The 288,358-nt window shown below is 41.4% G+C and overlaps 3 protein-coding genes and 1 non-coding gene across 9 annotated transcripts in view; 1 reads left to right on the top strand and 3 right to left on the bottom strand.

The window, feature by feature from the left end:
* Window positions 1-171,801: 171,801 nt before the first annotated feature.
* RAD51AP2 (RAD51 associated protein 2) lies at window positions 171,802-194,993 on the bottom strand. 5 transcript variants are annotated; one of them, XR_006786333.1, is made up of 4 exons: window positions 193,012-193,241; window positions 188,298-188,666; window positions 176,828-176,911; window positions 173,210-173,264 (listed from the first exon to the last, which is right to left on the bottom strand). XR_006786333.1 is itself a non-coding variant. In XM_045844290.1 (3 exons), exons 1-3 carry the CDS (start codon window positions 180,518-180,520, stop codon window positions 173,146-173,148), a joined length of 3,468 nt encoding a protein of 1,155 aa, XP_045700246.1. In that variant the 3' UTR covers window positions 171,802-173,145. The 5 variants fall into 5 exon arrangements, 1 of the variants encoding a protein (XP_045700246.1); XM_045844290.1 differs by lacking the exons at window positions 188,298-188,666; window positions 193,012-193,241 and adding an exon at window positions 177,256-180,520 and having other exon boundaries at window positions 171,802-173,264; XR_006786334.1 differs by lacking the exons at window positions 173,210-173,264; window positions 176,828-176,911; window positions 193,012-193,241 and adding exons at window positions 184,310-185,518; window positions 193,454-194,993.
* On the bottom strand, window positions 175,707-175,778 carry LOC123822632. Its single transcript, XR_006786390.1, has one exon. It is a non-coding gene; the product is annotated as a small nucleolar RNA U83B (small nucleolar RNA).
* A 200-nt stretch (window positions 194,994-195,193) lies between the features above and the next one.
* On the top strand, window positions 195,194-276,808 carry VSNL1 (visinin like 1). 2 transcript variants are annotated; one of them, XM_045844501.1, is made up of 4 exons: window positions 195,194-195,449; window positions 225,610-225,776; window positions 273,884-274,099; window positions 275,781-276,808. In XM_045844501.1, exons 2-4 carry the CDS (start codon window positions 225,615-225,617, stop codon window positions 275,976-275,978), a joined length of 576 nt encoding a protein of 191 aa, XP_045700457.1. In that variant the 5' UTR covers window positions 195,194-195,449; window positions 225,610-225,614; the 3' UTR covers window positions 275,979-276,808. The 2 variants fall into 2 exon arrangements, with proteins under 2 accessions (XP_045700457.1, XP_045700459.1); XM_045844503.1 differs by lacking the exon at window positions 195,194-195,449 and adding an exon at window positions 222,766-222,886.
* A 6,038-nt stretch (window positions 276,809-282,846) lies between these two features.
* The window catches only part of SMC6 (structural maintenance of chromosomes 6), a 62,534-nt gene continuing 57,022 nt past the window's right edge, over window positions 282,847-288,358 (bottom strand). The window contains exons 25-27 of the mRNA XM_045844533.1: window positions 286,987-287,139; window positions 284,153-284,250; window positions 282,847-283,332 (exon numbers count right to left, since the gene is read on the bottom strand). Of these exons, the coding sequence (XP_045700489.1) occupies window positions 283,218-283,332; window positions 284,153-284,250; window positions 286,987-287,139 (366 nt within the window). The 3' untranslated portion in view covers window positions 282,847-283,217. The remainder of the gene's footprint in view (window positions 283,333-284,152; window positions 284,251-286,986; window positions 287,140-288,358) is intronic.

Below are 288,358 nucleotides of genomic sequence, written 5' to 3'. Positions count from 1 at the left end.
TAAATATTTATTACATAAATGGATGAATGGATGGCAACCATGTCAGGATAGGTACGGAAATGACCAAAAGCTAGAAGAGAACTTGAAAAAGTAAAACAATCATTGTGTTATGAAAGTGGGATTATGGATGATCTCTTTTAGTTTAAAAATCCTTTAATATGATGGCTGCAATGCTTTAATAATAAGTTGAAATTTGATTCAGTTTATCAAGTAATATTCAACTAAGCATACGCTTACCTCTATGGAACATACAAGGATAGCTAATACACAGCCTCTGTCCTCGAAGACCGCATTGTGTCCTGGAAGGTAGGATATAATCATGAAACAGAGAAGTTTCATATAGATCATGACAGAGTGGAGTGCCCAAATGAGCAATACACAGTCACCAGAAGCAAAAAGAGCTCTAGCTCACGCACCAGGAAAATCTATAGAGCCTTAAACACTCCAGTGAAACATTCATTTTGTCTGTTGCCTCAATTAGAGGCTGGAGCTGAAATCCATGCCGCAGCCATTGGAACAATCTATAGCTCTGGGCTGCAGTTACTTACAGCCATCAATTCCCCGTGGCCCCGGGGGTGTGGGTCAGCTCACTCTCATCGCCTCAGACCCTCTGTGGCTCCAAGGTGTCAGGCACAGAGTCATCGCTCCTTTGAAAGTGACCCAAGGATCGTTACTGTGCTCTAAATCTGCAAGTGCCATGGGAAGCAAGTCACATAAAGGCTTTCAGACAACTGCCAATCATTGTTAAAGTGCCACTGTGGTCTTGGCACACAACTTAATCTTATTTAGAGCAATCAGACTGGCTCTAACTCGTAATCCTGAAACTGAAGAATCTCCAGATTTAAGGTGGCCCCATATGACCTTCTAATTTCATCTCTTAGCACGCCTTCCCTATCCCACCCCACTCCCATAAATCCAGTCCCATCAGCCAGCTTGACATTCTCCAAATAGGCTCTCAGCTCTTCAGCCAAGGGAATTTTGCTCAAATCTCTCCTTTTGCCAACACATATTTTAGGACCTTGTTCAAGTATTACCTACCTGATATTACCCATGCAAACTAATTTCTCTCTCTCCTTCTTCTAACCTATTATACCTAGTAAATATTTTCCTAAGTATGTCTCACCCACTTGATTATTAGTTTCCAGAAAGTTAATTAAATTTAACCAGCCCAGTGCCTTGTTTTCTGTACCACACACACACACACACACAAAGAATGTGTCAGGTTAACGTAGCATTAAACAAAAGAAGGTATTTATCTGAGCACCAGAATTATTGCGCCAGTAGTCAGGTGTCACAAGGTCCACAAGTTCAAGAAATGTATTTCTAACCATACTTGGAAGGAGGTCATTAACTCGAAATTGAAAAGATGATGAAAGGATTGAAAATGACAGCAGCTGAAATCGGAAGCTTCTGGAAGCAGACCTGTGAAGAGTGTGTTATCGTGATGACTAGCAATAGATGGTAAAGGACAAAAATGTGGTCTGAACTCAATTTCTAGTGCTTGAGGGAAACATCAAGAGGAAACTTGACCTGGACCAGCAAAATGCACTTGGTTTCAGAGTGCTTGTCTTACTGACCACATTAGTGATGCTTTTTCATATCGACTCCGTGATGGGTGAGAGAAGGCTGCAGGCCTGCCCATGACTCTCTGCATTGTGTTACTCTTCCATTATTTGACAACTTTTAATAAAATCTCATGAAAGGACACAGCCTGATCTCTGAAGACCAACGGGGAGTTAAAGGATAGAATACAAGGGGGGAGAACGGGGTTTCCTCTCTTAGAACAATAGCAACAGCAGCCAGCAAGGGCAACTGCCTGGGAGCTTTAAGAGGAAGCTGAAGAAGGAGGAAAGGATTCCCAAGCGTACGGAACACACCACGTGGGACTCTCAGAAATCACTGGGAGACACTTCCAGGAATTTAATATTTGACAAATTTATTTTGAATGTGTGGTATAATTGGGCTTACTTGGTAATGCCATAAAAGCTCTAAATAGGTAAGCAATTTACCAAATGTGATAGTTCTTTTTCCTTCAATAGAACAAGTATTATTTAAAAATATGTCATACGGGTCAGACACTCTGTTTGATAATCCTGGTGATTTTAGATCTTGAACCCAGTAAGTTGCTCACAAATTGAGAATCCTATACACTGTGTCAAGACCACTTCAAAATTCAAATAATAAAAGGCATTACACTTGATTCCTGAGGTCCCTTTACACTCTGGTGTTCAAAGGATGTCATGTTACCAAATAGCAGGGGGCGAGGGGCCTGGTATGATATACTATTACCCAAAAGAAACCCCCAGGTTCGTTATGTCTGCTGCCAGAGGAAAGACGTCTCTCAATGCCAGAGATTCGTGAAAGGAAAGGAAAGGAAATGAAATGTTTATTTAATGCTGTACAGACTTAAAGTAGTGACCTAATGTCTTCATCAAAATCCCAAAGTCCCCTAAAACACCCACAAACACACACAGTCCTCCCTTCCCCCCTTTGCCTAGTCTGGGGTACTGTATCTCAGGAAAAGAAATACAAGTCCGTGGCTCAGGCAGCCCCTGGTTCTTCCCAGTAATCCTCCTTAGCTGGTAAGCCTCTCTGGATTTCCGGCACCATCAGCTGTGTCGCTGGGATCTCTCCTAAGCTGGGTGGTGGTTCCCCCTTCTAAAGCTGCGGGGGTCCCCACAGTGGCACAGCCACATGGTCCTCCCAGCACAATGGTTGCGAGGAAGGGGGTGGGTCGCCACTCTGCCAAAGCCGGGTGGCGGTTCTCTGCTAAAGCCGCATGGTGATTCTCTCTCACAGGGCTGCGGAAGCCCCACTCTGCTAAAGACTGAGTGGTTCTCCCCTCAATGGCTGCCACATCTGGGTTTTAAATCCCCACACCAATGTTCCTCTGCAGCCCCATTTCCGACTCCTCCCACCATCAGCTACACTTGCTAGCCCTCTCATCTCCTTCCAGCTTTACTGGGCTGCCATCGTGGGTCTGGGCAGGTGTGGCCCCATGTCATGAAGACAATCGTCTCCAAGCTTCCACGCAGGCGCTCTAACTGGGGGACCTGCCCCCCAGTTACATCTTGCTGGGGAAGTTACTGCCATTCCCCTGGCTCAGAGCATGGCCACAGCTATTTAACATATCTATGCAACCAGTTAAAGGTTATAGATATGTTAAATGACCACACCAGAGGTTAGCTGCGAAACTGTGGCTATGCAAAGCAGCTCTCAATGGCCCTGCTCCATTTGTCCCTTCCCCCAGCTCACACCTGTGGTGGGGGGTGAGGACATCCCAATATTTCCTGAACACCTTGAGTTCTGGACCCCATTCCAAATCTCTACTTGGGGCCTCCCCCTTGGCTGCACCCTGTTACAGTAATGCATTCTTCCCTGGGCAAGGTTGAACTGATGCTTGAGAGGAGACTAGTGGAAGATTTTTTTCCCTTGAGCAAGAAAAAAACAGCCTGTGCACAGTTTAGTTCAGGTTAAAATTTTAAAATGTTCCTGATTTAGATTGGGTTAAGCATTCTAGATTCAGAATAAGTGATGTCTCTTATGTACAAAGACTTTTCATTTAATGGGGGAAGCACAAGCAATACATGACATGAAAATATTATGATAGTGTTAAGCACCAAATGCCCCCAAGGAGCAGAAAAAGTACACCACCACAATCTGCATAATCAGGACGTTTTTTAAGGGAAAGCTAGGTCTCAGTTTGCATGAGATCTTAACTAGTAGTTGGACAGGCAATCCAAGCAGCTGTCACTGAGCAAGCAAGCAAAGGCCTGGAAGAAAGAAACAACACGATGTGTTCAGGAGAGTAGAAACGCTTCTCTTCTGGTTCCAGAGAGTAAAAAGAAAAACGTAGGATTGACTGGCAAGGAAGGTGGAGGAGTAGGTATAACTTTCCACTAACCATATAGATGAAGGGGGTCAGCCATGGTAATTGTACTCTTGTGTTTAGCAGAGAACCTGGCACTGTGTAGACACTCAGTAAAGTTTTTACAAATACATGGATGAACAGTGTTCAATTACTTCACTGTTTCAGTGATAGGAGGAGAAAGCTTATTAGAGCAGGTACTTTGGCTGTCCAGTATATTTTTCCCATTGCAGTTAGAAGGCTGAGGCAAAAGCAAATGTTAGTTTGGCTCTTTGGTAAAGTCCGCTTCCTGGGATGCCATTGTCAATCCTGATGACTCAGGCTGTAACCATCTCTTGGTTAATCCAACAGCACAGCAGCGATCCGAGGACCTGGGGATGCTGTGCTTTCCCAGACAATAGTGCCAGCCACCATTCTAGGGAAACCTCTCAGGGCCAGGCTCCTGGGTTAAAATTAATTAATTAATTAATTAATTAATAAAACTGGTGTCACTAGAACATGGCTAATTCCTCTAAGGAAAAAAAATACATCTCGCAATAGGAGAAGATAAATAAAAGGCATGGAAGAGAATAAGCGCAAACAGCAGGTATCATGGTGTCGTTGGTGTAAATGCTAAACCTTGAGATATGCCAGATATTTATCTCCAGGGAGGTCTGGATAATTCCAAGCAAGGGATCACACTGAGCAAGATGGATATCCTACAGCTGAGCCATTTGAGATTTACTTTGAGATATGACAGTTTGATGTATTTTATATCATTAGAATGAATTCTCCATTTCTCAATTAAATTTTATGTCTCCTAGCATTCTGAATTAGGGAAGTTTTCCCCATTTCAACAAGCAGTCTGTTCTTCATTGACTGGGAAACCATAGGAGAAATTAATGTTTCTGCTGTTCTGCAGCCTTTGCAGAATTCTTGCAGGGTTCTTGCAGATTTCATGGAACCCAGAGCCTGCACAGTTTAAAGCATGCTTTGGGGGAGGACAAATGGGGAGGCAGGCAGCCACATGTTGTTTTGGATTAAAAAGTGAAAAGAAAAATGGGAAAAGGGCTTAGAAAAGTGGGGGAAGGTCGAGTCAGTCATCCATTTGAGCGCCAAATCAAGAATCTTGGGCATTTCAAGTGCACTCATGATATAATCATTATGTAATAGTGGATACATGGTTATTTTTATACACTTACTCTGTTTAGCTGAAATGTGATCCTTTTTTTTAGTTGATGAAGCAATAAACTAATAGCTCACACTCTGAAAGCTTGATGCCAACTTAGTTTTTCTTAATAACACAGAATCTTTCTGAACTTCAGGATTTGGAAGGCATTCTATTTCCCGTAATTATATGCCTCGTCACTTATTTAGAAAATCTGAATATACAATGGGAAGTGATTAGCAAATATTAATATTTCAGTGTGAGCCTTCTGCCCTTTTCTCAAATGCAAAACAAAAAATGTCACCTTTAAATATAATCACATTATATTACTAAAGCAGTTAAACAAGCTTAAGACCAGTAAGTACTCAGTGATCTTATGTGCATTTGTATGTGCGTGTGTGTGTATATATTCAGTCAGAGTCTAGTCAGGAGTCAGAAACCATGTCTCTTAATTTACAAAGAAAATGTAAACTAAAAAATTCAGTAGATACAAAAAAAATTTGACTAGATAATTGGTCTTACTAGAGTACTCCAGCACTCTCTCTGAGGTATCTTTTTCTTCCATAATTACTTTATTTTACACATTTGGCCTAAGAATTAGCATATCAAAATTCTGATTCTCATTTCAGAGAGCTGGTATTCATCCACTGTATTATACTCACTCTTGAATAGTTAAGTCTGACAGAATGAAGCCTAACTAAATTCATCACACCATCATTTAACTGGATATCTTACTTTGGAATTCTTTATGGCTCAATTCAACTTAATTGGGTGTCTATCACAGGCAAGGCCAGTAAATCATTTTCAAGGAAGGGTAAGATCAAGTTCCATGAAACTAATTATCTTATAGAATGCGTAAGTACTAATTTTGAAAACAGGGTGAAATCTGTGTCTATATCAATCGTGTGAAGAGTGCACAGAAAAAAACTATTTTCATACAACAAAAGAAAAAATAACACTCAAGTGGTCACATGGGCCTTAGTCTAATTTACACAAATCCGAGGGAGAGGGCTTCGTCGGTTTCATCCAGGTCTTCTCAGTCCTGCACCAGATCAAACCAGGAGGGGAGCCTGATGATGAGTTCTGTTTCCCAACTTTGGAAGAAAGGCTAGGAGCTGGGGTTGATGCCCTGGTGATCACCTTATTCTTATAGACATTGCTGTCTATTAAGGCTCCTATGAGCATAAGGCATGACTGAGAGACAACAGTGAAATCTGTTTTCATCAAAGAAAGGAAGATTGCCTGAGACTTGTGCAGAATTAAGGCTATATAGCAAGACGTTTGTGGGGCATTTGAAACAATACCATTTTATGTATAAACAAGTCTAGAGGAGGAATATTTATGGCCCTTCAATTTCTCCCACTGGCCCTGAAAGAAATTGGATTTTCAACCAAATCCATTTACAAGGAGAGAGCTATTCATTCTAATAAAACCACATTGTAAGTACATTGAGTAGTGGAAAAAAAATGTCTTTTGATGAACAGACACATTATACCCATAGGAGTGGCAGCAGCCTCAGTGAAAGTTAAGCTTGGCTGCTTCTGATCCCACTTGGAGTTTTTCTAGCTCTTAAAGCACAGCAGTGCTGCACTACACTGCTTTAGAGTTTCACAACTTTAATTAACCAAGGGCCAATTTCAGCCTTGATATGAGGGGGCATGTGGTAATGTGTAAAGAAGAAAAAAATGCCACAGACCCCTTAAAAGGAACTTCAACTTGTAATTGACACATTTATAGCTGTAGTACCAGGATTAACATGGAGGGGATACCACAAGGTAAGGAATATGACACGTACATTAAAAAACTGTTTTGTATGTTTGGACAGAAGAGAACAGAACAGGCAATGCAGAACATTATAAAATAGAACACAATTAGAAGTTAAAAACAGTCTATTAAGTATTAGAGTAAGTTGGACAAGTTCAAATGAATTTCCTTGTAGCATGATAGTGAGGATGGTGAAAAGAATGTGAATTCAGAAGTTTGAATGAAATATGTACTGAGCTTGAAAACAGAGAAGTGAGGAAGAAGGTATTAATGATTACAACCCTGATCTTGACCTTAATCCAGAGTTAGTGAATGGTGGCAACACTCACTAAGATATGGAACATAAAGTAAGAACTGGGAGAAATTACGATAGATTAATTTATTTGTGTTGTGTTTCAGTGTTCCATGGAGTAATTTTTTTAAAGCCCAGAAGCAACCTAGTAACATATATGGAGTCCGGGAGGCATACATATGCTAGAGACGAAGAACTCACAGTTGTTAGGGAATTAAGATTAGCTCTGAAGATTTAAATATTTGCTTTCCTTCACATTACTTGAGTTAACAATCCCCTGTGACTACAGCAAACTTTAATTTTGCTTTAAAAAAAAGAGATGTTCTATTTAACAATGCACAGAATAACTACAGCAATAATTCAAATATGTGACTACTTTAAGAAAGACATTCCCAATTTATACCTAATTATCTAATGAGTTATAACTAGGTCCTTAGACTAATTTTTAGTAATCTCTGGCAACACTTCTGGAATAAAGTCCCTGAAAAGAATTAAAGCTGGATTTCTCTGGGCCAGGTGGCACATAAACCTAAGTTTTACAATTTGGGAAACCCAGAGAAATATTCTGTAAGATTCAGTTTATCGTGTCTGTTCAATTGGGGCCTGTCATGCTCTGGCCTTGGGGTCACTCATCAAATACTAGTCAGTGAAGTGTAGGTGGTGATAGTTCTGCTGGGTGATCTACAACCAGCACCCAAAGCAAAAAAAAAAAAAAAGCAGAGACAGAAACATAGACTATCTCACTCTCTCATACACATACACACATGCATTTCAGTTCTCAGGGACTAAGTCATAAATAAGGAGAAAAAGTTCCAACTAAGCTTGGAGAAGACCCGAAGAAATTCCACATCGGGCAGAAAATGGGACTAGGAGAGCCCATGACAAGAAGCAGCATTTGCTTCTTTATCTTACCCTAAAGTCCCCCGGGGTCCCCTAGGTGCTAGTTTTGCTGCTCATCAACAAAATGAAGAGCACGTTTTCATGTGTTCTCATTAGACTTAGAAAGACAATTCCGGTCTTCCTCCATAAACGTAAGTGGTTGATGAACTAGACCAGGCCAAATGACTTGGGGGTGCGGGGGAACCAAGTATTCTGAGAAACACCAACATCTCAGAAGTGGACAGAGAATAAAGTGCCTGAAAAAGTATTTCAGAAAATAACAAAACCTCACTGAAATTAGAATAATAAATTGCTAGGTAACAAGAAGTTTTAGGGGACCTGATATATTTGATGGATAAGAACACTGTGATTAAAATATTATTTGTACCTCATTAATACATGATTGTAATTCCGTGTGTGATAAAGAAAAAGATGAAGTTAAAGGATGGTGTGTGAAGGAAAAAAACCAATAAGGACAAGATGAAACTCCCTGATCTCAAAAAGAAAGAGGAAAAATAGGAATTTCTCTACCTCTGGGAATATCAGAGAAATATTTTTTGACTCCAGCACTTATATATAACAAAGTTTAAATAAGCAGCATTTGCCCTGGCTGATGTAGCTCAGTGGATTGAGCGTGGGCTGTGAACCAAAGCATCGCAGGTTTGATTCCCAGTCAGGGCACATGCCTGGGTTGCAGGCCACGGCCCCCAGCAACTGCACGTTGATGTTTCTCTCTCTCTCTCTCTCTCTCTCTCTCTCTCTCTCTCTCTCTCTCTCTCAATCCCCTCTCCCTTCCCTCTCTAAAAATAAATAAATAAAATCTAAAAAAAATAAAAATAAATAAGCAGCATTTATAACTTGCAATAATGTATAAAATCTGTTGATTCTTGGCCAATGGAAAGTAAGACTCTAGCCAAATCAATCTGCAACAGAGTAGGTACCGAGGAAGATGAGAGATGTCAGTGCTACAGCAGGAAACTGAGAATATTTGACCACAGCCAAGACTCATGAAGAGGATGAGTTATGGTGGGAATCAGAGTGGAACTTTATTCATCTCCTGATGGATAAATGAGGAGGCCATTTATCAAGGATTACTGTTCAGATACGGGTTGATATGTTCTTTCATAAGGTCTTGATAAGTGCACAAAGCACATAACCCTGTGTTGTGGAGAAGAGGATGGAATCATTAAATTTGGATGACCATCTCCATCCTCACTCAGTGCTATGTAGACTAAAAGAATAAAGGAGTCAATAAACTGTCCTTGTGGGACAGGATGATATTTGAGTTTTTCTTAGCCTGTAGGTCATAGATCACAACCAATCCGAAGGGGCCAATCAGAATGCACACAGAGCATGAGCAGCTGCTACAGCGGAACCAGTGGGAGCCAGCAGAATCTCCACCTGGTCTGTGAGTGTGATTTGCCTTTCAAGGTCACTGTCACTTCAGAGTGTTTTTAAATAGGCTTCTCTTCTACTGAAGCCTAGTAAACCTTGTCATTATATTATTTACTCTATTAATATCCTTTGTAAACCTTACGTTAATAAATGTGCATTAACAGTAAAATGCTTCCCAGTTCAATGACAACAATCCTGTAGCCAGGCCCTGCCAAATAGATCTCTGAAAATTTTGATCATTCCTTATTTTGTTCATTTGCATTGCCTTTGCCATTACTCTTCTGGACTTTTCTACCCATTTCCATCTGATTTTTTAAATACATATTTCTCATCTCTCTCATTATCTATCTGCATAAAAAATAAATAACCTCTCACCTTCTACAAATAAAATGCACATTCTCACCACGATACTTGAAACTTATAAAAAGTTGGTCCCAGTCTTCCTTTCATCTGCACCCTTTATTGCTACACCATCCTCCATGAACCCCACACACCACCAACTCTTGAGGTCTGGATAAATCTTAGCTCTCCACAGACCACTTCATTTACACCTTCATGTAATCTTGATGCTGGCTTCTGTCTCCCAGTCCTTAGATATTGTGGAAGCTTAGTTAGCTTTCTAAATTATTCATTGCCCTTTTTGGTAAGATCATACATTTCTGACACAGTGGCATTAGGTTTGTTCTGTGGCTTGTTTGGCCATTGGAATGTGAGTGGAAGTAACATTTCTTTGCAGAAACTTTAAGAGCCATCATGTAATTCTGATACCACTCTTTCTTTTCCCATGAGAACAGCACGCACCTCATAGGGGCTGCTCCCTCAGCTTAGGTGACAGAAAGAAACTGGGTGGTCCAGAGCTCTAGTAAACCCACCCCCAGCATGAAACATGAGCTACATTGCGTTTCCAGATCACCATGAAAAAGTGGACTGATACAGAGGTCTGGGTGAACAAAGCTCAAATACCAGTGCTGGGACTGTGGCAATTTAAAGTCCTATCCAGGTTTCATGCCTGACTTCCTCCTACATACGCCTCTCTGCCTTCTGATTGTTACTGAGGTTCTGTCACCTATTAAAACCTAGACTGAACACATACCTTTGTATTTCTCTGTAAGAAATCTAATCATACTCAGTAGTTCATGAATTTGGTTACATTCAGGAAAATGTGCATGGCTGAGAGATTGGATCCCGTCCCGCAGCGCATCTTTTGCTTACGCCGTCTCAGCTGTTCATATTCTACAGCCTCCTGAAACCTTCCTGTGACTCAACCCTCCCCACCTCCCACAGGTCTCCCTGGGAGGGAGAGGTAGGCAAGCACCTTGCTCCTGTCTCTCTCTCTCGGCACAGCCCCACAGAGCAGTCTGTCTTCCCCAGACCTGTTCCCATCATTCACTGAAACCAAAATCTCACTGGCTATGAAGTCCTATTTTAATGCTATCACAACCAATGCCCTACCTTGGGAGAAAATATCTAACACCCTAACAGACTTTTCCATTGCAAAACACTTTTAGGTCTGTTATCATATCATCTGTATTTTGCCCTCGGTTTTGGTGAGAGACAGTGCCATGACTCACATAAGACAATAAGTCTGAAGCTCTTAGCAGAGTGTCCAGCACATGGTGGTCACTCTGTCAATATCTATGGGTAAATAATGAATGAATAAATGGAAGCATGAATGTAACTTTAAGTGACAAGCCGTGGATCATAAATCCTATGAGACGGAAGTGGGATTTCAGTTCATGTCTTGGATTCCGGCCCTCGCAGCATTACCACACTGTGCTCCACCCACAGCCCTTTAACGCTGCAGGGGGGCGAACAGAGGTAGAGTGAACACAGTCCAATGGTTTCAAACACAGGGATACAGTGTCAGGCAGCTATTAAGCTAAAAGTTTGCTTAGGTTTTCTTTCAATCAGAAATTTTAATAAGAAATATAAAAAGGCTCTGTGCTTTGCTATAGTCTATAAAATGGAATTTTTTTCTGTAAAACATATTTTGCTTAAATATATGAAGTTCTGTGGGTGCAGATCACATACATTTAGCATGGAAATTCAGAGGGTCCCAAAAGCACGTTCCAGATAGAGACATCAAAGCCATCAGTTCTAGCGGCAAACACTGTCTTCCTTACTGGTGATGGTAGATGGCAAGTTGTTTCTGTCTGTTAAATAATTCATTCTCTTCAGTGTTTACAAGGTTTCAAACAAGAGGATTTACACTTTGATAATCACACTAAACTCTCTATATTAGAAGCAGTCGGTTTTTATAAATGCACAGCTTTATTACTGCACAGCTGCTGTTATCGCCGAGTGAATAGAATCATCACTCTCTCCTAGAAACAACGTGAAGTCAGAACGACTGGCGTGCAGGTTTTAGCTCAACGGCTTATTGATTGAGTGACCTGGGGCAAGGCATACAAGTTCCGAGTTTGTGATCTCTAAAGTAGGATTAATAATAAACATAAGTGAGTAGTAGAGGTCAAATAAGATAAAAAAGTGGCTTCCAATCTCTCTTTAGTGGAGAATCAAGCGGGTAGGGAGAGGCCAAGCAAGAGAAGCCACAGCCCATCCTCCACTGCCTGGGCCAGAGAAAGACAGCTTTTTAACTTCGGATATCTCCGCTTCAGGCTTTCCCATTCCCAGCTCAATTATTACAGACACACCAGCGGCTGCTCCCAATATGAACATTCATTCCCTTTCAATTGCCCAGTGCTGTAGAGTTCACAAAGCACATCTGTTGTCTACGTTATCTCATATCTAGCCCTCACCATGGTACAAGAAAACTGTCTTTCTCACTTGGATGCTGAAAGACTGAGCCCCTAAAAGATTAAGTGACTTGTCCTAGTTTCCAAGAGGAGGTGACAAAGAGACAGCTCTTCCTGCATCTCTGGGCGGCCTGCACATTCCGGCTTTCTCCAATACACAAGATACCATCTTTAATTTGAAAACTGTTTGCCTTTTCAGATGACCTGTGTTTTTGCAATAAACAAGCCAAATCCTCATTTTTCTTCAAAGAATGAAACTTCTGGCTTATCTTAAGGAGAGGGTAAAAGCATCGATTCAAAATCTGATAGGATTTATAGCATAGCCTATGTTTCAGTTTCTAAAGCCATAAGGAACACATTGTCCCTAGACCTCTAGCACAGTCATCCCAGCCCCAGAAGCTCACACTGGGAGGGACAATTGTCCCTAGAAGGACACAATGAATGTGCCTTCAGGTGTTAGCATCACGTGTCACCTGATTTTCTTGTTAATGATACTAACTCTTCCTATTGAGAGAAGCAACTATCTGGATTATTTTTTAGTTAGCACACTCTATACATCTCCCCCATACTTGCAAATGCCTGCCCATGGATGTTCTAAGATATTTTCTCTACTCACTGAATACATTAATTCGTTTATTTGTTAAACAAGCAGTAAGCACCTACTTTATGCTAGACGTGGAGGTAGGCATTGTGAATACCAAGTTAACAGGAATCAGCTCCTGCCGTCAAGATGCGTGCAGTTTTGTTGAGTGAAGGTGACTTTTATAAACACAAAACAGAATGAGTTAAGTACATGAGGTACAAGGAGTTCTAAGAATTCAGTGAGGAAAAACCACTTTTGACCTCGGTTATCAGCAGCAGTTTCTGGGGTAAGACAGTCCTGGCAGTGCAAGTTCATGAACAGAGAGACTCTCACTGGGTGAACATAGGGGCGAGCCTACTCTCAGTAGGAAAAAATGACAAGGAAATGATCTAAACCCCTTGGAAGAAGCAAAATGAAAAGTGAAAATATCAGATCGTAGAGTTACGGAGATGCTATTTGCCATTTAGCTCCAACTTGTTCATCAGATGGATGATCTTGAATAAGTCGTTTGATCTTCCTTTCCCTTAATTGAATTGTTTTTAAAACAAAAATTAGAATAGGTGCCTCCGTTCTGATTGGTTCGTGAGTTACAAGTAATGGGTTTTGGACAAACTGTTTTTTTAATGTCCCTGTAGTCTGCTAAATACATGAAACAGACAAAATTCTCTACCTCATAGAGCTAATTGGGAGGACAAACATTAAAAATATTTAAAGAAGTAAAGTGTATAATAGAGCAGATGGCAATAAATCTGTAAGATGTACTAGTATTGTAATTAAAGGAAAAAAGGACTCACACGCACTTGAAGATGCTAATTACCAAAGAGCGGGTCTTAGGCAAGCAGCCCCTGCAGCTACCCTAACAGAACAATTGTTCCAGCGAATGTGCCCCCCTCCGCCCCCACCCCCTCAGGTGTGGGTTCTTTACATGCCAATATCCACGCCCCAAGGGATGATCAAGTTTGCCCAAGGGAATTGTCTGGTTTTAGCACTTGAAAGTCTTGTGTGCCAGGCCTCTCCTCAGTCTTGGCAAACCAGAGCAGTTTGTCATCCTACAACTTTATAAAAATAAAACCATTTGTATACTCCCGTGTCAGTTCGTTTACAAAAAAAGCTGTCACCAATGAAACTGTTGTTGTCTATAAAAGCTGTGCTTATTGATCAGCGCATCTACCTCTGGGTTTGGCCAGAGTTAGAATAACTCATTCACACCTCATGCAAGTCATGGGAGAAAAGAATGGAGATGTGTCAGAGGCATACATTAGAATGAAGTACAATGACATACATTGGATTGTCGCCATTCAGTTACTAGAATGTTTCTCACATTACACGGTTCTCACATTATCCTCGGTCTTTTCTCCTCAGTGTTGGGTAAAATATACCCTTCTCTTGTCAACATTATCTCTCCTGAGAACTGCCCAGCACCACCCATTTCTATGCATCTGTTGTAGTGACTGCCAGAGCCATCATTTTCTGAGCACGGTAACAGATTGATAGCGGACTCAAGACTTGGAAAATTTTAGCTTAAGGTAGAAAGCTAGAAGTCTAGCAGGTAATGTGTATGTTAAAGCTTTTGTTTCAGAAACTAGAGATAAGGCCCGTCCTGGCTCCTGGGAAAAACAGCTGACCTCCTGGGGCACTGCCGCCAGAGATTACCGCCTAGAGACAAGTTGGAGGAATCCAGGCCTTTTGTTCCAGGGGAGCAGATGACCCCCTGACTCTGGGAACAGCTAATTGCCGAGGACAGGAATGTTGCAGCTTCTGAATCTCAAAGCCCCCGCTGCACCTTGTTTGTCCTCCCCCACCTCCCTTATAAAAGATCTGGCCAGGAAAGAAGAGAAGATGGTTTGTTAGGGTACTGTTACAGAACAACAAGGGGGGGGGGTGCCTGGGATGATATACTATTACCGAAAGGAACCCCCTCCCCAGGTTCATCATGTCCACCACCAGAGGAAAGACATCTCTCAATGCCAGAGATTCGTGAAAAGGAAATGTTTATTTAATGCTATACAAACTTAAAGTAGTGACCTCATGTTTTCATCAAAATCCCAAAGTCCCTTAAAACACCCACAAACACACACACAGTCCTTCCCCACTTTGCCCAGTCTGGGGTACCGTATCTCAGGAAAGAAATAGAAGGCCATGACTCAGGCAGCCCCTGGTTCTTCCCAGTAATCCATCTCAGCTGGTAAGCCTCCCTCGGTTCCCGGCACCCTCAGCTGTGTCACCAGGATCTCTGCTAAAGCTGAGTGGTGGTTCCCCCTTCTAAATCTGTGGGGGTCCCCACTCTGGCAAAGCCTCGAGGTTCTCTCTCCACTGCCCCAGCCATGTGGTCCTCTCTGCACAAGGGCCGTGGGAGTCTCCACTCTGGCAAAGCCGCATGGTCCTCTCCCTGCACAATGGCTGCAGGAGTCCCTACTCTGCTAAAGACCAAGTGGTTCTCCCTGCCATGGCCCCAGCCATGTGGTCCTCTCCCTCCAATGGCTGCTGCATCTGGGTTTTAAATCTCTGCACCAGTCTTCTTCTGCAGCCCCATTTCTGACTCCTCCCACACTCGGCCTCACATGCCAGAACTCATATCCTTCTAGCTTTACTGGGCTGCCATCATGACTCTAGGCAGGCATGGCCCTATGTCACCAAGACAATCGTCTCCAAGCTCCCACGCAGGTGCTCTAACTGGGGGACCTGCCCCCCAGTTACATCTTGCTGGGGAAGTTACTTCCATTCCCTTGACTCAGAGCCTGGCCACACCTGTTTAACATATCCATGTAACCAGTTAAAGGTTATAGATATGTTAAATGACCACACCAGAGGTTAGCTGCCAAGCTGTTGCTGTGCAAAACAGCTCTCAATGGCCCTGCTCCATGTGTCCCTTCCCCCAACCCACACCTGAAGGGGAAGGGGTGAAAACATCCTAATATTTCCTGAACACCTTGAGTTCTGGACCCCATTCCAAATCCCTATTTGGGGCCCCCCTCTTGGCTGCACCCTGTTACAGTATGAACCAGCCATCTTCTCTCAGAACGCCGGCCATCTGAATAAAGCGCCCATAAAGATTCAATCACTGTCATTGCTGATTGGATTTGATAGTGACAGGCAGCCCGAATGCTGGTGTCTTTCCTGGTTACAAGATGACCAGGCACTAAGCATTTTACCCAGATAATCTCATTTAATTCTGAGAACAGCCCTGGAAGATATATACTGCAACTCTTGTACAGATGTGTGAAATGACCTTTAGAATGGTTTAGTAATTTGGACAGGGCCAAACAACCAGCAAGGGCCAAGACCATGGTCTGTCTAATTGCAAAGTTCAATTTCTTAATAATTTCTCCTAAAGTTTGCTTTAAGAAAGTTTATGAGTCATAAAACATGAAGCTGAGGTTTTAAACGTGATGAATTATTATAACCTATGGTTTTTCTTAAAACATCCTTCTCTGCTCTGATGTGAATAGTTTTAAATAACATGATCTAAAGTAGTTTAAATTAGAGGTACTATGCATTCTTTTCATCTAGGCATACAAATGTCTCTGCCATACATTCCTCTATAAATAAAATTTGCTTTAGATGAACATTTTTAATAGCTGAAATAATTATATAGTTTCTAGGTGAGTCATTCTGCAACTTCAGTCTTTGGAAATATTCCATATTTCTTGTTTTCTGCTATGAAATGATTTCTAGCTACCCACTTATGTTCCTAGTAAAATTACAGCCCGTTATTAATCACTTTTTTGTACTTATTAATACAGTCGATTTATCATGCTTCAAGCCTACAGTAAAAGTTCACACTAAAACCAAAGATGTATTTGAAAGCTTATATTGGGCCTCTATGGGGCGTTTAACTAGAGAAGTGATTTTCAAACTTTTCAATCTCAAGGCACACATAAACTACTTACTAAAATTCTGCAGCACACTAAAAATATATTTTTGTCAATCTAAAAAAGGTATAATTTTGATTCATTCACACCAGATAGCTGTTGTTGTATTGGCTGTTGTCATTTTTCCATGTGACAATCTAAGGGACAAGAGGTCAGTGCCCCTGACTAAACAGTCGGGTATTGCTTGCTTTATAATTTCTTGCAGCACATCTGTCTCAATGAACTCTCCATCTAACTGAGAGACGCATCAGCAAATACATTATCACATTACATTGTTGCCTGTGGGAATGGGGGTCTTGTGGTGCCATAAGAAAAAGCATTTTTGGGGACCCACAAAAGAGAATGAGCTCTAGTGGCAAGATTTATCTGGGAAGCAAAATCGAAATGATGCCTCTCCAAGGCCCCATCTCTGTGTGTCCCACCATGGAAAATCAGGGCCAGACCTAAAGTCCCTGTCTACAGATCCTGCGCCACATTAAAGCTTAGTCCTTTGGAGCCCACGCCATCTGCTGGGGCCCCAGTTGCTGCTAGACTCACATGGTCACGTGCTACCAGCCAAGAGAGGACGCATGAACGAACTGGGTGAGTGCAGGTCACCAAGCAAGAGAGAGAGCTCTTTGCTTCCCCTGGTATTTAACCAGGAGTTTTTTCAAAATAACCCATCAACTCTCCAAGTTTTGTGGGCTTCTAATGGGTCCACCCCCTAGCCAGTCCATTGTTCCCCGGGCTAGACCAATAAGCTTCTATTGTCAAGCACGTCCCCTTGTGCCATTTTGACTTCTATTGTACAAGTGCCACCCCTAGGCCTTCACCTCCTGCCCCTGCAACTAGAGAAGGAAGGAGTGTTAATTCTCTTGGTGGGCAATTCTGCGCTCCCCTGGAATATGAAAAGCTGTAGCTTCCTGGTGAAGTGAACAGGCTCAGTATTCAACTCCTTTGCTTGCTTTCTTGTCAATAACTACTTTACTGCCTATGGTAACATAGGTTAAATGTGTCCGTAGACGTGTATAGAAGTGATGCAGACCGAGTAGGAAGTGATTCTGAAGATGCGAAGAGAATATCAGGCACGGTTCCCCAGAAGTGATGATGCCTAAGGTGGATCTTGAACAATGAACATTAAATGCTGCCATGTGGGCCTGTTCTAATTGATTCGACCCCTCTCCTTCACTTTCCTTCCAACTTTGGTCAACCAGAGTATTCAGGGATGTCTCACGTGCAGTCCACCATTGCCTACTCCTGGGGTTTCCCTATTATATTTAATTCAGAATCAAATGACGATGTCTTGCTTTGCCTGTATTACATGCATCCTACTAGACCACTGTCAGATGCTACCCACTACGTTCTGAAAACTTCCCGTATCACAAATGGGCATGAACTTCCCCTCCTTTTTGAAGTAACATTTAGCTGTTCTGTTATGGCACTCATCAAAATTTTACTTCCTGTTTGATTTATTAGAATAATCATTTGGTCCTTCTTAATAGATAGGATGCATTCTGAAAACACAGAGCTGACTTTATTAATACCAGCACCTCTTTCTTCTCAGATCCCTCTGCCCATCACTGACCACAGCACCGAACCCAGTGTCTGCAACGGAGGAGGGGTTTCTTTCAAGTACCTCTGCAATAGAGAAATTTTTGCCTGAGAGATGAGTTATGGATCCCTGGGCAGGAAAATATCAGGACATATTTTCACTCCATGTAGCAGACTCCTCTTGTGGAATATAAATGGAATTTTTAATAAAATCCAATACTGAAATATGCTAAGATGGCTTCATTTACATGGATTCTTTCATAAGAAACTAATCATACCTGATTTTCAGTCAGAGAGGGAGAAACTGGAAGGAATTTCTTTTCTTGATTTGTCCCCAGGGCTCACGTTCATGGCACTAAAATTATTTCAAGCTCTAGAATTAGAAGAATTCCTGACTCTGCCTGGAATCTAGATAAAAGCACAAGATCTGAAAAACGCCAGAAGATACAAAGAAAGTAAACAAAGTCCTGAATGCTTCTGAGTGTTCAAGAAGAAAAAGAACTGAGGACAGTCATCAGGTTTTTTGAGGAAGAATCATTTGGCAAAACCATTGAAACATGACAACAAATTGGTTACATCAGGGAAAGGGAAAAATAAATTTTTTTAATGATAAATAAATTCAGAAGATGTCAAACAACTAAAAGGTTACAATATTTAAAGTTAGAATGGGGCATTAAGCCCAGGAAATTTCTCGGTAAATTAAACCCAGAATGTCTAAGACCCCATAGATGATTCATGTCTCATCCATGAAGGGTCACAGTGCCCATTTCTTTTCAGAACTTGCATTGTGAAAAAGTGAGATATTCTCATTTTCCTGCCCTATTAAAAAATTGAAATATGAAATGTAAAAATATAGCACATTCTTAAATGTTTCCTTAATATTATACAGAATCCATAATTCTTATCTCAAGTTTTGGCAGCCTGCCAGGAACTAAAACAAAAAAAAATGCTAAAAGAATTTCTTAGGGAATGTAAATTATGAATTCCACTTTAGTGCACAGAACAGTTCATTGTACAATTAAATTTCTCACTAAGGCTAACAGAGAAGGTTGATGAAATACTAAACTTAGTACTCAAGGTCATTTCTTACTTTATCTTTTTTATTATATTCTACTGTTTTCTACATTGTGATATAATTTTTTAGTGAGAAAGATGGGAAATGACTTAGAAAAAAATTATATTTGTATCCATCACTGAGCTACAAGTACATATTTAAGAACTTCGACCAGAAGATTTTTATAAGATGAAAATACATCCAGATAATTGCTTAAGTAACCTCTGTGGGAGCAGCCAGTAAAAGTCATAGGTAATGCAGTATAGCTAGAAAATTTACTCAGTGATGAACTCACTGTGAGATTGGATTATTATTTTTTTCTTTCTTTCATCACATGAAATAAAATACATTATTCTCAGAGCTCAGACAATATCTAAAAGGCAAATAATTAAATTTCAGAGTATTAGTTATGGTAGGCAGACTGCTATAACAAAAAGATCCCTAAAGTAAATATTGACTTAAGCGTAATAGACTCTTGGGCCAACTGTGCGCTAGTGTGAAGGTCAGTGGAATGGCCCCTCTCCACGCCATCATTCAGAGATCCGGGCTGTCAGAGGTTCTGTTATCACAAACATGTCGTTCCCAAGGTCACTCTCTCCACCGTGGGCAGTCAGAAGAGACGAGGTCACGAAGAAGCACGAGTGTTTATGGGTCGGGTCTGAAAGTGACACCGATTGCTTTGGCTCTTATTTTCCTGTCACTTGGCTACCCAGGGAGGTGGAATGGATTTGCCCAGTTGCTGTCCCAGACTTCATAGACACCCCAGTACTAATTCTGTAACGTGGAGGAGGAGGAACAAAAGTTTGGTGGACAACTTTGCCATCTTGACCGATAAGTGGCCAGAATTAGTGTGAAGTGCCACCACTTGTCAGCGGATCTGGTGCTGCGGATAGTGACCTGGAGTCAGATAAATCCGGAATATTCCCTCGAGTTCCTTCATCTCTTGTTTGTAGGTGCGAAGTTTATTCTTGGGGGCGGAAATCTACCCACATACTTAAAGCTGTGGGCAGGATTCAGGAAGGTTTCCACTGCTGAGTTAATTCACACCCAACCACACAAGCACACGTAATCAAGTTTGGGCTAAAGATGATGGGCTTAGCTCAAGCCCTGGCCTTTCTCTCTTCATGGGAAAGCTTAGAAATAGAAGAAGAGATATGAATTTTAAGGCAGAACTCAAAGGTGATAAAAACACCAGAGTTGTGGGTGATACATATACCAGAAGGCCCGAGGAAGGATCTGTCACCCAAACAATATGGAACATGAACGGGCCCCTGGGATAATGATTTTCTGGGGCATATAGTGATGCCTTGAGCTCTCAGACTGTTACCAAACTGCACAAATCCTTTAACAGTTGGTAAAACCAGTATGTTCTTAGCCAATTTATATATATTTCTCCCCAAATGGCATGTGTCATATTGTAAACTGCTTTTCCTCTTAGAAATTTTTCACATCATTAAATATTTTTATACAGTATTATTTAAACACTGCATGGTATACGATAATATAGGTTTACCATAATTTATTTAATATTACAGTTAAAACAATCTGTAAATTTATTTGATGATATAGGCTCCATCCTAATTTTTATATAAAATTTTATTTAGTCCTCACAAACATTATACAGTGAATATTATTTATTAGCCCCAACTTAAAAATATAAAAATGCAGAGTCTGCCCTGGCTGGTGTAGCTCAGTGGATTGAGCGTGGGCTGAGAACCAAAGCATCGCAGGTTTGATTCCCAGTCAGGGCACATGCCTGGGTTGCAGGCCATAGCAACCAGCAACCACACACTGATGTTTCTCTCTCTCTCTCTCTTTCTCCCTCCCTAAAAATAAATAAATAAAATCTTTTTAAAAATCTTTAAAAAATGCAGAGTCCATGAAATAACATACTTTTTACAAGATCATAAATTTATTCTATTTTTATTTACCTGTTTCTAGAATCTTTGTCAGGCTCAACTCAATTTCCCAAGCAATGACTGCATTTCAAGCATTGCTTTGTGCTCTCATTCTTAACTCCGCCACAGAATTGAGAGACAAAAGCAATTTAGATCTGCACAGGAAAATAAATCACATTTATCAGGTTGCACCACAAGATACAGTTTATTGCTGCCCCCAAGCTAGCTTTCAGAAAATATTTTCACATGATCTATGGTTTATTGCAGAAATGAACTAGGAAACTGGACTGCCGCCACACAATGAATTCGAGAAGAGGGGTGTATTAAAGTTCTCTTCTTGAGCAACAACAATGAAGTAATACACGCTTCATATGGTGAATTTTTAAAAAACAATAAGATGAAATTGAAAGAAGAGTTAATTTTGCTCCGTAAAGAAATCACTGAGTTTACCTCATAGACTTTATGAGTACCATATTATATTCATAATCCACATTTCTACTGTGTTAATAAGGAGGAACAGAGTTTACCACCCCAAAGTATGCCTCCTTGAATAATGATTCTTTTTATGGGGAAAAAAAAAACACGTAAGAATAACTATTGACCTTCCCACTAGCTGCCTAAAAGGAATTTAAATAGAGGACCTGCTCCAGGAAGGGAAATACCGAGCTGAATCTCTTCGATGATAAAGGACAGTGAGCACAGCATGAAGAGAAGCGTGACTGAGAAACGAGGAGAGCACCCCCTCCGTGCTAACCAGAGGGAGGACTCACCCGAACCTGCAATGCAGATGAATGCCGCAGAAGAGACGCATGCTCCAGCAGCAGAGCTGCAGGGCAGATCCTTGGGGCCGAGGCTTGACTGAGTCAGGCAGATCTAACCATGCTGTGCTAATCACTGCTAACACTTGGTAGAGTGAGGCATGATAGCCCAGGAAGAGGATCGCCAATAAGACCTTTCTGACCTTCAGTCTCCTTGTGTGTAACAGAAAAAACAAAAACAAAAAAAAACAAAAAACAAAACAAAACAGTAACAACCTCACTTCTCCCCAGGAATTTGGTCGCTCTCTGTTGACTGGGCCATTCAGCCCAGGAGGAGATTGTCAGCTTCTTCGACCATTTGCCAGCACCTCCCTGGGGAAGGTGGAAACTTGAAAACGTTTTCTCTTTGCTTCACAGAGGAAGTCATGTCCAAATAAGGCATGTCTAAATAATTAATGTGGCTGGTATTTACGAAATGTTTACAATGTGCCAAGGGCTGTAATAAGCACTTTGTGCATATTATCTTTTTAACCCTCATGACGGATATTATTATTGTTCCTGACCTGTAGAGAAGAAGAATATTGAGCCCAGAGATTTAGCTTAAAACACCTACTCTGTTAAGCGGCACTGAGACCACGTGTCCAATAGGCTGCTGCTGGCCAATGCCTGTGAGCAGTGGGAAAACTAAGCCACGCCCATCCCGGGAGACCCAGGATTCCCCTGGATGGTCCAAGTTGGCCTAAGTGCTCTTCGGTTTCTTTACCCCAACTCTCTGAAGCTGCTTGTCAATCTACAACTCTTTGACACCCACCCCCACCCCCCACAACTACCCCGCATTTCTTCCCTCTCCTTCCATCAAGGTCAGATTGCTAACACAGTCCGACATGCCTCCAACCTTCCCCAGCTCCCTCTCCATTTTTCTCTTATAGGTGTTTTCCAAAGTAAAATAATTCCACATCCAATCTTGTCCTGACACCTGCTCTTCAAAGGACCCCAGCTACTATTCTCTCTATACAACTTTACATATGCCCATTTATTTACCTGTTGAAATATTTATTCACCATGTACTATGTCTCAAGCACTGGGTTAAGTACTGTATGGGCACATAAAGGAGACTTAGCCCCTGACTTCAAAAGCCACAGAATATTAGGGAAGAAGACAAATAAATAGACATTGATAGCACACGGCTAGTGCTTTAATAGTGGGAAATGCAGAAAGATGCAGAGGCCAGGAATGATCCAGGAATGTGGAGAAGAAAGGAGGGGGATTTCTATGGACTTCTGAGCTAAATTCTAAAAGGAAGAGTAGGGCCTCTGCAGAAGCTGGTTCATTTATGGCTTGGACCCTTGAAATAAGTCTTAATGCTACATTGCTGGGCGGGAAGCTTGGAGAGAGATATAAGCACAGGGCTCTGAGGATAAAGTCATGTGCTTCGTTCCTGAGATTCACACTCCTACTGTTTCTAAGCAGATTTCATTTACCTTTAGGAAACAACTTGGCTTTCAAAATCTCCAGAAGCTCTCTGGTCCTCTGAGATAATAAATGAGCACAAGGAAACCTCTCCTTCAACATAAAATCATAATGTTTCAGAGCCATTAAAGTATTAGCAAGTCCTCAAGGTTTATAAATATACATAAAATATGGATATGTAAATGGAAACTTGCACCTCATCAAAAAAACAACAAAGTCTTATTTGGGGAAAAAATTATTTAGACTCGCTGGGAGGCAATGTAGAAAGTGTGGATAGGCCCCATGCTGCCCCTCATCCGCATGCCTGAGGCTCCACTGGAAGTCCCAAACCTGTCCCTGGCACCGCCTCTGTCCCATCGTGGCCTTGAACAACTTCCATTACCACTACACATGTTCTCTCATGAGTCTAATTATCTTCAAGTTCACTTCTGGCTCTAGCCTTTTAAAATTTAGATTTAATTACTCTTTAAAGGCAAATGAAAAGTTACAGCCTCATGAGAATAGGGTCTACAGATGAAGACTGCAAGGGAAGAAAAAGAAATTCAGCATTTGGAGTAAGAGGCAAACCGTGGCTTTGATATCAGGTAGGTGGCTTTCTGTGCCATCGCATGGACATCATCCCGAGTCTCCTCTGTTGCTAATTCAGAACACCAGATAACAGAAAATATGCCTATATTATGGATATATAACCAAAGCCCAGGAGAATGGTAAGTTTTGAGCAGCCACTGGAGGGAAATTAGCTGATGGCGAGGATTCTGGGCCTCAAAGTCATGAGGTGGACAAGTATACTCCAAAGACAGCCTTTTATATACAATTACACCTCAAAGTGTTGATCTAAGTAGAGACAGTAAGGAGAGTTCCTCCCCCACGGCTGGACCCAAATAAGAGAAAAAGAGCTCAATAATTTAAAGATAAGAACAAAGGGTAACATATTTAAATATATTCCTCCAGAAAGTGGAACACTTTGAGGTCTAACACTCACGAAGATCACTCTAAATACATCTTAATGGAATGTGAGTCACAGACACAGGGTGGGTGTAGGAGAGCAAAGGCAAACAGTTACACCAGAGGCAAGGTTTGGGGTGTTATTTTGTTAACAGGAACACTCTCGGTCTCTCCACCCTGAATGTCATTCCAGAGACAAACAACATCAAGTCATAGAATTAGGTCACATTGTATCTGTCTAGAAACAGTGATAGCTTTTTAAAATCGTAGATAATTTATTTTTAAGTTAAAGGACTGTAGAACATCAAGTCCACAGCCCTCATCTGTTGGGCTAAGTCTAGGAATAAGACATGCACTACCGGAGTCAGAGCTGGGAAGAGAATTCATGACTCAGTTCCACGTTCTTCCTTCTGTTATGTGTTGTCTACGGGGAGAATTATCCCCGAAGGCAAAACCAGCAGCAGTCTTGTGCCTTAGGTCTGACTTGTGATCATCCTACTCAGTGTTACGATTTGCCTAAGGCACTCAGCAAACGTCTGCTGACCAGAGGAACAGAAAACCATCTTCCCGTGAATACAGCCAACCCATGGTTTTCAGTCACCCTGAAAGCTCGAAACGAGCAAAATGGTCTGTCCTGTGTCACCAAGTAACAAAAGATGAAAAGAAAATTACTCTATTTTTTAGTTCATTTACAGGACATTGTGGGAGTTACATACCTAAAATAAATTTCCTACTTTTCTATCAAGGCTATTATTCAGTCAAGGCAAAGTTCTTTAATGTATTATAAATGTTGCTTTAAGTTCTTCCAGACAATGCTAAAAAAAAAAAAAAACAGAAGAGAACTTTTTGAAGAAAACAACAGCCACTGGCATCAGAACCTTCCCCCTCTTGAGTGTGGTTTCCCCTTTGACCTGAACGACCACACAAAGTGCCCTTCTCTTCGGGAAGGGAGGGCCCATTGACTCAGAACGTGACAGGCTCCTAATCTTGGTGGAATTATACTTTATGGAAATATATGTAACTGGAGATTCAGAGTGAGTCTGAGTAAGAATTAGCCACCTCTAAAGGTTAGAGCATCTGAAGACATCTTTTCTATCTTTGCTCATGCCAGAGAGTGATTTCATGCAGCCTCATGGCTCTAAATACCATTTATGCACAGAAAACAGCAACTGTTACCTCATTTCCAACCTCTCCTCTGGGCCTGACATCTGCTATAGGTTGAATCGTGTTCCTCCAAAATTGGTGTGTTGAAGTCCCAACACCATTATCTCAGAATGTGACCTTATTTGGACATAGCATCTTTACAGAGGTAATCAAGTTAAAATGAGGTTATTAGGGAGGGTTCTAAAACTGTAGTATTGATGCCATTATAAGAAGAGGGAATTTGGACACGGACATGCATAGAAGGAAGATGATGTCAGGGAACAGAGTGGGAAGATGGCCAAGGAGAAAGGCCTGGAACACAGTCTTTCCTCAAAGACACTAGATTGAACCACCCCTGCTGACACCTTGATCTTGGACTTGTAGCCTCCACACTATGGGACAATAAGTTTCTGTTGTTTGGGCCAACAAGTTTGGGGTACTTTGTTACAGCAGCTAACGGCAAACTAATACAGCTTCTCTGTTTGAATATCTAATGAATAGCTCAGACTTCACATGTTCAAACGCATAGCTTAGATTTCACTTTCTCCAACCTGGTGCTCTCCAGTATCTCCTGTTTCAGTAAGTGGCAATTACAACCTTGTCAGTCTCTATGACCAGAAGCAGTGAAACCACCCATGTATCATAATTTTTATTTCATATTTCTTAACCCATTCCTTATGCATTTCAGTATTTTACTATTATGCCTTTATGTTTTTTAGATAATATTCAAAATGGACTATTGTCACCTCTGTCCACTTCTGTCATCCAAATCAAACTACCATCATCCTCCATTTAGAATTTTGTAATCATTGTCTTAGTTGTTTCTCTCCTTCAGTGCTTACCCTCTCATAACCCAATCTCCACGCAGCACCAGTAGTGATCCTTTTAGGTAGATTTTTATGTACATTTATTCTTTAAAATTCTATCAAGGTGTGCAAAGCTCTAGTCGAGTTGTCGTCCAGGGTAACCCTCAGACCTCTCTCTGCTATCATTCTCTCCACTCCATTCCCTCTGCTCCAATCAGTCTGGCCGTCTTGCTGTTCCTCAGACAGGCCAGGTGTGTTCTTGCCCCAGGGTCCTTGAACTTACTGCTCCCTCTGAGTAGAATCATCTCCCCTAACTTATCCATTGAATAGTTTCTTTCCTTACATATGTTTCTGCTGAAATAGCATCTGATCCAAGCCTTTATGACCACCTTACCCATATATTTGATTACTTTTTGTTATATTTATTTCACAAGACTCTCTGAAAGACCAAACATTGTTCTGTTCATTTCTATGATACTACCATCTACATAGTGCCTGGTATCTGGTAGGTTTCCATGAAATATTTTTGAGGGAAATAAAAGAAGAAGGGAAGAAAAATGGAGGAAGGAAGGAATTCACATGTATCTGAGTGTGTCAGTAAACCTAGGGGGCAGCCTGCCACACATCTATTTCCATGAAGAACGAGGGACTTTCTAAGATTATCCTTAAGGGAAAGAAAAAGTCTTTCTGAGATTGAGCCAGTAAGTAAATCTGAGTCATCAAGGGGAAAGTTTGGTCTTAAAATGGCATGGTAACTATCTATAGGACTAGTCTTCTGGCACAGTCCTCACTGGGCTCAGATCTACATCCTTTAAGAAACAGGGCAGCTGCGGGTAAAATCTGAAAGACCTTTTGCATTAAAATTCTGTACAGCTTTGGTACCTACATGCAATGCTGTAATACTGAGGAAGATGGGCATCTTTCACCACATGTCATATAGCAGCATTCACACCTGGAAGGCTCAAGCGTATTGGTAAGTCCTCGATAAAACCAGGATGTCACACTGCAACCCATGCAGTTTATAGTGCCCAGAGGGTCCTGGGGACCCGCAGAGGCATGGGGCCCAGCAGGGTAGCAGCAGCATTAGCCAGGAACACTGCAGTGACAGGCAGAGCAAACACTGCCCCAATAGCAGCAGACTTTTTTCTTGAAAACAAGTAACTTCTCAGGGACTTTTAGAAATACTTGAGAGGGCAATATTTTATGAGGCAGAGGTACAATATTGTATAAGCACATCTATAAGCCTGTGATATATCAGTTTCTATTCCTACTTCCTCATTGCCTACCAAATTTGTGAGTCCTGGAGAAGTTTAACTATATGTTTATATTTGAGATACAAATATTCCAAAGAATGAACATAATGAGTTTTCCTACCAACTGAGAATTTTTATAAGAACAGGAGGTATGGTGCTCTCGGCTATTGATGCCCTCAAGTGTCTAAAGTATGTGATAGAACTTGTCCCTGAACTAAATGTACTTGTGAACTGTGAGTTTTTGTGTCGCTCTGTTCATTTGTGCCAGAAGTCATACTCAAAATCAGAATTATCTGTCGTCACTTTTCACTGCTATCAATTTACCTGCTTCTAGAAACTGCATATTTCCTTCCATTTTCTGTTTTCATTTTGCTGTGGGAAACCTAATCCCAAGCTACAATTCATGTCACTTCAATAGATTAATGGAGGTCAAACTATGTTCCAGGAAATGCATGTAATACTATAGGGAATACAAAGAAGAGAGTAAGTCAAATTAACAGTGACCAAAAGTAGAATGGTGATGACCACAGGCTTGAGAGTAGGAGAAAGGGGAGATATGGATCAAAATATATAAGCTATCAATTATAAGATGAATACATTCTGTAAGTTTTGGGGATCTAAAGTACAGTATCACGACTACAGTTAATAACAATGGATTGTATCCTTCAAATTTGCTAGGAGAGATGATCTCAAATGTTCTCACCATGCACACACATATACACACACACAGTAAATTCCAGATTTAATGGTCTACTCCTGGCATGGTAACTATACTATAAAGCATTCTAGGTAACAGTAGTTTAAATCAGCGAACCCATATTGCTCCAACAGTCTATAATAGAAGCTGACATTTACTAAGTGCCTAGTCTATGCTAAGAACTTTATATATCACACCACATATAGCATCTCAATCAATTCTCACAGCAATATCACACATACCATTTTATAGATGAGGAAGGTAAATTCAGAAGGGTTGGCTAACTCAATCTTACACTTTGAATAATAGATAAAAGTAGGATTTGAACCTGACCTTAGAATCTTAAAGTCCACCTCCCCACCACATCTTATGCTTTTGTTTCAGCCCTTGGTGAAGAAAATACCTGGAATGCAAGCAACTCTACAGTGCTGCCTCTGCATAGCCAGGTGGCCACAACAGTGTGGAATTACTGTTTTTCTAAGGGCAGGCCATGTCAGACCGTGGGGTCCCACTCTGGTCAGGATTAAATAGGGGATTAAGCTAAATACAAATTAAGTTTTAGTGTGTGTCAGGAGGCTTTGGATATTTCTGAATTACTAAATCCCTGATTTCCTTCATTCATCATACTTTTTCATTGCCTTTCTTTACTCTCTCCTAAAAGTAAAACCTAAGGCAATGATTGTAGTTACTTGGGTCTTGTTAGTTCACTGAAGTTTTATCATACATAGGTTTACACCCCTTCCCTGTATCCCTCAGAGGAAGCAAACTATAACACATTGGTTATCTAAACATAGATTTATAAAGGGTAGTACTATAAAATAATGGGGCTGGTTTGAATAGATGTTTTCCTGCTAGATTCCATAACGACTGGCTGGTTGGCAAGACCTCGCAGGCAGCACAGTCACAGAGATGAGAAAACGCCTACCCTGCCCTCACGGAGCTCACCATCGCTGATGCTCCTTGGCGTGAAGGGAAGACTGTCAGGCAGGTTGGAGGTGGGTAAGGAAACAAAGGGCTGTTACATTTGTAATCAAAATCAAAATGAGTAAGAAAATTTATTCTGGCCACCAACACTGCCTATTTAGAGAGAAATTTGTTTGCCACTCGAGGAGCTGGAATCTCTTGTTGGTGAGGAATGTGAAGGAGGACTTGAGAACCAAACGCAAGACGTGGTCTGTCTGCCCTGCCTTCTCAAACGGACACTTGAGGAGCTGGGGCACTCGGGTGGGGAGAAGATGCGAGGGTGCTTCCGGGGTCACTGCTGTCTTTGTAAAAGAAGGTAGAAGGTTCTTAGGTTTCTTGCACTGAAGATCTCGAAGAAGAGTCATTCGTCATGGTTCAAAGTCAAATGAAGCCCTTGCCTAACCGTTTATCAGCTCCTGCAAATAAGAGGAAAGCAGGAGTGAACAGGAGACTGCAGACAGGAAGGAACAGAGGTAAGAGCCAGAGCAAGAGAGGAGGGCAATTCAAATGATATGTTTGTCATGGCATCCAAAGTATTCCTGGCACTCAGGTAAAAATTAAATAGAGTGTTTATGAAATTCAAAGCTATTTGTTATTTATCTGTATGTCTACATAATGAGAGTTTCCATAAAGAGCTTCTGAAAGGCAACCCTGGGCAGTCAGTGCACTACAATCAACAGAGCAGTGGGCATGGGTCTGTGTCCAGGATCGTCAGTACTCCGTATTAATGAGTAAAAAATATGCAGGGAAATCTTAACTGCACCCCATTGTACGTACACAGTTTGGTGGGTGGAGACAGAGACAGAGATAGAGAGACAGAGAGACAGAGAGACAGAGAGAGATATTAATGCCGGTGTTCTTATGCCAAACAAAACCATTGAGTCCCAGTATCCTGTGCTAGGTTTTGGGGTCAAGATATAAATCAGACACAAGTCTGAAAACCTGTCAGAGCCAAGAGGGGCCTAGGAAGACATGATGACTAAATCTAATGTGGTATCCTGATGGGTTGATAAAACAGAAAAAGAGCATTAGAGAAAAACTAGGAAAATCTAAATAACATACGGACTTTTGGGAATCAGATATCCATATAGTTTAACAACAATAAAAATAAATAAATAAAACTGTTCTAAAATAAGAAGGTTATTTTTAAAAATTAGACTACACTTTGAATAAAACCCAAATTCCTTATCATGCACTGTCACGATCTGGTCCCTTGTGGCACCTCGCTCCTTCGTGCTCCATCGTGTTCAGCCGGGTCACTCCATCCCGTCACGTTCCTCTCTGTTTCAGAGCCACCTCACGTACTGCCACGACCTCCTGGGGCTGTTCGCACTGACACCTCGGCACCTCCTCCTCATTACTCAGACCTCAGCTCAAGTGTCCGCTCCTCGGACAGACGCCTGTCCTGAGCCCCCCCAGGTAAGTCACACACCCCGACTCTGATATCCTCTCTTTTATAACTTCCGGCGCTCTTTTATTTCTCAGAACTTACTGCTCATCAGAATTAGGTGTTTGTTAAGGCTTTCTTTGTTCAGCACCCCTCTCTTTGCACATGCTGGGTTCCATGTGGGTAGGCATCATTTCTGGCTTGTTCACCCTTAAACATCTGACTCCTAACCTAATGCCCCCTACGATAGGTGTTCAAAAAATGCTTGTGGAATCAATGAATTAAATAAGGCATTGAAGGTGGAAGGATCTATTCAATACCTGAATCTTTTTTTGACATCATTATACACTGAGCACCTAACAGAGTAAATACTATACTATATACATCTACTCCATAACAATGTCTTTATTGTGCTAGATGCTTTGGATACAGGCAAAAATCAGACACAGGTAGATGTGAACAAACTTGCTCTACTTCCAAAGAGACCATTTGATAGAGACTTCAGATTAACAGAGAAGACTGGGAAGCAAATGGATGATTAGCAGTCACTGCGATACACGCTGTGAGAGCACAGAGGGGGGTCATTACCCAACTGGGGAGCTCAGTCTGCTTCCCCGGGCACTGCTGAACTTTGAGGGCCCGCCCTGTCGCTCATGCTCTGTCCGGCTGTGCACAAATAACCTCATACATCTACGCTTCACTTGTTTTTACTTCCAGATTGAAAATGACAAAATAGAGGCTATCTAAAATACAAATCTAACATTTTTCATTGTTTAATGCTGTGTAGGTTTTATAAACTGCTCTTTGAATTTATAATACAAGAAGTGTACAACTGTATGTTTCTTTATAAACAGGTACTTTCCCAAATCCCACATTCTTCCAAATAATGGGAAATTGTGATACCCCAAATCTTTAAGTTATTCTGTGATCTAAACTGTTCTGACAATCCTAGATCATATAGTGATCATTCTCATTCTAGCATAAAAATCATCTTACTGGGTTTGTGAATATTCAAGCTAAAAATCTAGAGAGAAGAGTCAAGGTTCCTGACATCAGGAACCTTCCATTTAGTGATTAAGTAGACTCTGCTGTCTTCCTAACAAAGGCCATGGAAGATTCCCACTGTCAATATATAAATGTTCAGCCTCTATAAACAAAACAACCACAAAAATCTTGGTTTTATCATTTTATTCATTTGATATTTCCCTTTGGAATTCCACGAATACCTCCGTAAACAGTCACTTTGTTTTTAAAGATTAAGATACAAAAATAATGATAAAATGTATGGTTTTAAGAATAGCACCTGGCACATAACTATTTATAAAGTACTGTATGAGGAGCTGAAGACACCTGCGGGGATGTGACAAATGGAGGCTTAGGTCCTGGTCAGGTGCTACAGGGGGATCAGATAATATCAGCACTAAAAAGTACACGCTGTATCCCCCAACACGGGGATCAGTTTTGATCTCAAAAAACTGCTTGAGCTGGAATATTGGGGGGCAAATTCAGACTACAGAGTCAAGGGGTGGGTCATTGAGGAAGGAGGTATAGTTCCCACCAGAAGCTGAATTGCAATGGGGATGAAAGAGACACAGTGGTATCTGGAGGGGCAGGCAGGATTTAAGTGGAGAAGTGTGAAAGTTGGGAGATATTTGTATGAGTTACAATGCAAATTATAATAGCCTCATAAAGGAGATGCTATTGTATTTGGAAAAGGGAGAGAGGAAATTTATATTGGTTATATTCTCTTTCCCTCTCATATGTAAAAAAAATCGATATTAGAAGATATGAGGAGCTACGAGAGTATAAGCTGGGAAACACGAAAGGATGATATCCTTAGGCAAGAGAAGCAACAGAAGCTCCACTGTTTGTACAGTAATGATAAAAAAGGAATTTCAAAAGGGTGCCCTTAAGTGGGGAGGTAACAAATATTTTCTAGGACTGCCTAGCCCTCTTCAGGATGCTGTGTTCTCATTGGACTTATTAAATCAATGGGTCCAACAAGGGTGTGCATTCATCTCTCTTGCTTTTAACAAAACTCTATAACAAGCACTTGGAGTAGTAGCAAGAAAACTGGGATGGGAAAGCATGAAATAAGTTTCAAATCATGATTCCACCACTCATCATGCCTCCACCTCTGAATAGAATGTTCTCTGAGATAGTACCAGGCCGTTTCTACACAGAGCAGTGCTTGACCACAGCATGCTCCATGGGAAGAAATGCAAAATTCCTACCTGCATTACAGCATGGCTGTGTGCATAAATAAAACAGTGCGTGTGAGAGTGCTTCATTCATCACGAAGTCAGCAAAGTACACATGCAGGTTTGGAATCACAGGTTTGAGGGTTTTTTTTTACCTTAGGTAATCTACATTTCAGGACATTTGTTTTTTAAAGAAGACATCAAAAATATTAACGGAGGACACCAGAGCATAGGAGGGTGGGATGGAAGGAAGGCATGTGCAGGATTCTATTATTGTGCATTCAGAGAGTAAACGAGTGTTGGGACTGGGAGTGGCGACCCTGAGGCTGCTCCGGCAGCCAGGAAGCCCAGCCAATGAGAGCAGCGCCCAAAGGGAAGATCAGTGAGAGTGGACTTCAGCCAAGTATAGATCTTACTTTCTATTCTGAGCTGTACTTAAACCTTGCTTCCCTTCTTGGCATGTGTCCTATCTTTAATACAACAGAAGAGAAAGCGGTCTGTGTGAGAAGAAGGCAAGGCTCAGGAAAACATTATCAATGACCTACGCCCGACCCCGAACCGAACAGAAACTCAGCTGCCCAGAATTCTCTTATGAATCTGCATGTGGTTTCTTCAGGATGCTGCATTTCCCAGAATCACCTCCGCTCTATTCTCTGTCATTGTATGAAAAAGGACATCAGTGGGACTCTGTCCCTACCACTCGGTTCTCACCCTTCTCAGATATGGCTTCTCACGCTCATCTACCGCACACTTGCTGCCCGGTAAAGTCAGTGCTCAGTAGCTTTTGGTGAATGAATGAATGAATGAATGAATGAATATTCAATGAACACAGCCTTAGAATGCATGGTGGGGAATGATGGGACACATCGGCTTAGCCCTGGCCTTTGGAAAGCTCTTAGTCCATGAACAAGACCAGAGTGTGGTGGTTTTCCATGGGCCAGCGCCCTGAGCAGTTGTCCTCATCAGAATCCTCTTTGACTCTGCAAGTGGGAGGGAGGTTCAGATCAGTCTAGTAGGTCTTTAAGCACAGTGTCGGAGGATGCAAATGTTCATGTCCTCTCTAGCACTTCTCTGCTTTAAAGTTAGAGGAGTTGTGTTGCTTGGATGAATAGTACATAAAAAATATATAACAATAAAATGAACATTTATTGAGTAGTTACTACTCTTCCAATGTTTCACATATATACCTTTTTTGGTCTTTTTAGAGGATTCATTCTATAGATACAAAAAATGAGACAAAGAGAGGCTGAGGTACCTGACCAAGATAAATAGGTTGTGAGTGGCAGACCCAGGAATCAAGTCAGGGCAAGCTGACACCAGAGCCTGTACTCTCAACCACTATGCTATAGAGGCCCTAAAAGGATTAGGAGGAAATAACACGACCCCTGATGACAGTAATGCTTGGACTAGACTTCAGAGACAAGTCAAAGCAAATACATACTCAAGGATAAATGTATCTTGCTCAAGGTTACAATATGCCATTATTGAAAAGTCATAATGAGCTCTCATTATGTTCCAGGCACTCTGCTAGGCACAGTGGAATGATAACAATAAGCCATAATTGAGTACCTTCCATGAGTTTTACATATATGCTTGTTAAATGAAGAAAGTGACACTTGATCAGGTTACATAACTGGCCCAGGAGGGACAGGATTTAAGTTCAAGTCTGTCTGACTGCTCTGTACCTGAGCTCTTCTCACTGTAGCACATGGTTATTTCTTCAGGGGTGGTATTCCAAGGACAAATACAGTCCAAGTTATTTAATTTATCTTTCCCTGCACCATTAAACTCTTTGGAAGCTATTGTAAGAAAATGTTCTAGCTCTTACTAGGGTAAGAATTTTGTGTAAAATAGAGTTGGGTATTGTATAAAAGTAAAAGCTCACAATGACAAAAATTATAACCCAAGTGTTATTTGATGTGCCTTATCTTATGAAGTAGGCTCAAACTCAAACATTTTTTTCCAGTAATAAACTTGAGGGTAAAGGAGAGGGCAGTTGGCATATGATTCATCTCTTGATCTGAGCTATGGTCTCTATTATACTGGTTGAGTTTGTTTTTATTATTTTTCTTTTCTTTTTTTAATCATAGCATCATCCCCTCAGTGCTATCTTTCTTCACTATGTTTACTCTGATGTAAAATGCATCCCCTTTCCTTGATATCCTGATCTTGTCATCCCTCTCCAAATGAATGGATGGATGGATGCATGCATGCATAACCCAAAACAGATTTCTGTTGTTGTTATAGGTTGAATTGTGTCCCTTCCCTCAAAAAATGTTGGAATCCTAATCTCTGATACTTGTAAACATGATCTTATTTGAAAATATGATTTTTGCAGGTGGTCAGGTTGAGATGAGGTCTTTAGGGTGGGCCCTAATCCAATATGACTGTGTCCTTACAAAAATGAGACATTTGGACACAGAGACAGAGACATAGAGAGGTAAGAGGATGTGGGAACACAGGGAGATCGCCATCTACAAAATGAGGAGTGCCTGAGGTTCCCAGAAACCAGGAAAGAGGTACAGAAGAGATTCCACTTCACAGTACTCCCAAGGAACCAACCCTGCTAACACCTTGACTTCTAGGTCAAGAACTTCTAGCATCCAGAAATGTGAGACAATGAATTTCTGTGCTTAAGCACCACCCCCAACCTGCCATGTGGTTGTGCTTTGTTATAGAGGCCCTGGGAAACTGATACAGTTCTGCAGCAGATTTCACTGAACATCAAGGAGATGATACAGGAAAGGTTGGTTTACATGGTCATAATAAAACAAAATTAAGTATAAGGCACTTTCTTTAACTATCTCTCCATTATTTCTATCATATTAGATACCAATGCGCTCACCCCCTCTCTCTTTTTCTGGGCTGCAGACACTCATTTCTATTTATTCCTAAGTAAACTGATGCATCTATCTATTCTAGTTTCTGGACACCAACCAGTTCATGGTTCTAGGGTCTCATCTCCCATCCTCAAATAGCAAATCAAAGTGTTTTTCTGAACAAGGACTATTATGTTCCTCCTTCTCTATCCACTGAAGCACTCTCCTACTTCTTTATTAACTAGGTAATTCCAGTTAAGATACAAATTAACAATTATACTCATGTGCTTATATGACTGTCTAGGCTTACTACTCTTCTCAGGGGCAGAGAAACACTCCAAGGTCTGAGGCACTCACTTTAGAGAACCCAGGTGGCTTCAAGGTCCCAGGACAGACACCAGAAACACACCCATTGCTCTAATTAGAGCTCTATTCCACCTTACTTCCTCCTTTCATTTGGCTGCTTTGTAAATCACTCTCTTAAATAGCACAGCTTTGTGTCTACCGGTCCCCATATCTCTCATGGGAGCAAATTTTAAATTATAATTTAGAAATGTAGAAGCCAAACAGCATAGAAGAATTTCAATGTTAATCTCTCAAACTTCTTAGATGTTAATTAGAAGAGATAAATCAAAAACATAACTTGTAGTTGTCTTGCACTAGTAGTTTAATATCCTGTGCAATTATTTTCTTATCACCTTCTCTTCTTTCCTTCTTCACAGTGTAACACAATGTTTACAAACCTGTAATTCTTCATTCAGTCAATATTATTTTCTTCTCTATCTTTGGCTGTAAGTACTTGTGACTTTTCATCTCTTCTCTGTGTTAAAGGTCATCAGAAGTCAATGGAACATCTTTCTACCAAGTCTGCATCTAAAGGAAATCATTTGACTCCTCCTCCTGACATTCACTTCAGGTCAAAAACAATGAAAACACATTAGGGATCATGAAGTAGTGTTAATGATTCTAAGTTAGAAATTAGAAGTCCTTGGCCTGATTTCCAACTCTGCAATATAGTTTATGTGATTGTTGAGCAAGTTATTTAAGAACTCAGGATCTCGGGGTTTTTTTAACCTGTAAAATGAATATAAAAATACCACATACCTTGTTTTCTCTTCCACCTAAGTAATATTGTCTCTGGCTTCTCTTCCAGTTTTCCCTGTCTCAGCAAACACCATATCAAGCCTCTAAGTTAATCACAGAAACATGTAGAATGAGTTTTGATGCATATTCCTCCTGTACTCCAAGGCACCCTTACCCAACCCATCATCAAGTGAAGTCAAATCTACTTCTCATATTTTCCACCGATGGCCCAGTTCCATCCAGCTGAGTGGCATAGTCTAAGTGGCACAGTCTCTTGCCTGTACCGCTCGAACGCTGTTCTTAACAATATCCATTGCATCTCTCCAACACATTTTCAGGAGTGTGTCTGTTTGAAAGCCATAATTCAAACCATGAAATTGCTCAGATTACAAACCCTTTAAAAGGGTTTCCTAGAACAAGCCACTCTTTATCTATAAAGGTTCCAATCAGGGGTAACAGCCTAGAGGCTTCAGCCTCTGTATTGGTTTGCCCCGATGAGCACTTTGAGAGGATTTAAATTAGATGTGATGTTCAAAAATCAAAAGACTTCATATAAAATCCAGATCTCTAAGTATCTTTAAAAAATTAGGTTTGGTCACACTTTGTCTGATTTCCTGTGGCAACAAGTGGATGGGACGGGAAAATTGAGTTACCCTGAATTTGGACAAGACGTGCAACTCCCAGTTTGCCACAGTACCCACCACTATTGACTTCCATGGGGCCCACTTCATTGAAGAACACACCATCAGGTTCCAATAGGCACTAGGGTTTTTAACTTCTAGTCTGCCGTTGAGGAGAAAGGAGCTGGATTTTTCCATTTTATACAGAGGACTTGGGCCAGTCCAAGAAGTGACTTCAAGTCTGGGTGTATCCATGGCTGCACACATGCACATAGAGTCTTCTAAGTCTCTATTGTGAAAAATATGTAGAGCAAAGGCTCGCTGAGCAACTGAAAGTTGTACATGTGTTCTTCTTTACTAAAAACCCTGCTACACATCTATTTGAATGGTGAGACTTCAGATATGCAAAGATGTAAAAAAAAAAGACAATCTCTTTTATTGCTTGTGGGAATGCAAAATGAAACAACTATTTTGGAAGACAACTTTGCAGTTTCTTATAAAAGTAAATACGGTCTTATCATGCTATCAAGCAATCATGCTCCCAGGTATTTTCCCAACTGATTTTAAAACTTAAGTCAACACACACAAAAAAGCCCACACACAAATATTTATAGTGGCTTTATTCCTAATAACCAAAAACTGGAAGCAACCAAGATGCCTTTCAATAGATAAATGGATAAACAAACCATGGTACCTCCATAGAATACTATTCAGTGATAGGAATAAAAGAGCCATGAAGCTATGAAAAAACATAGATGAATCTTAAGTGCATATTTCTAAGAGAAAGAAGCCAATTTGACAAGGATACATACTATATGATTCCAATCATGTGACAGTCTAGAAAAGGCAAAACTGTAGAGATGGTAAATAGAGAAATGATTGACAGATGGTAAATAAATTAATGATAAACTAGGTTGCCCCTAGGTTGAAGGAATGATAAAATACGGCAAGTAAAAACCTCTTGCAAGTATCTGCCTTTCCCTCCTGGCTGAGGCTGCCCGCCTTTGTTGCTGCTCCTTAACTGGGATCCACTGTCCTAGTGGCCTCCGACGTCCAATAAGTTCAATGCGTGTAGTCTCTGAAAAAAGTTGGACTAGAAAATATAACTTGAACCTATAGCTACAATCAGGACGCTATTCCATAAAGAGTCTAAAATCTACCCTGAGGGGAGAATTCCTTAGAAGAGTACATTCTTTTTCCATTTGCTTACTCACTTGCAAGCAGAGAAGTTGGCAACCAGCAGGGAGACACTGAAGACAACCCTCTTAGAGCTTCATGATGAAGGCGTTGAAAGGGAGAAATTAACTTGGAGATAACTAACTTTGAAAGGTAGCTCTGTGATTTAAAATGTGGCCCAATAAATGTTAGCTCCTAGATAACCATAGTAGCCATCACTCCCCCACTTTGGGGAAGAGCCACTCCGCGGCAGAGAGAGATGTGGAAGTTTTCTCCCTAGTAATTCCCTGAGGCAAAAGAGTCTGAGGAGGAAAGAAGGACCCCCTATCCACTTTTGTTTGGCCCGGCCCAAAGGAATCTGGAAGATTCACACAGAACATTGATAACAGATGCCAAGTGAGGTTTGCAATGAGATGCTGCATCCTAAATACCTGATGCGAAATCTGCGGTGACCAGAGGGCCCCATTATAATGATGGTGGAAACAGGGAAGCTCCCATATCCCTGTGCTGTTCATATTATGAGGATTTGTTATCCCTCCTTGCTCCTCAACCTCTCGCCCTCTCCCGCTGTCCTATAGCCACCCACCCTCTGTATACACGCATACACAGATTGAAGACATTTGTATTCCTTGAGTTGGGCAAAGAAGAAACATATCCCTGAAAGCATACTGCCAGGACAGATCACTGGTCATCCTCATCAAACAAGAGGCTTGATGCCATACAGGGTAACCAACTGTCCAGACTTACTTGGGACTGAGGGGTTTCCCAAGACACTATATTAGGAAAACCAAGGTTAAATTGGTCACACTACTACTCTAGGAAAGCTGAGGAATAGCTCTTATCTTTGTTCTCTCAGACTTATCCCTGTGGCCTCAAGTTCAAGGCAAATACTCAGAAGGGCCAAATTCCTCCTTGGCCAGCATGACTGGAATTATTTGCTCACCTTACTTTTGGCCAAGGAGAGAAGTGCTCTAGTCCCCTTTTGGGTATCTGTTGACAAATCTTCAGAAAAGAAAAGATTAAGATGATTACAGTGACGTCCAGCCTCTAAATCACTTTCTACCACCTCTCCCCACTCCAACATCCACCAAAAAATCGAAGTTTGTAAGAATGGCACGTGGAAATCACATATGCTATGCTCTCCATGTCGAGTGAGACTCACCGGAGCAGATCCTGGGAAGGCAAAAGAAAATACTTCTTGGTGGGGGTGGGAAGGCAGCAAAACACAGAAATGACTCCTTCATCAAACAAATAGATAATGTAAAAAAAAAAAAGCAGCATACATTACATTAGTGCACTTCAAAGAAAATCCAGTGTCCTGGGAAAATGAGGGAAATTGTATAAGAAGGGCAGAAAACAGGACAGGAGATGACAAGTCTGTCATTTTTACAAGCCAAAGGCAACACCACCCTGGCCAAATTATACTTAAAAGAGGAAATATCTGCATGCGTGAAGATAACGGTTTGGAGGCAAGGAGAATCAAAACTAGGCAAAGACAAATCATGCCAGAAAATAATAATTCCTTTTAATGTGAGAATTATGAAGCAGAAGGAGAAAAATCTATAACTACAATAGATCTTGTATTTTATTAAGTGCACGACATTGTCTAATGAAATCACACTTAAAACACTAATTGAAACTGTCTCAGATTAAGGCAGAAACTGCAAAGAAAGCTTTGTGGAAAACAGCCATTAACTGGCTCTCCGGGGATGTGAGTGGTTAAATGACATCCAGTCTGGTGCCAGGTCCGGCTCAGTTTGTCTCCATGAACGATGTGGTGAAGGCAGCCGTGTGAGCGACCTAAACACTTCGGCCTTGCTTAATTGCTGGTGGGAAGGTGAGGGAACTGGGTGGACAAGGTGGTGAAAGACACATTCACGAGGACCGATGGACTCACTCTTCACACTCATCTGCCTACAAGAGGTGAGCACTAGCAACCCAGGTCAAGTTTAATTCTGAAGCAGCATTTCAGACGGGCTGAAGAATCTGTCATTCCCATGACAGCATAGTTTTTTGTGACTATGAGCTCTTATGAAGAATTTTGCTATAAGAGAAATAGCTGGAGAGACAGATAGGGTCCAGGAAAGCCTTACTATTTTTTCATGCGGAAAAAGTACCACTGTTTTGTTGTTGTTTTTTTTATCGTCGCTGTTGTTTTGATGTAGTAGACAAAACAAATAAAATTAGAAAGAAAGGGGGTAAAACTGCTGGAACAATTTTATCGAGCAAACAGAAGGGTTTTACACTTTATAAGGGTAATGATAGTTTATGTATAGTAATAAGGGACATCTGGGGAAAGTGGCTCGGTAAATACGTAGTGATGGAGCAGGGCAGAGGTCTCCTCTAATCGCCCTATTTTCAGGGACATAGAGCAGTGCCACCCGAATGTGGCCTACAGCCAGGCACCAGTCCACAATTTATTGGTTTCTGGCTCCCAGTGAAATGAGGATATAATTCAGAGTGTGCGTTTAGAAAGTACTATGGCAATTTGACAGAGTGCTTTTATGTTTTTTGACCCTAACATGAAAAATTTTAGGCTCATTTGTTTGCCTGTCTTTGTTTTTCTCTTTTGCTTTTTTTTTCACAGTAGAATACATTCTTATTGTATTTTACAAAGGTATCAGATTGGAAATTGTAAAAAATGTAGACATTAAAACAAGAGCAACAGACTAGAAATATTAAAACAGAAAAATTGTCCTTCCCCACTAACGGTTTGGGCAACGAGAAGCCAGCAAAGAGCCCCAAGTCCCTGCCAGAGGATGAAACACAAGATGACAGCACCCCGGGTCCCAGGATCACTATTGGGGAGACCTGTTGAACTGCTGTGTGAAAGAGAAATAAACATGCACTCTGTTAAAACATTGAGGTGTGGGGGTTTATGTCAGTGCAGCTAGCCTACACCGACTACTGTTGAGCTTGATGTTGATGGCAGTGAGATTTTAAGTGCACACCTGGGAGTGAAAAATCATGTGTCTGCCCAGAAGGGCTCAGAATGCTGCAGCTCTCTCTTCGGTTCTGCCCGTGGTGCTGTGGAAGCCACAGAACCGATAATACTTACACGTAATAACTACAGCCTGGGTAAGGTCTATGATCAGATCAAAGGAAAATAACTAACACATGTATTAATGAGGTTCTTTTGTAGTCCTACTGTGAATGACAATTGTTTGTATCTTAAGATTTCATGCCTTGATCGGGTGCAAGATATGTGAAATTATCAGTCATCCAAACTACCTGAGGAGGAGCGTGTAAGTTCTCTGTGCCTTTGCTTGGGACACACTGACTGTCGGGAAGAGAAAAGAGTGAAGTTCAGACAATCAACTGAGCACAGCTGGCTTAAATGGGTAAGTGCTAATCAATAAACTCACTGATTCATTTTCTTTCCAGATGTCTGTTGAGGTGATTCCATTTAGATCACCCAGAAAAACACATACCCTTCTACACCAGGCTGCACCCCGCCAACCTTCAAAACCTTGGTTTTACCAAAACACTGTCTGACTCTCCACATTCACACCCACATTGGTCCCAGCAACAGATACATCAAACATCCTAGAAAACAGTGGCATAGAGAGGGAAAAAATTCATAAATTGGAAGACTCGCAGTGTCTGCAAATAACAGCATCTGAGGCAATGGGAAGAAAACCTCATGTTAAACTCAGTCATTTAAAACCATATGAACAATAGAAAGTTAAATGGTGAAAAATAATTATTAGAGTAGTCTAGATGCAATAAACAAATGGTAGTGATGTTGAGTACATGGGTAATACCCAAATTTAGTTCTGAAGTTTTAAAAGACTAACGATTGGCATTTAAATGGACAGAGCGCCAAATAGATTTTGAAATGCAAAGAAGAAAAAATTTGTAAATTGAAACACTGAGATTATCATCAAAGATCTTTGGGAAAACTAGGATAAAGCTGAGTGCCAAGGGCATAATAATTCCAGCATCTGAGTGGTGAACTATTCTAGGGGTTTCTTGAAAGGAGTGATATTTCTTAATCATCTTGACATCTTCAACATCAGTCACAGTACCTAAAACAAGCTTTCAATATATATGTTTATCTTAATGAACAGAAAGTATGACCATCTTATTTGTACCACTTAGCAACACGGGTTTTCATTAAACTAGAATGAAAAGTAAATCTCCATGCCAAAAAATAAGGCAATAATTCTAATAAAAGTCAGTCAATTGAAGAATTTCCCAATTAATTCCACTTGAAAGTGACTGACAGGATACAGTTAAAGCATCATCATCAGACAAAGAAACAACTCAATGAAGTGCCATATCCCCATGAAGATACCAATTTTGACAATATATATTCTCCAATTTGTATATTCCTTTTGTTCCTGTTTAGTCATTATGTTCCTTTGCTGAGATCTGAAACAAAAACTTATATTAGCTGAGAATTTAGGAAGGATATTCATTATCATCTATGGCAAGCTAAAGGACAAAATCATTGATTTTTCAAAAGCATTTTGAACTATGACTAAATTATGTGGTCAGAGCTTGCAATGCTTAGCAATAAATCACAGAGGGCAAATTTTCTTTTTTAATAGCTGTGCAGGTAATGGTGGCCCATGTTGACATTCAGAAGTCGAATCTGTAAAACTCAGAGGTTATAATTAAATGCAGTCCCCTCTCTTCCCACTAGCACCACATACAGACGCAATCACCTCATTCCACTTCCGTGACATCACCACCTTGCCCAAGAATTCCTGACGGATCTCTCTGACCTACCATGTTGTTTCAGGCTCAACTGCATTTTCCCAAAATTTGTATGTTGAAGCTCTAACCCCCAATACCTCAGAATGTGGCTGTTTTGGGAGCCAGAGCCTCTAAAGAGATAATTTAGTTAAAAAGGACGTGGGGTGGGTCCTAATCCATTCTGACTGTTGTCCTTACATGAAGGGGACATTTGAACACATGGGAAAACACTAGAGGTGCAGGCGCACATTGGAAAGACCATGGAAGGACACAGCAAGAAGGTAGCCATCTGCAAGCTGAGGAGACAGAGCTCAGAAGGAATCAAACCTGCTGATACCTTGATGTTGGGCTTTTAGCTTCCAAAACTGTAAGAAAATAAATTCCCGTTTTTTAAGTTACCCAGTCTGTGGTTGTTTTTTGTTATGAAAGTCGTAACAAACAAATACAAATTGAGTCTGAACTTTCCTTTCTGCTATTAAATATATTGCCTTAACCAATGTTTTTAATCCAAACTCCCACCTTACTACCATGTACCCACAGATGTCACCCCAGTGATTACATGTGCTATGGGATACCTTACCTTTACACTTCATCTTGGATGCACCCGCCAAGGAGGCTGGCTGTCCCCTTATGTCATTCATAAAGCCCACGTCAGGTGTACCACCAAGTCTGCTATAATGCAGCCCAGGTTTATCTCTTCCTACTGCTAACATTTACCTGGTGTTATCACACTGGAAATGGAATTATTCTCAAGATCCCAAACAAATTTAGTTCTAATGAGAGCCAACATGATCAGTGGCTAAAACAGAGGGTAGCATAGAGAAGCACTTCAAAAATATTGGTTGAATGAATAAACTATCACAGAGACTTGATTATTTTCTTATTTTTCACATGATAATTTTATATTTCTTACTTTACTCGTCTGGTAAGGAAGTAGTTAAAGGGCCTCTGATGGGTTCCCAGTTCTGTGTTAGGCATTGAAGATAGAGAAATAACTGATACCAATTCAGTCCTCTGGCTTACAGACAAGTAAACTGATTAATTAGAGATGAAAGGTTTGGTGCATACTATCTTCTTTTATTTCATGCATAATTTCTCTTCATAATTTTTGCAAAGGCGAAGTGCACAAACAATCTATAAATGCCTGCTAAATGATTGAGGAGGATAATAGCGAACAGGAATCGAAGTAGTGTGTCCTCCAGCCAGGCTGTGGCCTCTCCCAGCCAGTGTCTGGGCAGCCCGCTGCAGCCCCTTCCTGTTTCGGGAAATCCTGGTAGCACGCTTCCTAAGGGAGGGTCTGAGAAACTCACATTCAAGTCTTGATAGCTCTTTGAAAAGTACAGCCAAGCCTTCTCCCTCTGTGGAAAGAGGTGCCCTGGCCAGAGATAGGGTGACTGTACTTCCCAGCGAACCAAAGAGAGTTCCAGTCTAGTCTGGTGGCCCTTTAAACACTTGCGAGTCGTCAGGCTTGTTTCATTTGTACTACCTGTGCTGACTCAAGAGAATGTGGCAGGCAGTCCTGGGCTCTGCTTTGGCTTCTCTTTGGCCATTGCCGCTCCTAGTTCCAGAGCTTTCTTCTGTATGGGCTCTTCCACCCAGGCCCTCCTATCCACTTGGTAAATCAGTGGCTGTGGTAATACTTCTCTTCTTATCCTACTTCCTCCTGACCCATCTAGCCCCTGGCTAAGTCTACCTTTTGAGTATGTTCTTCTGGGCCTGTCGGACCCACAAGCTATCCTGGACTCTACCCATTTTTCTTAGTGAGGTGCAAGCAAGCCCTAGAGGCATGCACTCATTGACTCACTCAACAAATGGGCATTAGACTTGCACGGTGTCTGAGGCTTTGTCCTACGGCAGAGAGGTAAGGAGGATAACTGGAGTAGTGAGTGGCTCATACAACTTGAACACCATCAACAACGGTCAAGGCTGTAGGAAGGGCAGGACTACTCCATTGTATCCTCTCAAGAACACTAGGAATAAACACTGCACTGACACTACTGTAACAGAGGAAGAAATTCAAAGTCAGAGGTTGCCTCATTTGCCCAGGATCTTCTCCTAGAGAGGAAGGGGCCTAACTTGGTACAAGCACAGGTCTGTCAAGTTCAGCCCCACTGCTCTGAATCACTCTGATATAATTCTGCTCTAAGGCAAGTGCGGGTGCAGTGGTGGCCCAGAAAATGTGTGTGAGGGGAGGTGGAGATAGGGGGTCTAGAGACCTTTCAGTGGAGACCTTTGGGATCTGGGGCTGACGGGTGGAGAGAAGCAGCTCTGACTTTGGAAATCAACTAGGGACAGAAAGAAGCCCAAAAGCGAGGAAAAGGCCTTAAAGGGCCTGGTTTCTTTTAAGACTAAATCTAGACCATCTAAGTGAAAGCAGAGAGGACAGAGTTCACACAGGGTTGCTAGATAAAATACCAGACACCTAGTTAAATTTGAGTTCCAGATAAACAATGAATATTTTTTAGTGTAAGTATGTCATACATGTGTGTATATAAATATACTTTATGTTTTTTGTTTGTTTGTTTTGGTTAAACATGGCAACCCCAATTTCAGACCTTTTTCTGGATGTTTGCTCAGCTACACTCTGCAGATCAGGAAGCAGAAGGGACTCCAGGACTATCTCCACCTCGAACATAGTATAAGTTCGGTGAGAATGTTGCCTTTGTGTCATCCCTGAGCATCCGTGGGGTTTGGGGTGCAGAGGAAACTGACAGGCTACAGAAGGATCAGGGGGCATTAACTCAGCAGAGACTGCAGCCTGAAAGTGCTTCATCCTCCCACGTAATCTTATATTTAAAAATCAAATTTCCAGTGTAAACCCAAATACTAAATACCTTATTAATTGGCTTCTGCTTAGATAGACTGAATGCACAAATCCCAGTGTGGGCCCAAGCCAGATAATCCCACAAAGTGCATTAAGCATGACGTTGTTTCCAATGCAGTAACTCCTCACAGAATAAAACCCACACGCCTTAGCATAATATCCAAGGCTGACCTCAAGCCACCTTGTAGGCTCAAGTATCTCCACAATAGCTGCGGAGTTCTGTAAAACGCAACGCATCCTGGAGTATAGTCAGACTGGAGATGCCCTGAGTCTGCGTATGCTCTTCTCTCCCCAGGAGGGTCCCTACTCTTCAGTTTTGCTTGTCAATATCCAAAGTCAGGGAAGCAATGATAGTAGCAATAATTCTCTACCCTGACCTTGTAGCCCATTATGCCAACTAGATACCTATTGCATATACTGGAATTAATTCTATGTGACCAGTGTCACTGGCTGAGTTCTCAAGGAAGTAGACATGGAGTTGAGTGCACAGGTTTATTGACAAGTGATATCTGTGAAAGCGAAAGGGAGGAAGCAGGATTGGACAGGTAATGTCAATCTAGTGATACGTTGTCAGTCCAACAGGGAGCTTCAGAACAAAAACTGCCCATCAGAGACATCCCAAAATGGGCAGACAGGACTAGGTGCTCCTATTACTGTCTTGCTCAGACTTTGGCCAGAATCCAGTGTGAGACTAGCATGACCATACCAAAAGCCCAGGCAGACCCTAAAAAAGCTAAGAGCTGAAAGTGGTCACTTAATCACTCTACCACTGAGCAGAGTTATTTTTTAAGAGGGACCCTAAGCAGAACTTCTTCCTGGCTGCCACAGCCAGAAAGAGACTCCCAGGAAGGGTTGGTCCTTGAAATGACTTCAGAGACATTTCAATCTGGAACATCCTTTAAAACTTTGTCATGACTCCTGAATTCTGCCGTTCAAAAATCATCCCTTTTAGGATATTAAAGGTCTTTGCAATTTCTTAGATCCTCAATATATTCTCAGAATACATATGCACTCCTTTGCTAAACACATTAGCATGTGTAAACAGAAAAAAACTATGGCAATTGTGGCAGTATTGGATGATAACTAACACCATGGATGTTGCGGTTTAACAGCCCTGGGTATGTGTCCTGGATAAAGGAGTCAAAAGTTAGTTCAAAGCAAGACCCCACAGAAACTAGGCAATGAATGGCATGTTTACAAGAGGAAAAAGAGGGGGCTAAAAGAGGTGAGGAAGGTGTGAGATTCATTCTAAGCATGCCTCTGACCTACACTCTATTAGGTTATCCAGTGACTCCAGCAAGTGAGCCTCAACAGAGAATCTTGCTGGAGAGGAAGCCTTTCAATCTGGAAAGTCCACAGTAGTGGGGCAGGACTTACTGTAAGTACTCGAGCTATTCAAGTGAATAGATATCCCTAGTTCCCTGGCCCTTGCTAAGGGCAGTATCCTTCATGGAGGCTCCTGCGGTCTCCAGGGAGCCCTTTTGCCTGAAAGCAAGCTGGAGCCCCCTGGAGGTCCCACTCATTTAGTTCCTCAGCAAGGATTTACTCAGTGCTGACTACATCCCGAGCACCGCGCTGTGCACTGAGGATACACTGATGGATGAGACAGAAACTTCATGCTAACAAAACGTCTAGTTTAGAGACCAAGTATTCTCAATTTCAATCAAGAATAAAGAGCCTCACTACTAAATATGTGAGAATAAGGTATTATAGGTCTCTGAATAGGGCATGAAATCCTGCTAGAGTGTTCAGAAGAACCTGCCTCATAAAAAAAAAACAAACCTCAAAGCTAGATTCTGTAATTTTGTAAAACTTGGCCGGAGTAGTGAGAAAAGTTTATAGGAAGAAATATGTGCAAAGGCCAGGAAGAGAAAGTATAACATGTTTGGGAACTGCCAATAGTTTAGTGTGCCTGGGGAAAAGAGGTTGAACATGAATAGAAAAGAAATTGAGAAGCGCTGGGAAATGCGGCTGGAGTGCTAGGGAGGGCCCAGATCACGAAGCGCATGGCTCTGAGGTTAAGAAACTTGTATTTCATCCTAAGTGCAATAAGGAGATCCTAGCACAGAGTAAAAACTATTAATTAATTAGTGTCCTCAATTAATATCCACCTGAGTGGTTATCCAATCAGTGATTCAACCAATGCTTATTGAACAGTTAAAGGACTATATGCCAGACACATTTCTATGTTGAGATTTGAGAAAAGAGTGAATAAAACTTGAAATTACATCTTCTTTCTTGGAGACGCCCATCATCTATGGGGAGAACCAAACATCAGTAGGAACTCACACACAATGTAACATCCCTAATGCGTGAGTGCCAGGAAAGAGACACGCAGGTGCTGTGAGGTTTCTGTGGGGACGCAGCAATGCCCTGAGGTCTGGGAGAAGAGTAGCCATAACTCCGGAAAGCAGGACGGTGGTAGGAAGAGAGTTCAGGGCAACAGGAAAAACTTGAGAAAAGACCTCGACAAGGAATGCCAGGAGACTTGACTGAGAGACTGAAAGGTTAGGTGTCTTGAGCCGTATGTTGACACACTGGCAGAGAGTCCTAGCTGAGTCGTTTCCAAGTATCAGCTGCCAGCCACATGAGAGATTCAGCTCCGCTGAAGGCTCAGGAGACTCCAGTCTCAGCCAGTATTTGGCCGCAACTTCAAGTAAGAACCATCCAGTTAAATCAAGTCTATCCACAGAAATGCAAAACAAGACAAAATTGTTGTTTTGAGCCCCTACATTTTGAGGCAGTTTGTAATCCAAAAACCAGCAAGCGAAATAAAAGTTATTTACACTAACAAAAACCAAACCGAACAATATTACTTACAAATAAACTTATCAGTGAATTGTTGAGTAATTAAAGAACCAAGAACAACACACAGCAGCACTTCCTGTCTGCAGGCATCCAGCAGGTATTAAGGAACACAGCCTCTCTCAGCCGCCTTCTCAATAGGCCAGCTGATCCCATCCGTATGCCCTGGGGACCTTTGTAACTAACAGATTGTTCTCTCCAAAGCCAGCTTCTGGAACAACAGTCTGCCCCCACTTTCCGGTCCAAGGAGAGACTCTCCAAAGACAAAAGAGGGAGATCTGCAATCTTTCTTCTTTACAAGGGGATCAAAGGAGACTAGATTTTAGTCTAAACTATATAAACTATATAAGACTATATAAACATGGCTATACAAAATAGCCATGTCCCTTAAAAAAATAAATGCATTCTCTTCCCTGATCTGAATGCAGTTCCTAGGAGCCAACACTGGGAACAGAACACTGCACAGAGCTGACTTGTGTCAATGTTGTGTGAGGGTTGTCAGGAAATGTCCTCAGTCACCAATAAACCAGACAGACCGCTTGGGACATTCGGTAGCATTTGTGACACAGTGCCACTGTCAAAGACATCACTGTTTGAGTGTATCACTGTTTTTCAGTACTTATTCTGTGCCAGAAAAGTTGGTGTATATCTTATTTAATAACTTACAGCAACACTTTATTTTTTTTTAGTTCCAAAGTTGCAGAGATTCCCAACCATTTATCATGCAGGCACATTGATTTACAGAATCTGGGACCTATGTTCTTTCTGAATTTGAAGTCTTTGCTCGCTTCATCGGCACCTTGCCTGTGCTTGCTCTTATCCCTCCTTGCTCACTTATTTGTGTCCCCAGTAAGACAGCAAGATCATTGAGTGCAAAGACTATGCCTTATTAATTTTTATATCTCTAAAAAATAGCGTAGTGCTTAGCTCTTAATTATGATTCACACAGTGTCGCAAATTTTTGGATTAGAAGTTGTATCATACATATTGCAGTCTGAGGATTACCTCCTTCAACCAGACTGTAAGCAAGGCCCTAAAAAGCAGGGTTAACATTTTATTCATCTTTGCAGTCCCTGCCTCAAATGCAAAGGCTGACACACAGAAAGACTTCCGAGTAGAACAAATAACAGATGCAAGCTCGCCCAATTGCCCTGGCCTTCACTGACTGGCAGCGGGATTCCCAAAAGAGCTATACAAAGCTGTAGGGGTATTAATGAAATAAGATTCTGTGAATAATTTAGTAATGAACATTGTCTACATTTGCATTTATTTGCATAATGCTTCTTAGCTTAGGAAATGCTTCCACGTTAATTTCCTCGCATGATATTCAGAACGTTCCTGTGAGGTATGCAGAGCAAATGTTATCAGCGTTTTATAGAAGATGTTCTGGGTCTCGCCCAAAGATACGGGACTAGACAGTGGTGGGGTTGGAAGCAGTGCTCAGATCTCCTGTCTTGCTGTGCACAGCTTATCCCACGGAATCACCTCTGACCCAGCTGAACAACCAATTCACCTGGGACCCTACCGTTTCCAGCCGTGGGCCTGCATTCGAGTCTTTCCAGTTTCTGAACTTCGGTGCCCTCCTTTATAAAATTATAATCATTATTCTTAACCGGCCTCCCCAACATGCTATATTTATGAAAATATGTACTACCGTTATTAATGTGTATTAATACAATTTAATATACTAATTTAAGGATTTAATAATAGAATTACATTATATAACTGCAATAATATGAATATTTATTAAAGTCATAATTATTATTTTTATTAGAAATAAAAGTATAAGAAAGACAAAACACTGACTGAAAACGATGTGAAAGTATTAAAATCCTGAGGGAGAAATGAGAAGTCTTCCCAAAGGAGGCAGAGAGACTCGACAAGGGACGTCCTCTGTAAATTTGGGCCCTGGTTTCCTTCCTGGACTTGGGAGCCCAGTGGGGCCAGCCCCCTGCTGCTCCAAAACAGCCGTTATCAGCCCTTTAAAAACCTCAGTGCCAGGACTGGCTGGCTCTGTCTGCCCTGCATTCCACAAGTTGAGTCTTATTGCCCATGCTTTAATATAGCTCCTCACTACCACATCAAGAATTCCTTTTGTCACTATGCAGATTTATGTAAACCATCGCATAAATTCAAAAAAACGGTAGCTGCTTTAGACAGTTCTTCAGCGAGCTTTCTAAGTGCCAGATGAGAAGTCACATTCCTTTGCCAGCCAGTGACCAGTGCGACCTCTGGCTGAACAATGCACGCTCCCACGATGTCGCAGACAAGAGTCAGATTTTTATTTTTTATTTTTTTTTAGCTCAGGTCTAGCTCTGTACAAAATTTTATTAACCTCCGAGGGTTTCCAGGTTGGTCAAATCTAATTTGCAAGAGCATATGAAGTCACGAGAACTACGAACATGTCAGAACTCCCTTGCTGAGGGCAAATGCATGGGGTCAAGTGGTGAATCGGAGTCCACTCAGGTTTCCCACTGCCTCCAACATAAACCTTCAGGCCCAGCCCACAGCACTATTCACTCCGTCACAGCATACGCTCCGCTTTCCTGTGCCGATATTCTCTCAGACCATACTCTAGAAAGCCTCTTCAGCTCCTCTCTGACCATAAAAATAATGACTGCATTTATTATTGCCCAGCAGGGTCCATCCAATCCCACACTTGAAGTCATTGAAGGAATTGCTGTCTCCATTTTACAGATGAGGAACCAGAGGCCCAGCAAGGTTAAAAAATGTATTCAAAACACACAACCAGTGATAGAACCAGGATTTGAACTCTGTTTAATCCATCTTCTTCCCATTGTGCTTTTTCTCTCAAAACCAGCCCAAAGCCCACCTTCTCCAGAATGTCGTTTCTGAGTACAGAACTCTGAATGACTGAACATCTCTTTCCTCCCCACTCACTGACTATTCAACACACTGTGCCTTGAAGTGACTCTTGGTCTCAAACGCAGTCTTCTACAAAACTATGAAACTCTTGAGGAGAGGATGCCCTCTTATATTTCTGGTACATCTTACCAATCTTCCACTATGATTTTTATCCCACTAAAATAAAAGTGTTTGGTGCACACAAGCATCTACTTGTATGCCCTATTGATCTTTGCATCCCTCTAGATGTTTTGAATAATGTTATATATGTAGTAGAAATCTAAAAACTGAATGTTAACATAAATATAAATTGGGATGAAATTAAATATCAATTTGAAAGATACAGAAACTAAGATGCAAAGAGGTTAAAATCCCAAATTCTCACAGAAGTTTTCTGACAGATCAATGCCTCTGAATTCATTGACCAGTGGATTTTTCCTACATTATACTGAGAGTGACCGTTTAACTTATTGCCCAAACTGAGGCATTTTTAAAAGTCAAAGAGAACAGCATTCAAAATTATTCCAGGACAACAGGCATAAACCAGAATGTATCATCACCTAATTATTTGTCACTGCCTTTGTCAGTGGCTATACCAGCTGTACATGTTTTTATATATACAGTACTTAAAATGTGCCAAGCATTGTTCTGAGATGATAAATATTGTCTATAATATAGACACAGATATTGTCATACATATAAAATAACAAGTTGTTTCATATCCATAAGCAAGTACTATTAGCATCCCATTTTACAGGTGAGGAAACTAAGGCACAGAGAAAATGAGTAACTTGCTTAAAGTCATACATCTAACAAATGTTGGAGCTGAGATTTGAACCCCAATAGTTTGGCTCACAAACCCATGCTCTTCACTACCACAAAATAGAAGGCCGGTACTCAGTAATGTTTGGTGACTATTTATTTCCAGCTAAGAGCCTTTTCCTTGGTTCAAGAGCCATCATCATGACATAGCAGAAAGAGACCAGGCCAGAAAACAAAAGAAATGGGGTCCAGTGTCCACCCACCCGCTGACTCACTGGGTCAGTCTCCTCTTCTGGACCTCCGTGTTCCATCTTTAAGGGTGTTAGACTACTTTGTCTAGAGTCTGGTAGCATGAGAGGCTCCACCGATGGGAGAAATGGACGTGGCTTGACTTCAGAGTTCAGCATGGTCTAGCACCTGGTGGGTACCAAGGGCGAGAACTCTCTTTGGTCGGCATCCCAAAGGACAACTCTCCTTGATGTCCGAAGGCCTTGATGACAACAGCTCTGCGTATGCACCACAGCCTATGAAAGCAGAACAGCATCTCCAACTTCAGATGGAAAAAGAGAAACTCAAGAAAGCTACGTGATCTGATGTGGACCCCAGCTCGGGGGGTCTGCCACATTGTGGATGAGACATGAGACAAATTCACACGGACTACCGAGTCCTATGGAGGAAAAAGGGACAGCATGGCTTTCCTGTCAAGAGGAGCAAAAGCCCCAGCCCTTGCCATGACAGGCCTTTATTTCTTTTCTGGGCACATTACATGACAGTCCTCATTTACTATGCACAGGTTCACTTTAGGTGGTTACCTTTTACAAAAAACAAAGGAGACGATGCCACTAATCACATCACAGAAGAAAGATATTTGCAAATGAAAAGGGAAAAGTGGTTGAACCGGTTACACTTGTCCTTGGAAGGTTTGGCATGGATTTTAGGAAGTTACTTTGCAGTAAATGTTGGTGCCTCAGTTCAGGGTAAGGGAGTTTTAGCAAAAACAACTCTCAAAGCGGCCTAGGTACAATACAGTCCTCATTCCCCACAGGAGAACCTATCTGTGCATCAGACCTTGCTTTCCACTGGGAGCTGGGCCCACGCCATGCAGAATGGTCTCCTACAGTGATTCATGAAAAGTCACACTGTTATTAAGTGGAAAACCCAGAATTGGGACTCCATCTATCTGACACCAAAGCTGTGATCATTGTACTAGAACAGTCTGGCACAGAAACATCACCTTAATTGGCAAACAAAGCTTGTTTTTCCAGCACCCTCTGTTTCATGACTCAACAGCTCTGTGGTTCAGAAGCATTAGTATCCAGAAAGAAAAAGGAAGGATTATGTGAGGGACAAGGCAAGAAAAGAATTCTATTCAATTCAGCCAATCTTACTACTGCTCACACATATGTACCTAGAAACTAGATATAATCAAAGTGTTTATGAAGATACCACAAAAGCATACTGCTGAATTTCTAAGGCTCTGTGGTTGCCAGGGAAACAATAATCTTCTCTTCCTTAACAGGGAAGCTTCTTGGAGAGTGAAGATGACTCAGAGGTACCAGGAATTAGTCTTTATAGGGGATCCATCAGTATAAAGCATGCAGGGACAGCACCATACCGCTCTCCCACTGGAGTTTTCCAGAGTCCATCCCCATTTCACAACTGTTCTTGCTGCACTAAAGCTGGGGTAGGGTCCTCTCCACTGCGATGCAGTTTGATAAGGACCATGTGTCCCAGCCCAGTCTGCTTCCCTTAGAAACCTTCCTCCTCTTGGTGAGAGGCACCAAGACCAGCACAAAAGTGGCACTTTGGGGGAGAAGCAAGGCCTTCCTATATAGATCCTAGACCACCTCTCTGGACCCACCTTCAAGCTTGCTCCATTCCTGACCACTTTTGCTGTTGGCTTTTCATTCCAGTGTTTGTTATTTCCCAACTCCCTTTCTGCTCTGACCTGCAACATCTGTTCCACAGCCGGATGTCTATCTTCCCTCACCTTGGAGTAGAAAAAGCTTTGGATTCTGCAAGCCAACCTTTCAAGAGCCACTGTTCCCCTGGCCTCTGCTTTCATTCCGGCTCTCAGAAACTTCTCTCCTATGGTCTAGCTTTTCAGGTCATCCCTGCTCTTTCCCTAGTAGCCAGGGCACCTACTGCCATGGAGCAAAGTCGGTGTGTGGAAAGGATCTGAACAGTCACTGCTTCAGCTGTCAGCCTGATGACCTCTCCTCCCACCACTTCCCCGTCTACCCAGCAAGTACAGCCTGTTCTTGCTGGGTAGCCTCTGCCCAGTACTCCCTACCAACCAGCACTGGACTGTCAGAGTGTCTCCTCATTGGTCTCGGTTCTGCTTTCTAGGGTTCACAAAGCTAGATGCTCTCTCTGGCTCAGGAAGTTCCTTCAGACAGGTGGAGGCCACTGTCAAGGTCCTGGCCACAAGTCCTCTCCTCCAACCATTCCCCACATGACGCAGCCTATTGCCTATCAGGAATGTACAGATGATGCCCTGCAGCCTCACCACCACTTTGGCTATTTGAAGGAAAGGGCCACAGGACAATGCTGGAACTTCATGTCCAATTCTTTCTGAGGTTTTAAGCAGATATCTTTCCTGACACTCCTCCCACGGGTCCTCAAGTCCTGACTTCTCTGTTCAGGCTTTCTTGTCCACACTTTTCCTCTGCCTCAGTGCTATCTATTTTGGAAATCTCAGTCCTTTCCATGACTATAGTTCAATTTTCCAACAAGGAAGTAGTATCTTGTCTTATAGAACTTCCTTCTCTAACAATATCCTCTCAAATTCAAATAACACTTATGGAGTATTTATAGTATTCTCAATTCCTTCTGACTTCACTAGGATATTCTGAGTTAGATGCTCCCATTTCTTCCGCCAGGCATCCACTGGTGAACACTGCTGTGAGGGAAAGGGAGTCCCCTCTTTTATCAGCTGTAAGAACATCTGATGAACTCTGTATCTTCAAACCAGGCTATCTCAAAACCTCATAGACTGCCCCATAGTGGCCAATGAAAATGAGCCTTGGACATTCCATATCTATTGAGGAAAAATAGTCTCTAAACTCTCCCTTTACTTTTTCCTTTCTCTCTTACCTTTGAAACTATGTTCATCTCCCAGATTTCCAGCATCCAGAATCTGTCCCTCACTAATCATTCCCTGGAATAAAGCCCAGATTTGCTTTTTGGCACTGTTCCTGGCATTATTTCTCTGGCAAGGTGTGTGTTCACCCTCCGTATGGTGTTGGCTCACTTGTTCAGCTACCTCCACAGTTCCAGCTAAGCAGGAACCAGTGCACACCCAATGCATTGCAGCAAGTTTTGAAAACACTGCTAGACATGTTAGATCCACTTTGCGACACCAAAAACAGAGAGACAGAGAGAGAAAGGGAGCTTACATGGGGGATACAAGTGGTTATCCAATTTTGGTAAATTGCAGCTTCTCTCCAAGTCTCTAGCCATCATTCCATGCTGATGCTCTTGTCTGTTTTCCAGAAACACAAGTTAACTTGCAAAGCCTAACACAGAAGTAAAGTACTCACTGTGCAGCCAAAATCACTAGCCTCCTTCATGGTCACCCTCAAAGGAGCTCATATGGGTGCTGCTGCTGGCCCTCCAGCACACAGGCCAGGACCGAGAGCCACTCCATGAAACCTCAGCCTGGCCAAATGTAAGCTCATTTTATTCACTTGGCATTGACTAAGCCTAATGAAATTTCAGGGAGGAGTTTTTGTTTTCCTTTCCAGAGGTGATGATTGCCTGACTGCAATAACAATTATAGCATTTTAAACAATATCCCCCAAATAGTTTATACATCTGTCACATAGAAAACATTAGATATATCATGTTTGATGGAATCCAAATCCAATCACAAGGTCCTATTCCAAAATATCCAGCTGAAAACCCAGATGGGAGAGTAAGAGTCTGTAGAAGGAAAAAAATGGAAATAGATTCCTCATGTCTCAAGCAGAGTTTTATCCTTAGAAAGTACATGTTGTCACAATTGTTAGCAATTGATTAAATTTTAGCTTCTCATACACACACACACACATAGCCTGTTGTATATAATATATACAATATAGTATGTATTTATATGTATCTTAGGATATATAACTTAGATTATACATATTTTAATATTTATATATGTACACATACATAAAATCTAAGACAGCTGATAAACGAAGTACTTAAGATGGCCTAGGTTGTAGCTCAGTCTTTTGCCCAGCAGAGTGCAAACAAAGGGCAAACTCCCCAGCCAGTTATGAAGGCTCGACAGCTGAGCTTTGTGTCCTTGTTCTTTTACTCCTTAGGTTGCCCCATTCTAGGTTCCTCGTCATTCTTCAAACCTGACTGAACCTGTTCCAATGTCTGGGTCTGGGTCCTGCTGTCTGACATACAAGGCTCCCATCTTTGCCTTTACCAATTCCTCCCATTTGTGAATCCCCAATTAAAATCCCTCTTCCTTCGGGAAGACTTCCTAAATAAATTCAGCCCCCACACCTCTCCCCTTCTTCACCCATCATGTATGCAACTTGTGTCAGGAAATTGAAAATACAACTGGTTCTTCCTTAGCACGTTCTGTTAGATCATTGTCTCATTGAACCCCTGCATCTCCTAATTTAAGGCTGATCTCACCCACTTTCAAAGTCTCAAGCAACTACATCACACCCATTAAAATTGTTAGTATCAGGAAGCCTGAAAATAGCAAGTTTTGGTGTGGATGTAAAAATATTAGAATCTGTGCACACTGTTAGTGAGAACATAAAATGGTACGACCACTGCAGAAAAACTGTATATCTCTTCCTCAAAAATTGAAAACTAGAATTCTATATCTAGGAATACCCAAAAGAAGTGAAAACAGGGTCTCAAAGGGATAGTTGTACACCCATGTTCATAGAGAAGTTATTCATAATAGCTAAAATGTGGAAGCAACCCAAGTGTCCATCAACGAGTGAATGTGTAATCAAATGTGGCATATATACAGACAATGGAATATTATTCATCCTTAAAAAGGAAGGAAATTCTGACACATGCTATAGCACGGATGATGCTTAAAGACATCAGGCTCAGTGAAATAAACTGGTCACAAGAGACAAATACTGTATGATTCCACTTGTATGAGGTACTTAGAGTAATCAGATTTATAAAGAACAAAGTAGAATGGTAGTTGCAGGGGCTTCGGGGAGTTTTGAGTTAATGGGTGTGACGTTTCAGTTTTTTACTATGGAAGGAGCTCTGGAGCTGGAAGGCAGTGATGGTTGCCAACATGTGAATGTACTTCAGGCCACTGAACTGTATACACTTTAAAATGGTTCAGATGGTAAATTTTATATTTTATGTACTTTGCCATCACAACAAAAAATACGGGGGAAATAAAAAGACTCGGGCAGAAGGAAGAAAAAGCAATGTCTCCTTTACTAAGTGATTTACATAAATTATCTTTTTAAATCTTTTCTAAAAATCTTGCTTTTAACTTCATTTTTCAGATAAGCAAATGAAGCTAAGGCTATGTCAGTAATTTTTCCCAGGCTTTCCAACTAGCAGGAAATACAGATGTGAAGAGAGGTCTGTGTGACCTGTGACCACTGACCTACGCTACTCTTCAGCGTGTCTCCGTCCTTACAAGGGTGTTCCACCCTTTCATGTACAGCTCCGTCCCCTACAGGTAGGCGAATGGGCCTTACATGTTGGTGCCTCCTCATTAACATAGCCAGTCCTAAAGTAAGTGCTTCTTAAATGTTTTTTAAATTAATTCTCTTTTTAGGTATGTAAGTAGTAAAACAACAACAACAATAGAACTGGAAGGTGCCTTGGTGTCATTTTTACCTGAGGTTACTGGACTTGATTCAAGACAAACCTGTGATGGGCCAGACTGCTTGGCTGTGCCCTTCTCCATTACAATCTGTGATCTAACAAAGACAAAGATCTATTTTAGGCTTTTCCATGTCCGCTGTGGTTTTGAGTAATGCCTGAGACTTGTTATCTAGCAATTAAAGAAGAAAAGATGGGAAATTGTATTTACATTTTCCACATTGTTGAGCTTTCTATAACTAACCTCAAATACTTAATATGAGCTGAGTTATGGTTCGTCAGGAAGTGATTGTTTTATTTATTTTAAATTCATCAGGAAGTGATTGTTTTATTTATTTTAAAAAGTGGGGGAACAAAGTTTAACTCTCAGTTGGATGGTTGTCTTTAAAGAGAAAAGAGAGTAGGACATGCATTTTAAAATTGTCAATGGAAAATGAAAATGAAAAATAAATTACTTCTTTACTGAAAGCGAGATCTTGCAGATCTTTCCTCTCTTGCTTTCTAACATTCACTGAAATAACAACAATGGTACTAATTTCTCATTTTCATTTGACTTGTTATTCAAGTCAAACAAAGAGCTTTTACCTTAGCAGCCACATGCCCAAAGTCTAGACTTCCTCCAAAGTTCTGCTCTGTACCACTCTTCCACGAAGCCTTGTCTGACAATTCACCTCCCTTTTCTCTTGTGCCCACCGCCTGCCATTTAACTTCCCCAGGAGTCTGCGCATCACTCGTAGCATGTTAGTTTACTGATGCTGTTAATTTACATCTCACATGTTCTCTCTTAATCTCAGCATAAAAGATTTGATTTTTCTGAACCATAGCCCAAGATACTGTGGTCACTCAGAAAGTATATATTATTGATATATTTCACATATCGTGTTTATTTTTATAATAAAAATATAATATTTTATTATATTTCCCTTACATATATATATAGAATGAAGAGTTTAAATATATCCAATTTCCTTTAGAACACAGGGCAGGGGAATGCCTACAGTTATAGCTCATGATATATTTTGAAAGGACTGTCAGTTTTAATTGACAAAACTGTTTATGGTGAAATGTCCTTTTATGCATTTTTATCAATGGACCCAGAACAAGCCAGTGCCAGCAGATGAGGGCGAACAGAATGTGGTATTCCCTGGGAATCCTGGTAGTTTTCATTTCTAAGGCTCTCATAATGCCAAGGGCATATACTTTAAGGACATATGACTACCTGGTTAAATATTAACTATCCACATGCTAGCAAATTAAAGCAATGTTTAATTTTATGTACTTTACTTCCCTATCATACTCTTGACCACACAAAAAATAAAATAAAATAAAATAAATTCTGATCCTAGTACAGTGTTTCTCAACCTACCTTCACTTTAGAATCATCTGGAGGTACTTTGGAAAACAAAAATTCCCAGGTCCTAACGCCAGAGATTTGGATGTAACTGGTCTGGGCATCAGTGTCTGTTAAAAGCTCCCAAGGTGATTTGAATGTGCAGTCAGAATTGATACAGTGTTTGATTTATTGATTCCTCACTCTGACCCTGCCTTATATGCAAAAAATAAATAAATAAATAAAAAGTAGTAATCTGGTCCCCATGCTGCTTCAGAAAAATGGGAGTTTATTAGGTTTTAACAGAAAGGGTAGGGTAGGAAAAGATATGATACAGGATGGATAAAAGACCAGTGACTTTTTTCCAGAAGTCTGGGTCCCTTAGGTCTTAGGCACTTCTGCACTGTGGTTGCTACCTGTGATTTTGGAAGTCAGCCCAGGAGGGACTTAGCTAGAAAGATGGCTGTCCTTACCCCCCAATCAAATGGCCCCAACACATTACTAGGCATTTCAGTCTTCACCGCTTCTGAGAGATGGGACAGCAAAGCCACGTGAAACTGGTTCATGTCAAAAATGGAGGGAAGGTCACTCCTGGTGTTAAGTACCCCTCGAACCATTGGAACAAGTTTATAATTGAGGAAAACAGGGAAGCAGAGAAAGGGGGTTGTCCTAACTCAAGTCAGAAGCAGCGGAAGGGATCCCTACCTGCAGCATGGAGAAAAATTAAACCCACCAATGACAACACAAAATCTCCCAGAAAGAATAATAGGCCTGTTTTCTCACTGCATTAGATGAATCGCCCCTTTTAGAGTTAGGATCTGCTAACAGTTGACTCAGTTATAAGGGTCCTATTTGTCATAAGGCAAAAACATAAAATTTATTCAAAATGGTCTATTCTGTAGGTGATAGGATTAAAGGAAACATATTTTAACTCAGAACCCATACAAAACAGGGGAATCAAAAGAGGTAGTAACAGCAGCATTTCCCATGATGGTCAAAAGTCCACCAGACCATATACTCTCTGGTGTAACTGTCCCCTACATGTCTCTCAAGCACCTAAACTTAGTCAGTGAAAGACTGAGTACAACAGACCCTTTTACAGTCTCAATCTTCGATGGCAGCACTACCTAGCAGCCTATGCCACCAGCCTCAGACTTCCCTGGATTCTTCCCTCTACTCCCTCCTCCCTAATTCAAGCTAGACCCCTATCATTGCTTGTGTAGATCATACATTGTCAAACTACAAACCCTAAACCAAAGCCTGCCCTCACTTTCCAGCTTACTTTACTTACTTTGCTTTATCATATAATCGCCTGTATAGGGAAGGGCATCAGAAAGCTTTCACAGAAGTAAACCTTTAGGTGAAAGGAGTCCATTAGGTACTAGAGATTAGGAGAGGGCTTCCAGAGGTAATTACTTGAACAAAGGTACACAGTTTAAAAAAAAGCAAGGTATGGCTGAGAAACAAGAAGTCTACTGTGTAGTGCTGAATAGTCTCAGATGAGGATAGAAAAGTTGTTTGTAAAAGGCTTTTAATGCCATAGTGAGGACCTGCTACATGTCTGTTACCAGCCAAACTTCTGAAGATGGTAGGATCTTGGAAATCATCCCACATGTGGGAAACCAATTCAAGGATATTAAGCAGGGAAGTACCAGGGCTCAATTATCCTTGTAAAAAAAAAAAAGAAAGAAACTGATGACAGTGAGAAATAAGTGAAGACAAAAATAAAGGCAAACAATCCAGTATAGAAGTAATTATAATAGTCCAGCAAAAAATGGAAGAGCCTAAACTGGTTGGTGGCAATTGAGATCAAATATGAAATTAGCAATTAGCAGGATTTAGAAACATGGAATAAAAGGATGGATGCTGAATCTAAGGCTTCTAGTTTATACATTTAACTAGCTAGAAAGTGTTACTTGCAGCCAACAGCAGGATTGAAAAAGGGCATGGTTTGGAAGGCAGGTGTAAATGAGTTTCATTTATACATGTTAGGTCCCAGATGCTGGACATTATCTAGGTGGAACTACCAAAGATGCCGTGATGGCCATCAAGAATAGGGTAAGAGGAGTAAGCATCACAAGTAAATGCTATTCATGACTTAATTCCTAGCCACAAGTAAAAGTGAAAGCTTGAGGGGGTGGTGGGTATCAGAAGTCTTGAGAGAATGTAGCCATGTCAAACTGGCTTCAAGGTTGCCCAGCTGGGAAACTGTCAGCATCTTGGTTCATGCTGACTCCATGGGCCTGAAGAAAATAAATTGTAAACCAAGTAGAGAAAGAAAAATTCTGACTCTCTCCATCAGGAGCTTTAAAGGGAAATAGAATTGAAGAGAATGAGTCCACTAAGAAACCAAATTCAGGATATGTTTTAGAAAATGACCCACAAACAGAGAATGGAGTGGGATGGTGCTTTAGAAGAAAATGTTGAGAGAATTATTTCTGAGTGGGTTAAAGGCCTCATTAGCTGGGTGTCGGTAGATCTGGGCAGCTCGAGAGATGCAAGAGGCCCATATGAGATAAGGAGGAAGCTGCCTCTCTGCTTCAGTGAAGGAGGGACCAGCCCAGTTTGGCAGACTGGCGAGCTCTGCCTTTGAAACCAGAAGCTAAGAGCAGGAGACAGGGGTCCTTGTAGCCATGCTGATGTTGTCAGGGAATCAAAAACAAGGGGACCATGACAGTGAAAATGTTGCTACTTCACCTTGCTTGCTTATTTTGGTTTTACCTTGCCTCTTTCTCACAGAAATCAACAGTAAATCCTTTATAATAAAAAGGGCCTGTAGTGTGTTTGGACATAAAAGAGAGAAGGGAGTAGGTGTTAGCAGATAAGACATGTTCTACTCCACGGTCAGTCTCAAGTGCGGAAGCACAGAGAGATGGAGTGGGTGTGGAAAGCCATTAGAGAAAACGCATGCTGCATTTCTGGGTTCTGAATCAAAGAAGGAAAGGGGGCCTGGAATGTCAGCCTGTACTGAAGAAGAGGGCTAACAAGTAGCTCTCATTCGATCTTAAGTTTTTAAAGAGCAAATTACAAAAGGCACCAAAAGGACAATGCACACAAAGACAAATATAGCATGTCACATATTTATCAAGACAGGCAGAAATCCAGAAACCACTAAAATTTCTAGAGACAATCAGGGTATTGAGAGGCTCACCATGACATGATGGTCAAGGAATGGCCAGATCCAACACTTAGCTTGGAAGATGCTGATGGCACAGATGCAGGGCGTCACACTCAACCATAATTTGGCTTCCCACATCCCCATGAAGGATAATCTCACTGCCTTCGATTCAGTAAATATCCATTAATCATGTGTGTGTACAGCTTCTTCATTCCATATTCCAAAACACATACGTATTCTTACTCAGGAGATGACTGTCAGATGGAAGTTGTGCACAGAGCTTCCCCCACCCTCAGAAGACCTTTGCCATCCACTTCCCTTACATGCTGCCCTCTGCTGACCACACACAGCCACTGCAATGGACCCTTTACGTCCTAAGGGTGTCAAAATGAAGGACACCCTGAGGCCTGACCAACTTCTAGAATTAGTTGTTGATAAACAGACCATTTACATCATAGAGCAAAGAAGATCATCACCAAGAGCCAAAACTAACTCACAAAGAAAATATCTCCTGCTAAACTAACATCATTCTGATTATCAGAAAATACGTTAAATAGAATTGCCATAAAACACTTGCCAAATGTTTTCTATTAACTTCCTGGAAGAGATGTAGATCTATTAGGTGATTTAAAAAGCAGACAGAAGGCTCCTTGGAATGGCTGAGTAATTAAACTGCAGAATTTATGCTAATGAATGTTGTTGGTTGCTCCAAAGTGCCATCGACAATCCTATCCTATACAACATTTGTATAAATGACATGAATAAAGGTAGAAGACATATCATATTTTCCAATGACATAGCATTAGGCTAAACAGCTTATGTGATACACAGAATCTACCTTCCAAATAATCTCCTAAAACTCATTTTAATAAATAGTTCTTGAATTGCTTCTCCCGTCCAAGTGCTAAGGAGAGACTAACAAATGAGAGCTCTGCTCTCACAGAATGAAGGTCGTGGGAATTCAGATTTTTGTTTGGAATCATCTGAAGGAAAACACTGGAAACCCAGTCATTTCGTAAAATATCTGGCCTAAGCAAAACACAGCTATTGAAAGATATGATCTACAACCTACTAGTTTGCAATACCCAGTCTGAATCAACATTTCCTCAGTAACTAACACTACTTCTTAGTCACAGGTGAAAGTCACGGAAGAATTCAGATAAAGGTGACAGCTCCCTGGAAATCCGTCCCAGTTGGACCCCGCTGGGCAACTGTGCAATGCACAGAGACTTATGTTGGCAGACTAGAAAGAAGCCACAGGCTGGTGACCAGGAGGAGTCTAAACACATAGTCACAGTGGGAATACGTGAATGTACACATGTGTGTCGGGTTAGAGACAAGATTCAGGAAGAGTGTAATGTGTGTGTGTGTGTGTGTGCACGAGTGTGGGCACCTTTGTGGTAGGGATGAAGGAGCAGGGTAGCCTTTTCCCAACACGGAAGACATGTCATGTCCTTCAGCACGGTGGACTGTAGTAGATCAAGTTTTCACTACAAGTACGTTCTCCTCTTACTGTGTCTTCTTGTCACCTGTTTCCTGCAGGACAGTGTATTCCCCGTTGTCCAAGGTGGGCTAAATTCCATCCCTCTAAGCAACACCCAGCCCTACTTTGGGGGTGGGTGTGACCCAAGCCTCATTTGATCTTCCCCTGAATTTTTGCTACCATGGGGTGGGGCAAAAGTAGGTTTACACTTGTTTGTATGGAAAAATGATACAATAATGAACAAATAGCAATACCAGAATAAACTTTGTGTTTTGCATACTCACAACTGTAAACCTCTGTTGCCACATTCTATATCATCAGGCAAAAGGTACTTTCATTTCTCTGAAATTCCCACTTCAAGTTTCATATAAGCTACCAAGTGTCATTCATCTTTCCCACCACTAGGACACAACCTGACAGAACAAAAAAACTAGCGCAAAGAAAAGAAGAGCTCAGATATTTAAAGGGATGAATTGCTGTAATATAATCTAAGTACCTGTATTCACCTTAGGTAACATTAAACCAATCACTGGATCTTTTAAATAAACTATCTTTTTGTTTAGGGCACTTTGAAGGGTTTTCTGTTATTTTCCCTAAAAAAAAATATCCCAGTCATCACTTTCACTAAACATTAAGTGCTTTATGACCTGTGTCTTCCTTAGTCTTCTTTGTAAGCCAGGGCCAAGCAAAGCCCCTGGCATATAGTAAGTATGCAATAATTTCTGGATTAAATTGAAGTGAACTAAAGCTTCAAGGAGGCTAAATTTGACTCAGTTAAGAATAGTTTTCCTAAAGATTGACATTGTGAACTAAATGTGTCCCTCACAAATTCATCTGTTGAATCTAACTCCCTATGAATGAGGAGGCGGGACCTTTGGGATGATTAGGTCATGAGTGTGGAGCCCTCGTAAATGAGATTAGTGCCCCTATCAGAGACCCCAGAGAGCTTCTCTGTACCTTCCAACATGTGAGGACACAGTGAGAAGATGGTCATCTGTGAACCACCAAATCTGACAGCACCTGAATCTGGGATTTCCCAGTCTCCAGAACTGAGAAAAATAAATGTTTGTTTAAGCCACCCAGTGTGTGGCAGTTTGTTACAGCACTGCAGTCTGACTCAGACAGGTGTGGTTCAATATCAAGATCAAGTCTACCCAAGAAGTCATCGGGAGAGGTGTTTAGGCAGAGACTGTTAGACTCCTGAACGTGCTTGTGAGAAAATACCCTGTAAGTGGGTTCCTTCTAATGCTGAGTTTACGATTCTGGGTAATACTGTGTCACTGGAAAATATGGTATGTCTTCTATCTTCATTTATGTCCTTTATAAAAATGTTGAGGAGGGCAGGATTGTTGATGGAACTTTGGAGCAACCAACAAGATTCATTAGCATAAATTCTGTGGTTTGATTACTCAGCAGTTCCAAGGAGCCTCCTGTCTGCTTTTGATTTCAGCTAATAGTTCTACATCCTTTCCAGTCGGTTATTAGGAAACATTTGGCAAGTGTTTTATGGCAATTCTATTTAACATATTTTCTAATAACTAGACTAATAACACCATTGTTTTAAAAAATGAAAATGTTCTTTATGCTGTTTTTCTATCAGTTTCCATTGAAAGTAGCTCAACTTTTGGCCTTATGTTCATTTACTTTAAACTTCGGGGTTTATGAAACAATAATTGTTGGAAAAGGTTGGTATAAGGCAAGCTAAAAGAAAACTAGTGGCATTGAGACTGGTGTGCTCGAGAGCCTCAGCTCTGGTTGAGATTCTGAATGATCACAGACACACAGGTTTAAGTATCATGCCTGTGAAATGGGCACATATTCTATTAAAAAGGTAGCATGTAAAACTATTTAAAACAGGAGTGAAAACAGAACACTATTCGGTTACATGTTCGAGGACTATGAGAAGAAATGAATACAGGGAAAACCAAGTGAAAGGTGGGGAAAACATAAATCTAAAATGGAATATTGCATTGCAGAACCTTGTGGGCCCAAACACATTTGATGCACTGATCTCTAGGTAGACACTACTCCCCCAATCATATACCGGTGGCTTCTGGAATCAGAGCATCTTTGAAAAGAAGAAAGTTTAAATGGATTTAATCCTTTAGTATTATTGTCCTGACTATCCTCTTCATTTTGTATTTTTGGCTATTACATTTCTATTCTGAACATAAGTAAAGGTTCATAAAGGTTTCATAAATGAAAATCTGAGAACAAAGCAAAGTTTAACTATTCATCATAAAATATAAGCCATGAGACATTTCACCACCAAAACTGAGCCTCTGAGTTACGACTAGAAAATGTGGGCCTGAGTGCATGGCTACCTCCATGCTGGCGTAACAGTTCTGCACAGAAAGCAATGATCAGAAATAATCCTCGTGGACCACCGTTCAGGTTTTTAATCTGTTTAGCAGCTTCCTTACGTGTGATTTACACTTTCCTTTATTGCCAGGCAACCACAAAAAACGCCTTTTTTTCTGGTCTTTTGAGAATTGCTTTGTCACAGTAAGTAATACCAACTCCGACAACGTTGTTACATCACTAATATAATTTGCGACGTGTGCTGCAGCTAAATCCTGACACCTTTTCTGTAGCAAAGTTGACTCATATCTACTCGGGTAAAATAATGGCCCTATGTCCTCAAAGAAATGGTGAATCGCTGTCATATTTCAATAAACGTTGAGAAGCATCTGTCCTTTGTGTACCTGACAGTCATCTGAGATTCCGCGTGACATGCACAGGCCAAAAATGGCAGGTGGAAAGGAGACAGCAAGCAGGGATGAGGAAGAGAACACAGGAAGGAAGGAGTTTTGTTGGAAAGTTTAAAGATATGAGCAACTCATTTCTACAGGCAAACAATCCCCAGGTTGAGAATAAAACCAGTGTTGTTACCATCTACTCTTCTAGTCTGAAAAAAAAAAATGTGTTTACAGGAAAGAAAAGAAAAAATGGTGCCACAAGATTTAATTCTACATTCGGACCAGTCTTTTTCTGTCACATCCCATATGCAATCATGTGAGAACATCACTTAAAATGGTCTTAAGTGAAAGGAAAAGTACAAACTAAAAATGCATGTAGGACTGAGGGCGTTAACTTCTTTCTTTTCAAAGTTGTCTTATCGTTATATAGTAGTTCTCCCTTGTCCATTGTTTCACTTTCCAGGTTTAGTTACGTGCAGTCAACTGAGGCCTGAAAATATTAAATGAAAAATTTCAGAAATACATACTTCATAGATTTTCCATGGTGCACCATTCTGAGTGCCTCACTCCATCTCACCACACAGGCATGGCCTCCTCTCGCACTGTCACAAGACGGCTGAGTGCAGTTCAATAAGATGTTTTGAGAGAGAGAGGCCACATTCACATAACTTTATTACAGCACATTGTTATAGTTGTTCTATTCTATTAGCAGTTATTGGTACTCTCTCACTGACTAATATATGCATTAAACTTTATCATAGGTATGTACAGGAAAAAAAGTAGTACATATTGAGTTTGGCACTATTCACAGTTTCAGGTGTCCACTGGGGGTCTTGGAACATATCCCCGGCAGGGAAGGGGGGCAGCTGTATTGTTCTTGTAATAAAAAGCAAAAAGGCTTTCAGATACCAGCAGAGAAATGTTGCTTTTGACTACTATTTTCTTAGCAAAAGGGCAACTATTTGGAGGGGTAACATATACATACAAAAATAACTCATGAGTCAAAAATCATTCCTGTGGGAAGTACTTCTAAAAGTATATAATTAACCTCAAACAAAGGCAAGTGAAGGACACCTTTCAAAGGGAGCCATTTCCGCACTGTGGAATTATTCGCTTTTCTTTCTTTTCCAAATACAAAATGACTTTCTTTGATCCTGCTCCCACACACTAATTCAAATAAACCATGCAGTCGACGCTTTTTAAATGCTGAGATGAGATGTTTCAAAGATTATGTTAACATCTAAAAACGGTGCTTTAACATTTTACAAATATTTAGAGATTTTGCATGCCAATCCACTGATTTCACCATTTCTGATTGTCAACGTTCCCTGATAATTGAAACGGAAGCCTGGGAGGTGCGGAAGGTGTTGCTCTCTCGTCTTCAGCCTCGTCGACCGTGTGTGCGGACGTAGCTGAAGGGAGATGTCGACAGTCACGCAGAGAGACAGCTAAGGACGTGATCTTTTCACCTGGTCTGAAAACAGGAGCTAAATTCAGTGAAAAGAACTCTGGAAAAATGAAAGGATAAATATTTCACTGTACAAAGAATCTAATACATTAACATAGCAAGTGAGTCTCCCTTTTAAGATACAGCAGCACAGTGTCCAAAGGAGAGCCCTGAGATTGTGTTCCACCCCTGACTTGCCTCTTCCTGGCACCGTCGACACGGCAGATGTGCCCTGTGAACACCATCCCCCCCAGGGCCGTTCCCAAAGCTGCCAACTTGGTCTCGGAAAAAAACCGTTCTCTTTTGGGAACTGGCAAAGCATGATCTGGAGAATTGCAGGGCATGTGTCAAACGCTGACTGGGGTCGAGCGATAAACAGAATATTAACACGCACATAAATATGGATAGCCATAGATGCTCTGGCACTAGTGTTCCTAAATCTGACCTCACATTAGAATCGCCCAGATAGCTTTACAAATTCAGATTCCAAGGCCTGCTCCAGACTCAGGAACCCTCCAGCCTCTCGCACTGAGGGGAGTGGGAGTCAGAGCAACATGTGAAGTTTTCGTTTGTTCAAAACTACACGGCGAGAAAAAGGCAGAACCAGAAGAACCCCAATCTCCAAAGATACTCAGTCACCAACTGTCTCGAAGATTAAGTAATGGAGTTACATCATTTTTACGTCCTCCTCCTCCTCTTCCTCTTCCTGCTTCTAGTCCGACTGTTGCCAAGAGCAGTTTGGACAGAAAACAACTTCCTCACCATGACGTAGAGGCTGGGCCTGCCTCCTGGTCGTGTGGCGCATGCAGTCATACAGGGCCCCATGGTTACAAGCCCCCAGGCTTGGTTTCCTGCTCTGTTGTCATCGTCCTGAAGTCCTTAATCATTTCTTATAAAGAGGTCCTACATCTTTATTTTGCACAAGCCTCCTCAAGTCACACATCCAGTCGTGCCCGAAGGGGCCCCAGGATGTGGCTCCAGCCGACTCCTACCTCTTGCCCCTTGGCTCTCCTCTTCCTTCACTGCACTCCAGCCTCCCAGGCTTACTCTCTGTGCCCTGCACATGCTGAATCCACTCCTGTCTCTTAGCCTTTGCACCCGCTGCTGCATCTATTAAGAGCATGTGGTCCCTGCCTCAGAGGCCTGGCCTCACCATCCTCGCTCACTTCGACCACTTCAGATTGCATTGCTGTTTTATTGTCTTCATAGCCCTTGTGAGCACCTGAGATTACCTTATTTATGGATAGCTCAGTGTGCCTGCTTATTGCCTACTTCTCCCCACTGGCAAGTAAGCATCTTGCAGGCAGGGATTTTATCTGCCTCGCTCACTGCTGCATCTCCGGCTCCCCAGTACCTGTTACTTCCCTGACAGAGAGTGGGCGTGCAATGCCCATGTGCTGACTAACTCACCAAATGACTAACGGATCCCGATGCCCTGAGTGCCTACGTACACTTTTCACAGTCTCTGCGGCATAAACGATATACTCTGAGCAACCCCCGTGCTCTGTGGTGGATCTGAAGAGCCTAAAGTTTAGTCAAGTGCAGAAACCAGCCATTTCCCAGGAAATCAGTCTCAGTTTCTGTCACTTCTTAAGTTTTATCAGAGTTATTATAAAGGGACAATGGATGAGAATTAAGGAGAGGACAATTTCCATATGTGGAAAGAGTCATTACTCAGAGTCATTCAGCGGGCATGTAGGTTGCCTTGTGCCTGATAACCTTCCTGTCACTGGGAGACTCCAAGCAGAGGCTTAACAGGCCCCAGTCCAGGGTTCAGCAAAAAGGACTGTTTCTAGTGGTGAACTTGAGATTGCTATGTCTCCTATGATTCTGAATCTTTATATTTTTGGAGGAGGAGAATACCTAGAATGTCAGATATGTTTATATAGATCATTAACAATAAAGGTGGGAGCTTCATGGCATTTGATGGCATGTGCCAGGAATAACTCTCCACTTAATTACCTTTATTCTGAATAAGACATACACACAAATATGATAAGTGGGAAAACTATCACTGAATATTTCCTAAATCAGTATCTAACGTACTCCTAAAACAGAATCTAGAAAAGCCAGGTCAGAGCATGAGACCCAGCTTCAGAGATGACACCAGGTCTCATGCATCCCTTAATTATACATTTAGGTCTCAGGAGCCCACCTCCTCTGGCCAGCACCAAAACAATGGCAATGTGCTTGCTGGTGTCTGCAAAGACACAATGGTATAGCTCAAAAGGGGGCCTTGACTTAGCCTGGCCCCTGCCACAGGTCACAGAAGGGACAGAAAGCGCTACCTGTGGTCCTGCCTTTTAATCACATTGATCCCTACTAGTAACAAAAAGGAAATGTGTCCTAATCAATGCCCTTGGAATTGAGCCAGCAAGTTATCAATGTCTTCCAGGAGGGACTCGCATAGAGGAGAGCTGGGGAGATTGAGGAGGGATGCAAGAAGACGAAGGGAGACAGCCTCTCCTGCCATCATAGATTTAAAATTCATTGGGAAGTATTTCTAAGCTTCAGTAACATAAGCTAATTAGGCAGAAAGAAAGGCTCAATGTACATAGCCTAAATCATGGTGAATTTCAAAGAACTTAAGAGAAATGTATAAAGCTGCTTGGAGGCTCTGCGTCAATAAACAACAACGAAGAATTTCCAAGTTTAAAGAGCCCGTTTCCTTGAGTAGATAAAGAGACTGTGGCAATTTTGTATGCTATTAATTTGGCGAGCAAATCTGTTCCTTATAAACGGAACAAGAGTGACTGCAGATTTCGAATCAGTGAGGACTGAATCCCTGGGCAGGATTTTTCTCTTCTCCTTCGTTCAGAACAATTCCTGAGTCAGTGCTATCTTCAAAAGCCCACTGCTCCCTGAAAATTTTAACTATGAATCCTCGATAGCACCTAGAGACACACTTCAAACTAGTGATTCAATTAGGCAACATGCCTCTCCATGATAGCATTCTCTAAGAGATCTCCCCGTGTTCAGGGGGTGTATATTTTAAACATCATTAGAATGAATACTCAGAAGTGACTGAGCAATCCTGAAAGGTTTGGGTCCCAAATGTTGACAAGGAACAGGCCTCCAAGAAAGGCAGCAAAGTGTTGCATAAACAGAGTTGACTTTAAATGTGACCTACTCCAATCCTAACTCTGCCATTAGCTCCCTGCGGGGACCCAGACGAGATATTTTGACAGAGAGGTTTCATCTGGTAAAAAGGGGAAGGACCCTGTCTTGAAGAGTGGTTGGGAGCACCAAATGGAATAAAAATGGTAAGATGGGGTGAGGAGTCTCTTTAAACTATGATTATATAGTTTATAATTCATATTATGGATTTTTAAAAAGCATCTTCATTAAGGAATATGAGAGCGGTAAGAAATCATGAGAATCATTTCATGTGATGCTTTCATGTCACAGATAAAAATCTGAGTCTTGCCAGTATCGTGTTGATAGCCTTAGAATAACATGAGGACATAAACCAAACATCACCTTTTGGGGAGCTCTTGCTGCTACTCCCTTATCCTGTGGGGGCCGCGTCTTCAGGACAAGGGTTGCGTTAAGCAGCAAAGCTCAAAGGAAACCATCTCAGTCCAAATTCTTACCTAGTCCAGCCCGCCCTACTTGGTAATAATAAAAATCATAGCTCCATCTGTGGAGCACCTGCCAGACGTCAGGTGCTGCACTGGATGTCTTACCTTACCTGCAGCTCCTCACCTATCCACAACAGCCCTGCCTTTACAGACAAGGAGGCTGCCCCTCAAGGTCACAGTGCTGGTACCAGACAGACCTTCACTCTGCTCTTTCCAAGTAAGGGAACAGAGAAAATGGGCAGCCTCAAAGGAAGTAAATTCTGCAGGAAGTGACAGACGCGCACGAGGAGACAGCCCCGGTGCTGCCGGCACTCACTGCAGAGGTTATGCAACCCCGGCCTGCGCGGGGTGGATGTGGCTGCTGCCTGGGAGTCATTATCTTTAAAAAAAAAAATCACTGCATTGCTCACTGCAGAGAATAAAAGGCAATATCTACTTTTCAGAAAATCTGAATTGGAGATCAGCCAAGGGAAAATCAGTGTGCTGCAAAGGATTCAATAATGAAATGCTATGTGCGTTTGGGCCAGATGTATGGGGAAAAGCAAAGGGGCCAATGGCAGAGTCTCTAGCCCTTGAGACTGTCTTCAGTAATTGGACAGTGGGGCTTACAGTGAAGACAAGTCCTGCAAAACAGCCCCTTGACAGGGAATATAAGAAAACTTCCCCTGCAGGAAAAAGTAAGGAGGAAAAAAAGAATGCACAGTTATTTTCACCTTGGGTCCAATTCTCTGGAGTTGTTCTCCCAGCGGCAACCCTAACATGATACAAGCACTGTTCTACAGAAAACATTTGTCTAATCAGGACTTTTTTTTTATTGGTCCCATCTGTTTAACAGGATTGCTCATCACCTCAAAGTTAACTGAAATCTGTTTGCTATCAACAAATTACAAAAGAGCCCAGTAAATATTTTATGAATAGAATTATAAATACTTCCTACCCTGTTCAGAGGAATAAGTGATATTTGCCCATTCCTGCCACCCCTATCGCTGGCGCGGCCGCCCCAGTCCATGATCGAGAGGGCATTTTCAGAGCTGCCGAGGCTCAGCATGAAAGACAGAGAAATGTCCAGGCTCTAGGGCACTGCTGTCTCCCTTAAGTCAAAGGTCTAATAAATCAGGGAGAGACAACATTCTCACCATGATATCAGTTTAACAAGGCAAACAAAAAGCTAACAGGGAAACCGGCATTGTCTTACACAGGAGGTTGAACAAAGACAGACAACAGAGCCACACAGAACTGGGTGTGAACCCCAGCTCCATCACCTACTCGCTCTGTGGCCTTGGGAAAGTTACTTAATCCCTTGCAGTCTCAGTTTTCTACGTGGAGTTGTTATCTTCTGATAAGCAAGGTGTTGAGAACAGTGCTGCACAGGTAGTAACAATAACAGCAATGATGGTATTAACTGCAGCTTGTGTTGAGTAATCACTCAACACATTTTAGTTGCCTTCTTCCAACCTCCTCTCCTCCTTTCAGCCTCTTTTCAATGTGTTTGCTGAATTAGGTGGAAAGACGAGCTGACCTCTGGGGCGTCTTCCAGCACTGCAGTTTCAGGCCAGCCCACAGGACCGCATGACTTAGTGGCCCCACTGTAACAAAAGCGTGTGGTGGAAGAGTGCTTCCTAGGAATGACATCTCAAAAGATGTGCCCAGCATTGTGCCTTTTCACGGTGTGGTATACAGTCATTCTGCCTTTAATGCATGAATGGATGAATATGCGGATGGAAAAACATCCAGCCTGGGACATTGAATTGCAACGAACAGCTGTAAGGCTTCAATCCAGCTCTATAGAACTGTAGGTTTGTGTAGCAGCACCAGAAAGGCAGCAGCAGGAGGGTGGGACCAAATGAGGCATAGGATACCCATCCTTCCGTGGAAAGGGCAGGTCCATGTATTCAGCTACTGGGGACTTTCTGGCCTAGGCCAGGAGCTAAACCTTGAAAATCAGAAACTTCCTGTGTTCTCACCACTCAGCCCCACCAGCAAACAGGTCTCCTTCCCACACCCAGGCCTGTGCTCTGCTCTTCTACTTGCTAAGGGTGCCCTGACACTTGCAACACTTTTCAGCACATACATATTTAAAACCCTTCTGCTGGCGTTCCTATCTGATTGCTCCCCAGCATAGAACGATTCTGGGAAGACTCAGTCAAGGCTTTGCACCTTCACGAGACCTACCTCCATTTCCCCAAATGCCACACAAACCTGTCACCTGATGACTGGTACGATAGAATGCTCAGTGTCCCACAGCCCCCTCTGTCTGTGTCAGAATGAAGGCTCCTTGAGGGCAGGCACCACAGAACATGTATGTCTTCTCTCAAATCTCTGTTTCCTACACAGATGTCTGGCTGATTAACATTCTATCACAGCGCTTCTGCCTCCTTCCATAAAGGTGGCATTCTTTCTGTCTGAGTTTAGGACCCTCCTCCCTGAGGGTCTAAGGGGAAAGAAGAGATGAGATGCAAGGGTGAGGGGCCCTGGGCTGCTCCTCTCTAGCCCAGGTGAAGATTCGTGAGTGTGCAGGTGAAGGTCTACTGAACAGGTCAGTGGAGAGTGGAGGCCAGCACATTGGAAACCCCAAGTATTATTGTGGATTCCTAGAGTCAGGGAATCTATATTTGTAAATAAAGAATAATCCTCTAGAGAATTCCAGGCTCAAAGCTCCTTTCCCAAAGGGTGAGACTCAGCACAAGCCCCTCCCTGGGTTGACCGGCCTTTCATGGCCTAGAGGACATGTGCAAACATGAAAATCTGTACATTCTGACCCATCTCCTTCTCCCACACTAAAGTGGACGGTGGGATCCTGGGCTTTGGTCAAGGTTTGCTCACTCTCTTCCTCCGCTCAGGATAGAAACAACTGTGATAGACAATCAGGACAGAACTGTGTCTCTCAGTACTCACTAGATGACCTTGATGTCCCAAGACCTCATGCAGGTAACTATTAACAAGAGTTTGGAAGACCACAGCCAGGTCCTTCCTTCCCACTGTCTTCTATATACCAACTTCAAATCCCCGCATTTTTTTCCATAGAATTTGTCCTGGTATTGATGGTCTAACTAGATCTCCTGGCTTTGGACACATCGGAGTTTTATCCAATAGTGATAAGATGGCTCTGTCACCCTGCTTTTACCTCTTGTCTCATCTTTATATAGAACTTCCAACAAACCAATCTATTAGAATGAACCCACCTATGCTGGACCATCCCCAAGGAAGTAGCCAACTTGGTCTTAGGAGGTGAACGCTGTTTTCCAAAGCACAGGTCATCTCTTTGGGCTTTCCATATCCTTTGGGACTTTGATGTAGGCCTTTTAGGGCCAAGATTAAGCATGGCCATGTTTACTCCCCATGCCATCATTTATCACTGGGTTGTGCTCCCACATTTCATATCTCCTGGGACGGTTTTCAAAGAAGGTCTTTCTTTGAAAACAAAGTGGTTTCCTCTCTGCTTTCTCCAGCCCATGGAAGCCAGGAGCTTTTATTTCAAGGTAAGAAGCAGGGCAGCTAATGCACTGTACTCTTCTGGGTTTTAGAGACAGTATCCGGCCTCTGCCAAAAGAATGGGCTCCCATTGCCAGTCTGCTCCTTTTCCAGGGCATGTACTGACTGCCTCAAAATCCCAATTGTTATAGCCTGTGAAAATCATAATCCTTACTACTAGCTTTTAGGGCTGCCTATATTCAATGAAGCCAGCTGGGCCCAGATGCTGGGAAAAACTCTCTAGGAAAAACTCTGTATCAATGGAGAAAAATAGAAGGGAGAAATATTCTTGCCTTTGAACTTAGAGATCCAAATTCTAGCCCCAGTTCAGACATGAATGGGTTTGTTAATGGACTTCTATTCATTTATACCTATGCCCTCAATTCTAAAATAAAAGACTGAGTATGGTATTTTCAAGGTCCCTTCCAGTTCCCTCAAAATACTGAATTAGCCCAAAGAGTCTTATTCCCTTCAGTTCTCAAGCTTTCTGCCTACAGAAGCAAGAAATTAAACTGTGGGCTGAGGCAAGGGGAGGCGCTAGTACAGTGGAAGCATAAGCCCAAGGAAGACAAAGAATAAAATTGGGACGTATGGGACATCACTTGCCAAAATGTATTCCAGGGAACACCATGTGCCTAGACAATAAATAGGTACTGCTATATTTTCTTTAAATGATGCTCCATGGTCAAATAAAGTTGTAAAATATTTAGTTAACATATGGCTTTCTTTACTGCAGGTCTTCTTATAGCAAATAATATGCTAATATGAATTATAGTTCTCCCTATGGTACATATAACATGTATAAGACCCCCGAGTTATATTTTAAAGAAACCACCTTGAGAAATGTTCATCTAAGAGAAGCTACAACCACCAACAGAGCTGGTAGCAAGCAGGGCAAGATATCCCTGGAGACAGTACCTAAAGTTAGATCAGCTTTGCAAACAAAATCGTAATGACTGTGGATTGCTTCTGATGGAAAGATTTGAATAATGGGAACCCATTTTTTCCCCTTCAGTGTTTATTAAGTGCTTCCTAAGGATTTAGGCCTGTTTTGAGAGGAAGAGATTAAGTGTTTGTGAGGGTGTGCCTATGTGTGTATGCACACACATGCACTGGTGTAGAGTGGGAAAAGTGTAGTGAAGGAGAAATACCTGGTCTAAGGCTTTAACTCACAATCTAGTGAGTTAATCAAGTTAATAGTTGGATACCACACCGTATGGTCAAGACAATATAAGAATGCGGGTCAACAGGAGATGAAGTAGTCAGGAAAAGCCTTGTTGAAAGTCAAGGTTCAGACTGGTCTATTAGAAATGCAGTTAGTGTAGGTGAGATGATAACCTGACACAACTAAACATGTAAGATTTATCTCCACTTACAAGTTGAGAGCTGACACATTTCTTTACACCAACAGTGAGTAATCAGAGGTGCTGTTTATAAAGTGTGGAAGTACTTTTCTCTGCCTCGAGACAATTGCAATGTATGGCCATTTCTCGCTACCATTTTAATGTATAATTCTTCCTGTTTCCCTCCCACTCTCTGATATCAACCCCACTACCTGTCTTCTGGTTTTCCTTGATTCGTGTAAATAAATTACCATTTCAAGCCCCAATTTGTTGCAAGTTTTTTAAGAGGTCTAAGAAAAATACATACCCCTTACCTACTCCATCATTCTTTTCCATAATGGATTACCTTTGTTTCATGTAAGCTCACTGGGAAAGCTATGATCACAGGGGATGTGCTTATGAATATTTGCCCCAGTTAAAGCTGCGAGGACACCTCCAGCACTTATTGGGAGACAGTTACCATCCACATTCTCCACATCCATCATGCCAAAGAGCCCCACATGCTCTTTTTGTGTTCTCCAGGGGCAGTGAGCACTGAAAATTAAACTTAGAAAATTTCAGTATGTCAGGAAATGGAAGGAAGGAAAGAAGGAAGGAAGGAAGGAGGAAGAGATGGAGGAGGCGAGAGGGAAGAAAGGACAAAAAAACTAATGCTCAATCAGTTGTTAGGATAACTGGTCTTCAAGATGATTCCTCAATAAACCACACCTCCCAGGTTGCATTTCCTTTTATATTCCCTTCTGTGTAACCAATACAATGTACAGGAATGATACTGTGTGGCTTCTGAAGCCAGTTCATATGAAGCCTGAAGCTTCTGTTTTGGTCCCTAAGAACAATCACTCTAGAGATGTTCACATTAGACAAAGTTGGCTTGCATGTAAGCAGTTTGATTACCCTGAAACTACTGTGCTATGGGAAACTCAAACAATCAGGGGCACTTGAAATCGCAAAGTGGACAGAGAGATGCAAGGGGACACAGAGGTGCCAAAGGTAAGCGTGAAGAAGCCATCACGGAATGGACTTGCCAGTCCCAGCCACCCTAACTAAGGCCTCCAGTGTCAGAGACAAACTAGCAGCTACAGTTGCCCTGAATTCCTGACCCACACAGGGTCATGAGCCAAAAAAGATCTCTGCACAAAGCCAATACATTTGGAGGAGTTTGTTATGCATGTAGATAACTAGAACACTCACTCTCATTCACTCTAGGAGTTACTTCAGATGGAAGGAACACACAGAATAGGGTCTGATTTTTGACATAAGAAATTGACGTGCAAGTTCAATGACTTGAGAAGAGCCATGATATCCATATTTCTCCTAGTTGGGAAACCATCAATTCCAATAAGGAAATTAGAAAACCTAGACTCCCAGCAGCAGAGGTAATTTGAAGGAGCACGACAGAAGAAAATGTGTATGGAGCACTGTCTAGTTCCAGGTCACACACATTGGTCACATACATTCTCCTCCTCAGTCCTCACAGGACACCGTTTTTAGGATGGTATTTTGTTGCTCACTTTATAAATCAGGAAAGTGAGCCGGAAAGAGAGGGATGGGCTGCCAGACCAGAGAGCTAGCATGAGTATGCTGGCCCTCACGTGGGTTGGGAAGTAGCCCTCACAAGCTAGCAGCTAGGCATTATTCCAAGCTCTCCCTCAGGGTTGATTCTGAAATTAGAGCAAGTAACAGAGCTAGCAGCTTGTAGACAGAAACGGGATTACCTCCAGGGGAGCACTTAGGGAAGGGAGAGAAAATCCGAGCCTCAGTGTTAACTCCCTGAGCTCCCTCCGAGGAAATTTCTTTCCACAACTGTTTATTGATTACCCCTGCGCTAGGGCTCCAAGGATGAGTAAGAACTACCTTTGACTCCAAGAACTTGCAGTGGAGAAAACATCCACACTAACATAGGTCTCCATTAGCGTTGGGAGTGCTGTGCAGAATAATGTCACAGGAGAAGCTGCCCATGGCTTTACCTAAGGGGCTCCAGAAATTAGTTCTAGGATATCAACAGATGCTGGCTGAGCTCAGCTTTGTGGGACTGGCCAGCCTGCAGGGACGTATGTTGTCCTCCTTGTGGGGAGACACTCCTCCACCTTTGGCCTTCCTGCCGATCAATTCTAGAGCCCCTGCTAAACCTGCAGAAAGGTATGACTGCCCCGTTTTTTTCCCTTAAATCTGTCACTGGAGTTTCTAGTACTTTGTCAAAATATAATGCACACACGAGAAACCTGAGTAGGATGATAAATCGAGGGAGCTGAGTTCTCCATGAGCTTTGAAAATAAAGCCAAAATGAAGATACCTCAAATACTGATGGAAAGCTTAATACTTCATTTTTATCTTTCTCTCAAAGCATACTTCATACTCCACTGAGCTAGTTCATAGGTCTGGCTGAAAAATATTACATTTTATGAGACTTTGCTGGATATTCTTGTTTACCCCAAATGCTCCTACATCTCAATATGAAGCTTCATTTCTCACACTGCCGCTGATTCCAACATGGCTAAACCCAGACATAAAGAAATAAAAGAGAAAAATGCTATATCTTTCAACCACAGTTCTCCTTTTCCCTCCCTAAGTCTTCTCTCTCTCTCTCCTTCTCTCTCCCTCTCTCTCTCTCTCCCCCCTCTCCCCCCACCCCTTCCATTCCTGCTTTCTCTACTGTAATATCCTGGAGATACTAGAAACTTAACATCTCCAACTCCCCTTTCTCTCGTTCTTGATCCACCCTTTAAACACATTTATATGGAACGAGAAAGAAGGCTCCTTCAGAGATAGCTTCTGAAATCAAGTTGATTCCAATCTGTTTCCTGGAGCTTCCCCAGCACACACAGCATGCACATATGTACATATGCATACAAACATATTTGCATGCACATGGCCGTGTGTTCTTTATGTACTTGTTCTCTTCTCCCTCCTCTCTGCCCTCCTAAATCCTTCTGTCTTTTCAAATCCAGCTCATGTCTGAGCTCCTGAAAGCAAGTCTCTCCAATCTTTCCAGGCCACAGAGATTTCTCCCTCTTTGGAGCTCTGACAGCATTTATTTCTGTACCATTGTGCCATGGAACTAGCCGTTGCCTAGACTTTCTCTCAATAGTGCTTTTTTCCTAAGAAGACGGATGCTTCTCCGGAGCTAAAATGTCTCGTCTATGGCGAATCACGCCATTCTGCTGTTCAAGAACCCCAAGTGGCTCCCCGTGGCCATAGCAGTGCCCCCTCCACTCTCCCAGTGAAGCACCCAACAGTGAAATAGAATGAATTCACACTCTTCAGGATTCTGAGCTATAGCCCATTGCCCTTCTCACAAAATTTGCTTAATAGTTCTTCATTTCATTTTTTTAAATACAAGCACATTTTATATTATAACTTCCAATAAAGTTTTGAGTATATCTGTAGAGATGAACTCAAATGTGCATACATGAAAAAGTGGGAATGGTTGAGATAATTTAGCCCACAACCTAATCTTTTCACAGAAGAGCAGGAGTGAAGAGAGGAAGGCCATCCCGTGAAGAGCTTTGTGGGGATCATGAGAGGCTACATCAGGGTCCTAAGTGACACTGTTCTGTGGTCTCCTAGCACCTTCACGATAAAGTCCAAAGTCTCCAGCATGGCATTCAGTCCAACCTTCAACCTGGTCACTCTCTGCTTCTCCAGTGTCATCTTCCATGTTGCCCACTTTGTCCTCATACACACGCTCCTCTAGCCATTAGGAACTGCATTCAGTGTGTTTCAAGAACAAAGGTATTTACACTCCTTTATAATGTTCCCTTTGAATATCCTTCCATTTCAATCTCCGATACATATCTCTTAACCCCAAGCCACCCAGTGAACCTTTTCTCCCGGGAGGTGGTGTGTGTTCACTACATGCCAAGCATCACTCTGAGTGCTTTTACACCTTTTATTACAATGCTTCTCACATTATGTCACTCATTTGTTGAAAAAGAAAAGAATTATTGACGCCTTTCACCCAGTAAGGAGGAGGTGGAGAGAAAAGCTAATTCATCACAGTAATAATAACTTGTAGGTTTTGTTAGAATGGTTGGTATGCAAAAATATGTACAAGTGAAAAAGTCAGTTTTTCGTAGAATGGGAAAGTCATTTGATGTTTTAAAGAAGTATTTTGTTGTGAGGGCAAGACTGCAGAGTTTTCGTATACAGGCATTCATTATCCTTAGATGTATAATTCAAACTAGAACAAGTGCTGCTAGTCCTGGGAAATATTCCAAATGGAAGCAGACCTCCGTCCTGAGGGTCTCCCACAGCTTGGGAACTGTCTCTTGTCCTCTCCCATCTTCTTCAGATTTTCTCCCACTAGGTGCCGTAGAGAGAGAACATTACATGGGATCCCAGACACCCAAGGAGCTTTCTGGCAAGTTCAATGGCTACATATACTTTAAAAGCAGTGCAAGAGCTTTCCAAAAGCCACATGAAGTACCTCCAGGAGATGCAGTTTCTGAGGGAGGAAATGTTTTGCTGGTGTTGGAGTGATTATGGAAATCTTCTTACAGGGGAGCAGAATCCTTCAGAGACGTGAGCTGGTCTCAGAACTTTTCAAGGCTACTTTGGAAGCTTGTGCATCCTAACATTAAAAAAAAAAACCACTTGCCTTGATGTTCACTAAGTTGTCACTTAAATGCTATGGCTGGCAGTGGAACAGTCCTTAAGTACTGCTGGGTTCAAAAGAAATAGGATTTCCATGAGGAGACACTGTCTCAACTTACGTCCTCTCCTCTCCCACTCCACAAAAAAGAAAGAGGCCAGCATTCCTTGCACATCCACCCAGTCCAGCACACATCTGACATGCAGGTCCACGTTGGCAGTGAACCCTCCCAAAGGCCTATGCTCATTTGATCACTGAAGACCCTCTGGCAAAGCCCATTGAAGCAACTCTCCCAAGACCATACAGCAGGTAAGTGGCACACCTGAGCTTTAAAGCCAGATCTCCTGATTTCAAAGTATGTGCTCCTTCTACAACATCAGAAACTGCACTGACATAGCATTTTTCTGTGCTTTATTTTTACTAATGTTCAAACATCACAGAGCTTATAATTATACATAGCTAGTGTTCAAAATAAATATTGCATTAAAAATCCACATATCCCAAACTCTGCTGGTCTAAAAAGCATTTCTATCAACTTACTCTGGACCAAAGCTCTCCACAGATATGTCATGATTGAACTCTGAAGAGAGTAGACCATGATTTACCCAGTAATATTTCCCATGATTCCTCTAAACTTATTCTTACAAAGCTATTCCTCACTCCTGTCTCTATTTCAGGGAGTGGGGGAGGCAGCAGAATGCCTGTTTTAAGGTTAAGCATCAGGAATGTTACCATGTAATGCTATGTCTTGTGGTCGCCACATTGCTTCTGGTTTTCTGATGGATTTTAAAGCCAGCTAATTAAAGAGCTAAGATCACTCTAATATTGCATAAATCAGTTTTTTGTGTGTGTAACACTTAGTCCTTGGTTTTAGCCTCTAACTTATATTGATCGCCTTATGTAGGAAGAAATCAGTTTAGGTTAAACAAAATGTATGAACCATGCAGATACTTCTCTGAAGATCTGCCTTGAATCCAGAGTGTTGCACACAGGGGCCACACAAAAGCTAAGTCATTACATAGAAAGCCTATAATGTGACTCCCCTTGGCAAGAATGCTGAAGAGCCTTTCTACTTGATCCTAATCCCCTTTCCATGGCTAATGGGTCTACAGGAAGTTACATGCAGGATCCTCATCAGTGTAAGCTGAGCTCTCACTGATCAAACCAGGACCCAGACCAGAATGCAGGCAGGAGATGGGCAGTGTGACAGGTTGCAGACAGAAGTGACTGCTCTGAGGTGTAATAGAGACTTACAAAAGGTGATCAGGGGAGTCTAATCAAGGGGAACATTAAGTAAGACTGGCAACAGATGGCTGCATCCCAAGAATGGGAACTGTGATACATTATCCCATAACCATGGAAGGCACTGTAGGTGGGAAACAAGCAAAAATGGAACTGGAGGAAAATAAGTACTAGCCAGAGTACAAAAGCAGAGAGGGCGGTGCAAGATGGAGTTACAAAGGAACGGGGCCCAGTAACCAGAGCGGAGGTACAAATTAGAATGGCCCAGGCACTGAGAATCACCTGATGTTAAGCCACTGGCTAAACAGAGCATACCTATAAGTACAGGGTGGGGCAAAAAGTAGGAAAATATATAATAATTAATAAATAATAATACAGGAGTAAACTCTGTTTTGCATATTCACAACCTTAAACCTACTTTGGCCCCACCGTGTGTGTGTGTGTGTGTATATATATATATATATATATGCCTTTTTATTTATTTCATTTAAAACACTCACTGCTTTCTGTGCTTCAGTCACTATTTAAAATGCACACAATCATTTATTTAAATCCTATAACAACCTTTTGAGAAAAATAGTAGTGTTATCCCTATTTTATTAATTAAGAAAAGACACAGACAAGTTAAGGAACCTGTCCAAGTTCACAGAGAATAATATAATAAAATTATTATTTTAATATAACGTTTAAAATAATTAATCACTATCTTAATTTTAAATTAGAATATAGTGAGCCTTTCCAATTTGCAAACAAGCATTCTTTTCAGTTCCAAGAAAATTATGTATCTGATATATTTTTCATTATTGTTTCTAATCTATTACTCTGTTTAGTTTCTTCTTTGGAACAACTATTTATCTAAGGTTACATTTTTACTTTCTGACTTGCATATCTACTATTTTTTATTCATGTTTTTATTTTATCTGTGCATTTGAAGAAAGTATTTCAAATTTATCCTTTACTTATTTTATTTTTGACAGTCAACTTCTCTTTTCCCTTCCATTGCAGATTTTTGTTCCAGCATTACATTTTTATTTTTTAAATTATTTTATTTTAGTAGGTCCCTTTTTTATCTCTACCTTCATTTTAAGTTGGCCTCTCCTCGTGGCTCTGCCTATTCCTTAGACTGACAACAGGCCATCTTAGACTTTATTACACGCATCTAGGAGGGGGTTTCTAAAACTGTTTTATACTTTCCATAGTAAGAATTGCGTATGGAGGTATCTCTTCTCCTAGGTGTTTTAAATAACTCCACTTTCTTGGAGGTTTGGAGGCACAGTAGGTGGACTATCCTTCCAGCCCCCATCCCCCATAAATACACACACACAACACACTCACTCACACACTTGCATGCAGCCTACTGGGTTCTGGCAAATTCCAGCCGGATAGAGATCTGGAGTGAACACTGATGTGTGAGCCTTGAGTCCAAATGTCAAGGCCTAACACAGTTTAGTGTAGCTCGGGCTGGTCTAACATGAGATGTTCTTGGTGTCAGTTTCCCTGACACACTGCAGAATTAGAACAGGATGTAGCTTTTCTTTGAAGAAATATAGTACAGCTGACCCTTAAACAATGTGGGGGTTGGGGGAGTCAACCTCCAGTGCAGCAGAAAACCAGCTTGCAACAATTGACTCCTGCAAAAGGTAGGTAACTACTAATAGTGGTTATTGACTAAAAGCCTTACTGATAACATAAACAGACAACACATATTTTGTATGTTGTATGCATATGAAATGCTGCATTTTTACAATAAAGTGAGCAACAGAAAATAAAATATCAGTAAAATCATAGGAAGGGAAAATATGTTTACTGTATTTATGGGAAAAAAAACCCACATGTAAATGGACCCAATGCAGTTCTAACCCATGTTGTTCAAGGACCAACTGTACATAAATGGCTACTCATTGTGTAATACAGGCAATTGTACAACAGAAATATTACAGGAAAGAGAAATATGCTTCAAAAAAAACAAACAAACCTGGTAGCATTGGATGCACATGGCGTGCCTTGGGGCAGAAGATTCAAAAATTCCTTCCGATTATTTCATACTTAGAAAACCCAATAAAACCACAACCCATCAGACCAGTGATTGAGCAACTAGACCCATTCTGCCTTCCACAGTTCATAAGGGCTTAAGGCCAGAGGATTACGTACTGCATCTCTCCCTTCAGAGAGGAGGTTGATCCTGTTACTGCAGCAGATGGTACTCTGCTCAACATCAGAGCAGTCCTCAAAGTGAGAGAATTCATGCTGGCTCGTTCATTACATAAATATCTGTCCCATTTCTGCTTTTGGCCAATCAGGGACATGAGAAGGTTAGATTTGAACAATGAATCTCGTTGAAGGATACATATAAAAAGGTATCCTGATAACAAACCAGCAGGCTAGTCAGGTATTGACCCAGTAATAGAGAAAACGGTGAAGAAGGCCCGTTGGTCCTCCCCAACAGGTAGGAGATGTCCAAGAAGAGGACATGATTGATCATACTGCGAACACTATTCTCCAACCGATCTTTGTCCTGTTGGAACAATAGTCTTTATGGTACAGAAATTCTTGGAGTGACATGTCAAAAACAAAACCAATTTGGATGAAAGAATACAAAACAAGGTCCAGATGGCTTTTCTGTGCTCACTGTTGTAATGAGGACGGCAGTCCGCAGCAGTCAGAGTGCATCTGTTCACCATTTCATTCAATTACTTAATTAGAGTAATGTTCTCTCTTTAATTGTCACTATTTTAATAAAACAGAAAATCAAAGTGAAGTTGCTATTTGCTGTTTTCTGGTAAGTAGAATTTAAGTGAGCCGAAGAAAAGCATCGCCCAATACTTCTCTGAGTCCCAAATACATGTCCATGTCCCTCTTCCCATGGACTTAATCCTCCCATTAGCTGCATAAAGGTTCTCTTTGAGCAGAAAAAAAAAATTGAGGACCACACTTCTAATGTTATACCTTCCAGTAGTTCTATCACTGTGTCGTTGACCAAAGAAAGTTGGCAACAAGGAACAACATGACTAATCACATTGTTACTTGTTTAACTCAGATAAATCTTTCTCACATGCTTTGGAAGAGTTGTGCACTTGCTAAAACAGAACAGAAATGAACAAGCCTCACAATGGAAATCCCCTGGTAAAAGACAAATAGCTGGAAAACCACTGTCTATTTCTTTAAAGTTATGGTACTTTTCAGAAGCCATTCTGCGTCTCCATACTTAAATGAATTTATAAGGTTCTGGTATCTCATCTAAAAAATTAACAGTGATTCTTAGCAGAGAGGTGAGCCTAATAAAATGGCAGGAGTCCTCTCAAGGAAAAAGGGAAAAAGTTTGCTACAACTTTCATCTCCCATGGATAGGCTAAGAACTCAGGATCCTGTAGACCTATAGACTCATTGGGCTGAAAGAGATCCTGAAGTCCATTTAGCTCACATTAAAACACCCTCAGATTCATTGTGAGAATCAGTCCCTTTGTATCAATCCCTTATCCTTATCCCATACAGTTAAATTCAAACCTTTTGAAAAGGGACTGTATATCAGTATTTTTACGCACCCAAGAGATTCGAATGTGCAACCAGAACTGAAAACCATTTGCCTCTTGCCACATGAGGAAGGAGAGGTGTCAGGGAGCAGTCGAATCACCCAAGCGGAGAAAGACCATCACAGTGGATCTGCTTCAGGGTGCAGCCAAGACGGGGGGCCCCAAATAGGCATTTGAAATGGGGTCCAGAACTTAAGGTGTCCAGGAGATTTTAAGGTGTCTTCACCCCTTCCCCCACAGGTGTGAGTTGGGGGAGGGGGCACACAGAGCAAGAACATGCAGGGCAGCTTTGCAGCTAATCCATGGCATGGCCATTTAGCATACCTATAGCCTTTGGCTGGTCACTTAGATATGCTAAATAGCTATGGCCATGCTCAAGGCCAGGGGGATGGAAAGGGATCTCCCCCCTCCCAAGATGGGACCTGGGAGGCAGGTCCCCTGAGTTACAGCGCCTGCGTGGGAGCTGGGAGAAGATTGGCTCTAGGACATGGGGTGATACCTGCCCAGACCCACGATGGCGACCAGAAAAGCTGGAGAAGACAGCAGATTGAGGGCAAGTGTGCCCAAGTGGAGGAGGAGTCGGAAATGGGGCTGCAGAAGAAGATTGGCGTGGGGGATTTAAACCCAGACACGGCAGCCATTGAGGGGGAACCACGCGGCTTTGGACAGAGTGGGGACTCTCCCCTTCCCGCAGCCCTGAGGAGGAGAACCACGCAGCCTTGACAGAGTGGGGACTCCCGTGGCCCTGGGAGAGAGGACCACATGCCTGTGCCAGAGTGGGGACCCCCACAGCTTTAGAAGGGGGAACCACCACCTGGTTTTATCAGAGATCCTGGCGACTCAGCTGAGGGTGCCAGGAACCCAGGGAGGTCTCCCAGTCGAGATGGAGGACTAACTAAGAACCAGAGGACTGCCTGAGCCATCGACTTCTATTTCCTTTCCTGAGATACGGTACTCTGGACTGGGCAAAGGGGGAAGGAAGGAAGGTCTGTGTCTGTTTGTGGGTCTTTTAAGGGACTTTAGGATTTTTGATAAAGACATTAGGTCACTACTTTAAGTTTGTATAGCATTAAATAAACATTTCCTTTTCACGAATCTCTGGCATTGAGAAACGTCTTTCCTAGGGCGGTGGACATAATGGACCCGGGGTCTTTCTTTCAATAATAGTATAGCGTCCCAGGCCCCCCTTGTTGTGTTTCTGTAACAGATCCAGATGGCATACATGGGTTTACTGAGCATCTGAAATCCCCCCCTATCCAAGCTGACTGTGAGCTGCACATATTAAAAGGACCAAACACTAAACAGTTGAGAACAAGAGAACTTAGTGTTATTTAGAAGCACGTGGAAGGCAATTAAAAGCCCTCTGTCTCTGAGTTGGGAGCTGCTGATGAGAAAGTTGCTCCCATCACCCAAAGCGACAGAGCCAACGTGGCAAAAGATGTGTGTGCCTTTGTAAGAATTAACAGTTGCCGTTTAGTCAAAGTCTGAACAAAAATACTAAATTTTACCTCGGTTATTTTTATTCATAACCCTTTCTCTGATTTGTATAATTTTTATATTAGAACCATCTGGAATTAATGAGTAACTAATTCTTTGATTTCAAGAGGATATTTCTCTTCGTGCCAGAGAAGCTAAAGGATACTGGGGGTGGGGGACATTCAGGGCCATTAGGGGTGGGGAGAGGAAGGAACATGAAGATATTTTTTTCTTTTACTGAATCCAAGAGGAAAGAGGCACGACTTCGAGGTTAAAATTTTGCTCTGTGCCCCTAAGCACACACTGTAGAAATAGTGTCTCCCCTAGATCAACTGCCAATTCATTAATTGCCCTGGTAAAAGTTTATAGATTTGCTAACACAGTGCTACTCCCTGGGGGCTTTAGGAATCTAACTGGAAAGAGATCAAGGAGCCCAGCATCAGGAATTCGGACCCAGGTTGCTGTCGCCACCTGCCAACCTCCACCTACTGGGTTCCAAGCAGGCCCTACAAAGTGGACCTCTGCCATCTGGCCAGTGAAACAAAAGGAAATTCATGTTTCAGTTTGACCACTTAGTCTTCTGCATTGCTTTACCTTCTGTTTGGACAAAATGTGATTGAAACATGCTTGATTTTGATGAATAATTGACCCGGGGCTTAATTTTTAGACCTAGTAATGCCATATAAAGTCTGAAAGAAACTCTCTTCTATAATTCATAGCAGATTTCATGGAAATTTAGTCCAGGTATAGCATTTATAAAGACAAGATTGATCTTATGAGAACTACATGATTCATGTGTCTATCTGCTACTTGATATAAACTTGTTTTATACTGGGAATAGCAATGCATCCAGTAAATATCTTTTTAAGGATGGCTTAAACTAAAGTGATGTTCTTCCTCCTTGGTGGCTTATATAAGATAGTACAGCTGCCCTGACCAGGCCAAGGTCTTACGTCCAATGTTCCCTCTGGCTGAAACTGCCCAACCCACAACACTTTGCTCAGAGAAGTAATGCTGGACCAGGTGTTGTGCAGAGCTGGTGACTCACTGAAATGGCACTGGCTCCTGACCCAAAGGCTGAACTCCTGTGACCAGCCAACAGGTCATGAGAGGGCCTATCACCAAAGGTGCTGCCAAGTAGAAGTGATAGATATTGACCAATCAGAGTGGCAACCAACTACCTTGGGGCTAACAACTCCAAAGGGAATTAGCCAAACAGAAACAAGTTGAGAGTGGAACAGTCCTTTGCAAAAAAAGCTAAGATCCCACAAAAAGAGAGATCACGTGGGCCCCAGAGCTTCCCTGGAGCCTGAATGTCTTCCCAGGCCCAGAACCCTTCCAGCAGAGGTCCACTAGAAACCCACCCTCCCTCTGTATGGCCTAAGAAAACCTCTGTTTCTTGAAGTGGTAGTTTTCCTCCAATGGAGTGAATGCTGGGCATGGAATTGTAAAGAACTGGGTCCAGTCCTGGCTGGCGTAGCTTCGTGGATTGAGCACAGGCTGCAAACCAAAGCATCGCAGGTTCGATTCCCAGTCAGGGCACACGCTTGGGTTGCAAGCCACAGCCCCCAGCAACCGCACATTGATGTTTCTCTCTCTCTCTCTTTCTCCCTCCCTTCCCTCTCTAAAAATAAATAAATAAAATCTTAAAAAAAAAAAAAGAACTGGTCCAAGTTCCAGTTCTGCCACTTACTGCATAAGTGTCCTCAGTCAACTTGTTTAACTTTCTTGAATTTAATTTCCTAATTTGTAAGAGGGGAAATACCAATTACCTGGTCCTAATATTAAAGAGTTAGGGTAAGAAAATTATATATGATACTTAGGACAATGTCTTTCACATGGGTAGTCAATTACTTTTATTAGTATGATTAAATAAGATAATTAAGGAGTAGTTTTCACATACAGTAGACACTAGTGAATGGTGAATAATTTCTGCAAATAGATGACAGGCTCTGAAGCAACATCTCAATTATTACCAGAGTTATGTGTTGCCCATGTTTTCTCCTTAACAAGTGGGATCAATGGAGGGTTGCTGAGAAGCCCACAGCCCCCTGTCCTGCTGTCAGGCATGGTGAGAAGCACCTCCTGGGGAACAGGCTGATGAATTCTGTCTTATCCACTTAAAGAGAATTCTCTATTACTGCCACTACCACTTAGAAGACTGCTATTGATATGGGACAGGTTTATTTTAATCAGATCTAATTGAAATAAGAATATCCACTTTCAGCAAGACCCTCAGCCAACTGAACTAGTAAAGAATGTTACCAAATCTGGGAGAAGAACCCTGGAGAAAGAATGTCATGAGAATCTGCCTCCTGCTCCGAGTCTGACACACAAGGTGGGCGGGGAAAGAAGGTGGTGGTACAACTCGACAATCTCCTAAGTTCTGATAGAACCCCACTGTACCTAAAAATATCAAAATGTTTCGGAAGTCCTTGATTTAAATATCCTATGAAGCTTGGTTTAACTCAGCATTCCTCGAGCTTATCTGGTCAAAGTGTCCTGTTTGCATGGAGCACTTCTTCAGGTCCTGCAGAACAAGACCCATGTAACATCGGTTTAGGAAACACCACCTTCAGTGAGTCCTAATGAAATATCTGCTCTATAGCCCACTCAATTAGAAACAGCTCCTATGAAATGCCTGGAGATCATATATATATGCTCAGGTGAGACTCTGCTTAACCATGCCCCATGGCTAGAAATCTATGACCTCAGGGGACATCCGGATTCACCTATGGAGAGTGACTGATAAGAAGAGCATGGGAATTGGAGTTAGAAAACCTGAGGTCTAAAAAACCCTACTGGCTGTAAGCTGTTCTCCTCAGAGTCTTGGAGTAAATCTTGAGTCATTTTGTATAGAATGGCCACTATGACATGAACTTTATAAAGTTTTGTAGCTTGTTGTCTCTGCTGATACTCCACTAGTAGCCAAGAGTTGTTCCCTATAACTTGATTCTCGTATCTTTGTCTTCTAAATACAAACAAAATCAAGTGAAAATTGTCCTCCTTATATATAGCATTCTCTCAGTTAGGTCACAGTTGCAATGACTTCTGAAAATTCCCTTTTCTGGACTATGCTCAGCTGTTTTCACCCCAGCTTGTAAAATGAGACAATGTGATACTGACTTTCTTCAAAATCATCAGATTTTTCTCTACAGGCATGATTGCCTTAAGGGTCTTCCTACAGTTTTTACCAGAAACTAAACCCAGTATTTCAGGTATGATCTCACCCTTGCAGAAAAGAGAAGCATTCTCACCGTGCACCAATTAGTAAAGCTAAGCTTGGGTTCATGTATTAGTAGTGATAGCTACTTAGGGATCAATTGATCTTGTGATCAATTAAGAGTGAAGGGGTTTTGTTTGTTTGTTTGTTTGTTTGTGTTTTTGAGAGAAGTGCTACCAGGCTGTGCCTCTCTGACTTCTGCAGTGGACCCGTGAAACTGAAAGGCAGTTCTTTACACTACCTTTAGAAGGTCAAGCTTGCTGATTTCAACCCAGTCTTCTGGCTTCTTGTGTTCCTTTTTGATTCCAATTTTAAAGACCTGTGTCACCTGCAAAGTTGATAAGCCCCTCTCACACACAGCTTCATCTAAGTCTCAGCTAAAATTGTTGACCAAAAGCTCATCAGCAAAGTCAACTCTCTAGCAACAGCAGTGTCCTGAACTTTCAAACCAGATTGTACTGAGAAAATTGTCTGTCACACACAGCGAAAAAAGAAATTTGACACTATTGCCAACATTCTTCCTGAAAATAAATAGGAATAAGTGGCAAAAGGAATGCTTGAGATATTATTGCTCGTCTGTAGTTCTGTGAATTCTTGCTGTAAATGCCAAGCGCATAGGTAGTCATCTGCACAGTCTCGTCTGAAGGGGAGCAAAAGACTTTTATGCCCACAAATATTTTTATTTGTGTGTTCATCCATTCGTTTAATAAATCATTAAGCATATATTAAGTGTTCGTTGTATTCAGGGAGTACAGCGAGCTCTGAATATTTAAAAATTGATAAAGTATATCCCTAACCTTGGGAGCTAAATTACATGAAGGGAGTGAAAGAAACTCAAATGAATAAAAGAAAGGGTCACAGAACTTTACCACATATTCAGAATTTACTAAGGTAACATAAAATAAGGATACAACAACATACAGTGTATTTCTATCTATACAGCTAAATATTTTTATACCTATATCTAAATTTGTGTACCAAAATAACCACCAAAAAAAGGAGTTCTAATTTAAAACCCCAACAGATAGTACAAAATATTTCTGAAGAAATAATAACATGATATCTTTTATATAATAAAACTATAAAATATGTTACTTGTCCTGGGCTCTGGATAAGTATCCGGAAAAGATTCAGATGTAAGTCATCCACCCTCTGAGACTGTGCATTAAACTATTACTTGATCCTGTATCAGCTACAAGAATGACCAAGATCAAAACAAGTGTTAATTCTCAGTGGTGCCGAGGATGTGAGAAAACTCTCCTGAACTGATAGTGTAACTGCAAATCGCATGGTTTTTGTAAGGCAACTCTCCATATATATTTAAATATATAATGTGCATATCTAATCTATAAAACACTCACCTAAGTGTGCAAAGGTATTTGTGCCATGATGTTCATTGCAGCACTATTTACAGTATAACATTGACTAAATAAATGTTGATATATCCATGTGATGAAACACTGTATGATCATTTAAAAAGACAAGAGAGCCCTGGCTGGGATAGCTCAGTGGATTGAGGATGGGCCTGTGAACCAAAGGGCCACTGGTTTGATTCTCCATCAGGGCACATGCCTGGATCGCAGGCCAGGTCCCCAGCTGGGGGCATGTGAGAGGCACCCACACATTGATGTTTATCTCCCTCTCTTTCTCCTTCCCTTCCCCCTCTCTACAAATAAATAAATAAAATCTTGAAAAAAAATAAAATCGAAGGACAGGAGAAAGGAACAGAAAGCAGACTGATGTTCTAATGTCTCAAGAGGGAGTGGGTATTGACCACAAGCAGGCACAAAAGAAGTTTTAAGGGCAATGTGCATGATCTAAAACTGAATTATAGTGGTGGTTGTACGACTAGGAAAATATACTCAAAAGTCATCAAACTTACACAAAGTCTGTGAGATGAGATACCAAATTATCAACAGATGTTACTTCTGGTGATAAGGACTATGAGGGAATTTAACCATACACATTCTATATTATTTATGTATTGCTAAATGTTATAATTATGAATTACTTTTAGAAGCAGAAAAATCTTCTTAAATAATATCAATCTTAAATCAATAAACAATAACATATATAACTCTGAAAATCTACCTTGCCAATAGCAAGATAAAGATGACTATTAATACCACTATTTTTTCAAATAGCAAGATATAATAACTATTATTGGTAGTGATTTGATTGATTATCTGAAAAACCAAAAAGAATCAGCTAAAAGACTATGATTTTTAATTAATTACACAGTGAGTTATGAAAAAATGTTCAGAAATCAGGAATTTCTTATCTATTTATAATATCAGAGAAAATATAACAAAAACAGAAACTAAAAAATACCTTAGATTAGCTCAATAAGAAATGTATACAACCTATATGAAGGAAACCACATACTTCTTGTAGGGTAATAAAGAAATAGAGAATAAAAATTATTTTCCTAGATGACAATATCCTAAAGATGTCGATTATACACAAATGAATCTGCAAAGGTATGTAATTTTATTAAAGTGTACTTGTTTACTTTTTAATTTAAAAACAACTTTAAAGAGTTACCGCGTAAGAATAAAATACTTTTAAAATCATCATCATAATAAAATACACAATAATAATATTATGTATTAAGCAGTAAAATTTATTTTACAATTATAAATTTAAAGAGCTGCACTGACATTTGATATCTGAGAGAGAAGAGGAACAAATATCATCCCTCAAAACAGAGAAGAATAAATCATATGATAAAGATGATTATTTCAGATTAGAGAGAAAAGGAAGAATTATTCAAGAAGTATTTTGGACTCAGATAACTAGTTAGAAAAGTGAAGTTAAACCCCTTCCTCTTACTTCACTCCTCAAAACAAATCTGATGTGGATTTAAAACCACAGTCCAGTGCAGATCTAGTGACCACAGTCCTGGGAATGCTGTGGTTCTAACCTAAACATGAAGATCAAATACACAACAAAAGTGATACACCCAGACATTAGGGGGAAACAATCATTTCAACTGCCCCCAGTAGTATGGTGTATTAAAAAGGACTAGATTTTTAAATCAGATGATTTCAACTGAAATCCTGGCTTTGCCACTTGCTAGCCAATCACTCAATCTCTCTCCAGGCTTCAGTTTCCATTTAAGTAAAGCAGAATTCATAGAATGAATAACATATACTACATTAGATATGAGAATTAAATGAAATAATCTATGCAAGTACTTTGCTTGCACTTCAACATTAGAGCAATGTTCTACTTATCCATCTGTATGAGTCAGTTCAGCTGCCAGAACAAAATTTCAGGGGCTTGGGTGGTTTAAACAACAAAAATTTATTTCTCACATTTCCAGAGGCTGGAAAGTCCAAGTTCAAGGTACCAGCCAATTTGGTTCCTGGTAATAGCTCTTTTCCTCACTTGCAGAAGGCTGCCTTCTCACTATCTTCACTTCATGGGGAGAAAGAGACAACAAGCTCCTGCTATCCTTCTAAAAGGATGCTAATCCCATTCCAAGGCCCCCACTTTCATGATATCACTTAACTCTGCTTACCTCCAAAATCTCCATCTCCGGGCATCATCACATTGGGGATTAGGACATCCGCATCTGAATCGGGGAGACAAAACATTAAGTCCATAACACTTTTTCACACTGTTCTTTCTCTAAATACTATCAGGACAAGAACCCTAATTACTATGTTGCTTACCTATGATTCTCCCCCCTAAAACTTTAGATAGATGAGAACATTCATCAAAACATTCACTGATCTATTTAGCAGATATTTCCTAAGAATCTATAAACACATACCATTTTTCAGATATCATACTAGGCCCTGGAGTTATACAGATTAATTAATCAGACATTATTCTAGCCTTCAAGAGATCCATAATCTAATATCACCTACAGGTTATGTTTCATTTCTTCCTTGAAAACCATTTCCCTCCCTTTGTACAGCATTCTTCATGTTAAGAGTTTTCATATTTTTTGGCCATGTTCTTCTTGGAAAACACCACAGGTAGGCTCACAGCAATTATTATCGCCATTGAGCATATGAGGAAATGGGTGCTTAGAATTTAGGGACATGAAATAATATTTGTATATGTTCAGCACTAGGGAAGAAATGAAACGAAGGACAGTTCTTTCTAAAGTTCATCTGTTTGAGCTCTGGCTGGTGTGGCTCGGTGGGTTGAGCACCGGCCTGCAAACCAAAAGGTCAGCAGGTTGGATTCCCAGTCAGGGCCCGTGTCGGGGTGCAGGCCAGGTCCCCAGGTGGGGGCATGTGAGAGGCAATGAGTCGATGTATCTCTCACATATTGATGTTTATCTCCCTTTTTTCCCCTCCTTACCCCTCTCACTAAAAGTAAATACAATCTTTTAAAAAATAATAAAGTTCATATGTTTGAATGTCTGCTTTCTCCCCAGATTGCACTATTTAAGGGAGCAAGCTTCTTTGGACTCTCCACAAAATTAAGGAATTTTTTCTTAAAATGATTTCTCCATTTAATCTACACAACACTTCCCTGAGCACAGAACAACTCTCTTCCTAAGTAGTTTCATAAAATTGAAATGAAAAAAAGAGGTGAGGTCATAACATCAATTTCAAAGGACTTAACTTGAAAAACAATATTTTATCAGTGTCTGGCCATGCCACCAGGCATTCCATTTCAAAGGAAAAGTTTTCCTTCACATTGTTTATGGTGCAGCACACAAGAAAGAGGAAAAATCTAGGCAATAATTACTGAAGTAATTATGGCTGTCTCAGATAAACCAAAGTTCAAACCATCGTGTGCCATGTAAAAGGTGTTACACACCTGTAGTTTTGCACATGTGTTTAATGTCCTCCTGATTTTTCATAAAAGTGATACTATCTCGTGGAAAAACATTCAAACACAAGTCTTTCTCCATCGCTCGACAGCTCCACCTCAAGCCCTACTCCTACTGCTCAGAAGAAGCCACTCACGTCACTCAGAAACCTGACATCGAAATCAGGCAACTCATGTCAATAAACACTCTTTTTAAAACATGTAAATGGGATTCTCGTGTAAGTAATATTTTGTGCCCTGCGTGTATTGGTAACAATATACTTTGGATAACCTTCCAGAACAGCACATGGAGCTGTATCTCATTCTGTTCAACGACAGCTCATGTCCATGTGAGTCAAAAATGGGACTCATTTTTCCTGCTTCTTGGTAACCACTGCCGTTTGTACTATGCCAGGTAACTCTTTAAAATTTTCCTTTAGAAATTCAAAAACTTAAGTTGAAAAAGGTCATATTATCGTTAACAACTTAACTTTAAAAGCAGTATTTTATCAGTATCCAGCCATGCCAGGAATCAGTCTTTTTCAAAGGGAAGGTTTTCACTCAGGTTGTTTATGATGCAGCACACAAGCAACATTATAATCCCAAGCACTATCTCTCTGTCTCTCTCTCTCACACACACACACACACACACACAGAGCACAGATAAAAAGACTAGAACCATTTACTTGCTGTAACAACACAATGCAAGCTTCAGTAACTTTTCCTCAGGATTTGCAGCTCAAAATAACTACCCTCAAGTTCACAAAAATAAAAATAGAAAGAACAAGAGAAAACACTTTAGGATGTTTCATGTCAGAATTAGAGAGATTAAACAATCTGCTCGTTTTAAATCTGACCTGTTGTCTTGACAAACACAGACTTTAAAAAACCATTTCTCAACATTCGAGGGTGATCAGAGATAATGGAGTAACATCCTTTTCCTAAACTCAATGAGGACCTTAAAACACTACCTTGTTCAATGCAAAGAATGGAGTTGCAGTTACAATGAGACCAAAAAGACATACAGAATTCCAGAATGCTCAGAAACATGCAACACAGTAGGTTTTCTAGAAGAGAATTCTCGTTTAGGTAAAAAGATTAAAACTCCTATTCAGCAAATACTGGCTTTTCTAGGAGTACAAAATCTTAAGTAATCATTTCCCTTAATCAAATGGGTGTCCTGTTGCTGTGTAATCAATGGTAATGGATGGATTCTATAAACTGGAGCATTTTTATAAGCCTTTTTTCAAAGCAGGAGAGCAGCACTGTCCTTTGCAGCCTCTCCGAGGAGGGCAGAGGTGGAGAAGATACCCACCTTCCTGCCTGCAGGCTCTGAAGGCCAACAAAGCTCATTAGCTAGTTATCTACCTGTGTGGAGCCACATTCATCATGAAATGCCATTCTACCTCACCCAGAGGGAGACATTCTGGGAAAGAAAAATCAGCTGAGAAAGCCAGACACTGAAACTTGCGAAAGCAATGGAGCTAAAAAGAAAAAAATATTACTGGTTTAATTTATTTAGATGTCACATTTTTATTAACTGCCTGTACTGTACCAGGTACTGCCTGTACTAAGAATCTGGGTATAATAAAATTCAATCTCAACATGCAAAGAAATCCCAGTTTAGAGTCAGATACAGCAATGCAAAGAACCACTCAATGTTTTAAGTGTCATGAAGAAGATAAGCCATGGAGATGCGGGAGGACGGAAGAGGAACCCCTAATTCCAAATGCCACATAGAATAAGCATACAGAGAAACTATTTTTATGTACTTGCTGGGAAACTGATCACGGTGGCTGGGAAATATGTGACTAACAGTTGTAACTGAGGAGAGACTTATTTTCATTGTGTATATGCGTTTTTCAGCCTTTGGAATGTATACCCTTTGCATGCACCCCCTGTTCACAAATTAAATAATTAATTTAAAGTCAAATGATAGGTAAAAGTGATTAAAGAGATTAATCCTTCTCCAGAGTAAAAAGCAGTAACTGTCTAGTATCTGCTTATTCCGTCAAGAAAAATAAGAATGCATTTGTACCCATAAATAAATAATGCATCTGAATTTCATAAGATTGTTTGAAATTCAAAAACTTGTCCTTTATAACAAGGTCTCCGGTTTTCATGCGATCAAATTGTGGACTTAAAATATGATGCTAGCAATAATGTAACTCGGTAGAACCACCTCACAGAACAGTTTGACTGAATCTGGTAAAGTGAAGATATGCGTCCCTGTGACTCATTTCCAAGCCTGAGCAGATATTCTAGACGAATCTCAGCCTTTGATGTGTATCAGAATCAGCCGTATCCCAGACTGCCAGGCTCCACCTCCACAGTTCCTGAACAAGCAGCTCTGGGATGTGACTGAGAATTTGCATTTCTAAGGAATTCCCAGGCGATGAGGCTACAGATGCAAAAGCCACACTTGGAGAGCCACTGCTTCAGAGAAACCCATGCATCTGTGCACCAGCCACTCATAGACAAGGATGCTCATAGCAGCACTTTTCAGAAAACACCAAACTACAGGCAAATCGCTATCAGTAGAAGAAAGCTGAAGTTGTGGTGAGACCATACAATGGATTACCCTGCAGCAATGAAAATAAACTGGAGCTAGCTGCCCGCAGTACTATGAATGACTCACAAAAACACAATATAGAGCGACAAATGTGGCATCAAGAACACACACAGTATGTATTCATGTGTAGAATGTCCCCAAATGGGAAAAATGACACTACATCATTTGCAGAAGGAAACATAGCACAGATATAAAGCTAAGCAAGCAAACGATGATCATGTACATCGGAATGCTGGGTACCTCCAGGGTAGAATGTGTGACTGATTAGAAATGGACACATGCACGGCTCTCAGGGTGCTGGCGGTGCACAATTTCTTAACTTGGGTGGTAATTATGCCAGTACTGGGTCGATCATTATTTGTTAAACTGTGCCTATGTGTCTAAGGCATTTTTATGAATGTTACATTTAACAATAGAAAGGGAAAATATATTCAAAGAAGAGAGATCATTAAAAATATGGGTGAGGCAGGAAAAGCTTCACAGAGGTGCTGAAGCATACGCTCCAATACAGGAAGTTTAAATCTTTCCGATGTAAAAAACCCCCATATTTGGATACTTGAAAAAAAGAGTTGTTCAAATAAAGAATGTTTTAAATGTGTTATTCTGTTTATAAGGTAACTTTTAAAATTATCAATTTTATAAAATTTAATGAGAGTGTTCATAAATAACAATTTCATCTCATTGCCAACTCAATGGAAATAGATTTTTTAATAATGTATTTTATTACTGCTTTTAGGATAAACACAAGTTTCAATGATTGTTATTTAATATACTTTAAACCCAGAATCAGGCAATTTTCTGTGTCGGGTAGGTTCTAGGTACCAAACTGTGGATGAAACAACCATTTCTGGGATTTAGCCTTTTCAGCAAATCGTTACAAATCAACCATTTTGTGATCCCGTACATCTTTCTCTTCTTCCCCAAAAGTTAGATAAGAATTTTCATCTCAACACAGAATTTCCACTTTAATCCAAAGAGGTAAGAGGTTTTTCAAAAAATTTACCTTTATAGCCCAAAGTTTTTGGATGAGTCAAAGCATATTTGTTATACAGGGTGGGGGCAAAAATCGGGCGTGGAGTTCTGAGTACGCAAATCACAGAATCTGTTCTTATTATTTATTAATTATTATATTATATTCATACAAACAAGTGTAAACCTGCTTTTGCTGCACTCTGTACTGGTTTCATTTTGCTGAATCATTCCTATTTGCTCCATTGGGGTACCATTCTGAATTAGAGATTACTTTTCCTTTTGACTCATGTGTCTATAGAATGTCTTGATTGTTTCTAAAGTTAGTAAGTGCCTCATTATTCTAAAGCCTGAGAAGACGAACTACCTAGTCCTTGTCCCCTTCCCCAGGCTGCACTTTCTCTAGATTCAATATCATAGGTATCATGATATCATAGATTCAATATCATGACCAGGAAACTGTTCCCAAAAATGCAGGGACCAATATATCTTCCATTCGTAAGTGGAGTTCCCACAAACTCACTATTAAATCCCCCACTTTGGATTGAAGAGTAAGGATGGTGGCCAGTCATACGTCGAATTGAATGTAGAAAGGCAGTTGAAATGTATTAAGGGAAATACCACTTGTGGTGGCCAATTCCAAGATATCACGATACTTTTTGAAATCCCCTCCCCCTCACCCCTCTGCTTTTCAGTTTCTTCCTTTACTCTTGATGCTTCTCCCAAATAACAACAAGTACTGCCTGTGTATGACAAGGTCTGTTGGGAAAAAGTCCAACCGTTACTAATATAATGAGAATAGTTTGCATGGCATCAATGTAACCTGGCAGCCAAGGAGAGTGGACTGGAATATGTATGCATGAGCAATGACAACTTCACTGAATCAGTCAGTGGGGGCAGTAGACACCACTGAGTGAGCATGTGTACTGTGTGGCCATCACATTCAAAATGACTGAGAGAGTAGAGCAATGAGTCTGCATCAAAGTTTGCATTAAGCTTGAACATTTCTCTGTGGAAACTATTCAGATGATTCAGAAGGCCACAGCTATGGGCACTGGTGGTTGGCAGCTTTATCAGGACAACATACCCACTCATGCATCATGTCTCATGCAGAGTGTTTTGGTGAAACATCAAATCACCCAGGTGACTTAGCCCCCCTACTGCCTCGGCCCGCGAGGCAGTCAACGGGGTCCGCCGATATACCTGCAACGGATGAAAAGGGATGGGACAGGAGGCGCGAAAGAACGACAGCAAGACAAAGGATTCTGATCAAGCTGCCGATTTATTTTAAAAATGGGGGGAGTTATATAGAGGAGGATAGAGGAAGGCAGAAAGGGGAAGTAGCTTTGATTGGCGGACCTGGGGTGTGCTCTTAGCTGGGATTGGCCAGGGGGTGTGTGATAGACGCGTGATCAAGGCACGGATTGGTGTGCCGCCCGTGTGCTCAGGCTAGGCACCTGCAAGGCTTCTGACCGCAGATATCCTGTTGTGCAAGCGCAATTTCCATCTTTGGTTGCATCAGCCTACTTCTGTTGGGAACCGCCCTGACTGGTATCAGAAACTGAGACCCCCGCCTAGGCTAAGGCTAAGGGAACGCCCTTGGAACCGTGAGCCGGCAAGGAGACAAAAGCTTATCTTCCTGGCAGGAATGCTGTTTCTGCTACTGAACCCCAAAAAGCTTGGTCGGTTAGCCAAAGACGGGTAAGATTCCCCACGGGGGAACAACCCAAGCCAGGCACGATCACTTTGGGAGGCCCCCAAAAGAAGGACTTGGGGGGCTGCAGCAAAAGGGGGTGATGGACCCTCACTCCTCGGCTTTGACAAAGTCTGAGTTCTCAGCGTCCGGAAGAAAATCTCCTTATCTCTCGGTGGCCTTAGTTCCCGCGCTCCACCTAAGCCTGAAACAATGACGGGGAAGTACAGCTCGGTACTGGGAAGTGCGGATATCCCGGGGGTGATCAGGCCTAAGAAAGAACATGTAAATTACTGTGAAACCTTCTTTGTTCAAGAATGCTCTCAGTTGAATGAGGAGGGTCTTAGGAGGAAGCTAGTTTGTTCCTCAGCCTTACAGCTCTTTGACCCCCAACTCAATAGACCGGCAGAGCTCTTTGTTTCCTATATTCCTTACTTCCCCTAATGAGTATTGTACGTTACCTGAGTTATTATGCAAAATGAGCCTAATAAAAGCAGGTATGGACGGTGGATCGGCGCGCTACCCACTAGGGGGGTGGCCATTCTGTCCCTACTTCCCCACAGAAACTAGTTTGTCTCTGTGCATGTTGTTATTTCTCGCGTGTTTATTGTCGAGCCATCCACAGCATTCCGTGGTCACTGCTGGCCGGTGACCCACGCGCAACATACTTCAGGCTTATCCCTGCCCCCAACACCCTACAGCACAGATTTGGTGCCCTGTGACTTCTGGCTTTTCCCAAAACTAAAATTACCTTTGAAAGGGAAGAGATTTCAGATGAAAAGGTGCTCAACATCACTATCCATCGGAGAGATGCAAATTAAAACCATGCTGAGATATTACCTCACGCCAGTCAGAATGGCCATCATTAATAAATCAACAAAAAAACAAGGGCTGGTGAGGATGTGGAGAAAAGGGGACCCGACTGCAATGTTGGTGGGAATGCAGACTGGGGCAGCCACTGTGGAAAACAGTGTGGAATTTCCTCAAAGTACTAAAAATGGAACTGCCTTATGACCCAGCAATTCTACTGCTGGGACTATACCCCAAGAATCCCTAAACACCAATTCAAAAGAACATATGTACCCCTATGTTCATAGCAGTGCTGCTTATAATAGCCAAGTGTGGAAAACAGCCCAAGTGCCTATCAGTAAATGAGTGGATCAAAAAATTGATACATTTACACAATGGAATACTACACAGCAGAAACAGAAGAAGGAACTCCTTTTGTGGCAGCATGAATGGAACTGGAGTCTATTCCCCTAAGTGAAATAAGCCAGCAAAAGGCAAAGACCATATGATCTCACCTACAGGTAGAACCTAATGGACAAAACAAACAAATGAGCAAAATAGAACCAGAGGCATAGAAACAAGGAACAGACTGACAGTGACCAGAGGGGAGAGGGGGAGGGGATAAAGGTGGAAAGAAGCAGAAGAGACTAGTCAAGGAACATGTATGAATGACCATGGACATGGACAACAGGGTAGGAATGGACTGTAGGAGGAGAAGGTGGGCTGGGCGGAGAAGTGTAAAGGGAAAAAATGGGGACAATGGTAACAGAATAAAAATAATACATATGTTTTTAAAAGGGAAGAGATTTCAGACCTCCATGAGATTCAGGAAAATACAATGGGGCAGCTGATGGCACGTGGGAGAACTGTGTGAGGTTTCAAGGTGACTGCTTTGAAGGGAACTGAGGTATCATTGTCCTGTGTACAATGTTTCTTGTATCTTCTATCTTCTTCAGTAAATGTATCTATTTTTCATATTGCATGGCTGGATACTTTCTGGAAAGACCCTTCTCCCCCAGAAAGCCTCTCTGACACTAGTCAATATACTGACTCCTGTAAGATGCTCCCCTACACTATGCTTTGGCTCCCATCTTTCCAGGCAGAATTGTATCTCCTCTCTCTGTGTTCCCACGGCACCTCATAATTAGTGTATATTGCAATACCTCCACAATGTATTATAATTACTTATGTATCTGTGGCTCCCACTACTCACTGAGGGAGTGGCCATGTTATATTCACTCTGAATCTATACCTAAAAGAATAACCGAACCCAGATAAACAGAGTATTGAACTGAACTCTCTCCTCAACTTTTCCACCATCTTAAAATGATCTTCTTCTTTTGATAAAAGTAAATGCTTTTAGTAGACCTCCTATGTATTGGGTACATTGTTAGAAATCTGGGGGATGCCCTTTTGGGGACTTACAATCAAATTTGCACTAAATAAAATACAATGCAAAGCATGAAAAGTCTTATAAATGCTGAAATAGAATAATGAACAAAACATCTCAAGAATGCAGAAGAAAGAAACATCTTTCCAATTACTGAGAAGAGGAAGATGGTCTCCAGGCAGAAAGTGGTATATAAATGACATTACAACCTTTAATCCTCAATTTATTCAGGTTTTACTTGCTTGGAATTATTTTCTATTTCTCACCTCATACAGTAAGTTGAAAACTTCCAAACATTCCATTTTTGTTAATGGCCTCTAAATCTAATGTCTCCTTTGTAATTGCACTCCTATTGCCTCATCCATTACTTCTGACGTGAAGCAAACAACTGTAATGACCTTTTGGCTAATCTCTTTCTTCCTCCTTTCTCTGCCCTATCAATATATCTTACACACTCTTTCAGAATTAATCTCGATGAGGAGCTCCAATCCTATCACTTTTCCGCATAAAAGCCTTTAATGATTCTCATTAACAAATTAATTTCCAGTCCCTCAGATCCAAGGCACAGCACAATGCGTCTAAAACCAACAATTTTAGCCTTGTCTCCAACCACCCCTCACTTCGACCCTGTATTTTGGCTACATTCGACTGTTCAGCATTTCCTGAGAGACTGCATCTTTCTGCCTCATACTTCATTCCTCTTCCTCTACCTGCTATGGCTTCCTGCTCATCTCCACCAGTCAAAATCCCGGCCAACTTGCAGCCATGGCCCCAAGTGTCTATAGTATCATTCTTTAGATTCTGTGTTGTTTTTACTACCTCTTGGAAAGCAGACTCACAGAAGTAGGTAGGGCCTCCCAGACTCTACAGCCTATACCCCCTTCTCCAATCTAACTCTCCATTATGCCTGGCATTGATTCACTAGAAACGAAATATTTATTTGAAAACAAAGAAGGATCTCATTTCTCTCAAGAACCCCTGTGGCAGCTGGCAGAAAGACTGGCCCTAACAGTTTTGCATTCAATATCTGAAAGGGATACTATCTCAGAAACATACCCTCATAGTCAGATGAAAGCATGCAAAATTAAAATAAGCCTTTACTGTTTTAGGGAAGAAATGTAGGTATCCGTAGGGGATGGGATTTGGTTTTATTGTTGCCCCATGGTGCCCTATGCCAAATTGGCCATGGAAAGCATCTGTTTAGGGAAAGTACATAGACTAACAGCAAGTCTTTAAGGACAAATTAGGTTGGCAGACAGGAATTCTCTTTGACTCTTGGAATGTTCTAAAAATCAGAGTCCAGTCAAGATTAAATGTTGACCTGAGAGGCAGCAGCTAAGAACAGGATGCTGAGCGGGGGAAAGGGGAGACAAAGGACCATGGGCCTCGGTACTTCTGTTATTGAAGGCGGTGAGTCAAGATGGCTCTACCATGGTTAACCACATCCTGCCAGGCACAAGACATCAGAAACAAACTAAGAAATGTGAAAACCTTGGACCCTCCTCAAACCTATATCTTAAAGATATTTGTTCACTCTATTCCCAGTGGGATCAAGGTAACAAGTAATTTTCTACTAATAAGAACTATGTCCATAATGGATTTAGTTACTCATCCATTTTGAAGATCTGAAGAAGTGTCAGCTTCTGAAAAAAAAAAAACGATCAGAATAGTTGCCCACTTTCTTTATGTCCTTGTAATTTCCTAAACCAGACATATCCTGAGGGGCATGTTAAAGATTTGGGATAACATAACAAATCTTTCATAACAAATCTTAACATAAAAGATTGGATAACATAACAAATCTTTCATTCCTAATAAATAGAAACCTTTAAGACCTGTATTATTTAGTTTCAAAGTCTCAGCTGACTCCAGGGTGACAGGAATTTCAACACCCATGGCAAATGCTACTGCCACATTGCAGAACAATCTCTTCTCCCACTCAGACAGTGATATACATTTTCAGAACAGTATTTTCTGTGTCAGTGGAAGTAGGAATACATTTAGTCATTTTATTCTGATGATATTTAACACACTGCCTCTTGCACACTAGTGCTCCAGAAAACTGTCTAGCCGGCCTTCCCTGTTAATGGGGCTCCTAAGCAGGTATGAATTGCATTGTATGTGGGCATTGAACTCTCTCTCATCTTCTTAGCCAATTTTCAGTCTCTCTATGAAGTGAAGATTTTGTCCCTTATTCAAGCAATTTCATTCATCAGTAGTCAGGTAGGTATTGGGAGATCTTACCTCGCCTGTGCTCACTCCATTGATAAACAAGGCTACAGTAAGCCTGATATAACTGATAAACCTTTTTTATACCCATGCATCTATTCACTTATGTACATTACTGATCAAATAAAACCATTGTTGTGAGAGGGAGGATAGAAGTTACTTGCCAGGAGTTTTTGTTCAAGATATTAGATGTTCTAGGAAGTATCATTGTAAGTTACAGAATATCACAAATGTGTAAGCTAAATCTATTACAACCCTCTCATTATACAAATTTTTAAAAAATTAAGTTCCAGAAGGAAGAAGGCACAGCTATCAGAACACACCACGAATTAGTGGTAGAGCTGATCTCAGGGCCTCAGAGGTCCATGTTTTTCCATCAGCGTTGACTTGGCCAAAAAAATCCATAAGCAGACCAAGAAACTGTCTTCATGGCATAAATTAAGGGGCCTATCAAAGGCCATCCCCAGACTGACACCTAAAAAGCCCCTGTCAGATTTCTGAATGAGAAAAGGCCACATGTTGATGGCCCTATATGTACATGAGTGTGTATATCCTAGACCTTTATTTTAAATTAAACTTTGAAAATAGACAAAGAGTGAAGTATGAGGAGCCTTGGAGGTTGAAGCTGGTGTGGACACCACTGGAGCCATAAGAAGGTCAGAAAGAAAAAAAAAGCTGGCAAACACTGGAAGTGGGCTTCACTCAACCCAAAACTGAGGATGGAGAAGGCAACTCTGTATGTACATGTAAGTCCCAGCTGGAGAAATGCAGCCAAAGAAGCCTGTAACAGGTTTAGATAAAGGGTTATTAAAAATGATATGAATTGATAAAATTTTGCAAATTGCATGGTTCAAGAAAGTTCTAGAACAGCAGCTTCTGTGGCAATATCAGTGAACACTAGCCAGCTGTTAGCCTAAGGAGAGAAGTAGGACTACAGGACAAAAAAGGAAAGAGAGGAAAAACATAAGACCAACAGAAATAAACATTAATATCCATGGTTGAAAGAAAGACGTTGACCGTGGCTCTCCTGGTCTCTCCTGGCCACTCCACTATTCTGCCCTAGTGTGGAACTTCCCCACCTGAACTTATTCCATTTCCACCTCCCCCCTGCCCGCCCCCCCAGCAGTACTCTTGCCTCCAGCAGCATCTGTTGCAGCCTAAAACCAATGTCAGAAGACTTGTAGGGCCTTTGTACTCCTGTGACTTATTCATTGCCTGTCCCTCCTCTTAAATTCACCCAAGCTGACTCCTACTTATCTTTCAGAGACCAGATTGGTTGTTATCTCATCAGGAAGCTTCCTCTGATTCCCCAGTCTGTCTTAGAAACCCCTCTGCTGAGCTCATACAGTACCTAGACTTCCTTACACTTACAACCATACTCAACACCTACAGTGCAAACCCTGGTTCACTCCCCATCAGATTGCAAACTACTTGAGGGCAGGAACTGTATTCTCTTCCTTGGCATCCCCCACATTTAGCACAGGGCGTGGCACATAGTAAAGACTCACTAAATGTTTCCCAAAAGAAAGAATATTCCTAAATGTCAGCCTTAATGATGTAATTTATCTGTTTTGTAAATTCTCCAGGGCCTACAATATAATGTCCAAATTCTTTTACCTGCTTTGGTATTCAAGGTTCTCCATAGTAGGAATTCAGTCTGTCTTTCCTCAGCCATCTAATGTTGATAAGCAGATGTTTCCATGATAAGTGAACTACAGGTAAATTGTCTGAATACTCAGCCCAACCAATGGGAATCATCACCCCAAGGCAATCCCACCACGGATGAGCCAGAATGATGTAATGATTGCCCACCAGCCAAGCCCAAAACAAGCCAACACACAAGGTGTGACTTTCAAACCCATGGGAAACAGGGTCATGACACTTCAGGAAGTCAGAATGGTCCTTTCACAGCAATGCACCCGAGTCATTTGCCAGCAACTGATCACTTACACAGAGCCCAGTGGGCATCCAGATAATCCAAGGTGGACTAAGTGTCGTATGTGAGTTTCAGCAGAATGTCTGAAAAACTCTGATGGCAAGAGAAATTCTCTCTCACCACCACCCCACACATATCTTATCATTGTGTTATCTTGTAACATATGGTTCTATGCTAGCACTGAGGGACTGAATTTTATTTTAGTAAGACAGAGAAAGTTCATCTGCCTGGTCCCAGGGAATAGTTAATTATAAGTGGAGATTAGGCATGGATATAAATTTTCAGAAGTACAATTTAAAGCCTCCCAAATGAAAAACAGGGACCAAGAAAGGTTCCAAATGATCAGCCAGGGTGCTGTAAACACAGACATGGAATATGGCTATAGCAAGCAGAGAATCCATTCCCAGAGGCCTTACTCAGGAGAGGCTGAAATCTGGAGCTGAAAAGTGAACCCTGGACCTGGAATCCTCTTCATTCACGATCCTGACCTTTAACAGATTGGAGCACAAATGTGCTTACCTTTCCTGTATCACAGCCTCTGTGTTCACACCCAGAGACTTTGCACAAGCTGTTGATTTATCTCGCCTAGCCATTTAATCCACTCTTCCTCATCTATAAAGATCCAGTTAAGGTGTCAACTCCCTTTTGAGTCTCTCCTTATTTCCCAGTAAGGCTTGATTGCTTTTACTTCTTAAAACTCTAATGAACATGTGTTCAGCTTTCATTCTATTCTGCCTGGTAGTACAGTCTGCTGTTCATATTTCTCCCTTCTGAACTGTGAGCTCCTGAGGGCAGAGAACACTTCCATTCCATCTCTCTGTCCTACTGCTCCCTAGGGAATAAGGTTTTGCTAAGAGTAGGGACTCTCTCCCCAACAGGGACATGCTTCCCTAGCCAGGAGCAATGCTCTGGTAATCCATTTCCTTGATAAATAATGTTTGTGAAGAAAATTAATAAAGAAGAAAACACTTCTCTGACTTACAGCCAAGGTGGCCACTCTCTTCCAAGAATCCTAGAAGTGTTAACGAGGCAGATGAGATAGTAAATGGTAATTCCAGTGCTATCACAATCAATTCCTAGCTTCCATATGAGCCTCTTCTCAGTCATATCAGAGGGTCAGCCTGGGCATTGCCCCTCTATACAAAGATGAAAAACAGGGCCATTTTTCTGTACTTAGTTCAATTGAATTAAAGTGTGTGGGCAAACATCCAACCATTCCTAAAGAGAGGCAGAAGGTGTATTGGCAGGAGCATTGTGTCTGGAGATGATTTGGCTTTGTCATTTAATGACTTCTTAATTTGGTGTCCAAGTCTTTATGTTTATCTTTTGTAAGTTTCTTATGAGACTTTCATAATCTTTGGTCAGTAGGAAGTTGATGACTCCTTCTAAGTGTCCTTTTTTAACTAATAAATATAATAAATACAATTGATTTTCTCTGTGTAAACACTAGCTCTCTTCTATAAGTTTTTATGTTCCATTCTCCTTATTATTAATTTCTGAGTGGTATAGATTTGTTATCTGTCCAAGTGTTATTTGCAAGAGTTGGTTTTGGTTTGTTATAGCTCATTATTCTTGGGGACAGGGAGCTTTGGTTAACTTTTGTTATTATTTCTAGTTTTCTTTCATGGCCAGAGGGTTGGACTTATGTAAGTTATGCACTTTGCCACTGGTGAGTTTTTGATTGTTAGACCTTTTCGTTATACAACATTTGGGGTATAAGGGATTCACTCTCTCTCTTCCAGGTCTTTGAAATCTGTTTCTGAATTTGGTGAGTGAAATACAGTGACAAACAAGAAGATACCTCAAACATGTCTTAATGCCAAGTAACTTCGCTTGAGTCATTTTGCTTTGGTTTGCAGTCTATGGATTTGCCAAAGTAGAGGCATAATTTCTACAGAATAAAATGACCAGACTCATAAAAACAGATGTCTGGCAGCAAAAATTATTTAGCAATTAGCATGCAGACACTTTATCAATTTCTACCATTTAAAACTTTTAAACACTCTTACAAAAAAAATGCCAACAATAACATATGTTGATTTGACTGCAACGTATTCACATCCTTTTGTTTATGGAATACCAACATAATTCATGATTTTTGTTTCCAGTATTGTTGCTTCCCTTCCCTTCTCTTTCCAGTAGATTTACTTTCTCTCTTTAATGGCTTATTTGGCACTGGCACCCCACCCCGAAGCAGCATCTCTCCAAAGCCAGCAGCTTCCTACAGGCCTATCTGCCCACATACTTATGTGGGCCACCTTTCATCTGAGCAACCCGGGCTGTCTCAGAGACATTAACTCATGGCTGTTCTGGGGCACAGTCAGTAAGTCATAATTGCAACCACTCTGAATGGAGGACTGCTTAGAATACCGATGACTAATGGAATTTTACCCAAGAAACTGGATGAACTTGGACTGAAATTCAGAGTCTCTGACTCCACCAGTCTAGGCTCTTCACGTTTAATAGATGTTATGATTTTTTCTATTACAATGTGAAGTTATCCTTCCCTTTAAGTTTACAGTCCTGAATTTCGGAGTTGGTAAAAATCTTAACCCCTACCACTTCTTATTCTAGACAACAAACAAATAAAAAAAACAAACACAGAGTCCCAGAAGAGGTAAAAGATGTGGCCAAGCAGCAAGTGCTTAAAGCAGAATAAGACCAGAACCCTGGTCTCCTGACCTTGGTCTGACCATTCCCCTCCTTTTGGCCTTCCTCCCCTCATTGTACACAACAGTGAAACTGTTTTACACAAAAGCTTGTTTCTTTTATCTTGTATCCACAACATAAAACACAACATAAATTCAAACTAATTGTATGCCAAGTCCATCTTGGTTTACTGAAGAAATGTAGCAGAGTCTCTAAAGAAATTCAGTTTTGTTCTACTTACACTCAAAGGTAATTCAAAGTAAGCTATTAAAATGTTCCTTGAGAGATACATCCTTTGAAGTTAGCATTAGAAGTGACAACATTTTAATCATAAACCATGGGTATAGCTAAAATGCTTGATCTTCTTTGACGATAATATCACTAACCACATGCATAGTAATCATGTATATCTGTGCATCAATTTAGAGTTGACAAAATGCGTTCAGACCCATGAACCCCTTTGATTCTCAAACCCCCATATCAAGAGAAGAAAGGACATCATTCATCCCATTTTGTCATACAAAAAAATTAAAGGTACATGAAGTTAAACCAGACAACCGAGACGGAAGGCAGCACTAAAAGCTGAGATCTGCCACCTCCATACTGTCTTCCTTTTGACAAACAGCCCTGAGCTTCTGTTCCAGCCCCTCTCACAGTCCACTGGGCACAGGTTTTCTGTCAAGCCTGTGCTCCTCCAGGTCAAGGGCTGGGCCATATTCTCCCCAAAACTCTGCGCAGAGATTGTGCTCAATAAATGTTCCTTGTACTGAATGTAACTGCATTCAATAATTGCACCAAATTGTATTGAAATCCCTATGGCCATCCTGTGGGCTAATACTGCCTCATTTTCACAAAATCCCTGAATTAATGGGGTGGAGAAAATGGAGGCCATGTTCCTGCAAGGCCAGCCTCCTCAGGAAGAAGCCCTCTCCACTCTGGGTCTGCAGGATGCCTGGCAGGGCTCCAGCTTCCTTGCACTCTGAGTCCTCTCATTCTCCAATGCTTGGCTCAAGGCTCATCTCCTCCAGGAAGCCCTCTCCACCTCCCCCTTCCTCTTCTTCACTCCTTTCTGATCCATGTGCTCCATGCTGGGTACAGCTTTGATTAAAAGTTACTCTACTTTTCTCCTCAAATGACAGCTGCAGGCATCAAGTTTTATATCTCTGCCCCTTGTCGGCATTGTCCAGAGCAGCATCTTGCACAGAATAATTTCCCAATAAATACCGACTAGTAACTAACAAACACTGCAAGCGTTAGGTTCTAGTTCAATTGTGGCCAGACACTGAAGAGGTTCTACTAGCCTTCCCCCAGCACCTTACACCTGCTTGGACAATTAAGGGTGTGTGCTCTACTTGGTTAAATACACTACCAAATACAAAGGACCAAGGTTCCACCTCTGAGCTGGTGTCTATCGATGGGCTGTGACCAAGAAATGATCCTGTCTCCTGCCACCCTGAGTAGTCAGTCCCCAAACTCCAGGAAGCTTTAGTGTGGTTCTGCACCCAGCACAGGGAGAGCCCCCAGTTCTTCTGCCTCAATGCACAGTGGTCTCTAAAATGCAAACAGCCCCTGCATGGTACACCCCCGTGAATGGCTAGGGGAATGACAAACTCACAGCACTCTCAAGTTCTTCAAATGCTTCTACTGCAGTGCAGCACTCAGCCTGCTGACTCTCTAGGAAGTGATGGCTCAGCACTCAGTGGGCTGGAAGGACTGGCTGAGAGGCTGCAGGAAGGGCTAGTGCAGAGAATGCTGCAGCAGAGTCCTGATGCTCACTGGCTGGGCTGGGAGTGATGCAGCCCTGACAGTGTTCAGGAGAGAGAGACAGGCGGAGAGGGGCAAGCAAAAAATAAGATGGGGTGGGGAGAGGAGAGAAAATAAGAGGGTGGGGAGAGACAGAAACAAAGGAGATGGTGGAGAGAGTGGAAAGAAAGAAGAGGGGAGGAGAAAACACAGAGATGGAGACTGTGGGGGGAATAAGAGAGAGTGTGAGAGAGAGACAGAGACAGAGGCAGAGACAGAGGCAGAAGAGAGAAGAGAGGAAAGTCATGCCGAAGTCTCCAAGTCAGTTGTGTAACAGCTGCTGTCCGTGAAACCTGGTTTGCTTGGTCACTCACAGGGAAAACTGCACTTGCACATCCCGTGCAGCTGAGCTGTACCTGAAACCTCAAGAAAAACAAGCCCCAGGAAAACAGAGCTGCAGGAAGCCAGTTTATAAACCAGCTCTAAAAGCTCCCCCCGCCCCCTTTTCACTCTGCACCCCAAGTCATTTCCTGCTTCAGGATAACTCAGTCTCCTTCTCCTCCTCAGAATAAAACTTATTTTCATAGAAGGGTGTCCACATTGTCAGTTAAAGTCTCAAGGGACCCACACTTTCCTCTCCCCACCCCACACTCTGAGAAGGATGATCATGTCAAGCCTAATCCCCTAGCACAGGCCAGAAGTCTCTAGCCCATAAAAAAGGGTCTAGATACTCCCTCTGAGCCCTTTGGGTATGGTCCCACTACCCCCTGCTGGGGTTCAGAAGACCCTTCCCCTCAGGACAACATAGCTGCTGTCTATTTACCAGTTTTCTAGAATTCATTTCGTCCGATAGTCATTTCTTGGCTATTTAATATTTTTTCTTTTTCTTCTCCCCTCCCTTCTAGTTCTGAAGATATTTATTGGTATGTATTATCATTACAAATCCGGTGTCAGTACAGGGAGGTCAGAATGAGAGTCCCTCAAAAACCAGAACTGAAATGACAAGTTGGGAGTGGGCTCAAGCTCTCCAGCATGGGAGCCCTTAAGTGACATCTCACAGCAGAACCCAAGTGCCAAAGGGCAGGACTCCAAGACATCTAATTGCAATTCTCTTGTTTTAAGTGGCCTAAGGCAACCACATCTCTCATTTTTAATTTATTTAAACAACCCAACAGAACTTTGAGATGAACTGGATGTGGCCTACCCAGATGCCTGTGTGAAGGGGAGCAGAGTAAGAAGTCAGCACAGAGTCAGATCATGGCTGAGACTCAGGCCATGTGGTCCCTAGAGGAACAGTTAGAAATAAACTGAGAAGTGGGGGGGGTCTTCACTCCAGGTTCATTGCGGACATATCATACCATCTAAGACATTGACATTTGAGCTGGACCAGCTGCAATAACAGGAGTTCACCAAGTGGAAGAGGAAGAAGTGAGGCAGAATGTTCTAGAAAGGGAACAAGGACTGAGGACAGAACACAGAGCGCACAGGTGCTAGGCAGTCCATTGGTGGCTTGATTAGAAATCACTAAGGCACCTGTACTTTTCCTTTATAGCAAGTCTCAGGGTTTATAATTACATATGGGATAGGCAAAAGTCAGTTTATAATTGTTGGTATGGAAAATAATACAATAATTAGCCCTAGCTGGTGTGGCTCAGTGGATTCTCCGTTCGATTCCCAGTCAGGGCACATGCCTGCCTGGGTTGCAGGCCAGGTCCCCAGTAGGGGGCGTGTGAGAGGCAACCACACATTGATATTTCTCTCCCTCTCTTTCTCCTTTCCTTCCCCTCTGTAAAATAAATAAATAAAATCTTTAAAAAAGAAAATAATGCAAACATTAATAAATAATACAAGAATAAACTGTGTTTCATGCACTCACAACTGAAACCTACTTTTGCCCATCCCTGCATTTGTGAGATTTACTCATGTTTGCCTCCCTTTCTCCTCTACTCCATCCTAAACTTAACAAGAAAGGCAGAAATTTCACCTGTTCTGCTCATCACTGCATCCTCACCACCTACCACAGACTTTGGTGTTTAATGGGGCTCACCAATATTTGACAATGAACAAGTGAATGAATGAGACATAAGCTCAGTAAGACCAGCTCTACCAGAGCACTCAGTGTTGCATATTAATAAGGCATTGTTAATTTGTTTGCAACTGAGCTAAATTAGGAATCAATTTGCATTAAAATTACCATGGACTGGGCATGCACAAAGTATTAATTTTGTCAGATTTGAAAATAACTATTTTGTGAATTGATTTCCCCTCACCTAGACCTCTTTTTCCTACTTTAGGTCAAGACCCCTTTGGCATATATACATATATACATTCTTTTAAATCTTAGATACAAGACAGCTTCTTTAAAATGTATTGAAAATCTCATTAATATGCACTGAACATAAAAGGAAGGGAAACACAGTAAGGATATTGAAGCTCAGCCCCCACCTTAAATATGCAAAATTTCAGTAGGTTTATGAATTTTCAAAGATCAAAGTTCCAAGAACCAAAGGATGTTCTCAGGGCATAGCCTGAGGACACACAAGAAAATTTTCTTCTTCACTTGCAACAAGTCTGTGTTACAGTGAACTGGCCTGGGGAGAGGTGAGGAAGGAAAACAAGGCTGACTCCCCCTGGCATCCCCACTAGGGATGTGCCTGTGCCTCTTCAGGTACGGGCCAGGTTCTACCCTGGATGCTCCTTACCTGGATCTGGGCACTGAAAATCAAAAGGTTTGAAGTAAGCTTCCTCGCCCTCTACACTCAGTCTATATAATGTGATATGGCAGCAGTTGCCCTACTGTAGATGTTCCCAGCTCCCAGTGAAAAAATAAAACCTCATTCTGAGACCTCCACTCTCTACTTAAAGCCTTCTCTATCTCTGTATCTCTTAGTGGTGTAGGAATAATGTCACATATTATTACCTTCTTTACCTTTTTGGTTCTACTTGACAATCTTAATAGCTCCTCTCAGCAAGACTGGCTATGTTAATTAACCAAAGCCTAGAGAAACCTAGTTGTCCAAACTCTCCCAGTTTTCAGGTGAGGAAACAGACAAGCTGACAGAGGCTAATTGTCACACGACAGTTGCCAAAGGAGAATGAGAACACAGATCCCTTCCCTGAAGCCCTAATGCCCTTCTTTTCTTCTATCCTACATTCTCTCCCTTCAGCAGCACCCTGCATAACATTCCCTACATTTACCCTCTCTCAGTTCCCACTGCCATCCTCCCACTTTTAGTTCACATCCTTTCCTGAGTTCTCGGTACCCTGCTCACATCATCCACACCACTGCCACCAGCAAGCTCTGCTCCATGCTGTATAAAAGTTATTATTACTGAAAGACCAGTTCAAATCCTTTCCCTCCCAGCACACTCAGGCCCAGAGAGTCCTTTCTGTCTCGAGGGCCTACAGTCAGAACGCTTCTTCAATACTTTGCACGTGCTTTCTCCATTTCCTACACTGTTATTCTTTGTTAGGGGAAATGCTTCTTCCCCACTCACTGAGAATCTTTCCCCCAAAAAACAGGACCTTAATTATTGGCATTTTTCTTCCCTAATTCACTCATTGCAAAGTAAGTAAAAATAAACTCATAATTTTGGACTCAGCTCCTCTCTTTTTCTTGGAAGTAAGCTTTTCCATAAACAGTGGTTACTCTGTCCCGTAGAGAATGAGGCACTTCCTGGCTAAGAGAGGGAATCCATCTAATTCTGGACTTCAGTCTTGGGCTGCCCACAGGGATCTACACTGAATGGTATGTGCTGCAGTTTAGTCTTCATCTACTAGAAATAAAGGTAAGTTACTGCCCTTGTATGTATATATTTGGCTTATTTCTCAAATGGTCCAGAACTCAGGGGAAAGGGAGGGAATCCCCCTGGATGTCTCCACATTCAATATGGACATTTAAGTCTTAGTTTATCATTTAATCACTGCTCTGTGTGTTTTGTCTCTCTGTCTCTAATGTGAGTTCCTCAAGGGCAGGAACCGTGAAGTATAATTTTTAACATTCCCCAGAGCGCTTGTTCAAAGCTTCACGTGTAGCAGGTGCTCCAACCATTTCTATTCAATGAAATATTTGTTCAAAAACTCTGATAGCTTCCAGCAATCAAGTAATTTCCCCTAAAGTGTTTTCATCATAATTCTACCACATATAAAGATCTGTAACCAAGGAAACATCTTCCCATTCTAGCTAAAACAGATACTGTCAGTTTTTAAAATCTCCATGTCTAAGTACTTATGCTTCTTCTCCCTCATTTCTCTGATTCTCTCTGCCTGGTAGAAATAAGAAAGAAAAAAGTACTAATAAGGTCTTACAGAAAGAGATGGGGCAGCTGAAGCATTGTTCCATTCACACTTTCCCCCCGTTTTCCTTCGTAATCACTAATAAAATATTCTTGCTTTTAGACATAATAATATCTAAAGTTGGCAGAGATTAGAACATTTTTCTGCCAGCAGACCCAATGTCTGAATCACAGTGACGAGGTTTCCACAATCCTGTAGGCTCCCAGTTGCACCAATTCCTACCCTTTATCTCATGCTGCTCTGATGTACTCCCCTATGACTGGTCTCTGGTACCCTTGCCTCTTTCTGTTCCCTTTGTCAAGAGGGATGCTTCTGTATCACACAGCCCTGAGTAGGACCTGCTGACTGTGATTACTCTCTGTAACTCTCTGTTACTCTCTGTAACTCTCCTCCTAATCATTTCCTGCACTTCCCACTACCACAATCTTCTTAGTGACGTATTACCACACTTCACCTAATTTTGCCCTGTTATTTTGGCCCACGTGTTGGACCTTTAAGTAGTCTCTACCAGAACCTTCCTCTGGAAACAGTTTAATTTCCCAGAGTCCCATCCAGCCTGAAGCACTTCCACCAATTTGCCTTCTTTTTTAATAGCAACCAACTCATTGTCATCATAAGAGCCTGTGTCTTCCAAATGCAGTTCCCAATATGCAATGGGCAACATCAGAGTGCAAAAAAGAAAAAGAATCTTCAAGATATTGTAGTCTGATCCCACTCCTGCCTCCTCTTTTTTTATAGACCAGGATGGCAAGACACACAGAAGTTATCAAAGTAAGCTAAAAGAAAATACAGAACTAAACCTCAAGGCTCCTGGCAACCAAATTTACACTAAAATATTTTTAATAGAAAAATAACAAAACAATAACTGATACTGATTTATTATTCTTGTATAAAAGAGAACTTCCAAAAATGACACAGATTTATCACAAACCAATGTTTCAAATCCAAGGTATTTAGTAACTGAAGATTGGTTTTCAGCAGTTTTTATGAGATGGATATTAAGCTATAATATACAACAATGCTGTGTGTTCTACTATCCTATGAGACCAACAATTCAGTCTTCTAATAGCAGATGGTCACAGTAAGAGAAACTCTAGAAGCCTCCAAGTTCTAATATTCCATTAGGAATATAATAGCAGTTACAGAGCTGAGAGCAAAAGGGTTTCACCACAATATTAAAAGGGGAAATACCCCACAAAATAGCACCAAGTCAAATAATAAAAGGTATGACTGTAAAGAAAAAAATCCAAATCCTTAAACTTTAATAAAAATGTAGTGGGTTCATAAAAATCAAACCAATCCTGTCTCCATCATAATTAAATCATTGATACATAGAAAAGTCTATCACCATCCAAGTGCAAATTTCTAGAAATATTCTATATTGTGTGATGATAAATATAAGATTTATACCTTTACAACATGACATAAACAACCAAAAATATCCCTAATTTCAAAAATATATTTACATTAAGAATACTCCATACTTTTCCTCCTCATTTCCCACCTTCAAATCACAAACTGCACAAATTACTTTCAATCACTTCACATCTATGTTTTCATCAATAAATGATACTTGAAATATTTGTGTAGTTGCTAAAATTCTCCCCATAAATTTCACCTTAATAGGTAATGTTTCAGTTCGCAACCATAACCCTTTGCTCTCTATGCCAGAGAAAGAGATGAGGGGAGAGAGGCATACATTATCCATGAATCTGGGCTCTCTTATTCAAATAATTGTACCCGGCCTGCTCTAAGCTCTCTGTCTTCCTAAAATGGCAGCACTGTTGGGGAGAGACTGGGAATTGATGTTTTGTTAGCACTGGGGGAATGGGCTGGCTATTTGGAGTCACGTGAAAAGAGTACAGCAATTTGTCAGGTTATTGCTCATAATGCAAAGGCCCTCTGCATAATAACAAAGAAGCTTGGCACACAAGTCACCCCAACTTTAAAACAATAAGAAGTTGTCTCTCCCTTGATGTACTCACTGAAGAGGATAAAGGTTAGCCAGGATTCTACTGAAAGTGCGTTTTTAAAGTGGACTACTTAAAATGTCCTGCATTTGCCTTTGGGTTGTACGATTTTGACCTTGCCAGTTACTGCTTCCTCAATAGCTATAGATGGGATGATAATAATGCCTGACGCTTGGTTGAGTGCTTTGAATTACATGAATATATTTAATCCTCATCTAATCCTCAGGTGAGAGAACAAAGTCACAGGGAGGCTAAGAAACTTGCCTAAGATGAGTGGAAGAATCTAAATTCCAACTCAGGAAGTCTCATTCCAGGCCTCTTACTTTTAGCACACACTGCAATGAAAGTGAATTCTTTAGGAAAAAAATAAAATGCTGCCAGGGAAAAGGGCATTTCAGAAAACCCTCTCATACTCTCAGGCCCCTCGTAAATGTTTCCCCAACCAAACATGTTACTCAGTTTTTATATTTGTAAAGCGGAGAGAATAACTATACAGCTTTCATTTCTGGATAGTGGTAAGATTCAACTAACATAATGTATTTCTCCTGAAAAAAATCAAATGGCACAAGTCAGAAACAGTTTTATATGCTATTAATGAGTTGGTGTGTAGTGCAACACTTCCAAGAAATAGTAAGTAGAAATAATTTTAAGTTAATTATAATAATAGGTCAAAAGGAAATAACACCCACAACCACCAATCCAACTATAAGAAACACGATCCAAATATAAGGAAAATAAGGGCTTGAGGATCTAAGTTCCCCTAAAGTCTCAGCACAGACATGGTCATTCATTGACACAGAGCCAAGTACCAGGAGCCAGTGACAGAAGTCCCACTCAGCTCCCCAAGGTGCTTGACTTTGAGTAGGCCACTTGTCCTCTCTCAGTTTTAGCTTCCGTGCACCAAAAGTTTTATCAGTCACAACTCTTACTTCTGTGTCACATTGCCTCCCTGAGTGCCGGGGCTCAATGCAATTGCAAATCCTCTATAGCGCTACAATTTTGCGCTTCCTCCATCTCCTAAGCCAGGATCTTGGTCCTGTAGAATAAAATCTCATGACGCTGAAACAAAGAGGAAAGAAAAAGGACTTTCCATTACCAAACACTATGGACTGGACTTCCTAGTTTCTCTCATATCTGTTGCCCTCTAATCTATACATCCATGTCCACAACCACTGCCCTGGGTCAGGTTCTCATCATCTCTCATTAAGATTCTACCAAGAGCCCTGACTGGTGTGGCTCAGTAGGTTGGGTGTCCTTCCATGAAGGGAAATGTCCCAGGTTCAATTCCTGGTCAGGGCACATGCCTGGTTTTCAAATTTGGTCCCCGGTTGGGACACATACAAGAGGCAACCAATCAAAGTTACTCTCTCTCATTGATGTTTCTCTCCCTCTCTTTCTCCCTCCCTTCCCTCCTCTCTAAAGATAAATAAATAATTTTAAAAAAAAAGATTCTACCAAGAACTTTAAGCCAAGATGGAGGTAGATACATTCTACCTCCTCACACAACTGAAAGAATGACAATGACAAATTTAAAAATTAAAAAACAACCAGAACTGAAAAAAAATCAAACTGTATGGAAGTCTAACAATGAAAGAGTTAAAGAAGAAATATTCATCCAGATCGGTATAGGGGTGAAGACAGGCAGCCAAGCAAAGAGGACTGCAGCAGGCAGTGGCTGGAGGACTGGGGCAGGTGGGGCAGCAGCTGGCAGAGCAGGGAGTCCCACATTCGTGAGCAGATGAACTGGGAGGAACAACTGGAAAGCGAGACAAACTGCTGAACCCAGGGTTCTAGTGTGGTGAAATAAAGCCTCAAAACCTCTAACTGAAAAACCTGTGGGGGTTGTGGCAGTGACATAAACTCCCAGCCTTATAGGAGAGTTCACTGAAGAGACCCACAGGGTTCTAGAACATACACAAAATGACCCACCTGGGAATCAGCACCAGAAGGGCCCAATTTGCTTGGGGGTAGCAAAGGAAGTGACTGAAAGCTGGCAGAGAACTGAGCAAGTGACATTGTTCCCTCTTAGCCCTCTCCCCGACATACAGTGCCACAGTGCAGCAACTTGGGTTGCCCTGCCCTGGTGAATACTAAAGGTTCCAGGACCCTATATTATGTAACAGGTGCACCAAGGCCAAAAAAAATGGCCCAAATGAAAGAACAGATCAAAGCTCCAGAAAAAAAAAAATACAACTAAGCAACGAAGAGCTAGCCAACCTATCAGATGCACAGTTCAAAACACGTAATCAGGATGCTCACAGAATTGGCTGAATATGGTTGCCAAACAGAGGAAAAAGTGAAGGCTATGAAAAGTGAAATAAAGGAAAATATACAGCGAACCAACATTGATGGGAAGGAAACTGGGATTCAAGTCAACAGTTTGGAGCAGAAGGAAGAAATAAACATTTGACCAGAACAGAATGAAGAAACAAGAATTCAAAAAATGAGGAGGGGCTAAGGAACCTCCAGGACAACTTTAAATGTTCCAACATCTGAATCATAAAAGTGTCAGAAGGAAAAGAGGAAGAGCAAGAAATTGAAAACTTATTTGAACAAATAATGAAGGAGAACTTCTCCAATCTGGCAAAGGAAATAGACCTCCAGTATCTCCAGGAAGCTCAGAGAGTCCCAAGGAAGTTGGACTCAAGGAAGCACACACCAAAGTACATCATGATTACACTAGCCAAGATTAAAGATAAGGAGAGAATCTTAAAAGCAGCAAGAAAAAAAGGAGACAGTTACCTACAAAGTAGTTCCCACAAGGCTATCAGCTGATTTCTCAGAAGAAACCTTCCAAGCAAGAAGGGCTGGAAAAAAGTATTCGAAGTCATAAAAGCAAGGACCTACATCCAAGATAACTCTATCCAGCAAAGATATCATTTAGAATGGAAGGGCAGATAAAGTGCTTCCCAGATAAGGTCAAGTTAAAGGAGTTCATCATCACCAAGCCCTTATTATATGAAATGTTAAAGGGACTCATCTAAGAAAAAGAAGATAAAAAATATGAACAGTAAAATGACAACAAACTCACAACTATCAAAAAGCAAACCTAAAAAAATAACAAAAACAAAAATAAACTAAGCAAACAACCAGGACAGGAACAGAATCACAGAAATGGAGGTCACATGTATGGTTATCATTGGGGTGGGCAGAGAATGGGGGAAAAGGTACAGGGAATAAGATGCATAAATGGTAGGTACAAAATAGACAGGGGGAGGTTAAGAAGAGTATAGTAAATGGAGAAGCCAAAGAACTTATATGTATGACCCATGGACATGAACTAAGGGGGGTGGGAATGTGGGTGGGAGGGGATGTGCAGGGCAGAGGGGAATAAAGGGGGGAAATGGGACAACTGTAATAGCGTAATCGATAAAATATATTTTAAAAAATAAAATACGCCCACCAGAAAAAAAAAAGATTCTGCCAAGAATACAGAAGACTCCTGATTTCTTTTCCTAGTCTCTTTAGGCTCTGCAAAACCTTCACTCACCTTGCCTCTGGCAATATTACTATGAAGTAATTTCATTACGTCAGTGTCTGTATTATAGTATCAATATAAGATGAGCTTAGAAATAAAACAATCTTCTGAAGCAAAACACACAAAATGCATGTATTATAGGTGAGAATGATCACACCCACAAGATTTTAAGGAGCAAGATGAGAGTAGGATTATCAGGCAGGGTTGCCATTTGTCTGGGTTCTCCTAAAAGCAGATTCTGAGGGAAGAATTTGGGCACAAGAAGTATTTTTGGGACACAATCCTAGCAAGCACTGTGAGGGATGGATTAGGGACTTATAATTGGGAGGCAAGCCAATAAATATGTATTAACAAATAGACTAAGGCATAAGCCCCTGGGGACCTTCTATGAGAATGTGAAACATTTCAGGGCAGTGGTACTTAAAGGCAAGGAAACTGGGACATTAATCTACCAACTCCCAACCTTCATTAGCCACAGAGTCATTCTTGGGACTTTCATTCCCCAGAATTCCCCTTCTCCTGAAAGACAAGCATGTTCTCAGAGGACACTCTCCAATGGAGAAATGCAGAAAGAGAACTGTCTATAGGACAGATCTCTAGGGTAGGACAAAGGGATATGATCAGGGCACTGAAAACTGAACAAAAGAGAAAATTATAATCTTCCAATGGTATTATTAGACTGGAAGTAAAACATCAAGAAAAGTAAAGAGATCTGCATGGAGACTAGTAAATGTGCCAGAAATCAGCATACGAGTATTTGGCCAAATATTTAGAAGCAGAAAAAAATTTAATCCCAGTGGATGTAGAGGAGGTATCTCTTGCAGCAGTTTAAGAACATAGCCTATAATAATAACAACAACATCATCATCTATAATGTCACCTACTGTACTGAAGACTTTGTTAGAAAATAAGTATTTTATGTTCTTAATCTCATTATAACGTCCCAGTAAATGAAGAAACTAAGATTTGGGTGGATTTGCTGATATTTCCAAGTCACAGAGTTAGTAATGTGGACACCTTAGTAGCTCTGTGAGAATTAGAATTAAATGCTACCATAAAGTTGTTCTGACTTCATGGCCTCAGCTTTCCTCACTATAAAGAGAAGATACTGAACTCTGAGATTTCTAGGGCCTCTTATACCTCTGACAGCTTTACACACTCTGGATTGCCTTACCTGTACTAGGTGTGCAGAATATGGGCCTCTCTGGATGTCCATTAAAATAAAAAGCACAACAATTAGAACCTGAGCTCTCCCTGACTCCCACGTCTGTAATTTTTCTACTAACTTGCCCTTTTTCCATGTGTTAGAAAACACGTCAAGTTTTGACAGAAATATTTCTCAGGATTATCTAGTTCTCTTTGTTCTAAAACCACATTCATACCATGCCCGCCACTCTCTGATGCTAACAGGAATCTGGATATGCAATGTAAAGTTTATTCAACTCAATTCAACATACATTTACTGATTTCCTATTCTATGAGTCAAGCAATATGCTAGACACATCATGCAGCACAGGGATAGATAAAGCCCGATTCCTGGCTTCAAGAGATTTATAATGTTATGTTGGGAGAGGAAACTGATATTTAAAGGGTTCTCATCCATTATCTTTAATCCTCACAATGACCCAGTGAGACAACATAGTAAATATCTATATAACATAGGGGTGACAACGATAGATTACTTTTCCTTTATCCTTTATTCAAACAGAGTTTTAGTGATGTCCACCCCATCTCATGATTAATGTTAATACCTCAGTTCATAAATGTATATTTCAAATAAGTACTTTCAATAATTTGTAAAATCCCAATACTGATTCCAACTTGCAAAATTCTCACATGGATCTTGACCTGTGAAGACAGCACTACCATGATTTGAAGGCCCAAATGAAAGCATTGGCATTACCCCTCATCCATACCAAAATATAAATTTTAAAAAATGTATCCCTGGGGGTACCACAGAGATGCCAACATAGAGATGTCCTGAAAGATGTATATGTGATGATTCCCAGGATACGAACTCTAGTTTGACCAGCACAAAACACTAATAAGAATAGAAAAGTGGTGATAATGCCTTTTACAGCTGCTTGACAGCTTGTTTTCTTTACTGAAGTTATCTGCACTAGGTTGCAGTTACTGACAGAGTAAGTGTATTTTTTTCCATTCCCATAAACAATGAACACTGAAAGGAGTCTGCGTTCACCTGACAGGGACAACAGTATGTCTGTGGAGTCATAGGAGTGACAACTTTATGTTGTCTATTCTACAATTCTGTGCCACAACTTAGTTCTCAAGAACCTCTCTCAATCTTTTAAGAAATGAGGCTGATTTACTCCACGAAAGACAAGACACTGATGAAACATGGAGCAGCAAGTTGTTTAAGAAAAAGTGTGGTGTTTAGTGGACATCATTAGGTAAAAAAGCAAGATACTCCCTGCATGGATATTCTATTTGGATCATTTTATGTAATAATTTAAAAAGCTGACAGCTCTAGGCAGGGCCCAATGCAACAGAAAACAACTTGCTAGTCTCCACTTCCATGCAGATGGCTCTAATATATGTCCTTATAATTTAGCACATTTATTGAAGCCAAGACCCCTTCAGTTTTAGAGAATAACCAAATATCCTCCAACAAATAAGCAATCTTTGTTTGAAAATAAATAGTTTCCAACTCACTACTAAGCTTTAAAGAAGACTGAACTCCCCAACCATGGGAAAATGGTGAATTTTCCCTCCACATCTGTGAATTTGTGGGCATTACAGCAGGACATTAGATCACCACAGGGCATGAAATGGACACTAAGATCAGGGGGACCACCCTTGCTCACAACCAAATTACACAGACAACGAGGACATCCATTAAATAACTTGTTCACTAGATTCCTATTCATTTTCTAGGCTTATGTTTTATATTTGATGCCAATTTGTTGCTTAGATAGGAAAGCATGAAACTTACCGTTCAGCATTCTGTACACACTGTGGGGTACCTTCAAATGCATAACACCATAGAACTCGTCTCCAACCCAAGCTTCCTGCCCTGCAACTGTGTCTTCTTTGCAGCTTCCATGTCTTTGTGAAGCCAGCACTGTCTGCTCACTGGAGGTGAGAACATTTTTTAAATGCCCATGCTTTCTTTTTTGCAATTAAACTAATAACCAAAGTCCCATTTCATATCACTATAAAAAGTCCTGTGAAGCCCTATTATATATGATGCTGCAGAAGCAGGAGCTAATGGCAATTGCTGCTTAATGGCACCGAGTTCAGTTCTATTGAAAAAAAACACCCTCCAGAAATTATATCCTCAGCAAGGGGGAATATTGAACCTGGTACCATAGGTGGCTAAATAATGTAGTAAAACAAAATTGTTAAATGGCAAAAGCAGCATCTTACTAATCTGTGTTTAACCATCTGTTTATTGGTTTGCTTTCTAATCTGGGGATGCTTTAATTGCATAATGCTATCTAACACAAAGACAGAAATGTGATGGACTGCATAGCCTGAAGATTCCCAGCGATGTTATTATTGGCATTACTAATTGCATATACTATGGTGATGAAAAATACAGGATGTACAAGCCTAGGTGTGACTCCTGGAAACATCCTGGCTGTGTGATGCTGAGAAAGTAACTTAATCTCTGTGAGCTTCAGGGCTGGTTTGTGTTTCAAATGAAACTATGTACCTAAACACCTGCCACAGCCCTGACACCAACTAAACTTTCAACAAACACCTACTGTTAGTGTCCTCTGTATCCACTCTGCAGGCAAAATTGCCTCGAGAAGTGCCCTAAAATAATTGAGTTTCATCTGGGAACACGGAAAAGACTCAGCATGATGGGAAGGAGTAAGACACCATGCAGGTGCTGCACTCTCCCTTGCTTATTCTGCTACACAGATCAGAAGAGCTCTGTTGTAGCTGGTGGTCAATCTCACATAACAGAGAGGTGAAACTATGCTTAGGAGGTTCGCAGCCTTCCAGGAAGAAGGACACTGCTGAAGTTCAGCTGCCTAACCAAAAAGCATGCCAGCTGGTGAGAAAGGAGGAAGTCAGGGAAGTCAAAGAACAGCACATTCTGTGACAATCGAATGTGCATGCACAGCCACAGTCTGGAGAAGAGTTTCCAGCCTCTGCTGAGTTCGTTTAATCATCTGGGTTGACAGTGAAAACCTTTGCTCCCGTGGGATATATAAAGAGGTCCAGGTAATGAATGTTCCACCACCACTGTGTAATGACTTTTTGTCTGGAGGCAACAGTTGAAAATCAAAGTCTGTACGAGAAGCAAGTCTATTTCCAGGGATACAACTGGATGAGTTCCAAAAGCCTCCAAGTATTTTTCTGGGGTTAAAAATAGAATCAGAGGTATTTTTCATCAACTCAGGTGAAGACAGATTCACGCACTCTTTTGTGCTTCCCCCTTCTGTGGAAGCATGCTACGTGCTTCATCCTTAAGCCTGTGGTGACCGATGTCAACAGCATCTTCCCCTTCCCAGGTAAAATAATAATCGGTAGCACTGACTGAGCACATACGATGCCCCAGGCACATGAGTCTTTAAAGAAACAGGCCAGAATTTGTACCTCAGTGAGCCCAGTCAAGGTACAATGAGCTCTCCTGGACACTCTGTGGAAACTGTTTTCTCCTGTCACTTATTGGTGCGTGTGAACGCTCCTTCAGGTTTTCCAGGTCAGATGCAGACAAGCAGGGTTCTGCTGCTCCACCATCACAGATGTCTCCAGTTATTCAGATTCTTTCATATTACTCTTTCCTTAAGGAAGTTTTCTCCCTCTGATACCTAGCCTGCAGACATCCATCGAGCCCATTGCAATCATTACCTTGATTTCCCACTCTTTGGTCGGTGCAGTGTTAGTGTCAGCAGGTTACGTGCATTTTAAAGCTCGTGAGGGAATTGTCATTTCACCCTGTGGTCTTGCTGCTCCTCACAGTACTGACAGCTGACTTAAGTCCTGGTTATGATTAATGACAACTTCATAGTGGCTTTACATAGCATATTTCATCTCCAGACAACAAAATTCTCTGTAAAGATTCTCTCACAGTCCCTCCCAGCAGGACTGAACAATTTAAGAAGTCAGAGAGATTGTTACATGCCCAATAAATAGTAATGAAAAAATAGAAATTAAATTCCTCTGGGTTTAAGCCACTGTGTCTATTTATGGAGTCAGGAGGCCTTCCCATGAAGGAAGAGACAGGAAAGCAATATGTGTCGATGCTCATAGGTGGGAAAAATTGCATTGCTTTTGATTTGCAACCTGGCCGCCATACATGGAGAGCAAGGACAGAAGGAAGAGGCAGACCATCCAAATTGATAAGTGTAGGGTTTAATATGAGACTTTTCTTTGGCGGCCGCAAAACAAGTGAGTCTCTGCACTACCTGCCAGAATCTCAAAATTTTTGTAGAGGTCTTGATGGGGTCCAGTCACACACTCAGTCCAATGGTCTCAACAACACATTGCTCTCTCAAGGTTGCATCCTTGAAACCAGCTTCCACTGAAGAAATGGGGGGTGGAGTATATATCCCAAGGATAAGGAGCGGGTGAGGAACCTCTGATTTCCCAGGCCCAGCAGGTCAACTAGTAGTCACATTCTCTCCTCGACCTCCTCCAACAAGTGTGCCTCTTTTCTTTGGTCTCTCTGTTTGTGGCTTTGAAATAGATGGCTTAGTCAAGTGGGATTACTAGTATTCTAGTTATTGATCAAACATCTTTTAAAAAGCTTAGGGTTGTAGTTTATTGATAAGCAGGCAGTTTTGTCATCCTTGTTTCAATATCAACAATAATCAGGGAGAAAATATTACTGTGTGTGTTTGAACTGGCCGGAAAGTTCAAGACCTGTATTACGGGCCCATTAAAATCACAATGACTCTAAATTCTTCTTTCTCAGCTCCCACCAACTTATTCTCCATGTTGGAGAGCAGGCCCTTGAGGACTATTTAGGACAACTTCTGACTCAGCCTTTTTTGCAGAGGGAGGTCAAAGAGCTCAGGGAGAAAAGCTCTGAACTTGGGGAGAAAAACAGACCTCAAGCCCTGGCTCAGACCTGGTTTCCTGTGTGGCAGGTTCTTTAATCTTCTAATAAGCTATCTCCTGGCAGTACAGTGAAAATTCTGTTCCAAGAAAATTAAGGAACATATAAAAACAAAAAATATCAAGTTACCTCAAAGTTAATTTAACCAGAAAACAAAGTTCCTGAAATATAAGACACCTAAACACATATATAGATTTATAGATAAATCTAGATCTAGATATATATATATGTATATAATAAATTTGGTTCTCTGTTTTATTGGTAGAGAAAGACAATTAAGTAACAATATTTAGTGGAATAAAATAAAATTGGTAAATAAAAATTATACATTTAAGGGAAGGAGGAAGGAAGGAAGAAAGGAAGGGAGAGAGGGAGATTAGTTCTATTCAAGCTTAGCTCCTAAGGGCTTTTATGCATGTTAGCTCAGCAGGATGAGGGTATTTCAAGCTTTTCCAAGGAAAATGATAGTAACCAGAAACAATTTAAAATATTTTATGAAAATCTATGAATATATTTTATTGAGCACATAGTATGTACAAATCCCTGGGTACTAAGAAAATAAAAATGTGAAACACAGTTTCTGTCATTCTGCATTTCACAGGCTTGCTTCAGGTAATAGAATATACCATTAAAAAATTAACTAAAAATGAATCTAAGCTGTACAGCATATGAATTGTGATGTAAATGCTAATGGAGATATATGTGAAAAAATGAACATAGAAGGTATAGAAGGGTTTACAAAATTAAAGATGAAAGAGAAGGAAAAGGGGAAAACCAAGGTGGGATGGATAGTTAAGCAATGCTGAGGTGCTAGGAAAACATCAGGCTCCCTAAGGATAGCTGTTGGCCATTTTACTGGAGATAAAGATGGTCTGCACAAGAAGTTGCAATAAATAAAATAGAAAAGAGAGAAATGGAAGACTCAGAATGTCAGGTTATGATTCAGGCTCTATTGCATTCACAAACACAACACAATGACAAGAAATAAGGGAAGAGGAAACCTCTCATTTGTGTTATAAATAAGTAAGTAACCTAGGCAGAACATTTATCAATAAATATTCATATCTAATGAACAAAACATTGAAACTATAAAACAGTCCTGAAGGGCATAAAAGTAGACTTGTGCAAGTAGAAAGACATATGCCTTTGAGTGGGAAGACTCAATGCAAAAGAAGAAGAGATAAATTCTTACTAGATTAAATTATAAATGCAATGTGATCCCAATGTATAAAATACTCCTTTTTATGAAGCTAGATGAGTATATTACAACATTTATTATTAAAAATGGTAATATGGAATAATATCTAAGGTTTTTCTGAAAAAGAAAAAAAATTAGAGGAGATAAGGGGTGGATACCTCTACCATACAGTAAAACACAAACCCTCTAAGAGTTAAGCAAGCTGGCATTATGACATGTATTGAAGACATATCAATAAAATAGCATTGAATTTCTAAAAATAGGACAAGTTGCATAAGGATATTTAATATTTAATAAGCAAGTTGGTGGAGAAAAATGCTTAGAAGTGATGTTGGAATAAATGGATAGCCATAACATTTTGGAAAAAAAAGATTAAACTGGACTGTTTCTCACGTACCACAACTCACGGAAATTGCCAGTGGGAAGATTTTTAAATTTAATAATTGAAAACATACAAATATTAGGGGGGAAAGCATGGGTAAATTCTCTATAATTTGGAAAAGGACAAGCTTAAATAAGAAGCAATAAACAAAGATTAATAAACTTAATAAATAAATATTTTAAATACTTTGTCAAAAATAAATTATAAGCCAACTAAAAAAGACAAATGACAAACAGAAAAACATTTGCAGCATTTATGACTGGCAAGGATTAGTATCTCTAAAACAGACAATAAATAGGTAGCTATCTAATACAGGCAAGAAAACTCCAATAATCCTATTGAAAAATGAAAAAGATATATGAATATTGATTTCACAGAAAAATGAAAATGAAAATATGTTCAACATCATTCATAATAAGAGAACAGTAGGTGAAAACTTCAGATAACATTTTTACCTATCAGACTGTCAAAAGTTCAAAAACGTTATACGTTCTTGTTGGTAAGGCTTCAAGGGAAGTCTCATACCTTGCTGAGATGCCGAATGGTACAACTGCTGGAAAAAAGAATTAGGCAGTACCTAATAAAATTACATGTTTTTACCATTTGAATCAGCAATCTCACATCAAAGATTATTATGCAATTATACATTGACAATCCCCTTTCCCCCATAAAGGCATATGCATGAGGCTATTCATTATGTCATTTTTTAAATTTTTTTTATTGCTTATGCTATTACAGTCCCCACTTTTTCTCCCTTTCCCCACCTTCTCCCAGCCCCACCCTCTCCCTTCCCTAAGCCAATCCCCATATTGTTGTCCGTAGGTTACACATTTATGTTCTTTGGTTAATCCCTTCACCATCTTTCATTCCAACCCCCCCACCTCCCCTCCAGCAGCTGTCAGTCTGTTCCGTGTGTCTGTGCTCTGTTTCTATTTTGTTCATTAGTTCCTCGTGTTCGTTCGATTCCTCATGGGAGATCATGTGGTATTTGTCTCTTTGCTGGCTGACTTAATTCACTTATGTCATTGTTTTTAATAGCCAAGGAATGGAAACAACTCAAACGTCTATTCAATAGGAGAGAGGATAAATTAACTGTAGTACATTTACACACTGGAGTAGGAAAAAAGATCATCTCTAAAACTGTTATGCTATGTTACTGACACAGAGAGATCCGATCAGATCACTGGGGAGGAAAAGGGAGAGGGCCCAGGAGGAGGTTGCCTGAGGCAGTGGTAAAGAGTCCCGGGCAGGACTGGCCAAGAAGCTGAATGCCTCCGGAGTGCATGCAATTATGGGCCGGATGATTTAACATAAAAAGAAAAGGACAGATATGGGCTCTCAGGCTCTCTTGCTCAGAGATGACTGGATGATGGTGCCGCAGCTGCCTGCGTTTCCCAGAGGACAGTATTTTGGATGGGAAGGAACTCTGGGCACAGCCTAGATCAGGCTGGCCTGGCCGAGAGTGGCAGGGTTATTCTTGTTTGGGTGTTCTAGAGGGAGCAAGCTCTGAGGCAGAAGTCTGCCGTTCTTCCAAAATTGTGTAGCTTTTGTATCTTATGTTGTTTTAGTTTGCAAACTAATCCTATAAAAATGAGATAATTAAAAATTAACACAGGGAGTCATAGGGGAACTCAGGAGTTAAAGATTACTTGATAGGCTTAAGTGACTGACACCTGTGGAAAGCTGTTATTCCAAAACTGTGTCGTTTTTTGAATAAACTCTCCTTTCCTTTATAACCCAACCTTTGCCTCCGGAATTTTGCCTAGAGGGTAGTGGTGGGCAGCAGGACCCAACTGCTGTTCAGTTACATTATGGAATCATGTAAATGTTTTACAAACTGTAAAACAAACTTATTCAAAAAATTAATTATTAAGAGTTGGAAACAAAATGAAACAAATAAGCTTAACTGTGTACTGAGTTGTTTCACACAGACAAAAATTACTTCAAGTAATTTGAAAAGACAGTGACTTCACTATCCCCAGAAGGATACAGCCTAATAGCAAAAAGAACTGCAAAGAAATCTTCATTTGTTTTTGGCGTTAAGGTTGGTGGTGTTATTCTAAACTCTTGTACATCTGCGTAGGACAAAACAAGGGGGCAATAATGTCAGTGAATTTGGGGGTAGAATTTTTTCCATGTGAGAAGAGAGCCAGAGAAGTTAAGTAAAACACTGTAATAGCAAATTTCAGTTGAAGGTATCAATTAAATTTATGATGTATTTTATTTAAAATATGGATTTCCCACTTTTATTAACTAAAAAAAAATCTAGAGTGATGGTGAATCCAGTGGCAATGGACAAATGCATTTCCTTATCTCTGTATAGCATTTCCCACCATAGCAAACTCTGGTACCTAGAAGAAACTGTTGATTCTAGATCTGGGGCAGTAAAGTACTACTACATTTTTCATTTTTGAGAAATAAGTTATCAAAGTCCACTGGAGTTTTATCAAAAGGACTCAAAAGCCAACCTCAAAGTACCTGAAATAACTAAAGATAGAACAATGCGAACATTAAAATCAATAAATATCTTCATGAGATTTAAATCCATCATACGTGTTTTTTTTAATGATTCTAAAAATTAAAAACCAGTTCATTGCTCACCATTGGAGGTGCTAGATCAACCAAAATGTAATTCTAAAAACTTATTAAATAAATGCAGAGAACTAAGCATTTGTCCTGCCTTTCCTGTATCAATTATGTCTTAAAGTAACCAAATACTTGATAATAGAAAGTTACTCATTTTAAAAGAATTACAATTAACGAATAATACTCTATGTAACCTCTAATGAAACTAGATCAAAACAATAATCATCAGTGACTCTGAAGCCATTAGGTGAAAAGCTGATGAGTAACTTTACAATGTCTGGGTGAAGCTGATAACGCCTGAGCCCACTAATTAATCCTAACATCACAAAAAGAAAGAAGTCAGCCACTGAATTGTACCTGAGGTAATGAACTACAAAGTTCTCACCTCTATGAAGTATTCTGTCAAAAATGTGAAGCTAAATCTGATCACACCTCCAGACCTAATTATTAAGTTGAAGCATATAAAATTTCCCATCCTGGACCATTTTGATCTACAAAAGTATAATTTCACTTGGTTCAACCCAACATGTAAAGAGGGAGCAGAGAAGCAAGCTAAAGTAAATTCAATGGTGAAACATTCACAAAATCCAGACTGTACAAATCACCCTCAGTGTCTGCAACAACAATGAAACAACAACAAAAAAAATTATAAGGAAACTTTAAAAGGAGAGTACTTATAGCTAAAAAAGACCTGAGATTTATTTGTGAAACATAGACTGTGGACATTATTAGGATTCTGATTCAAATAATAATTCTTTCAAAAGAAAATTAGACAATGAAAAAAATTTAAACTAGATATTTAATGATAAAGTATTACTGTTAAATTTTTGGTACTTTAATGGTGGTGTCGTTATTTTAAAAAGGAGTACTTATTTTTTAGAGATATATACTAGAGTCTATTACAGATGAAATTTGATTAGTCTGGTTGTGCTTTAACAGTTCAATTAAAGCGTGACTGTGGGAAAGAAGGAGATGTGCACATAGGTAAACAAGATGGACAATGTTAATAATTAAGGAAGATGAGTGCTGGATACATGGACATTCATTAAACTATTCTCCATAGTTTTGTATTGATATAGGTATAGATAGAGATAGATACAGATAGATAGATGGCATTTTCCATCATGTTAAAAAACAAGGGAAAAAAGGTTTAGACTTGAATCATTGGAGGGTCATTGAAAGTCTCTTCAGGTTAGAACAGATTCATCAGATTATGTTTTCAATGACACACACATCTGTCTTGCATTTTTCTGGTACTCACAGGTGCCTGATATAACTGCAATTCCTTTCAACCTGACTGAAGCCCAAAGCAAAGTTATCTCCAGAATGAGTGGATGGCAGACGCACTTGTCTTCCAGCTATTTTGTGAGAGAAATAAAATAAAAAAGTCAACATGCAGGTCAGATCTTTATTATTCTCTAATGCTCCAACAGGTCAGCTAGAAAAGCTTTCCTCCAAATAAATTGCTGTTATATAACTCAAAGACAGGAAAGGTTGTGCAAAGTTTGTGCATCTTTTTTTTTTTGGAACAAAACTTTAAAAGTGAACCAACTTAAACTCCCTGAGCCAGAAGTTAAAATAATATATTACTTTTATTTCTCTCCAATGGGATTAGTTCTATATTTTCAAACACTCTTAGTAATCCAAGACACATTAACATGGTCTCTCTGCAAACTTGTTTATGCTGTTAATTTTCTTAAGAAAGCTTTTTTCCAAAAAATAACCCCCATAAAAATTAAGCCTCTGTGAATCTTTAAGTCTATTTACTTTACATTTCAGACAGGACATCCAAGTATTTCCAAGATCCAATTCCTGCCACCCTTCATTTTTTGTTTTCCTACCATGTGATTGCCCTCTGTGGTAGATACAACATAAGGTATAAATCCAATTACACCTTCAAGGATTTCTGCCCCCTGGTGTTAAAGCTCTTGTGTAATCTGCTTCCTTTGAGTGGTAGGTAAGATGTGGGACTTGCTTTGGAATGACATAATTCAGCAAAGGAGCTGGGAGGTTATTCCTGCGACAGGGTTACATTATATGACAAAATTGGGGAGATTTGTCACTCCCGTGATGAGCTTATAAAATATGTATTACTCTGTCTTGTTAGCATGCACTATCTCCATCACTTTCTTTCTGGCCTTGAAGCAGCTAATTGTTATGATGTAAATGAGAAGGCCACATGGCAGGGCCCCTAAGTGTTGGGGGCCTTGATTCCATGACCGCAAGGAAATGAATTTTGCTAACAACTGTGTGAACTTGAAAGAGAATCTCGAGCTCCAGAAAGGAACACAGCCCAGCTGACATCATGATTACAGCCTTCTGAGGTTCTGAACCCAGGATTCAGGTTAGCCACTGCTGATCCATGGAAACGAGGTGATAAAGGCATGCTGTGTTAAGCTGCTAAATTTGTGGTTATGTTTACGCAGCAATAAAAAATAACATACTTGTGAGAACATTTCCATGGTCCTCATCCTGTGTTCAAGGTAGTCTTTTTATTTAGAGCAAACTCCCTGCCTTATATACTTCTTACATGTTTAAAGATCTTGTTTAAGCATCTTCTCTGGTGATTTTCTACAATCCTTGCTTCTATCCATGCTCCCACTATCAGCCTTCATGTATCGCAGTTGTGTTAAACATGCATCTATTTGTTGCAAATATGGTCTTACATTATAATTATTTATGGCCTTCATTCCTTACCAGGCATTGAGTTTCTCATTTATTCATTTATTTATTTAACAAACATTTATTTCCTGCTTATAACATGCTAGATAGCATGTGAAGTACTAGGAAGACAGACTTGAACATCTTTTCTCAAAAGATAGGGAACATCCCTTATTCATCTTCATGTTTCCTGATGAGTACTGTATCTAGAACATTAAGGAGGGTGCGGGGAGGTCACTCTATGTTAATTTGCCAAAACATCCATTTTCCCAAGATAGTTTGTCGAATGGCCAGTTCATCAAAAACTGCCAAGCTCTTTAAACTGGCTTTTCACAGTTATTTCACTTTGGGAGGCAGAGACAGATTCAGAGACAATTCTCAAAGCCTGCAAAAATTGAGAATTGTGTTAAATGAAAAGCTCACCACTTGACTTTTGAGGCATTTGCATACTGCAGTATGAATCCCATGCAACCCTGATATTTAGCCAAGTGGAACTCAATGGGGAGAAGACAAGCTTAGCTGAGCAAACTGATCACCAAGTGAATTAATTGCAGTAGATTAGATTATCGGTTAAGAGCAACAGTGCTTTTAAGGAAGACAAGATCCACATGAGCTAGAGAAATTGGTGAGACCACTCTGGAAAGGATAAGACATGCACTAAACTTTCGAAGAGAAGAATCGAAGTGAATGAAGAAAAACTTTGATGAAAAGTAATTATTTACAAAGGACAGTAAGGCTACCTTTCACCAAAGCATTTAGGTTCAAATTTAATTTATTGATTATTATAAGTATTAATTATTTATTAATTTTATTGATGAGACGTATAATAGAAAATAGACATTCACGAAGAAACTTAAGATTTAGAATGTTGTTCGAGGGGCAAAATGCTGACCTTGAAGAAAATTTCATTGCTCTGACAGTCAACTCTGGAGAATTTAGATTGAGATACTAGGAGGCTTTTTATTCTTCATAAGCAGCATGTTTACTTTAAAAACAAAAAGAAATGTAAAGGCATTCTCTTTCACCACACCAATAATTACAATACAAATGCACCCCCCCTTTTCTGTTATTTGGTCTTCCCCATGATCAGCATGTGTCTCCCATGGGTGTATTACCAGTTGTCTTTATTGCTTCTTGATTTCTTGACTATCACCTGATCTTTGTCACTTCATAAAATGAGTTCAAAGTATTTATTTGTTGGTTTTTACTTTGTGTTTCCTATCATTGTTTGTGAAATCTTGGAATTATTTCTTCCTTCAATGATTGATAGAACTTAATGACATGACCATTTTGGCCCAGTCTTTCTTTATCTTGATAGGCATATGCAGGTTTTCTATTTCTTCCTGGGAAAATTAATTTTTTCTAGGACTCTTATTCCATCTAAACTTTAAATGGATTGGCATAAAATTGTTCATAATGTCCTTATATTATTTGTTTAATTTTTACAGCATATATAGTTATGTCTACTTTTTACACTTAATAATATGTATTGGTACCTTCACTCCCTTTTTATTGGTCAATCTTGTCAATTTTGTTTGTCAATTTTATTTTCATCCAAAATGATTTTTGTCTTTGTTGATTCTCTACTTTATCTTCACTTTAATTTTTATTAATTTTTGCCTCATTATTATCAGTTTATTCAGTCTTTCTTTGGATTTATTCTGTTTTTCCTACTTTTGAAGTTTAGTACTTAGCTCATAATGTTCTTTAATGTATGCATTTATTTAAAGTTCATTTTTATTTTCTAGACCTTTTTCTTAATTTGTGTTAATTTAATTTCTAAGATTGTACAATTTGTTAGAAATTTACTGAATCATGTTTTATGGCCTAGTATGAGGTCAGTTCTCCTAAATATTTCAAGTGTACTTGAAAATCTATAATTATTATGTGCAATATTCCATATATGTCCAATAAGTCAAGATGGTTATTTGTAATGTTCAAATAATATGTATCCTTTTCATATATTTTTGTCTGAACTCATATATTTTTGTACTAAGATGTATTATAACTTTCCTCTATCATGACAGATTAATCAATTTCTTCCTTGAATTCTCTCGTTTTGTTTTATACAATTTGAATATGCCTTCCTATATTCAAACTAATTTAGAATTATACTTTCCTAAGAAGTTAAACTATTTATTGCTAGTGATATTTGTTGGGAACCGCCCTGACTGGTATCAGAAGCTGAAACCCCCGCCTAGGCTAAGGCTAAGGGAACGCCCTTGGAACCGTAAGCCAGCAAGGAGACAAAAGCTTATCTTCCTGGCAGGAATGCTGCTTCTGCTGCTTTATTCATGACTGAACCCCCAAAAGCTTGGTCGGTTAGCCAAAGACGGGTAAGATTCCCCATGGGGGGAACGACCTAAGACAGGCACGATCACTTTGGGAGGCCCCCCAAAAGAAGGACTTGGGGGGCTGCAGCAAAAGGGGGTGATGGACCCTCGCTCCTCGGCTCTGACATAGCCTGAGTTCTCAGCGTCTGGGAAAAACCTCCTTATCTCTCGGTTGCCTAGTTCCCTTGCTCCACCTAAGCCTGAAACAATGACAGGGTGGTGCAGCTCTGTACTGAGAAGTGCGGATTCCCCGGGGTGATCAGGCCTAAGAAAGAACATGTAAATTACTGTGAAACCTCCTTTGTTTAGAATGCTCTCAGTTGAATGAGAAGGGTCTTAGGAGGAAGTTATTTTGTTCTCAGTCTTACAGCTCTTTGACCCCAACTCAATAGACCGGCAGAGTTCTTTGTTTTCGATGGTTCCTTACTTCCCCCGAATGAGTACTGTACTTTACCTGAATTATTATGCAGAATGAGCCTAATAAAAGCAGGTATGGACGGTAAATCAGCGCGCTCCCCACTAGAAGGGGTGGCCATTTCATCCCTACTTCTCCACAGAAACTAGTTTGTCTCTGTGCATGTTTTTTCTCGCGTGTTTATCGTCGAGCCATCCACAGCGTTCCGTGGTCACTGCTGGCCAGTGACCCACGCGCAACAGATATTTCTGCCTTAAAGCCTTCTGGTTTTAATATAGCTAACCCAGTATCTTTTTGCTTTTTGTGACACTTGTACAAGCATATAGCCTCATTTCATGTTTCTTTTTCAATCTGATAAATTTTCTTTCAAATGAAAAAATTAGTCCATTTTTATTTATTTGAATAACTAATGTTTTGTATATATTTGTGCTCTACTATTTTATGCTTTCTATTTGTCCCAGTTTGTTTGTTTGTTTGTTTATGGGGAATTTTTTTTAAATGTCCCCCTTCTTTGTTTTGCAGTAATTCTAAAATATTTTAACCTGTATACTTAGTTAAGATAAATGCTAATAAATATCTTTATCTTGCTCTCAACAAGACAAGAACACAGGAACACCAAGTTTAATACCTACTGTGGTGGCTACAGAAGTGCACTTCCCACACCTTTGACTCCAGCTTTCATACTCAAAAATCCATCATTGCAGACAATCTCAGATTTTTTCATAAACCTTCCATCTTTTATTTGCAAAGGTCAGACTATCATTAAGGTCTTGGGGCTCTCCCAGCCTGCCCCAGCTTCTCATTTTCCCTTGTAGACATTACCCATAAAAAATCATTTGCATGTCTAATCCTGTTTCACAGTCTGCTTTCAGAGATCCCAGGCTAACAAAAGTGGTGCCATAAGTGGTACACGAAAATGAGTGGTATAACAGGGCTGGCTCCCCTACCACTGAGTAGGCAAACTGTATAGCATCCTGGTTGGCAGGTACGACACAGATTGCCATTGCCATGAATGGTAAAGAACTTTAGCTCAGTATTTAGTAGATGCAGCATTGAACTAGTCTAAAAGCTCCTACTGGTTTTACAACAAATTCTAAGGACTTTACTTCTGCTTTGTTAATATAATTCCACTCTTTCTTTGTAATCAGTATTTTTTTCTCTCTCTGCCTGGGTCCTTGCCATGATAGTCTGCCATAACCCTATTTCTTCTAACACTGAGTCCCTGTTTAGCTCTAGAAAAATCTGTTCATAACTCCTGATTATGTGGTTTCTATTTACTGAGAAGCCTACCTACCATATGCCTGGTGTTAATCCTCACTAATCCTTAGAACTCTGCCAATAGTCATTATTACCTCATCTGGTGATGAGACTCAAAAATATTCAGTGAATGGAGTGAGGCTGTAGCTGTACATGTGATCTTATTTGGCTATGTTTATTTACATAGGAGATGAGGGAAATCCTGAATCCTGGCTAGTACACATATGTACAAAATGTGTCCAACAGACAGAGGGGCCAGTGTGCACAGAACCAGTATGCAGAGATTATAAGGCCTGTGGAAGAAAATTCACAAGAAAAAAACGTGTCATAGTGCGCATGACTCATAAATAATGTATACAGACTAGTAAGTAGGAAGGAGATCAAGACAAAGTATGGAAGCTGCTACTCAGCCTAGTCCTTTTGCAAACATGCTGTAGGTGTGTGTGCTCTCTGGAGAGGAACAGAACTACAGATGTTCATTGAAATAACTACCACAATAATTGATGAAGAATTTGGGATCTAGGCAATCTTGTTGTGAGAATTTTGTCCACTCCACTACCATCATCACCACCACCCCAGCCAAACACAAAATAAATAATAAAGGAGGAGTAGTCTCTTCATACTGTAAAAAAACATGAGAAAGAGGAAATAGTGGACAGATGGAAATGCAAAGAGAAGCAGGAATGGATGGCAGTGGAGTTCCCAGAAGCCAACACCAACATGTTGGCAAGGAACTGAGTCAGCTGGTGGCAGTGGAAGAACTGTCTCTTTCTGGACAACAAAGATGTACCAGAAGCAGAATTCTTTCTAGCATGGTGCCAGGCAGGTGGGGGAAACGTTCATTCATTTTTTCAAAAATATTTATGGAGGACACACTGTAAGCCAGGCATTGTGTTAAATCCTTCTGTTGACTGACAGTGAGGCAGCGGAGATGTGTGGATCTACAGCAGAGTGAAAAAAAAGAGCTGCCTCACTCAAGTCAGTAATAGTTTACTCCAACAGCCCCATTGTAAAATCCAGGCTTCCTTCTTTGCAAATGTTTTAATCATAGTCTTGATCCATTTATCTAACATGTTGTCCTTTCCTTATTGATTTATTGGAGACAATTTGGTTGAGAGATGCTAATATTTTGAGAATTATATGGATTGAAAATATCCTCTTTTGTTATTTTCCTTCCACATTTATTTACGGCAGGAGCAGGCATTTGTTGTCCTAAGGTCTAATGTCTTTATTCATGACTTTGCTGCAGAGCTAAACTTCTTGCCCACAATATGTCCCCATTAGGCTCCATAACAATGCTAGATTACAACTGGAATATCTAGATTATGACAAAAATCCTCTGATATTACTGGTACTATGACCTTAGGTAAGTTTTTTGAAACTAACATCAAACCCAGCAGCATCAGACACTCTGTTAGGTTCTATATAAAAGAAAACTGATTTAGTTTTTATAATTTTTTACCTATTTTTCGGATGAAGAAACAGTCTCAGTGAAACAAATTGGTTTACCCAGTAATTCACAGGTAGTGAGTGACAGAGGTGGGAATCAAATGTAGATATAACTCTAAAATCTATGTTGCCTTTAATGTGTGTTTCAGGATTTTTATGTAAAAAAACACGGCATATACACACTTGCACACACAGGTAGTTAAAGGGAATTATGATTTCTAAATCCCCCTGAGATTCCATGATTCAAAGCATCTATTGAAAAGCAGTAACCATGAGACACTCTAAGGAGAGACTACTGACTGGAATCCCACTGGTTCCCGAAAGGAAAGCAATTAACAGCAAACAATAATGGCATTACTGATCATCTTAATTTTAAAAAGCCATTCAACACTGACTTAGAACAGGATTACTCCATAGAGACTAGCATAATCTCTTTATGACAAACTTTACAACTTCACTGGAAAAGCACTTAATGTACAGCAGATCTATTTCATTGAAAGTCTACTGTACACTCATAATGCAGCCTATATCGTCTTCTTTAATCCGATATAGTTACCTTCAGAGAACCCTAGAAGGTAACTATTTACTCTTCATTTTATAGATGGATAAACTGAGACATAAACTCAGACTAGTGGTTCCACAACTAGTATCCCCCCATGCCTGTCTTCAAATCCCCCCACAACATATTCAGTCTTGAACTCCCCCCAAGTAGAAATCCACATCAGGTATAAAATCATTGCCAAGTGGGGTGCTCCTCTTGCAGCAACTTAGTTTTTTATGATGCTGTCATAAAAGGACCTCATTAGATCTTCAAAATTTGAGGGTTCTTCTGAGTTAGCAAAGGGAAAGAAAGCATATCAGAGAAAGTCACAGGTCTTTTCCAGAATGCAAATTCTATTAGTAGACTGGCTAAACACAAGGAAAACTTTAAAAATATATTTACTCATGGCTTTTCAGAAAATAACCTATGTTGAAAATGTAAGGCTGACTCATACTTGTTGAACAACTAAAAATCTGCTTTCCTTTAAAAGATGGGCTGGAAAATTCATGTGTTTTCCACTCTCAATTCAAGTTCCTGAATCTTGCTTAATATGAATCCTGAGATTAATTTCATGGTTCAAAACATCTATTTAAAACCAACAACATGAAAAACAGAGAGTTGCATGCTCATAACATGGTGTCACTTAAAATTCCCTCATGAAGAACTCTCTCTCCTTTGCACTTGTGAATCATTAAAACAGAGAGTAGTTACGGAAAGACTGCTGGAAAGTACACGGAAAGTAAAAGGTGAGGGGGAAACAAACATCAAGTTGGTGTGCAGTGTAAATTCCAGAACAGATTCCAGGACTTTTAAATTATTCCTTTGGTACGCTTTCAGAAGGAAGATCATGGATGTGATGCGATTGCTAGTTGGTATTGTTTACACTGCCCTAATTAACCATTGCATTAGAAGGCTTCCTTATGACAAGGTGACTAGATGACATTCTAGGCAAGTCCAATTGGCTTTGAACAACCCTCCGGGTGGGGTTTAGAGCAAAAAATGTAGCAACTGCTGTCCTGGGTTTTGTTGCTTATTGCTCAACTGAATTCTTTTGTTGGGCTATTTTGGAAACTGTCAAAAAATCATCCTGATTTAACCCTATGAACCATAGTCACAGAGCTTGAGAAGCTTCTGGTTTTATGTGAGTTTTTCTAGTTCCACTTTTTTCTAAAAAAAAAATAAAAAGGTCTGTTGTAGTTCTCCCAAATGCCAAAAGGGAAAAAACATTTAAAATAATGTTGCATAACATTTACCTTGCAAATATCAAGCTTAGAGTATACGCAAGGTTGATAGGGCGTAAAGTACCTTTCTTTTATGTGTGTGTGTGTTCAATAGTCTTTTAGAAAATGTCATAAAGTGATTTTAATTGCATATTCAAAAACTATTTCCTAGGAATATATAAAATTCTAAATACAGAAAAGTTGAGAGCTGAACAGAATTCACCTACCTGAAATCAAATACCTTTCAAAAAGACAAAGGACCAACAAAGGGTCATCACTGACTCTTCCCTCTTCCTCATAACCAGTATTCACTCCATCACTGAACCTTTGAATTTATTTCTCAAACTATCCATCAGCCACACACTCTTTCTCTCTTATCTTTCATTAGAACTATTTTAATAGCTTCCTTACTCACTTTCTAACTACGTTTCTCCCATTTTAGTCCATTGTCTGTTTGTCTCTCTCTCCCTCTCTCCCCATCTCTCTTCTCTCTTTACCAGTTTGGTAGTCCCCCACCCCGCCTTATCTGTGGTTTTGCTTTCCAAGGTTCCAGTCACTTTGGTTAATCAAGGCCTAGACATATTAAATGGAACATTCCAGAAATAAACAATTCATAAATTTTAAGTGATACACTGTTCTACCAATCTGAGAAGCATGATGAAATCTCCTATCATCCCCTCTGTCCCACCTGGGACAGGATGTAAATCGTCCCTTTGTTCCGTGTCCCCACGCTGTATATGCTTCTGCCCCTTGGTCTCTTAGCAGCCGTCTTGGTCCAAGGGACTGTCACTGTATGGCAGTCCTTGTGTTAAAATTATCCCTTATTTTACTTAATAATGGTCCCAAAGTGCAAGAATCATGATGTTGGCTATTAAGATATGCCAAAGAGAGGCTGTCAACTGCTTCCTGTAAGTGAAAGGGTAAGTAAAGTTGAGAAAGAGAGAAAAAAACACATTTACATAACTTAATTATACTGTTACTTGTTCTATTTTCCTCTTATTATTAGTCTCTCACTATACTTATTTTAAACCTTATCATAGGTATGTGTGTATTAAAAACTGTAGTATATGTAGGGTTTAGTATTACCTGCAGACTCAAGCATGCACTGGGGGACTTGGATCCTATCCCCTGCAAATGAGGGGAACTACTATAGTCTTAAAACTGATGAATTTATATCCCTCATTGATAACATCTGCTAATTCCCTATTGCTTGTAGTATAAAAAAAAACCCATGAAATTCTTAGTATAGTGTCTCACAAAGCGTGACTCTCAGAACACTGCATCAGAATTTTCTGATCTCCTCACTGGGGGGGGAAATGTATATTCCTGGCCTTAGCACAGGCCTACCATCTCGGAATTCTGGGTCTGAGTTCAGTAACCTACATTTTAACCTTTTACTCAGACACAATAAGTTCCCTGGAGAAAAGAAAAAGCATAAAAATATATACATTTTGGAGAATTTCAGTATCTGGCAAAATTATGAATAAGAAATCCTAAAAACCATGACCAGAAATTTCCAGATAATAGTTGGACTAGTTTGTAAAAAAATTAAAAGAAATTCATCAAATTTAGGGAAACAAAAAGGAAAACATGGATCCAAAGAGGTACAATGGATCCACTGATACAAAGGAGAAATTCAATCACAAAGATTTTTTAAAGTCAAACCCAGGTCTCAGGGAACAGAGAAAAGGTGAACCAAAAAAAAAAAAAGTAAACTCAGAAACAGATAGCAAAAATACTTTACTGTCTTAACCTTGGTTCTGAGAAGAAAGAAAATCATTCTCCCCGAGTATCCTTAACCAGTATCTAGTTCCTTATGTGAGTTGGTAACTTAAATACACAATATATTTGTGCAAAATTTATCAACAAACTACTTTTTTATTGTGGACCCCAATCCATAGCACCTCCAAAGGCAAATCTCTTTCAGAGAAACACATTGTCAATCCAAGCAACAAAGGAGTCACATAAATAAATTTTCAAATATGAGCTACCGATGAAAAACTATAAAACACACAAGGAGACAAAGCATCGTGGTGAGAATTATTTTTGAAAAGTTCAGAAAGACTTTAAATGTAGATAGTAAGATATATAGCATATAAAATAATTTTTATAAGTACCAAGAAAAGATTATTGTTTGTAAGTATTATTCCTCACTAAAAGATAAAGGATTACTTAGAGAACTAACTAGGAAATAAAGCATAAATAGTAATCTTGGAATACCTTATCATATCAGAAAATAATGAAGCTAATGAACTACTATAACTATGTCAAAACTACTCAGAACAAATAAAGAGACCCTACATTGACCAAAGATGAAACAATTTGAGCACAAAAAATAACTGTTATGAGACCTGGCTGATGTAGCTCAATGAACTGAGCATGGGCCTGTGAGCCAAAGGATCACTGGTTCGATTCCCAGTCAGGGCACATGCCCAGTCAGGGCACATGTCTTGTGGACCAGGTCCCCTGTTGGGGCATGTCAGAGGAAACCACACATTGATGTTTCCCTCTCTCTCTCCCTCCCTACCCCTCTATTTTAAAATACATAAATAGACTATTTTAAAAAATAACTGTTGTGGAAATATCTACTAATTAAAATCCAAAATATTTAAATGAAAAGTCATAGGCTATCTGTGAAGGATTCTAGGAAACCGATACATTATACTGAAAACTGTTAAATAAAAAAGTTATCAAGCACTTATTCCAAATTGCAAATTGTACATCAAGAAAACCAAATAGTTAATCATTTTTAAAAGAAATATTCCATTTAATAATTGAAGGAGGAAAAATAGACTCATTTAATCAGCATTTTGCATCCCCTGATGAAATTATGAATCTTTGCAATGACTATGAATGGTCGTTAAATCACTGGATGAAAAGATCAAGGAAACTTTAAACCTGAGGATCAAGCCAACCTCACCTAAACTGATTAATCCTATCACAAAAAGAGACAAATAAGCATAATGAGCCTCTTGATGAATGTACACAGCACTACTTGTGAAATATTCTTGCCAAAATATTTGAATGTGAATTTAATCAAGCTTATATATCCAACTATTCATTAACAGAAAATACAGGGCAAAGAAACATACTACCATGTAATGCCATTCTGATGCAATCAGCAAAAGCTAGGCTGTGGAAGTCTCTACAGCACAAATCATCAATTTCTTCTTCAAATTGTATTAAGATTAAAAAAACAGGAAGGAGGAATACATAAAATTTAAAAGACTTAAAAGACTGTACGTGTTTGCTAGGGCTGCCATGACAAATTCCAAAGACTGGGTGGCTCAAAAAGCAGAAACTTACTTTTTCTCACAGTTCTGAGGCTGGAAGTGCAAGTTCAATGTTTGATTCCTTCTGAGGCTTCTCTCTATGGCTTGCAAATGACCACATTCTCACTGGCTCTCACATCACCTTTCCTTTGTATTTCTGTACCACTGATATTTCCCTGAGTGTCCAAATTTCCTCTTATAAGGACACCAGCCAGATTAGATGGGGGACCGTCCTAGTTGCCTCATTTTAACTTAATCACCTCCTTAAAGGCCCTATCTCCAAATACAGTCACATTCTAAGGTGCAGGATATTAAGGCATCAACATATGAACTTTGGGAGGACACAATTCAGCTCAAAACCCTATACCTTCTAGATCCCCCAAGTTCATGTCTTTTTCACATACAAAACATATTCACTTCCATCCCAGCAGCCCAAAAGTTTTAACCCATTTCAACATCTACTCCATGTCCAAAACTTCATCTAAATTCATTTAAATCAAATGTGAATGGGACTCAAGCTATAATTCATCCTGAGGTAAAATTCCTTTCCAGCTATGAATCTGTGAAACCTTACAAACTATCTGCTTCCAAATACAGTGATGTAGACGTAGAATAGACATCTCCATTCCAAAGCAAAACCATTGGGGAGAATACAGGCTTACAGGTCTAGGCAAATCCAAAACCAGCAGTGTAAACTCCATTAACTTTTAAAGCTGCATAATAATCCTTCTTTGGACCCATGCTATGTCCTCTGGGCTCACCTAGGTAACAGCCTCTGTCCCCTCTGCCCAAACAGTGGCCTGTAGCTTCATCCCTGAGGCTTAATCTCCAAATACAAGTCACCCATTCTGAGGTACTGGGGGTTGGGGCTTCAATACATAGATATAGATATAGGGGGAGGGACACACAAAATTTGGCCAATAACATATAGTATTTGTCCATGTTTGCATCATGATTTAAACAAAATTTATGAAACAATGAAGTCTTTAAATTTCACTAGATATCAGCTAAGATTAAGAATATTTTTTTAAATAATTATATTTTAAAGTTCTTATGGAGATGATAACACTTATGAGTACTTATGAATGAAATTTATATCTAGAGTTTGCTTCAAAATAACAAAGCAGGAGGATCTGATTAACTAAACTGGCCTTGATTTGATAATTGTTGGAAGCAGAATGGTGGGTATATGGGAATTTTACATACTATTATCTTTACTTGGGTATATGTTGATAAAGTTTTATAAGTTCAAATATAAGTAAATGTATTTAGTGTGTTTAAGGAAGTAAAGAAAAAACCAAAACATAAGCAAGAGGAAAAATATTTTTAAAATCTTTGAAAAGTAATATACAAGTACTTATGGAATAGAAAATATTGTTGACATTTTAAATGTGCTGTGGTACAGAGCCACTTTGTAAAAATGCCAATTCTCCTAAAGTGATGTATAGATTTAATAAATTATCAGACTTCCAAAGGGCATTTTATGAAACATCATACTCTAATTCTGAAATTCCTGTTGATGACTACATGGGTAAGAATAGTTGAGAAAATCCTCAAAGAACAAGAAAGAAAGGGAGAAGGAAATGAAAAAGAAGAGGAAAAAAAGGAGAGAATGAAACTGATCAGATACAAAAACTTATTACATAGCAAAAATAGTTAACACTGATACAGTGGTTTCAAGGAAAGACAATAAATCAATTGATTAAACCACTGAGCACAAAAAGACAACTTGCACTCATCAAAAGCTACAATAAAAGCTATATATGCACAGATAACATTGAAATTCTTTAGGTGAAGATGGATAGTTCATTAAGTAATATTGGGTCAATTAATTATCAATAAGGGGAAAAAGAAAATAGAAACTAACCTTAAAGCACACAAAAATGAAAAAACCCAGCCCTCTACTGTTTAGAAGAAAAGGATATTTAGAGTAATATGTTTAGTTTTTTTAAGCCCCTCATAAGGCACAAAATACTCTAATCACAAAAAAGACTGACAAAGTTGACCATATTAAGATAACTCCATCATATCCTTTATATTACTTACAGTGTTCACTGCAAGAAGAATCAGATCCTCCCATCACCTCTCTCTTGTTCTAATCCCATAGTTGCATGATACATTAAAAACAAACAAATAAATAAATAAAACTGGGAATGGAATGATAAAAAATAGGATAGTGGTTACTCAGAGAAAGAGCAAGGTGATGTGTTTGGAATTAAGTACATAAATGGCCTCAAATGATATTGGTGATTTTCTCCTTTGCAAATTGGGAGGTCTTTTAGGTTTTAATACCAATCTTTGTTGGGGGCGGTGGGGCAGGGCAGAGTGGGGTAGGGGTGTGAAGTACCCCCATACCAATGTGAAAATGAATAAAGGAACTTCTTTTTTCAAGAGTTTACTTATTTATTTTTAGAGAGAGGGAAAAGGAGGAAGAAAGAGAGGGAGAGAAACATCAATGTGTGGCTGCCTCTCACACCCCGCCCCCCAGAGCCACTGGGGACCTAGCCTGCAACCCAGGCCCACGCCCTGACTGCGAATACAACAGGTAACCCTTTGCTTGGCAAGCCCCGCTCTCAGTCCACTGAGCCACACCAGCCAGGGAAGAACTTCCTTTAAAACAGACTCCAGAAGCCCTGAAGGACGAGCTCTCTCGCACACACTCACCGCACTTCTCAGGCTCCAACCAAGAGAACCAAGGGAGAAAGCTTATTTTACTACTCCAGCAGGAGAAAGAATAATTTTCTCCTTGCCTAGCAACAGACCCAACCAATGAAAAACTGCTAGGACTCAGCCAATGGAAAGCCACTATACTTCAACCGGGGTTTTCTCCTAACAGCCCCTTCCAACTCCTCCCTTTTCTCTGTACAAGAGAGTTCCTCTCCTTTATTCACTGGATTTGCCCGTGGTTTTGCCTTAGCTTGCTTATCTCACATTGCAGCTCTCTGCTATTCCCAAAACTCATTCTGCTGGTAAGGACCTGGCTATTTCATTTTGTTAAGGATGACAGCAACAAAAAGCAATTCTCTGGGCACTATCTCGTGTCCTACAGTTTAACTCAATTCTATCACTGTCTACCTGGAGATAGCATCAGATTCCACAGGTTAAAGTTTCTTCTTATAAGACTGCTTCCCCCAATTCCAATACAGATGGCAAGTCCAGGTTATTAACCTGTGCTTCTGACCAACTGGCTAAATATCAGAGGTTTCCATTACCTTCTCCTCAGGCCGAATTAATTTACTAAAGCCGCTCACTGAACTCAGAAGAAGATTTTAATAATACCAGATCCTGGTGTATTATAGAAGGATACATTTCAGGAGTAAGATATACATGGGGAAAGGCATGGCAAAAGAGCACAGAGCTTCCATGACCTTGCCAAGGGCACCGCTGTCCCTGTGTTCACCAACCCATAAGCTCTGTGAACCCAATCCTTTTGGGCTTTTACAGGTTTCATTACACAGACTTAATCAGTCAATTCACTGGCCACTGCCCCTGGAATCAATCTCCAGCCTCTCTCCCCTTCCTGAAGGCCTTTCTGAGGGGAGAGGCTGAAAGTTCCAACCCTCTAATCACATGGTTGATTCTCCTGGCAACTGGCGCTAGTTCTTCAGCGAGGTCCCAAATTTACCTCATTTCCACAACAAGACACTTTTATTGCTCTCGTCACTTAAAAAAGTCCAGGAGTTTGAACAGGTCTGTGCCAGAAACAGGGGTGAAGACCAAATATAGAGTCATCGTGTTAGAGATTAAACAACATCACTAAAATACAGTGTTTAATATGACTGTATTGTATATAAATGTGTAAGTCAAGTTAAAAAGTTAATTTAAAATGTTTTCTGTCCTAAGGAAAGAGGTGCTGAGTAGCTCTGAGAAGATAAAATTTGTGTCTGGCTATGAGGTAGTAAATGATAGCAGATGAGTTAGTAAACGTTCCTCTTTGCCTTCTGTGCGTGTTGCTCCGCCGGCAGCACCTGGCGCCCTCCCCGGAGGGTGGCTCTCCAGAGCTCTGTCAACACCCACACTGGTGCCTGTGGTACACGGGTGGGATCTCATGGCCACGAGCAATCGTGAGAACAGTGAGGATTGCTCATGTCTAGAGGAGCTGAAATGTTTTTAGGTTTTTATTGTCCACAAGGAGTGAAGTTGAAAGATCCTAATGCTTTAGCTTAATTAGCTTCAGAGAGGAATCTTTGCTTTGGCTTGGTTGTTAGAAAACGTGTCTCCTCTGACTAGGTACGCAACTAGAGCTGCAGACATTTTTTATTCTCAGGAACGCTTATTTTTAACAACTAACAGTTCTACTTTGTCAACGCACTCGGATGGGTTCCTTCAAAATTAAGTCCCTATTTTGAACTTTACATGTTATGTGCATATGTATTGTAGACACGCTCTCTAGAGCACTGTTTTTCAGAGCTCAGAGTGTGTTTTACAATAATAGACTATCTTTGGCACTTCTCAGATAACCACTGAGAAGAATTTACTCCCTTATCTCGCTCCTGTAATCAATGGCCCTGACATAAAAACAAAAAGCGCTGTTAAAATTTAGCATGATTAGTATGCTCAAAATTTTTCCAGTATTGCTCAATAGTATTATAAAATATGCCTTAGTCTTCAGGTCTTCAAATGTAATAAAGCTCTGAAAACAAGCAGCTTTATCTTTCCCTCTGGGAACCACTAATTGTATTCACATTTTTCAAACTGTTTACATGGAAACAATTTGGTAATGATCTGCACATTTTCAGGATGTGCCAGAGCTGACACAAGGACTATCAGCAAAATCCTTCTCAGTGAACACGTCCCCTGCGTGGAGCACTTGTTATGAGACGTTATCGGGGTATGCCACTTAGCAGGCAGGTTGTAAAGGCAGTGTGTGAAGTCCTGTAAATTCATCAGCAACTTCAGCCCCCACACCAGTGGGCGGCAGAATATTAAAATGAACGCTGAAAACATAAACTGAACAAGCGCGTGCAGAAACGGAGCTGAAGTGATCAAACACACTGCTCAAAGTTCTTTAGAACACGAGATCTTATTAAACGGAAGACTAGGAGCTACCCACATAAAATGTTAGCGGATAGTTAATGATGCTCCTGATTACTTCAGCGATTACACATGGGAAAAACATGTAAATGCCACATAATATTGTGCTTTTTATTCCTAACACTAATGCATTGTATGAACATTCACAAGTACAAGAAACCGTACCAGTGGACCTGAACAAATAGTACCAGGGCAACAAGACATAACTGAGTTTGTTTGGAGATTGAGTAGAGGAAGACACTACGGGAACCTCACTGAAACGTTTTTTTCACATCCCGCTGACTTTTAGCACATAGTTAAGTGTCAGGACCTACCATCTTAGACTCAAGTGCCCTGTGTAATAAGTTTCTTGTTATTAATTTGCCTTTTTTCTCCCTAGACATAGGGACCAATGATTGATTTTATTCACCTGAGTCCAGACCTGTTCACATTGACAAGAGAAACCTCCTTGAGGTATCAGACTCTTTAGACACCTGGCAATCCTAAACAAATCCTAAAAGTAGAAATTTACTCTTTGTATCAAAGTTGTCCTGATCTTCCATAGCTAGTCCACATGAGAAACTAACTAATATTTATCCAAGGAGAGAGCATCCAATCTACATGTTTGCCAATAGGAAAGCGATGTTTCTGACTTTACTTATTTCTCCCTAACTAGATTCTAATTGAGCTCCCATAAGTTCAGTCTTATCTTTGCCTTCATATATTGCCTTGGCATTGTCTGTTGTTTAGAAGCTTACAATATATAAAATAAAATAAAATAAAATAAAATAAAAATTTAAAAGTAACCCCTTTTTCTGATAACCCCTTTTTCAGAAACTGACTTGACTGCTTTCTTGCTGAACAATATATCTACTTGAGAATTGTCACAAAATAAAGAGACTAAATAGGAATGTTAATCCACTCTTTTCTACCAACATAAAAGGTGAGATTTACAAATGCTAATAAAACCAAAAGTACCAGGGTGTTTCAATAGTGCTCTAATACTTTCTACCTAGGGCACTGTTTCATCTGACCTGATTGGTCATTGAGCATCAAATGTAAAAAGGAAAGGATTTATTCTCAAAGACCACGTAGAACTAAACCATACAAAATTTACACACCTGTACCTGGTTCCTGCTACTGTATTCTTTGCTATGCAGCAGCAACACATTCCTTAAATGTTTCTAAGTGCTGGGTCTTCTCTACATGGCACGTAACAAGGAAGGAGAAATCCCTACCATAACTGCGTCTTTCATCTGCGGCGACAGTGTAACATCTGTAGGGGAATGTTTCCTTTCCTAAATACCTTGGGCATAATACTGGTCAAAGTGAAAACTTATAAAATTAATAGTTTTCTACTTAGCCCCAGAGGAAGATGGAAGAATCTGACCTATGTCTAGTGACTGTTTTCTCTGAATATTTGTAATAAGAATGATGAAACTGTTTTCGAAAGCCAGTATTAGCAACTATATTCAATGTTGCACTAAAAATATGACCCTTGCAGAGTATATCACAACTTTGTTTCTTTATAAATCTTGAAGTTTAAAAACTATGCAACACTTTTGCACCCAAAGATCCACAAGGAAAAGTTTCACTTTTTTTGTGAAGAAGCTGAAGCAAATGATTTTGGAGTACAGCATACTCAACTTACAGAGTTATCTGCTCTGTTGGTGAGATCAAGAACCCAATCAACCTTTTAAAACAAAGGAGTAATGCTGGGGCCGCTTCTCTAAACTTAGTCTCCACTGAGAGTGACTTGGAGTTTCACCTTATCCATTAAAGGAGGGATTGTAACCTTCCAACTGCATTCCTGTCCAGTGTATCCATGGTTTCTTAAGCCCCATAGAGAAGACAGTTGGCCAGTCACAGGACATTAAGGATAAGAACCTGTGTATTTATATCAGAACCTATTTGCAGGGAATTAAATAAATAGAACAGAATAAACAGGATAGTGTTGATGTAGAAGTAATGCTTATGAAATGCTATAAGCAATGTGGCCTTACAAGGATGCACAACAAATGTTCTCACTGGAATGCTCAGTAAGTATTGCACCACAATAAGATCCTAATTTAAGATAGAGTGTTGATTAGAGTCAAAAAGGGAAAGAATTGTAAATGGAAAATATTATGTCTCAGTGTTTTCTTTGTAAAGTTTCTGTATGCCTTTTTCTTTTCCATATTTTAATTTTCTTAGGCCAGGCTTTTCTTTTCCCTCTTGGTGCTAAACGATGACATTATAGTGATATTACAGTGCTAAGATTTGAAATTGCATGTGGCTCTAAGTGCTGGTAAAAAATATCTCAGGAATATAAGAAGGAAAAGATGTTTCTCCCTACAGCTACAATACAGCTAGTTTTGATGAAACAATGAGCTGAGAACATCTACAAAAGTATTGATCTTATACTCCTACAAAATATATGTGGAAAAAGGTAACCTGTTCTGTGTCAGATTATTGAAACTATCCTTAGAAGTGTTATTTGTCCAAAATAGTCTTTGGAGCACTGGAATTTAGAGATTATTACTTTTCCCTCAGAAATATAACCTGTTAACCCTCCAAGTCTATGATTCTGATTGTTTGTCAATATGTCATTGCTGTTTGCCCCAGTAATAATATTCAAAGTGTCATCCTTGTTTCCTAAAATAGAAATAGTTGTGAGGTTTCTTTTTTAAGCCAGAGAAGCACTTTTAGAAGTTCCCGTTCTCTTCTTTTATACATAAATGTCACCGAAATACCATGAAAATGCTGAATTCTTTACTCAAACCAAGAGTTCAAGATTCTTTGTTTCATTTCAATTAAATCTAGTATATACTAAAGCATTCTGAAAGACAAAAATTCCGAGACTATATATGTACTTTTTAAAATGCAGAGGGAAGATAATCATTTTTAGCTAATAATATATTCAGGAAAGACATATTCAGCATCTTTCTTGGTGCCTGGAGGTTGACTGAAACACAGAGAATATATCTTGAATTTCTGTCTCACTTTTATTTTGAATTCCCAACACCTATTTGCAAAAAAAAAAAAATATTCAAATATAGCATGCCAGCCCCTCATGGGAATCTTCTGATTTACAGATGGAGCAAATTATAGAGCAATAGCATTAAGTAAGAACATCAGAGTCACACATAAAAAGAGGGGAAGAGTAAGATTTTAAGCTGCTAAGGACTAATTCCTGGGTGTGTAACCCTGCAGCTACTTCTGAAGAAATACAATTTATTCCATATGAGATTTAATATAGTTATAAATGCCCCAATACTAATGTTAGAAGAAAATTTTCTAATATGTTACAGAAATAGAGGTAAATGGAAGAGGAATTCCTTGCTAGATTACTCATAATGAGTCTTTTCCGAGATCACTCATAATAGCTATCGTTTTACTTTGCTTTTCTTATTTCAAAATGTATAAAGGTCAGATGTTTGGGTAAATGTTTTCAAGAGAAGAAAAATTAATAGAGTTTCTTTCATATACATTTTCTCTTTCATTTAATGTTACATTTCCTATCTTCACAACCATTACGAGCTCTGCTCCCCTTACAGAATATCTCAGTTTTAACTCAGCATACCATTTAAAGCATATTGCCTTAATGCAGGTTGTGTCTTCCACATAGCATTCTTGATCCTTTCATAAAATGATACTTTGAAGGAGAAAATATAGGAGTATCGTGAGGCAAGGCAGGGGCAGAGTAGGAAAAGCACTTCAACCCTTAATGAGAAGAAAACTTTATTAAAAAGTTAAAGGAGTGATTGTTATTTTAATTTCTTCTTTCTCAATAACTACAGTGAGGCAGGATATGATATGATTAGCTAAACCAATTCCATATTTCAAGTAATCAAGAAGAGGAATGAGAGGGATCTAGTGTCCAGCCAACTGATAAGCAATTATGTTTTCAGATGTTAAATTGACCTCATTGAGCCAAATCATCCACTCAATGGGATGCAACACAAAAGAAAAGGCCCTTGGGCCTGTGTCCAGGAACTGAAGCAATAGATACATACAGAAATAATCAGGATACAACTGCCTGCAAGGCTGTAATTGAAGCGAGTACTACAGAAACCTACGTGGGGGAGGCATTATTTTTGGTTGCAGGTAAGAAGGCAAGGGTGATGAAAAGACTTCTAGAGGATAATGTTTTCTGCCAATCTGTCCAAAATACCCCTTTCTGTGGTAAATAGGTTGATACAAAATTATTAATAAAACTATGTATTACTGCAAAAGTAGTAAGCTCTTCTCTCATTAAGAGTTAACAAAGTTGAATGGCTGAACTGCCCATCCTCTTATCATTACCACCTGCTGAGTCAAGTGGAAGCTCCTTAGTATAATAGTCAAACTACCATTATCTGGCTGTAAGCTATATTTCTAATTTTATGCTTTACCAAGTCACATTTTATTTACTACACTCCAGGAAACTAGAATATTCCAGGCTTTTCTTTCCCTGTATATAATTTCACAGTTTCCTCTGTCTGGAATCTTTTTTTCTTAATCTTATTTTTGTCTGTCATAATTATCAATCTCTCATTCTAAGCTTAACTGAAATGCTATGTCATCTGTCTTTCCATCCATTTGTGGTGGATTAAAGATGCCATAAACTCTTTGTTATTTCCATACCAAGAGGTATGGTCTGTTTACCCACCCCTAATTCTGGGTTGAGACTATGACTAATTTCTGCAATAGAATACAATAGATATAATATTGTTCTAGTTTGAGAGCTGGTCTTTAAAAGAAATGGCAGCATCTGTGTCTCCCCTCCCAGCACACTTTCTCAGGGGAAGCCAGATGCCGTGTAAGAAATCCAACTACTGTGCGAGGCTATGAGAAAGCCTGAGCTAGCCATGTGCAGAGGCCACGCTGAAAGACAGAGCATGTGAGTGAAGACGCTGTCTTACACTGTTAGCCCAGCTGACTCTTTAGACGGCCACACTGCCAGTTACCACCTTCCTGTAGTCCCAGGGAGAGTCCAAGCAAGAATGGCCCAGCTGAACCCAGCCAACCCCCACTACGGTTAAGAGATAATAACAAATATTGTGGAAAACCACCAAAAAATGGAACTGTTCGCAATGCAGCAGCAATTGATAATTGGAACACTACCCAAAAAGTATATATTGCCAGTCTATAAAAACAGCAAAAGGATCAGGACTTGGAGAAGAGGGAGGAATCATTAGTTGGAGCACAGGGGATTTTTATGGCAGTGAAATTCTTCTGTATGATACAATAATCGGTTTATTCATTCTATAAATATTCATTAAGTTCCCATGATGTATCAGGCACAGTTATAGCTTTTAGGGATGCCTCAGTGAATGTATAGACAAAAATTCCTGCTCTTGTGGAACTTATTCTTGTGAGGTAGGGTGGAGGTAGACATTAAAATATAAATTTAATAAATATATAAATTATAGGTCAGAAGCCAAGGATTATGGGAAAAAATAACTAGAGTAAATGCCTAGTGGAGAATCTGGGAAGGGGGCAGTGTAATTTACATTAGTTGAATTAGTACAGATTTTACCATTTATCTTTATATTATACAATGCCAGTTTTAAGTACAAATATCAGAACACTTAACTCAGATGTGGAATCACCAGAGTTGCACAATATATATTTCGTAGCTATCTCCAGGAGGTTGCCTTGAACTGGCAAAAAAAATAAAATTAAAATTAAAAAATTTGCACTCTGGAAGGTTGGAAGGCACAGAGTCTGTGCAGAGAACACTCTCAGCCAAAGAGAGAGTCATGGGGTGAGTTTGGAGGTTCCTAGGGTCCTCCCTGTACCATGGGGCAGGCATGTGCTCTCTCAGGCCTGACAGCTGCCGGGTACTCCCCCTTAGAAGTCCCTGAGCTGATACACTAAGCACAGCCTATGGGGAGTTTCCCTTCCCAAGGGTCTGCCTCCCCAACCCAAATAGGTAAGAGAGCCCAACAATCTTTTACTGCCCACACCAGGTCATGCTTAGTATCTAGATTAGGGGTGAATGCGAGGCTTGTCCCCATGGAGATGAAGCCTCAAGCTGGCAGCCCACCAAATGCATTTAGGGGCAGAGAGAACAGCCAGCATGCCAGGCTACAAGGCAAGCACACCAGGGCCTAACCCACCATGTGTTCGCATCAGGGCCCCAGCCATGAGCAGAAGGCACCATGGATCTCAGGCAAGGGCACTGAGAGGTTCCCTGTGTGCAGGATAACAGGGGTCCTGGAGTTGGCAGTTAAGAACTCCTTCCGGAGAGATGGGCAGAAAGTGAGGCTCAGCATGAACTAAGCCTCCAAACCCCAGGTTATCCTCAATTGTCCCATCAGACTTTACTTATGAAACACATGTTCAATGATATAAGTATCAAGAATTTTGAGAAAACAACCACAGAGGTGACCCCAAGTATAGGGCTCTTCTGTAATAGGGTCTTACATGACTACACTGACCACAAACCCACGAAGCCTGTCCTGCTCCAGATAGAATACAATTGCACAACACCATCTATAAACGTTCTCTAAAAATTGGAAGAGGATCAGTTCTTGGAGAGATGGCTGATTCCAGGTCCGGGCCAGGGAAGTATAAAGTGAGCATGGGTCACCTGGTGTCAGAAAGCAAGGAAGTGCTTCAAGACTGATGTGTCAAATGGACATAAGAGCCTGTGTAAAGGTGCTCCCATTGGCTACATATAAAATAACTTGAGCAACAAATTTAGTAACTATAATATGATTATTATACATTGATCACATAAAACCCATGAGAACAATATGGTGCTAAGAAAGAAAATGAGAGAGAGATAGAAGAGGGAAGAAGCAAAGAAGGAAGGAAGGAAGGAAGGAAGGAAGGAAGGAAGGGAGGAAGGAAGGGAGGAAGGAAGGAATTCTGCTTGAGGGAAAATTCAGCATAAAGCACACAGCCCAAGTGTCCATCCATTCAAAATGTCTCATAAATGAACCCAGAGGGGGGTTATAGCTTCATGCAGTCTTTTAAAATAAAAGATATGTAGTTTTAAAATCCAACTGAATAGCTCTTTAATTACTAAGAAGTTTTAGATTTGGTGCAGTCTCATTTGTAAAACTGCCCAACAAGTTTTTATTCACTTCCTATTTAAAACACATTTCTTTTTAAGAATAACCTAAATGTATGCATGTTTTAATTATGTATTGTTTAAAACATAATTAGATAGTATGAATTTTAATTAGGTACTGAGCTTTCATTTTCATTCTTTTGTATGCTGTTGGGTATGCATGGGTGTTTATGATTTTACAAACCTGACTATTTCTTAATTATTTTCCACCCCTTCTGAGCTCACTCTAAAATAATAAGCTACATCATATATTGTGTCCATCTAAATATGTACAATTTTCTAAGAGAAAAACATTTTCTAAGGAATTGAATTTAGAAACTTGGTAAAATAGCACTTTTTTTCCCTAGGTTTTTTTACCTGTGGATAAATGCTTGGATTAAAGTTCATAGATCTAAATTATTACGAGTGCCTACGAATTATATTTTAGAATAATCTAGTGGATTTTCTTTAGAAAATATTGTAAAAATAATTTTTATAGTCCTCTTGATACTTAATAATGCACATTGCTTGAAGAAAGATGATATATTCTCAGTATCAACATGCCTTCTAAGTTGAATCATAGATTTTAATACAAATTATCAAAGTCTTCTCACCTAGGGAGCAAAAAGTATTGTTTCTATTGGCAATTCAAATTTAGCTGACGTTGTCAATCGGCCTCTGAGAGAGGTAAATAAAGGGAGGGAAGGTAACTAACATGGACTGCGTGCCAGCTGCATGCTAGGTCCTTGTGTGTACAGAGTCTCATTTCTCATGCCAGCTACACGGTAGATACTGTTTTCTCCTCTTTAGAAAGTACATGGACTGGAGTTAAAACATTCATAAAACTTGTCTGATTCTAAAACTTATGTTCTTTCTGAAATATCAACTATCATCATTAGAAATTAAAATTTGGAAAGCAAAATGAGAATATATCACATGTACAACTATCTGCGTGTTTGGGGTCATATCGTGTGAAGTAAATTTTATTGCTGGTAAGAAATAATAATGGAATAAATTAAAGCATCAAAACATGTTTTTCAGCTTGCCTTCAATATTGAAGTGACCAGGCACTGTGAAAGTATAAAACCATGCTTTCATTCTCTCAAGTTATGAGAAACCTTAAGCAGAAGTTTAAAACACAGTTTTGAGAAGAAAAGAAACTTTTTAATCAAAAAATTCATCAAGGCTTCCCACTTGGCATGGTAGTACCAGCGCTATTTCAGAATAATCTTTTGGGGAGCATGACGGGGGTTATCCTTGCCCATCACACTACATTATACTTCCATGAATAGCACTGTTGATTTATTAATAGCAGATATAATTTTTAAAGCCAAAAATTGGGCCTAAGGACATGATCAAATTAGTTGTTTTCTACTAAAAGAACAAAGTTAAGTAGTCTACTTTAAAATCTGTAAAATTTGGATATTATTACCTTTTGGACCTAGCATTAGGATTATTATTATTTTGAGAGAGAGACAGCAGAGAGGGAGAGAGACATCAATTTGTTGTTCCACTTATTTGTGCATTCATTGGTTGATTATTCTATGTGCCCTGACCAGGAATCGAACCTGAAACCTTTGTTTATTGGGACAACGTTCTAACCAACTGAGCTACCCAGTCAAGACACGTAAGTATAAATATACTAAGGTGATTTTTTTTCTTCTCAAATAAAAAATTTATGATGAGAATTTGAATATATACAAAAGTAGAGAGAACAGAGCTCTTTGTAACCATCATCCACTATTAACAGTTTTCAACACATGAAAACTATTTTGGCACCTGATACACAGTAAGTTCTTGAAGTGGGTTGAATGGTGGCCACCAAAAAAATATGTACATGTATAAAGGACCCATGGACACGGACAGCAGAGTGGAGATTGAATGTGGGCGGGGGAGTGGGCAGGACAGGGAAGAGCAATGGGGGGAAAATAGGGACAAGTGTAATTGAACAACAATAAAAAAAAAGGTAAAAAAAAAAAGACATATCCATGCCTTAATTCTTAGAATCTGTGAATATTATCTTATTTGGAAAAAATGTCTTTGCAGATTTATGTTAAGCATCTTGAGATGAAGAGGTCATCCTGGATTATTTCAGTGGGCTCTAAATCCAATGATAGTGTCCTCATAAGAGGAAAAGGACATTGATAGACAGATGTAAAAATAAAGGATAGATTGAAGTGATGTTGCCACAAGCCCAGGATGCCAATGAACTCCTTAAGCCACCAGAAGGTAAAAGAAACAAGAAAAGTTTCTACTCTAGTAGCAGACCAGAACTGGTGCGATAGTGGTAGAGTTACCACAGACCTGAGCTCCCTCCTCATCTCTCAGGATACAACTACTAATTCGTGGCCCACTGTGGATGTCTGAGTTTCCGAGATGAAAAGCACATTGGAACCAGCAGGAAGGGATGAAAGGCAAGCACCCACCCCTTAAGGGCCCCCTTAATGCATGTGACACAACACTTCCACTTGTATCCCAATAACAACAACTTAGTCATATAGCCATATCTATGCATAAAGGTAGCTGAGAATATTGCTTTGTTTCAGGCAGTCGTATGGCCAGCTAAAAATTGAGTTCTCCATGTTATTAAGTAAAATGGATATTTAGAGGAACAAACTGCCATCTCTGCCATGGTAATCAACTAATGTAGCAAAGTGAGATACTGTGCTGTAATAAGGGTCCACAGTACTTGGGGAGTACAGAGAAATTATCTAAAATTCCAACTGGAGGCATCAGGAAAGGTTTCATTGAAAAAGGTATCATTTGAGCCAAAAAAGAGAAATAGAATAACAGGTAAGGTAGAAGATTCCAGGTAGAGGGAATACTGTGAACAAAAGCACAGATATGAGGCGGGACAGAGTACACATCAGCAAAAGCACATCAGGTAGACAGCACAAGAGAGAAAGAGCATTTTGTCATGGAAAGAGAACAAGAATTTTGAGTCACAGAGACCAAGTTTGGATCATCGCCCTCACTACTTAACAGATGGGTAATGGGAAGTTGTGGGATTTAGATGAGAACATAAAACACAATTGGAAAAAAATAAAGTTGAAAAGTATGTATGATAAGGATGAAACAGAAACCTCAATCGGTGATGGAGAAACTTAATTGTCATACTAAAAATGTTGGGTTTATTCTGTTAGTAACAGTGAGAAAATGAAATATATGAATAAAAATCATGCAATTTTTTCTTTATGAAAAATCTGGTAGTTTTGATTAGAAGCTTTGGTGATTTTAATAATAAAAAACTGTTTGTTACAGTGGAGAAGTCTACATATACCACCTTGGAACTCTTTTACATAATTTTATTCCTCCTTACAGCTTTCAAACCATCTAGTAGACACATGCAAAAAAATCTGTTTGAAAATGACAAGTGAAAGATGTTTTATAAACTCCAGATGGAATTTGGTTTTTACTCAGATCAAATATGAAAAGACACCAGGCACTAGAGTGTATATATAGCAAATAAATTCTATTTGACTTCGTGAATCAAATTTTTTTGCATTTTACTAACTAAACTTTACTGTGGAAGCTTAGCAGCTATGCTGCCAAGGGGAGAGGGGAGGAAAGTGGAAGGAATGTAAAAGGTTACTATTATTTACTGACAATTACAATGTACCAGGCACAGAGCCTGATATTTTAGTATCACATTAAACCCAACAACCTTTTGACCTAAATATAGCTCAGGTTAAGTATCTTACCCAAGTCACTGAATGACCAATGTCATCCAGTCACTGGATGACCAAGATTCAAAATCCAAAGTCTGAGTAACTGAAAAGTACTTGTTTTTATTATACAGGTGATATGCACTTTTTTCCTCAATCACTCACTCATTAATTTCCATTCTACTCTGAATTCTTTACTTCCAATTTATTTCATCCAACTTTTAACTAAAACTTATCTCTCTTTTTCTATCAGATGTTTCTAATACCAATGTTCACTGATTTTTCTTCTCCATTTCTAAGTTATCTTCTCACTTACTGATTTATAGCGATGTGCTGTAAAATCAAGAGATGATGCCCACTTAATGTTTATGTAATATCAACAAAATTTCAGGTGACGTTCAGATCATGACACCTTGTCCAGGGGAATTGTAATCTAAACTGAACAAAAAAGTGCAAAAATGGAGGGGAATGCTCACCCCAGTGTGTACAGCTTGTTGTGTGAGTGGAAATATTCACTCTCAGCTCTTCACAATCACATTTAGGCTCTCCTCTATTTTCTTTGAAGAATACAGAACAAATCATATTTGCATTTAAAGGAAAGTTAAATGTTAGGTATCTTAATAAATATTTTGGTGTTCTTGTGTCACTAAAAGTGGCAAAAAAAAGAATAGTCATAGAAGGGAAATCATTTTTTAAATCTTTATAGGAAATCTATTCAAGAAGTGATTGGCTAAAATCTCTTCACCTTTGTGATTTCACTTGAGTCATGTATCAATAAACACTTGAGAAAGAAAAGCAAACTGATTTCCTGAGGTTCTATGTCTCTTTGTAGTAGTTTTCCTTGGTGGAGTTACATTTTCAAAGGATTTTCGTAATTAGAAACCATTGACAAAGAGTAGAATCCCAAAAAGGGAAAGATATCTGAAAAAGAACAAATGAAATAGAAAGTATAATTTAAAAAACAAGAATAAAAATATGTAGAAAAGAAGGGTTAACATGTCATTCTTTTAGTGAATGAAGAAAAACTGATAAAAAAACTTTAAAAGAAAAATATGACTAGGAAGCAGAATAAAAATGAAAACGTATCTAAGAATGACTAATTAGTTTACAAAGAATAACATCTAAAGATACTTTGCCCATATTCCTGGGTGGCTCTGCAGCTGTATAACTCTGTTAACAGCTGTATATTTGTTAACTCTGTATATTTGCATCTCCTTAGCTATTCAAGCAACCACCTTTATTTACTACAGTGGCTTGGACCTCGTGCTCAAGATAGAGCTGTCCCCATAGAGTACACTAAGCCAACTTCTCTATCTCAAAATCCTTTTATCCTTCTGGGAAAACATGGTGCCCCCGGGCAAATACCTGGTGGATCTGAAATATTAAAGTCTGTCTGCGGCAAAACAGATTAAATCACATTATGAGAAGCACTAAAGGAAATTATAAAACTTCTCATCATGGTTCTATGCAAGAATATAGAAATCCTATTCAGAAAATGTGCTGACTCTGGCTATACTGTGTTTCTTATCTGCATGTCTCTCAAGGAATACTGGAATAAGAAGCTATTCCCTATTGCTTAGAGCTCATTTCAAATGACTTTACTGAGGTATATGTTACAAATCATAAAATTCACCCATTTTGACTTTACAATTCAATGCTTCTTAATAACTTTACCAAGTGCTGCAACCATGATCAAGAGTCAGTTTTAGAAATTTTTATCACCCCCAGTAAGATTGCTCATTCCCATGTAAATTCTCACCTTACCCCTGGGCCCAACCAATCACTAATATATTTTCTGTCTCTATAATTTTGCCTTTTCTGGACATGTCATATAAATGGAATCAAATGAGGGGGGACCAAAAAAACTGGAATTTATTTATTGAAAACTGTGTATTTATTCTTCCAAACTTTAGTCACCTTCAAAGTACTCCACATCTGATGCAATACACCTATCGAGACATTTTTTTCCACTGCTCAAAATAGTTTTCGAACTTGCCGATTTTGATGCTTTTAGTGCTTCTGCCTTTTTCTGTTTCACCTCTTCCACATCAGCAAAATGTTTCCATTTAAGGACTTTACTCATCCAGGGAAACAAAAGTCTCTCAGGGAAAGATCAGGTGAGTAGGGAGAGTGGGGCAAGGGGATAATGCTGGTTTTGATCAAAAACTGCTGAACACTCAGCACAGTGTGGGCAGGTGCACTCCTAAATCACCCCTTGTGAAATGGGCAAACACATTGAAAGAGTCTTCAAAAAATTCACTGAAGCCAAACATAGCCTCCCATTTCAACACCAACTGGTACATTGATGCAAATGGGTTTTTAGAACACTCACCTAGCAGGGGAAGCATGTACTACAAGGCACCTGCCCTCCAGAAGATAATTCCAGTTTGGGGGGGTGGGTAATTCCCTGTTCATACAACATACAGTCCCTCGTAGTTGGATTCTTTCACTTTGCATAATGTTTTTGAGGTTCATTCATAAAGTAGCATATGTCAGCAGTCTGTTCCTTTTTGTTGCTAAATAGTATTCCGTTATATGAATCCACCACGTTTTGTCCATCCGTCTACAAGTCGACACACATTAACAGAGTTTCTAGTTTCTGGGTATAGGAATAATGCTATAAACATTCACTCACAAGACTGTGTGTAGATATATGTTTTTGTTTTTCTTAAGTAAATATCTAGAGTAGAATTGCTGGATTATATGGTAGTCTTGTGTTTAACTTTTTAAGAAACTGCCAAACTATTTTCCAAAGTGTTTGTACTATTTTACATTCCCACCAGCAATGTATAAGGGTTCATATTTTCCACATCCTCACTAATATTTGTTATTTATTATAGCCATTTTACTGGGTGTGAAATGATATCTCTTTGTGGATGGATTTGCATTTCCCTAATAACATTATGTGCAACTCATAACATTATGAGCAACTCATAACATTGTGAAGTGGCAAGTTCCTTATTTTACAAATTTGAAGAATGACAGCTATAGAAGTAACTAATCTAAGATTATTCAGAAATGTTGTGGCAAAAAAATAATATACATCTTTGTCTTTTTATCTAGTGCTTATTTTTCTCTATGAAGCAAAAAATATAACCACATTGTAAAGAAAACTTAGACTCTTCCAATCGATTATAACTGCTCCTAAAGCAATAATCAAAGTTTGCATCTGTTACCACACTCAGTACATCTTTAGTGTAATCTTTATATTTATTTCCTCTTGCTGTGTACAGATTCTGGCATATGTTTGATGCTCCATAAATATCTAAGTGAATCACTGACTAAATGAATGAATGTTAATATATGTCAAAAACACATGTATCTGAGGAAAAGCCAGAAATGCTAGGAAGACGTTACACAAAATAGGTATGCAAAAGTATGTTATATCCCCTCAAACAATGGGTGAATTCCCTCTTACTCCCAAATTGAATGTGTGCTCGCCCCTGCCACTTACACTTTCTATGTGAAGTCTTCCACTACCTCTTTATTGTATTATGTCAGTAGCATTAAAACAATCTTTTCTGCCACCACATTTTTTCTGTAAATCCTACTTCTTGGTAAAATATTAAATATATGAACTCATTCCCCCACTTTAATAGTGCCTTTGTCTAACCAGTTTTCTTAAGTCCAAGTTGTTTAATGTGACACATAAGTCTTTATCACTTATTAAGTGGACCTTAAAAATAAGTTAAGTAGATTAGAGATAATGAGTGGGCTAGCACCACCCAGAAAATTCTTTTCTGAGCCAAGTTTTCAACCTAGCCAATAGCATTACTTAAGCTTTCTTGAGATATAATCCTGGATTTGCGAGGCCTTTCTAATCCTGCTTTTAAAAAATTACTGTGTTTTGCCATGTATAATGCACACTTTTTTGCCAACATTTTTGAGGTAAAAATAAGTATGTGCATTATACATGGGTAGTACTAATTCCATATCTATATAAATGTTTTTAATGTTTTTATTTATGCTTATGCATTGAAAGTGTCACTCTAGAAAGCAATAACAGTATTCATATGCAAAATAATACCCTAGAATATGATCATCGATTGTTTCTAAATACAGATAAATTAAAAATTGAATTAAAAAAATTAAAACAGAAGATTTTTTTCCCTGAAAGTTTGAACCAAAAACATGGATGTATATTATACACAAGAGCATATTATACGTGGCAAATATGGTTATTTTTTTTTCCGTCTGGGCTGTTTTAATGGAAGACATGAATACTATTGTCTATCTGCAAAATCATCTCTATTTTTCTCTTTTCCTCTTAGAACAGAACCATCACTTTGATAAGAAAGAAATAAGTCCTGATCTAGTGCTGAAAACTTGGGCAAGTCCAATTTTTTCTGAGGTAGGTAAGCTACAGTTTAATACTTTTCTGAGCTTGCACATGCAGACACCCTGCTGATATTTTTGTTCTTGGGTAAGGTAATCCAGACTCTAGGATGACTCACTTACTGTGTTCACATGCATTTTCATAAATATTAACACAGATTAATGCATCAACTCCCACTTGGCATGAGTTTACAATTTGTTAAGAGCAGCTACAAATTAGATTGCGACAGAAGATCTGGCTATGCAGAAGAACACTATGGTCCTTCCAACTTCTGGAATATGTAATGCTGCAGACAGGGCAAGGTAAATACCACATAAAGTAGCAGTATCATTCTGCTTATTCTTAATTTTGTCAGGTTTATTATAGATGCCTTAAGAACCACCTCTAAATCCTTCTTTTTACAACATGCTTAAAAAATCACTCTGAGCACTTAGTAGGTGCGATTTCAGTTTTGCCAGAGCCAATGGCTTTTTCATGTCTTAAGATGATCTGCAGATTTTGTGAAATACCTAATAACAGAAATTTGGTGAAAGTTTTTAACAATACTTCTTATTATACAAACCTGGTAGAAATACAATTATATGCATATTTAAATATCATGTAACCTTGAGATATAGTTTTATATTTTTGTAGACATTCCAGATGGTAGAATACCTAAAAATCTTTAAATAATTTTTAAACCATGGCAATGGCATAAACAGTGTTTACTGGCATTCTAGAAACCCACACTTTTTATTAGCATATGGCTCCCCTGTCATATTTTAACAGCCCCTAATAATAACCAAAACAGCTTGCCCATAAATAGCATTGGTGAGCTGAGCTAAACCATAATGTGGACAGAGATTATGGTGTGGTGACAGGAGCACAGACAAAGTGTCAGGACCGATTTTTTCTAGCCTTGGCTTTAGCACTGTGTGACCTTCAATAAATGTTCTCATTTTTGTGAGCCTCTATTTTCCTATCTCTTGGATGAGAAGTATCACCATCAGGATGTTGAAAGCAGAAACTAGGAAACAGTTTATTTGGGAAATGATCTCAGAGAGCAGAAGTGGAGGACAAGAGGAGTGAAACAGCAAAGGAGAAGAAGCCAATGAATGATCTGTCCAGGGTCCAGTTAGCCACTCGTGCTCAGAACCTTTGGAAGCTACATGAAATGAGCAATCTTACAACAGTCCACCCAGGGACAGAACAGGGAAGGAAGCATTTACTCATCAACTCCGTGCACTATTGCATGTATTCAGAGCAGGGTCCCACAGGTGTCCATGAAAAGATGTCAGACAAGCCCTGGTCAGGAAATGAGAGGTGTAAAGGGAAGTCTTAAAGAATGTGCTCTCAGATTTCACTGAATGGGAGAAGTTCAAAGCCTTCACAGAAGTGATCACCTTAGCAGTTACTGGAGTAAAAGAGAAACCACGTGCACTTGAAATGGTGCAGGACAGGTGCGTGATACAGACCAATTGGTCAACATGCTCTCAGAATCCTCCCAGGTCTAATTTTATTTAATACTATTATTTATAACTGCCATATATGTAGTTTCTACTAATGGATCATTCTTCTTGCACTGCTATCTAATTTTTGTTGCCAATAATCCTGTAAGTAGACAATTGTTTTCTTCATTTTGTAGATGAAAAAACTAGGTATAGAAATGTGGAGTAATTTTTCTAAGACAGGCTTCCTTAACCTTCATAGTTTTGACATTGTGGGCCAGATCATTCTTTTCTGGGACTGGAGGAGGCTGTCCTGTGCACTGTAGGGTGTTTAGCAGCATCCTTAACTTCCACCCACTAGGTGAATGGCACCCCTACAATCATGAGAGTCAAGGATGTCTGCTAAGTGTACCCTGGCAGGCCAAGTCACCACCAATCAAGAACCACTGACTTCTAAAACCACAATTGCACTAAGCAACATAAGTGCAATTTGACTCTAGAAATGACCTACCCTAAAATTTATTTGAAACAAAGAGGTGTCCCTTTGAATATCTCAGATTAAGCCAGCCATCCATTTTAAGGGAATTGAAGCTCTATAGAAATCAAATAATTATGAACAAATCAATTTTTAAAGATCATGCTGCAAAGTAAAAGCAAAGGTAGAGACACAGAGTTAGTAACCAGAATCCTGAAATAAGACATAGGCATCCCATAATACCCCGATGACATAGGAAATGAGTGGAGTCCAACACATTTTATAGTGGTCAGATTAGATTAGAATCACTCCCTAGGAAGCCCTAGTAACCAATTCTTATCAGCTCGATGATCAAAAGGAAATAGAGGCTGAGACCAGAACCTTTATTACCCATTATATTTGCATATATGTACAAAATAACTTATTAATAAAATCATCTTGTAATAAAATAATCAGTATTTGTGTCTGTTTTCTTCTTCCTAGGCAAGGAAAAGAATGCCAGTACAGTCATATCTCAGTATTCGTCAGCTTCAGAACTTGTCAAACCCCATACTCAAATGTTTCAGCACTCAGCACTTGCTAGGGACTCATCACACTTGCTACAACTTGAATGAGTGACAATGCTTCCCTGCAAGCAAAATAAAATGCTTCGTTGCTTGTTGCTTTGGCACCCACCTCTCGTGATGAAACAGAGGTCAGAGGTAGACCCGTAAGTCTCACAGGTAGCTTGGGAACAGGGCAGAACTCTGATGTATTTGTCATTAGTGTCTTATAATTTTGTGCATTTTAAGTGCTAATTGTGGGTCTCAAAAAGGTTAAGAGTGATACCACTAGGCCTAAAAGGCATTTAATAAAAACCACCATCAAAAAGAAAACAGAGATTGTAGCTAACTATGAGAGTGGTATAGGTGTGACTGATGTCACTCTTATGTTCAAGATACCAGGAACAATGATCTTGAAGATAGTGAGAAATAAGGAACAATTCAGAACAGCCAAGTGTTGCTACAGGCATAAAGTCTGTGAGTAAGCAATGTTCACAGACACTGGAAGAAGTTGAAAAATTGCTTTACATGTGGATCAATGAAAAACAGCAGATGACAGCATTTCTGAGGCAATAATTTGTGAGAAATCTAGGCAACTGCATGCTGATCAGTCAAAAGACAAGCCTGGAACAAGTGGTGAGGGCACTGAAGTGTTTAAAGCCAGTCATGGATGGTTCGATAAATTTAAAAAGAGAACTGGCATTCATAGTGTGGAAAGGCATGGAGATGCCTTGGAGAGGTAAGGCATGGAGAGGCAGCCAGTGACAACAAAGGAGATGCCAAAAGCTATGTCACCAACATCAGGGAACATGTAGAGACTGAGGATTTTGTCCCCCAACAAGTGTTTAACAGCGGCAAAACTGGTTTGCTCTGGAAGGAAATGCCTAACAGAACCTACATCACTCAAGAGGAGAAGGCATTGCCAGGCACAAGCTGATGAAGGACAGGCTAACTCTGTTGTTCTGTGGGACTGCTAGTGGGGATTTAAAACTTAAGCTTCCACTAGTGTATCACAGTGAAAACTTGTGAGTTTTCAAGAGAGGGAATGTGATCAAAAGCAAGTTAAGTGTGATGCAGAGGGCCAGTACTAAAGCTTAGGTGACAAAGAAGTTCTTTACAGAGTGGATGAACAAAATTTTTGGCCCCAGTGTGAAAAACTATCTTCAGAAAAACAAATTGCCTCTGAGGGCTATGTTAATTATGGGCAATGCTCCTGCTTACCCTCCATGCTTGAAGGACAACTTACTGGAAGAACTGAGTTTCATAAATTGAGTTTCAAAATTAAGGCCAGAGTGATAAAGATGAGAACACACACACACACACACACTTAATATCATGTTAAAGACTTTCCTGAAAGCTAATGGCAAGAGTGGTTATGGTATTTTGTGACACAAGTTTCACTCAAGAAAAACTGAGTGAGGTACAGATCTTCCTGAGAATGTCACCATTCTGAGCATGCAATTTTTAGTGAGAAAATGATATTTAATTTATTTATATATTTACTGGGTAGCTTAAAGTACAAGACAGAATGGAAGCAGCCCTAAGATGAAAGGCACAGACTGGGACAGAGTCCATGAAGCTGTTGAGAGCACCAAACCCAGGTGAGTCGGCCTCAAACCTTGCTCCCAGGTCCAGTCTCCCCTACCTGCATGCTCAGGTATCTCATGGTTTCCAACAGTCCCAATCAATGACCTGCTGGCATCAGTCTTCTTATTCCTACCCACCAATCTCTTCTCAAATGTGTCAGGCTCCTGCTCAATCTTAATCTTTACCTTACTGAACTAAGGGAAAGTAGGCTCTCCTCTAAGAACACTGCTTCCCTGCAACCTTCTCAAAAGGAGGTTGGTTTTTCTTCCACAGCATTTCCACTACTGGGTCTGGGGTGGGATTGATGTCCTTCATGTTTCTCATTGCAGCTTTCATGCATTCTCCCTACCTCCTTCCTAAAAGTCTATGGCTTTAAGTCCAAGATTATCAAGTTCACCCTCTACCCCTTCATTGTTTCTGTCCTCTGTAGGCCATCCCCTTCACTTCTCAACATTTTAGCCTGGCTCACTGTCACTCTCTAATGCTGCTCCTTTCTTACTTTGTAGTGACTTGAATATACAGCATCCAGCAAAAGTAATGCCTGCTTGAGTGTGGTTGGTAGGGTAATAATATGGGTGTAATAATTTATAGTTTTGATTTGGACATTTCACCTAAAATGTCATATGGAGTGCTTGAATGGGATATTGTTAAGTTACAGAAATATATGCTTATGATTTTGTAATAAAAATGTTATAATAAAAAGGGGTATTGTTTGTGCCAGACAATGTATATGTAAATAATCCTTCCAGAACTTTAACCTCTTAGTCAATTAAATTTCTTGTCAATAATTATAATCTTCCCACACTACCTCAGTGACTCTTTCCTGTTGTCAGTCCATAGACACAGCAACGTCTCCATGATTTCAGTTTTACGCATCTGTCACAATCTTGCCAGCTCACTTTCTAGTCTCCCAAATCCAATAATCCTTTGATCCCACTGGGACTTCCAAGTCATTAATCCTACCAAGCTTCCACTCTCCCTTACCCTTACTTTTGTCCTTACTCTTCTTACCCAGTTTAAATTACATAGTTAATCCTGATAATTACTCTATGTTATATCTTTGACTTTCTTGCCCTTCTCTCACTGTTTTAGATTTGATTGGTGAAACTTATATCTCTGGCTATATTAATTCTCTACCTATTCTAAATCTGAACCCATGAAGCTGAACATGACTGGAGAAAAATGTAATTCCGCACATGACTGCTTTCGCTCTAAAGTTCAAGACCATGAACCTCAAATGGGACCCTGATATTGCAAGGCACACATACCATAGGTCCCGATCTCCTTTTTCTCACCCCACACATTCAGTGTCAGAAAACCCTTTGGCTTCTACCTTCAAAATATATTCAGAATAAAGTCATTTCTCACCACTCTACTATCATCTTAACCAAGCTTCCATTCTCCTTCACCTCCTAACAGGTCTTTATTATATTCTTTCCTCTCTGACTTCTATTTTCGAACAATTAAAGTGACCTTTAAATCTTAAGTCAAATCTTTCTCTCTCATCTCTTTCAAGTCTTTGCTTTAACCTTACTTTTTCAATGAGCAGTATCCAGACCAGTCTATTTAATATTATAACCCCCTTTCCTGACACATCACCCCTCTCCCTTACCCCTTTCTGCTTTTCCTTAACATCTTCTAATATACTATATAATTTATTTAACTGCTATGTTTATTATTTATTGTCTCTCTGCCCTTATTGGCAACAGAGGGTTCACAGGAGCAGTAATTCTATTTTGTTCATTGACATATTCCAAGTGCCTTGCACAGTACCTTATACATAGTAAGTACTTAATAAATACTTTTGAATGAATTAGTACACTAATTCTATTAGTTCTTATATTAATGAATAATAATAAATACTTGAGCAATTGCTTCATAACAGTGCTTAATTAAATATTAATTGACATTGCCTTTGGAGAGCTTACAAACTTTATAAGTCTAATAAAAACCCTGAAAGTTAGGTCTTACTATCAACCATTTGCAGGTAAGGAAACAAAGAATCTAAAAGGGTACTATGCACTGAGGCAAGATCTCTCTATCTCCAAAAACCCATCCTCTTTCTGTTACAATACGCTGCTCCTGCTTTCAGTTTGTTTCATACCCTTTTGAGAAATGCAGGATATGATGTGACTGAAGTCATAATGATGTATTCATTTTCATTTTTGTTTGACTTCTTTTCCACCACAAAACTGCAACCCAATCTGCTAAATATGTCTCCATATGTCAGAAGAAAGAGGTACTAGTCCATAATTTTATAGCACTCAAGTCAGAGGGAAATATTTAAAGAACTCAATATTCAGTTTGAAAGAATAACATCCAGCATAGACTCTTAAATATCAGCAAAGTTGAAAAGTAGCACATATTTATTGGGAGAAAAGCTGATAGGTTCTATGAGAGGAAAAAGAAATTAGAGCCAAATATTAAAGTTAGAAAATGCATGGTTGGGAAAGGAAATTAATAAATAGAGCTGAATTTGAGATGGTTTTTAATGTGTCTGAAAACCTTGGCTTGTAATAGGATAATTTAATCAAATCACATATTTTTTGTTGATTGATACATTCATCCTTCCTTCTGCCATTATATGCTTTCTGTTTTTATAGTTCCTTAATGCTTCCTTCTTTCCTTAGTTTTTGATAAGTAGCCCATTTTTGTCCTTTGTCTAGTGTTTTGAAAAGGATTATTCTACTGATGGTTGCTCTTAAATGCATATATTCTCTATTTCTCTTCTAATCTCAAGCATAGAAAGTGAGCTCCATAGGCAAGGTCTTCTGTATTCTATCACTGAAGCTAACACAGCAGTAGGAATATTAAAATATATTTGTTCTATGAGTAAATAAGTTAATAGTAGATATTGACTACATGATCACAATTCTGCTCTGGAACCAAAGATGGACTCTGGAGGGGGAAATAGAAACTAGAAAATGAACGCAGAGAACAGTGGGAAAAGAGACAACAGAAGACATTGCTTCTATCCCAATCCTGATACTAACTTTGTGATTTTGAAAAATGTATTCATCCTCTTTGCACCTCTATTTTTTTCATTTGAAAAATAAGGGAAATGGATTAGAACAGTGATTCATTACTTTTTTTCTAGCATTATGAAAGTTTTATTTGGAAATGAACTTTTAACTATGAAAACAAATGTCAAAATATTTCTCATAACATCATCCACAGAAACTCTCTTAATCTTAAAAATTTTTTTCACAAACATTTCTTGTATAATGCAGCATACAACAAAGAAATGGTATATCTTTTTTCAATTTTAATACAATGGAAAAACTATATATATTACAAATTTTAACTAATAAACACTAGGCAGGCTAACAGTTTAAGTCTATAAGTGAGAAATTTCCTAATAACAAATAATCAGAATATTTTTAGCATCAGTCGCTTCCATAGCAAACTATTACTCTGATCAATAAAGCTTGCTATCATCAGGCTTCTGGTATAACGTATACCATTACTTAATTTTTAGTACTGTTTCCCACCTTGGTTTTTCACAGTTACTAACATATAAAACTGTTGCAAAGTAGGGGCAAGAATTTGCAAAAACAAACAAACAGAATCCCCAGCTTATTATAAGCATGGATTTCTATGATGGAAATTTTTTCTAAGCAATGGACTTTCAAAGCATCAAATCACCAAAACTGAATTTGCCAAGATATTTTTGCCTAAGTCAAGAAAGAGAGGCATTTATTTATTCCAACAGAGGAGCTGAAATTCAAGCTCATTGTTTAGTTTAGAGGTAGGTGGGGAAATTCAGCAGTGTGAAAAATGACCACTAAAAATAGGTTCACTAAATTTATTTTTTAAATCATAAAACATGTCTTGCAAAAGAGCATTACGTTCTTCAAGAACAGATACCAAGAACATGTGGACATGTTCTGAACGGATACCAAGAACATGTGGACTATTATTACTTTTTCTCCCTGTCCCAACCCCCTAAAATGTTACAGTGACCACAAAGTGTTCATAATAATTACATGGGGGTGGGTGGGATTTTCCTTTTTAACCATCAACAGTGAACAAAACGTAAAATTCACTCACTCTGCTGTTGTTTCAAAATTTCAGTGTTAGCTTTTATACATCGTCTTCCCCACCCTGTTTGTAAGGAACCAAAACATTACATTGGGAAACAGCAAAGATTTCATTACACCTCAAATGCAGAACACCTATGAAGCAGAAAAATGCTGGCTTTTTAAATAGAAGCAGATAAGATTTTTGCCTCTTTAAGCGTCACAGGTCTTTTTGAGAAAACTATAAAGGCTATACAGATCTACTCCACAAAAGCATTATCTATTATGCACATATTATAAAAATAAGTTGACATGTTTTAAAAGATCACAAAAACTTTTGATGTGTATATTGTTAACTACATGAAAACATCAATAAAATATAATTTTTAAAGGTAATTAGATAATTCACACACACACATAAAATTTTCTCCATACTTGTAATAAAGAGAGCCCCAAACCCCCAACATAGAAGAAAAACATCCAAAGAAATAAATAAAAGATTAATAGTTGTCATGAAAGTTTTTGAAATATTAAAGTCCAGTATCTTAAGTCCTCATAACATATTTACTTTAGATAGGGATGAAGTTGTTTAAGCTTAGCTTTTCTTGACAAACCAACTCTGATCGGTCGACTGCATGTCTTCAGAGGTAGTACTCTTGAAATTCCATGTGAAAAATTACTACCTAAAAATAGAAGACAATAAAAGTATTTAAGGCATAAAAATTACTCATAGTTTCTAAGCTTAACATTTTTTTGATAACTTTTAATCATACTAGCAACATTTACTGAGTCACTGAGCTAAGTGCTTTAAATGAGTTAGTTTACTTAATCCTACCTCCATTTTTAAAATGTGGAAACCTCAGCACAAAAGTAACTTGGCCAATATAAAATACAAACTAAATAAAGTCATCATTCCAGTCTGTCTCACTTAACAAAAAAAACCTATATAGATTTTAATTTTTTAATTGATTTTAGAGAGAGGGAGGGAGGAGAAAGAGATTTGTTGTTCCATTTATTGATGCAATCATTGGTTGATTCTTGCATGTGCTCTGACTGGGGATTGAACCTGCAACATTGGTATATTAGGATGATGCTCCAATAAACTGAGCTACTCTGCCAGGAAACATACATAGATTTTTAAGTTAACTTGATATAGTGGCTTAAAACACCATGTTATTTTTTTATTGGAAGTTAAACAACTAAGCTATACTGTTAATGATTATGTTTGGCTTCTAATAGAGATTATTATCAATAATAGAGCACAAATGTCATTTTCAAAACAACTCAAAACATTTCATGAAGATTTATCTGTTACTAAATCAGTTAACCAGACAAATAGGATCAACTACCATTGATAATAAAATACAACAATACCTCTAATTTTCAAGGTGCTTTATTTTAAGAATAAACAATAAGGTACAGATTTAAAGCTAAAAATGTATCAAGCTTTCATTTAGTTTTAATGAATTATTAGTATGACCTTACTATAAAAAGCACATTATATACTAAAAATACTGCAATCAACATAACTTTAAATCTGACAAAAGGTAAACAGCATACTCTCTACCAAGTTTAACTAAATAGAATATGTATCTATGTAAATAATAATAAAGTGAAATGCAAAATTTAACTCTGTAAATAGGGAAGAAACAGCCTAACAGAAAGAAGTATAAATCAGTTTATGACACTTTAGTCATTAAAATTATAATTACTTACAAAAATTAAGAAAAATTATCACTATTTTTATATTATTTAAGCAAAAAAGGATAGTCCAAATAAACCAAAGTTGTGCCATCATAGCTGATACACTAGATTTGGTTATAAATTAATATCAGCAACTTATTCTAAATGTACCTCTTCATTATGAGACTTTTATTTCAAAATAAAGCCATGATTTGTCTTTTTGATTACTTTTTCAAAATACAGCTTTCCTTTTTCATACTCCAATATGACAGTTAGTTCTCATAATTTTACAATGGTGGTAAATCACTAAACCAGTTTCTATCAATAGTAGGGCCTGTACAAAGTATTTGCCCTTAACCAGCCATTCAGTTGTGGTTCTGAGAGTGTGCTTTTTCGTCACCCTGGAATAAATTATGATCCCTTTTATTATTGCTATACACTGGATTAATGTATTGCTTTGTATTATTTAACAACTCTAAATATTCAAACATACTACCAGAAATTGGTCATTTTAAAAATCAATGTTTAAAAAATGTTATGAAATTTATTAGTTGTCTTTTAGAAATAACACTAACTCAATTGTTTTCTAAATCCTGGCAACTCAAAGTGTAGTCCACAGACCAGCATCACCTACATTTGCTAGGAGCTTGTTGGGGATGCAGAATCATAGGGCCTACCCCACAACAGAATCAGAACCCTTTAGTAAAATGCCCAGGTCATTCGTATATACTTTAAAGTTAGGGGAGAGCTGATGCTAAATGATATAAATGCACTTCGCACACTGGTTGGCTGGCTTATAACACCTGCTCAAAATAATTCCAAAACACTTGCCTTCTCCGCAGAGAAAGGAGAGAGACACAAAGAGTGACAGGATGCTACTGGAGACATAAGTGGTTAGAAACTTTCATTGGAGGCATCGTAATGACAAGCGGTAAGTATCAAAAACGTGTCAGCGCAATCAGGAGTTTCCCAATGCCTTTAAATTCACACTGCATAAACACGTCTTCCCCCACTTCCCAGTGTCTCTCCAGTCTTCCTTCGCACTATGGGGTTTTAACAAGCCTCAGGAAGATTATCCTATTTCTGTGCACTTCCAAAGTAAGTCCAAGAAACTATGCTAACATAACACTAAATAGTTCTGACCGACTTCACACACATTATTTTTCATATTTTATAATAACGAGGCACTTTTCCTTGTGAAGAGGCAATACAGTATTATGGGTTCAAATATTCCCAACAAATGTAACATTTCTTTTCCAATTTGAGCACATAATCTAATCTTCCTCATTCATTCATTTCATTATCACAATTATAGTCATGATGACAAATGTGGGTGTATGTTTCATTCTATCTCAATATTAACCCAAGTTCTCCCTTTCTTTCTGAGCTAGAAGGAACAGCTCCTATCCTTTCCAGTCTAACTCTGCCACACTTCTTTTCCTTCTTTTCTCAGAAGGAAGGCCACAAGGAATGTTTCCGCGGTCTGTGCCACACTTCTTTTAGTCTCATAAAGTATTGTTCCCTCAATTATTCCTTTTATTCAGGGCAGAAGGAACTACCTGTGGGCTTTTGATCTTCCAGGACTTGGATTAAGTTTTAAGATTATTTTATCGTAAGCTGAGAAAAAAGAGGACAAGATGCATTTCTGAAGTGACTGACTAAAGGTACCAGGGACAGCATTCTACTGATGAGAAGCCAGGAAAATGTTTTAAGAAATGATGAATGCATGAAGATGTTGTGGTAAATATAGTTCACCTACATCATTATTGTTTTTAGATCTGGTCTTATTGTGTAATACCAGCAGTTTCTAACCAAATGAAAATTTAGTCATGTAGAAAACAATTCCCTAATGTCAATCCTACCTCTGTCTCATCCCATTGGTACTATTATAAGTTAGAATAGATGTTAGACTTGCTGTGTTTTATTCTGATATTGTAGAGCTCTTAGGCAAATAATGAAGTTGTTTAACTTCCATTACTTTTATTTGTATAATAGTAATCAAAATTTTAAACTCCATAGTCATAAATCTTGTTAATATATCTACAATGATACTAAATTGTTTAATTACTAAAGAAAATGTCCATATAAAGAGCTTCATAGCAGTTAAAGGATAGTCTATATGAAGAGCCTCATAATAGTTAAAGGATAGAGAACGTTGATGATAATTATATAACTGGGAGTAACGTCATCAATAGAAACCCAACTTAAATAAACACCTTTTTTGGTTTTGTTAATTAATGTTGCATCTATTAGGTGTGTACACTAGACATGTGTAACACCTATCTTATTACATAGTTACTGCAGTGCATCCCTGCAAATATTTAAACACATTTAAAGAGCCCATTTCCCAATAATATTCTAAATCTAATATTCTGAAATAGCATTTTAGTTTTGAGGTAGTTTTTAACTATTAGAATTTCCTTCAGTAAGTTATTAATGTTTACAAAAGTATAAATCTTTGTATTTATTTTCTAAGAACCTAAGTATATTTTCCTCTTGCTAAGAATACAAGAATAAAGTAATCATCTTAGAAGGTATTTTAGAAAATAATAAAAAATCTTACCTCCTTTCATGAAATAATTAATTTTTTCTTCCTTAAATTCATCAGAGAAAATAGCAGGTCTTTTAGTTGAAGGTTCTTCACAATCTGAAAATAAAGATCAATATGTTATAGCAAAAAGTAACTTTTATATAAAATGTTAATAAGAAATTACTTTTTCAAAAATATTCTTCCCATTGGCTCCTAATATTTAGGTAAATGAAGCAGGATGCTTCAAAGCTCCTTTTAGAATTTTTATCACTTGTTTTCTTCAACTTCATTATATTATTTAATGTTTGAACACTTGTTTATAGAAAATATTGTACATTAGTAAACATTGTCTATACTTTATTTCCTTTTTGCCAACATTATATATTTGGCCTACACAGAAAAGAAAAGCAGCAATTTTTTTCTAGCATAAGAAAAAACTAATTTTAAAACTAATTTTATACCTTTCTCAGAAGTAGAATAGAGTAATTTCTCCTCTGATGTTCCTAAACAGCAATATTTATTAGGAACTTCCTGTTTTCTGTTTCTGGGTACTGTTTCCCATTTAAATAAACGTTGGTGTCTTTTACGCATATTAGGACCTGCTGTAGTATCACAGATCAAAGAAGATGCACATATTTTGTTGACTGTACTCATTTCCAAATCCTTTTTTATTTCTGTTTCTACCGCTTTGAAGATGTTGACATCATTGTTTTCTCTAAAATAATTTTCTTGCGCATTATTTGTTTCTGCAGTGCTTAGAATTTCATTTTCTTTACTGATCTTGTGGAACATACGAAGTTCTTCAAGTACTAAATCAAATTTACTTTTCATCTCAAAGTTTTTGCCTACTGTCATAGTTTCTGTTGTTGATAAACACTTGGCAGTTAAGTCCTGAAAACATTCATTGTTCCTTACACTCAGATCAGTTTCAAATTGATGTCTAACACATCCTGTCTCAGAGACATTCCTTGGATGAGAATGATTTGAATTAGCTAACTCCCTTTCTTGCAAAACATTCTTACATTCATTTCTGTCAACTAGATCATTTTGATTAACATATTTAGTTTCTTCCACATTTACTTTCTTATTTATTGCAGAAACTGGTCGCATAGAAAACATGTCGTCCATTGGATAAAAAATATTTTTCTCTTTTTTTTCAATCTTAGTATCTTTATGAACTTGACAATTATGTGTTAAACTTTGTGTGGTGTCTTTTTCTTCCTCTTTCAAAATTACATCATGTTCTTTTGCCTCAATTTCACTTCTTAGCAAGCTCCAAAAATTTTGCATGTGAGTTATAATCGTGGGATTGGTTTGTTCAGTATGTTTTGTGGAGTGGCTTGTCAGTATGGCTTGTGGCCTAACATTGAAGAAATCTTCAAATATGGACCTCAAATTAAAGCTACTGATCTTATTATGCTCTTGTTTTCTTTCAGTATCTAAATCTTGGTTGTACATATTTAGCTCATAAATTTTTTTATTAATATGTTCATGGTTGTTTTGTATGAAATGAGGAAGGGACTTAACATGTGTTTTCACAGTATTAGTACTACAGTGAACCCAAGTTTTCACATTCATAATTTGTTCAGAACAAGTCTTACTCTTGTAACCAATTTTTTTTGTCAAATAAATTGCATCCATGTCATCAAAGTCCATTAAAACTAAATTTTTGGCTATCACACTAAAGGAATTGATGGGGTTTTTCTTAGACACTTCGAAAAGTTGCTCAGTTTTAAATAACTTTATTTTCTCTAACATAGGTTTTGTATTATTTCCTGATGGTCTTAAAAAAGTTAAAGTCCTTCCTAGGTATACAATATGATTTTCCACTATAATATTTTTTGGATAGTTCAAACACATTATCCAATTGAAAATGCATCTCTCTTCTAATTTAGAATCATTTTCAGTTCCAGTTAAAGAGTCAAAGTTATTGAGCAGAGAAGCTATGTTGGTTTTCAATATGCTATGTAGAGGTTTTGAAACAGTGGTTTGTAAATATATGCATAAAATATTATTCTTTCTATTGACATTTATATTCCTAATTATTAGATATGGAACACCATCAGTTTGCTTTAGACACTTCAAAACTTTATGCCAAGCTAAAATACTATTATCTTCTTCATTTTCTGAAATACTTTTATGGAAATAAAAACTTTCTGTAATGAAATTCTCAAAAGTATTGCTTAAATAACGGTCTTTTTGTGTAGTATAATACTGCCACTGTAGTACATTATTGTTTTCTCCTTTACCATTTAACCAAAAAAAATTTATTAAAGCTTTTTGGCTACTCAGTGTTCCTATCATGAGAAGCTTTGGTTGTTCTTCATGTGTAGTCATGGCTTTTGTATTATAATAAACTTCTTTGCTTAAAACACCTATTTCTGATAATTGTAGCAAATTCAATTTTTCTCCAGTTCTTTTCATATTTTCACATTTAGTTTTGTAATTATGCATAATCTGACTGTTTTCCCTATTTTTTCTCAAAATATGTCTGATAGGGTAGTCCCAGCTTTGAGATTTTTCTAATCTGGTAGGCATGTAACTGTCGGGACATGTTTCTGCTTCCTCCCGATTTGCAGTTTGTAGTTTTATAGTAAAACTTTTGTCGGGGTCTCTTACATCAGACTTGATACTACTGTGCTTACAGTAGAGTAAACTGGTCAAGTGTCTTCCCCTCACACAAATATTTTGCTTACTGAGTGACTGGTGGTTACTTTCATAACCCTCCGAAAAAATATTTTCTGCATCCGCAATTTTTTTATCACTCAGTACGTTTTGCTTCTTAACATTCACTCTATTTTGGGAGCAGTTAATGTTTGTGAAATCCCCAACATATGTCTCATATTTGTCATTCTTCTTCTTTGCTAATTTCTTTAAATAGACAGGGGACATTTTGCTCTTTAAATCGGCTGGAGACTCAGGGATACCTATTGTGCTGCTATCTCTAAAATAGCTGGGTTTGGCAATTTTCAGGCCGGGCTGGTTGTGAGATTTTGATATTTTTAGCCTAGATGCTGAAATGTTATTTTCTTTTTTATTTGATGGCGTAGCACCGTCAGCTTTGTATCTGCTCTTAATTCCCTGAAATGTTGGTTTAGTCTCCTCGTAAAAGGTAACGTCCAACCGTAGATTTCCTGTCTGTTTTCGGCAACTGTTGTCTTTCTGACTACTGTCTATTCCTTGAACTCTATATTGTTTTCCGTCCTCGTTTTTAACTCCTCGCATGTCGCCCATGGAGACGGTGGGCAGAGGCTGGCGGACCACAGCTTGGGATCTGTCACTGCGGGGCACACCGAAAGCCTCCGTGTCACACAGCCCTGGTTCAGAGGACCTTCCGGAAGCCTTCAAACCGGAATCCCATTTTTGTGAGGGGGCAGACTTCAAACCACTTTTCATCTCGAATTTGCCCCCTTGGCCCCCCAGACTGCTCAGCTGCTTGCCACTGGCTGATTCCTCCACACACAAGTCTGTGGAGTCGTCGAAAATCACGTCGGCTGCGACGAGCAGCAGCTTGCAGGGCCTGGACGGCAGGTCCCACTTTTTTTCCACCTCAGACAAGCGAGGCACCAAAGGCAGTCGCCACCCCGCCTCAGAGACCCTGCCAGGCTCCTCGAGACGGAGCCGCTTAGGACACGGGGGCTGGGAATCGGGATCTTCAGGAGGAGGGGAAGGTGAGGCGGGCTCCCTGAGCTCCGCAACCGCGGGCGTGAGGCGCGTGAGCGACATGACAGAGAACTGAGGGTATCTGTCCCTAGTGTTCGCCAGGTTCTAGCGGTATTCTGGAGGGCGCAGAGAAACTCCTCCTCTTTCCAGGGCTACCCCGCCCACGCCCCGGACACGCCCCTCAAGGCCCGGCCTCAGCCTCAACTATATAGTCAGCCCAGACGGCCACGCCCCCTCCCCCGCCCCACTTTAGCCCCGCCTCTGCCCAGACCACGCCCCCCCACCCCAGCCGGTTGAGATCCAGGCTGTCTCCCTCAAAGCACTGAGCCAGGGCAGCCGGCCGTTACAATGTTTATTTTTAGCGCCTTCTGCTAATGCCAGGACTGAGGCTGGTCTAAATATTTTCTCCCCTCTGTCAGAATGAAGAAGAAAAGTCAGAATCTCTATCATTTTTCTAATTTGTGAAGGAAAACGGCTTTATTTTTAAAATCCTGAAATTCTTCATATCGCTTCATAGATTATGCAAATATGGAACCGCTATGCTGTACAGCTGAAACTAGTATAAAACGCGAGCATGCCAACTGTCATTGAAAAGACTTTTAAGTTAAATTAAGAAAAAAGTGAAAAAAATTCTGAGATTCTATGTTTTCCTCAGACGCGGCTTCCATACAGCCGCTACCCGCGCCCTGTCCAGTAACATCTTCCAGTCGCGTGAGCACCAGACCAGGTCTCTCCGTGTCTGGAAAAACCTTTTTAAACGCTGTGAATCGTCTCAGTGGCCCTGAAAATCAGATTTCCACTTTACCAATAACGTGTGTTTCGGGGGGAAGAAGGCACTGGTCCTTAACATCCTTCCCTGAAACAGTATTCCAGGAGAGAGTGTGTGAGAATTGTGATCCAGAAGATCATTCATCTTCCCTGTCAACCCGTAGAAAAGCAGGTTTCCTATCTGCTGCGGGGCTTCTTTCTCTGCTATTGCGGATGAAATCACTTAGAGATAAAATGACGTGCGTCCACTGTGCCATTTCTCGGAAGCGTAAATAATAACATACTTCTGCCCCACACCAAATAAGTGTTGTGAACGTTATTTTTCTTTTCCTTCAATAATTTCCTCAAGTAATGTATTAATAACTTCGGTCCATTCTGATTTCCGTCAGCCCCATAGTCCTGAAGTGGTTATCAAACATGTTTGTCATCGTAGTACACATGTTTGTTAAGAGACACGTCGTTACCACTCAGTAATCCAAAGCCTCAGCCCCCCGGACGGGTGTCGTCTCAAAGTTGGCTCGTTTTTCGCCCCCGGGTGAACAGGAGTAGGAGCCACGCCACTGTGCGACAGGAACCACAGCGTCAGAACTCCAGGGGGCGCGCGCGGGGCAGGACGGAGCGGCCACGCTGCCTCAGGCGGCGCGAGGCGACCGGCCTCCCGCCTGGTCAACGCCCTAAGATGCAACGAGACTCCAACTCGGGGCATCTGCTGTCCCTTCAGCTTTTCAAACGTCTTCGGAGAAAGGGGCGCTTGCGCTGGTGGGAAGCCTCGCAGTACCAGGGCTCCATCAGCACCGAACATACGAAGGTGGCGGTGGGTCAGGTGACCCGTTGGCGAGTTCTCAAAGCGCTGCTTCTACAGATCTTAAATCCCATCTTTTTTTTTAATAGAATTTTATTTATTTATTTTTAGAGAGAGAAGGGAGAGAGAGAGAGAGAGAGAGAGAGAGAAACATCCATGTGCAGTTGCTGGGGGCCGTGGCCTGCAACCCAGGCATGTGCCCTGACTGGGAATCGAACCTGCGATGCTTCGGTTCGCAGCCCGCGCTGGAGCCACTGAGCGCCGCCAGCCAGGGCTAAATCCCATCGCTGTTTTTTAAATCTCCGATTCCCCCCCAGTTGTGCATTGCATCCGAGTGCAGTCTGCGCTCTGCGTGTGAGCAGCCCGGGAGGGAGGACTTGCCGCAGCCATGCAGCCAAGGCGGGGGCAGTTGGCGCCCTGGCTCGGTATTAGCCACCAGCTTTCCGTCCGCCCCGGGAACGCTGTAGCTTTGTGAGTCCGGAGTGACTTGTCACTTGGCGTGTGAGTGTTCGGCTGCAGAGTCCTTCCGAGTTCACCTCCAGGCGGACCTTTTCGGCTTCTGTGTCCGTTTCCACCGCACGGCGTGCTCTCCCCGCAGCACGGAAGTCCCCCCCACTCCTTAAATACATACAAAGTCCTTTCAGAATTGCGGTGTTCGGTCCAGGCGGGCTCAGCCGACTCAAGGAGGCCGAGGAAGCGGGGGGAGGGCTCCAGCGCTGGGCCGAGAGGTGGATGTGAAGACGAACTAACCGAAGGCGTCATTGGTCCCAGGGGTCTGGCTACCAGGAACAGCTCGCCTGTTAGGATGAAAAGCAAGCGGGGTCTGGCAGAAACTAAGCGATATTTTTTAAAAACTAAATCTAAACAGAGATGATGTTACAGTAACTACCTTACAATACCTATCCTGAAAGTAACAGATGCCCCAGAACTTCTCTAATTGTCAAGACCTGGTTCGGTGCATCCTTTGCACCTGAATTCGGCGCGTTCTCTACATTAGTGGATCTTACGATCCACCAGCAGGAGAACTGGTGTTGACAAACAGGCGTGACCAATGCCATGGCCCCCTTGGACAGTTTTTTGAAGGGGTCTTGCAGAAAGAGAGCCAAGAACACAGAAAGTGGAGAAGGAAGGCAGCAGTGGGGCCCAAGGAGAGGCCGTTAGCTGCTTGTCCCTTGCAATGCTTTCTCACACGATTCTACTGAAGAACAATCTTTTTCCTAACTTTTAAACGTTTCTCACAAACTATGCCTCATGAGGAAAAATGTAGGATGAACACACATGTATAGTTTTATAATATAATCTGACACATAGTCATTATACACATGTCATTATCTGTTGTTTTGCCTGGTACTTGATCATGAATAGAAAGGAAAGGAAGTTACAACATGTCACATACTTTGCAACTTTGCCCCGGGCCTATCAAGCTAATCACCCACTTACTAGAGTTTCACATCAGCTTCCAAAACTTAAACCCAGATCTCTGGAGACCACTCCGAATACAGAGGTGACTTTCCCAAAAGTTATCTAGTGCAGAACTTGGACAACAACCTGAATAAAAACAGATACAGAACATGGGCTGCTTGGTTACAGTTACAATGCCATCTATAATAAAATACTGAAATAAGGCAGGGGGCAGGGCTTGGAATATAATGTGTAGTTAAGCAGGGACAGAACCACAGGAAGCATGGTTGAGCCAAAGATCCTTTCTCTTACGTGAAAAACTAAAAGAGAACAAGGAGGAGGAGAGGCAGAAGCACTGTGACTGTGCATTTCAAAGCTGTGTGAATTAGAATATTTAAAAAATGTGTCTTCTTCAATATAAAAATAATAAATCAAAATATTAGAAATAGAATTTTAGTTTAATATGCTCTGTAACCATCCAACTTTTGTAATATAAAAAAAACTGTAAAAGGGCACAGAGCTTTTCTTGTTTTTTTTTCTTATAAAATCTCTGATAGGTAGAAAAAACACACAAAATAACTTATTTCAGTTCAAACAATATTTAGTGTGGACTATATTGTGATCAACATTGTACTGGGTGCCACACTCTTTTGATGCACAGGCTTTGCAGTAAGGAGCACTTAAATAGATATGTGTCTCTCTGTTGAACAGGAATGGAAAGGAATAAAACAATAAGAATGATATTTTTAAATTTTTTAATTAAATTTATTGGGTGTCCTTGGTTAATAAAATTATATAGGTTTCAGGTGTACAATTCTATAATACATCATCTGTATACAGGTATTGTACTGTGTGTTTACCACCCCAAGTCAAATCTCATTCCATCACCATTTATCCCCACCTTACCCTCTTCTACCTCTTCCAAACCCCCTTTCCAGGATTCGGAAAATAGATATTCTATTGATAAAGGTGGGGTAGTGGAAAAGTTGGACTCGTTTGAGAATATATTATAAAAATAAAGGTGAGAAGATTGTATGTAGATATATTGCATTCAAGAAATTGCTAGGCTTTTTATGGCACTAGACTGTGAGCTGAAAAAACTAAAATGAAGCTGAACAGTGGGTAAGGACTATAAATAGATTTTATCTTAGCATGTGTATTAAAATGAATTGGTATGTTTGTGAAGGACAGAAATATCAGAACTGCATACTCCCAGCAACTTTTTGTTGCTGTTATTGATGTCCTAAATATACATGGTATGAGCAAAAGGATATAATTTATATTCTGTGCTACTTATATTACTATCACACGACACCTATCAATTCTGTGTGGGCATAGAAACCTCTTAATTCTCAGTGAAATCAAACTTCATCTCTTCTTATTAGCATGGTTGGCTTGGCTTTAAAAAATGATTTCAATGTGTGATTACTGTTTTCATATAGTCTGATTTGCAGACTATTGCAAGCTGGCAGATTTTTTTGTGGGAGTTGTATATCATCACCAAAATGCTTTTAAGTGGTAACTCCTTGAAGATATTTCATTCATTGCTTAATGTAGTAAGTTTTTATTTTCTGATCTCAGAATTAATTTCACAAAAAATTAGTTTGAGTTAGTGGGTTTCACTGCTACATGAATATAGACAGTCACTCTCAAAGTAAGAAAATGTTTGACTTTGTCTTAGAAAATATAAAAGGAAAAAACTATTTAAACTTTTATAAAGGCCTTAGAAAGCTGTGGTCAGGTCCAGGATAGCTACAAAATGAACAGCTAGAGAAAAAGTAAAAATGAAGTCTAGTACAACCTTCCTTTGTCAGTAGTAAAAAAAAAAAAGACAACTAAATAAAGAAATAAATAATATAAGCATATTTCTTGGCTTGCAAATGATTACACTGGTTGCCAAAAGAAGGTTCAGTTCCAGTGTCTAATGCCAATTGTAAAAACTTTTGCCATCAAATAAACCTAGAAATCCTTCTGTCCAGTCTAATTTCCTCTTTCATTCATAAATCCAGTCACATGATCTTCATGAAAATTAACCCAAACACTAAGTCTCTTCTTTGTTTTATAATATACTCCTCCACATCCGGTACAACCTGTATTGAATAATAAAAATATAATCACAGACTGGAAAATGTTAAATTTATCTTTAAAATCAGTATAAGAACGTTGTTTGCCACTGTTGGGGGTTTTGTAAATGGAGAATTATCCATCATACCCACTATACCAGTTTTGAAATAGTATCATTATTAAGTTATGAAAATAATCTTCCCAATTATCAGAACTCCCAACTGAATTTTAATTCTCCTAGATTGTAAAAGCATAGAAAAATAATCCACTGAGAATAAAAACTGAAGAGAAAGAGGGAATTGTCATCCAAATAAATGCTGAGCTCTATTTTGAATCAGGAACTTGGCATTTTGAATGATTCAAAGTAGAAGTGTAAGACAGATTCTATACTAAGTAGCTTTACAATATAGTTGGATATTAAAAATCTAGAAGGAGAACTAAGTGTCATTGTGGTATTTCATTTATTATTCTATTCATCTTAAGCATCTTAAATCTACGGGTAATTGAAAAGAAGGAAAGACCACTCAGAAAAGTAGGGAAGGTTACAGCTATCCAAATTCAGCAATGCACTGTAATCTGACTCTTTGGTCAAAACCTACCAATCCATTGTAAAACTCTTCATTTGGGGGTACAAATTTGGGTGGGATTCTGGGAATACTACAGACTAGAGATTTCAGGGCCACTTTGGTCTGGAGATGCTTGTAGTGAGACAGGAGGTCTTTGACAAGATCTTGTCCTGCTCAGACTTGGTTCAAGAATTCTCTCCTACTCTAACCTGAGACCTAGGATCTGGTCAGAAATCACTGCCACAGCCTATTTACTTGCCCCAGCCCTAGATCGCTCAAAGATCACACAAGATCACACAAGAGCTTCACCATAACCCTCAAAGAGCACAATTTTGCCCTCTCCGAAGGAAAAAGGTTTTGTCATTAAATCAGAAGAGATTTGTGTTTGGCATCTTTCCACTCATGTATACTGTTTAAATAAAATGCACCACCAAAACCAATAGTGTGATCCCTCCTACAGGAAGGACCAAAAAGGAATATTCAGAGGAAGAACTAAAAATTACACTCACCTGAAAGCATCAGAGACACTGTGTTTTATCTACCTTAATGTTTCTGGATAAGGCTTTCCTAATTAGTTTTAAAGTGACCCCATTAGGTTATTTTATCAACTGCTGGAGAGGTACAACCTCATAAGATGAACACAGGTATTTTCTAAAGATATAAATAGGATTACAATATTCTTTCCTCTAGACCAAAGTGACAAATATTCACACAGTACATGTTTTAATAATATAATTAATGGCCATTCTCTTAGATTAATAGCTTTATCAGCTCCTAAAGACAAACAGCTTCAATTTCTTTAAAAGTCTTTAGGAAGGTCTGTTCTTTACAAATACATATTCAATCCATAAAAACCAACGAGTACATTTTAGCTCTTTCAAAACTGACCTTCATCTACTGGATTCAAAATGCTTTCAAAGTGGCCAGCATCTCAAGTTTCAATTACTTATTTTCCAAATAGTACAATGATGTATAAAAATGTTAATGTTTCCAGATAGCAGGATTTTAATAGAATGTGGCCTTTATAGATTTAATCTTGGGGCTGTATCTATTTGTGAATGACCCTGAAGGATATAATGTCAGTAATACATCATTTTACTAAAGCACAAATGTGCATCTCATAATTCTGAAGCTGGTGCTTGTAATTGGTAACTAAATTAGTGAAAGTGTAGTCAACTGATCACCTTAGTGTGTGCAGCTCAATGTAGTTTCATTGATACTCATTTATTATCTTATTTAAAACACTATAAGTAAGTAATTATGATCATACCAACGACGCAATTTAATTCTACAGTGATGTTCATATATTGGAGAATCAGGAAGGTCTTAGGACACATCCCTCATGAATATTAAGGGTCTACAATGTACTTAAAAATACAATTAATTTGTTATTTATCCTTATTTTTTTTCCAATCCACAATCAGAATCAATACAGTCTATGGTCAATGAATGTTTTTTAAAAACATTATATGTGCTGTGAGCCTAAAATTGCTTTAAAAAGTAAAACCTCATTTAATAAAACATGTTGACAGTGTTATATAATTCTAATTTCAAAATATTGTTTAACAGTGTTATGAATCCTCACTTTTATTAGAACATCTATAAACTAGCCTAGGAAACCTTAAACAGAATTTGTATTACTTCTGGCACTGGCACTGTGATCAGTGTAGCTAATATGATTTACATGAGCAACAATATCGAAAGTCTCTAAGGAAATTATTTTAAATGAATTCAAGACCAAAACCATGAATTTAATTTAGTTTTCAACTGGAAGAAACTGGTTTAATATCATCTTACGTGCAAATTAGCACTATTAACTTACTATCCAGAAGTTTATGGATGCCTAATATCTTGAATTGTTGAACTACAAAACCCCACTTTTAGGTAGAGTTTCAATCTTTCTCAGTTTATCAATAAGGACATCAAGTCATGACAAGAACTGAATTTGCCCCAGACCACATCTAAGAAGTAGCAAAGTTGGTTCTTGAATCCATCTCTCTTAATTCAAAGTCCAGTCATTTTCAAGTAAAAAAAAAAAAAAAAGGAGGGGTGTATTTGTAAAACAAGAAAACTATCTTTCTGTTTTCTCACTACCAGAATATTCTTTATTAAAAACCTAAGTGCCAAATGCTGTATTTAAGTGCAATTATCCTCTGTATTAATTTCCTAGGGCTGCTGTAACAAGATAGCACAGTTGTTTAAGGTGGCTTAAAACAACAACAGAAGATTATTTTCTTACAGTCTGGAGGCCAGAAGTCTGAAGTCAAGGTGTCACTGGGGTTGGTTTCTTTAGGAGACTCTGAGGAAGAAGCTGCTGCATGTGCTGTGGGTGGTTGCTGGAAATCCCTGACATTCTTTGGCTTGTGCAAGAACTCCAGTTTCCGCCTCCATAGTCACCTGGTGTCCTCCTGTGTGTGTCTATCTCTGTCTCTGTGTCCTTCCTCTTTCTATGAAAACACCAGTTGTTTGGGATGTAGGACCCATTATAATCCATTATAGATTCTTCTTAACCTGCGAAGAACCTTCTTCCAAATAAGGTCACAGTTTCAGGTTCAGGATGGACATGAATTTTGGAGGCGATGCTATTTAACCCAGCACATCTTCTTACCTAAATAGTGATTTAAAAAAAAAAGTTAAACATTTTTTTCTATCCTGAGTTAACTTACTCTTCTTTGACTTAATAGATTTAAAAAAATTTTTTTAACATATTATGGGACATTAAAAAGGATTTTGTATTTTAAGTCATTACTGTTCTCTCAATCACTGACCAGATCCAAACAATTTGAAAATTATGACTTGCTTTCCTATGGATTCCAATTTTATCATGTGAGATATGATATTCAGTTTTTCTGGTGCTTGATATCCTCAACAGAAAAATTAAGCTACTAGTGTTTAAATTACCTACCTCACAGGCCTATTATGAATACTAGATGGAGAATATTATGAGTATATTGATTATTACAGGAATATTGACGGGATTTATGCCTTAAGAAAATAAAAGATGTCATTTTTAATTATAAAAACTTTAGTTGTGCTAAATAAGAGTTGCAAAGTTCTGGGTACATGACATCATCTCATTAACATTTGCACGACTGAAGCTGTAGATTTAGCTTAGTAGTCATCATCTCCTCTGGGATCCCTTTCACAGTCTAGGTTCATTCTTCCACAAATAGTCTCTCATAACTTTGTGCTTACAATGGAATTTAGAATTTATCAAACTGTTTTGTAATTATGTATTTGCTTATACATCTCCTGGAACAGACTGAAAGCCTTTTATAGGCAAAGCTACCTCTTATTAACCTTTGAACCTTCATCCTCTAGCACTAGATAGTCAATAAATATTTGCTGGGTAAGGACAGTAGTGATGGCCTGCTATGTTCAGTTCATTTTTTATGGTATATTAAGGGAAACTTTATCATTAATTTGTTTTTTTTTCTAAAGCTCACAATAGACTGCCTCTTCCAGAGTAATACAGAAACAGAGGAGTGATGGTTGATATATTGTCCATCAAATTACTGATGAAAATACAAAAAAAAAAGACAAAACAATGTCACTAACATTGTAAAATAAACCTAAGGAAATTTAATAGGTAAATTTGAGGGCAATTTTAACTTGAATTGTAAAATGGGTTATAATAATACCTATTTCACACACGAATAGGGTTGTACAACATTTATATTGCATAGGTATATTAGGTGGATAAAAACAAAGTAGTTTGTAGAGGGGAAATCATAATATTAATTGGAATGAGATGAGGAGGAAAAACTGAGGCAAACTGAAGGAGTCATCTGGAGATATTACTAATACATACATTGCCTCAATTTCCTCCTCATAAGCGAAATGGGTTTTACTAGTACCTATTTTACACTTAAATAGGATTGTATACTTTTTGGTACAAAGTAGTTGTTCAACAGGTATTGAATAAATACCTGAATAATGAATGTAAATAAATGAATAATGAATGAGATCAAAAGGAATTCAACCTGTAGCCATTACTAAACATGACCATTAATTACTTGAGCAGTTTTTTTCTTCTTTTTAAAAAATCAGCCCTGGCTGGTGTGGCTCAGTAGATTGTGTGCAGTACTGCAAACCAAAGGATTGCCAGTTCGATTCCCAGTCAGAGTACATGCCTGGGTTGCAGGCCAGGTCCCCAGTAGGGGGTGTGCAAGAGGCAACTACACATTGATGTTTCTCTCCCTCTCTCCTCTCTCTAAAGATAAATAAATAAAATCCTTTTTAAAAAGATCAAATACAATCCTCCCTCCTAGAGACTATAATAGGGGTACTAAACCTAAATTCTAAGATAAAAAATAAAAATCAATCAAAGCTCATCAGTGGTCACTCTTTATCTTCTTCAACCTCCTTAGGATAGTAAAATGAGCTTTACAAGAGGAATATGGTAAGAACACTAAAAAATGAAGAAGTCCACTATCTCTTTCCTCCCCAGGCACTAGGTAAAAATATAAACTCAATTCTGAATATCTTTTGGTGAAGTTTGTTCTTTCTGCTTGTCTCAGAGGGAGTATAGAATTCATTCTTTTAACTTACTCTTAAATTTTTATGCTAAGATTCTCTGTTGAGTTCGAGAGTTTATTAAAAATTCAAAGGAACAATATTAAGGAAAATAAATTGAAGGGAGACGCATGTCAGTAAGATCTACTTTAGGAAAGAAGGGTTTTTGAAGTCTCTTGGGGATCAGATGGTCTCTAATGTACATAAATTCCACAATTTGAATTCATGATCCTATTTTCAATGGCTAATTGAAACACAATTAAAAAAGACTGAGCCTAGCATATAGGACTACCTAAAAAGTCATTGAAGAAAGGAAATAGACTCATAAATAGTTCAATTCTGCTATCATTACTTCTGTTGTGTTGCCACTAAAAATGGTGGTACACATTTCCAACTTCAGAGCACTGCTATGAATCTACAGTTAAGGCCCAAACATAGAAGAGGGAATGGAATAAAACATTTTCTGTTCTTAAGGCTGCAGACCATGCATTTGCTATGACTGTTTCTGAGACTCTAAGAAACTTGGACAATAATTCATTCAGCAGGGACTTAAGAAACTTTTGTGGTGGATTGTTGAAACTTGAAGGGAAATTGGTGACATAGTTAAAGCGATCTTTCAAACTGAATTTAGATTCAGTCATGGATTACAGAGATAAATCAGAAGTGGGCTGGATGAAATGATCAACCAAGTCCATTAGAAATGGGACTTAATCCCTCTCTTGTGTGGTGCTGTCCCTCTAATTGCATGGGAATTACTCCTTCACGGTCTTGCATCTTATTACTTACTTTTTAAAAAAACATGTAGAAGGAATACAAAATTATACAATGAAACACTTTATATGTCAGGAAACCCACTGTAAGATTTTATTCTAGGCGATAACTTCCTGTTTGACTTTGGGAGGTTATTTTATTTTGTTGGTCTATCCATATATGTTTTAAAATAGGATTAAAAATTAGGATAAACATAATTATCTTACATAATGCATCTCTTCTGTGAGGATTAATACCCTTAGTTTTTAAAATGAGGGTGCTTTACCCATACAAGAAAATTACTATCATTATTCTTTATGAATTTAAATGAGTATAAATCAGTTTTTCCAATTCCTGTCTCTTTTCATTTTAATGATGACTTTCCAACACTTAATTTTTCCTCCAATTTCATAAATGCTCTCATGTCTTAAGTTCCACCCATCTTGGCTCATACACACAGCATGTCTAATAAACGTTACCATGAGCTCAAAAGACAACAAGCTTAGACCTGTTATAACCACTTGCACTCTTACTGTGATTCTCAGTTTTCAATTTGACCAGGCCACAATTACAGTGGATGGCAGTATTAAATGAAGTCAGATACACCTAAAAAGTCATTCTTGGTGGTGGTTGTTTTGTTTTGTGTTTTTGAATCTGGGAAGGAATGGTGTGGAAGTAAGGTGACTTCAGGTAAGAACATAGTTTGCCACCAAGGAAAGTAAAATGGCTCCTTCAGTTGTTTCTGGGCAAGTGAGAATTCGACCAGGTTCTCCAGAAAAACCAAAACCCCCTCCCTATAGACTTTCCTTCTTTCCCTTTCTCTTGCCCAGACTTATCCCCCCCCTTCATTAAGTCTCCAGGGTGGAAAGCTGACAGCACAGCTGAGATCTGCAGTGCTGGGGGCCAGGCTTTCAGCAATGGGACAACTGCTACAGCAGAAGGCATTCCTCAGTACCTTGGTGCATTATTCCAGCCCCTCCACTCCAAGGTGCAGAGCATCTCTGTGCTACAGTGATCACCTGTGAGATCTGTAAATGCCCGAAGGGGGAAAGGAACACAGGGCTCCCTTATTTTTTAGTATCCCTACCACATTCCTCTCTTTAAGTTCACTCTACCGTCCTAAAAGGGGCAATTGCTTTCTGTAATTTAAAGGATAACATTCCTTCCGTATCTTTTAGAATCGGTTTCTCTACTGTGACTTCCCCTGCATACAAAACTCGACTAAAGGGCATCTCAACAAAAATTTTTAACGAAAACAACATACTAGTGTTTAAAAAGGATAATGTTATACAATAGCAGATTAAAAATTAAGATTAAGATATCACATGACCCCAAACTCTTCAGTGCAAACAGAACAAACAAAACCTTGCCTCCCCAGTTTAGACAAAGCTGCTTTACCAAAGCGAACGCATCTAGATCAGATCTCCCTTACAACAGAACACAGTTTAAAAGCGTCAGTATTCATTTCTTCCTAAACACGAGTTCAAATTTATCTAAAACCGAACATTGCCACAAGAGACCTCTAGGGCGCAACAAACAGGTACAGCTCTCGGAGCAGAGAAATGGCATCGTGACCCCTACAGTCAGTCGACGCAGATTGCAGTGCGGAGACTCTTCTCCCGAAAGAAACCAGACAGCCCAGCGTAAAATGCTTTAGTAGGAGAAATCAACAAAAGACGGGAAATTACTCTGAAACCCTTGGAGGTCTCCACCGCCAACCAAAGCAATTCATCAGGACTGACTTTTGACCCGACTTCTTGCAGAGAAACAGAGTGAACCGTCCAGGCGAGCCTCGCTGCGCAGTGCGCAATGCGGTCAGGGAGCGCAGGGCTGGCGCTGCCACACTCAAAACGTGCTCGGCTGCCGCAGAGCTCCGGGGCCGCGCGCCCTGCTACCCGCGACTCCGCGCGACTCCGCGCTCCGGGTTTCCGCGGTCACCAGCACCGCGCGGGAGAGCCCTGCCAGGAGGGGAACCTGGGCGAGCTGTGTCTCGGAGTCCCTAGAGCGTTGTCCCCCTCTGCGCAACCTTCCCGAGACGTCTGGCCTGCGGAAGTGTGTGCCTGGGCTCTGCGCCGGCCAGGCTGGCATTTTGCAAGAGGCCACCACCGCATCACCGCTGGAGGCCCTCACCTAGCTGGAGCTTTCGATGGCCACAGACTCATGAAGCAGTGGTTCTCCTGGGCTTCGCTTCAGTAGCCTTAAGTTCTTCCAAGCAGGACACTCCAGCTTGCAGCCAGGAGCAGCTCTCCTGGTGGTGATGGTTTGTCAGTCTAGAGCCGCGATTCTCAACCAATATGCCTCAAGAGTTTTTAAAACGTGCAATACTTGACTATTTAGTCAGGGGCACTGACCTCGTTTTCCTTAGTTCATCAAATCTAAAACAAACAAAGACAACACAGCCAACACAATAACCTTCTGGTGGAAATGAATCAAAATTATACCTTTTTTTCCTCAGATTGGCAAAAAAAAAAATTTGTTTTAGTACGCTGCAGAATTTTAGTAATTAGTTTATTTGTGCCATGAAGTGAAAAAGGTTGAAAATCGCTGGGCTAGAGTCCATTTGCCATAGTAGATGCTCCTGGCGTCCTCAGAGCCGAAAGGCCGATTTAGCCATTTTCCTGGGGGTGATGACGTGTGTGAAGGCTCTTGGCGAATTGGAAAGCTCTGCTCAAGGAGAATGTGCATCTTTGATCTTCACTGTGTCTCTAGAACTTCTCTCCCTTTAAAATAGAAGCCCCGCCTGAATGTAAACCTCAGGAGGGCTTTCGTTCACTGCGTGACCTCCAAAGCACAGAACAGTGCCTAACAGTAGGTAGGTGGCCAGTGAATAACATTTGAGTGAATGAAAGTGCAAACATATACACTTGAGGAAAATGATCAGGTTGGAAATGTGTGCGAATTCTTCTTGCTCTTCCGGGTAGGGAACTGACCAAACATTTACTGGGCACTACTCTTTGCCAAGTCTTCTAGGCTTTGGCAGGCCAGTGGGGAGCAGAGGAGGGCTGGCCACTAGCATTGCTGAAGGACCAAAAAATTGGGGCGACGTGTAAGATCACTTAGTTCAAGCCCTCAATCCTGGATTCCAAGGATGGTTCATTCATCCCCTCTCCTTTTCCCTCTCCACCACCCGCACTCCCCACTCAGACTCACTAAAAGCGTATGCAATAAGCATTTATTAAGTGCATACAGGGAGCGCTTATTAAACGTGTGTTGATGGTTAGCATGATTTGCTCCAGGGCCAGTCTAGGACCCAGCTCCCTCCAAAGCACATTTCTCCGTAGCCTTTCCAGGCCTGGCCCCTCCTGGGCACTGGGGTCCTACTGCAGGGCCTGGCTCCCAGTGCTCCCGGCATAAGACCCTGGGACACAATGGCCCATGCCAAGTGCCCACCGCTAGGGCTCCTTCACAGGAGCCCAGGTGATGGGCTCAGCTTGCTGGGGACGTTTCCTTCAGGGAAAGGGATTTCTGCAGTTTTCTCCTCCACCTGCGGCCTGACAGAAGCCGGGCTGGGGGCCCTCCGGGGCTGAGCGCGGCGGGAACGGCAGGATCCACGTGCCGCATCTCTGGCCTCAGCCTTCACCACCAACCTGGACACCCGCGGGGCGTGCTGAGCCCACGCCGCCTGCCCTCGCGCCCGTCCAGGTGCTGCTACTCTGAGTGCCAGGCTCTCTTCTCCTATCTACTTTCCTCTTGAGTTTCTGCTAAAATCTGGAGACGTGGAATTCACCGGCGGAAACTCCGAGCCCCTCCAACTGAGCATGCGCCAATGCCAGGCTGCTTTTGGTCACTCGCTCTCGAGTTAGCGGGAGGGGCGGGGGAGGCGAAGCGGGAGGGGTGCCCGGCGAGGCGGCGGCTCGCGCGCCTGCGCACCCAGCTCCAGCGACCCCAGGTTTTCTATGGGATTCCCAATCTGCAGCGGAGATTTACCGGAGCGTGTTGCGGCTGCCGCTGGGTTTGGAAGGCGCGATCCAAGAGGGATTTAAGCAGCCTAGAGCTCCAAAGGATAAAAAAGAGCGCGAGAGAACCACGCACAGAGACGGCTTAACCGTTTGCCCGAATTAAATATATATAAAGAACTGTTGAGTGTTGTCATTTTCGTTAGGTGACCGTGCACAGCGCTGTAACTGTAAGTAGAAAAAACAATGTTCGTTGCATTCTGCATGTGTAGTGCAGCCAATTGTCCGGGAGATGTTTTGGTTATTGTCACATACTTTGCTTTGCATATAGATGCGTCTGCATGCATGGTGACAGTTGCCTTGGTTAGCACTGGCCGTCTGAATGTGCTGTTAGTCCAGGGGGGACTTTTTGGAATAATGGGGTGGGGGAAGGGGGAGTGTTTATATACGGTATGTTTAGGGTGAGAGGGAATTGTCTTCGGCTAGATTTAAGAAAGGTGAAACAGAGGTGATTTTGTAGTTCAAGCCTAAAATAGGAGGATTTCCTTACAGATATGTAAGTAACTAATCGACAGATTGGGAAGTTTTCCGGTTACTGATAAAACTACTGAGCGGTTGCAGTCAAGTAGCAACCTGTCATTCGCAGGGTTGGTGCGGCATTTTTCTCACCGTGGAATAGCCGTGAAGGTGTTTGCTCAGTAAACCTGAGTGCACGAGATGGTGTGGAGCGCAGGGCTGGCTTCCAAGCGGGATGTGAGTGTTTAGAAGCACGCAGCCCGAGGCAAAATAAGCACATTTCTCCCAGTATGTAAAAATGAGTGGATAATGTTTCCTTTTTGATTTTTCGTCAGGATGGTGAGTGGGCAGAAAAGGGACAGATGTGCCACCGCGCAGTCAGCCGTCTATTTTGAACAGACTCTGAGACACAGAGCGGCTGAATGGGGAGTCAGATCCAAACTAGTATTCTGCCTTTGCACCCCGTGTTCGCATTCCGGAATGCGGCGTTGGGAAATGTGCACCCAGACGTGTTACATTTAGTAGTGTTTCTTTAAAGGAGGAAAGGTCATTGTGTGAATGTGTGTGTGTGTGTGTGTGTGTGTGTGTGCGCGCGCGCGCGTGTGTTTTGAGATAGATTGCTCCTTCCCAGAAACGGGAGAAGGGTCTTTGCAAGGTCAACCCCCCTGTGGAAATGTGAGGTGCTGGTGAATGGGGGGGACAGGGGAGGCTGCCAGAGGAAACGGTGATGCTCCGTGCAAGTGCTCATCACAGCATTGCACGGATCAGTGCCCAGTGAGACGCAAGAGTAGGAATCCATTTTTCTAGAGTTGCCCTCCTGTCCATATTTTGGAGGCTAAAATGAAATGGAAATGCAGTGGGTGTAGAATACAAGTATATACTATCTGTGTTTCACATCCCACTTTAAGACAAAGACGAGCAAGGGAGATGCATTTCTAATTATTATTATTATTATTATTATTATTATTATTTTAATTTAAAAAATTTCAGCTTACGGCAAATTAAAAAGGAAACTCTTATGAAAACACATTTTATCTCCAGTACCATCAAAAGTGCCTACATGTGTGAGTGGTGGTGGTGGGTGGGGGGGGGGGGCAAGGGGTTCTGCATCACTGAACATGTTACCCATGAGTGCACGCACATTAAGCTTGGGTGTTTAATAACCCTAGAAAATGCTGCGCTGAAGCAGGTTGGCAGAATGGAATGAGGCAGGCAGACAAGGAAAGAAAGAGCATGGCCAGTGTGTGCTGAATTGCCACAAAAAAGGGGCAGATCCAATTTCTGGGATGAAATGAAATAAAATTTTCCCAAAATAGGGCCGCTCATCATAAGGCCCTTTGCCCTTTTGCCAGTCCAACTATTTAGAACCTACTCAAAGGAATTTATAATTTATTTAAATGGATGAAATTTTAAATAGAAAATTTGAGAATATCCTCTCCTTGGAAAACCAAAGTATAAATTATACTTCCTTCTCTGTTTTTCCCTTCCTTAATCAGGGCAGAAGGAGCAATCATTTGTCACAATTGAGCCATACCCCTTGTCATCACTGAGAGTTGAATCAGCTCCATGAGTAGTGCAGGTGTGCACTGCACTGGTAATGGGTGGGGGAAGAGGGAGGGAGAGTCTGGTATTCAAGTTCACAGACATAGGGTCTCAGATACCCTGGTTCACAGGTGGACAGTTATAGAGGGTCACATCTGGCCCAGACCTTCAAAAGCATCTAGTCCAAATGAGGAACTGAGGCCCAGAGCCATGAGCAAGGGAAAAGTCAATTAACTTGTAGTTTGTGGAATAAACAATTAGAAAGTAATATTGAACGGAAATGGGCCCTTCTCTCAGCACTTTTAGCATCCTCAGTGACATTGCCGAATTCTTCAAATACATAATTCTTTGCTCCTAAAACATCTTTTGAGAGGGTCCCAAGGGTTCCTTTTCACACTATAGCACTTCTCTGCCTCTCCTCACTTGTAAGGCTTCTTTTATTTCTTTTCTATTGCCCCTCACCTCTAATAGGCCCACCTCTTACATGTTTAATCTGGCCTTCCTGGCTTCTTCTGTACCTTAGTTAATTTCTTCAGAATTTTGGAGTATTTTGAAAGAGCAGGCAAACCAGTCTGATCTCAGCTCCTGTTTGAGGACTGCCCAGCCCCATCTCTATCCCCTCCCTGCTGCGTTCCCAGAATGCTCAGGGAACCCCGCCTTCAGAGACACTGCAGGCCCCATGCTCATTCTTCCACCTTCTTGCCTCCTCCTGAACTGCTGCAGCTACAGGCACTGGGACATTGTGGAGTGAGGAAGCTGCGGTGTAAACACACCGTGGGCTCTGCCAGCTCTCCTCTGCCTCCTAGAAGGCAGACTCCAAATCCAAGATGCCTGTCTCTGGCCTTCCTGGAACTCCTCCAGATGAAACCACCTTCAGAGAAGGGGAGGAGGGGGGGACAAGAAGATCGAGAGAAGAGTGCTTGACTGGCTCAACCTGACCAGACCCTATAGAGGCCAGCAGTGCAGCTTTCAAAAACCTTTAGAGCCTGCCAAGGGCGTGTGGGGATCTTCTCCTAAAGTCCTCTTCTCTGTCTTGCTGGACAGGGATTGCAACGCAGGCAGTAATACCTGCCTGAGGGACCCTTCTCTTTGCTCCTTTTTTTTTCTCCCTTTCCTTCACTTGCTTTCTCTATTTTCCCCATTCTCCCATAAAAATTCCCTGAGTGTCTGTATAATAAAGCTCCAGACATTTTTAAAGTAACCCATGTCTTCCTGTTCCTTCTTCAAAAATGTAATCTCTCAGGCACTGAGAAAGATAACCCAAACCAAACACAAATGTCCCCTTGAGGGAAATGCCAGGGATTCTTACCTTAAAAAGCCGAGGCATTAGAGGACTCGAGAGGAAGACAGAGTCTGAGTCTCTGTCTCATTTGAGAGAGTAGCTAATTCCCTTAGATGGGAGATGTTGAGGAAGCAAGGTGATGAATTTCTCAACAGGTTCACCATTTAACAAGTTAATCTAACCCCTCTCCTCATGGCAAACCTTTACTCAATTGGGAAAAGCTCTCTCTTGCATAGTCTGTTCCTAACAACTGCTCTTGCATCACATGTCACCTGGTCTTGCCATCCCATCCTGAAAATAAGCATTCCAGGATTATTCTGAACACCAGGTAGCCTCTCCAGACAGCAGAGACTTGTAGCTGTTAAGTACCCTGCTTTGATTTGCCTGGCTATGGATCTCCTTCCACAACAGGCTAACCTGATTAGAAATGCTGTCCTGGGGAAGCTATAGGCTTTCTATTTGGGTTGCAAATGGCTATGGATTCCAAACATTGCTGAGAAGCCCTGTGGGGAGCCTCACAGAATAACAGTATAACATTAAGGTCAAATGCATGGTTTCTTAATTCACAAGGGCAATATATTTTAATGTCACTCTAAAGGCCTTTTTCTTTGTATTGAGTGATTTCTGTATTCCTAAGATTAGTGATTATTTAGGAAGATAGGAAGGTTCTTTTTTAGAAGGAATCACGTTCAGTTAATCTAAGATTGAAAGTAGCAATGTCCATTTTGTTGTATGTAGTAGATATAAATATATTACATTTGCTAAAGTATCAAATGATCCAGAGATAAATTAATAAATGATTGATATTTCTATTATCCCAGGGATTAATCCATATAGCTAATAGACTATATGAGCCAGAAGAGATCCATGTAAATTACTGAGACTATCCTTCCAATATATATTTTTTTAAAAGTACATTAAGGAATGGTTTTATCTTAAAGATATATATACCATATGAGAACACAGTCCACAAGACCTGAGATTTCAATGACCTTTTTCATATTTCCACAATATCTGTACAATGGCTTTTATAGTAGATACACTATAATATTTGTCAATTAAATATTTCTTCTAACAAGAATCAGTTGTATGTACCTTGTTAATTATATTAAGAAATTAAAAAGCACGTGAGCAATTAACATTGCCATAAATATCTTTGTTACTAAAAAGAAAAGCTAGACTAAAGATTATTTTATAATTTATTTTCAGTAAAGATATTAAGCACTATGCTAATACCTTCAAGAGTGCTTTTTAGCCCACTCACATGAACATCATCCTTTTAATCTCTTACTAAGTAAAACTATAAATTATTTTTACCTCTTCTCTAGAGTTGATACTAATAATTCAGAGGCAGTGTAAACCTAGACTATGGTAGCTAAGTGCACCACTCTTTTAGATGATGGGTCTCTTGAGCTGTGGAATTATTTTAACATGTTCACCATGTGAGGGGACCGACCATAACACTACATTTCTCATTGATGGTTGGTTTCTAAAGATAACTTATGTTCTCTTGAGTGAATCAAAACAGTTTGAGTTGCTCACAGCTTGATTCACTGAGAACTTCACAAATGGGATGCTTAAGGAACTACTTAATGAATGAAACAGAAATGGAATAGCAAATTACTGAAGAATCCTCAAAGAGGTTTGACACTTTAATAATAAGGTACCTGTGAATACATTAAAGAGATGTTCTATACCCTGATCAGCTAACTTAAAGCATGAAAGTCAGATGATTTGTTATGACTCTTACGCTTGCTCTGTCTTTCTCAACTGCCTTACTTCACTGCAGTTCTAACACAGATGACCTGCTGTGTAACCACCAATTTTTTATTTCTTAGAAGACAATGTGCTGTATTTCTAACCATTTGCTGCATTATTTTCAGGTGAACAATCTATTTTCTTTTGTTCTAAATTACACTTAGGACTTAGAGTGCTCTCATACACCAGTGCCTTCAAGCTCAATATATCTAACAATAATTGCTGGGCTTTTTATAGAAACTAGGTCTCTCTTAATTAACAAAGATTTCATTTTTATGAAGTATTGCTCATAAAAGACAATGTATTCATAAATCAGTTATTTGCCTACAATTATTATAGATCTATAGAATGAACCCGATTTTTTAATTCTTGCTCCTATAGGGACTTCCTGAAAATAGAAATTTGTCGCTTTAAGGGTACTTTTTTCTCCTTTCTTTGGATCCTATTTATTATCTCTTAAGCTCTGAAAGTCTATGAACTTTTGAGAAGCTTAATGTAAATAGATTTTTTGCAAATCATTAACATGTTAAATATGCTTTGAAGCCTAGATGAATTTTTTTCTAATTCAAAGAACTAGACCTTAATATTTCTGCTGTTTTATATTTCAGAATGTTTACAGCAATGGAAGTTTTCTTAAAATAGTAGAATCTGGTGCTACAGGAATTTCTGGTGTTTCATATTTTGCATCAGTTTTATTAATTTATGATTAGTGTGCTTATTGCTGACTTCTTGAAATGTAATCTTAAATTATCAGTGACATGTCCATTGGAGGTCCATTAAGCATTATCAATAAAGTTGACATGCTTATTAACATAATATTTTCTTTTCAACATATCAAATAATGCTGCACAAGTCTGACTCAATTAGCAACTTCAGTTTTTTGGAGTTCTTTGACATTTGATGCTGTGAGTTAATGGAAGACTATCGATTTTGTTTATTGCAGAAGTCCAAGTGTTTTTAAAATGTATACATAAGATGCTTAGTGCTTGCTTTCTTGGTCATATGGGAAATTTTATGAAAACTGAAAAAGACTGCAAAATAAGGTTAAGTTTTTCATAAAATTGTTAGTTTTCTTTTAAATCTTTCTAGAGGTATTCTTTCCTCATAGTGATATGAAAACCACCAATTTAATGTTTCCTCATTTTTAATTTGTGAATGGGAAAGTTCCTCGGCCCTTACCAGTGTTTCACCTGGCTCAAAAGAAATGTAAACAAGAGTTTTCAAGCTAGATATACTTACATAAAAACCTCCAGTCCAGCCCTGGCTGGCATAGTTCAGTGGATTGAGTGCAGGCTGTGAACCAAAGTGTCGCAGGTTCGATTCTCAGCCAGGGTGCATGCCTGGGTTGCAGGCCACAGCTCCCAGCAACCGCACATTGATGTTTCTCTCTTTCTCTCTATCTCCCTCCCTTCCCTCTCTAGAAATGGATAAATAAAAATCTTAAAAACAAACAAACAAACAAAACCCCAGTCCCAGTTTATGAGTTCTGTGACCTTCACTAAGTTGTTCAACCTCTCAGCCTCGGTTTCCATTTAAAATGGTAGTTCACAGGATTCTTGAACAGAAAATAGAAGCTATGTATGTAAAGAATATAATGCCTCATTATTAAAAGTGTAAAATAAATTATAGTTACTATCATCCCTTTCATGAGAAATCAATGGCTCATAAACCACTTTGGTCTCTGAACAGTAGTAATCCCATTCCTGATGGACCCTCTGAATGACGAACTGAGCTATGAAGAGCACTGAACAGTTAACAGTGTTTAACCTGCGAAACAAATGACTGTTGCGTAAATGCGCCAAGCATTGTGTAGTCGCTGTGGAATCAACGCTAAATAAGACACAGTCCCTAATGAGGAGGACAGAGAAACACATTTCAGTAAGTCAAGGGAAGTAAAAAATTGATCAAGATACACAGAGGAGAGACTTTCTAGAAGAAATACCTACACTGAGTCCTCAAACTTCCCATTTCTCTCATTCTTTATTTAAATGAATCCCCTTTCCATCACACCTTTTCTTACCATCATTATTCTGCCATGTAAATTGTGCAAAACAGAGTATGGAACTAAGAGGACATATTTATATTTGTTTCCTTATTAAATATATTTTTATTTTAAGATCATCTATTAATTATTTTTCAATATAGCCAAATTATGTGGCCCTTGTGTCCCACCCATGCCTCCAATAGATTATGGAACTTTAATAAAAAGCATTTTAAGACCACAGCCTTTTGGTGTCAATATTATACTACAACACTTCTATCCTTTAATACCTCCCCCCAAAAGGGATTGCTATCTGATACTCTCCCCCACCTCCCCATATTACTCCAACTGACTCTATGACTAATTTTTCAATGTGTATCTGTGGGAGGACTCTTCTGTGATCTAGTCTTTCATTCTTTCCCCAGGGCTTTCACAATAAGGAAAAGAACCCTTTTTCCTACTGCACTGGAAACCTGTTTCCAGCCCCTCTACACTCACACACACTCCCAGTCCACATACACACACTCACAGTCCAAATGGCCTTATTGTCTTTAGCTCTTCTAAGAGCCTTTTAGCTTCTCCTAAGCTTTTTCTCCCTTCTCCTCCTATTTCCTGCCTCATTTACTAGGGAATTTCAAGTGTGTTTCTCATCTGTGGTTAACAAGGAACATCCTCTCTCCCTTTTGAGGCTGTAAAAGTTGCACCTAAATTCTGAAGTTCTTTTGTACAGTAGAAGTCTTGGGTGATTCACAGAACTGGGTAGGACCTTTGGTTGTTATTAATTTGGGGAGCTTATTTTCTCACCTGTGAAATGGGGATAACATATTCACCTTATGGGAAGTTGAAGACCTTATGTAAATATACCACCTAAAAGAGCATAGCGGGTAGTAAATTGTTCTTCCTCCCACCCCAGGCCCCCACCATCCCTCCTGCCCATCTTCTTCAGTCTGCATTTCATCATTTCTCCTAGCCTCATGGTCTAAGTATTCTGCTCTGCCCAAGTATATTTGCCCCAATCTTCTGGTAGTTAAATAATAGCTAACACACACCTCTCAGGTAGCATGGTGAATGCGGTGTTAGAAAAGGTATACTAACTGAATCAGTGCCCTGGCTTAGACCAGTGTCCCTGCATCTGTTTGGAAAAGTCCTTCCATTTATTTAAGACATGTCTCCTACTAAAGTCCTCAAAGCTTCTGATGGCTAACATCCGGTGGATGAACAGTCCTTCCTCAGTCCAGTGATGTATAAATGATCTCTGGGGACCTCTTCCAGCCTGTATTTGTCTTCTGACCTTTATCTTCTCTCTCCTTTACCTTTCCCTCTGAGGTGCCTGTGACACCTTCCAATGACACTTCACTTCTTTGTGGACCTAGCACTACCATTTACATATCTTTTGTCCATGATGCAACTGTCAATGAAGTCACACCAAATAAATGGCACAAAGGGAGAACTTGGTGGTGCATGCAATCCAAATGGAGGGACGTGCCCGATTCAGGGTTTTATTTGTTGAGTGTTTGTAGGAGTGTGCGCATGGGCAGAGCCGAGAACGGGTCTCAAAGCCGGGGTGAGGGACAGATGCACATACACACTGATACACATGCACACATATGCATACATGATATGTACACAATTGGTTCAGTGGGCTAGCATAGATTGTTTCACATTTTTAAGCAAAATCTCCCAGAGCAAAGAGCTTCCTAATGAGTCAGTGCTTATGAGGCAGCATTAAAAAGAAGACCTATTGAAAGTTTCCTCATTCTAGATGAAGTGGCTGAGTTGAAAGAGAGGGTAGTTTCAATTTGGTGGTAAGGACATTTTAGACTTTTTTACAAGAAATATTTCCAAGGTGTTCATAGTTATTTCCCCTTCAAAGAGTTTTGTAGAAACATTTTTGAGGGAACTAGTACATCCTCAATCCCATTCTTAGATATTCCCTACACACTTTTATATTAATTATAAATCTGAGTTGTCCGGTTGTAAAGACCCCAGTATCTATTTAGCTTTGCTTAACCTTATTTCTCCAATGTTTGTTCAGGGAACTTATGTTAAAAAACAGTTTTTACCATCTTGTAGCTACTTTAGAAATACAAAACCTGAACTACATGCATATAATGGGAAGTGTATAGAACCAAGAGTTATTACATGTGTTTTAGGCATCACACCTGTGCTGTAGTCATCACAAGTGTGAACTCCCAGAAAAATTACTTAACTTTTCTGAATTTTTATTTCCTTGTGTGAAAATAAAGATGAGATTACCAATCTTCTCTAGTTAGCAGTTATGAAATTGAGATGACTTTAAATATATTCTATGGATTATATAGTGCTATGTGATGGTAAGAAATGTATTATTATCATGTAACTTTAGAATTTTAGTGTATTTTTGATAAAAGGTATAATTTAAGAATCAAAGTACTGGTCTTGTGCAAATTATTGCATCAGGGTTTGATCTGCTTCTCCACTGCTTAGTTCAAAATTGAGCTGAGGAAGAGGAGATTGAATTGTAGATAAGTGGAAATTTATGTTTAAATTAAACTGACCTTTAAAAAATTTTTAAAGATTTTATTTATTTTTAAACAGAGGGGTAAGGAGGGAAAAAGAGAGAGAAACATCAATGTGTAGTTTCCTCTCACGTGCCCCAACTGAGGACAGGGTCCACAACCCAAGAATGTGTCCTGACTGGGAATCGAACTGGCAACACTTTGGTTTGCAGGCCTGCGCTCAATCCACTGAGCTACACCAGCCAGTGCCTAGACTGAACTTTTTAATACCTAGAAACAACCACTTTTCTGATACCAGAAAGTAACCTGAAAAGACTTAGATCAGCCCAATAAATCATCCTGGGATGGAAAAGGAAAACACAGTAGAGTGTGTTTGAGGCAGTGATGAAAAGAATAAAGATAAATAGCCAACTCACTCAATAAACTGGTTATAAAAAGAGCCATGCAAAATGGCATGTGATTTGTTCATAAAACAAGAGGTCTAGGCAAAGGAGAAACTGGGAAAGGATGATATTCTTCCAGAGAGGTGCTCTGTAGGCGGCCATGTACACAGAAATTTTGGCTGTTAGCCAATATCCAATTCATCTGAAGATTGAAAGTTATTTCTAGGCTGATTCATGAGAGCAAGGAAATGAAAACAGAGATCATTTATTTTTTATCATAGTCACTAGCAGTGTTGTAGAAAACTTGGAATACGTAGAACACTGTGGTGGATATTTACACACAGTGCTTCATTGAATCCACATTACAGTTCTACAAGGTAAGTGTCTGCAAGTTATGCTTCATTTTGTGACTAAGTAACTGTGTCTCAGAAAGTAATTTATACAGGGTCACACTGCTACTAGGTGAAAAGATGTTATTTAAATCCAGGACTCTCTGCCAGTTTACAAAGGCTTACAAAACAAAACAAAACAAAACAAAACTTTTTAAACACTATGGAAAGCATGCACATTTGAAAGGACTAATGTAATGAACTTTCACTTACCCATCACCCAGCTTTAACTATTATTAAGATCACTTTTCTTCCCCCTCCAGTAGGTTAGTTTGAACAAATTAAGACATTATATTATTTCATTTATGAATATTTAAATATATATAAGAACTCTTTAAAACATGTCCACAATACTGCTACACACCAAAAAAATTAATATCATCACATATGTAGTCAGCATTCGAATCTTGTAAGAATTATGGTAGTTTATCTGAATCAGCGTCCAAATAAGGTCCTATACATCCTGGTTGTCTAATAGACAGCAGCCCGCTTTATGTAAGACATTTATACAAGTCCTGCTTCTCTCTGGAGAAACGTGGTATAGGAAAAAGAGACATGGCTTCAGAGATGAATGTAGCTACTTTGACAGTTATTTAACTTTTGTAAAATGGAAATTATATCCCTGAGATTAGCTGTAAGGATTAATATCATAATGTCTATGAAAGTGCTTAGCACAGTCTCTGGCATGTATAAGGCTTTCAGTGAATGTTAATTTCCCTTCATAAAAAAATTTAAAAGAAAAACAATGGAATAATAGGCCAAGAAGCTTGAGGAAACTTCTTGGAGTGCTTTTGGCTACTGATCCCTTGAGATCCCTCCCATTTTGTTTCTGAATGGAAATTTGACCACAATTGTGCCAAAGTGGCTAACGGCTAATAGCTCTGAATCCTCCCCACTGCATGTTTATAGCTATGTATGGTTTCCCACAGGAAAAGGAAACAAATTTGTGACTTTAAAATTACCTCAAAAATGTTTTTTAAATTTTGTATCAATTAAAAATAATACCAAAATGTATGATATGTTAGTAGAGGTTAATATAATGTTGCAGAGGTCATAATTAAAAAACTATTCAATAGAGGCAATTAAATCAGAATCAAATTTGAGTTTGTTTTTGGTTCAGATGAACTTGGGCAAGTCATTTCGCTCCTCGTTTTTCAGTTTCTTGGGGTGTAAAATAGAAGTTCTGCATAAAATAATCAAAAGATTGGACATCAGCAACATGGGAAAATGGAAATAAAACTGGACCATAAATCAGAACCACACAAATTCTGGCTCCACCACTTAATGGCAGTATGGCCTTAGGCAAATAATTGAATCTTTCTGAGCTTCAGTGTTCTCATTTGTTAAGTGTGAATTTAACCTGCCTCACTAAATTGTGTTGAAAACTATGGATACTACATATGAAAAGCCTAACAGAACCTTAGTATTTAACTGACACTCAATTTTTAACAATGAAGCAGTATTTTGCTGTTCTTAACGAGCTTTTAATTTAAATTGGGAAGTTAAATGAATTCATAATCAAGAAGTATACAGTTGAGTATAGCTGGCATGTTAGCTCCTGTTTGGGGTGCATATAAAACCATTTGTGAAGGTAATGGATACTTTTTCTAGAACATAAATGTTTGAATTCAGAACATTGTGTTTATAAAGGTTCATAGCACAATGACAGTAACATAATGTTCTTGTACTTCTTGTGCCTGCCTATTTAGTAAATATAAAGTGAGCAGCTTCTTCTATGTTACGTGAGAATAATTAAAATGCCAACCAGAGTACTCAGGTTTTTGTAATAGGTCTATAAGTTTATACATCTGTGAATGAAAACTCGCTGGGTGTTGTTATAATAGAAGAAAGGCTAAAAATTTATACAGTATTCCAGCTAGCTTCTCTGGATTATAGCTACTGGTTCCTATGGTAGATAACCAAGAATCATGGCATTTCTCTGAATTTGGAGCCAGTTTGGACACCACCAATTGCTGGTGGGGTGATTGAGTTTATCTCATTAAAACAGTGCAAATATTCCAGTTTTGTCATTGTCTAGAAGTATATATGAGTAGAATATTTCTTTTTTCATTAGGTGAAGGAGACAGAGATTACTTTTTTCTTTCAGAAGACTTTGTATCTAGTTTTACAAACTCATTTTGCAAACCCCTAAGAACTAGAGCTAAAGAAGGCTGCTGTTGGCATTCTAAGAAATTCTTTGAACAATACTCGGTCCTTCAAGTCTCTACTCACACAAAAGCTCTTATACAGCTTGATGGAGAGCTGGGAATTTGCTCTTCTTAAGTGCTTAGTAATACCTCCTTCTGAGTAAAAAGAATAACACCTGCTCATTGTAGAAAATTTGGAAAGAAAAACATAGAAAAAAGAATAAAATCACCTATGATCTGCTATTTATTGGCTAAATTTTCCTCCTTTGCAAATATTGTTTCTAATAGAGATTACTCATTTCTTTAAAACTTATATCCTACTTTCTTTCCTCCTTAGCATGACCCTTGCTATTAAAACTCTTCACAAATGTCATTTTAAGATATTATATTCTATTACATATATGGACAAGGTTTACCTCACTGTTCTCTTATTATTATATATTTTAACATTTTAAATGCCACTGAAGGGAACATCTTTGTGCACAATTCTCACTACCATTTTAAGAGTAGCCTGGACAATGTCCTTGGCATAGATTTCTAGGCATCTTTAGTAGAATGAGTAATTCCTTTGAACCTAACCTGGCTGCTTAGTGACAGAGGGTGGGATTCTAGAAAATAGTAGGACAGAGGAGTCATAACATATAGTACTTGGTCTAAACCAAGTACTAATTTGTCTAAACTACTTAGTAATTTCCAGGGCCGACTTTATAAGCAGATGGCTGCATTCCTTGTGGAAGCTCTAAAAACTCTCTTCTGATCAAAACCTATCTGCAATTGCCTGAAATCCCATCACTTCTGTCACTTTGTTTTGGAACAGGAAGTAGGGAAGACAGCCAGATCTAGGCTGAGATCCCAGAACTCTAGTTTATACAGTTTTAATGGAATGTTTTGCTTTTATTATCATTACTCCTACTACTCCTACTACCACTATCATCATCTTCCTCTTCATATCATTTCCAGTAGTATCTTCCTAATCGGCCTGAGAATTCCTAGAAAGCAGACCCAGGGCATTATTCATCTTTGGATCTGTCATAGATCTAAAAGAAGTGGGCCAGGTGGTAAGTGACTGTTAAAATCATGGTATTTTGACCAAGCAGAATGCTTGCCTAGTATCTTTGTCTTTTAAAACATGGCATCCAGTACACTGGCCAATACAAATAAACACATCCATGGTCCTATGTGGTTCAAGGTCCGTGAATTCAACATTTGTGGTCCAAAGAAAAGAAACTGTTGGATCCTAACTTGCTTTCATTTTCAGGTTAGTTTTTAAAAGATTTCTGTACCACATGCAGGCAATGTCCCTGTGCCAGTGAAGACCCAGCACTTATGAACCCGTATTTTTACATCAGTTATGACAAGAACCACAGTTATTAAATTGCGCAGTCATATATGAGCACAGCCTAATAAAAAGAGCCCAATTCTAAAATAATGTCAAGTCATCACTTCTTAAATCAATTACAGCATGAAAAGTGATTGGCTGTCAGGCATGGAACCAGAAGGAAAATTATAGCTGCAGTGTCACAGCCCTGAATTCAAACCCCAACATTACCACCCACTAGTTGTGCGGCTAAAATTTCTTTGCCTAAAAATGGAAACTGTTAGGTCTACCTTGCATGGTCCTTGCAAGAATTAAATGAGATTAGGAATTAGGCATACTTAGGACAGAGCTAGGGATAGAGTGAACGTACAATACCATATAGTTGTCAGTATTATTGCTTACAGGGATACATGACTAACTAAGGCCCCTAGGTCCTTTCATGGCTTAAATATAAACAAAGAGCCCTGGCTAGCCTGGCTTAGTGGGTTGAGTGTGGGCCTACAGACAAGAAAGTTGTGGGCCAGGTCCCCAGTGGGACCATGTTTCTCTGGCACATCGATGTTTCCCTCCCTTTTGTTCTTCCTCCTTTCCCTCGCTCTAAAAAAGAAATTTTAAAAAAATCTTATATATAAACAAAGCTCTTCTACTGAACTTCTATTTAATTGATCAGTGCATGCCCAGAGCCAAGTCGAGTGTATAGCATACCATAGATGCTCTATAAATATGCATTGAATGAACAAAAGAAAACCAAAGAGATGGAATAGGAAGATGGGAATTTCTGGCCACATGAGGAGATATTTGAGGGGCAAAAGGCCCTTGTATCTGCCTGGATTTCTTCATGTGAGTAATTTCTACTTTTGACAGATATTTACACTTTATGATGTTTAGGTATTCCAAAACTGCCCACAGTTAGTTAATCAAAAAAGAAAAAAGAGGAAGAGGCTTTTTGAGGTGTGTAATGTTTGTAAACACCCATGGCATCTCCCTGTGCTAAGGATGCTACAGGTGCTTTGCTTTGCATACCTATATCTCACTCATTTTTATAATTCTTTTGATGAAGAAATTGGTACTGCCAACAGGAATTGGGTAATCTCCCTAAAGTCATGAAATTTGTAAGTAACAGCTCTAAGAGCGAATGCAGGTCTGTGCTCTTTCTACTTACTTCGCCTTTTTGTTTTTATATTCATTATGTTGCTTTCATATGCAGTATTATGTATCCCATCAATTCACTCATTCTTTTAACAAACAGCTATTAAACATCTATCATTTGTCTAGTACTAGATATATAGGGTGAACTAAAACAGCCATAAACCCTGCCTTCAGAGAAATCACAGTCTAGCTAGAGAAATAGATATTGAACAAATAATCGTGATATAGCATAAAATTATAAATTGGATTAAGTACCATAGGAGAAACTTATACTATAAGAAAATGTTAATAGATCTATTTTGAGCTGTTTGAAATAATAGATAATCATTAGAAGAGTGACATTTGAGCATACTTGAATGGTGAAAAGTCAGCCTTGAAAAACCTTGGGAGAAAAGAATTCTAAGGAGAAAGGAAAACTAATGCAAACCAGCTAACATGAGAATAAACTTGATCCATTAAAACAGAAAGCCACAAACTGGGTATGGCTGCAGCATAGCAAGTAAGATACACTGATAGAAAGTAAAGTTGGAGAGGTACTCTCAAAGTGTGCTGTTTGAACAATCAGTTATATGATCTCCCTATTGAGAGTTAAGCAGGGGCCAGGGTATTTGGATATAGCTATCAAATGAATAAAAACTTCATAAACTAGCTAGCAAATGAATTCCTTCTTGTTCTGATGGCCCTTCCTCTTTTAATCTGAATTGGAACCAAAATGTTTTTATTTTGCATTAGTCTGATGCATGCAGTAGGGAAAGTGAGATATGTAGGTAAGTCTGGTTGCTCACAGAAAACATCCCGTGGAGAGGTTTTTAGATTTAGATCTGAAAGAGGCCCCTAGTCATACGTAGTAACTGGAGCAGCCCAAGATACTTGTGCCAAATTGATCAATTAACACTAAGAAAAAGAGGAAAAATAAGGAAGAGGAGGAGAGCTCCCATTTTCTACCATGAAATATTCAAGATTCAATATTCTTCTATATTATCTTTTGTCTTCACAAGTTACTTTAAGATGAAGAAATGAAAGCAAAGACAGGTTTTTATAGCTTGATTGAGGTCATACAGAGAGTGAGAATTAACTCTGGAATTTGAATCTAACTTCTCTAACGTTTTCCATTAGGTTATCCTGCCTACCCTCAAGTTGTCCAGCTTAGTCTATTATTCCCCAATCCCCCGACATGCCATGCTCTTTTGCACCTCATTGTGTCTATTTCTGCCTGACTGTCCTTATTCATCTATTGCAGAAGGTTGCTTCTCATATGAAGCTTTCCTTAATTCCTGCAAATGCAGTTGATTGTTGCCTCTACCTTTCCATACAGCTGTATAGATTTGTGTTGCAAAGTTTTATTCATTCATCCAGCCATTTATTCATCTATTCATCTGTTAATTATTGGACATAAAACAGTGAACAAGACAGACATAATACCCATTGTCATGGAACTCATGGCTAGAGAGGATTAATTAGCCAAGATGTCAATGTCTTTATCAAATCTCCTTTATCTCACTTGTTCATTCATTTGTCCATTCAACAAGTGCCTACTGTGCTAACACAGGCCTGATAAAATACTGAGACTCTTTCAAAACTGAAAATTTAGTTTTAGTATGAGTCTGGAAGTATGAGGTATGAATAGCAACAGATAAAACTGGAAACTGGAAAATGCACAGGCAAGGTCATGTGGCCCTTATGAAAGAGTTTAGACCTTTTAATCAAGCCACAGGAAGATTAATTAGGTAGCTGTAGTTCTTGGAAAAAAAAAGGATAAAAGAATGCCTAAGGTAAGGTAGAGTCAATGGGATAGATGGCAGAAGACAAATCCTATGGTTAGACATGATGGAATTTATGACTAATTGGAATCAGGGAACAAGAAATGGAGAAGTATATGCTAACTCCTAAATTTCTGACTTGGGCTTGTAAATTCATCACTCTTCCCCGAATTACTGAGGTGAAGATAAGCCCACTATATCGTCTATTGCCTTATGCTTTTCTCAAAAGTGAAGGAGTCCATTTATTCTAACCCCTTCCTGGTGTTTGTGTTGATGGCCTGTGGATGAAAGCTGCCTTGGAAGAGAACATTGGACTTGAACTCAGGAGACAAGGCTCTAGACCTAGATCTAGAGATGCACTCTACATGCCTATAAAAAGCTTGTGTCTTCTGTAGGCCTTCATTTCTCATCTAGAAAAGGAAAGCATTGACCTAAACTAAGATCTACTTATTTATCTTTTATTGATTTGTAAGGGAGAAGAGATGAAAACAATTGACTTAATTTTTGCAGTAAATAGTTGTAATTACAATGAATATTCAATGTTGTATGTTTCCTTTTTTCTACTTAGAATGTCATAAGTAATTTGCCATTTTTCCACATAGTACTCACAATTTTATATTCCACTGAGTTAACATGCCATACTTTACTATGCAATTCTGTAATGGGGAATTGTTATTTATAGTTCTAGAATTTTGACCATTATTAAATAAAGCTGCACTAAATATATCTTTTTGTATAACTTTCTCTCAGATCACTTCTTTAATATAGCTTCCCCCAGTATCAAAAGTGTTGATATTTAATGGTTCTTGATTTCTGGTATTTTCTAATGGGCTGCACCAACATACAAGTTTAGTGATTTATTACTTGTAGGATTGAACTTGGCCATTGATATTTCATCTTTTGTTCATATTTTTGCGTAGCTTTCTATAATATCCTCTTCCCATTTACTTTTAAGCATCTTTAATACTTAAAAGATACTTACATTGCATATCTCCTCATTTACTTATTTGCTTTTTTCTGGCACTTTTAGACTCCCTAAACTTTGAATTTTTATATAGTTATATCAATCAATCTTATCTTTTATAGTTTTGCCACTGCTTTTAATGTTTAGAAAGTCTAACAACCTTAATAAGTAGGTAAACATATTTTTCTAGGTTTGTTCATTATTTGTGTTTACTCTGGGATGAATTATCTATTCATACACTGATCATTCATCTCTTGATTCTAATGGTTTCCTTAATGACTATATTTTTTATGTTTTAAGCTATGTGTATACATACAGAATAGCTATTCACATTTGACTATTATACTTTCAGTTTCTAATTGTTGTTTTTGACTTAATTTTTATATTAAACTATTCCAATGTGTCTTTTAAATGATGGTATGTGATATAATCCTGACTTACTTTACTCATCAAATTGATTTCAAGTGATGATGATGACATTACTTGCAGTGTTATATTTCCTTTCCCTCTTGTTTTGAAAAATTTCCTTGATCATATGTTAAGTAATTATGTATAGCTGAATCTATTCCTGGACTCCTTGTTCCTTTATGCTGATCTATAAGCCTATTTTTGTGCCAGTAAATCTTTCACTTATTTGAGGAGAGCTCAAGTTTCCTCTCCTGAATCTTTGCTCCTTTTGGCTTAAAATTCTCAGTTCCTTCAACTGCTGCTTTTGTATTTAGCACCCAAGTTCCTCACCCCAGTGCTAGTTAGTTAGCATCAGAACTTAGCATTTGTGAGATAACTGACCAGGCTGTGGAGTACCCTTCAGTTATCTTCCTTGGGCAAAGAAATGCATAGGTCAGGGCAGCACCCAGTGAGAAGGAGAATGATGAACCCTTGCATTGACATAATAGTTTTTGTCCCAGAAAATACTTTCTTGTTTCTTGTCTCCTTTAATAAGTCAGAATAGCTATGAGTGAGTAAGAGAACTTCCAAGGTTCAAATCCTAACTCTACTATTTTCTTGCCATGTGACCTTGAGCAAGTGTCTTAAATTCTCTAAACTGTATTTTCCTTGACTGTATAAAATGAAGACACACTGGTATTTACTTCATAAAATTATTGTAAAGATGGAATATAATATAGTAAATACTTGATAAGCTATGATTATTACTACTAAAATAGCATTTATATGCCTTTATTATTTCATTTAACATTTTCAGGTGGTTATTAACATGTACAAATTAAAGTTGAAGAAACGAGGTAAGAAAGGTTGAGTGACTTTCCCAAAGGCACCATCTAATAGAAGTGCTAGAGTTGGGATCTCAGCCCATCTCACTCCCAGGCCCGGCTCCTTCCTGTAGATGATGTTTCTGCACGGCATGGTGTAAAGTTCTTACACCTGGTCCTTTGGGTTCTGCAGTGGTTACATAGGTGCAGCTGTAAAATCTCAGGTGAAGATAAGTAGGAGGCTCAAATATATGGTTGTCTTGAGGTTTCCTTTCGGTTTCACTATGGAAATGTGTTATATTCATGGGAAGGAGAGAGATGGTTTTATCTTAATCTGCAAATTAGCTGACAAGGGAACGTATCCATCCCTTCAAACTAAGTATTACTCAACATACTGCTCCAAGTGGCAGTGACACAGGCCCAGAAGCATTTGTTGTCCCCACAGGGTGGCAGAGGAAGCAACACTTCCTCTGGTTCAGCACGTTACCTTGTGCTCTCAGAAGGCCCATGGATGGGAGGGAGGTGGGCAGAGGATGCCACCTTAGCAGCCGGTGCGCACCACTGCCAAATCAAACAGAACCGGAAGGTCTAATTTTAGCCCTGTCAGCCTTGGCATTGTCCCCTCAGCCAAGATATTTTTCATGCACCACAATGAAGTGCTTTGTTCCAGCCTTGTTGGATACTTCACAAAGGCTCAGCAAGGACAGGGTGAGCGTAATTCAGAGCTAGAAACACATCAAAGACAGGAACCTCACTGGAGAGGGTCAGCACTCCTCTGCAACCTTTGGTAAATGTGTCCTTTCTACCCACTCACATCCCTCCCAAAGATCCAAGAAGAGACATGTGGTTGACTTTTCTTCCTCCAGTTTCTTCTTTGTGAACCTTCTGTTAGCTGCTCATCAACAGGTATCTTTGCTCCTTCATGCCCCGTGTTTGCAATTTACTTCCTCTCTTCATCCCTGCCTAACAAAACCCACTTCTTTTCATATCTGAGTCTTGATTTCTTGGCTAAAATGTCCTGAAAAGTGTATCATTTAAGAGCTACAAACAATTTTACAATTTACAGACTACCTCCATGGTTTGTTCCCTACAATGACCTGGTGAATTAGGTGAGGTGGCGAGTTTCATCGAACTTCTGAAGATGAGAAACCTGAAGCTCAAAGAGGAAGTCGACTTTTTCTAGAGTCACACAGGAAAATGCTGGCAGAGTTAGGACTGAAACCCAGCTTGATTCTAGGGAAAGGTGTCCCAAGAACCTATCAAAGCAAAGAAAACCCACGCAGGCCATTTAGGAGGGCCCTGGGAAACTTTTCTGAGCTTGTCAGCTGGCTTTGTGGCCGCCCACAATTCTAGATCGAAGACCCAGAATGTTGGCCCTTACCTTTAAGTAAATCACCATTTCCTTATTTTCTGAAAAGAGGGCAGGGGAAGTTGATCTGCAGACACATCCACAGATACTACTGTTAACAAAAGAGAAAATATATTTCCCATCTACCCTTCTGGGTTTTTTACTAAGCCCCACCCCTTCCCATAATAAAACACAGATTAACAGGAGGAAAACAAGCAGAAATTTAATAATATATACCTCCTGGGTACATGAGCGATACCCAGGAAAACTGAGTAACTCTTCAAAAAGGCCCAAGTCACTACCTTAAATACCATCTCCAGTAAAGACAAAAGAAGACATTGTTTGGGAAGAAAGCCAGTTACTGGGAGGTTATCAAGCAAAGCACAGCAGTCAAGGTCAAGATTGTTATGCAGATTTAAATCAGCTGTCTTCTCCATTAATAAGTTTCTAGAGATTTAGTTATCTCCCTCTTCCTGGTACAAAGAGGGAGACAGCCTTACAAATAGAGTTTTCTTTATAAATGTGTCTTTCAGAAGGCTACTTCAACTCAGTTTTCAGGGATTCTTCTATGTCTGCTGTTTCTTAAAAATAATCGGCCTAAAATAACCCTCATGGTCAAAGAGGCTTATTTTGAGGGAAGAAATTATGATGACAAGGATCACATCATAATTAACTGATTTAACAACACTTCCTGGGCACCGCTTCGGAGGTAGGCTCGGAACCGGGTGCTCAGGCAAACCTGGCAATCACTCTGACCTTGAGAAATTCCAGGTCTGGTGAGGTGTCACGTTTGTCATAGGGTGACCACCATGGCACATGGCGTGGTGACAGCAATGTGTTCAAGGGTCAGGGTGCAAAAGAGGAAATCACCGAAGATGAGTTGCCTCGTCTGTATCTGGAAATATGGATTGGAGTTTCGAAGACAACCAGAGTAGAGCTAATGGGACAGCTGGTGCACAACCAGAACGTGTTGAGATGATACGGCAAGTTGGAGCATTGCGTGGGAGCAGGGTGTGGGGAGGAGACTACAAAGGTCCTGGGTGCCGGGGCACAGAGCAGGCCCGGTTGAACATCTTGAATGCAATGCTGAGGACTGGGTTCAGGAGGATAATGGAAGGCCACTGAAGGGGTTAAGCAGAGCAGTGACATGATTAGATTTTATGCTTTAAAAATGTCATTTTGGCTACAGTGTGGCAGATGGGTGTTAGGAGGGCAAGACTGTCCATGGGGAAATAAGTTAGGAGATGATGATGGCCTGGTCTAAGGTAGTGGCAACAGAGAGTGGGTGGGATTTGAGAGAGTTAAGAAGTACCATCTACAGACTGCTTAGCTTGGTGATTGATTAGATACAGGAATGTAGAGGGAAGGGCAGAGTCCTGGGTAACCTCAAGCTCTGGATGGGTCCCTAGGCAGGTGGTAGGGCCTTTTACCCAGAGAATAGCACAGAAAGATAACCTGTTGGGTCCGATAAGGTTATGGGACTCAAACGTGGACCTTGCAGGCAGGTAGATAAAGAGATTATCTAGTATTCAGGAAAGGCCCGCACTAAAGATAGATTTGAGAACCATATTTACCTTTGTATTATAATATATGATAATATTGAGCAAAAGTTTGTTGAGTAAGTTTCGTATCATGCTTTTTTTCAAATAGAACATTTTACTTTTATAAAGCCACCTTTATATGAGAATTTCAAAGTTCTCTGTATTTAAGACCCGCCCCCAGGAATTTAAGTGTTTGTTTTAGATTACTATACAGATAGCGATTTAAGAACTTGGTGAGTGCAAACGGCTCTCAGAGGGGAAAGATCCTAAGAGTCGGAAGACTTAAGTGACTCTGCCACTATCCGTAGACGGTTGGCAGGGTCACTCGCGCCTCCCCTCCGCACAGGATATCTAGGTCCTCAGTCTGAGTGCAGGGAGAGGACACGCACCGCTGATGCTCAAGGCTTCTCCTCGCCCTGTGCCTGGGGATGTGTAGGTGACGTGGGCGCTCCCGATCTGTGCTTTTCTCTCCGCTGCTCCCTGCTGCTCTGAGATAAGGGCCATGGTCCTTCCCCACTGTGACTTGGCAGCACAACCTAGAACGCAATCTGTTGGACAGAAGGCTGTGATTATTCATGAAAGCATTTCCTCTGTTACCTCACAGAACGAAGTGAGGTCCTGACACTGCCAGAGCCGGCCCATTCCTTTCATAGAAACTGATTCTCAGAATCACATTGGAGAGTCGCCGGCAAGACGCACAGGGAAGTAAAAATAAAATGCAGAAAAGTGGGTGGATGCTTGAAACACTCCCAGAGGAAAGGTTACCAGCTATTAATCAGCTCACACTTCTGTTCAGTGGGTGAGGGAGGAGTTAGATGGAAACTTCACTCAACAGTTGATGCTTAGTCAGGGCCGTGGGGTCCTCAGATGCCTTTCCTCTGCCAAGTCACAGATGAAGCACTTTCACTTGAAGGAAGTGGAATAAACAGGACCAGAGTAAATTCTCCGCGTCTCGCAGTTTGCATAAATCTGTTGACACGTACCAGGCCAGGTATAGGTATCGAGGTTAGAATGACTCCTAGACACTTAGACCTGAATCTTGAAATGTCCACCTGTCTTCTGGAGCTGCCCAAATCTATCTGTCTTTGCTGGGTCCTGTGATCAGGATAATAATAGCTACTGTTTGTTGAATATCTGCTACATGGAAAGCACCATAGGTAGGATTTAATGTGTTATCTAATTAATTCTTATAACAACCTGATAAGCAAGTGCCATCATGTCTATTTGATGGATGAGAAAACTGAGGCTCCAATGGGCTAAGTAACATCAAAAGTCATACCTTGCATGTAGCAGCAGTGCCACTGGACTCAGATCTGACTCCAGCATGCTCTTCATTAAACTAAGTGAAAAATAAAAGACACTATATTCTGATTGACAAAGAAGGGAACCCGCAAGATGGGGTGAAAGGGAAATTGAGTCTGAACAAAAACTTTTCCAAAGTTAGAGCCTAGCACCTGGGTGCCGTGTGTGGCATTGGTCTAGGCTGTGGTCCCCAGGCACTTGGGAAATGTTCTTTGTGCCTGGGAAAGGAGGAAGATGCCCTAGAGTCTGATTCCCCACAAGGCCGATCAGGCCCGTGACCCATTGCAGGTAGAGTTCCTGAGGACTTGACCACCTAGTTACCAGGTCACTTTAGTTTGGAACCTCCTAGGCAGATTCAAGGGCTAAGGTCCACTGGCAGCTCCCATCCTGGGGTCAGAGCTATCCCATCCAGCAGACCCCCAGGGCCCCTTCAGGCTCTCAGCCCCTGAGCTATAGAGAGACACCCTAGGGAAAGAGACCACTCTTTGCACCCTGGTCACAAGGACATGGATAGGCTCTTCCCAGTCCTACAGGGCCCAGGACTTCCAGCCCACCTAAATGCCCAAGGATCACAGGCCTCTGATTCTTATTGCCCAGGCTCAGGAGCCAGGGTACTGCTGGGTTCTGTTTCTAACTCCCTGTGTGCCCTGGCATGAATCCCCTAACCTCCCTGGGGCTCCTCTAGAAAACAGGGGAGTTGGATCAGATGATTGATCGCTGGGGCTCACTTCTGCTTTCACTTTCCTGTACTTATTATACTTTCTGGAATGAAACCCTTGTCACTTGCTCTAACACAGCCACTGCTACTGCCATCAAGATATTTCTCCTCATTTATTACAGATCAAATAAATGATCCCTTATCTTGAGTTCCGAGAACGCAGCCTGTGCCCCCTGCCTGTTTCATGCTTGTGGGCCAGGACTTTGGCTATAATCTCACGAGGTTCAGGGTCTGAGGTAAAGTCGCCAGAGAACACCAGGAGAAAGGATTTCTCCCTTTATCCAAAGCTGCTCTGGTCCCCAGAGACAGCACAAAAGGCCAGCCTGTGATCAACACGCTCCCTGTGTCCTGGGAAATGCTGCTGGGGCTTGTGAGCACTTGGCTTCAGGAGGATGAAGGAGAGAGAGGAGCAGAAAGAACCAGGGTGTCAGATATTTGCCTTTATTAGAAAAGAATATGGTCCCCCAACACAATGTGCTGGGCAACTCTGAGTCTTGTTTTTCAGGGTTGTTTTAACAGTCTCTGGAAACACACAACCTAATGTCATTTGTTTACAGAATCCAAGAGGGGTGGTAATGGGGATTGTTTGAACATCTTGGCACAGAAATAAACATGCCTCCGGGCTCATAGGCTTTGAGTGTTTGGCCTGGAGACAGCTCGCCTAGGGGGTGGGAGGGTGGGAACACCCGGCCAGCTCAGGAGACGGGGGTTCTCATCCTGACTCTGCCATCCGTTGCCTGTGGGATCTGGACAACCTCAGACTCTGCAACCTAAAACAAAAGGGCATAAAACAGAGGAGCCCAGAGGCACATCTTTTCAGGCTTTGGTCATCCTTAGCTAGGTGATCTCTAAATGCTTACCGCTGGACTCTCCAATGCAGGATCTTGAAACCATGTGAGGGATGCTGCCTGGAGGCAGTGAGGAATCCAAGAGAACTTGGGTCCTGTCTGCTGCTTTGAGTGTTTTCTCCTTAGACCATCTACTTTGATTTGCATTCATGTTGAGTTAGTGGTTCCCCAGTTGACTGAGAATCATACTCACCTGGGGTGTTTATTAAAAGTACAGAATTCCCTCACAGAATGGCTCTCATGAAGCTATATTTTCAACAAGACAACCAAGGGTGATTCTTGTACATGAGCAAGTTTAGGAAACACTGTTCATGAGTTTTTCACATGGGGACCATTTGCAGGTGAAGTGGCCAGATTCAGCGAAAATTTGTCCCTCTGGTCCTTGTGATCTTTAGCTCTCTACTCTGAGCATTCACCATGCTATTCCAGGAGGTGCGAACATCTCCTGCATTCAGCTCAGAGCCCTTCAAGATTAGAACTATGTCTTCTCTGCGTATCCCACCGTGCCCAGCACAGGGTCTTTCTCAGAAAATGCCTATAAATGTACGCTGAACTGGCCCAGAGTTAACTAGGCCATGGGTTATTATTGATACAAAATCACACTGTCAAGGGAAAGACAACATCGGGACCAAGCCTTGCATAAGGAGTAAAATTTAAACAGGTGGTAAGGAAAAGAAAGGGCAAATTGGGCAGGAGTCTAAGCCTGAGCAAGGCTAGTCTCTTCCAGTTATTTCCATGTTCAGGTGAGGAGCTCAGGGCCTAGAGAACACCTGACCTGTTAAAGGCTGGGCCCAGGTAATCTGACACCAGAACCAGCTCCACTTCCAATCAAGACTCCTTCTGTACCTTGCACTGTCATGTATTCCACAGGCCTCCAACCTGAGTCCTGAAGCCCTTTCTTCCTCTGTTCTGAGCCCAATTCCAGGGCCATTTCCCTGTTGATATGCTCATCCTGCTGTGTGTGCACCTGTAGCTGGGCCGCTCCACCTGAGCTCCCAGTTTTACATCAGTCTCTCCAGGCTGATAGCCAGATCACCTGGGAGAAGCTGGACCTGACGTTCTGTGTGCCGCATCGCATGCAGCAGGCCCTGCTGTGCCCTGGGAAGCTGGACTTAGATGTCAGCGTGGGTCAGGGGCAACACACACTCACACACACACACACATATTCTATTTGAATCCTTTTTAAGAGCAAAAGGTTTTATGGAAGAAAGATGCTCTTGGGTGCATCTCAGCTCCCCTGGTGGGCCTTTCCCCTCTTCTAGAAAGTCTTCCAGCTTTCTCTTACAGGCAGTCTTACGTTCTCTGCGTCTTCTGTTCTGGAATCCTGTTATCAAGACAGGAGAGGAAGTGGACGAAGCCAGTTAGAAGGTGGTTGCAAAATCCACACAAGAGACGACAGGCAGTCTGTATTAGAAACCAGTGGGGCTCCAGGTAATTCATTCTATACTAATCTTTTGACCAGCTAGTTGAGCTAGGATAAATTACTTAATCTCTCTGTCCTTCAGACTCCTCATCAGTAAAAAAGGGACGGTGATTATCTCTTTCATACTGCATTGTTATATGGGCAAATGTTGCACAAAGGCCTTTTGTAAACTGTGGTATATAAAAATTTACTCTTTACTGCATTTAAGGGGGTCTGAGCTTTCACTTGAGGACCCATCACTGGTGGGGTTCTCCTGCCCACCAGGACCCCTCCACCAGTCCCATTTTTTGCCCAATACTGAGTGTCTCTTTATTGTAACTCAAACAGTAAGAAATTACTTGGTTTGCAGATGGGCTGGTTTTTACCTTGTAGTTGGAACTCAAGCTTAAAGAATGTGCACTCAAAAAAAAAAAAAAAGGAAAACAAAGAAAAACTGTCCCCTACCTTCTAAGGTAGCAAACACTCAAGCAGTGACAGGTTCTCAGGCAAAAAATCTACATGTGCTGAGTTTTTGAGACAGGCAATTTGAATTCTGTGGCTCAAATTGTCTTATTCACAAAACACATTGCAAATCAGTGAATGCAGTGGGGTGGGGGTTGGAGGGAGTGGTTTAGAAGGGTCTTAAAGATCATCTGGTCCAACTCACTCACTTACCAAAGAGGGAAACTGAGCAAGAGGGAAGGAAAGAATCATACCCAAGATCACAGTATCAACAGAAACAGAGCTGGGATAAATCTCCCTCGCATTATGTCATGAAATATTTTCTCTGGGAATGCCGTGAGCTTTACTTTCATTTTTACTCTTTCTGTATGCTTGGCTCCAAGTGAAAGAATACTGGTTAACCCCAGAATAAATGGAGCACAGGTAGGGAGCATTAGGCCATGGATGCTGCTTCGTTCATTTATCAAACAGTACTAAGCCAAAAACTGAGGGTACTGAGTTAAAGGACAGGGGCCCTGCCTTCAAGGTGTTCAAAATCTTATGAAGACAGATAAGGAAACAACCTCCAGGAGGACAGACTAGTTTCTCTACAGTTAAATGAAACACTCCTACCATGTGCTGCTTGCATTTTATATTTATACTTAGGGTTTCATTGATTCTCCTCAAATATAGATTACTACGAGACTGGAAAAACCACACCAAATACCATAACTTGATAAAGATCAATGGCAAGGTCCTTGAGCACCTTCGGAATGGCTCAGTCCCCCTCATTCATGCATTCCTCAAAAAATATTAGTGGAGCATGTAGAATGAGGTTGCAAGGATGCAAATATAAATAGACAGTCCTCTCTGTCAAGAAACTAACAATCTAGTAGAGAAATAAAGAATGATCATGGAAGCTCTTGACAGGTAAGGGGCATTCCTAGGAGAAAAGATGCCTGTGTTGGCTTTGGAAAGTCTATGGAGGTTTCAAAGAGGAGGTGGAGTGTGAGCTGAAGCCACTTAAACACTTTGCTGAGCAGGCAAAGGGCATGTCATTTTAAGAAAAGAGAACAGCGTGTGCAAGGCGTGGACCTGTGGAAGCATGTAAGCCCAGGGACCTGTAATAGCTGGTGATTGCCTGGCTGGCATAGGAAGCGAAACGACAGGTAAGTAGGCAGAACCTGCAGTGGTAGGGAGGTGGGGTTAAATTGTGTAGACAATGGAGAACTGCTGAGGGTTTTAGGGAGACGATTAGGTGGTGACGTTTATATTTCAGAAATTCATTCAAGGAGAAAAAGGTGGGTTGGAGTCAGAGAGCCTAGTGAGGAGGCTGATCATTAATCCAGGCAAGTCCTGATGAGGGCGTTGTCAGTGCCACTTCGAGCCACTTCAGAACTTGATTTTCTGCATGATTCACCCATTGCCACACATACCTGAGTGATGGTGCTGAGCATGAGGTATAACAAAGAAGCATGAAGTTATGCATTTGAGTCTTCAGAACTGTGATTCATGGTCCTGACAGTGTTCCCTCTGTGTGCAAGAGACTTGCCTCTCCCCAGGCAGCTGGAACAGTTTAAAGAATCATAAATGATCCATGGAGAATTCAAGTTTTCCTGCCTAAGGGAGAAGCTGACACTTTGACCTTCTAGAGGCATTTGGAGGAGGTGGTTTTAAATAACCCCTAATCCATTTTTCCATTATTAATACAAACTCACTTCTGAGCTTGCGGTTTTGGTAAATCTAACTGCATTTTCCAAACAAGGTCCTGGCAAAGTGACTGATCTTTCGTCATTTTTTTTCATTGCCAAGAGACACTAATTCAGCCTCTCACACTTTCTTGTGGTCGCTCCTGTTCCTTCTCCTAACATGCTTTCCCTTTCTGGCTGTGATTGTGCATAGGTATCTCGTAGATCTAGGCTTGAAGTTTAGTTCTGCCATGCGTTATGCGTATGATCTTGAGAGAGCTGTCCTAATCCCTATTCCTGAGTTGTCATAGGGTCCTAGGCAAGTTGGTGAAGTGCTCAACACCTTGCCTACCCCACAGCCAACACTCAGTATTCAGTAGCTGTCATTCTAGTTCAATAATGAAAATTTGTCATTCTCTACTGAAAAGAACGAAGTGAAGTACTGAAAGTTTTGGTACTACTTGGATATCTTTTGATTATCAGGATAACCATGAATCACAGTTTTCTTACTCAGGTTAATTAAGCATGACATCTGAATATCTACTTGATTTCTATATCCAGCTGTAGAACCCCATAGTAACGTATAATTAAGAGACAGTTGCTAATAAGAGACTTGGAACTTGAAATTAAGAGCAAAAATAAGTAGAGAAGCTCCATGAGAAAAGGGCATAGTTGCTGATCCTCAGGTCATTTCTCAAGCAGAAGAGCCTAGAACACAAATGGCCATCTTCCTGGGATCTTCTCCCAGGGCTGTGTGTTGTTGGGATAGTGCCAAGGGTGAGGCCTTTTCTGGAAGTAGTGGCTTGGTTACATTTCAATGAAATAATTGTTTAATGTTAGGGCAGGTTATTGACAATGGGTGTGGGATCTGTTTGAGAAGAAGGTTAAAAAAAAAGTATGGGACGAGATTACCTTTTCTGGGCTATTGCAAGTGTAGACCTGCCTAGAGCCTTAGAGAGAATTTGTCTCAAGCACATGGAATGAAGCACTAGGGCCACTTGGGTAAATTCTTCAAAACCTAGTTCAGTTTTCTCTAACTGGATTTTAAAGATCTTGTAGTATTTTTCTTATTCTGGTGGTCTCTTAGATATTCAAGTTTACTTTGACTTTTTAAATAATCTGTGATTAATTTGTTTTGTTTTCATTCTTTTTTTAAATTATGAAACAATGCTAAAGTGAAATTTTAAAAATTTATCTTTAATTGTCCTGTGTTAATACAACTATTTTAATTTTGAACTTTTTTTTAATCTTTGTTTACCTACCTATTTCTTAATTAGCCATCACAGTGAATCTGGAAGAGTTTTGTTATTATATATGCTTTACTAAGGAAGAAATTGAAGATAAGGCAGTTAATATTGCCATAAGTAGCAGACATAGTAAATGGCCAAATCAGGAGTGAAAATTAGGAATGACTTCAAACCTATACTTTGTTCATCTACACTCTACTGTGATAATGGTCACACAACCTGGTGCCTAATTGATGTAGGTAATGTTATTTCATGCACTATTGTTTTTACTTACTAGCAGTAATAATAAAAGAATGGGATTATATCCACTGAAATTCACCAACTAATTTTGTAAAAAGTCACCAAGAGTTGGTCATCACTGAAAACAATGTCGTAGGAAGTCTCTGAAGATGAAGAGAACTAAAGACTTGATGTGACTAATAAAAATGAGCTGTTTCCATTTGAAAAAAGAAAAAAGAAAAACTAAGACCCGCCCCCCCACTATTGCTGATCAAATTTTCCGAGCCACTTTTTGATCATTTGGCTGTAAAACCTTTATATTGTTCTTGTCAGTAATCTCAATATCCCCACAAACTACATGTAGAATTAGGTACCTGGGCAGCAAATGCCAATCCACTTAACTTGTAGAAGGAAAAGATAAACAGTCTCCATATACTTTGCATTAGTAGCACACCAAGGGACAGTTGCCCTCCCGTTTGGTCATCAGTGCCCTGTGAAAGATGGCACGTGATGGAGGAGGATGAACTCTCCAGCTCTTTGAAGTGTGAGAAGAGTGTTTTGTGCTTATCTCTTTTGTAGAATACCAAATGGAAGGAAGTGGACTTGAGGAGACTTTGATCAGGCACCCAGAAGGGTGTTCCCATCAAAGAACTGCCCGGAACTGCAGTTCTTGGCTCCTACCCAAATCTGAAAGAATCCCAGCCCCGGCACTGATTGCGTTAATTTGCTTTTCTCCAGGCAGAATGGGGAAACAGAATAGCAAACTGGCCCCCGAAGTGATGGAGGACCTGGTGAAGAGCACGGAGTTTAACGAGCATGAGCTCAAGCAGTGGTACAAAGGGTTCCTTAAGGACTGTCCGAGCGGGAGGCTGAACCTTGAGGAATTCCAGCAGCTCTACGTGAAGGTAAGTTGTTCGCCTCTTTTCCCCTTCCGTCCAGAAAACGTTGTTCTCATGAAATGTACCTTCGTGTGGAATTATAACTCAAACCAGCCAGCTTGTTTCACCCAAAAAGCAAAATAGAAACTTACTCCTAGATATAGAGAACAGACTGACAGTTGTCAGAGGGCAGGGGGTTGGGGGGCTGGGTGAAAGAGGTGAAAGGATTAAACAAACAAACAACAAAACAGTCGTAGACACAGACAACATATGATGTTACCAGAAGGAAAGGGGGCGGGGCAGGTAGAAGAGGGTCAAAGAGGGGAAAATGGTGATGGAAGGAGACTTGACTTGGGGTGGTGAACACACACAATACAACATGCAGATGATGTATGATAGAATTGTACACCTGAAACCTGTATAACTTTATTAACCCCAATACATTTAATAAAAAATAATAAGTGAAAAAAGAAAAATCGACAGTTTAAAAATGCAGAGGTGTGTGCTTTGTTCCAGAGATAAGCAGTTTCTGAACAAAAGGAATAATTGTTCAATCAAAACACTGACTAGAGTTTAGAGGATGACAGGCTGGTAAAAGAACAGTTAAATTTCAGATAATTGTGTTTGCTCCTGATTATTGACAAGCTGCTAATTACACTATTGTTTGGCTTGAAAAAGTATCTGTATCTCTCTCAATTAAAAAGAAAATATGTGGATTTTTTGACCAAGAAACATCTTTCTATTTTCAGATAAGAAAAACACAAATTTCCACATTTAGAAGAGGTTACAGAAGGTATGGTGTACATCCAGGCATTAGTGTTTCCCAGGGACTCTTAACTCAGCATTTTGTACTATTTAGAAGCTAATCTTTCCCTGGACATTAGATGAAACTGTCCCAGGAAAGGTATAATTTCTACTGCAATGGTATTGTTTGGGTTTGTCTGAGTTTCCCAGGCATGATTCAAGACATTCCATTTGTGTCTACTTATATAATGTTAGGCTTGTGGAAGAAATGTGTGTTTTTTCTGTTGACTTTTTCTGGCTGAAATGCCAAATAGAAAATATTGATTTTATCACTTAAGTATAGCAACCGTCCATTTGAGCAATCTGTAACATTCATGTGCATGTATGTGTGTGGGGGATGATTGCATAAAACACGAAACATTGTCATTGTCTCCCGAAGTCGAACATTTCACGTAGCCTGTGCTCCAGAATTCCATCCTGCGCATGTACAAGAAAGGACATGTATAATAATGCTCATAGCTGCACTGTTCACAATAGCAAGGCTGGGAAACAACCCAAATGCCCATCAAAGGGAGAGTGGAAAATAAACTGTGGTATATTCACACAAGCAGTCAAAAGAGTTGAACTGTAGCGATATTAAAACATTAAGTGCAAAAAACAAGTCTCAAAATATTCTAAATTAAACACAAATAACCTAAAAATATTGTTAAAGGCTACAAATAAGTGCCATAAAATCATATAAAAAGGAAAGGAAGAGAGTGATGAACACAGGATTCAGACTGATAGTTACAGCCAGTGGGGAAAAGGCAAAGTATGTGGATACAGCCACATAGTTAGACATAAATTATGTCAGTTGTGCCCATTGTTTTGGGTGGTGAGTCTGCAGGTGTTTATGCCATTATTAAAAGCTCATTAACCTTGCATGAGTGCCATTACTTAGAAGCTAAGCACCTGAGGGCACTAGGTTTATAAAATCTATCTCTATAAGTGTGTGTTAGAAGGTACATATATACCAGCAGGCATGCATGTAATAAGATTACTGTGACAATTCTAAGAAGATCTAAGTAATTCATGATTAGCATGTGAAGATCTTTTATATAGAAATGCTGAGAAATGCATTTATTATTCAATTGAAATAAATTGCTTTTGCAGAGAAGTGTGACGGTATGCATGTTCCTAGATTATTATATATGCGTTTTCAGAGTCTCATCTTCTACTGTTTTATTACGCAAGAGTTAGCCTGGGCCTCAGAACTGTCCTCACTCTCACCCCAAGGAAAGTACAGACAAATGAGATTTGTCAAAGCCACTTTCATATCACTAAAGGTCATACAAGCTGTCACTCTGTGTTTAAGAGAGCTCTGTGTGCCACGTTCATCACTATTTGTTTAAAATGAGAGGAGGTTTGCCTTTGAAGACATGGTTGAAATGCAGGAAATGAGGTATTTCATTTATATACTGGAAATACTCAGCACTGAAAAAGCACCAGCCTCAAGAAGGGGAGAGGGGAGGATGTAAACATTAAACACAGATCAGAGTTTTGGGGTGCAACTGACGTATATGTACTGACATTATCTCCCACCCACACCTCCCCAACTCTACCCTAGAGTGGATTATTTTGTTCCAGGAAGGGAATACATCACTTTCTGGATGGGGTTTAGACTCTTGGCAGCCTCTTAATGGCCATATTCAAACTCAGCCTGTGCTCTTGTGTCAGATAGTGAGAAAGTAGGAAAAGTATCCTTCTCCTTGCAGAGTTGTCCAAGGACATAATACAAAGAGGAGTCACATAGGGAATATGCCACATGCACAGAAAAGAAGGAAGACAAGTCTGATAGGCTAGAAAAGCATGGAAAAATGTGAATTATATAATGAGGACCAGGAGAAGGGCTGACAAGAAAAGAAACTTCCTTTAATGCTGCTGAAAAGTGCAAATGTTCAGCAAGATGCAATCCTTCTCCTGGGGAATAGGCACTTTTCAGTGGTTCCTTCTAGCGCAGTGTGGACGTTGAGACATCCTGGAATACAGCTGAGTGAGCAAAACTGCTGGTGGCCTCTGCCCTCCTCCTGTCTGTGTGGTCAGCCTGGCACATCTACTGTCAGTGACCTGACCCGTTTCAGGCTCCAGGAGGTCACTTCACTGCTGTAGAACAAATTCTGGTGGGGGGTGGGGAGGCGTGGGATGATGGGAGAGGCCCTTCTGCAAGGCCAGGAGGCACAAACCCTCAACTTTAGAAGCCTTTGTAACTAAAATATGAAGGAACCCTTTCATTGAGTCTGTGTTTTAAAATGTTTAAAACTGGGGTTTAGAAAAATGAGGCAATTTGCCCAGTGTCACAAAAAGACTGAAGGTAGGAAGGAGAATGGACGAAAAACACTGGTATGCAGACTTGCACCAAAGTGCACAGCTCTACCTGTTGCCTGGACTCCGTGGCAGGTCCTCCTTGAGCCCTCCCTCCCAGCCACCGCACTGCTGCTGGAGGGAGCTTTGAATGGCACAGATCTGGGCATGGTCCTTCCTAGTCTGATACGGGTTTCATTTTTTTAGTCATAATGACCACATTTACTTCATTTCGATTAACGTAAGTCCCAGGGGCTTGCACAGAGCCTGCTGCAGAGTAGGCATCAGTGTTTGTCGAGTGAATTATATTAAAGGCTGGCTGTGTGTCTCTTCCCCAGGAAGCCTTGTGGTGGAGACATAGAAAAGGAACCTAAGGCCAGCCCTGCCAGCCCTGAGGCTCTCACAGGCTACTCAGAACGACACAGTTAACCCCCATACAAGACAGAATGATCTTCTTGCTTACAGTGGGGCAAGAGTGGAAAGGAGAGGTTAGTTTAAAAAATGGTATAATAAAATAAAAAGTTAATTAAGGCAGAGATGGAGGATTTCTAGCTTTTAAGATAAAATATCTCTGTGGAGATATTTTTACCTTTTTCAAGCTTGGTACCTGTGATGGACTGAAACGTGCCCTCCCCCACAAGTTCATCTGTGGAAGTTTTAACCTCCATTACCACTGAATATGACTATTTGGAGGTAGGGTCATTAAAGAGGTAATTTCAAGTGAAAATGAGGTCATTAGAGTGGGCGCTAATCCATTATGACTGGTGTCAGAAGAACAGGAGATATGAGGACACAGGGAGAAGGGGGCCACCTATGAGCCAAGGAGAGAGGCCTCAGAACAAACCGACCTTACCAACACCTTGATCTTGGGCTTCTACCCTCCTGAAGGGTGAGGAAATACATTTTTATTGTTTAAGTCACCCAGTCTGTGGTACTCTGGTATGGTGGCCCCAGCCACCTAATACAGTACCCATCTCTTCTCTGTTACAAGCTTCTCCCATGCAAACCCAGAGCCTCCTGTACCTGACGTACAGACACCACGGCACACGCAGGAGCATCTGTGCCTGGTCACAGACATCGTAGGAGTTGTTTCCTTGCCCCACCACCACAGCACTGTTGTGAGAGGTTGGCAAGGGAGCTTTTGCATTTTGTCATAAAGAGCCAGGTACTGGTTATTTTTCCCCACGAGCATTTCCTGTTTCCACAAATCACAGTGATTGCCAAGTCAAGATCACAAATTAAGATCGTGGGTTTGTGATGTTAACTATATTTTCAGAGAAGCAGCCACAGTTTCAAAAAGAAAACCTACCCCAGGGAAGAGCAACCAACTGGGTGAAGGAGGAATTGTCGCTATCCAAGGGCCTGTTCCTCAGATAGGGATGCCAGTCTATTTTGTTTAGTCCCTGTGACATCAAAGCTGAAAAAATTGTGTGACAAAGGTGGCAGAGTCCTGAGAAGCCCCGAATAAATTCTGGTATTTCTTTGGAGTTTGTCTCCCAGAACTTTTTGCATCAGGGCCCACTTGGGTGGGTTCAGGTTGAGTTGGAAAAGCAATCGGGGTAGTTAAAAATGATCAAGGGATTTGGAATCTGGCAGAACTGAGATTCAGTCCTAACTGTGCTACCTTTGCCAGATCTCTGCTTCTCTGAACCTCTGGGTCCTCATCCTTAATATGGAAATAATAAGCCCAGACTGGTTACCTCAATGGTACGGTCCCAAAGGAAAGAAGGAAAGTGAAAATGATTTTGCAATCTGTAAGAAGATGTTTTTCCATCATGAATGATGATCTACTCATTTAGCCCCAGATAGGCAAGAGGAAAAATAGGTTTTATTTTATATGCCAAAGCTGATGGTCTACAGAGGAGGATGTAAGGTTCTGTTCATGTCCACTATGTGTCCCAACGTGGGGCAGCCACCATGGCAGGAGCAACCATGAAGCTATGCTAGCCTCATTCCCATCATAGATCCTTCCACACTGAGCTCTACATCCTCCCCAGCACAAAGATGTCCCCCAGCCCTCTGCCGCCACACAGGATGAAGTGTGACATCCAAGGCCTTTATTCAGTCCCACCAGCCACTCAGTGTCCTGTACCTCACACACAGTCACCTGCTCAATCCCTACTGCTAATCATTTTGCAAACGAATACAGAAAAATTCTCAAAGGTAACTAAATACCCAAAGGCTCTTTTCTTGTGAGCTTCTGCTTTTCCACCAAGCAAACCCCATCGCACCAAAACTTCTTAAGAGTGTTAGGTATTAGACAACTTGGAGGTATGCCTGAGGCAGGTGGGATGGCGGGTCTAGAGAACAATCTGAACTGTTTGGATTTGGGTAAAATGTATTTGCATGTAACAAAAGAGTTCCTGCCAGGTCATTCTATGTCCATCCAAGTGACCATTTCCTGAAGAGCTTCTGTCGTTTGGCCATTACGTGCTTCCAGCTTATCCATAGAAAAGTGGGTTTATTTACTAATTCATTTAAGACTCATTTCCTCTGTGCTCCCTAGAAGACAGATGCTGTCCTGGGTAATGTCATCAGTATGCTCAGAGCTTGGTGGAGCTAGAATATCATCGTATTTTTGTATAATGCCTTTCACTTCTCAAAGCCTAGAAGAGCCTTCCTTGCTCTCCCCATTCTCAAAGCCAGAAGAGTCTCTTCCTCCTTTGTGTTCTTAGGACTTTAATCCCCCACCCCTTTCACAAGGGCATTATGGTTTTACCACACGACTCTGAAAGCCTTCCTCACATCCTCACTAGTTAGAGCCCTTCTCCATTCCCCTAAGCCTACACTTCTGTCAGTGTTTTGTCTGAATACATGTGAATACTGTGTGGTGTAATCAGAGGGCTGATGTGTACCCATCTCTACCATATACTAGCCATGTGAACTTGGGAAAGTCTTATACTTAAAGGTTTGTTACATAAATCAACACAGTACTCCAGACCTCAATTTCCTCACCTATCAAATGAGGAGAATACTTCATGTGAAAGCCAGCCGAAGTGCTTTGTAAACAGTGAATCGTCTTACCCAAGTAATACTGATCAGTGGCTAGATTAAGGCATCTGGGCATGGGAAGTCTTCCAGATGCCGACAGCCTAGTCTCTCGGGCTGTGGCACTGTTAGGGAGAGGGAATCCCCCCTTCTCTCCTTCTTGCATCCTTGCAGCTAGACTACTAATAAAATTTGCACAGGGCAAAATAACAGGCAAAAATCCCAAAACATTATATGTACGTGGGAGAATTAGAAGAATAATTCTCTGAGAGAGAAGGGGAGCATGCCATTTATATATTCATTACATAAAAAAAACCACAATAAATTAGTTGCGACTCTGACAAAAGAGAATAGGTGGTGGTGTACGCAGTTAGTGCAGAATTTAAGTAGAATGTAAATTCAGGGCAGTCATTAGTAAAATTGACAAGGGTTTGTTTGTATAAGCTTCTCAGCCCTGGATTCTCTATCTCTGGCCATAGGGTTGCCTGATCCTTAGTCCCACTGCTCTGCACCTTAACCCTTTTATAACAGGGAGGGCACCTCTCACATGGAGATTTATTTCCTGCATTTATGCATTTATGGAGGCAGAGGAGTGCCAGAGAGCTCCTCCTGCCCCTGCTGCTTTTCAAGTGATTTAATTCTAAATAGTCTATATGCCATTGTGGAATATTTTGTGGCGGTTTGCCCTGGGATCCAATAGCATTAAGAGCTGGCTCCCCCATCAGATATTTTAGCAAAAGAAAATGTGACAGAGATAGCTATTACAACTTTGCAACATCAGATTCAAATCAAATTTGAAAATAAAAGTCTTGGCTCAAAAGTGACTTTTGGATGATCGGTTTTCAAGGATTCAGATTCTGCTCATTTGTAAGAGGTAATTAAGAGTAGGCTTTATTAAAAATTCTTTGACAGAACTATATACAGAATCATGTTAATTCTTTTGGGAAATAGATACTATATAAGATACTAAATGTCATCCAGATTGGGCTGGTGAGGATGCTAAAATTTTTGGTGAAAACCTGGGAATTCATTTCCATTTAGGATGTTTCCCAACATGATTGAGGCTGCACTTCAACTTGAATTAACGTAGAAAACAAGAGCTTGGGTCTGACATCTCAAGAAAGAGATGACAATAAAAGTCCAGTTCTGGGAAAACAAGGTCCCATGTGAGGCTCCAAAAGCACTTTATTATGGGAAGATTGTCTCAGGGAATAGCTAGCTACCAGTGAGTCTTGCATTAGTGAGAGCCTTTATCCCAGAGGGGTTTAAGTGATAACCTTCTCCTGTCCCCAAGGGTGTGAAATTCTTTTGGATGGCTTCCACACCTTGGGATTTTGCTTCCCTATGATACCACAGGTGTCAGTTAGAGAGATAGCAATGGTTTTTGCAGCCACGGTGTCCAAAAGAATGCCCTTAGAGGATATTTTGACTTGTCTCTTCTCAGGATAAGGTTGGAAAGAGCCCTCCAGAAGTCTTTCAGTCAACCCCCTATTCCCCCCAGCTCACCTCACCCTGAATTTAAAAAGGAAGAAACTGAAGCCCTTGGGAAAGGGAGGGGCAGTCCAAGATGGAACAATTTCTCAATTGCTTCACTTAACATCCAGAAAGATGGGTCTCAACTCCATCCTGATTATGGAGGTCTTAAGCCAGGAAGACTAACACCCCTCTTAGCTATTATCTGCAGCTAATTATTAAAAGACAATCCTTTTTAAATTGGAAATAGAGCAAAGAAGAAGAAATAGTCCATGTCTATGACAAGATTGGACTTAAAGATACAAAATCGTATCTGGATCTCGCATTGTAAAGCTGTTTTACATTATTGGATTTTTATAACCCTTTGAATGGGTGATAAGGACTTGGATCTGGTGCCATTGACCCAACTTGGCAGGAATCATTTCTTTTCTCCCATACTGTGACTTATCAAGCACCTACCAGAAGAAAGATTTCCATTGTATTGATTATTGTTCCCATGTCTCCACATGAAATATGCTTGGATCTCTGTTTCTCTCTGAGGGTTGTTACAGAGCTTATACTCTGGTTTCTCTTCAGATCGCATAAATCTTTCACCTTTTACAGAGCTTAGCACCCCATTCTTGTGATTGCCCTGAAGTTGTGAATCATTCCTGTGTTATGTCAGCTTCTCCCTTCCCGGATGAATTGCAGTCCTATCATAACTGGGGAGAAACAGGAGAGATAGCTGTAAAATAGTCTAAATGCATCTACAAAATGTCCAAGGGCTTCATTAGCTCTGTCATGGAAGAATCCCTTTGTAGATAGCAATACAGAGAAGCTACTAGCAATCATCCACTGTCAACAAACACCAGGAGGTATATATAACAATTCTGCAGCCAGGAACTATGGGGAATGTGGAATTTGAGTCAGACTGCCTCAATTGTGTAAAGCACTTGCAACTTAATATAAGAATCTACATAGATAGTTAAGAGATGGTAGAGAAAGTAGTATTTGTCCCAAGACCAGTAAAGATATTCTAGTCTAGAGGATTCCTCTATAAATAGCTTCACTGAAAATTTCAAGATACCTTGAAGCATAGGTAGGAGCTGCAGCTGCAAGGGTGACATTCCTAAGAGAAGGGACAAGTTAAGTAAGGACACAAGAACAGGGAGACAGAGGGATGGTGTGGGGGACAGCAAGCAGCTGTGTTGGCTGAAATGTTGGTTGACCGAAGAGGTAACGGGGAAGGTGAGGCTGGAGATGTGAGGGGCCCAATGACAGTCATCCAATGCTGAGGAAGCCCAAAGTCCTAATGTATACATGAGGCAAACAGATGCTTTCTTGCCAGGAGGGGTTGGATGACCACAGAAATTCTGATGACCTGGTGTTGTATTCTTCTTAAAATAGCATAATGACAGTACCAGGAATGAGAGGTTTTTTCACTTCCCTTGTAGATGTTCACAGTGACCCAGTGAATGAAACTGTAAGAGTGCACAGCGTGTCCTCAAGCAAATGACTTGGAGCTACAGTAGACTGAGTTGTTTATTAACTTTTATTGTCTGTGCCTTGTGTATGCTACACCAAACTGAACTCTGCAAGGACTGCAGGTGGGACACCCGTGGAAGTCCTGTGCCATCTGGGGGGATACAACCTTCCAAGCAGACAACTACAGGCACAACACAAGAGCTATGAGGTTATGGGTCAGCAAGAGCTTTGGGGGCTCTGGGAAGGGAAAAGGGGACAGGGCTCCATTTTTTGAGTTTCACCTCCTACTTTTTTTTTCTGGAGACATAGAAATGAATAAAATATAGCACTATGTTCCACAAAGGGAAAGAAGTTTCACGTGGCTAAGTAGAGGAGATAGGGATGAAAGGTAGGTTAGGGTTAGAATAGGTAGGCTTGGACTTAGTTTATTCCTCTGTAAAATGAGGGAAAGAACTATAGACCCCTTGAATTTCATTCCAATGCCAAGATTCTAGAAAGCAAGTGGACCTGTCACTACATATCTGCTAGTATGTCTCTGTACTGCAGATTACTTGGCATCATGACAGTTTTCCTGTCCAGCTACCTACAGGGTCAGAGACTGTGTCATGTACATCTCTGTATTCTCAACTCCTAATAACAAAACTAGTTGATTAATAGAACACATTAATAAAGGACTCTGTCCTATAGCTTAACTGAAATTCAATTTGAAGAATAAATGAAAGGAATGGAACATATTATAGCATGTTATCCAGCATAATAAACCTACAGAGAATCATAATGAACAGTTTTGACATCAGTTATTTAAATAAGCAGGATGCAACATAACAGGATAACATAGCATCCCCATTCTCAGAGATAAGTGGCTAGCTAATTTTGTTATGTATATGTGATGCACTTGCAAAGAGAGTAGTCAATGAACTTCCTTAAATACTACTTTTTCAAAGAGGAAATGAAAGAACAAGATGTAAAACTCGAGATGTCTAGTATAAGAAATCTATCTGGATGACTTAAAAATTAGGCTGCGTGTGTTAGAGTTTGTAATGAGATTGTCAGGGAAAAAATGTGGAAACTGAAAGGAATTTCTTTTAGAAGAAATGCGAGGGAGACCACAAAAGACAGGGATGGTCTGTTTTCTAAGTAAATCTCACTGCGTAGTCAAGGTAGGACTTATTTTTATCCATGTTCTTTTAAAAAATGTGACATGTCTACCAGGAGCATAAGAAATACTGACATCGTGTTAGAGCTAATCTGTTGTGGCTTCGCAGCTCGGCCCCAGTCAAATCTCTTGCAGACTCTGAATCTTGTGCCTGGAGACATCTTTCAAGATGACATAGCTGGGTTGCCAGGGTAACTCCCTGGATGAGGATCTAGATGGCTTGGGGAGAGATTACATAAGACAAGACCAACTGCAAAGAGTCAAGGGCTGTCCTGGAGTCAAGAGGTGAAATGAGCTGTATAAAATATTGCTCAGCTTTCAGGATGAGGATGTGATGAGGACGTTTGAATGGGGGTGGCATTGGACACCTGGATCAGCCACCTGAATAGAAAAATCTTAGTGGTCAGACTGAAGGAGAAAGGTCTGGGTAACTAAGGATTCCAGTTGGTACAGAATTAATAAAAGAGTATATATCCAGTAAGGAACCATTTCCCAAAGAATTAGTCTATCTCCTTTTAAGATTTCAAATACATAGAAGGTGCTCTGTTATTTTGTGCTAGGGACTTAACGTTATTATGTGTTTATTGTTTAAATGATGAATGACTCCTTTTGAAGGACCAAAACTCTATTGAAGTAGTAACTGTCAATAGAAGAGACATGAAGATCTTCCAGGGTATTCACACACACACAGTTTAGTTAGGACAAAAGTTCAACTGAGTGCAACAGAGACTTGTGTGGTTTCAGCATGACTAAAGAGTATTTTTCTTTCATGTAAAGCCCAAGCTGACCTGGCAGCTCTGCTCCATAAGCTTGAGGGACTTAGTCTCCTTCTCTCCTGGTGGCCCTCCCTAGGGTGTTGCTCTCATTCACCAGTGGCTCCCCACAGTGTCATTTTCCAGCTAGTGAGAAGGAAAAGACAGAGGGATGGGGAAAAATATGCCCTTTACCTTTAAGGGCAAAACCTAGAAATTGCATACGTTGCCTTAGCCCATTTCCGGAGTTTAGTCTCATGACAGCACCTGGCTGCAAGGGACGCTAGGAAAGCAGCCTTAATTTGGGGTGCCTATATGCCCAACGAAAATGTCCATTACTATGGAAGGAAAAAATTCTAAGTAATGAGGGACTGCTAGCAGTCTCTGCCCAGAGGAAATGTTTTAGGGGCTCCTTCCTGTCATCAGCTTCTCTTCTCTAGGTCAGGTACAAGATGTGCAGCTATTGGAGCTTCCCCGTGGATAGGATGTGAGGCCATGACAGGTAGAAATGGACTCACTCTGTGTGTGATTCTGCTTTACCAAGAGTGGGTAATGCCCAGATGCCCTGTTCTACTGCTTGGGCAGAGCCAGGCAGCATCTCCAGAGCTTTGCTCTGACTCGCACTGGAGCCCGAGGGAAACTTCATTCTAATAGAGTAAAACTGACCATAGAGGTCCCAATGATTGGTCACTTTATTTGCTGCAGTCAGTGGGGTTTATTTTTTAAACACAAGAAGCTGTTGTCCATCATTTTCTAGCATAAGACTCCCCTGTCACCTCAACCCTCCTCTTATGCCTGCTCCCCGAGTCTTTATCCCCCTTAGTGCACCTCTGCTGGGTATGCCGCTGGGCTGGTGGACCATGATTAGTGTTTGTGTTTCTCTCCTTGTGTCAGTTTGGCAGTAGAGACACTTCTTTGCCCACAGGACTTGAATAATATACAAAGATGAAGACGGTATTGGCATCAGGCAAATGCAGCATCACATGAAGGATGAATACCTAGCAATGTGTGAGAGATGCTGAGACATTATAATCACACTTATAATAAGAGCATACAGACTGATCTTTGCATTTCATCCGTCCATCCACCCATCCATTTATCCATCTATCTATATATACATTTATTTACTCATTAAACATTATTGAGCATCTGTCGTCTGAGGATACTGAGATGAACCAACAGCCATGGCCTCAGGGAGTGCAGCCAGTGGGGGAGACTGTCAAGTAATCTGGAGATGATGAGACAGTGAAGCAGAAGTTGTGCTGGATGTCATTTAAAAATGACTAGTGTTGGGAAATGGCTCTAGGGGGGCTTTCCAGAAGAAATAATAATTGAGCTACATCTCAAGTGAACTCAGGTGGCAATGAAAAGGAGTTCATTACAGCAGCAAGCATTTGCAACCTTTCTTTAATTTTGCCAAGATTTATTTTTTCCTAGCCCTAGTCCACAAAATCCTCCTGCAGGGCAAGATCCTAGATATTTCTCAGCCACACTAAAAATACACCCATAATCTAATGGAAACAAACACGTTGGCGAAAGGCTCCCCTTCCTGCCCATTAGTCAGCCCTTTATCAAAACAGCCCTGTCGGGGACCGAGACCGTGACGATGGATCACAACGTGTCAGTGATGTGGGGCTGGAAGCATCCGGATGACAGGGCCTTGGCTCTCCATCCCCACTGTGTGTTTCCGAGGAACCTTCCTCTGAACTCGAGCCAGGCAGGGGCTGCAGCTCAAGGCCCTGAACTGTGCTCGCTTTGATCCAATAGTGCCAGTGTTGGCTTCCTTTCCTGGGGAACATAAAAATTTTTGTTCCAAAAAACAAGCAGTTGTGACTTTTTTTTTGGTGCTGATGGCAGTTTCAGAAAGACAAAAGGAAAAGAAAGGGAGCTAATATTCACTGAGTTCCTACTATGTATGTGTCTAGCAGATGCAATGAGAGAAACAGAGGTGATAGAATTCTTGGAAACAATATTGAGTAGTAATGTTAAAAAGAATAAGAATAATAGCAAACACTTATGCCACATTTACTATGTGCCAGGCAATATTCTATGCATTAATTGTTTTAATTAGTACAACTGCCTTTTGCGCAAGATACCATTACTATCTCCATTTTGCAGAGGAGGCAACTGAGCACAAACAGAGAAAAGCAGTGTGTCTAAGGTCACACAACTGATGAATGGCTGTGTGGTATATAGGCTTTCACTCTTGAACTTCCAGCTCTGACCTTACTGTGTGACCTTGGACAATTGATACAAGCTCTCTGAGCCGCTGTTTCTTCATCCAAATGATGGAGATAGCAATGCCGCACACACAGCTCTGCTGTGAGGTGTCCGATTGTGCTGAGAGATCAAGACTCTAGAGAGGTCAAATGCAGGGTGGCAGTGCCACGGACCACAGTTGCGGTTGTACACTCATGCACGGCTGCTTTAGGGCAGGCTTCATCCAGGAGGTAGGGCTTGAACTGAGCCAAAAGGTACACTTGCTCCAGTCCAGGAAGCAGTTTACATGGTTATCCTGATGCGGACAGTGACAGTGGTGGCTCTGAAATGAGGCAACACTGTCTCCAGCAGGCCTACTTCCGTTTTCTTGTGTCTTGTTGTCTACTTCATAGCTCCCTACCCCATGCCTACCTACTCCACTCTTGCCCTGCCTCTCACCCAAACTGGCTCTCCCAAGTGTTTCTAATCAATTTATTTATATCAGCACATTAGTAATTGATTAGACTTAATGCGTATGTCATGCTCAGGGATTTATAGTTTTTCAGGAAAGCCAGAGTAATAAAGAGGAGATTTCAGGCCTATGGAGAGAACCTTCTTTATGTGCTGAAACTCATAGCACATCACACAAGTGGACAAGGCATTGCTTTGTCAGTCATTAAGGGTGAGAATTTGACAAGCTGTGTCCTTCACTCCATGTGTGTGGGGGTGGGTGTGTGTGTATGTTAGGGGTGGAGAAAGAATAGGTGTTTTGGACGTGTTTAAAAAGTTTTTGCCTTCCTTGACTTTGGCTGCTTTGGCTAAGGGATTTCTGCTAAGTGGTCCTTTGCTGGGGCTGAATCTCTCAGCCCCAAGGAGGGAAGCAGAGAATGGTCCCAGAGGGTGCTTGACACTCATGTGATCCCTGTGGCTTGTGTAGGGGACTGAGCAGCAAGGAGCTCCCAACTCAAAGTGTTCTGTAGTCTAAAGGTCCCCTTCCCCCTCCACAAACATCCTACCAGTTCTTCATCAGAGGACCTGGTACAATGGTGGAACTTCCTGCGGGTGGGAAAATCCAAGGAGACATTCAGCCCCACCAAACCTCAGTGAATGGATCACCCCAAATATGCCACCAAAGAGATTAATCTACAGGTACTGCAAGAAGAGTCCAGGGAAGCTGGACAAATCTAACACAGTGGTAAAAGAATGCTTCCCAACCTCCAGGTATGCATTTCCAATGTCTGCATGCCTGATGGGGCCCCTCTCTCCCTCTTCTGATTCAGTATAGAGGAAGTGAGACAAACATCTACATTTCAAAAGGCTCCACAATGACTCTAAAACACATTCCTGGGTTACTGCTGGGCTTTAATATGACGCTAATGGGGACACACCACCCTGGGCAACAGCAACTGTTTGGTCTCCCAGAAGGTGGATTTGCCCATTCCGCAGGTCACGTATTCACTCAACAAAGAGTTCCTAAAGCTCTTCTCAAAGCCAGGCCCAGGGTCAGCCCTCAGTGCCAGGGGCACAGAGGTAAATACAATGACCAGCCCTGACTTGGGGTGCTCATGGTTCCCTGCTCCCCGTTCCTTGCCTTTTCTCTCTAGGCCACTCCCTTTTTTATCCTCACCCCAAATCCACTACCTTCTTTGTTCCCCTCTTTCCCTCTCTTCTCTCACTTTTGGGAGCTCAGACTGCACTGCAGCATCCTCTCCCATGATCCTTGGTCGGAGAATGGTCAGGAAGTCCACTTTAAGTGGAAAAGAGAGAACAAGGCTGTCTGTGTAACATCAGCAGCTGCACGAGTGACCTCTTGAATCTTCAGCAGGGGGTTCTTTAGTGAGTGTACAGAAAATATTAACTGAAAATAGAAAGTTGGAATTGTAAAAAACAAAGAAATCAGTTGAAAAGTACGGTAAAATTATAGAAAATATGTGATGCATTATTCATGTTTCTACATTCCTGAGATCATCATGGCCGAGTTCAGATCATGGCCACAAGATGGTAAACAGGAGCAGCCTGGGCAGCGAGCGAGCTCTGGGCTCCTCAGTATTAGCCGACAGGGTTCTGGTCTCAGCCCCCGCTGAGCCCGCGAGACCTCAGACCTAGCACCTCTCTGGGCCTGCTCTCTGGTCATGAAAGGCATCAGGACTGGGTAACTTCTCGGGACTCTTCTTCTCAGGACACCCCCTTCCCCAATATCTCCTTCACGTGGAACACTCTTCACTAGTCATACTGCCCAGGTGTCTTCCGCACACAGAGGGCAGGGCCTCATGCAGGAAGATGCTTGGCTTCCCCTGAGCTGGACAGAGCTACTGGCCCAGGGCTCATTTATTCATGCTCTCACTGTCCATCCTGTTGCCCAAAAGCAAAGCATACATCTCTCCCCTACTTGTGATTCATTCATTTATTTTGAAGAAGCATAAGTGGTGCCTGGCATCCAATGGCTCTTCGTAGGGCAATCGAGAACTAGAAATCAATCAGATAAGACCCTGCCTTTAAAGAGCTCCCCGTCCACCCCGTCCAGAGGTCAAGAGGTAAACAGTTAACTCTTTATGGCAAAATGAGCTTAGTTCCCCTCCAAAGAGGTCACGAAAGGTTAGGGAAGTTGAGTGGGAACTGGGACACATCATGGGAAGTCTGTCAAAAGGGACTTCCTGAAAGACATAGAGGACAGCTGGGCTTTGAACTGGGGTACGTCCACCTGGGCTGTGTTGGGGAGGGCAATGCACCAGGAGGTCCTTCTGTATGGGCAAAGCCCCCCGGGGCATGGCTGAGGACAGGAGAAGACTCGGTGGCTTCCCTCACCACCTTTGCCTTTGCAGCAGCACAGGAGGGAGCACTGAAACTACACTTCCTGTTGTCAGACTTCCCTGCTGGGGGGCAGGGACGTTGGCTTAACAATGCTCAGCAAATTACATATTCACAATGAGCCCTGTTGGCAGATCCTCCCAGCCCTGGGTAGGGAGGGTGCCTCTGACAGTCTGACAGCATAATTACCCCTCACTTTGACTTTTGCCAGTTGTCATAGTCCCAAGAGCTTTGCTTAACAGTCAGCAGGGAAGCCAGCCTGATGGGCTCCACAGGACACTTTTTCTTTGTCGCCCTATCTCCCTTTTTCTCCAGATCATGCCAGTGTGTCCCTGCCTTGCCTATTCAGCTTTGGCCAACACTGACGGGGGCACTTATGCCTCAGGATCAGGTCCAGAACATCCTACTGTCCTAGCAGGACCTAGGAGGAAGAGGCTTTCTGGGTGCTCGCTTTGCATTAGGCCTCCCCATGAGGTAGTTCGAATATTTGCATTTGGCAGCTTAAAACATGGGAACAGTATGACCCCACACAAAAATGCAAGTATGTTTGTTGGTAAAACAGAGGAATCAGGGATTTGGGGATCAGATAGAATCAGGTTCCAATGCTGAGGGCACCTCCATTTCCATACCTGTAAAAGGAGAATAATCTTACGGAGAAGCTGGGGATAAATGAAAATACCATGCATAATGCCGGCACCTGGGAAGTTGCCAACACATCCCAGTGTCCCTTTTTCTTTCCAGAGGCAAGGGAGGTCTTATCTATTTTGTTTATGGCCTGTTTATAAATCATTGAATCATACTGACTTCATCTTCCTTAAGTATGGCTGCCACAATAACCACAGGTCCACTTGGATCCAGGCTACATTATTACATAAAAAAAGCCAACTGTAAAACATTTTGTAGCATAATCCTGTTTTTGCAAAACATACACACGTCTCTTCCTCACACCCCCACAGTCTTCGTAGTGTTTACCTTCACAAAGGTTTAGTGAGAGGGGGATTTACTCCTTATTTTATACACTTCCTTATTGCCTGAAATTTTTATAGCACACATGTATTACTTTTCATTTTAAATTAATCTTTAACAACAACAAAAGTGCTCCTACTCTTTGCCTACAGGAAAAAGTATATATTTCATGTACAAATTTTATTTCCTTAGGCTGGACCTGTCTTAGTTACTTGGCTACAAGAAACAAAAAAAATCCGGCAAACAGTACCTTAAATAGACAAGAGTTTATTTTTCGCATATGAAAAGAAGTTTTGAGATAGAGACTTGTTTAGTATTAAATCATGACTTCTGAACATTTCTTGGCCTTTCCCTCATGGCTGCAAGCTGATTGCTGCAATTCCAGATATCACATCACTATTCAAGTCTGCCAGAGAAAGGGAAAGGGCGCCAACTGCATCAGTCTTCTTTTATGAGGAAATGAAAAGATTAAATGACTTCCAAGAAGCGCCCCCTATCGGCTCACCTTCAACAAACTTACTTTTCTCTTTGGCCTAAACTATTTCACATGTCCAAAGTATTTGTATATATATGTATATGTATTTATATACTTACATATTTAATTATACATGTAATTTAAAAGCAAGAAACAGGATTGTCATTATTAGTTTTCGTCCCATCATCATCTATTACCTAGAGCTGGAAACATTGATACCTTGAGCAAAAAAGGCAAGTTAACAAAAAACTGGGGGAGAAGGGATAGTAGATAGTTGACTTAGACTGCCTGACAAAGGGCCTGATAACCTTACTTTCTCACTGTACTAATCCGTGCACTAACTAACCTAGGCAGAGTACAGTCACCAAACAGCCATCATTGTTGCACCTCCAGCTGTGGACTCCAGCTGTACTCTTGGCCTGTGACATGCTCCCTTGGGACATCATGATGAAAGGGGCAAGGTGCTTACATACTGTGAACATCAGAGAATGGAGGCCAGTAAGCCACACGCTGCTTCTTGGTTCTGGGTGTCCCTGCAGCCAGCTCTGCGGCTCCCGTCAAGCTCTCGTATTTAATTGATGAACTCCAATGTATTTATTCATGAAGTGCTTTGAAATGGCATAGAGGAGCCTTGCCCCATCCCCCTGCTAGCTCCATGAGCTCTCTCTGCAGCACCGTGGCAAGTCCCACAAAGATGGGGAAGGACAGAGTGGATTTGTCCATTGCTGACTGGTGGTGAAGTGGGAGGTGGCATAAGCTGGTGGAGCCAAGCGAATTTGCTTTCTAAACAGGCTGGCTTGGCCAAGGTGAGTTCCCTGTAGGTGCTGGATTGCAGTTACTGTGTGTGTCTCAGCTTCCCTGCTGGACTGTAGCTGTTGGAGATCAGGAAAAGTGAACTATTTACTCAGATTGGTTTGAGGAGTCCGTCCTGTCTTGTGTTATCTGGACCTGAGTCCATCATGGCCAGTGGCATGGCTTAAGAGCTTTGACATCATTCCTAAGGCATAGAATGAGAAGCAAGACCCTCAGAGCTCTGCAGCAGGGGGTCCTCTGATGGACAGGCTACAGGGGTGTGGACTCTTCACTCATTTTCTTACTTGATTCCCTGTATATTGGGTTGTATTAGGATATTCTTCTGAGGTAGTCAGGCACTGCGAGTAACACAAGGAGCTGCTTCCTTTGCACTTGGCTGCCCCTTGGGGCTTTTCCCTCCATGGATAAAGGCTGGGTTTCGGGAACACGGAGAAATAGCCTTCATCCTGACCATTCTTCAGCTTTTGCTTGTTCCTCAGTCTGTTTGTCATGTCCCCAAGAACTTAATCTCACAGTTATTAGAGGGGCTGTCCGGGGTCATCCAGGCCAACCGCTGTTCATCACACCAAAGTAGAGATGGGCTCAGAAGAGGGGAAGGACATTAGCAAGGAGATCTTGGATCCTATACTCTGCCCAGTGTAGCTTGCAGCCTCTCATTCCAGTTCTCAAACCAATCTCCTGGCTTCTAGAATCCATGCAGTTAATTTAGAAAGATGGGAAATAGCGTAAGTGCTCAAGGTACGCAGACCCTGCCAGGGTGTGGAGCTGCCAGGCACTGAGTGGTGACTGGATCACACAAAGGCAGAGCTGTGCTAAGGACACAGCCAACAGAACCAAGGGATGCTGTTTCCATGGCAACTGCCATTCATCCTGGGCTTGCCAGGTTGGACATTCTGGAGTTGAGCAGGGCTGGATCACTGCCCCTGTCATGCGGCATTATTTTCGGTTTTAAAATGCCTCCATCTACATACACACCTATAGGCACACACACATTTCTGCAACTTTTCCCTCTACCTTTTTGTCCAGGGAAGAAGAGGTGTGGTTCTCAGGGGCACACTTCAGGCATGGCAGCACCATTTCGGCCCCAGACAGCATCAGTAGTAACCTGAGAAGGGGCATGGGGGAGGGGCAGATGAGGGAGGTGTGAGAGGGACCAGCCATTGTCATGGTACCTAGAGACCCGAGGAGGAGTTTGGTGGTCATTTTTGTGGTCTGTGTTCAAGGATGTAGTCACTTGGTGAATCAGCTGCCATAACAAATCCTTCTGCCGCTATAACAAATTACTACGGAATGACTTAAAACAACACAAATATATAATCTTATAGTTCTGGAGGGCAGAAATCTGGCATGGGTTTGACTGGGCGTAAAGTCCATGGTGGCGGCAGGGTTGTGTTCCTTCTGGAGGCTCCAGGGGAGAGTCCATCCCCCTTTCCACCTCCCAGAGGCGATCTGTATCCTTGGCTCATGCTCCTTCCTCCATCTTCAGGTCCAGCCCTGTAGCATCTACAAATCTCTGTCTGCGTTGGGTCCACCTGCATAATACAGAAGTAATTTTTCATCTCCATCTCCTTAACCTAATCAATTCCATTTTACAGATTTCAGGAATTAAAAATTAGACCACCTCTGAGCAGGCATTTTTCTGCCTACTATATTCAGGTTCTGTGAATGTGGGTCCTCCATAGCCCATTATTGTGAGAATGATCATGTTTGCTACCTATTGAATAGCTAATGGGATAAGCACTCTGATAAATTTTCACACATATTAGCTCATGGACTCCGCAGTGAAGGTCTTGGCAGGCGGTATAATTACCCTAACTTGCACACGAGGAAATAGGCACAGAAGCTCAGTGAAATGGCCCAGTATGTTGAGGTGGTGAGGGGGAAGAGGAAGGAACGGCCCCAGGTGGATGTGACTGCTTTGCATTATGTCACCCCAGACTGTCCCATCTACTGCTTGCAGTCACTCTCCTGTGACTAAATGAGCTGGGGTGGGGTGGATGGGGGAGGTTTGTGCAGACAGCCTGATGGTCAGAGATAACGGAAGAGAACTAACAGTGCCCTGTGCCCTTGCTCTCCAGGTGTCTGTCCCACTGACTTCACGAGACCCTGGGGTGTTGCCGTCCCCTCACTTTTACAGGGTTAACCAACGATGCCCAAAGAGGTTAATGGCACAGCTAATTAGTAATAGAACTTGAGTGGGATTCTGGCTTCTCTGAATCCAGGATCAGGGTTCTTTCTTCTTCCTTTATCATATCTAACTAGTTACCCACATGGTAGTGAGCCGGGCATAGGCAGAGGGTAACCAAGGTGCATCTCCTCAGTACGCTAATTTTATCTAAAGATTGAAGGGTGGTTGAGTACAAATAACTAACTATTGTAAATGTGTTTCAGTTTTTTTCAGCTTTATTGAGGTATAAATGATATACAAAAAACTGCAAACATTTAATGTATATAATGCCTACAATTTGATGAGTTTTGACATGCACATACACCCATGATACCACCACCACAATCAAGGAAATAACACATCCATCACCTCCCAAAGTTTCCTGTGTCCCTCAGCTATTGTGTGTGTGTGGGGGGGAGTTAAGAACATTCAGCACGAGATCTACCTACCTTAACGAATATTTAAGTACACAATATCATATTGTTAACTGTAGGCACTACATTGTAAGCACATCTCTAGAACATTCTTCTTCTATAACCATAACTTTATACCCATTGAAAACTCCCCATTGCTGGCCCCCACCTACCCCCAGCCATCCCCTGGCAACCACCATTCTATTTCCTGCTTCTGTAAGTTTGACTATGCTCGATACATCATGTAAGTGGACTCATTCAGTATTTGTTCTTCTGTGACCCTCTATCTATGTTATTGCATAGGGTAGGATTTCCATTTTTTAAGGCTGAATAATATTCCATTGTGTATATATCCCACATTTTCTTGATCCATTCGTCTGTCAATGGACATTTGGGTTACATGTTTCAATTTTGAAAGGGAGACATTTTAGGAAGTGTAATGCAAATGTTATGTAATGGTTAAATAAAACGTGAAATGGCAAACTCAGCAGCCCCCAGGTATTCTGTTCTCTTAAGGCTACATTGGTGGGAAAGTTTGGGCTTTAGACTTCAGTGTGCTCAGTCAGGTAGATTTTCAGTCAGAAAAGGCCCTTTCTAGGCAGGGAAGTAGATTAACCAGGTCACAATATTAGAACACCATGTCCTGACTCATATCCAGTGCTCCTTTTACTGCCACCCCCCCCCCTAAAAATGAGGATAATTCGTTCACTCACTGACTAAAGATTTATTGGGCACCTACTGTGCCCAGGAACTGTACTACAAACTAGATTCAAAGATGAGTTAGTGTCACTTTAAAAAAACAACTAGACACAGACCTCCTCTCAAGACTTCCCAGGGATGTCACAGGGCTATTCTAAATGGTTACGAGAGTGTGGTTAGTGCCACTTGGGAGTCCTGTCTATGGTGTAGGGGTCCAGGCATGGAGGAAGGGTACTCATCCTAGTTCTGAGTTAAAGCTTCCATTACGAGCTGAGTCCTCTTAAGAGGACATGTAGGAAAATGCCAGGGGATAGGAAAATATCAGAGTAGAAGCTATCCAAGGATCTATGCCAGAAGAAATGCTATCCTTTTCCTCCGTAGGGAAGGCATGGAGGTAAAAAACTACCTCCCACACACTGGTGAGCACAAAAGTGGCTTTGGCTAGAGTATGACGTGTTCATCAAACAGGGAGGGCACCGCTATATGAAGGAGACAAACCTGGAGAGGTCAACAGGGTCCCTCTGTAAGGAGTTCATTCTGGTTACAGTGTGGACAACAGGTTGACATAATGAGAGGGTCAAGCTGGAGGCAGCAAGGCCTTAGGGACCCACCAGGTGATCCAGGTGGGAGATGGGCGTGGCCACGCCCGCTCCCTCCAGGGAAGATCAGCCGAGCCCCCAGGGGATTGCTCCTCAAGGATGGCTTTCAGGATGGAGGACTGTCACTCCGGCCTAGGGTCCCTCACCCATGGGCCAAGTTCCTAATGAAAGCCAAAGGGTTGCCACAGAATGCAGTCACCGCTGCTCCCCTGGAAAAGTGGGTGGGTAAGTGAGCCATGTCATGCTCTTCTGAGAAAAAAACTTCACACACACCATTGTCTTTTGTTCAGTGACATTACAAATAGATTCCACACCTCAGAAATCAAAGGTGTAGAGTAAAACAAAAACAGAAGCGAAGATCACAGAATCTTCACTCGCTTGTATATGAAAAAGCACAGAGAGTAACCCCTGATAAATTTGGGGGGCAGGGAACAGTGAAACTTCTTAATTTAAACTCCCTAGGGAAGGCTTATTTGAATTTTACATTGTTTCTAAGGAATGAATTATAATTCCCTCACATCTAAGCATAATAAAACTATAAGAGAATATTTGTGTAATCAAATGTTAATAAGTAGAATAAGGCAAGCTAACATGAAAAGCATAATAGGTTTGTGTTATGTAATTGTGAGTCATGAGCAGTCTTGTCATTTTTATATACAAGCACGAACCTGACGATGGGTAGGGGTCTATCCATCATCTCAGGGAAGCTCATTGAACAGCTAGCGGCAATAAAAATCAACAGTTTCTGGGGAAACTACTGATTTTTAGATTGGATTCTTCTGGATAGCTGGGAGGACCTGGACAAGGCACAATGGGAGAAGGTGATCTGAATAAAAGTTTACCTCCTGTCTTCATTCATTCTCCCCAAGGCCTTGGGGGCCCTTTCTTGCCTCCCTTCTCCCCCATCCATCACAGAAGTCATCTTCAGAGGCACCCCAAGGCAGTCAACCTTCTTCCAGCTTTCTTCACCTAGCACCATTCTTACCTCTAAACACAGAAGAATCTTCAATGAATCCTAGTTCCACACTCAAAGCATATTAAAACAATCATTCACCACAATCAAGCAAGTTTCCCTTTCTTCCCCACCCCGCCCGGAAGTTTAAGAATAGTATAGCACTAGGAAAATACAAATACTTTATAATATAATTATACCACCATTTTTAAAAACATAGTAATTTGGATAGATGCATTTAAAAATGACAGAACCTTCTAAAAGAGAAAAAATTTAATATCTAATAATGGAGCAAAATTTTTTAATGTAAGGAAAATATCATAAATCCACATTGGCATCACTGTCCTTAATAATAAACATCTGTTAAAATGAAGACTAAAGAACCCCCTTGATCTTTGGCCCCTGTTATTTAATTTTTCTGTAGAACTTCTCCATCCAGTAAGATAGGAAATGAGCACTAGTAACAGAGATACGCAGCCTGCCAGGAAAAAGCCCAGAGATAATTAAGAGACACGAGGTCTGCCAGGAAAAAGTCCAGCCGTTGTTACTGTAAGGAGAATGCTTTGCGCAACATCGATGTAACCTGGCAGCCAAGGAGAGTGGACTGGAATGTGTGTATGTGAACAATGACGACTTCACTGTACTAGTCAGTGGGGGCGGTAGATGCTGTTGAGTGAGCATGGCTGTGTGGCCGTCACATTCAAAATGACTGAGCAAGTAGAGCAACAAATCTGCATCAGATTTTGCATTAAGCTTGAACATTCTCTGTGTAAACTATTTGGATGATTCAGAAGGCCGCAGCTATGGGCAACTGGTGACTGGCAGCTTCATCGCAACAACTCACCTGCTCATGCATCAGGTCTTACGCAGTTTTTTGGTGAAACATCAAGTCACCCAGGTGACTCAGCTGCCCTTCCACCCAGATTTGGCACCCTGCAACTTCCGGCTTTTCCGAAAACTAAAATCACCTTGGAAAGGGAAGAGATTTCAAATCATCAGTGAGATTCAAGACAATACAACAGGGCAGCTGATGGTGACTGGGAGAACTGTGTGAGGTCCCTAGGTGCCCACTGTGAAGGGAACTGAGGCCTTATGCACAATGTTTCTTGTATCTTGTATCTTCTTTAATAAATGTCTCTATTTTTCATATTACATGGTTGGATGTCTTCTGGACAGACCTCATATGTTTGTCATTATTGAAGGACCATGTACTGCCCAAAGTGCCATGAGAATCAACAGAAAAAATTAGGCTAATAATGATTAATTTTAAATGACTATATATAACTTAAATATATGTCAATAATTAATTTTAAAAACATTAGAAAAGGATAACACTTATAACAGCAATTTTTTAAAAAATTGTGGGCCCTGGCTGGTGTGGCTCAGTGGATCGAGTACTGGCCTGCAAACCAAAGGGTTGCTGGTTGGATTCCCAGTCAGGTCACATGCCTGAGTTACGGGGCAGGTACCCAGCAGGGGGCATGTGAGAGGCAACACATTGATGTTTCTTTCCCTCTCTTTCTCCCTCCTTTCCCCTTTCTCTACAAATAAATAAATAAAGTCTTTAAAAAAATGTAGGACTTACATGAAGAAAATTTCATTGAAGGACAGAAAAGAAAATTTAAGTAAACAGAGAAACACTATTTTGCTGGATAACAAAATGACATATTATAAAGATACCAGTTATCCTGTAATTAGTTTTTGGTGTCATTAGATGCCAATTCTAGATTACCCTGACATCTACTTGGAAGAGTGAATATCCGAGAGCCGCTGACTTTTAAGTAAGTGAGATACTCGTTCTGTCGGATATTGAAGCATGTTTTATAACTTTACTTATAACCGTAATTAAAACAGTACAGCACTGGTGTCATAACAACAACAACAACAGCAGCAGAACTGACACAGTTCGGCCGGAAACAACGCCTGTGCTGGGTGTGTAAGGGGTAGTGTGTGACCAGATACCATCCTAAACTGACGACTGGTGGGACATCTGATTGGGGTTTTGTGGGGAGACAGTGGAAAATAAATTCAGATCCTCTCCCCCAACAGACAGTAACTAAATCCCAGATAAATGAAAGAGTTGGTTGTTTCACTAAAATAATGTAGAAACTCTAAGAAAAGAGGGGTGATTATTAATTGATTGTCTGCTTGAGGTGACTGGTGGCTGGATGCCAGACTGATTCTTGAATTAGCATCTTTTTTTTTAAAGATTTTATTTATTTATTTTTAGAGAGGGAAGGGAGGGAGAAAGAGAGAGAGAGAAACATCAATGTGCGGTTGCTGGGGGCCATGACCTGCAACCCAGGTATGTACCCTGCCTGGGAATCGAACCTGCGACACTTTGGTTCACAGCCCACGCTCAGTCCACTGAACTACGCCAGCCAGGGCTGAATTAGCATCTTTTAATAAACCCCATCTGCAGATAGCCGGCTCCGGCTGCCAGAAACTCTCTGAAGTTAGAATGAGGGGTGCTTAGCACTTCTGATTCCCAGTGGTGGGCACTGGCCACAATTCCAGACTCCAGGAAAAATCTGTCACTGTCTAAAAGCTTCACTGTGATTCTCAGAACAGGCACTGGGAAGATTCATTAATTTATTCACACACTGAGGAGTTATGGCCACTTCGCCTGGGGTCTGACCACAGCCTGGGCCTGCTGGTCCAATGTGCCTGCCACAGAGACTCAAGCTGGGGTCAGCCCCAAAGTTTTTCATCTGTTGCAATAAAAGGCTCTTTTGTCCAAAGCCTACTCCTCCTGGCCTGTCCCAGGCGCTCCACCCTCATTTCAACCACACTGTATCCAAACAGCATCCCAGCTAGAATGCAGACTCCTGGGACCCCACACCTGGCCCCTTCTGATACTCCACTGCTGGGTGGCTGCCTCCGCCTGGCTCAGGAGCTGAGCCAAGGATACCTCAAACACTCAGATATCTTTACTTGTGGACAAGCCTGTAACTGCTTCTAGGATTTATTTCGTTATTCATTCTTTCAATGAGGCACCTATCTGCGCCCTGCTCTGTGCTTTCAGGGATGCAAGACAGGCAAGAGGGGGCCTCGTCCCCTTGGTCATGTACCCGAGTCTAATTGGACAGCCACTTTAACAGGACCCCAAGAGAAGTATATATAAAGGGTTAAAAAAGCCCAAATCCAGGGTAGAGGTTCTAGCCTGAGTGCTCAAAGACGTAGCAGAATGTGAGCTGTTAAGGGCTTCAGCTGTATCTTCTCTGTGTTCATCTCGATGTAGCACCACGTCTGACACATACTGGCTATCAGCGTTTATGAAATTAACCTAGCTTTGGAGGCACGTGGAGAATTTGAATAAAAACCAATCATGCACTGTGCCTGGCGTCTTGTGTAGAGGATGGGGATGTGGTGAGCGATCAGTGCCTCATTTCGAAGGTCCAGGGTCTGCCCTGTTTCCTCTGGGCCAGAAGGGACAGGAAAGTTGTTAAAGAGCAAAGTGATGTTCCGAAATCGGTGTCTTCACCCTCAGTGCCCTAGATGGTGATTAAAGGCAGCAGTGGTGGGAAGTCATTTGTTCCAGAGAAGGAGCAGACTGTGGGGATGGCAGGAATCTGAGTGTCAGGATGTGGGTTCCAGTGTGTGGCAATATGTCCCTTTCAATGGTGTTAAAAGAAAAAATCCGAGTCCACAGCACCTCCAGCAGGCTGCCCACCTCTGGGGTGCCAGGGGATTTTGCTCTCTACATCTACTGTCCTTGGACTTGGAAGGGTTGGCCAGAGGAGGCGCTGGAAGCCAGCAGGGGGCACCTTGACCTGAGCAGGAGCTCTGCCTCTTGCCTGCTCTGTGGTCCCACCCATGTCTTTGAGGAGCCAGGGCTCTCTCTGCCACCTGTGCTCAGCTGCCAGAGGACACAGCCCTCCTCTCTTGGTGTCCCCACTTTGTCCCCTGCCCCACCTAGTTTAATCCTGCCTCTCCCACAGTCACAGAACCTTGGCTTTTTCTTGTCTGAACTTCCAAACTCCTGGCTCCCCTCTCAAAAAAGAGCATGTCTGCCTTCCACACAGGGCTCAGAGCCAGGTGAGGCTTCGGGGCCCCAGCCCATGTCCTGCATTTGCCTTGGGGACCCACCTCATCTGGACCCCTCCTGGGCTCTTGGCCTGTGGCTCCTGGGCTGTCTCTCCTCCATCTCCACCCACCCCCAGGCTGGGTTTTCAGGCTGATATTAGGTCCCTCGCTGCTCAGGGTGCTTTAGTGAAAGGCTTGAACGTTAGCTAATCCAAGAACACTAGCTATCTGGCCTTGGGCAGGTCAGCGAACTCTCAGCTCCTTCCCTGTTACATGGGCAGCACCACCCACCTCCGGGTTGGTGAGGAGGTGTAAGGAGAAGCTCATGTAACACACCTCCCCTCGGAGGTGCACCCAGAAATGACTCTCAGGCTGCCCCCAAGAGGAGCTAGGCTGTGACAGTTTCTCCAGAGAAGGACATATTTACTCCTGGGACAGGACTTTCCTAAATCCCTTCTCTGTGTGAGCTCCTGAGTGCATCGGACTAGACTTACCTGGCCGTGGGTGACAGCCACCAACCACTAGGAATGCTACCAGAGTCCCCGCTGGGTCGTTCCAAAGGCACAGAGCCTCCACCCAGAGCTCAGTGAGAAAGGGGCATGGCTGCTCACCCTCCAGAGGCCCGGTCAGTTGGGTGGACATGAATGAGCCAGCGGGTGCTCCTCGTGCTCGGACAGGATGACTCGGTATCACAGAGATGTCCGCTCGCTCTCAGTGAGCTCAAGGCTCTAGCAATCTCTGTCGAATCTCCTGTGATTTTGCTTTGCTTGGTTGTCTTGTGATTTGATCTGATTATTTTGAAGGTTCTCTGGGAGAATATATTTTCAATAATAATCAAAAGAAGAAGAGTGGAAGGGATGCTCGCCGTATATTCAAATACATTATAAGCTTGCAGGAACTGAGGCACTCTGCTATTGGCAGAGGAAGAGACCGACGGACAGTAACAGAAAAAGAACACATTTAAACACAGGCCCCCAGTACGTGGCGTAAATGTGGCATTTCGAGCCAGTAAGGAAAACAGTGGAGTCTTCATGAAATCAGTAACAGTTTTCTAGCCATTAAATTTATAAAATGCATGTGAATATTCAAAGGTGATTCTGTGTGTGTGTGTGTGTGTGTGTGTGTGTGTGTGTGTAAGAGAGAGAGACAGAGAAAGGAAAGTAGAAGGGAATATTTTGAATCTCAGTGTGGGAGGGCCTTTCAAATTATGACACTGAAACCAGAATCCATTTGGAAAAGTACTGATGGACTTTATCTAAAAATGTAAACCTCTGTACAGAAAAACAAATAAACAAACAAACTATAATCAAGCTTTCTTATGATCTCTCACACACCCCCAAAATACAAAAGATATTTAACCTCACTAGAAACCAGAGACATGCAGGCATGCTTAGATAATAATATGGTACCAATTTTCTCCTCTGAGAGGAGAGATTAGGCAAAGGTCTAACCCTTGACCTTGCGAGGGAGGCGGGGCAAACAAGCGCTCATGGTCGGAGTGCCGGAGGGTTGTCTGGCACTCTCTGCATCGAACTGAAATGTAGCAATCTATTTTAGGCTATAACCAGAAGTAATTTATGAATAAAAAAATTTCACAGTGTATTGACAACAGCGAAGTTCTAATTATTTAAACTTCATTGCTAGAGTTGAGCAGAGAGTTAAGTGTAAGAGTTAAGATTTGACTAAATAAATTTGGGAACATATCATCCATAAAAAAAAGAGGGTCATACATTTAAAGCCAGTGGCATGAAAAGATTTTCATGACCTATCACTAAATGATTACATCTAGTCAGAAATTGCAAACATACATGCTTAAATGTGTGTGTACATAGATACATGTGTAATCAATGACGAGAATGAAGAAAAGGCTTTTTGTGGGTATGAATCACTGCTGTACCCCCAGTGCATGAAACACAGTCAGTGTTCAATAAATTCTTGTTGAATCAATGAATGAACAGTATTGCTGTTAATAATAGCTCTCTCAAAGTAGTAGGTTTGGGGATAATTATTCCTTAATTGCTATGTTTTAGTTTTTTTTTCTTTATAGATGGGTTTTATTCTTCTAGTCTGGAAAAAAAAACATTGCTGTTTTCATTAAATGAAAATAAAAGTACTTTTAAAAAAAATATCAACACTGAATTCCCTTCAGTAATACATCAAAGAAATCAGTCTTTGGAGGACAATTAGAAAAGATGTGTAGAAATCAGCATGTAAAAAGTCTCTCCTGATGAATATAAAATAAGAAAATTACTGTATATGATGGACCTGCTGGAGGGCTTCATCCCTGAAGTTGATCAAGAGCTATTGGTTGAGTTACCCCCTGTGCTCCATGCACCAGGGTTACATCAACGAGTCAGGCATGAATGTTTTCTCGAGGATCTCATAGCAGAGTTGCAGACAGGTGTGTAAACAGATCCATCCCGTGATGAGAGATAAGTGTTCCGAATGCATGGATACACGCAGGGCACTGCCTTTACTCACAGGAGAAGCCTAGGTGTGGGAGAGTGGGCTGCGGGGTTAAAAGGAAAGAGCAGTCTGGGAAGACAGCTTAGAGGAGGTGACCCTTGAGCTGAGTGACAAAGGCCTAATGGGGAGCACGAGGGGTGAGAGAAAAGAGATATTCCTGCCCTGGCTCGTGTGGCTCAGTGAATTGAGCGCCGGCCTGTGACCCAAAGGTTCGCTGGTTTAATTCCCAGTCAGGGCACAAGCCTGGGTTGCAGGCCAGGTCCCCAGTAGGGGGCACTCGAGAGGCAACCACACACTGATGTATCTCTCCCTTTCTTCCTCCTTTCCCCTCTCTCTAAAATTAAATAAATAAAATCTTTTTAAAAAGAGAGATGTTCCTGGCAAAGAGAAACATGTGGGCAAAGCATGGAAGAGCACTTAGGAAGGATTTGCAGAAGATCAGTGCAGGTCTGGAGTGCACAAGGGGTAGGCTGGGAGGTGAAGCTGGAGAGATTTGCAGGACTCAGGTCCAGAAGGGCCTTCTGTGACTGGGCTGGGCAGGGTGGCTTTAACCCACGGGCTGTGGGAGGTTTGGTGGGGAGGACCTCAAAGAGCTTTAGGTGGAGAAGTGAAGGATTCGAACATTCCATCTGCATGTGTGCTGACATCAGAGTAGAGACAGGTTGCAGTGCCACCGACATGGGCTTGCTACCTATGCACCTGTGCTCCGAAGGGCCCTGCAGTGGGTTTAACACTCCGATGTTGCCATCTTCACACTCTTGATAATTTTTTCACAAGGAACCCACATTTTCATTTTGCCTTGGGCCTGACAAATTGTGTAAAGAATTGACAAGACTAGAGACTGGGTTTGTATTACAGATGAGCAGTCAGAGAGCAGTCAGAACTTCCTTCTCTCCCTCTCCCTCTCTCCCAGCCTTTGCATTTGGCAGCTTCTCAACACATCGTCCAGGGAAGGAGAAACAATGGCAGTGTGTCGCATTGCCCAGCCCAGGGTAGATGGGTAGATGCCTACAATGCCTACATGAGAAAAATGAGCCCAAGGCCAAGACCCGCCAGGGCTGCCTTTGCCTGGCCCCATACTTTCATTTCTACTCTGCATGGAAATTGGGATCAGCAAGCAAGAAGGGGGTTCTCGGGGTGGCACTGGAAGAGGAGGAAGACAGGTGTTTCTGCGTGTCTGTTTCTATTTTGCTGGGAGCACAACGACTGCAGAAAAGAAAGTGGTTACCTCTGTGCTTTGAGTCATATAGCCTCACTGCAAGCCCCCCCCCTGCAACCCTTCTGTGCTTCGGTCTGTTCCTCTGTAGTCCTGCTGCAGGGCAAAGCCAGTGCCGTCTCACGTCTCACACACACACACACACACACGCTGCTCTGGACACATGAGGGTTTGTTTTTGTCACCATGAGGGTTTCCCTCCACACATCTCTGTGTGCACCCACTGCTTAGCAACTAGCTGTGGGGCAGAGCTGGGAAGTCAATGGCGCTCTGGCTGCTGCAACCACAGGTGCCCCACGGGACGAAAAGGGTCCACCTCAGGGACTTGAGCTGAAGAGCCTGGGTGTGTGACTTCCAGAAGAACACTCCAGAGATCAGGGTGAGGCCTCTGGACCCACACGAGGAATCCCAAAGTCCTGCTGGGAAGGATGCTCCAGAAAATAGAATCTTGACAGAAAGCCATGGGTGGCGGGAAGCTGCAGGGATGGCTGGTAACAGGCGGCAGGCAAATGTAAAGGTGCATCACTGTCTGCTGATAGGATGTGCGGTGGCAGGATCCAGGTTCAGGGCATTGTTTTGGCTGCTCTAAAAGCTCCGCCCTGGTTTACGCCCTGTCTCTGGAGCTTCAGGCCAGAAGTCCCCTCCTCAGGGATCCTCTGCCGTAACAGGGAGGCAAAACAGATCAGCAGCAGGGCCGTGCAGGTAGATAGCCTAGGTTCACATCTTGGCTCTGCCATTTGCTGGGCAACCTTGCCTCTCTGTGCCTCAATTTCTTCATCTATGAGACCTGCTGCAGAGGACTTAATTGTAAGAATTGAGCTAGAACTCGTAAAAGGACTTAAAACAATGTCTGGCACATGGGTGTGAATCAATGCGCGATCAATTACACTTCAACAGGGCAGAGGAGCCTGGTTTTCAGAGACCGCCCAGATTGTAATGTAGACTCCAAAGCAGACATCCGCAGGCCTGAGGGCAAGAGGAGGAGAGAGAAGCTACATTTTTGTTTTGTTTTGCTTTGCTCTGTTTTGTCTTAGTGTCTCCTAGCAATGTACAAAAAGCTCCCACAGTCACTTGCATTTACCACTCATGGAGCTGGTTTTTTCACGCCCAGTGAAAACAGAGGCACAAAGTGCCCTGCTCAAGGCCACGTGGCCACTTCAGAAGTGGAGGCAGGGTTTGACGTGGTCCCTGCGGCTCCAGAGCCCTCATGCATTCTCCTAAGCCAGGCTACCTCCTTTATTGCTTCTGGGAGAAGGATTTCTGATGTCTCTCAGGGGTGTCGGGATGTGCTGGAGAGAACTCCTCCTTGGAGTAACATTTCAGAAACACTGTTTAAAGCCAGTGGAGTACTGTGGCCTTCCCTGGTGGGCGGTACCTGGGAAGGGGAAACACAGGCCAGGGTTTGGGAGAAATGGAGGGTGCCACCAAGGAGTGAGGACATTGGACACCTGGATTCAGGATGCAAGCCTGGATCCACGCAACTCTTCCAAGCTCCACGCACAAGCAGGAGGCCCAGACTGCCTGGCCACTCACACTGGCTTAGGAGCCTGCTGTGTCCGAGGGTGGCAAGAAAATTTGGTGTCCAGGCCTGAGAGGTTATACCCTTTCTCAGAGGCTCACAACTTTCCTGGTTAACACACAAACCCCTGCTTCCTTGACCAGGGATACAGCTGTCGCATGTACCTATTCCTGAAGTTCACTTATAGCACTAGCCTATACTTCTAGAATCTGGGTAATTAAAACACATTCCTTTGCAGTGGACACGTTGTCCAGAGCTACAAGGTTCTCCATAGTGGCCACGAGCCACAAGCACTCAGACTGAGGCTGGTGGGGACTGAGATGTGTCATAAGTGTGACATCCATATTGATTTCAAAGACAGTCTAAAAAACTGTAAAGTATTTCATTAATAACTTTAATATTGATTACCTGTTAAAATAATCTAATTTGATGTGTTTTTAATATAGTGGGTTAAATATTATACATCATGCAGAGAAGAAAGGGTGAGCTTTGTCGTCAGAGAATCTGGGATTGAATTTTTACCTCTAGTTTCCTAAGTGTAGGAACATGGGCAAAGAGTTTTTCATCTTTTTCAAAGCCTTATTTTGTTTATATAAAAATCTGCAGGGGGAGAATTGACTGACAGGTGGGCTGGCATCTTTGGGGTTTAGTGAGAAGACAGAGAAATCAAGTCAGAAAGCGTGGGAGGAGGCACCAGTTCTTCTTGTAGGGAGGAGCTGTGTCCCTGGGGTCAGTGAGGTTTCCTTCCTGGGAAGAACAGAGCCGTGAGGATTAAGATGATGCATGTAACGACTCCCACACAGTGCTTGGCTCATAATAGGTGCTCAGCAAGTGAAAGATGCTCTTTTATTATCATTGTTTTGTGTTTGTGCAAGGCTGTGTTCTATCTGTGCCAGAAATATAAAAACAGAGGAACACTAAAAAAATACATAGAAACATGATTTCCATTTCTTTTTTTGGAAAAAAAAAACACATGGGACAATCAACCAATAACCACCTCCTATGTGGTGTGCCCGGTGCTGGGCTAGGTGCTGAGTGGGTTGCAGGAAAGCAAACCGTGAGCCTGGATTCGGGTCTGGTTAGAGGGTGGAAAAGAGGCACACCCAAAGTCAATTAGCAATGCAAGGCCGCCAGGGATGGGCGCGTCTCACCTTGAAGAATGAGTGGGCTGCGTCCTGGTGTAGCTAAATCTTCCTTTAAACACCTTCAAGCCCACATAAAACCCAGGTCACCCAGAGTCCAAATTTGCTCAAGACCAGCTGAGGCAAGGAATTTTGCAAAGAAAAGCTGAGGGGTTAGGAACCTCCCTCATCCCATCAGGGCAGTAAAGGAAGTTTATCCACCTCCCCTCCCACCCCCTACCCTGCCCCTCTGCAGCCCTTGAGTGGAAGAATGGAGAGACCAGACCAGGTCTCTGGAGCAGATCCCTGCAGAAAACTCCCAGCTGTCTATTTGCTAGATCTTGCTGGGCTCCAGAGGCCTGATTCCAGAAGGGAGTCCTGTTTGCTGCAACCTAGAGTCCAGGACCTTCTGGGGGGAGGTGGAGGCTTATTTGGGAAGGACCATGAGACACCCCAAGAGTCAGAACCAAGGAGCGCATAGAGCAGGAGCATAAAATCCACACAAAAGGGCAGCCAAGCCTGGAATCAGACCCATACAATTTTTCTTTTATTGTTGTTCAAGTATAGTTGTCCCCATTTTTCCTCCGTTGCTCTCGCCTGTCCTACCCAACCCTTACCTCCCACATTCAATCCTTTCCCCCACCACCGTTGTCTTCGTCCATGGGTCCTTTATACTTGTTCTGTGACTTGACCCCCCTCCTTCTTTCCCCCATTATGTCCCTCTCCCTCCCCTCTGGTCACTTCGGTTGTTCATTATTTCCAAGTCTTTGGTTCTATTTTGTTCACTTGTTTGTTTGGTTGATTAGGTTCCATTTATAGGTGAGATCATATGGTATTTGTTTTTGTATGGTAACCCTTTGTATGGTAAACCACCTGGCTTACTTCACTTAGCATAATGCTCTCCAGTTCCATCCATGCTGTTGTGAAGAGTAGGAATTCCTTCTTTCTTTCTGCTGTATAATATTCCATTGTGTAAATGTACAACAGTTTTTTGATCCATTCATTTACTAATGGGCACTTAGGCTGCTTTTAGCACCTGGCTATTGTAAATAACACCGCTATGAAAACAGTGGGGTACCTAGGTTCTTTTGAATTGTGATGGAACCTTCCACAAACTTCCCTGAGGGGGAGCCCTCCACTCCGGTCTCTCCTCCCAAACTCAGACTCCTTGATTTTTCCGTCCCTGAGGAATAACCCCAGCAAGGACCAATTTAGGGACTAGACCCCAGGTGCAGGCCACCAGCGGAGTCTGCGGGGAGTTTGCCAGCAGGGGCCACAGTCGGGACCCTTTCCCTTGAAGGACACCAAAGGCAGGAGCCACAGCAGGTAGGCAGCTCAGGCTCTGGCGCCAGACCTGAAGCCACTCTGTTTTCTAACCACTTGCTGCAGGGTGCGACCCGGAGCACACATGGATCAGAATAAAAGTTCCCACGTTGTGTCAGAAACTTAGCCATCTGGGCCTTTATCCTCTCTGTAGAACAAGCTGTAGGGATCTATCAATGCTTATGCTTCTAAATCTGTGTAACTGTCAGCATCACAGTTGACAAGAGAATCTGATTCAATTAAATTTTTATAGCACTTATTATGCGCTAGGCATGGTTTAAGCATATTGCCAATGTTTCACCGCAAAATCTGTAACAACCCTCTGACCTGGGTGCCACTGCTAGCCCCATCCATAGAATTTGTCCAATACCACACACCTAGTCAGTGGCAGAATTTGAACTCGTTTGGCTCTACAGGCTATACTCTCAGCCAATGAGACACACGCCTCTGATCTAACAAATACAGGAACAGAGACACCAAAAACGGCAACATCCCAATTCTGCCACTCACCCTCGCCACACACTCACAGTGGGTCAGCTACATCCATTCTGGTCGGACAGCGCTCAGCAGCTCTGAAGCTCCCACTGGGCCGAGGTGCCCAGAGATCCCTTGGGGCTGTGGGCTTTGGCCAGAGCCAAGGGGCCTTGACCAGCTGCTCAGCATCTTTCAGGGCAGTGGGCGGTTATGTGGAGCCACACCTGTCAAAGCGCTGCTCTGCCTGCAGGACAACAAAGGGCTTTCTTCCCGAGCTGAGAGTCTCCACCTCGAGCTCAGTGCACTGTAGGGGCAACACTGTGTCCTGCTCTCGCTGCTGGGAGTCGGAGCTCAGCTTCCATGCAGGCAAATCTGGGACTGGTGCGGGGCGGATCTTGTTAAGAGGCAGATTCTGATTCAGCAGGTTTGCCATTGAGCTGCAGGGTCTCTGAACCACTTCCCCAGGATCCAGAAGCTGCCAGCCCAGGGACCACACTTCAGAAAGCAGCAGTGTAGTTCCCAGGCATCTGGGATTGGAAGGAGGAGGGCCAGACAGAGAAGTCCGCAGTCCTGTGCTGGAGGGGTGGGTTTGAGCAGGGGTCTGAAGGGGGCGGGAGGGAAGGAGGCACCGTGTCTTTGTGGGGTCTGGGGAAGCAGCCTATGTGAGGGGGTGTGGGTGACAGAAACCGCAGGCCAGCTGGAGGGATGCCTGGAGGGTCTGCTGAGCCTGCCTGGGGCGACACTGCACTGCATGATGATGTGCCAGAGGCTGGACCAGGGCTGAGCTGGGGCTAGGGAGACTCAGCTGGGGGTTGATGCTTTCCATGAGGTGGCAGCCCTGACTCCTGACAAGGAGGCTGTCCTCTCACATTTCCATAGTTGTCTCTGCAGGAAAAGCAGAGAGTTGCCGTGCAGGGCTGGCTCTGGGTGGGGGTGGGCAGGCAGGCTCCCTCCACCAGGCTCATGAATAAAGATGATGAGCCTCCCCTAGGAGATCCCTTCAGATCCTCCCAGAGCAGAGGGAGAGGAGGGGCCACGGCTGGGCAGGACACCTGAAAACAGCAGGCCAAGCAGCCCTAGGTGGTGGTGTGGGAAGGGAACCCCGGGTGCAGGGGAGGTGGTCCACAGGTGATACATGGAGCACCAGAATCATTTCTCCTCTCAGTTCCTCAGTTTCTCTGTCTGTAAATCAGGAGACTGAACAAAATGGCTTAAGGCTCTTCATTCCGGGTCTGCATTTCTGTGATTCTACCATAAACAATGGCAGATGCTTTATGACTGCGAAAGCACTCTCCAAGTACAAGGACTGTTATGAACTTTTACAAGAACAGTCCTGTCCAACAGAAAAATATTGTGAGCCATATGCATTTGAAATGCTCTAATTACTGTACTTAAAAGGGTAGAAAACACAAGTAGAATGAATTCTATTAACATTTTATTGCATTTCCTCTGTTCGGTTCTTGTTCTGCAGCCAGCCCTTTCTGTGCCCCTGGTGGCAGACATGAGACTCCGTGGGACCGGCGTAGTGAGGGTAGAACTTATAGTAATGGTGGGCGGTGATAAGTTGGGGGGAAACATGTGAGAGTTGGTAGGAAGGTTCTTCCTTTCCAGGAAACGGAGGGCACGTCTTCTGAGGCAGTGGTCTTGAATGGGTTTGTTTCTCACAAAGGCATTCAACTTGGGCAGATAGAACTCGCTGGCTCAGGCTGTCATTGTTGTCACTGTCACCAGGCGTGTTGCACAGGGTCTCTCTCCAGGGTTGGCAGAGCTGGTGGCCTCTGGCATTGCAGCAGGATTCTGATTGAGAGGCAGCCAGGCTGCACGTTCTTTCACTGTCACCATGACGCTGTGAGATGAGCTGGGCCTGGGGGGCAATGGGGATCCGTCCCGAGGGGACCACCTAGTTCTAGGAGGAGCTGGGGAAGGGAAACAAATGACCACTTTCAGAGCCAGTTGCAAAATCTGCTGTTCTGTGCACTTTAGTTGAAGTAAATTAAGAGAATAACAGATGAGGAGTTCTTTCCCAGTTTTCTCCAAAGGGACCAGCCTTCTACCAAGCATCAAAGATCCTCAGCCCTTCCCTTGATTCAAAAATGAGTCCCTTTTCAAGTTGACAAGACAGTCTTCTTTCTAATCTAGCAGGTTAGCTTTTCATGGCAACTCATGACAATTTTCAGAGTGTAATTTACTATCGTGGACCTCCTATTTTGTGAGAAGTGCTAACGGGGGACCGATCTGTGTTGGTGGCTCACAGTTAATCAGCAAGAGAAGCACCGTAGGAGCCCCCTGTCCCAAACCAAGATGCCATTGACCCAATCTATGATGTGAATCGGGTATTGGACAGACATACAGAGAGAGTTTGTCTGATTATAAAGTCAGAGTAATCAATGAGTCTTCTTCAGGGCCTGTGTCATTGCCAAAAGAGACAGAGGCAGAGACAGAGTCAGAGGCAGAGACAGAGGCAGAGATATTTGATAGAGACAGAGATGAAACTACCTAGAGAGATGTAGCCACCCTTCACAGTTTGCCTGTCAGTAGGACATCTGAGCCCAAGGGGGCGGTAGGTGCTTTGGTTAATGATGAGTCCAAAATCAGGAAAGGAACACACATTTGCCCCACATTCCTTTCTTACTCCTTTATTTTTGAAATTTTACTTCCAGAATCAGAACAGTAAGTAAAACATTGTAACTAGAAGGAATTTTGAGGCTTACCTGATGTATCCCCACATTTTATATCCAGGGAAATGGATGTCCTAAGGGGTACAATGGCTTAACTTTGACCACACCCAGACACCCTGTCACCAACCCAGCATCCTAAGCAACAAGTTGCTTCCTTTATGCATCCTAAGCATTTATAAAGCACCTACAGTTTACCATATCCTATTCCAAGAGCACTGAGAATACGATAGAGAACAAAGCATAATATTTTCTCTAAAGCAGAGGTGCTTTTGGCTTTTCTCATGGCAAGAACTCTGAGGCGAGGGGTCCCGTCCCACCTCTACCTCTCGTTAGCCTGGGGGGCTCCTGCTGTCTTTCAAGGACACCACACTCCTGCAGCCCCTGGGGAAAGAGACCAAGTATTAGACCTGAAAATGAGTGAGGAGTCTGAATTTCTACTGCTGATATGTAGTTTTTTAGAAAAATGTAACAGAATGTCCCTGGGAGTTCATGACCTTCTGGGAGCAGTGAAGCAAGGGTCAAAGTGCAATAGGGACCTGGTCTAAGACATAAAAAAAAAAATGCTTCCCCTGTCCCAAAAGGCAAAAGCCCCTTTTCTAGACATTTATTCAGGACTGATTTTCTTCTCAAAGAGACGGAGTTACACAAGAACCATGAATGAACAGTGCTAGCCTTGTAATAAAGACTGGGATCCGGAGGCAGTCACGACGGTAGAAAATGGATACTGTCCCCTGGAGGACAAGTGAAGGGGCAGCTCTGAGAGGTGACCTCGGGATCTTGGTGGCCCCTGTGGGGGCGGGGTAGGACGGGTATGTCTTAGGCTCCCCCCAGAGAGCCCCCATGTGGAAGCTCCCGTGCTCAGCAGCTTCTGCCTCTGACCCGGTGCATCTGCTGGAGCACAGGGACCGGGCGTCACATTCGCTGTCACTCCCCGTTGCCTCCCCTCGCGCTCCCTGCTGCCCACGCAGAGCTCAGCACAAAGCCTGGTAGCAGCTAGGCTTCCGTGAGGATCTGCTGAATGAACACTCTGGCAGGAAACAGTCGTTGGGTTCACCATTCCTAATTAAGGGGAGATGTCTCTCTCCTCCTTCTAGCCACGTGACCAAGCTCCTGTACTGCTCTGGGGATGATTCATGCCTCCGTGAATCACCACCTAAGGCAGCAATGGGAATGACAAGTCTCCAGGCCAACTGGTGAGCCTCCTTTAGCACAGTGAGTTATGACAGCCGTCAGAACACTTTTCGGCCATTTCAGGGGTCTCTGTGTGAGTGTGATGCTGTCTCTTCAGGCTAGAGAAAGACCTGCAACGCTGAGTTACTTGAATAGACAGATACTTCCTTACGGAGCACCTGTGTGGCCTGGCCCTGTACTGGGTCCCAGGGAATACAGGTGTGTGTGGGGGTGGGGTGGGGAGGGAGATGCAAAGCCTGGCCATTCTCTGCCTCCATTTAGCTTATCGTCCCCTGGGGGAGAGTGGCATGGCATTAGTCAAACAGCCCCATGAGCATTTTGTCACAGTTCTGATCCCACGGTGTTGCCAAGGGTGGGACTCAGTGATGTGCCTGTACGGGACCTGGGCTCAGAGAGGGATTTCCTGAGAAAACAAAGACAGAATCAAGGTCTGTGGAGTAAATAAGAGTTAATTGGTTTGGGGCAGAAAAGGAACATTTCTGACAAAGGGAGCAACGTGACTGTGGCTAAGAGCGAGTGATGAAGAAAGTCTGAGGAGCAGGGGAGGGGACCAGAAACTCGACCCAGAGGTGGGAGGGGCCTGGGAGGACTCGAGGGCCATGCACCCTTCTGCTCCTTCCCCTGAGAACAATCCTATAGGAAGCGGACGTGAGCAAACTCGGGTGTGGAAAGGTCGCTCTGGAGCTGTGGGGGGACTGGATTGCAGAGGCTGGAGAGGGAGTGGAGGGGGAGCAGTTAGGAGGCAAAGACTGTGTGAGGTCAGTGGGGCTGGAGAGGCAGCCCAGCCAATGCGGGTCCCGCTCCCAGGGAGGCCTCCTGGGGTGAAGAGCCTGAAACCAAACCGAATACCAAGTTAATCCTCAAGGGCTCCAGCTTGGCCAGCAGCCCAGGACGTGTGCAGAGGCCTTCCCCCAACCCTGCTCTCTAGGGGGCCCATCTGTAAGCCTCAGGGTATGGGATGCAGCAGGGCAGACTGGAAGGGTCCGGGGGAGGGGAGGAGGGCCTGCAGCATCCAGAGGCACAAGTCCGCGTCGTGGAGCCTCAGAGATCCTCCGCATCTGTCATCTCCAGTACATCTCACAATTCTGTGCAATAGGTATTCATTCCTATTGCCCCATGTTGTGGATAAGGGAGCTAAGGCTCAGCTAGGTTAACTGACTTAGCCAGCATCGCACAGTGAAATGGAACTGGGCTCCTGCCCCACCTCTGCCCCTCATCAGCCTTGGGTGGGTGGGTCCTGATTTCTTTCAAGGACAGACCACACTCCTGCAGCCTAGTGTGCGGGGGCAGGGCCGGGGGTGGGGCGGGGGGTGCCAAGTATCAGTGTTGTGCTGTGCCACAGCTGAGGTCCAGGAGGCTGACTGAAATCCTCCGCCTTGGTCTTGGTTGGTACACCTTCCCTCCACAGCTGCGGCGACCACGGAGCTGGGAACCACAGCCCCCATTCGCCTGCCCTGGGCACAGCCTGCTGCTGGGATGGAAGGGGTGAGCCTGGACCAGTGTGAGGGGCCATATGCATGCCCCTTTTTTTCCCTACAGGGTGTGTCCTGCTCCCCATATGCCTGCTATAAGGCTCAGCCCTGCTAACAAAAATAGAGACAGGGAGTGGGTTCAGGAGGAGTCCGTGTGGGGAGGCGGAAGCAGACCAATGGGCAGAGAGAGGCAGAAACGTGTGGACCCCCCATCCCGTGGCTGAGTTGGATTGCAGCTCAGTGTTGGAGCCCGGGCAGGCCTGCCAGGAGCGGGAGAGGCAGCATTCCGCACTCTGACCTAGGTTTGACTCCAGCCCACCCCACGCCCTTAGTGGTACCACCTTATACCAGTTGCTTAACCCAGAAGAGCTGATTTCAATGCCTAAACTTCTCAAGGAACCAGCTGAGGAAGCCTGTGATCCCGCCCAGGGCCTTGCTCCCTGACAGGCAGCAGGGCTGAGGACGTGGGTCCTGAGCCAGGTCGTCCACAGGAGGCTGGAAGCCTCTAATCCCAGCAGAGGTGAGGGCCGATGAGCTCAGAGGCACAGTAGCCATGTTTCAGGGCTACAGTAAAGAAGATCCTACCCTTAGGGAGGGGATTGTATTCGTGGGTTCACAAGCCAGACAGTATAGGCTTCCGACATTGGAGAACAAAGGAAACAGAGTGGACCTGAGCCGGGACGGCAGCCCTCTCCGAGGCTGGGCAGTGGAGCGGTCCAGGAATTTTCTTCTGTCCTTTGACCCCATCGTGAACTCTATGTCAGGCCGATGCATGGGCAGAAATCTAGTGTGAGGTGTGAGGGCCGCCCCATCAGCCAGGAGCTGGGCAGTGGACAGAGCCCTGGAGAGACCATCCCCATCGTGGGCCTTGCTGCCTCCCACTCTGACACTGCAGAGCAGGCATCATAGTGGGCCACACCTGCGCTTGTGCAAACTTCCCTGCCTCGGAGGGCCAGGCCAGGGCACCTCTGGGGACCTGCATCCCCCATCAGAGTGAGGCAGGCTCTGGGAGAGGGAGAGTCTAAATGTTGGACTCTGAAGTTAGAACTATTTCTGGAGAGATGAGGCATACCAGCAGCAAGATGGTGCAGAGGAAAGACTGGGAGGGAATGAAGTCCAATGTTTTGAGGCCATTTCTTAATGCCGCCACCAAACAGCCTCTGGGCCACCCTGGTGTGTGTGGGGGGGGGGTGGCGGGGGGTTGGGGGTGGCGCATCCAGCATGCAGAGGCAGTGACACAGTGCATATTCAGCACAAGGTGCCTGTGGCTCATTCACCACCCCTCTCAATATTCACAATTGAATTGATTATTGCAAAGAGATACAGCGTTTGGGCCTGCTGTCTTTGAGGAACTGTCTTCTGAGAGAGTTGATTAATTCCTGCAAAATCTCCTGCCGTAGCCTGGGAGAGACAAGACTGCAAGGACTGCCTGGAGTTTTCTTCTACGTGGTGGTTGGTTCCCAATGAGGATGTGATCCAGGCTGGTGTGAGCCCAGAAAGTTCCAGACTCGAAAACCATTCCTAAGCTATGATGAAGAACAGCTAGCATAATAGGGTGGTGGGAGGAAACTGTACACTCATTTTTGAAAAGTTTTATGCTCATATCATCTCTTTAGTTTGTAACTCTATATACACACTTGCAATTTATCATAGTGTATTTTATAAAATACATAGTGTATTTTATGTAGCTATCAATATCTGCTTGCCCCACTAATCTTAATGCGCTGAGTCTTTTTCTATTTTACTCAGCACCTAACACAGTGCTTAACACATAGTTACTGCTCAACAGATGTTTGTTGAGTTAATGTGTCGTTAAAAAAAAAAACAACTATCCCTCAGGTGCGTTTTGGTAATTTCTTTGTAGTACATGTACAATGCCAGAAGGGGGCGATAAATATCCACAGCTGAGGATTTTTAGCGTTAGAGACAAGGGAAGCTAAAAATTACATAATGCAACAATTTTTTTTTTTGCTTCATCGAATGTGGAATTCGGTTTATTTCCTCAGCTAATACTCAACTAAAAGAAACAACAAGATGTGGCAGAAATGATCAGACCCATTTGCCTTCAGTTCCTGCGTCTGCCACAGACAGATGGGAACCTCTACGAAAAAATGCCTTGACCTTTGAAGCTCGCTTCCTCGCCCACAACAAGTAGTGCGCAGCGGTAGGTTAGGGTATAAGGACTAAATGAAGCAACAAACGTTAGAAGTTTTAGAACCAAGCCCACTCCAGGGCTGTGTGATCATCACGAAAGCTTGCCAACAAATGATGAGGCAGATGAAAATCTCCCTAACTTTCCCCCTCCTCCTATTCTGTATGTTCTTCCTCTCCGCACGGCGTTGCCACAGACTGACGCAGCGGGAAGAGAATTAGGAAGGAGTTTGCTGGACTTTTCTGAGACCCCACTTCCTGGCCCAGGTGGTGGAGCGGAGGATAAGCATTTGACAGGAGGATTGTGAGAGCGAATGACAGAGCGTAGGTCACACTAGTCGGTAGAGAACCCAGGAGCCACATGTGGGCGTCGACACTGATGTGTGAATTAAACAATATCAAGGCATCCAGTGTTGCTGCCACACCCATAACATTTCAAAGGTTACGTACAACCCCGATTGCCCACAGTACTCTATGCGGTTTTTTTTTTTCTATTTTATTCTCCACACCTAACACAATGGTTAACACATGGCTAGTGGCTATCATTTTGAACAATGTGGTTTATAGATATCTCATCATCAAAAGAAGTTCTGTTGAACAGAGCCGGCTAGAATCTAATAGATGTTCAATAAGTGGTTAGGCGTTTTCAGCAGCAGCATTTGTTACCCTCAAATGTTGGCCCTGCAAATGTGCCTTCCGTGTGGTCTCACTCAACCAGATCGTATGCAGCACCTACCGTCTGCAGAACCTGTGCTATAGGCTGTGGGTACACAGGTGAGCCAGTGGACTGTGCAGTCTGGGAATTTTAGTTCGGTAATAGATATTAAATAAATAATCCCCTAAATGAATAGGAATGACAGATGGTGTAAACCTCTGTCCTAAAAACTTACCTCTCTGTTACTAAGTAAAAGTTAAGAACCAAACCATCCCTTGGGTTGTCTTGAGGATTCTAGGAGATGCTGAGTATGTGATTGGTTGCAACTACATGGTACAGTTATTAGGAAGAAGAGCTCAAAAAGAAATTAGTTCACTCATTTATTCACTAATAATCACTGAGCACCTACTCTGTAGCAATTAGGTGCTGAACAAAATAGCATATTAGCCAAGGCTCTCTGCCCTCTGGGAGTTGACACTTCTCATGGAGAAAGAAAGACAATGAATAAATAATTAAAATGTGTTGTATGGTGGTCAGCTTTTTGGAGAAAAAGCAGTGAAGCTGTATAGGGAATTCTGTGAATGCAGGAGCTGACATTTTAATGACTATTTTAATATTTCTCAAGACCATTCAGTTGTAGTGAAAACCCTTCTCTTGCCTTGTGGGAGCATGTGCATTCAGGTAATGCAACATTCCCATTTCACAGAGGACAGTGAGCTGCTCAGAGAAGTGACACTAAGACAAATCAAAGATGTGCAAGACCACAGGCCCCGGCTCACCAGGCGTTCGGGGAGCTCCTCCTTGAGAGCCCCTATGGGAAGAGCTGGGGTGAGGGCGGGGCGCAGAGATGAGCAAATCGTCACACGGGCCAGGAGGAATAGAGATAAGGATAGAGATATGGATAAGCACAAACCAAGCACAGGGGGAGATTCAGTCCAGTCTGAAAGTTTCATGGTGATGGAGCATTCGAGATGGACGGAAAGAAAAGGTGGGATTTCTTGACTGACCAAGATGACCTGGGGTGACAGAGGGGAGGCACATGAAGTATGAAAGCAAGAGGCGTGTTTAGTGACACCTAGGGACGGAGTCGGGATACAGGGGCATAAATAAAGCAGAGGAACGAGAGACACGTGAGAAGTCAGACATCTGTAACCCAGAAGAGGGCCCTCGCCAGAACCTGGCCATTTTGACACCTTCACCTTGGACTTCCAGCCTGTAGAAGTATGAGAATAATTCCTGCTGTTCCTAAGCCACCCAGTCTGTGAGTTCGTTGTAGCAGCCTGAATTTTAACACTAAGACATCAGTGAAATATATATAATTACTTATATGTAATTTTTCAAGCTCCAACTTCTCTTCTCTATTATATTAAAAGATTTGTAGATTATGAATGCCACCAAAAATTATTTTCCCATGAACGTGTAATACAGGTGTGGAAGCAAAGTGCATTGACTTTAAAAAAAAAACAACACACATTTTAAGCAACAATATGCAAAAAAAAAAAATACTTCTACTTCTCAGGTACTGTTTCCGTTTAAGAGAAGTGAATACGATGAGTTCAAGGCCCCGATTTCTTCCTGAAGAGGCTGAAGGGAGTGTGGCTTCATTTTTCGGCGGTGATCCAGCCAGAGCTAAATTGCCTCATCGGAAGGCGGAGCGTTCCCCTGATTGGAAAGGCTCAGAGCACTCAGAACGTGATGAGACGACGTTTCCAAAGGAAACGGCCCCTTCAGAGGTTTGAGGGCTCTCGCACTCCCAGTCTTTCAGGCACAAACACATTGGCTGTAAAAGTCAGTTACAGACCTTCTGCAAGGAGTGTGTAACTTTTATAGCTCAAACTCTACCATTGATTTTTTTTTCTCAAGGATATCTAGACTATATTAATTTTTAATATACTGACCTAAGGTGCCTGGCTACTTTTAGATAAAGCTGTCAGATATCCTTTAGCTTAAAAATATGCTGTGCGAGATAAGACAGGCAAAGGACTACACGGCCAGAAAACCTCTCAGATGGAGAGAAATAATCGCAAATGGTGTCATGTCGACGCCTCCGGGGAAGGCTGGCAGGAAAACAGCCCCAAGGAGACTCGGATCAGCCAAGAGGCCCAGTCCGCTCTGCTCTTAGGTTATTTCACAGATACCAGCTCCGTCCAAGATCCCCGGCCGGACGGACACTTCAGCAAACATCACTGCCTAGAACGAGATGAAGACCACTCGTGCACAAGGCACAGAGGGTACTGTGATACAATAAGTACCCATCTGGCCTTAGTCCCGGTTCCTGACACAGAAGCTTCTCAGACTCCAGGAATCTCTGGAGTGATAACAGTGTCTTTTGTGTGTTAATGAGGTGACTGGTGGCTGGGGGCCCCTAGGTAACTGCAGGATGGGGGTTGGTCAGGGAAAGGCCAAAGCAGGATTAGAGGGCCAGAACTGTCAGCCCCACCCCAGACCTCTAGAGAGGGAGGAGAGCCTGGAGATAGTTCCCCAGTGGCTGGTGATTTAATCAGCCACACCTACATAATGAAATTCCCTGAAGCCCCGTACACTGTAGGGTTCAGGACCTTCCAGGTTGGCGGACACATGGAGGCGCTGGGAGGGCAGTGTGCCCAGAGAGGACGTGGAAGCCCCCCACCCCGCCCCCCCATGCCTCTCCTGGGCATCTCTTCTGTTGGACTGTTCCTGAGTTGTTTCCTTTACACCTTCAGAACACACTGGTAACAGTAAATGAAGTGCCTTTCTGAATTCTGTGAGCCACTGTAGCACGTTTTCAAAGGAGGGGGCTAAGGGACCCCCCAACTTTACAACAAGTCTATCAGAGGTACAGGTGGCAACCTGGGACTTGTGACTAACATCTCAAGTGGGGGCAGTTTTGTGGGACCGTGCCCTTGACCTGTGGGGTCTGTGCTGATTGTCGGCGGTTAGTGTCCGAACTGAACTGAATTACCGGGCGCCCAGTTGGCATCCAGAGAGTTGGAGAACTGGTGGTTGTGCAGGGGAGAAACTCCACAAGGCTGGTGTCGGAAGCGTGAGTAAAACATAGTTCAGAGCACGTGAGGATCAATTTTACCTGTTTAAAAATTTTCAAGTTCAAATTGCTCCGTTTAAAACTCAGCACCTGGCAACACACGGTCAGGGGCCTAAGCTCCTGTGGTGGGGGGAGGGGGTGGCTGCAGAGCAGGTGGAAGGAGAAGGGAGCCTCTTCCCTCCTGAATGCCCCTCCTGGGAGCCACTCCAGGGCTTTAGGAAGTCTTTGTGCACGTCCGGGTTCCAGCTCCGAGCTGACAGCAGCACTGTTGTGGGTTTCACGTTGGGTTCCCCGATTAAGTGCGAGGTCCCCGTCTCCGTGTTCCCAGCACTGAAGACAGGGCCTGGAAGGACAAAGGTCACAATGGATTGTGATGAGCAGTGCACAGTGAGGGACAGCAGACATGTGGTATGTTTAGGGGATGAGGGCACGAAGGAGAAAGTTGCCCTTCACCACCATAGGAAGAGACATTGCTTGATGAAAAAAAAAAAATGGTTGTCAAGTTTTTGTTTTCTGAGACGAATAAAATGATTGCCATTGTTTTCCACCTCTGAGTCTGAGGGTGGTTTGTTGCAAAGCAGTAGCAACCAGAACGGGTCTTGGTGTCGGGAAGTGGCTGCCACTGAAATTCAAGCCTAAGTTGGCTCCTCCTCCCTGCGATGCTGGGCCCTTCCCGGGGCCTCCTGTATGGGGTCCTGCCATGGGAAAGCATGTTTTATCGCTGGAGGGAAGTCACCTACCTCCCAGCATGCTTCTAGGTGCAGAAGGGGTGGGCAGCAGGTCCCAGGGCAGGATGTACAGCGAGGGAGAGAAACTCAGGGTCCCCAAAGGGCCAACCTGTCCCACTAACAAGTGGCAAAACTCACAAAGGAACAACAATACCAGTGACATCCTCAAGAATATGCTTTGAATTTTGTATTTGCTGGATTTATTCATCCGGAAACACATATATACTTTCTCTGCTTTAAAATAACATATGGTTAATGGGGCAAGTGAAATGGGGTTTTGAGGTTTGTTTCTTTTCTACCCTCCCACCTGGAGAGTGTCCTTCAGCTTTGCTTCGGCAGACAGAGTCCCTGCCATTGGTGACTGCGTTAGACTAGTCCGGGGCCAAGGCCACTGCCTCATGCTGCATGGCCCGGCTGCTCAAGGCCTGCGCTGCCTTCTCCTCCTCTGTCTGTCTGTCTGTCTTCCCCAGCACCTTTGCCAACTCATGGCTCTGAGAAGAAACCCCTTTCTGTCTGGCAAAAGTAAGCCCAGTCGTGTTCTATTTGTAATGACTTCTAAGTGCCTGCTCTACAGAAGAAAAGCCAGAGATGGCAGCAGGCTGGGGCAGGGAGCTGGCAGCAGGAGGAAGGAGGTGCGGGCGATCTCACTCCAGCCACACGGGGCGGCGGGCCCAGGTTTTCACATGAGAAATGTGGAAGTTCACGTAGCACTGCCCCACACAGGGAGAGAAGTCTGCCACCGTCCCCAGTCCTTGCCCTTGTTGGAGTGGCCAGAGAGGCCACAGATGAGGGATGCAGCTACCTGCACCCAGGCCCATCCTCGCCTGCAGGAAACACCAAGGATGCCTGTGAGGGAGGTCTGTGGACAGACGGACTGATGCGCTGTGCCTGCCCTTGGCCTTGAGCACTGGGCCAAATGGCTGTTCAGATAGGAGAGCCTGTCACGGCCCCTCTGGCAGTGGCGTGTGACCATCCACGGTGCTGTGGCCGTCTGTTCTGTCCCAGCTCAGACCTCAGCCGAGACCGGGGCCTGTGCTTCTTTCCCTGCTGACCCCTGAACGACGTGTGTCTGCTCTGCTTTGTAGTTCTTCCCTTACGGAGACGCCTCCAAGTTTGCCCAGCACGCCTTCCGAACCTTCGACAAGAACGGGGACGGCACCATCGACTTCCGAGAGTTCATCTGTGCCCTGTCCATCACCTCCAGGGGCAGCTTCGAGCAGAAACTGAACTGGGCCTTCAACATGTACGACCTGGACGGCGATGGCAAGATCACCCGCGTGGAGATGCTGGAGATCATTGAGGTGAGCGGTGGGTGCTCTGGGGTGCGGGTGGGACCTGGGCTGCGGGGCACAGGAGGCTATGCCCCAGCTTCTTGGGCGTGGGCTACAGACACTTGGTTTCTTCCCTCAGGAGCCTGGCTAGTGACATGCCAACCTTTGACTTCTCCTAACCCTGTCCCCCACTCCAGCACAGTGTGGGAAGTCCCAGTCCCAGCTCCTGGGCACTGTCAGCTGAGAAACAGCATGTTGACCAGCCACTCACATGCCGCAGGATCTTCCACAAACACAGTTTACTGGGCGTGAAGGATGTCACAGGACTCAGTTTCTTCGTCAGTGGCTGAGCTCTGCTCTGCCGGAAATCACCCACCTCCCCCAGCTAGCCTCCCCTGCGGGTGTACGATGCTGCCGTGGCGCCTCCAACTTGCATTTTTTTAAATAAAACTCTACTGAGTCAAAATTTACAGACCATAAATCCGCCCCTTTTAACTGTACGATTTTTAGTAAACTTAGCCAAGCGTGCAACCATCACCATAACCCAGTTTCAGAACATCTTCATCCCCCCAGTGAGTTCCCCTTGCCCGCCTGCCCACGTCCTCCCCCGGACTCAGTAGACCATTGGTCTGCCTTGTCCCCATGGTCTTGTCTTCCTGGACACGTCATATACATGAAGTCAAACAACACAAGTATGTGGCCTCTTGTGTCTGGCTTCCTTTTTTTTATCTGTGTGGTAGGATTTATTACATTTCTTGGTATTGCTGAAATAGTATTCAATTGTATTAATATGTCATAGTCGTTAATCTGTTCGCCAATAGTTTCCACTTTTTTTTTGCTATTAATAATGCTGCTATGATGTGTACCTGCAAGTCTTTGTATAGATGGGCATATATTTTTAAGGCGCTTTCCTAAGGGGGAAAAATTATTTCTACCTGGAAAGTTTCCACACATTGAGAACTAACTTTGTACGATTAATGGAACAACTGGAAACTTCTTGCTCTAGTATTTAATGTATGAACATAGTACCTATTCCACAGCTGTCCTTACACAAACTCCATTCAGGGCGAAATTTTAGTGGTCCATCTTGCTTGATCGTCTAAACAGATTGTAAGTTCCTGATCAGGCGAGACCACGAGAGACCATCTTTTCCTAAAATCCCCGCAGGGCTGGGGCCCGTTGGCTGTCATCTACACCTCACACTCAGAGTGTTTAAAACGGAAACCATTCCCTCACTCCCTGAGGAACAAGAATCATGTTCCTAACCTGGGATTCTTTTTTGTTTGTTTGTTTTAGATTTTATTTATTTATTTTTAGAGAGGGAATGGAGGGAGAAAGAGAGAGAGGGAGAGAAACATTAATGTGAGGTTGCTGAGGGTCACGGCCTGCAACCCAGGCATGTGCCCTGACTGGGAATCGAACTTGCGACACTTTGGTTCGCAGCCTGAGCTCAATCCACTGAGCTACGCCAGCCAGGGCTCTAACTGGGGATTCTTGACCTCCCCACGGAGCTACTCTTTCTACCCAGTTCCTCCAGCCAGAAACCTGGCAATCATCCAAAATTCCACTGTACCCAACTGGTCGTGAAACTCACACATACGTGATCATACCATTCTCTCCTTTCAAACCATCTCCGGGGTCCTTTGACGTAAAGGGAAGTTCCTTATCACATCACAGGAGAGCCCTACGGTCTGCCTCTTGTTCTCCCTAGGCGATCTACAAAATGGTGGGCACTGTGATCATGATGAAGATGAACGAGGACGGCCTCACGCCCGAGCAGCGAGTCGACAAGATTTTCAGCAAGATGGATAAGAACAAGGACGACCAGATTACCCTGGATGAATTCAAAGAAGCTGCCAAGAGCGACCCTTCCATTGTATTACTTCTGCAGTGTGACATTCAGAAATGAGCGGAGGTCAACGCTATGGACCGCACAGAAGTCTCAATGTTCCATTCAGTCTGCAGCTATTCACACACACACACACACACACACACACGCACGCACACACGCACACACACGCACACACACAGATATTGCTTGGACTACCTATACATGGACTTGCTTCTTGTGTTTGAAACACTCGTGTGCATGAGAATGTCATTTGCTAATGAAATTTTCAAAAGCGTATATTATAAAAACCAACCAACCAACAACCTGCCACAATGTGATATGTGTAACATTATTTCATAACGGACCCTCCTTCTCCAAAGCCTGGCCAGAAATGTGCTGCAAAGAGTTATATGATTTCTTGTTCCTGTTTTGCTGATGCTTGTGTCTCCTTGATTACACAATGTTAGTGGCACTGAGGCCCCCCTTCCCCCCCAGCCACGGTAACGTAATTTAATTAATTATGTGTATCACCATTCTCCTGTAAAATAGTACTGGACAGACACGCAGAGGGGTCGAGGGCTCCTCCGTGTGGTCCACACACAGAGCTTGTATTACCAGTGAATAGAAATGTACGACATTTGCATGCCTTTTAGGTTTGCCTTAACTCTCACCTCATTTGCATCCTCCCAATATGGAAAGAGCTGTTTTGGAATTACTGCAATATAAAACTTAAACGTCCTGCTAGATGACTCATTAATTAAGTATACCTATCTATATATGCATACACACAAAGATATTATTTATTGAAAGTAAAAAAAAAAGATGAAAGTGTATTGATTTCTGCTTGAATTTTCAAAGGCTTCCGAAGAGGTGGCAAAAGATGTCCCAAATAAATTTATAACATTTGACTTTTTCCCTCAATTCTTATTTCTTAGTTTTAAATTTGAAACAGCTGTTTGTAATGATCAAGGGTCAACGAATAACAACTTACCGAATCTACCCTTACACAGACAACCCGAATTCGAAGAATTAAAGACAACAAAAGGGGAAAAAAAAAGCAACCTTCCAAGTCACCCTGGCCCTCGAAAGAGGGACAATTCATGTGGTATGTTACGTTGACAGAAAACGTACAACTTTTCTCATTCTCGAACAATGCTCGTGACGGGAAAATAAATTGCATCTCAGTGTGACGGCGGTGCTAACGGCACGCGACCTTGCACAGCCTGCACAGCCGCACGGCGCACACGCCCAGCAGGCTGGGGAGTGCCCTCCAGGAGGAGCCAGCGGGGAGGAAGGCGCCCATCCGCCCACACGAGCGAGAAGCACACCACTGGTTCCTTTTTGGGAGGAAACCGCACTCTGACCTTTTTAACCCTGAGGAAGGAAGGAGGCAGAGATTCCATCCAGAACTCTAAGGTAGGTCTGCATTCTCGGAGCACACCTAGAGCAGTTCTGTTTCTCTCCATGGTGCCGGCCAGCACACCTTTTGGTGGTGAAGGAAACGTGTGTCTGCGCCAGCTACTGGCGGCCAGTGTGACTGCTTCGCATTTCACTTCAATCTGCACACGTAGCTGGCACAGGGTCAGACAGTGCCATGCTGTGTGATTCCTTTTTTCATTGAGTCCTTTTTTCAGAACACTCTTGCCTCGTCTGCCGTAGGATCATTAAATAAGACCAGAGATCAAGGTCTACAAACTCCATTTGTCCACTCAACAGAAACGAGCAAGCAAAGCGCCTCCCAGACAGTCAGGACCCCACCAGCACCCATGGCACCAAGCTTCTGCCCCAGAGAGAGCAGTCCCATGTGTCAACAGAATGTCCTGGTACCCCTAACCCCTGAGCTAGGTGAGTCCAAAATGGGGGCACAGAGAGATGGGAAGGTTGGGTGCCTCCCCACCCCGTACTCTCCCCCCTGAGTGAGGGTGAGCCGGGCTGAGGCGGCTCCTTGGTTACATCAGGCTCCGGGCAACGCGGTCCTAGGGCATGGCAATCTTCACGGACCTGCTGTGCGCCCAACACTACTGACAGACAGCAGACGCACTCACAAACGTGCCCTTGTGAACACGACGACGAAGGAGCTCAGCACGCTCAGGGTGACGGGGTGCAGTGGTGGCTGTTCGCCACAGGCTGGTTCGGTGACATTGGAAGTAAGACCTGAATGGGAAGAAGTGGGTCCTGTGGGTATTCTGGACACTTAAGGAAAAACCAACTCTCCAGCAAAACAAACTGGTTCTTTTTATAAATAAAATGAAGAAACCGGGCCAGCAAGCGAGCACACTGGTCTTCGCTTGTTCTGGCTCCGGCACGGGGATCGGTGCAGGGATCCTGCCTGCAGAGCAGTCAGGCAGGACGCGGTCAGAGCACGTGAACTTATGCCCTCTGACCCCGCAGCCCCCCTCTGGTGCGTTGCCCCGAGAAGCCCTCACAGAGGGCCACGAGGGGACGCGTCCCGGGATGTCTGGGCCAGCTCTGTGGCGTGGGGGCTGGAGGCAGTCTCGTGGGTCATTACCAGAGGAACAGGCAAGTGATACGCAGGGGCGTTCTCTGGCGTCCTGCAGCTCAGCTGGGGACAGCAGACGGATGTGCACACAGCAACATGGATGTCGATATTGAATGGGAGGAAAACAGTAAACTCCACTGCCCAGTGTCATATGCCAGTGAAAAATACATTCTCCCAGAACATCAAAGTCATGTAAAAAAAAAAAAGCAAATGTCACATCACAAAGGTTTCTGGGAGCAGGGGGTGGTGCTGGGGATAGTTGTAATTATTGTTGCTTCACAACAATTCATTTCCGGAATTTACTGGTTTAAAATAGAAAAAATCGTTTTATTATTTCCCCGGACTTCTGTGAGTTAGGCAATTGAGAGGGGTTCACGCGGCTGCTTCTGGCTTGAGGTCTCTCGGACAACTGCAGTCCTACGGTAGCTTGAGCTGAGGCGGGGCCCTGGAGTGGCTGGGGGCTTGGGGGTGGGGGGACCCTGAGAACACAGGGCTTGCGTGTGCCTCTTCACAGCATGGCAGCCCTTCCGTCCGTCTGAGAAGGTCTGAAAGCACAGCCTTAGCTCTTTCTGAGGTCCTAGCAAAGGATCTTTGCAGTCCTACCCTGATCTGATTTCTTGCAGGAAACATAGTTTGGGAATCAGGTGCCCTCCGAAAGAAAGTCTGGGAGTGAGAAATAGTCCTGGCTCTTTTGTATGTAACGGCTTATTCTTTCGTTCCTCTCTCTCCTCTCACGCTTTGTCACAGCAGCAAGGAGCCAGGAGGCGCTTCTCCAATTCTACCTGCTAATCTCTTCGGATAGAGCACCTGTACACTAGGTACATTTCCTGTTTTCCCTGTGACCATGACATTGTTTGCCAAGCTTTCCGCCCTGCGTAACAAGGGCCCCTTTTCTCCCGCTTCCAATTGGGTTTCCTTCCTTTCTTTCAGTTCTCACCCAGAGCATCCTTGAGACCCATTGTTTTGGTTAACACTCTCCTGAAGGCCCTTACGATTTATGTGCTCATGAATCTAACCCTCCTCAAGGTCCTTCCAGCCAGTGCCACGTGGTTCGGGTTTATTTCTGTTTTGCTACTTCTACTTCCCCGAGTACCAGAGGCAGTAACCAGTGTAGTTCCGCGCCCAGCACCAGTTTGTGCTCCACCTCTGCATCTCCCCTAGCCCTGTGATCGGCACTAGCTTCCACCCAGGTTTTTAGGCCCCAAGCCAATGATGCTTGATTCCTCTCCCAGGTCCACTGTATCCTTGTAAATCTCGCTGCCTCCAGATTTCGAATTCGAACGTGTCTGTCTTCACTGCTTTAGTCCAGGTCACCACGGCCTCTTACCTGGACTGCCGCAGGAGCCTCCGAATCACTTGTTCTTTCCACGTCAGCCATCGTCCGTCCACTCCTTGCCTATGCACACAGCAGCCAGAGGGGCCTTTGTGTTTACCAAACCAGGGGAGAATGCGCTCAGGACCCCTAATGACCTAGAGCTTCTTTCTGCCCACCTCTGACCCGCATCCGCCAGCCCAGCATCCCCTTGGCTCACTCATCTCCACCAACACTGGCTGATTCCTGGGCAGGAAGCTCCTTCTCACCCTGAGGCCTTCTTCGCACTGATTTCCTCTGCCCCTAGCTCTTTCTCTCACTTGTTTCAGGCCTCTGCTTAAATTACCTTCCGCAAAGACTTCCAAAATGCCACTTCCCTCAACTTTCCACTCCTTCCCCTGCATTATTATTCACAGCAATCACCATTATCTGGAATTGCGTCTGGTGCTGGTTCCCTAACTAGGCTGTAAGCTCCTCAAGGGCAGGTGTAGTGCTTTACTCACAGCACAACTCCCCGTGTTTAAGAGTTGCCAGCAAATGGCAGGATCTTTACCATTCTTTAATGCATTGATCTCTACATTCTTAAGCTGGAGGAAAGTTAGGCAGCAAAAGCCCTTGCAAGCTTGCCAATTAGTAAGTAGTCTCAGACCTCCTTAGTTTCTATCCAGATACCTAGCCAAAATTTAATAGGTCAGGTATCAATATTATATGTACTTAGGACAAAAATTCACTCATTGACTCAAACAGCTGATTTATATCCATATCGTTACTTTCTTAAATATTTTTACCTCTCTTCAAGGCCACTGTCATTTACTCAAGTGATGACTGAGTTAACTATCAGTTAACTGTTTAAACTTTTAGAACTGTTATGTTTCAAGCCAATTTTCCTGAAAAGCTGAGCTGGTCAAAGTATAGGCATCTGTATAGATAATGTACACAAGTCACGAATCTAACCGGAGAAGTTTTGACTCTGGACATAAAAAACTGTACTAATTGGCACCACACCTCGTTTGTACTCATAGACACTTTCACCAGACTCCCTGGACCACTGGGTTTTCGTCGCAGTCGGTGGCATTTCTGTCCCAGCTCACGGGTCCCAGCCAATAGTTTCTTAACCAGAATTGAAGCTCTTGGGTCTCCACGTAGAGAGAGTCCAGGCATCCTGAAGGCATGCGAACGCGTCTCCAGGACGGGGGGAAGGCAAGAAGTGGGACTCGCAAGGCACTTAGGAAAGCAGCAGGGCCTGCACCTTCAGCATCACCAGTGTGACCGTTCTGTTCATTTACACCTTGGTTTACTGCAACTCATCGTGCCTGTCACTGTAAGAATGACTTTAATCATGTCCACCCCGAAGATCTGAGAAGGCAGGAGTCAGGAGGCCAAGGAAGCATTTCTCCCCAGTCTTCGGGACTTGGCGACTCAGGTCAGTCACAGCCAAGCTCAGGATGGGCTGTGGGGTGAGGAGCCATTTGTCTTGCGTATTGAATTCACTCAACACGTATCAAGTTATTTTTGGAAGTTACACATGTTTTGAAAGAACACTTTTTGCCCTGGCTGGTGTAGCTCAGTGGATTGAGCTTGGGCTGCAAACCAAAGTGTCGCAGGTTCGATTCCCAGCCAGGGTATGGGCCTGGGCTGCAGGCCATAACCCCCAGCAACCGCACATTGGTTTCTCTCTCTCTCTCCCTTCCTTCCCTCTCTAAAAATAAATAAATAAAATCTTAAAAAAATTTATATATAAAAAAAGAAACAACACTTTTTTTCTTAAGGTTACTATTAATTACACTAACTAAAGATAGTTTCCCTTATGATAGCTGAAACCAGTACTTTGTGAGGCAAAAGCAACGAATAATCTTTGCCTCGACGAGAGATGCATAAATTCCTGAGGACTGTATTTCCCATTCTGCATTAAGAACATTCAAAAACCATCACAAAAACTCAGACACTGCATTTATTTAACTAATATAAGTTTATGCATTTGGTATATTTTGTTTTTTTATTTGAAAAAGCACATGCATGTTAAAATAGTTTTGATAGAAATTTTTTATAAATGTAACTTAAAAAATCAAACTTTGTATGGTTAGTGAGGGGTGTTTAAAACACTCAGCACATGTGTCTCTTTCTTTAAATTCTCAGATTAGAAAAGCACAAGTTGTGGACTTCTCATCTGCCAACTGATCTCAATTTAAGGCTAAAACTCCCATCCTCCACCAAAATAAAAGACAAAACCCAGTTTTTCTCAGTAACTATAGAAGTGCTGCTCTTTTTAAAATACTGTCTTTTTTCTTAGAATACCTCCCTTTCCATTTCATGAATATTCATGGCTGGCAACACAGGGGATGCTTCTTGCTGGATATCTCTTGTCTTAAGTTTTGCACTAACCCTAGTATCAAGCATAGAGAATGAAGGCAGAAGTCTTATTCATGCTTTTTTTTAAGTTCACAAATTCCATTTCTTATAATACACTGTATTTTATCATTCTAAGCAGCACCTTTTTGAACAACTCTGTGATCAGGATGTACCTTTAAGTGGTGCCAGCTCACCATCAACAGGATGGCCTCTGGCTCCCGGTGGACCTATGTCCTTCTCCAGCGGGGCCACTCTCCTCCCTGGGTTCCCCAGCCTTTCTCCCCAGCCTGGTCAGCGGCCCCTCTGGCCTGTGTCCTCTCTCAGCCCAGCAAGGCCTTGCTGGCCCCTGGATTGAAAACTGAGGGATTTTAAACCAGGCAAGCACACAGCAGGTTGGGGTGCAGGAACCTGTCGTAACCCGGTTCTGACACTGGTAGCCGCCTACCTGAGTGGACGGCAGTTAAGGGCTGAGGGAATGACATTGTGTCAGAGCTAGTGATGCTTAGTGCTGCACAGAAGTGTCGCATAAACAGACAGCATCTTAAAGTTGACGGAACAGCGATTAAAAGTATAGCCCAAATCTGTGGTTGTACCTCCAGGGTTAAAAATGACCGGTACAGGGATTTTGACCCAAGTTTTTAGAGTCCTGTGTAAGCCCCTCATAATTAGTGAGCAGAAATCAGGTAGGAAACCCACTGTAAACTGGTCCCACTCCATGGACGGACTGTGCACCCCACCTCCTGCGATGAGAATGTCCTGTTCTTGAAAAGCAGAACTAAATATAATCAGGAGATCAAAACGTTTATTTTCATTCTTACAAATTCTATAGAAATAAACCCAAACAAAACAAATATGTACATGTATATATGTACAAAACTTTACTTCTGAAAAAGAATCTATAAAAGTAGATGGTTAAAAATAAAACAAAGGAACAGAAGATTTAAAACCAGTACTATGAAACTGATTTTCTCAAAGTAAAGTAATAACAACTTTAAATTGCTGGTTGTTGTTGGCTTGCTAGGCTTATTTACATATTTTACTGTGGTCGTCTCTACCAAGGAATCTCTTTTATCTTAGAATATCTTTAGTTTCGCTTTATTACATCAAACAGTCCCTAATCCCTTTCCCTTCGCAAAGCTTTGCACATGAGGTCACATCAGCTTCGATTTTCCTCTTCCTCTTGAGTCACAGGTCGGAAGGGCAGGGTCATCTGTCCTCGCTCGGGGTCAGACATCCGCAGGATCCTGATCAGCTGGCTTGACGGAAGTGAGCTGGGGGAGGCAAATGCACTACTCAGACTCCCGAGAAAAATGTTCACATGACAAGAAACCTCCAATACTCCTCATGAAAATATGAATCGAATTGGCTGTTATCTGCTAATAGAGGGGTATGTCTAACATCTAAAATTCCAGAAGAAATATTAACTTTCTGCTAAATGCTATGAGTTTTCCGTTGGGAGGAAAAAGAAAATAAAGAAGATATAGATCGACCATTTCTTACTCCTGTTCTTGTCTAGCCAGAAAGGAGCTACCTGGTGTCCCTAACGACAACCATCAACCCCCATATAGTCCAAGCGACCCAGTACTTTGGAGAGAACCGTCGCCCGCAGCAGCGCAGCGCCCGCCGCCCCAGAGGCGCCCAGGGCGTGCTGCTGCCGGCAGCAGAGCACGGAGCACGGAGCACGGAGCACGCGCTTTATTCGGAAGGACTGGTTCCTGTACCTCCCAGGAAAGGGCCCACACTATGGAAATCACGGGTTGTTTCTTTAGTCTAAAAGGAATTACTAAAACTGTGTTACATCAGATGGCCGTGAGAACCACAGAAGAGCAGATTCAAAATAGAAATAGTAGCAGGCCAATAATCATATTCAAATCAACTTGCTTCTGTTATGGAAGGGAAATGACGCAAACAACATTTTAAATATCTACAAACAAAAAATTATCTTACATCTCCGGAACTAGTACGGAGGCTAATTTTTCCTACTGTGGGTCATCTGTGCATCTGCATTTTTAAAAAATAAGATTCTAAAAGATCTCTCTTCCCGGCTTACACACTGGACACACACATTCAGAGCGGAGCCCCGGCGCTTACCTCATGCTCTGAGGAGTCAGCAGGATGAACTGGCGGAAGCGCTGGGAGTCTGCCATCTTCAGTATCATGTCCATCGCGATCCTCCGGTTCACCATGTCCTGCGGAGCGGAGGCACGAGTCAGGCCGCCGCTCAGCTCCCCGAAGCGGCCTCCTGCTGGCCCCTGCAACCCGCCGCCCCTGGACTACCCACGGCCTTGCCCCTGATGCCGAGCACAGAACGGATCCCGCCCGCAATCACTCGGGGAAAACAGCCGAACACATCTACCTTCCAGGTAATTTCTACAGTGAAAGTGTGTACAAGTATGGTTCCCTCCCCAAAATATACTTAGTAATTCAAATAATGAAAAAATATTCAAAAGACACAAGTAACTGCTACAGAATGAATCTCATTTGTACAGTGACAGTCACTCAGCGGACCAGTATCAAAAGGGACCAGCTGCAAACTTACTCTCAGAAATCTCCCCTCAGTGACTAAGGTGTCTGCAAACCTCTGCTGGCCTCCTCCACTTTCTACAATTTGTACAACGTGACCCAATTTGAATTTACAGACCAATTTCTCCAATCCTTATGTTAAACAGCACATCGGTGTACAGAAAAAAAGTTTAGTTATAGCAGGTTTTGAAATGAATTACACTGTGTGGGTCCTTTTTCTGAGTTAAATAATAGAAAAAGAAAAAATCAAGGTGCCCTCCCACCCAGAAAGCTCTGAGCGCTGGAAACGCAGACAAATGACCGCAGGTGTGGTCAGGACTCCCCGCAATCCTGCGTGGGAGTGCAGCACGCCGGTTCAGAATACGGGCCTCGGAGGCGGCGGGGGCCCACGGCCTGCCTGCACTGCTCAGGGGCTCACGTGATAAAAATTCTTGCATCAGGCCTGTGTTACGTAATCTGGCGCAGGGTTAACAAAAATAACCAGAGCCTGCTCAGATGGAATACTGTCCTTTCAAAACACCGCCCAAGGGGTAACAAAGCTGCCAATGCACCCACAAAATACTGGTTCAATCCTTTGGATTGGTTCTCAGAACTCAGGGACATTTTTCTGACTAATTCCAGTGGGGCAAAACGCCATTCAGAGTCTAAGTTTCTGAAGGAGAAAGAAGTTGTTCTGAATTAAGTATGACAAGTAAGATGGGCGAAAAGACTGCAGAAGGTCCCCATCGCGTCTGCCTGGCTGGTGGGAGTCCCGGGGGCCGCATAAAGGTGACACCTGAACCAAGTCCTGGAGGAGGAGCAGGGTGTGAGGCGCCGTGAAGAAGGGCGCAGCAAGCAGAGGCGCAGGGTCCGGAGAATGAGGAACATCAAGGGTCTCAACGTCACCCTTGAGGTGTGTGTGAACTAGCATTTTCTTCAGAGAGGGTAAGCAACCAAGGAAGGGTTTCAAACAACCGAGCGACCAAAATCCAATTTATTTTAGAAATACACACTTGGCAAAATGGTGAGGGAGAAACTGAAGGGGCAGCAAGGTTAAAGTCTGGGAGTCTGGACAGAAGGCAATTACACCAGGTTCAAGGCGAGGAGGGGGTGGCGGTGAGAAGTAATAAGGAGAAGAGGGCAGAGATTAGGGAGGTATTTTAAAAGAGGAAGAGGAAAGACTTAACGTGTGAACGGCATGGAAGAATCTCAGATAAATCAAAGTTTTGCAGTTAGGTGATTCGACTGGTAGCAGCAATTTGCCACTAATCCAGGCAGGAAACTCACAAAAAGGAAGAGGCTTTGGATGGAAGACAAATTCAGTCTCAGACATGATGAGTCTCAGACACAGGGCATTTACTAGATTGTGTCGGACAGGTGGTAGCTGGGCACAAGGACAAGGGAGACATCGGGGTAAAACACTTGGACCTGGCGGGCTTCCAAATGCAGGGGCAGTTAGGGGAACTGTATGTATGGAGGGGGGGGAGGGGAAGGTAGGGTTCGGTATCCAGTAAAACAGTAACAGTGTAAAAACTAAACAAACAAAGAAGACCTCAAACAAGACCTCAAACACTTCCAGGCTGGCCGACGGAGAACAAAGAACGAGCAGCAGAACCGGGAAGGAGGGGGGTGGAAAGCAGTAAGAAGACACAGTTTAAGGGACGGAGGGCAGGTCTGTGGTGGCAGCTACTTCACGTAAGATTACAAGTTCATTTGCGATTTCGGTGAAACCAGTTCCGCTGGAGTAGCCTAAGCCCAGACTGCAGTGGGTCTGGAAGAGAGCACGGCGCGAGGAAGGAAAGGGACCAACAGCTCATCTGGGAGAAGGGCTGTGTGCGCCACACAGACGGGAGCCTCACCGAAACCCCACGAAGCAGGGGAGGCGAAGAGCTTTGTATTACAGATGGAGACACTGAGGCCGAAAAGGGACAAACACTTTGCCCAAAGTCATTTGGGTAACTGGGGGCAGAGGCAGGTCTCAATCTTCAGGTCTTGAACTTCAAAACCCAATGTTCCTACTCCCTGTGCCAGGCACGCCGCTCTCTGAAAAGGGGCTGTGAAGGGAGGGAGGGAAGAGACAGGCCGGAGGCAGTCCAAGCAAGGGGGGCAACCTGCTCTGTGCCAAAACAGAAGACGGGCGGGCACCCCGGGGAGGAAGCTACAGGAGAGCCCATCGGGAAGAGGAAGGACATCCCGATGGGAGGGAGGAAGAAGTCGGGACAGGGACAGGTCTCTGCAGGTGCAGTCATCATAGCATCAGAGAGGACTACTCCTCTTTAGTTCAGTTCTTCCTCACTGTCGATCACGGACTGAAGTGCCTGGGCAGGAGCTTTCCTACTTTGAGTAAAACTAAAGAGAGAATTGCTTCCCTTCAAAAACCCACACCCTCCCCCCAAACTGGAGAATGTAAAACTTAACACTACCATGTAGACATCAAACTCATCCAGGCACCGGAAAGGAGACTCGGCGATGGACCACAGGGAAAGAATGAAGCAGACGGTGGAGAACGAGCGCTCCCCCCCGGACAAGGCTCTCATGTCGTTGAAGGCGGCCCTGTTCCCCTCTCCAGGCTGCACCTGGAATGAATGAACAAAAAAGAAAAAGGTATAGAAAAAGGTTCTTAACAAAATGGTTGCGTAGCATTTGAAAGACTGGGTTTAGAGTTTAAAATAATAAAAAAAAATAAAACCGTTGTGTGGAAATAACATCTAATCCATTTAAAATATTTTATAGTAAAACAATGAGCTACATAACAGTGGTTTCTGTTTTACTGTGAGAAAATCAAATTGAAAACATTTTCTCACAGTAACTGGATCTAACATACCAAAATTACAAAGGTTTAACAATAAAAATGCCAATGTTAGGGAAATGTTAGTAATTAAAATAATTTAAACTTGTTTTTCTGGTGTTTTTTTCTCCCCTCTTGCTTTCCTGAGCTAACGCTGACATGTAACACTGTGGAAGTATAAGGTGTATAATGTGATGATGTGTACATACTGCAAAATGGTTACCACAACAAGGCTAGTTAGTTAGCACATCCATCAATTCACGGTTACCTTTTTTGGTGGTGAGATCCACCCTCTGAGCAACTTTCAAAAGTGACAATACAGTATTGTTAAGTAGAGTGATCATTCTGTAGTAGCATACAAATAGGCACATACACCAATGGAACAGAACTGAGAGTTCAGAAACAAATCCACGCATATGTGGTCAACTAATATTTGACAAAGGTGCCAAGAATACACAAAGGAGAATGAATAGTCTCTTTAGGAAATGGTGCAAGAAAAACTGGGTACCCACATGCAAAAGAATGAAACTGGATCCAAATCTCGGCATCGCTCACAAAAACAACTCAAAATGGGTTCAAGCCCTGCAACCCTAAAACTCGCAGAAGGAAACACAGGGAAGAACCTCTTCACCTTACAGAGTCTGTGGCCTCCAATCGCCTTCACCTATTCCCCCCACGCCTCTGCACCTGCCATTCTACTGGTGCCACGAGTTTGGCTCTTTTAGATTCTACACAAGTTATGCCACAGAGCATTTGTCTTTCTCTGTGTGGCTTACTTCGTTTTTAAAAAAGTATATTTTATTGATTATGCCATTGTAATTGTCCCATTTTTCTCCCCTTTATCCCCGTCTGCCCTGTATACCCCCTCTTAGTTCATGTCCATGGGTTGTACATGTAAGTTCTTTGACTTCTCCATTTCCTATACTATTCTTAACCTCCCTGTCTCTTTTGTACCTACCAATTATGCTTCTTTTTCCCTGTACCTTTCCCCCATTCTCTCCCTCCCT

Source organism: Phyllostomus hastatus, unplaced genomic scaffold (assembly GCF_019186645.2).
Source record: "Phyllostomus hastatus isolate PE091 unplaced genomic scaffold, TTU_PhHast_1.1 phas_contig_402, whole genome shotgun sequence".
In the NCBI taxonomy this organism is placed as follows: Eukaryota; Metazoa; Chordata; class Mammalia; order Chiroptera; family Phyllostomidae; genus Phyllostomus; species Phyllostomus hastatus.
The sequence above is the reverse complement of the archived record's forward strand: the minus strand, read 5'-3'. Positions and strand labels throughout refer to the sequence as shown.

Coding starts and splice junctions, on each gene's coding strand:
- RAD51AP2 (XM_045844290.1), bottom strand. CDS start 180,520: ATGTCGCTCACGCGCCTCACGCCCGCGGTTGCGGAGCTCAGGGAGCCC. Junction 176,912..177,255: donor CTATTCTACTTCTGAGAAAG/GTATAAAATTAG, acceptor CTTTATTTTCAG/ATTGTGAAGAACCTTCAACT. Junction 173,265..176,827: donor TAATTATTTCATGAAAGGAG/GTAAGATTTTTT, acceptor TTCTATTTTTAG/GTAGTAATTTTTCACATGGA.
- VSNL1 (XM_045844501.1), top strand. CDS start 225,615: ATGGGGAAACAGAATAGCAAACTGGCCCCCGAAGTGATGGAGGACCTG. Junction 225,777..273,883: donor TCCAGCAGCTCTACGTGAAG/GTAAGTTGTTCG, acceptor TCTGCTTTGTAG/TTCTTCCCTTACGGAGACGC. Junction 274,100..275,780: donor AGATGCTGGAGATCATTGAG/GTGAGCGGTGGG, acceptor TGTTCTCCCTAG/GCGATCTACAAAATGGTGGG.